The 267,516-nt window shown below is 45.7% G+C and overlaps 3 protein-coding genes, 1 long non-coding RNA gene and 6 other non-coding genes across 16 annotated transcripts; 5 read left to right on the forward strand and 5 right to left on the reverse strand.

Moving 5' to 3' along the window:
* Positions 1-11,094: 11,094 nt before the first annotated feature.
* Positions 11,095-21,032, reverse strand: LOC140460587 (uncharacterized). Of its 2 annotated transcripts, none has more exons than XM_072555194.1 (2): positions 20,933-21,032; positions 11,095-18,205 (listed from the first exon to the last, which is right to left on the reverse strand). In XM_072555194.1, the coding sequence occupies exon 2, from the start codon at positions 17,482-17,484 to the stop codon at positions 16,348-16,350; it is 1,137 nt and encodes a 378-aa protein (XP_072411295.1). In that variant the 5' UTR covers positions 17,485-18,205; positions 20,933-21,032; the 3' UTR covers positions 11,095-16,347. The 2 variants fall into 2 exon arrangements, with proteins under 2 accessions (XP_072411295.1, XP_072411297.1); XM_072555196.1 differs by lacking the exon at positions 20,933-21,032 and adding an exon at positions 20,806-20,922.
* A 17,924-nt stretch (positions 21,033-38,956) lies between these two features.
* LOC140460596 (uncharacterized) lies at positions 38,957-59,271 on the forward strand. 6 transcript variants are annotated; one of them, XR_011954217.1, is made up of 4 exons: positions 38,957-39,152; positions 50,483-51,611; positions 53,886-54,166; positions 58,246-59,271. XR_011954217.1 is itself a non-coding variant. In XM_072555210.1 (2 exons), the coding sequence occupies exon 2, from the start codon at positions 50,808-50,810 to the stop codon at positions 51,537-51,539; it is 732 nt and encodes a 243-aa protein (XP_072411311.1). In that variant the 5' UTR covers positions 38,957-39,152; positions 50,483-50,807; the 3' UTR covers positions 51,540-51,888. The 6 variants fall into 6 exon arrangements, 1 of the variants encoding a protein (XP_072411311.1); XR_011954216.1 differs by lacking the exon at positions 58,246-59,271 and having other exon boundaries at positions 53,886-54,798; XR_011954220.1 differs by lacking the exons at positions 50,483-51,611; positions 58,246-59,271 and adding an exon at positions 51,900-52,008 and having other exon boundaries at positions 53,886-54,798.
* A 4,558-nt stretch (positions 59,272-63,829) lies between these two features.
* On the forward strand, positions 63,830-74,635 carry LOC140460590 (uncharacterized). The gene is made up of 2 exons (XM_072555200.1): positions 63,830-63,935; positions 70,986-74,635. Exon 2 carries the CDS (start codon positions 71,362-71,364, stop codon positions 72,292-72,294), a length of 933 nt encoding a protein of 310 aa, XP_072411301.1. The 5' UTR covers positions 63,830-63,935; positions 70,986-71,361; the 3' UTR covers positions 72,295-74,635.
* Positions 74,636-126,543: 51,908 nt separating this feature from the next.
* On the forward strand, positions 126,544-241,549 carry LOC140460607 (uncharacterized). Its single transcript, XR_011954236.1, has 3 exons — positions 126,544-126,573; positions 139,821-140,192; positions 241,496-241,549. It is a non-coding gene; the product is annotated as an uncharacterized lncRNA (long non-coding RNA).
* trnan-auu (transfer RNA asparagine (anticodon AUU)) lies at positions 150,873-150,946 on the reverse strand. The gene has a single exon. It is a non-coding gene; the product is annotated as a tRNA-Asn (tRNA).
* Positions 190,357-190,430, reverse strand: trnan-guu (transfer RNA asparagine (anticodon GUU)). The gene has a single exon. It is a non-coding gene; the product is annotated as a tRNA-Asn (tRNA).
* trnan-guu (transfer RNA asparagine (anticodon GUU)) lies at positions 193,708-193,781 on the reverse strand. The gene has a single exon. It is a non-coding gene; the product is annotated as a tRNA-Asn (tRNA).
* Positions 241,550-254,230: 12,681 nt separating the features above from the next.
* Positions 254,231-254,304, forward strand: trnan-guu (transfer RNA asparagine (anticodon GUU)). The gene has a single exon. It is a non-coding gene; the product is annotated as a tRNA-Asn (tRNA).
* Positions 254,305-255,942: 1,638 nt separating this feature from the next.
* Positions 255,943-256,014, forward strand: trnae-cuc (transfer RNA glutamic acid (anticodon CUC)). Its single transcript has one exon. It is a non-coding gene; the product is annotated as a tRNA-Glu (tRNA).
* Positions 256,015-261,849: 5,835 nt separating this feature from the next.
* Positions 261,850-261,921, reverse strand: trnas-cga (transfer RNA serine (anticodon CGA)). Its single transcript has one exon. It is a non-coding gene; the product is annotated as a tRNA-Ser (tRNA).
* Positions 261,922-267,516: the final 5,595 nt, after the last annotated feature.

Here is a 267,516-nt window from a genome sequence, read left to right on the forward strand (position 1 = left end):
CAGGATGTACATGTATTTGAAACGGTAAGGACTGATTAGGGATAGTCAATGTGGCTTTGTGCGTGGGAAATCATGTCTCACAAACTTGCTTGAGTTTTTTGAGGAAGGCAGAGCAGTAGATGTGATCTATACGGACTTCAGTAAGGCGTTCAACAAGGTTCCCCATGGGAGAGTAATTAGCAAGGTTAGATCTCACGGAATACAGGGAGAACTAGCCATTTGGATACAGAACTGGCTGAAAAGGTAGAAGACAGAGGGTGGTGGTGGAGGTTTGTTTTTCAGACTGGAGGATCTCCACTGTGACCAGTGGAGTGCCAGAAGGATCGGTGCTGGGTCCTCTACTTTTTGTCATTTACATAAATGATTTGGATGCGAGTATAAGAGGTTGAGTTAGTAGGTTTGCAAATGACACCAAAATTGGAGGTGTAGTGGACAGCGAAGGGGGTTACCTCAGATTACAACAGGATCTTGACCAGATGGACCAATGAGCAGAGAAGTGGTAAATGCAGTTTAATTCAGAAAAATGTGAGGTGCTGTGTTTTGGGAAAGCAAATCTTAGCAGGATCTTATACACATAATGATAAGGTCCTAGGGAGTGTTGCTGAACAAAGACACCTTGGAGTGCAGGTTCATAGCTCCTTGGAAGTGGAGTCGCAGGTAGATAAGATAGTGAAGGCGGCATTTGGTATGCTTTCTTTTATTGGTCAGAGTATTGAGTACAGGAGTTGGGAGGTCATGTGGCGGCTGTACAGGTCATTGGTTAGGCCACTGTTGGAATATTGCGTGCAATTCTGGTCTCCTTTCTATTGGAAACCTGTTGTGAAACTTGACAGGGTTCAGAAAAATTTACAAGGATGTTGCTAGGGTTAGAGGATTTGCAGTAGAGAGAGAGGCTGAACAGGCTGGGCTGTTTTCCCTGGAGTGTCAGAGGCTGAGGGGTGACATTAGAGAGGTTTACAAAATTATGAGGGGCATGGATAAGTTAAATAGACAAAGTCTTTTCCCTTGGGTTGGGAGTCCAGAACTAGAGGGCATAGGTATAGGATGAGAGGGGAAAGACGTAAAATAGACCTATGGGGCAAGGTTTTCACACAGAGGTGGTACATGTATGGAACGAGCTGCCAGATGAAGTGGTGAAGGCTGGTACAATTGCAACATTTAAGAGGCATTTGGATGGGTATATGAATAGGAAAGGTTTGGAGGGATATGGGCCGGGTGTTGAGGGGTGGGACTAGATTGGGTTGGGATATCTGGTCAGCATGGACGAGTTGGACCGAAGGGTCTGTTTCCATGCCGTACATCTCTATTACTCTATGCTGGTTCAGCAAAAGCTGCACATGCTCTTCGCTGTCTGCAGAAACAGCGTGAACCCTTCTTCAAATGGACCAATGAGAAGTCAGACAAGGAGCCTGGTCCTCCTGCCAATCAGAGCCCTCGCTATTTTCTGAATGCAGAAGGTGGATCATGAGCTTCTGAAGCTGCTGCTGCTCCTCCTCCTCTCCGAATGAAGATCAAGCTTGACCTCAGACTGCAACTTCCTTCCTCTATCCACCATCTGAGAGTACGGCACTCTCTTTTCTCAACCTCTTTTCCATTTCATTTTTTTCATTCTGGGGTTAAATTGTTGACTTGCAGCAAATGAAAAGAAAGCGAGTGAATCCAGGGAGGGGACAGTGTCGGGAAACATTGGTCCAGGTCTGTATCTCAATTGGCAAACGCAGTCCCACAGTGTGAAGTTATAGTCTCGGTTATGAAAAAGTAACTGCCGAAAGGAGGTGTGTTGTTTAAATGGTGATATATTGGGATGTGGAGAAAGTCAGGACTGCAGATCCTGGAGATCAGAGTTGAAAAGTGTGGCACTGGAAAAGCACAGGAGGTCAGACAGCATCCAAGGAACAGGAGAATCGACGTTTCAGGCATGAGCCTTGTATCAGGAATGATGTGTGGATGTAAAAAGTGGCCTCAGCATCCTTCCACACCAGTCACCGCCAGTTGTCAGACGGATGCAGCAAGTAATCAGCAAGGCAAGAGGTGTATTAGTGAGAGGAATTGAGTTCAGAAGTCTTCCTGCAGTTAGGGGGTCATTGAATCTATTCAAGGCTGAGTTCATCTGATTTTAGAACAACAAAGAAGTGGATGTTTCTGGGGGAAGGCAAGTAAAATGATTTTAAGACCAGTACAGAACAGTTACAGAGTCATACAGCACAGAAACAGAGCCTTCAGCCCAACTCGCCCATGCTGACTATATTCACAAACTAAACTAGTCCCACCTGCCTGTGCTTGGCCCATATTCCTCTGAACCTTTCCTATTCATGTACTTATCCAAATGTCTTTTAAATGTTGTTACTCAACCTGCATCCACCATTTCCTCTGGACATTCATTCCACACACAAACCACTCTTAAAAAAGAAGGTGCTCCTCATGTGTTTTTAAATCTTTCTCCTCTCACCTTAATTTGCTCTCTAGTCTTGAAATGACACATGCCATTCACCTTATCTTTGCCCCTCATAGTTTTGTTAACCTCTATAAAGAGAACAAAGAACCTTACAGCACAGGAACAGGCCTTTCAGCCCTCCAAGGCTATGCTGATCGAGATCCTCTATCTAAACCTGCCGCCTATTTTCTAAGGATCTGTATCCCTCTGCTCCCTGCCCATTCATGTATCTGTCTAGATACATCTTAAATGCGCTATCGATCCCACCCCTACTGCCTCCGCTGGCGATGCATTCGAGGCGCCCACCACCCTCTGTGTGAAGAATTTTCCATGTATATCTCCCTCAAACCTTTCCCCTCTTACTTTGAACTCGTGACCCCTCTGGGTGAAAGAAAATTCTTCCTATCCACCCCTATTTACAACCCTCATGGTTTTATAGGCCTCAATCAAGTACCCCCTCCCCCCCAACCTCCTCCTCTTCCCAACTCTCCAATCTATATTCTGCTGTATCGTCTGACAGTCCCCTTCACTATCTGATAGTCCATCAATCTGAATGTCATCTGCAAACTTGCTAATGAGGCACCTGATACCTTCACCTTTCAACCTCCTGTGCTCCAGTGAAAAAAGTCCCAGCCTACCCTTCAATAGGTGTGCATTCTGTCTGTGTCCCAACGTCAAGTCAGCCTGACATTTTTGATAGAAAAGCTCTGCATTTAAATTACGTTCTTGAGAAAGTTACTTGAAACAGGTTCTGGGATTAACATACCAAAGAACAGAACCCAATTCTAAAAGTTGGAAGATTTAATTTAAATTGTTTAATGTATCACATCTCCATGACACTGGACTCCTTTAGTCTAATCATGATCTTATTCTCCAAAACCACCTGATTAAGGAGCAGCACTTGGCAGCACCGCTGTCTCACAGTGAGGAGACCCAGATTCAATTCCCGCCTCGAGCAACTGTCAATGTGTGTTTTGCACATTCTCCCCGTGTCTGTGTGGGTTTCCTCTGAGTGCTCCGGTTTCCTCCCACTGTCCAAAGATGTGCAGGTTAGGTGAACTGACCATGCTAAATTGCCCGTAGTGTTAGGTGCAAGGGTAAATGTAGGGGAATGGGTCTGGGTGGGTTGCTGGGAGGGTCGGTGTGGACTTGTTGGGCTGAAGGGCCTGTTCCACACTAAGTCATAAAATCTAAAATAAATCTAATCACTCCGAAAGCTAGTGCTTCCAAACAAACCACGTTATGGCAGCAGCGGGAGGTGTGGGCTATATTCACTAAAAACAATGAAGCAGTTAGGTAACACACTGGAGAGTGAAGGGTGTATAACATGACCTCCCAACTCCTGAACTCAATGCTCTGAGCAATAAAGGAAAGCAAACTAAACGCCTTCTTCACTATTGTGTCCACCAGAGACTCCACTTTCAAGGAACTATGAACCTGCACTCCAAGGTCTCTTTATTCTGCAACACTTCCCTTAACTGTGTCAGTCCTGCCTGGATTGCTTGACCAAAATGTAAACCTCTGATTTCTCTAAATTAAACTCCAATTGACTCTCTTTGGCTCATCAGCCGATCCCGTAAATTCTAATTTATAGTGAACTCTTTCCTCTCTTATTCCCTGGAAGCTGAAAATCTCCATCCCACACTCTCTCCCTCCATTTTCACTTTACTGAAAGCGGAAGAACGGGATTGAGAAACTGATCAGCCACGATTGAATGGAATGAGCAGACCTGATGGGCTGAATGGCCTAATTTCTGCTCCTACGTCTTGTGTGGTCTGTTGCTGTCCTGGACACTGAGAATTGGGACTAGCATTGAACAGATCATGACTGGATATGGATCTACCTTCATCTGGGCAGATATGCTGGGACTTTTTCACTGGACCATAGGAAGTGGAGAGGTAACCTTATCGAGGTTTATAAAATCACAAGGGGAGAGATGAGGAGAACAGTGGGTGTCCTTCCCCTAGGGTGGGGGTTTCAAGATTAGGGAGCAAATTTTTGACGGTGAGAGAGGAGAAAGAGATTTTCAAAAAAAAGGTCGATGGGCACAATTTTTTTAGACAGAGTGGTTCACGTGTGGACTGAATGTCTAGAAGAAGTGGTGGATGCAGGTACAGTAACAACGTTTAAAAGACATTTGGATAAGTTCATGAATAGGAAAGGTTTGGAGGGATATGGGCCAAACACTGGCAGGTGGGACTGGTTTAGTTTGAGAACACAGTCAGTATGGACTAGTTGGACTGAAGGGTCTGTTTCTGTGCCTGTGCTGTATGGCTCTGTAACTCGGTCCTATACTAGTCTTATAACCATTTTCTTGCCTTCCCCGTAAACATCCATAAAAGGCCAAGTGGACGTCCCAGTCTCAACCCATTTTAAAGCCCTTTCCCACTCCCTTTCTGACATAACCATCTTTGGCTTCCTCCATTACCACAACAAACCAAACCACAAATTGGAGAAACAAAACCTCATCTTCCGTCCGAGCAGTCCACAGCCCGGAGAACTCAACACTGAGTTGTTCAGTTTCAAATAACCCCCCTTTCCATCACAAACTCCCTTCCCAGGCCCTCCCCCTCCTTTCTAACTCCTCCCTGACACCAACTAGATTCCTTCCTCCCATTCACCAACCAGGTCGTACCCTCTACCTGTCTCCACCTATCCCCACTTCATCACCCTGCTCCCAGCACACCCTTGTTCCACAGCTCTCCCTATACCCACCCCCAGTCCTGAACAAGGGGTGCACCAGATACCTCGACTTCTCCACCTCCTGATACTGCCTGGCTTGCTGCATTCTTCCAATCTCCTGCCGATCTATTTTGCCAATTGAGACAAAGGCCTGGACTAACTTTTCCAGAGTCTGTCCCATCGTTGGATTCACTCCTATTCCTTTCAGTTGCTCCAAGTCAACAATTGTTCCCTAGAATGAAACGTAAATGGAAAAGGGGGTGAGAAAAGAGTGCCGTACTCTCAGATGTTGGACAGAGGAAGGAAGTTGCAGTCTGAGGTGAAGCTCAATCTTTATTGAGAGAGAGGAGGAGCAGGAGCTTCAGAACCTCATGGCCCAACGTCCGCATTCACCAATAGGGGAGCTCTGAATGGCAGGAGGACAAGTGTCCTTCTGGTCCTCCAGTGCTCCTTATTGGTCCATCAAAAGTAGGTTTTGCCCCTTTTCTGCCGACAGTGAGGAACATGCCCAATGTTTTGGTGACACTGGTGCCCTGCTTGTTGACATTGAGGAGTTTACACAATATGCTCTGTGGCGATCCTGGTGTGATTGACAGATCTTAAATGTCTAAATGTCTATCGGAGAACAAAAAGGGTAGAGCCATAATTATTTTCCCCATGTGGCTTGATATTTTATTGCTTTTGCATTTGTGTGGCTGCTCAATGTTTTTATGTCTTTTCCGCAGTGTTGGGGTGAGATTCACAACTAGAGGGCATAGGTTTAGGGTAAGAGCAGAAAGATATAAAAGGTACCTAAGGGGCAACATTTCCATGCAGAGAGTGGTGCATGTATGGAATGAGCTGCCAGCGGAAGTAGTGGAAGTCGGTATAATTACAGCATTTAAAAGGCATCTGGATGGGTATATGAATAGGAAAGGTTTAGAGGGATATGAGCCAAGTACTGACAAATGTGACTAGATTAATTTAGGATATCTGGTTGGCATGGACAGGTTGGACCGAATGGGCCTGTTTCCGTGCTGTACATCTCTATGACTGTAAATAATAAAAAGTATATTTTACCAAATAACAAACTATACCCATTAAAAATCACACAACACCAGGTTATAGTCCAACAGGTTTAATTGGAAGCACACTAGCTTTCAGAGCGACACTCCTTCATCAGGTGATTAAACCTGTTGGACTATAACCTGGTGTTGTGTGATTTTTAACTTTGTACACCCCAGTCCAACACCGGCATCTCCAAATCATAACTATATCCATATTAACGAGGTTTAGTACACCACACACTTGACCAACCATTCTCAACAGGTCCTGCCCCTTCAATGACTGAGGAACATATACATGCTGGTGCATAATCTCCTTCACTAGTATTTACACACTCCCCTCAGCAATTGCACAAGTAACAGCAAAGAGTAAATTTGGTGGTGAGAAGGGCTCTGCCTGTGAGATCCTTTATGCACGCCCGGACTCTCTGCCGCACCGCACGCTGCCCTCGAAGTGGCTGCGGGGGGGACGAGACTGTCACACACCTCCTTCTGGAATGTGCCAATACAGAGGAAGTCTGGAGAGGAATGCAGTGGTGCTTGTCGAGGTTCGTCCCGAGCAGCGCCGTGACGCGGGACTCCGTGCTCTACGGCCTGTTCCCCGGGACTCACACCGAGACGAACATTAACTGCGCCTGGAGGATCATCAACTCGGTGAAGGACGCTCTCTGGGCGGTCCGAAACCTGTTGATCTTCCAGCTGAAGGAGTTGACCCCGACCGAGTGTTGCAGACTGGCACATTCCAAGGTCCAAGACTACGTGTTGAGGGACGCGCTGAAGCTTGGGGCAGCTGCCGCCAAGGCGCGGTGGGGAAAGACCACCGTGTAAGATCGGCCTGCCGAAAGAAGAACAGGGGGCCCATACAGACGTTTTTTTTTGGGCTCTGCTGATGCCTCAGCCAAATATATGTACAAGATTGAAAAATGCACAGGATTGTAAATGACATTGATAAATTCGAATCTGTGTTTGGAAATGTGGACATATGTATGGCATGATCAAATGTACAGACCATCAAATCTTTTTATGAATAAAGTATATTTTTGAAATAAAAAAAAACAGCAAAGAGTAAACAGCACAAGGATTAAACAAACAGTGAGGGGGTAAACATCACAAGGATTAAACAAACAGTGAGGGGGTAAACATCACAAGGATTAAACAAACAGTGAGGGGGTAAACATCACAAGGATTAAACAAACACTGAGGGGGTAAACATCACAAGGATTAAACAAACACTGAGGGGAAACACACAAGGATTAAACAAACAGTGAGGGGGTAAACAGCACAAGGATTAAACAAACAGTGAGGGGTAAACAGCACAAGCCCCAGTAAAAGCAGATGTAAAGTGAGTGTAAAATGTCACTATGACAGGACAGGCCCCACATTCCTTCCCCTCCGTCCCCCCCCCAACCTGCCTCACCTTTCACCTCCCGGGCCCAGTACCTTCCAGGTGGCCCCAGAGTTGACACAGGGGCCGCCCCACGACCAGTAGAACTCCACCACCCAGGCGGCCGACGGGTTCCCAAACAGGCCCTTAACCCCATCCGCCTCCAGAATGGTCACCGGCTCCTGCCTGCTGTACAGCCGGGCGGTGTGGCCGTGACACAGCAGCTGCACCAGGAAGACGGCGGTGCCCAGTGACGGGTGTCTGCCCCGGGGCCGCACGGCGCCATTTTCCTAACGGCCGCCCCTTCCCCGCTCGAGCGACTTCTCCTCCCAACCGCCTTCACCCCCGCGTGACGTCAGCTCAGGGGGGATGGGCGGGGCCGGGGGAGACTCACCGTCACCAAGTAACAGCCACCTCGCGCTACAACTGCTCATTCACAAAAACAAACTCTACTGTCTCGCTCTGCAGCTGCAGGGGGGACACTGCCACGTTTCGAGGAGCCCTGTCTACATTGGGAAAGCTCACGGCTCAATTTAAACAGATATCCCGACATATAACGGAACGGCGTCATATCTAAAGGGGGCAATCTGCATTTTAAAGGGACATGGACATTTTAACGGTATTTCTGCAAATAAAGAGATGTAAATGTACGAGATTATATTTCAAAGGAATATGGGCACATTCAAAGGGATATCTTAATATGTAAAGTGACGCAGTTATATCTAAGTGAATCTACATTTCGAAGAAACGTTGCCCTATTTTTAAGCAGAAGTACCCCTTTAAGAGACATACTGATATCTAAAGGGGTAAATATACATTATCGAGGAGTGAGATTGCGCTGAGGGGAACATAACACATTTAAAGGGTGAGCTACATGTAAAGGGGCATTTTTATATTTAAAAAGGTACATTGAAATCTAAAGAGACATTGTACATAATTAAAAATACGTGGTAATACTTAGAAAGCACGACCGTTTTGGAAACAGTGCAGTCATTTTTAAAAAGGGGGGTTGGAATGGCCGTGGGATGGTTTAATTGTTAAGAAAATAAGCAGGTTAATTCTGATCCTGTAAAAGCAGTATCCAGTCTCATCTGAGTGCAGAACCAACTCAACTGACTGAACAAGCGAAATAACTTTTCTGTCTACTCTTTAGATGTGACATCCTCCCCCTCTCTCTGTTGATGCAACAGGATTACCAGAGCTGGAAGTACCACTCTCGGAAAACAATTGCTGATCAACAGTTTACTTCTGCTGCTTGACATAAGGATTTAAAAGCTGCTCGCCTGATCTCACACAATGCACAAAAACAAACTGTTCACCCGTGTCTGCACAGAGGAGAAATTTCACGTGGAATAGATCACAAAATAAGAACAGTTCCACAACTCTTGTGTTTCCCATGGACAAAGTCAAAAATCACACAACACCAAGTTATAATCCAACAGGTTTGTTTGGAAGCACTAGCTTTCGGAGCGCTGCTCCTTCATCAGGTGGTTGTGGAGAATGAGATCATGATCACAATTTATATTCAAAGGAGTCTAGCGTCACGGAAATGTGACACATCAAACAATTTTAGATTAAATCTTTCACCTTTAGAATAGGTTTCTGCTCTTTGATTTGTTAATCCCAGAACTTGTTTTTTGTTACCTTCTCAAGAACGTCATTCAAATGCAGAGCTTTTCTAACAAAAAGTGTGAATTCTGTCTGCGCCCGAATGTTGAGTCAGGACTGACATTGTTCTTAGAGAAAAATTCTACATTTAAATGACATTTTTGAGAAGGTAATTTATAGATTAGGGTGTAGAGGTTAGGGTGGATAGGCTGTGCTAAATTATCCTTAGTGACAAGGAACGTGAAACTTCGGGTGGATTGGCCATGGGATGGATGTGAGCGAGATGCTCTTCTGAGGGATAATGTGGAATAGATGGGCTGAATGGCCTGCTTCCACATTGTTGGGATTCTATGACCCTCCCCACAAAGGAGCATTTTATCTGCATCTATCCTGTCAAGCCCCTTTCAGAATTCTACTGGTTTCAATAAGATCACTCAGTCAGGATTCCCAAACTAAGCTTGTCCCACTTGCCTGCGTTTGGCCCATGTCCCTCTAAACCTTTCTATTCATGTACTCATCCAAATGTCATTTAAAATTTGTAACTTCATCTGCATCTACCACATCCTCATCCAAGTTCATTCCACATGCAAACCACCCTCTGCCAAAACGTTGCCCCTCAGGTTCCCTTTAAATCTCTCTCCTCTCACTTTAAAGAAATATGCCCCCTAGTCTTGAGCTCCCCTACGCTAAGGAAGAGCCCTTTGGTGTACACCTTACCTCCACTCCTCATGATTTTATCAATCTCAATGATGTCACCCCTCAATTTCCTGTGCTCCAGTGAATAAAGTCCCAGCCTCTCCTTATAACTCAAACCCTCCAGTCTTGGCAACATCCTGGTAAATCTTTGCTGAACACTCTGTAATAGAATTCTTCCTATTACAGGGACACTAGAAGCATACTCAGTACTCTGAAAGTGGCTTCACCAACATCCTGTACAACCTCAACATGATGTCCCAACCCCTCTACTCAATGGTGTGAACAATGAAGGCAAGTTTGCTAAATGCCTTCTTGACCACCCTGTCTAGCAGCGATGCAACTTTCAAAGAACTGTGAACCTGAACCCCATCATGTCTCTCTTTTACAGCACGACACAGGGCCCTACCAAAATCTGTACAAAGTCCTGCCCTTCCTTGTTTTAGCAAAATGCAAGCCTTGCTTTTATTAATACCTCACTCATACACACGTGCTCTCTCAGACACCCACACATACACCCCCAACACACTCACAGGCATATACTCCATCACACTCTCACTTTACCAAGCATGCGCGCACACACTTACATGCACACATTCACACATCACTTTGTGGGCAAACTTGTATTGGCAGAATTATGTTTGCAGATACATTCTACTTTGCTCACAAAGTGCACAAACTGCAGGCAGTCAATCCGTGTAATATTTTATAAATTCCTACTTTGGAATGAGAACCAGTCTGATTCAAGATTGGGTTACTGACAGACTCGAACCTCACACCTTTAATGCATTGTCTGGGCTGAGGTGTCACTTTTTTAAAAAAAGACCTTTAGTCATCTCGAGAACGTGAATTAATGGTAGTTCTGGGATTCACAGATTAATGAACTGAAACCTGCAACTCAGTCTAAAAGGTGAAAGACTTAACAGCAATCTTGGTTTTTAATATGTCATTTCAGTTGCATGACACTGTGATCTTTTGCTATAAAATCTGTGTCCTATGATTCTGCTCCACAGTTACATGATGAAGGAGCGGCGCTCCAAAAGTTCATACTTCCAAATAAACCTGTTGGACTATAACCTGGTGTTGTGTGATTTTTAACTTTATCCAGCCCAGTCCAACATTGGCTCCTCCACATCGTTTCTGGTGAACACAGCCCACACCACCCGATGCTGCCAGGTAACCTTACAACGCCGATGAAACGACACACTCTGCACTCCTGAAAAATTGACAATTTCTCACGATACTGGCTGCTCATTCACTGATCCATCTGATACACGACATAGTGCAGGAGGCTGAAAGAAATGAGTAGGTTTAAAACAAAAACGTCTCGGAGCTCAAAGCCTTCAATGAGAGTCTGAGCTCGGCGTTAAGTTCACTTAACCTTTATTGTGACTCAACTTTGTTACAGCTTCAAATCCCCCTCAGCAAAAAAAAGCAGAGAAAAAGCAGCTGCTTTTTAAACGGGGGGATGTGACTACAGTGTGTTTAGGTTTTGGTCTCAGACCACTGCCTGTGTAGTCACCTTTGCAGTTGTTTTTACGTATTTATCAACTGCAAAGTAGGTCGAACCTCCACGTGGTTCCCCCTGGTAACGACCGAAACGAGGAGGCTCTTGACGGTGGCGATTTTAAGCTGTTTGTTGGCGTTTTGGTTCGGGTTTTATCAGTGTTTTACCATTGTTTTATCTCTGGTTATCTTTGGTTTTACCTGGTTTTGCCTGTACTTTGCGCCACGGGCGGTTTTATCGTTTTACCGTTGTTAGAGCGTTATTCGGAGTAGGCCGGCTAATACGACCTTCCTGTGAAAGATACGAGACGGCTGGTGACCTTTCGGTCTGTGAGAAACTAAATCTGGTCGAGGCGTGTATGGCTGATTCCAGAATATCCGGTTGGGTGGGAGACCGGGTAAACAACCGCCCCGCACGGTGGTTATTGGCGGCTCCGTGCGCAAAATGTGCCAGCCAAACCCGATCTGTTCAATCCGTCTCTACCCAGACACAGACGGACGAGACTTTACGATTTGTTCCGGCTAGGTTGTCCTCGGGCAGGCACGGGGACACCGTTAACAGTGCCCAGAACAGTACTGCGGAAATTCGAATGGATAGGCTGAGAGAGAAGGCCCCTCTACAGCGTAGTCCACTTAAGAGCTGCACAATTTTTAATTCGAATTTTAAAGGGCCCTTTAATTTTAATTGTAGCGGAGTTCCGGAGAGCGAGGATGAGAAAGGGGATGAAAGGATTATCCATCCAATAATTGCAGAGAAACCTGAGGAACTAGAAGTAATTATTAACTACCCCATAGATGATTTTAAGTGTAAATATTGTAAGAATATTGATAACACAACGGGGGGTTTTAGGAAACATCTTAAAATATGCAAAGGGATTAAGGCCATTAGGATAAGGTGCAGTAAGTGTAGCTGGGAAGGGAGCTACCAGGCAGTGGCTTGTCACTTCTCAAAGTGTACCAAGGGGGTTATTGATAATTTAAATGTTGAGGTCGGTGCTCGTGAGAATAGTGGTAGCAATAATTTGGAGATGGAATTGAAGAAGTATTTATGTGATTTATGTCCTTTAAGATTTAGTACAGCCAGAGGCCTTGGGCAGCATGAGGGGCATGCACACCCTAGTTTGAGGAATGAGAAGAGGAAGATAAAGAGCAGTGAGGGTAGGAAGAAAGATGTTAGTAAGGAGAGTAATAGGAAGGGTGTGTGGTCAGCTGAGGAAGTGGATATGTTGCTAAAATTAGAGTTGGAATTTGCCGGCAGTAGGAATATTAATAAATTGATTGCGGAAAGGTTAGGATCAAAGACTGCAAAGCAAATCTCAGATAAAAGGCATCTGTTAACCAAGAAAACTAAAACTAAAAAGAATGATAAAAAGATTGAAGTAGATGATGAGATATTGTCGAATAGTAATGTGGATGAGGAAGAAGAGGAAAATAATGAGATTGTGGATAGGTTACAAGAAGGGATAGATAGTATTCATAATGATATTAATAATTTGGATTGCCCGGAGGGATCAGTGGATGAACTACTTAATTTAATTGAAGTGAACCTGGGTAGGAATAAAAAGGGGAAAAATGAGTATGAAAAGATTATGAAGATGATCCTAAATAAGATAGAAAAGAAGAATAAAGAAAACATTAGCAATAAGACTAAACATAATAAGATAGAGAATAAGATAGAGAAGAAGAGTAAAGAAAACATTAGCAATAAGACTAAACATAATAAATGGACAGATGTTAAAATAAAGGATAGTGGAGTAAGGAAGAATAAGAAGGTTAGTGGTGCAAAAAGTAGATATGGTAAGAAAAAAGGAAAATTTAAAGAGATGCAGGTCCTTTTTAAAACAAAACATCAATATTTAGCTAGAACCCTAATGGGTGCTCCGGGTAGAAGCAAGTGCCCTCTAGAAAAGAAAGATTTAGAAGATTATTTCAAGGGTAAATTGACAAAGGTTAATGAGAAGAATAATTTGAGGTGTTTTGCAAAGTATAATAATCAGATAGAGGAATCCCAGTTTGCAATTCTAACGGGACCTGTAGCGGTAGAAGATGTTGATCGTGCCATTAAGGCGATGGACATCAAGACTGCTGCGGGTCCCGATGGGATGACAATGGGAGACATTATTAAAATTTTTAATAAGGATAATATGCTGCTGCCAAGACTGTACTCAATCTGGGTGGCCACGGGCAGGATACCAGACCAGCTGAAGGTCAGTAGGACCGTACTTATCCCAAAAAGTAACAATGAGGAAGAATTATTAGATATTAACAACTGGAGACCAATTACTATTGGTCTAATGTTACTAAGAATTTTTACTAAGTTTATGGCTAATAGATTGAATAAGATTATTAATTTAAATAAAAGACAAAAAGGATTTATGACGGGAGTCCCAGGGTGTGAGGAGAATATCAAGATCTTAGAAAATATAATAAATGGGGCAAAATATAAGAGGAAGGATCTGGCAATAGTCTTTGTAGACTTAGCCAAAGCCTTCGACTCTGTGGGACATAAATTGATTGTGACAGCTCTTAGAAGACTCCAGTTCCCGGGAGTTTTTATACAACTAGTTAGGGATCTTTATGAAAATAATTTTACCCACATCGAGGGTTTTAACTGTAAAACCGATAATATGCCGATTTTATGCGGGGTTAAGCAGGGCGATGCTTTATCGCCGATTTTGTTTAATATAATTATGGATCCGCTGATTAGTACAATTGAAGAGAAACAAAAGGGGATATTCCTGGATGAGGATGGGAAGGGTTGCCATTGTGCAACGTTGGCATTTGCCGACGATATTGCCCTAATTAGTGAGACGTATGAGGGTATGGTATTTAATCTTAGAATAGTGGAAAGATTTTGTCGGAACACAGGACTGGAGGTTAATATTAAAAAAACTAAAGGGTTTTACTTTAGTCACAAGAATAAGTCCTTTATATACAATGACAAGCCTAATTGGAAATTTGAAGATCGGGAGATTCAATTTATTGAGCCAGGGACCACTGATAAATATTTAGGGGCCAAGATTGACCCCTGGCTGGGGATTAGTAAGGCCAACTGGGAAAATCAACTAGAATTATGGCTAGGGAACTTAAAAAGGTTCATCCCTGAAACCCGTTCAAAAGATTGAAATTTTAAAAACGTATTTTATCCCGAGGCTATTTTATAACCTGGTTTTATCAGAGGTTTCTCTGAATTATTTAAAGAAATTGGATAGTATTATTAAGAACGCGATCAAAGAGATCTTACACCTACCACAATCCATCACAGATGGCATTTTATATGCCAAGTCTCGAGATGGAGGCCTTGCCATAAACCGCTTATCGACATTTATCCCGATTTCGATAATGAGGAAATATGGATCGCTACTGAGATCGGAGGACGGGGTGCTACATGCATCATTTAAATTTGCCGGAAGTAGCGTGGAGGATCGAATGCGGAGGTTGAGTAAACTAAGAGTGATGGGAAATATCTGGAATCCAGAGATTATTTATGGATCAGAGGAAAGGGATATTGTCGTGAATAGCGATGAAGACGAAGACGGCTTGGAAGAATATGGGAGTGCAAATTATGCAAATTGGAGAGCCGTGGAGATGCAAAAATGGATGACCCTCCCCTGCCAAGGTGCAGGAATTCACTATTATAAGAATGATAACATCTCAAATAGTTGGCTACAGAGGATGCAGCACATGAAATCGTCCAAAGTGATTAATTCGCTGCTGTTAAGAGCTAACCTGTATCCAACGAGGGCATCATTGACGTATGGAAGGCCTTTCAATATCAAGAATTGTAGAAGGTGTGATGAAACTTCTGAAACTGTTGCTCATATTTCGGGTTGGTGCCCCTTTGTAAAGAACATGCGAATTAAGAGGCACAACAGAATTGTAGAGGAATTAATTGGATTCGTTAGGAAGTATGGATGGACAATCTTTGTCGAGCCACGGATACGAGACAAATCTGATAAACTGTGGATACCAGATATTGTCTTGCAAAAGGATATGCAGTCCGTGGTGGTGGATGTAACAATAAGATCGGACTTTCAGATCAATTCCCTCGAGGAGGCTTGGGAGGAAAAGACCAGGAAATACGGACATCTTGACCAAGAGATAAGGAATTTAACCGGTAGTGGAACCGTATCGTTTTGTGGGTTTGTTATGGGCGCCCGAGGAAAATGGTTCGGTAAGAACTCGGACCTGATGAAGATCCTTGGGATAGAAAAATATAAAACGTTCGCTCGAAATATCTCAAACCTTACTTTATCTTTGACTCTTGAACTCCTGAGAATGTTTATGGACTCGTAGGAACTTCGGCAATATTAGTATTTTATAATTGTATTTCGTTTGTTAATTTTAGTAATTTTAAGTATTGTAATGGTTTTAGTGGTTATAGTTTTAGGAGCTTTTAGCGAGTTTTAATCTTAGATTTTACTTATTTTAATTTTTATTAATAAAGTTGTTTAATTTTAGGTCACATAGGTAAGGGTGGAGGATAGTTGGGTGTTTATAATTAAATAAATCACAAGCCTCACACAACAGAGGATGATAGGGTATCCTGTTCAATGGTTGAAAGCCCTAGCTCATCCTGCCCTGCTGGAATTCTGCATTACAATGTCATTTTTTTTTTTAACCGTCCCTTTTTAGATCTTCTGGCTGTGGTTTCGCTGGAAAGGGGTTAACGTTATACGTCGACGAGCTTCGTAAAAACTCGAAATGGACACTCCATCGTGTAATGATGAGTGCAATAAATAGCCAAGATCAAAGCGCACTCACTCACAAAGCCTACACCCTCACCCCACCTCACTGTCTTTATTATTGATCAGCACCAAGATGTCCCTTTCTAACTGGATCCTTGGTACAGCCGTAACCCGGAGGAAGTGTTGCCTCACTCAGCAATTTCAACCCATACCCTGTATAGCGCCATCTGCCGCAGCGGGATTCAAACCCGGGAGTCCCGGGAACTGGGTTGATGGTCCAGTGAATAATGGCATTCAGCCATCGCTCCTTCAATCCCCCTGCGATTGTACATGAACTCGCTGGTGCCTCCGGAGGTTGGAGGAGCGGGTGAAGGCCTTCCCACACTCGGGGCAGGGGAATGGCCTCGCGCCGGTGTGGACCCGCTGGTGGGTCAGCCTGTCGGAGGAATTGCTGAAGGCCTTCCCGCACTCGGGGCAGCTGAAGGGTTTCTCCCCAGTGTGGACCCGCCAGTGAGTCAGCAGGGTGGAGGAATTGCTGAAAGTCTTCCTGCACTCAGTGCAGCTGAAGGGCCGCTCCCCGGTGTGGACCCGCTGGTGCCTTAGCAGGGCAGAGGAATTGCTGAAGGCCTTCCTGCATTCGGGGCAGCTGAAGGGCCTCTCCCCCGTGTGGACCCGCTGGTGCCTCAGCAGAGAGGAGGAATCACTGAAGGCCTTCCCGCACTCGGGACAGCTGAAGGACCTCTCCCCAGTGTGGGCCCGCTGGTGCCTCAGCAGAGAGGAGGAATCGCTGAAGGCCTTCCCGCACTCGGGACAGCTGAATGGCCTCGCCCCCGTGTGGGCCCGCTGGTGCCTCAGCAGAGAGGAGGAATCGCTGAAGGCCTTCCCGCACTCGGGACAGCTGAATGGCCTCGCCCCCGTGTGGACCCGCTGGTGCCTCAGCAGAGAGGAGGAATCGCTGAAGGCCTTCCCGCACTCGGGACAGCTGAATGGCCTCGCCCCCGTGTGGGCCCGCTGGTGCCTCAGCAGAGAGGAGGAATCGCTGAAGGCCTTCCCGCACTCGGGACAGCTGAATGGCCTCGCCCCCGTGTGGACCCGCTGGTGCCTCAGCAGAGAGGAGGAATCACTGAAGGCCTTCCTGCACTCGGGACAGCTGAAGGGCCTCTCCCTCGTGTGGACCCACTGGTGGTTTAGCAGTCCAGAGACCTGGGTAAAGGCCTTCCCGCACTCGGGGCAGCTGTGGGGCCTCTCCCCCGTGTGGATCCGCTGGTGGGTCAGCAGGGTGGAGGAATGTCTGAAGCCCTCCCCACAGACAGGGCAGAGGTACGGCTTCTGCCCGGTGTGACTACGCCGATGAATCTCCAGGGAAGATGGGAAACGGAAGCCTTTCCCACAGTCACCACACTTCCACGGTTTCTCCAAGAGGTGGGATTCCTCAGGTTTCTCCATGGCCGAAGTGTGGAGCCACTTCCTGCTGTGAATTCCTCTTTCCAGACCGTATAGCTGTTTTAGGCTCCACACTCAGTGCGCTGCAATGGTAGGGTCTCTCATCCAGTCCTACTGATGCTGAAAACGTACTCAAACAGGAACCAAAAAGCTTTACTCCTTCTCACAGAATCATAGTTGATAACCGTTGCGGTCCCGATGGATTGAGTGACTGTCAGACATTGACGTCTAAGTGAGGACTGCAGACACTGGAGAGTCAGTGCTGAAAAGTGCAGTGCTGGAAAAGCACAGCAGGTCAGGCAGCATCTGAGGAGCAGGAGAGTCGATGTTTCGGGCATAAGGCCTTCATCTGTTCATTTTCAAACTTCCGTCTTCAGATCTTCAAATACAGTAGTGTCTCGAATTACAAACTTAATCCATTCCTGGTTTCAGTGAACTGAATCAACTTTTCCCATTGTTCGGATAGTGTAAGAATGCTTGGACGGCTGTTCACAGCACACGCACCAAAGACGGACTGAATGAGATCACTCGGGGCCCGAGAGCTTTTGCGTTCAACAAGCGCGTAGCAAAGCAGAACAATGAAACCATGTGGTCGCACATGGGCTTTTTGCGTTCATACCTTGAATTTCGTGTGTACGTTGAAGCAAAATTTTACGTACAATCCTGTTCGTAAACCGATTTGTACATGAATGGGGTCGTTCGTATGTTGAGGCGCTACTGTACTCTGTATAAAGAGATTACAAAGGTCATCACTGACAGTGCAGGGTAGAAATTCTGAACAAGCAATTCTACTTTCTGTGCAATATTCTTTTCTTTTGTTATTCCACATAATTGAAAGCATCATCCCACTCTCTCTCCCCCTCTGTTCTCACTCAGCTCTAACTAATTTCTCCTGAGGGTGCTGATTCAGGATCTTACAGAGCAGAAAAGCAAAAATGTCAAGACTGCCATCTCTCTGAACTTTGAATATCTCCGCCTGAAAAGCTAATATCTTTCACAACACTGGGATACTGCTGAGAGTGAGCAGGTCTGATTTTGGGAAGCAAAAAGAAAGTGCCAATTCAGGGTGAACCTGTCACGCAGCTTCTTTAGGAACAACCAGACACAAAATGGTTATCGTCCCCGGGAAGGTTGGAGCAAAATGCGACGTCAAGGCATTAACATTGACAGTAGAGAGAAAGTGAACCTACTCGGGGTGGCACGGTGGTAAGCACTGCTGCCTCACAGAGCCAGAGACCCAGGTTCAATTCCCACCTCAGGCGACTGACTGCGTGGAGTTTGCACATTCTCCCCGTGTCTGGGTGGGTTTCCTCCGGGTGCTCCAGTTTCCTCCCACAGTCCAAAAATGTGCAGGTTAGCTGAATTGGCCATGCTAAATTGCCTGTAGCGTTAGGTGAAAGGGTAAATGTAGGAGAATGGGTCTGGGTAGGTTGCGCTTCGGCGGGTTGGTGTGGACTTGTTGGGCCGAAGGGCCTGTTTCCACACTGTAAGTAATCTACTCACGTGGCAAATGTTAGTGCAACGCCAGAGTCATAGAGATATATAGCACAGAAACAGACCCTTCTGCTCAACACAACTGTACTGACCAGATATCCTAAATTAATCTCGTCCCATTTGCTGGCATATTGCCCATAGCTGGGTTCATCCCCACCCCCTGTCCTGAGACCTTGATGCCTCCAAGCTGACCCTCAAAGGTTTGGTTTGTCCCTCCATTCTTACCCAGTTGTCTTTTGTAGGTTTTGAAAACTTTCCCAATCCTCTGAGTATAGGATTTGGGAAGTTATGTTATAGCTGTACAGGACATTGATTAGGCCACATTTGGAATATTGTGTGCAATTCTGATTTCCTTACTATTGGTAAGACATTATGAAACTTGAAAGGGTTCAGAAAAATTTACAAGAATGTTGCCAGGGTTGGAGGATTTGATCTATAGGGTGGCTAGGGTTGTTTTCCCTGGAGCGTTGGAGGCTACAGAGTAACCTTATAGAGGTTTACAAAATCATGAAGTGCATGGATAGGATAAAGAGCGGGGGGGCGGGGGCAGTGGTCCAGAACAAGAGGCCATAGGTTTAGGGTGAGAGGGGAAAGATACAAAAGAGATCTGGGGGGCAACTTTTTCACACAGAGGGTGGTACATGTTTGGAATGAGCTGCCAGAGGAAGTGGTGGAGGTTAGTACAATTGCAATATTTAAAAGGCATCTGGATGGGGTATATGAATGGGAGAGCTTTCAAGGGATCCTGGCCAGGTGCCGACTGGTGGGACCGGATTGGGTTGGGATATCTGGTCGGCATGGATGAGTTCGACCAAAGGGTCTGTTTCCATGCTGTACATCTCTATTACTAATTGGACTAAAGGGTCTGTTTCTGTGCTGTATGACTCTGGAACTGTTCTATACTGGTCTTAAAACCATGTTCTTGCCTTCCCCCACAAACATCCACTTCTTTGTTGTTCAAAAATCAGATGAACTCAGCCTTGAATATATTCAATGACCCTCTAACTGCAGGAAGACACCCCCACTTCTGAACTCAATTCCTCTTGCTAATATAATGCTTGCCTTGCTGATTGCCTGCTGCACCTGTCTGACAACTGGCAGTGACTGGAGTAGGAGGACACTGAGGTCTCTTTGCTCATCAACACATCAGTCTAGATGAAGGGCTCGTGCCCAAAACGTCAACTCTCCTGCTCCTCAGATGCTGCCTCACCTACCGTGCTCTTTCTGTGCCACAATTTTTGACCATGATCTCCAGCATCTGCAGTTCTCACTTTCTCCACATCCAAATACATCTCCATTTAAACAATGCACCTCCTTTCTGTTTTTCTTTGCCACAGCCAAGGCTATAACTTCATATTGTGGTACTGCATTTGCCCTGTGTTTGCTGATTGTGGTCCTCTCTATATCGGGGAGAGCCAGAGCAAACTTGGGGAACGGTTCACAGCTGGGTCCACAGAGCTGACCAGACCTCCCAGTTACCACCCATTTCAATTCCCCTTCCCACCCCCTTTCTGTGGAGGGACCACACCTCATCTTCCAGGCAGCCTACAGCCCGAAGGACTCAACGTTGAGTTTTCCAATTTCAAAAAACCTCCCTCCTCGTTCCCTGCCAGATTCATTCCTCCCATTGACCATCCAGGTCGTACCCTCTACCTGTCTTGACCTATTCCCACTTCACTCCCACCCCCTTTATCTGCAGCTTCTAGCCCCAGCCCCAGCCCCAGCCCCAGCCCCAGCCCCAGCCCCAGCCCCAGCCCCGAGGAAGGGTTACACCCCAAACGTCGACTTCTCCACCTCATGCCTGTCTATTTTGCAAATTGAGACACAGACCTGGACCAACGTTTCCGGAGTCTGTCCCTCTCGGATTCACTCTCTTTTCTTTCAGTTGCTGCAAGTCAACAACTAAACCCCAGAATGAAAAAGAAATGGAATGGGAGCAAGAGAGTGCCATACTCACATATCTGGGACATAGGAAGGAATTTGCAGTCTGGGTAAAGCTCAATCTTTACTCAGACAAAGAGGATCAGGAGTCGCAGCGTGAGAAGCTCATGGTCCAACTTCCGCATTCAGACAATGGGCTTGCTCTGATTGGCAGGAGGACAAGTCTCCTTCCAGTCCTCCAATGCTGCCTATTGGTCAATTAAAAGTAGGTTTCACGGCTTTGTTTGCATACAGCGGTGAGCATGCCCAGTGTATTGCTGACACTGGCAAGCATGCGCACTGCGTTGCTGCAACCGGCAAACATGCGCAGTATGCTCTACGGGGATGTTGGTGTTACTGATAGATTTAAAGTGTCCAAATACCAAAAAAGATAGAGCCACAATTTTTTTCCCTTATGGCTCGATATTTTATTCCTTTTGCATGTTGTCTGGCTACTCAACTTTTGTATGTCTTTTCCCCTTGTTGTGGGGGCATGGCGCCGAGACCAGAACTGGAGGGCATAGATTTAGGGTGAGAGGGGAAAGATTTCTGAAGGTCCTTCGGGGCAATCTTTTCGCACAGAGGGTGGTATGTTTATGGAATGAGCTGCCAGAGGAAGTGGTGGAGGCTGGTGCAATTACATTATTTAAAATGCATCTGGATGCGGTTATGAATAGGAAAGATTCAGAGGGGTAAGGGGTGAAATGCTGGCAATTGGGTCACTAGATTAATTTCGGACATCTGGTCAGCGTGGACCGAAGGGTTTGTTTCTGTGCTCTACAACTCTGAGTCTATTTTTAGGTAGTATGGAAAATAAAGAGTATGAAAGCATGGGAAGGGTTAGAGCATGGAGACCACTGCCAATTTGTTGCAAAGGATAGTGGAAAGCTCATACACTAATTAGCAGAGTAAGGTTGAGGCTGAAAGGTCACCGTGGCAAGAAGAGATAACAGTCAGTAAAGTTAGCCTCACCTGCTAAATATGATTGACAGGATTGGGACAATAAATATTTGGGACATGACATTAAATATCTAATTAATAATTAGTAGAGTCAGCCTGCTTGAGACTATTGATAATAAATATCTAATCATGACATTGGGTAAATATTAAGTAGGGTCTGGAATGCAAGACCATTGTTGCAAAAGCTGGCACTAAATCTCGAACTGTGACATTAGAATAACATTAACTAGAATGTAGGAAAAACTAGAAGGGCACAACTAAAGAGATCATGGGAACTAACATCACTGGTTTATTGTGTAGCTAGCATGAGGTACTTTTGATTAATATATTTGGAAATGCTGATAAGCTAACAAACACACTGCTCAGCTGGAGATAGTGCTGCCCCTTCTGTCCAGGAGTAAATGCTGGAAAGGTGATATTGTTCAGAGGGAGGAGGATGGTCTCTGGCTACACTCTGATATCTATCAGCTAATAAATGTGGTAGAACGATGGAATTTAATCTCCAGGCAGTTTGGGAAATTTATTAAGGGAAGGAAGGAAGTAATAAATAGTAGATCCCTACAGAGTGCAGAGAAACAAAGGGTCCTTGCTGTCCAAGCTCAGAGATCCCCGAAGGGATCAGTACAGGTAAAACGGGGGATGAGGAAGGCATAGATTTGTACTTTTTCACACAGGGGGTGGTGTGTGTGTGTGCAATGAGCTGCTGGAGGTTGTGGTGGAGGCTGGCACAAATATAATTTTTAAAAGGCAGCTGGATGGGTATGTGAATGGGTAGGGTTTCGAGGGATATGGGCCAAGTGTTGGTAAATAGGATAGATTAATTTCGGATATCTAGTGAGCATGGATGAGATGGACTGTTTCTGTGCTGTACAGCTCTATGGCCATCCACTTCATTTTGAAATGTTTTCACGACCACTTGGAACAGCCTGTTGGGGTTCAGAGTGTGCCAGGTCCTGACACCTCCCTCCTCACGTCTCCTGTGCATTTTGAATCAATAATACCAGGTGTGTGTTACTGAGTTAGTACACAGACACATACAATATAATCAGAATTTCTATTCGGTACAGACAGTGATGACTTGTTTCAACTTTGCTAACAGGGTATCAGAAGGGGAGGATCTGCAGACAGAAATCTTGGAAGAAATTCCATAACAAGATCTGACAGGTTCACTCAATATCATTGGGGGGTTGAGTCTGGAAAGAGAAATCCATTTGACCTGCTTCAAAAGGTACTGGACATCAGCGTGAGCAGGGAAGCACTCAGAGAGGAACACACCAGTGAACTGAGCTTTAACTGGTTACACAGAATGAGTGTGTGTGTCCCAGTGAGCTGACTATGGGAAGGAGCTTTAACCAGTTATACAGACTGAGAGGGAGGCTGGGGCATTTATTTTACCCTGGAGCATCAGAGCCTGAGAGGTGACCTTAGAGAGGTTTATAAAATCATGAGGGGCATAGATAGGGCAAATAGCCTCGGTCTTTTTCCCCAGGGTGGGGGAGTCGAAAACTAGAAGGCATAGGTTTAGGGTGAGAAGGGAAAGATTTAAAAGGGGCCTAAACGACAACCTTTCATGCAGAGGGTTATGCATGTATGGAATGAACTGCCGGAGGAAGTGGTGGAGGTGGGTACAATTGCAACATTTAAGAGGCATTTGGATGGGTATATGATTAGGAAGGGTTTGGAGGGATATGGGTCGGGTGCTGGAAGGTGGGATTAGATTGGGTTGGGATATCTGGTCGGCATGGGCGGGTTGGACCGAAGGGTTTGTTTCCATGCTGTACATCTCTATGACTAGAACTTGGAGCGTGGCTCCTTCATCAGGTTTTGTGGAGAATAAAACCATAAGGCACAGAATGGATGGAAAAACCTGATAGTGCACTGAAATGATATATTGAAAAACCCTGGATTGTTAAGTCTTTCATCTTTTAGTATGGGGTGCCGTATCATTCATTTGTAAATCCTGGAATTTCCTGAAAGACATCTTCTTGAAATAACTCAAGGTTTTTTAACAAAAGGTGAGATCTCAGCTCTGACAATGCATTAAAGCTGTGAAGTCAGGGTCTGTCTGTATCCCAATCTTGAATCAGACTGGTTCTATTTCCAAAGTGGAATTTACAAAATATTACATGGATTGAACAGCATACAGGTTGTGCATATTTTGAGAAAAATAGAATGTTTCTGCAAAAATAATCCTGCAAATTCACCCCCATGGATGTATATGTGTATATGTGTGTGAATGAGACAGAGAACAGTCTATTTCATGCTGTATATCCCTATATCTACTCGATAACAGATGTTTAATTCTGCTGGTGTAAATATTGTTGTAAATCATAGTTGGGTATGAATAGTTAGATGTTAGACTGAGAAAATGCCTCAAGTTGGGCACTGTAAGAATCGTGGGAGAGCCCTATTTCTGGTTTACTTCCTCATGAACAAACATGAAGCACAAGCATTTATTTATTTATAATTTTGTTCTGTTTTTCTTGTTTGATTCCCGGCTAGGACTACACTCTGTGTCTGGATGGTTGACAGGCTGGGGGATTGTGGCTTGGGTCTTGATTGAATGTTTTATTATTCCAGACGGTGTAGGGGTGGGGGGGTCAAAGCTTCAGCAGAAATCCAGCAGAGCAGAACAGACCAATATCTTACTCTGTGGATACAGGGACATCAGAGGACAGAAATCAAGACCTGAAATCCAAGCTGACACCAGACTTTCCTGAGATCAGTGCTTTGATGAGCAGTATCAACCCTCTACCTTCACCTAGCTTCCCATTTGACTATCACCTCGATATTCAGCATCCAATCCTTGTCATCCCGAAGCCATGCCTCTGTAAGGAGTCTCAGATCATAATTATTCTCTTCAATGCGTGCAATCAATTTTGTTACAATGCACCACACATTCAGAAACATCGTTTTTAGTTTCAAGTTTTGTGATCTTCAGAATCCAGTTTGGATTGCTGGTATATTTACTCTCCTTGTCCCTTTTTATCATTCTCTGATGTTCATTTTCCACATCACTACATTGCTCACCTTGATTTGGATTGGCCATGCTAAATTGCCCATAATGTCCAGGCATGTGAAGGTTAGGTGGGTTAGCCATGGGAAATGCAGGGTTATATACTTTCATAGTAAAAGAAGTAGGAGTTGGCCATTTGGCCCATCGAACCTGCTCCATCATTCATTATGATCATGGCTGATATATCCGTCATCTGAGATCCTCCTCCCTGCATTGTCCCGACTACCCTTAACTCCCATACCATGCAAATACCCATCCAACTATGTTTTGAATATACTTAATGAAGTTGCCTCTACTGCTTCCTTGAGCAGAAAATTCCATAGATTGACTACTTCCAGGAAAAGCAGTTCCGCCTTATCTCTGTCCTAAATCTACTCCCCTCAAGTTGAGGCCTGGTCTCATCCACCAGCAGAAGTGACTGGATAGGGTAGGGCTTCTTCCCCACAGTACAATGGATTCCCACTTTCCACCAAACTCTCAGACGTACTCCCTCACTCAGTTGCTGTCTCACAAACGAAAGACTTAATTGTAACTTCTTTTGCTCCCAGTAAGGGCGCAACATCTTGGAAAGCTGCTCTGAAAGTCCAACCACACTTCTGCATTCACCGAATACAATTTGAGTGTTACAGCTCGGAAACAGATCCTCTGGCCCAACTCGTCCGTGCTGACCAAATATCCTAAATTAATCTTGTCTCAGTTGCCCACATATGGCCCATATCCCTCTAAACTCTTCCTATTCGTGTACCCATCAAAATGGGCTTTAAATGTTGTACCTGTTCCAGCCTCCATCACTTCCTCTGGCAGTTCGTTCCATACGTGCACCACTGTGTGTGTGAAAAGGTTGCCTCTCATGTCCCTTTCCCCACTCACCTACCCTGGGAAAAGACCTGGGGTATTGACTCTCCAAGCCCCTTATAAAGGTTAACCCTCAGCGTCCGATGTGCAGAAAGTGAGACCTGCAGATGCTGGAATCAAAGTCTAAAGGTGTGGGGCTGGAAAAGCACAGCAGGACAGGCAGCATCTGAGGAGCAGGAGATTCGACATTTCAGGCCTGAGCCCTTCATCAGGAATGATGCATGGATGTACAAAGGGGCCTCAGTGTTCTTCTACACCAGTCCTCAGACAGATGCAGCAAGCAATCAACAAGGCAAGTGGTATATTTGGAAGATCAACTGGGATTAGAAGTGGGAAATCTTCCTGCATTTAGGGGCCCATTGAATATATTCAAGTTTGAGTTCATCTGTTTTTTTAACAACGGAGTGCGGATTTTTATGTTGTATGGGTGAAGTGTTTTTTTTGTTGAGAGTAGTTTATGTATTGAATGCATTTACAGTAACTGTGAGAGGCCCTTGCGAAGAGTGTTGTTTCTGCAAAAATCACAAGACTGAGTCATGGCGGGAGGGATATGTTAAGTTAGATGTGCTTGCTAGCAGTTACAAGTAGCTGCATCTTGCTTCTGCAAAAATCGCATGGCAGAATCGTGAGGGTATATTCCAAGAAATAACTAACTAAAGGAGGTGGTCGACTCGTAGAAGCAGATGTATTAAAATGACCGTAGCAATGCACGCCACAGATAGATGTGGTAAAACGATTAGATTAGCAGAAGTAATAAGGAAGTCTGAAACAAACTCAATCTTCATTCAGAGCGAGAGCAGCAACTTCCGAAACCCGTGTTCCAGCTTCTGGATTCAGACAATAGGAAGGCTCTGATTGGCAGGAGGACCAGTCACCTTCCGGTCCTCCAGCGCTCCTGAATGGCCCACCAAAAGAAAGTCGCAAGACGTACCTTGTGTGCAGTGAGGAGCATGCGCAATTTCAACCTGACGCCGGCGAGCACACGCAGTATGCTCTCAGGCGATGATGCTGTTACTGACAGAATTTAAGTGTCCAAATGCCAAGAGAAGTAACAAAGGGGAGATGCATAATTTTTTTCCTTCTGTGATATTTACCTTTCCTACACGCCCCATGACTTTATAAATCGAAATAAGGTCACCCATCAACTTGTGGTCGTCGATAGGGCGACCAGAACTGTACTCAGTACAGTAAACGTGGTCTCACCAATATCCTGTACAACCTCAAGGTGATGTCCTAACTCCTACACTGAACGGTGTGAACAATGAGGGCCTCTTTCACCACCCTGTCTACTAATGATGCAATTTTCAAAGAACTATGTCCTTGATTTGGAGATGCTGGTGTTGGACTGGGGTGTACGAAGTTAAAATTCACACCACACCAGGTGATACTGCAACAGGCTCATTTGCAAGCATTAGCTTTTGGAGCACTGCTCCTTCATCAGGTGGTTGTGTCTTAGGATCCTGCTCCACAAACACCCCATGAAGGAGCAGCGCTCCGAAAACTTGTGCTTCCAAATAAACCAGTTGGACGATAACCTGTCATTGAGAGATTTTTAACTTTATGTACCAGAACCCCTCCACAACGCCCCCCCCCCCATAAATCTGTTCTAGAACACGATGCAGGGCCCTACCATTAACTGTACAAGTCCTGCCCTTCCTTGTTTTAGCAAAATGCAACCCCTTGCCTTTATCTGTCACTCTCTCAGACACACACACACACACACTCACACCCTAACACACACACCATATCACAGGCTTTTACTCCATCTCACACACACACTTCATTCGCATATATGCACAAAATTGCATGCGCACACACACACTCTCATGCACATATAGTCACATAAGTCTATGGGGTGAATTTGCATTTGCAGAATTATATTTGCAGATATATTCAATTTTGCTCAAAAAGCACACAAACTGCATGTAATATTTTATAAATTCCTAATTTGGTTGATAGAACCAATTTGATTCAAGACTAGGATACAGACTCGAACCTCACACCTTTTATGCAGTATCTGAGCTGAGACGTCACCTATTTTTATAAAACCTTAAACCATCTCGAAAAGGTGAACTAAAAGTAGTTCTGGGGTTTAAATATTAATGAACTGAAACCTGCAACCCATGGAAAAAGATGAAAGACTAATCCGCAATCTAGATTTGTTCAGTATCTTATCAGTTGCATGACACCGTCAGCTTTTGCTATAAATTCTGTGTCTTCTGATTCTGCTCCACAGCTACCTGATGAAGGAGCAGCACTCCAAAAGACAGTACTTCCAACTAAACCAGAAGGAAGGTAACCTGGTGTTGTGTGATTTTTAACTTTATCCACCCCAGTCCAACACCAGCACCTCCACATCGTTTCCAGTGGACACAGCCCACACCTCCCAGTGCTGCCCGGAAACTGTATAATGACAATGGGATGATGTAGTACATGCACTCCTGAAAAATTCACAACTTCTAACAATACTGGCCACTCATTCACTACTGCAACCGATACACAACATTGGAAACATAGTACAGGAGGCTGTCAGAAATGAGCACAGCAGGTCAGGCAGCATCTGAGGAGCAGGAAAACCAACATTGCCCGAAAAAGTCGATTTTGCTGCTCCTTGGATGCTGCCTGACCTGCTGTGCGTTGCCAGCACCACTCTCATCTTGACTGTGATCTCCAGCATCAGCAATTCTCACTTTCATCTGAAAGAAATGAGCAGTTTTAAAACAAAAACCTGTTGCAATTCAAAGCTCTCAATGAGAGCCTGAACTCGGTGTGAAGTTCAGGTAAATCTTTATTGCGACCCAACTTTGTTACAGCTTCAGAATCTCTCAACAGAAAGGCATAGAAAAAGTAGCAATGTTTTAAAAACAGCTCACAGTCAAAGTGCACACACTCCCTCCAACCCCTCACTTTCTTCATTATCAGTCACCACCAAGTTGTCCCTTTGTAATTGGATCCTTGGTACATCCTGAACCCGGAGAAAGTATTGCCTCACTCCGCAATTTCAACCCGTATCCTGTATCCAAGTAAGTTGGATGGGAGGAGCAGAGTCAATCATACTACTGTGGGTCTGGAGTCACGTGTAGGCCAGATCGGGTAAAGGATGCAGCTGGGATGACTGAGTGAATCCTCTCCCACAACGACAGTTTCTTTCCCTTAAAACGAACTGAGTGAATAAGGTGGGAGTTTTCTTCCACCCCCACCCCACCGACATTGGTTTCACCGTTAGATTCTGAACTCCAGATTTCTGACTAAATTCCAATTCCACCATCTGCTGCGGTGGGAATTGAACCCGGGAGTCCCCGGAACCAGGTTGATAGTCCAGTCGATAATGGCACTCGACCGTCATTCCTTCAATCCCCCTGCGATGGCACTTGAACTCGCTGGTGGCTCCGCAGGTAGGAGGAGTGGGTGAAGGGCCTCTCCCCCGTGTGGACCCACTGGTGGTTCAGCAGGTTAGTGGAATGCTTGAAGACCGTCCCACACTCGGGGCAGCTGAAGGGCCTCTCCCCCATGTGGACCCGCTAGTGTGTCAGCAAGTGAGAATACCTGAAGGCCTTCCCACACTCTGTAAGGGAACAGCCTCTTCCCAGTGTGGGCCTGCTGGTGGCTTAGAATGTTAGAAAAATTGGTGAAGGCCTTCCCACACTCGTGGCAGCTGAAGGGCCTCTCCCCCATGTGGACCCACTGGTGGGTGTGGAAGTTGGTGGAATCTCTGAAGCCCTTCCCACAGACAGGGCAGGGGAATCGCCTCTCCCCAGTGTGGCTGCGCCGATGAGTCTCCAGGGCTGATGGGAAACAGAGGCCTTTTTTGCAGTCGCCACACTTCCACGGTTTCTCCATAAGGCGGGATTCCTCTGGTTTCTCCATGACCGGAGCTTCAGCCACACACAAACGTGTGCAGAGTTTATCCCCACCGTGAATTCCTCTTTCCAGGCCATATAACTGTTTCAGGCTCCACACTCAGTGTGCTGCAACAGTAGGGTCTCTCATCCAGTCCCACTGATGCTGAAAACGTACTTAAACAGGAACCAAAACGCTTTGCTCCTTCTCACAGAATCATAGTTGAAAACCGTTGCGGTCCAGATGGATTGAGTGACTGTCAAAGTGAGGACTGCGGATGCTGGAGAGTCAGATTTGAAAAGTGCAGTGCTGGAAAAGCACAGCAGGTCAGGCAGCATCTGACGAGTAGGAGGGTTTCAGGCTTAAGGCCTTCATCTGTTGATTTTGAAACTTCTGTCATCAGATCTTCAAATACTCCGTAAAAAGAGATTACAAAAGTCATCACTGTCAGTGCAGGGTAGAAATTCTGAACAAGGAATCTACTTTCTGTGGAATATTCTTTTCTTTTGTTATTCCACAAAATTGAAAGCACAATCCCACCCTCTCTCCCCCTCTGTTCTCACTCCGCTCTAACTAATTCCCCTGAAGGTGCTGATTCTTACAGGGGCAGGAAAGCAAAAACGTCAAGACTAACATCTCTCTGCATTTTGGATAACTCCACAACACTGGGATACAGTTGACAGTGAGCAGGTCTGATTCTGGGAAGCAAATACAAGTGTGTCAATTCATGGGATAACCTGCAAAGCAGCTATTTGTGGAACAAAATGGTTAAGGTCCCCAGGAAGGTGAGAGCAAATTGAGACATCAAGGCATTAACACTGACACAGTTCAGTGAAACTCTTCTGCTCCCAGTCAGGGCAAAACATCTTTGAAAGCTGCTCTGAAAGTCCAGTCTTCACAACCACACTTCTGCTTTCACCGAAGATAATTAGAGTCATACAGCACGGAAACAGACACTTTGGCCCAACTTGTCCGAGCTGACCAGATATCCTAAATTAATCTACCCACATTTGCCATCACTTGGCCCCTATATGGGCCGGGTGCTGGCAGCTGGGACTAAATTTGGTTGGCTTTCTGTTCGGCAAGAATGAGTCAGACTAAAGGGTCTGTTTCCGTGCTGTACATCTCTATGACTCCAGTCGCATTTGCCATCACTTGGCCCCGATCCACTGAACCCTTCGTATTCATACACCCTTCCACATGCCTTTTAACTGTTAGAATTGTACCAAACCCCACCACCTTGTCTGGCAGCTCATTCCATGACTGCACCACCCTCTCCATCAAAAAAGTTGCCCCTGAGATCTCTTTAACATCTCTCTCTCCCCACCATCTCTCCCTCCCCACCCCCTCACCCCCCCAAACACCCCCCCACCCCCTCCATCAAAAAAGTTGCCCCTGAGATCTCTAACATCTCTCTCTCTCCCCACCACCCCCCCACCCAAACCGCCAACCCCACCCCACCAAAACCACCCCCCACCCCCCCAAAATCACAAAACCACCCCACCCCCCGTGGCAAAGAAGTGGGAGATGGCACAGGGAAGCGTGACACTAGGCACACAGATACATAAGGTGATCACTGAGCCATCAGTTGGCCAACTTGACACATAAGATGGCCGCCGGATGACAATACGGAGAGAAACAGCAGAGCTGATACAGACACTGCCTGGGGCAACCAGAATGCTAGCACAATGGACTCACAACCCAGTTGATTTTTTTTTTTTTTTATTTCAAAAATATACTTTATTCATAAAAAGATTTGATGGTCTGTACATTTGATCATGCCATACATATGTCCACATTTCCAAACACAGATTCGAATTTATCAATGTCATTTACAATCCTGTGCATTTTTCAATCTTGTACATATATTTGGCTGAGGCATCAGCAGAGCCCAAAAAAACGTCTGTATGGGCCCCCTGTTCTTCTTTCGGCAGGCCGATCTTACACGGTGGTCTTTCCCCACCGCGCCTTGGCGGCAGCTGCCCCAAGCTTCAGCGCGTCCCTCAACACGTAGTCTTGGACCTTGGAATGTGCCAGTCTGCAACACTCGGTCGGGGTCAACTCCTTCAGCTGGAAGATCAACAGGTTTCGGACCGCCCAGAGAGCGTCCTTCACCGAGTTGATGATCCTCCAGGCGCAGTTAATGTTCGTCTCGGTGTGAGTCCCGGGGAACAGGCCGTAGAGCACGGAGTCCCGCGTCACGGCGCTGCTCGGGACGAACCTCGACAAGCACCACTGCATTCCTCTCCAGACTTCCTCTGCATAGGCACATTCCAGAAGGAGGTGTGTGACAGTCTCGTCCCCCCCGCAGCCACTTCGAGGGCAGCGTGCGGTGCGGCAGAGAGTCCGGGCGTGCATAAAGGATCTCACAGGCAGAGCCCTTCTCACCACCAGCCAAGCCACGTCTTGGTGCTTGTTGGAAAGTTCTGGCGATGAGGCATTCTGCCAAATGGCTTTGACAGTCTGCTCAGGGAACCGCTCGACAGGATCCGCCCTCTCCTTTTCCCGAAGGGTCTCAAGCACGCTACGTGCTGACCACTTCCTGATGGACTTGTGGTCAAAGGTGTTTTTCCTCATAAATTTCTCCACGAAGGACAGGTGATACGGAACGGTCCAACTACTCGGAGCGTTCCGCGGCAGCGAGGCCAGGCCCATCCTTCGCAACACCGGGGACAGGTAGAACCTCAGTACGTAGTGACACTTGGTGTTTGCGTACCGGGGATCCACGCACAGCTTGATGCAGCCACACACAAAGGTGGCCATCAGGGTGAGGGTGGCATTGGGCGTGTTTTTTCCCCCATTGCACCGGTCTTTGTACATTGAGTCTCTTCGGACCCGGTCCATCTTTGATCTCCAAATGAATTGGAAGATGGCCCGGGTGACTGCGGCGGCACAGGTCCTGGGGATAGGCCAGACCTGTGCCACATATAGCAATACTGAGAGGACCTCACACCTGATGACCAGGTTTTTTCCCGCGATGGAGAGCGACCGTTGCCCCCATCTGCCTAGTTTCTGTCTCATCTTTCTGATCCGCTCCTCCCAGGTCTTGGCGCACGCCCCAGCCCCCCCGAACCAAATACCCAGCACCTTCAGGTGGTCAGTCCTGACGGTGAAGGGGATAGAGGATTGGTCGGCCCAGTTCCCGAAGAGCATGGCCTCGCTCTTGCCTCGGTTTACCTTGGCCCCCGAGGCCCGTTCGAACTGGTCGCAGATGCACACAAGTCTGTGCACGGACAGCGGATCCGAGCAGAAAACAGCGACGTCATCCATGTACAGGGAGGCCTTAACCTGCAGGCCCCCGCTGCCAGGAATAGTCACCCCTCTCAGGCTCGCATCCTTCCTGATGGATTCGGCAAATGGCTCTATGCAACACACAAACAAGGCGGGTGAGAGGGGGCATCCCTGCCTGACTCCCGATCTTACAGGGAAGCTATCTGATTCCCACCCATCGATTGAGACTGCACTGACAATGTTGGTGTAGAGCAGTCTGATCCAATTTCCGATTCCCTCCCCAAAGCCCATTTTGGAGAGGACATCCCTCATATATGTATGCGATATCCTGTCAAAGGCTTTCTCCTGGTCCAGGCTGATGAGGCAGGTGTCCACCCCCCTGTCCTGCACATAGGCGATTGTATCCCTGAGGAGTGCGAGACTCTCAGAGATCTTCCTGCCCGGTACAGCACAGGTTTGGTCCGGGTGGATCACCGATCCCAGAGCAGACCTGACCCGGTTGGCGATGACCTTTGACAGGATTTTGTAGTCTGCATTTAACAGTGAGATCGGTCTCCAATTTCTAATTTCCTCCCTCTCCCCCTTCCGCTTGTAGACGAGGGTGATGATGCCTTTCCTCATGGATTCACTCATGGTACCTGCCCGAAGCATACTGACATACACCTCCAGCAGGTCCTGGCCGATCAAGTCCCAAAGAGCGGAATAAACCTCGACCGGTAAGCCGTCGCTTCCGGGAGTTTTATTCTTTTCGAAGGACTCGAGGGCCTTGGTCAGTTCATCCAGAGATAGCGGCTGGTCCAGCCTCTCTCGTGTTCCGTCATCTAGGACCTCCGTGATAGAGGACAGGAACGACTGGGAGGCCGCGCTGTCGGTCGGCTTCGAGTCATACAGGCTGGCGTAGAAGGATTTGCTGATCCTCATGACGTCAGCCTGAGATGACGTTACCGAGCCATCTTCTTTCTTCAGGCTGCTGAGCACGGAGCTCTCTTTGTGCACCTTCTGGAAGAAGAAACGTGAGCACGTCTCGTCCTGCTCCACCGAGCGGACCCTGGACCGGAAGATTATCCTGGAGGCCTCCGAGGCAAAGAGCGAGGCTTGCTGGCCCTTCACCTCCTTGAGGTCCTCCGTGACATCCACCCCCATCGTCTGCAGCAGGAGCAGGTTCTGCATACTTTCCTGGAGCTGGGACAGTTTTCCCCACCTCTCTCTCGCCTCCTGGACACCTTTGAGGATAAAGAACCTCTTGATGTTCCCTTTTACCGTTTCCCACCAGTCCGCTGGAGACTCAAAGAGGGGCTTCACGGTTCTCCAACCTGCGTAATCCCTCTTGAGCTCTTCGATGTTTCCCGGGGTCAACAGCTTAGTGTTCAGTTTCCACGTTCCCTTGCCCGCCCGCTGTTCGTCCTGTAGGTGACAGTCGGCCAGCAGGAGGCAGTGGTCAGAGAAGAACACCGGCTTGACGTCGGTGGATCTGACCGAGAGCGTTCGGGACACAAACAGGTAATCTATCCTTGAGCGGATAGACCCGTCTGCCCGTGACCAGGTGTATCTACGCTGCGCTCCGTCTGCAGGGGCGCTGAAGACGTCGTGTAGCTTGGCGTCTTTGACCGTTTCCATCAGGGCCCTGGACGTAGCGTCCGGTTTACTGTCCCCCCCGCCGGATCGTCCATCAGCATCAATGATGCAGTTGAAGTCTCCGGCCAGAATGACCGGCCTGGACGTAGCCAGCAGCAGTGGAAGCTGTTGCAGGACGGCCAACCGTTCACTCTTGCCCACTGGGGCGTACACGTTGATTAGTCTCACGGGAGCGTTTCTGTATTTAACATCCGCGACGAGGAGGCGCCCGCCCACCACCTCCTTAACCTCGGAGATGGTGAAGTTGCCTCCCCGCAACAGGATACCCAGGCCGGAGGCGCGGCTATCGTTGCCCCCCGACCACACTGACGGCCCGTGGGCCCACAAGCTCGACCATCTCCTGTAACTGCTGAGGTGCGGTATCCCACACTCCTGCAGAAACAGGATATCGGCTTTGACGTTGGCCAGGAAGGCCAGCGTTGAAACACATCGCGTAGCCGCTTTAATGCTACGTACATTTACGCTGGCAATTTTAAACCCCATTTTAACAGTTTGCGGGGTTACCAGTGTCCATTTTCTTCTGGTCTTGCTCCAGTGGGGTAGCTGCGTGCATCCCCGTGGTGACAGCAAACTGCTGGACCTTCCCAGGGCTGAGGTAGTTGTCCGGCTCCACGCTGGAGTCATTTCCCCGCTCTGGTGTCATCGTGTCGGACCCAGGGTCCTCATCGCCCCGTTCTCCATCTGACAGCAGGGCTGTCACTGGGACGCTGCTCCCAGTTCCCTGGAGCTGTGGGCCGGTGGGTACCCCTTGGTTCTCACCGGGTAGGGGGAGGCCTTCACCCATCCCCTCAGAGGGATCGTCTTTTCCTTCTTGGGCGGTGTTGCCCTCCTTTCTCCCCACGGCGCTCTGCCTCTTCCTCCGGAGGCGACCCTTCTTGCGCCCGTCCTCACCCTCGGAGGAGCTGCCTGTATCCTCCTCTTGGAGGTGTCTCTTCCCCCTTCGCTTGGTGGCTTTGGGGCCCTCGAGAGGTTTCCTTTTCCTGTTTTTAACGATAATCCACTGCTCTGCCTCCTTTGATCCCTCCTCTTCCATTTCCTCCGTCTGTCTTGCAGGAGCTTGGGTCGGCTGCTGCATCTCCCCGCTGTCTGCTGCCTGCTCCTCTACAACTTTCCCTTCCTTCTGGGTGCCTCCAGGTACCGTTCCTTTGCTGATTCGCGGTACCTCGTTAGACTTTGTCGGTCCGCGGATCGTGTTGCCACCTCCGGCCATCTGTGCGTAGGTGGCGGCTCCTCGTCTTGCCTATCCCCAGGACCTGTGCCGCCGCAGTCACCCGGGCCATCTTCCAATTCATTTGGAGATCAAAGATGGACCGGGTCCGAAGAGACTCAATGTACAAAGACCGGTGCAATGGGGGAAAAAACACGCCCAATGCCACCCTCACCCTGATGGCCACCTTTGTGTGTGGCTGCATCAAGCTGTGCGTGGATCCCCGGTACGCAAACACCAAGTGTCACTACGTACTGAGGTTCTACCTGTCCCCGGTGTTGCGAAGGATGGGCCTGGCCTCGCTGCCGCGGAACGCTCCGAGTAGTTGGACCGTTCCGTATCACCTGTCCTTCGTGGAGAAATTTATGAGGAAAAACACCTTTGACCACAAGTCCATCAGGAAGTGGTCAGCACGTAGCGTCCTTGAGACCCTTCGGGAAAAGGAGAGGGCGGATCCTGTCGAGCGGTTCCCTGAGCAGACTGTCAAAGCCATTTGGCAGAATGCCTCATCGCCAGAACTTTCCAACAAGCACCAAGACGTGGCTTGGCTGGTGGTGAGAAGGGCTCTGCCTGTGAGATCCTTTATGCACGCCCGGACTCTCTGCCGCACCGCACGCTGCCCTCGAAGTGGCTGCGGGGGGGACGAGACTGTCACACACCTCCTTCTGGAATGTGCCTATGCAGAGGAAGTCTGGAGAGGAATGCAGTGGTGCTTGTCGAGGTTCGTCCCGAGCAGCGCCGTGACGCGGGACTCCGTGCTCTATGGCCTGTTCCCCGGGACTCACACCGAGACGAACATTAACTGCGCCTGGAGGATCATCAACTCGGTGAAGGACGCTCTCTGGGCGGTCCGAAACCTGTTGATCTTCCAGCTGAAGGAGTTGACCCCGACCGAGTGTTGCAGACTGGCACATTCCAAGGTCCAAGACTACGTGTTGAGGGACGCGCTGAAGCTTGGGGCAGCTGCCGCCAAGGCGCGGTGGGGAAAGACCACCGTGTAAGATCGGCCTGCCGAAAGAAGAACAGGGGGCCCATACAGACGTTTTTTTGGGCTCTGCTGATGCCTCAGCCAAATATATGTATATATACAAGATGGAAAAAATGCACAGGATTGTAAAGGACAAGAATAAAGTCGAATCTGTGTTTGTAAATATGGACATATGTATGGCATGATCCAATGTACAGACCATCAAATCATTTATGAATAAAGTATATTTTTGAAATAAAAAAAAAAATTCTCTCCCCGGAGCCCCGGTATTTCCTTGTGCAATAAACTCTGTATTGAACCTCAATTCTGAATCCGAGACTGGTGTTTTTCCCCACAACAGGAGAGAGAGAATGGGTGGGGAGTGGCAGATGGTGGGGGGAGGGAGAGAGAGAGAGAGAGAGAGAGAGAGAATGGATAGAGAGGAGATGGTGGAGGCCTGGAAGAATAGAAATGGGACAGAGGGTGTGGTGAGAGAATAGATGGGTACAGAGGGTGTGGTGGAGAGAGAATAGATGGGGCAGAGGGTGTGTAGAAGGACTGGCAGAGGGTGCGGAATGAAATGACAGAGATGCAGAGGGCTGCGTGAGAGAGAATGGACAGGCTGTTTGAAGTATAGTGGAATGGACAGGAAGCTGGGGATGGAAAGAGAATGGACAAGGGGTGCTGTGGGTGGCGGGGGAGAATAGACAGGGGGAGTTGTGGCTGGCCAAGATTTAAAAAGTTGATGACAGTCAACATTTATCAGATTGTTTCTGGAACAGAAAAACTTGCACTGGCGTCTCCCAGAAGAGGGGTGTCTCGTATGTATTCCTTCAATTTGTTTTAAAATAATTGTTGTATATCTTAATTGTTAAGGTATACCTGGCACATAGAGAGATGGCTGTGGCTGTTGGAGGTCAGTCATCTCAGTTCCAGGACCGTCTCTGCAGGAATTCATAGGGTAGTGTCTTAGGCTCAACCATCTTCATCAATGACCATCCTCCATCATAAGGTCAGAGGTGGTGATATTCACCAATAATTGCACAATGTTCACAACTCCTCATAAACTGAAGCAGTTCAGTTTGAAATGCAACAAGATCTTAACAATATCCAATGGGCTGATGAGTGGTAAGTAACATGAATGCCACGCCAATGCCAAACAATGACTCATCCCCAAAAGAGAGAAACTGACCACTGCCCCGTGATATTCAACAATGTTACTGTCACTAAACACCCCACTATCAATATCCTTGGGGTTTACCATTGACCAGAAACTCAACTAGACTAACAACAGACACAATGGCAACAAGAACAGGCAACAGGTCAGGAATATTGTGGCAAGAAACTCCCCACACCCTCCCCATCTTCTACAAGGCATAAGTCAACAGTGTAATGGACTACTCTCCCACCAGCTTGGATGGGTGCAGCTTCAACATTCAAACAGCTTGATACCATCCAGGACAAAGTCGCCTGCTTGATTGGCACCATCTCCACATACATCCACTCCCTCTGCCCAACTGTTCAGAAGCAGGAGTGTATATGATCTATAAGACACAACACAGAAATTCACCAAAGATCCTTAGAAAATACCTTCCAAACCAACAACCACTTCCATCTAGAAGGATCAGGCAACAGATACTTGGGAACACAATTTCTTGCAAGTACCCCTCCAAGCCACTCACCATCTTGACTTGGAAATATATTGCTGTTCCTTCAGTGTTGCTGAGTCTAAATCCTGGAATACCCTCCCTAAGGACATTATGGGTCACCATACAGCGTGTGGACCACAGCAGTTGAAGAAGGCAGGTCACCATTACCTTTTCAAGTGGAACTAAATGCTGGCCAGCCAGCAATGCTCATGTACCATCAATAACTTTTAATAAATGGTTGGAATCTGCAAGCTAAAAAAAAGTCAACGTTCAGGTGGAACAGACGTCGTGCTTTGATTTGGTCCTTATTTGAGGACGGACAAAGAGCGATATACTGACACTGAAATGGAAATAGAGTTTCGAGTTAAACACTCAGTGGATCAATTGAAAATCGATTAAAGATTGGCTCCTGCCGTGTACGTCATGAACACATGAAAAAGGACGGTTAAGAAGGCGTATGGGACTCTTGATTTCATCTCTTTCATGGCTGATGTACTACCCACAATCCCATGCGACCCAGATACTGCTCTATCGGCTGTGAGCAATGTTCATGGTGCGCATGTGTGAGATCGGAGCGGGGCACCGCCCCTTGTCGTTCTGATGGACGGTGCGACCAACCTTTGGGAATCCCAGGAGGACCGGAAGGAGTCTGGTCCTCCTGCCAATTAAAACCCCCGCCATTGTCTGAATGCGGAAGCTCGACCATGAGCTTTTGAAGTTCTGTTGTTCCTCTCTCGCTGAATGAAGATTGAGCTTCAGTACATACTGCATTTTCCTTTCTGTTTAAAATCTGGGAGTACCGCAGTCTCTTTTCTCATCCTTGGGTTCAGCTGTTGGTTTGTAGGAGCTGAGGGAAAAAGGAAGTCAATCGAGGTGAAGGGGCAGACTCTGGAAAAGGTTGGTTTAGATCTGTGCCTGTTAATGTTTGACAGGCTTTGTTTCCTGAGCTTGATACATTCACTTGTCTGGCAAAAAAGGATGGCCTCTTGATCCATGTTGGGGATGGAAGTGGACTATGCTGTGGATGACTTGCTCGTAGTAGTCCAATACTTATTGGACAAGTAATCATGACTCACAAACCTTGAGTTATTGACTGTTTATTCGGGAGCTCACGGGGAGAGCCAAGTCGATCTAATAGTCACAAGTCACTCCGACGAGAAACAGAGAGTTGTGTGATTATATAGGTTACAGTCATTTAACAATTAGCAATCTGTTAATTGCAGGATATTGAACAATTAAGTCACTTTGTCCAGCGACGTAGTGTCTGGACGGTGTTGGTTAGTAGCTGTTCAATAGGTCCTTGCAAAGAGAAGGATATTCCCTTGGAAGGAAAGAATTTGTTTATCAGGTAGTAGTACAGCTGTTGAGTCTGGGAATTAAGGGTAGTTGGGACAATGCAGGGAGGAGGAGCTCAGACAATGGATAGATCAGCCATGATCTTAATGAATGGTGCAGCAGGCTGGAAGGGCCAAATGGTCTATTCCTGCTTCTATTACTATGAAACTATAACCCTGCATTTCCCTTGGCTAACCCACCTAACCTGCACATCCCTGGACACTGGCCAATTTAGCATGGCCAATCCAAATCATGGCCGGTGAGCAATGTAGTGATGTGGAAAATGAACATCAGAACAATAGAAAGGGACAAAGAAAGTAAATATATCATAAATTGAAACTGGATACTAATGTCACAAAAACTGAAATGATACATGGTGGGTCTGAATATGTGCTGCATTGTAACAAAAGTGAATGAATTGACTGCACACATTGAAGTGAAGAACCATGATCTGAGACTCCTTACAGAGACATGGCTTCAGGATGGCAAGGATTGGATCCTGGATATTGAGGTGTAGTCAGATGGGAAGCGAGGTAAAGGCAGAGGGTTGGCACTGCTCACCAAAGCACTGAGCACACGGTAGTCTGGTGTCAGCTCGGGTTTCAGGCCCTGATTTCTCTGTCCTCTGATCTCCCTGTTCCCACAGAATAAGATGTCGGTCTGTCCTCAGGTTTGCTGGACTTCTGCAGAAGCTTTCACATCGCTTTTACAGCTTCCAGAACAAGAAAACATTCAGTCAATCGAAAGCCAACCCACAATCTCAGCCTGTCACCCATCCAGACACAGAGTGTAGTCGGAGCAGGGAATTAAACAAGAAAAATGAAACAAAATCAGAAATAAATAAATGCTTAATGTTTGTTCATTAGGAAGTAAACCAAGGATCCTGAGAGTGCCCTACTTGAGGAATTCTCTCTCCCTAGATGCGACTATTAGTACTGTTGGGGCAAAGTAATTCGTGTGTCAAATCATTTAAAGCAAAGTAGTCAGGAGAGGAGACCTTGAGCAATTGACTAGCTTTATTCGTTGCCATGGGGAATACCGCTTAGTTCAAAACAAAGTTTGACGTATTCCAATAAAATACAGATTTATGTAAAACACAAGCCCCACTCTCCATTAATTATGCAACTGAGGGGCAGTTGTAAGGTTCACATACATTGTTCAGACCTAGACTTCCTAATGCCTGCAAAATTGAATGTTATCTTATTCTGCAGGTTCAGCTAGGCTCTGAACCTAGCATTAACTAGCTTTATTCGTTGCCATGGGGAGTCACACAAAGTCTGACGTATTCTAATCTAATACAGAATGTTACAAGTTTGATGGTAAATCACAAGCCCCACTTTCTATTAATTATGCAACTGAGGGGCAGTCGTAAGTTTCACATACGTTGTCCAGACCTACGTTTCTGAATGTCTACAAATCTGAATGTTATCTTATACTGCAGGTTCAGCTAGGCTCGAATTACCGATAAGGGACAGAGAGAACCAATCCATCATTCTATGAAGCAGCACAGTCTAATGGCCTGAGGAGCAGAGACAGCCCGCAGCTGCAAGGTCAGGCTATCAAAACAGAATTCCTTAGCCAGGGCTCAGATAGCATTATGTTAACAGGCTACATTTTCCTCTAAACATTGCTATGTGATAAAATGGCTTCCATGCAGTTTTGTGTCAATTTTGATCAAATTCTCCCACAATCCCTCCTTTTTTATTAAAAAGAGGAGATTGGGGGTGACAGCAAAAGGGGGATTATACCCAGATCCAGGGGCATTGTCAGGAGGTAGTGTTTGGAGATCGGACTGTTAGTCCTCGGGTTCAGTGAGGACAGGGGCAGAAGGAGAAGGGGTATCATCTTCAGGGGTTTCATCAGGATGGGGAAATCTCGGCAACTGTGAGATCACTGGAGAGGAGGGCCACAACAGTGAACTGAGCCGAGCACAGGATTGTCTGCGGGGTGACTTTGATTTCCAATCGAGCAGTTCCAACTGCAGGGGGAAAAAAAGCTTCAAGTCGCTCAAATTACAGAAGGGCTCGCTTGGTACGAGTTCGGGATGGATGGGGATATGGCCACATAGCCAGCAGCTAGAGTGGTTGACCTTCTGTGCATAAAGAAAAATATTAAACTGTAATTTCTGTTTATTAGAGGTTATCAGGCCCAATGAAACATAGTTAGTGAAAGATAAGAAAGAGTGCAGTGAAAGGCAGAATGATCAGGCTGAGCCATTCAGGATGAAGGCTGAAGATGTGTCTCTGACGGGGTCTTCTGGTGTTCCTCCAAAAGGTGGCGCTCGTTTGCATTGTGTTGTGTGTGTCCATGCGGCCTCCCCATGACCTTGACTGCTGACCGGGTAACCCAGCAGGACTAGGAACGGGCCTTTCCATCTCAGCTCCAATATGCCCCGGTCCGAATGCTGAGGCTTGGCGTACCCATGAATGTAAACTCTGAAGAGTTTTGGTTAACTGATGCAAATATTTCCCACTTGTCCAACATTACAGTGTCAGCTGTTTCAGCCATTGGGATGATTTTGATTCATCGACTAAATACATCTACTCTTATCAGACAATATTCATAACAATGTACGCGAGGTGATTCTATACAAGTAAGTTATAGACAGGGAAAAAGGCTGACCAGGGAAGGAGGTTGTTAGCAAACACACTCTCTGTCTGCCTGCCTGACTGGACCTCTCTCTCTCTCTCTCTCTCTTTCAGCCTGCTTGCACGACTCTCTCTCCCCCTTTCTCTCTCTCTCTCTTCTCTCTCTCTTTTTCTCTCTATCTGCCTCCCTCATGCACATAAGCACACATAAAGTCCACGGCAGTGAATGTGTATCTGCAGAATTAAATTCTATTTTGCTCAAAAAATGCGCAATCTGCAGGCAGTATTTTGTGAATTTTGCTTTGGAAATAGAATCAGTCTGACTCAAGATTGGGACACAGAAGACTCTGACCTCACACCTTTAATGCGTTGTCTGAGCGGAGATGTCACATTTTGCTATAAAACCTTGAGTTATCTTGAGAAGGTGACAGACAGAAGATGTGGGATTTACACAGTAATGATACCTGCAACCCATTTGAAAAGATGAAAAACTTAACAATCCAGGTTTGTTCAATATATCATTTCAGTGGCAGGACACTAGAATGTTTTGCTATAAATTCTGTGTTTTGTGATATTATTCTCCACAACCACCTGATGGAGGAGCAGCACTCCAAAGCAGCTGGTTCCAAAGAAACCTGTTGGACAAAACCTGATGTGTGGTTTTTAACTTTGTCCAGATAAGGGTGGATTGACCCTGCTAAATTACACATAGTGCCCAGGGATGTGCACGTTAGGGTGGATTGGTCATGCCAAATCACTCATAGTGCCCAGGTATGTGTAGGTTGGGGTGGATTGGTTATGCTAACTTATCCATAGTGCCCAGGGATGTGCAGGTTAGGGTGGATTGGTCATGCTAAATTACCAATAGTGCCCAGGGATGTGCAGGTTAGGGTGGATTGGTCATGCTAAATTACCAATAGTGCCCAAGGAGGTGCACGTTAGGGTGGATTGGATATGCCAAATTCCGCATAATATCCAGGGATGTGCAGGTTAGGTGTATTACTCAGGGTTAAATGTAGAGCAGTGAGGGTGGGGGAATGGGTGTGCGTGGGTTACCCTTGGGAGGGTCAGTATGGACTCGTGGGCCAGAGTAGCCTGCTTCCATACTGTGGGGATTCCCTGAAGGGAAGGGATTCTCCTCCCCTGCTGCTGCAGGGCTGCGCAGGTGCAGTGAGGGGCCTGCTGTCCACCTCGTCCCGCCCCTTTACCGTCACATTTCCCGCCCTTTTAATGACGTCACAAGGCAGAAGTGGCCCTGTCAGTTTGAGTGACACTCCCTCCCTCTGGGCAACGCCTCGTCCTGGGAGGGCTGGAGAGACGGGAGGCGGGGAAGTCTGTTCTCGTTGCAACTGGAGTGAATTCAGGGAGGGAGCAGTCTCCGCAAACTCAGGTAGGTTTCTTAATTACCCCAGTGAAGAGGGACGGAAGGATAGAGATTGGAAAGGGGGAGAAGTGGACATTTTTTTTCTGTTTTGATGTTTAAAATGCACCCGATTCCCACCAGTAACTGCAACAGGTACAAGTACAGCACGTGTAGTATTCCTCATTGCAGCTTCAAACCGGTTTTGCATCCTCTGTTCTTCCTCCACCTTGGCTCCAGCACATTCAGCTTCCTTCCCTCATTCCCGTCCCTCCGCCCTGATGTCCAAGCTGACCCGCAAAAGTTCCTCCATTCTTTCTCCAGTGTCTTTCGTTGGTTTTGAAAACTTTCTCAATCCTTCAACTGAGTAGATGAGTTGGGAAGTTATGTTGGAGCTGCACCAGGTTAGGCCACTTTTGGAATGTTGTGTGTAGTTCTGGTCTCTGTGCTAGAGGAAGGATGTTGTGAAACCTGAAAGGATTCAGAAAAGATTGACAAGAATGTTGTCAGGGTTTGAGCTGAACAGGGTTGTGCTGTTTTCCTTCGAGCGCCAGAGGCTGAAGGGTGACCCTACAGATTTCTATAAAATTATGAGGGGCATGGATAGGATAAATAGGCAAGATGTTTTCCCTGGGATGGGGGAGTCCAGAACTACAGGGTAATAGGTTTAGGGTGAGGATGTGGGGAAGATTTAAAAGAAACCATTGGGGCAATGCCTATGTTGAGGTCAGTGCATGTAAGGAATGAGCTGCCAGAGGAAGTAGTGGAGGCTGGTACAATCACAACATTTAAAAGGCATCTGGATGTGTAAATGAATAGGAAGGGTTTTTTTTTAATTGGCAGCTCTCAGAATGAACAGAATGTCCGTCACTCCTGTGTATTTTTAAAATTTTTTTTTTCCTTTTCACCCCCACGCTACCGCCTAACTGCGGTAGTGCTTATTTTTTTCCCCAGAACCCATGTTGTGTGTGTGCAGGTGTGAGACAGAGTGAGAGACACAAGGTGTATGAATCTTTTTTCAATTTCCACCACCAGGAAGAAAGGAAACATCCAAGGGGCCAGTGACAAGCAGTGCCCTTCACAAATAGGAAGGCTTTACAAGGATATGGGCCAAGTGCTGGTAAATGGGACCAGATTGATTTAGGATATCTGATCAGCATGGATGAGTTGGACTGAAGGGCCTGTTTCTGTGCTGTGCATCTGGTAGACAATGGTCCTCAGAATTCTGTTCCCATTAGGCTCTCTCTTAACTATATTGCAAGTGGGCTTGGTGACAGTATGAGAATCTGAAAAGAAACAGGACCCATAAATGCGCAAGGGAAGGATTCTGTACATGGAGATGTGTATAGTTACTTATGCCGCATAAGGCCTGCTGTATTCCAGCCAGTGGAACGCAAGCTGTTTGTCTATACGGGCAGGAGGTATATGGCCCCTTTGTCTTACAGGAGTGGGTGAGACTAGTCTCAAATAGGCAGGAGATGTTATGTGGAACATGCACACCCATAGCTGGTTCCATTAAAGCAATTCTCATACGACCCTGCAGTAGAGTTAAAAGACATCAGCAAACAGGTGGCTGGAGGGCTCATATCGTATTGGAAAACTTATCCTTAAACATTTTGACTAAAATGTTTAACTTTGAATTATACAACACACTTGCTGCACAATAGAAAATAGGCAGGGAGAGTAAGACAATTAAGAACGTTTGCCTGAACATCAGTGAATCTGTATAAACAGGACACTGAGTGATAACACTCACGGCTGTTCCTTTGTGAAATTAATAAGTGTTTGATTCTGACCTCAAAATGAAACTCGCTACAAATTGACTTCTCCCTTGAATTATTGTCCTTCACTATTATCTGTCTAGTTCAGAACATGCAGTGCTTTTGTTAACTTTTTGTGTTTGTGACAGTATAGCCTTTGTAAACTTGTGTATAAAGGTAGTCTTCTAGGAGAAAGTGAGGACTGCAGATACTGGTGATCAGAGCTGAAAATGGGTTGCTGGAAAAGCGCAGCAGGTCAGGCAGCATCCAAGGAGCAGGAGCTCATGCCTGAAACGTTGATTCTCCTGCTCCTTGGATGCTGCCTGACCTGTTGCGCTTTTCCAGCAACATGTTTTCAGCTATAAAGGTAGTCTGTTTGTGATAGTACAAGAGAGTAGCCTGCCAGGGCTCTTGAAGGAAGAGTGATGTCCTACTCTCCTGGGTTATTAGAATCCAGTTAGCCTGGCCTATAGGTATCAGTGTTGTGTTGTAACAGTGATGCTATTAGTAAATGAAAGGGATGATTAAAATTAAACTAAAACTGCCTGCAAGAGTTTTTGTAAATTTCCAGACTACCAAAGGTACGATCTCCGGGATGAACCAAGAGAGGCTTGCAAGTTGAGTTCATAAGGAATTCCTTGGGCCGTCTCAAATCTGTACTTTATCAAGAGTTCTTCATTACTATTACCAACAAAGTGCTGTCCATTGACCAAGCTAATGCATGCAGGTATACCGAAGCAAGGAATAATTTCCTTAAGCAAAATCTTCACCACAGTCTCAGCAGCAGTGTTAGGGGAATGGTAGGCTTCAATCCACTTAGAAAAAAACATCAACAATAAGCTAAACATATTTATAGCACTGACATTTCTGCAACTTGATGAAGTCCAGTTGAAGTGTCTCAAAGGGACCCTCCGGCAAGGGAGTTCGACCCGGAGTGCAAGGCAAGCCTTTTCCGGGGTTATGTTCCTGACAAATAAGACACCGGCCGCTAACCCTTTGAGCTCGTTGTTGGAGGCGGGGATGCCACCAAACCGTCAGGAGAAAGTCGGCGACCGAACGGGCACCACCATAAGTTGCATAATGTACACAGTTAATAACTCATAGAGTAAGATCACCAGACATACAAGTTTAACCCACGGGAGGAGTCCAGAGTTGGAATTGTCCTCCTGCCTATCAGAGCCCCGCCATTGTCTAAATGCAGAAGTTGGACCATGAGCTTCTGAAGCTGCTATTGCTCCTCTCTCTCTCTCTGAATGAAGGTTGAGCTTCACCCCAGACTGCAATGTCCTTCCCCTGTCCAACGTCTCTGAGCACGGTACTCTCTTTTCTCACCACCTTTTTCCAGAGTGGTGAAGGGAGGTGATTTGAAATTGGAGAACTCAATGTTGATCCTTAGGGCTGCAAGCTGCCCAGGCACAAGATGAGGTGTTGTTCCTCCAATTTGCAGTTTGCTTTGTTGTGGCAATGGAAGAGGCCAAAGATGGTCATATGTGGAAGGGGAATTAAAATGAGTGGTGACTGGGAGGTCCAGTCAGCTTCTGTGGACCCAGCTGCGATGCTCGGCGAACCGTTCCCCAAGTTTATGCTCAGTCTCCACGATGTAGAGAAGACCACAGTTGGCAAACACATGGCAAATGGAGTGCCACAATGTAAAGTTACAGCCTTTGCTATGGAAAAAAAAAAGGAGAAAGGAGGTGAATTTCCAATGCTGGAGATCAGAGTCGAAAAGTGTGGTGCTGGAAAAGCACAGCAGGTCATACAGCATTCGAGGAGCAGGAGAGTTGATGTTTCAGGCACCAGCCCTTCATCAGGAATGATGTGTGGATGTGCAAAGGGGCCGCAGCGTCCTCCTACACCAGTCACTGCCAGTTGTCAGACAGGTGCAGCAAGCAATCAGCAAGGCAAGTGGTATATTAGCAAGAGGAATTGAGTTCAGAAGTGGGGATGTCTCCCTGCAGTTAGAGGGTCATTGAATATATTCAAGGCTGAACTCATCTGATTTTGGAACAACGAAGAAGTGGATGTTTGTGGGGAAAGGCAAGAAAATGGTTTCAAGACCAGTACAGAATAGTTAGTCAGACAGCACAGAAACAGACCCTTCAGTCCAACTAGTCCATGCTGACTATATTCAGAAACGAAGCTAGTCCCACCTAGATTGGGCCATATGCCTCCAAACCTTTCCTATTCAAGTACTTATCCAAATGTTCAGTTATAGAACAAAGAGACCTTGGAGTGCAGGTTCATAGTTCCTTGAAAGCAGAGTCTCATCAACATAGTGAAGAAAGCGTTTGGGATGCTTTCCTTTATTTGTCAGAGCATTGAGTATAGGGGTTGGGAGGTCATGTTGCAGCTGTACAAGACATTGGTGAGACCACTTTTGGAATACTGCATTCAGTTCTGGTATCTCTGCTAGAGGATAGATGTTGTGAAACTTTGACAGGAGTTGGAAAAGATTTACAAGGCTGTTGCCAGGGTTGGAGGGTTTGCGCTACAGGGGGAGGCTGAATAGGCCAGGGATATTTTCCCTGGAGCATGAGAGGCTGATGTTTAGTGGTAAGGATAAATTATACAAGAGGGACGGATTGCAACTTACAGGTGGGGGACCAGCATTCTGGCAGGTAGGTTTGCCACTGCAACACAGCTGCGTTTAAACTAAATAGCGGGGTGGGGGGAACAAACTGGAAGTTTAAGAAGAAAGTTAGAACAAGAGAAGTAAATAAAGACAATGGAATCAATGGAGCAGAAAACTCAAAAGAAAAGGATCATGCCGTAAGGTCAAGTGAAATAGGGATTGATAGGGAGGGTGAGGGGAGTAACAAATTAAAAATATTAAATATGAATGCACGAAGCATTATAAATAAGGTGGATGAGCTTCAGGCTCATTTGGAAATTGGCAGTTACGATGATGTGGGGATAACTGAGATGTGGCTTCAAGTGGACAGAACCTGGGAAATGAATATTCAAGGTATACATGTTATCATAAGGACAGATAAACTGGCAGAGGGGGTGAGGCGGCCCTGTTGGTAAGGAATGATATTCAGTCCCTTCCACGGGGGGATCTAGAATCAGGGGATGTAGAGTCAGTGTGGCTGGAACTGAGAAATTCTAAGGGTAGAAAGACCCTAATGGGAGTTATCTACAGGCCCCCAAATAGTAGCCTGGATGTCGTGTGTAAGTTGAATAAGGAGCTGAAATTGGCCTGTCACAAAGATATTAGTACAGTTGTTATGGGGGATTTCAACATGCAGGTAGACTGGGAGAAATCGTGGAAGCATTGGTGATCATTTTCCAATGTTCTATAAATTCAGGATCAGTTCCTGCAGATTGGAGGGTGGCTCATGTTGTCCCACTTTTTAAGAAGGGAGGGAGAGAGAAAACAGAATTATAGACCAGTTAGTCTGACGTCAGTGGTGGGAAAAATGCTGGAGTCAATTATAAAGGATGAAATTACAACACATCTGGATAGCAGTAACAGGATAGGTCAGAGTCGGCACGGACTTATGAAGGGGAAATCATGCTTGACTAATCTTCTGGAATTTTTTGAGGATGTAACTCTGAAGATGGACAAGGGAGATCCAGTGGATGTAGTATACCTGGACTTTCAGAAAGTCTTTGACAAAGTCCCACATAGGAAGTTAGTGAGCAAAATTAGGGCACATGGTATTGAGGGCAAAATACTGACATGGATTGAAAATTGGTTGGCTGACAGGAAACAAAGAATAGTGATAAACGGCTCTCTTTCGGAATGGCAGGCAGTGACCAGTGATGTGCCGCAGGGATCAGTGCTGGGACTGTAGCTTTTTACAATGTACATTAATGATATAGATGAAGGTATTAAAAGTAATATTAGCAAATTTGCTGATGACACAAAGGTGGGTGGCAGGGTGAAATGTGAGGAGGATGTTAGGAGAATACAGGGTGACCTGGATAGGCTAGGTGGGTGGACGGATGCATGGCAGATGCTGTTTAATGTGGATAAATGTGTGGTTATCCACTTTGATGGCAAGAACAGGAAGGCAGATTACTGCCTAAATGGAGTCAAGTTAAGTAAAGGAGATCTAGGTGTTCTTGTACATTAGTCAATGAAAGTAAGCATGCAGGTACAGCAGGCAGTGAAGTAAGCTAATAGCATGCTGGCCTTCATAACAAGAGGAATTGAGTATAGAAGCAAAGAGGTCCTTCTGCAGATGTACAGGGCCCTGGTGAGACTGCACCTGGAATATTGTGCACAGTTTTGGTCTCCAAATTTGAGAAAAGATATTCTGGCTATTGAGGGAATGCAGCATAGGTTCACAAGGTCAATTCTCAGAATGGCGGGACTACCTTACGCTGAAAGATTGGAGTGACTGGGCTTGTGTACACTTGAGTTTGGAAAGCTGAGAGGGGATCTGATTGAGATGTACAAGATTATTAAAGGATTGGACACTCTGGAGGCAAGAAGCATGTTTCCACTGATGGGTGAGTCCTGAACCAGAGAACACAGTTTAAAAACAAGGGGTAGGCCACTTAGAACGGAGTTGAAGAGAAACCTCTTCACCCAGAGAGTGGTGGGTGTATGGAATGTTCTGTCCCAGAAGGCTGTGGAGGCCAAGTCTCTGGATACTTTCAAGAAAAAGTTTGATAGAGCTCTTAAAGGTTAGTGGAATCCAAGGTTATGGGAATAAGGCAGGAACAGGATACTGATTGTGGATGATCAGCCATGATGGTGCTGGCTCGAAGGGCAGAATGGCCTACTCCTGCACCTATTGTCTATTGTCTGGTGGATGTTCATAAGGAGCACGGATTGGGTGAATATTCAAGGTCTGTTCCCCTGGGTATGGGAGTCCAGAACTAGAGGACATATGTTTGAGCTGAGAGGGGAATGATTTAATAGGGACCTGAGGGGCAGACCTGCTCGCTCTCAGCAGTATCCCAGTGTTGTGAAAGATATTCACTTTCAGGTGGATTTATCTTGACGTTAGTCTTCACGTTTTTGCTTTTCTGCTCCTGTAAGATTCTGAATCAGCATCTTCAGGGGAGTTAGTTAGAGTGGAGTGAGAACAGACAGGGAGAGAGAGAGTGGGATGGTGCTTTCAATTTTGTGGAATAACAAAAGAAAAGAATATTCCACAGAAAGTAGAATTCCTTGTTCTGAATTTCTACCCTGCACTGACAATGATCACTTTTGTAATCTCTTTTTAACAGAGTATTGGACAACCTGAAGACAGAAATTTCAAAATCAACAGATTGAAGGGCTCTCCATTGTCTGCAGTCCTCACTTTGACATCAATGTCTGACAGTCACTCACTCCATTGGGACGACAACAATTTTCCAACTATGATTCTGTGAGAAGGAGCAAAGCCTTTTGGTTCCAGTTTGAGCACATTTTCAGCATCAGTGGGACTGGATGAGAGACCCTCCTGTTGCAGCACACTGAGTGTGGAAACTGAAGCAGTTATACAGCCTGGAAAAAGAAATTCATGGTGGGGAGGGGCTCCACACGCGTTTGTGTGTGGCTGAAGCATTGGCCATGGAGAAACCAGAGGAATCCTGCCCCGTGGAGAAACCGTGGAAGTGTGGCGACTGCGGGAAAGGTTTCCATGTCCCGTCTGTCCTGGAGACTGATCGGCGCAGCCACACCGGGGAGAAGCAGTTCTTCTGCTATGTTTGCGGGAAGGGCTTCAGCGATTCCTCCAACCTGCTGACCCACCAGCGAGTCCACATGGGTGAGAGGCCCCTCATCTGCCCTGAGTGCGGGAAGGCTTTTCGTGATTCCTCCGCCCTGCTGACCCACTGGCGGATCCACACAGGGGAGAGGCCCTTCAGCTGCCCCGAGTGCGGGAAGGCCTTCAGTAATTCCTCCAACCTTCAGACCCACCGGCGGATCCACACGGGGGAGAGGCCCTTCATCTGCCCTGAGTGCGGGAAGGCTTTTCGTGATTCCTCAGCCCTGCTGACCCACCGGCAGGTGCACACAGGGGACAGGCCCTTCAGCTGCCCTGTGTGCGGAAAGGCTTTTCGTGATTCCTCAGCCCTGCTGAGGCACCGGCAGATCCACTTGGGGGAGAGGCCGTTCCCCTGTACAGAGTGCAGGAAGGCCTTTTACACCTTCCAGAACAATAAAACATTCAGTCAATCGAAAGCCAACCCACAATCTCAGCCTGTCACCCATCCAGACACAGAGTGTAGTCAGAGCAGGGAAGCAAACAAGAAAAATGAAACAAAATCAGAAATAAATAAATGCTTAATGTTTGTTCATTAGGAAATAAACCAGAAATAGAGTTGTCCCAGATTCTGAGAGTGCCCTACTTGAGGAATTCTCTCTCCCTTCGATGTAAGTATTAGTACTGTTGGGGCAAAGTAACTCGTGTGTCAAATCGTTTAAAGCAAAGTAGTCAGGAGAGGAGACCTTGAGCAATTAACTAGCTTTATTCGTTGCCATGGGGAGTCAAATAAAGTCTGACGTATTCTAATGTAATACAGAATGTTACAAGTTTGATGGTAAATCACAAGCACAATCTCCATTAATTATGCAACTGAGGGGCAGTCGTAAGTTTCACTAACGTTGTCCAGACCTACGTTTCTTAATGTCTACAAATCTGAATGTTATCTTATACTGCAGGTTCAGCTAGGCTCGAATTACCGATAAGGGACAGAGAGAACCAATCCATCATTCTATGAAGCAGCACAGTCTAATGGCCCGAGGAGCAGAGACAGCCCGCAGCTGCAAGGTCAGGCTATCAAAACAGAATTCCTTAGCCAGGGCTCAGACAGCATTATGTTAACAGGCTACATTTTACTGCAAACATTGCTTCGTGACAAAATGGCTTCCACGTAGTTTTGTGTCAGGGGTAGCTAGGTTTTCTGTTTTTATTTTTAAAATGCAGCCGATTCCCACAAGTAACTGCAACAGGTGCAAGTACATCACATGCAATATTCCTCATTGCAGCTTCACGCCGGTATTGCATCCTCTGTTCTTCCTGCGCCTTGGCTCCAGCACATTCAGCTTCCTTCCCTCATTCCCACCCCCCGCCCTGATGGCCAAGCTGACCCGCAAAAGTTCGGTTTGCCTCTTCGTTCTTTCCCCGTTGTCTTTTGTGGGTTTTGAAAACTTTCCCAATCCTCTGATTATAGGAGTTGAATTTATGTTGTAGCTGCACCAGACATTGGTTCGGCCACTTTTGGAATATTGTGTGCAGTTCTGGTCTCTCTGCTAGTGGAAGGATGTTGTGAAACTTGAAAGTGTTCGGAAAAGATTGACAAGGATGTTGTCAGGGTTTGAGCTGAACAGGCTGGGGCTGTTTTCTCTCGAGCGCCAGAGGCTGAGGGGTGACCCTACAAACTTTTATAAAATCAGGAGGAGCATGGATAGGGTAAATAGACAAGATCTTTTCCTTGGATGGGTCATAGCTTCAGGGTGAGGGTGAGATTTAAAATGAACCTAAGGGGCAACTCCTATATTCAGAGGATGGTGTGTGTAAGGAATGAGCTGCCAGAGGAAGTGGTGGCGGCTGATACAATTACAGCATTTAAAAGGTAACCAGCTGGTGTAATGGAAAATGAACATTTATTTTGAAATCTATAAAAGCATAGGGAAACAAAAAAGTAAGGGCCTGACTTTGCAGACAGGCAGAAAAAAAATGTAAAGTTAAACTGATCTAACAGCAGATTTACAAGGCCAGTAAACTACCATATCAACAGTCAAGGAATGAGAAAAACAGTTCCATACATGAAAAGGTCCTCAAATGTTCCAGGCTCCTGGCCTTGAGCTGTTGATAAGGAGAAGTGAATCCAGCCAGGACTGACACAATTAAGGCGAGTGTTGTAGAGCAAAGAGACCTTGGACTGCAGGTTCATAGTTCCTTGAAATTGGAGTCGCAGGTAGGCAGGATAGTGAAGAAGGCATTTGGTATGCTGGCCTTTATTGGTCAGAGCAGAGGGTACAGGAGTTGGGAGGTTAAGTTGTGGATGTGCAGGGCATTGGTCAGGCCACTTTTGGAATACTGTGTTCAGTTCTCGTCTCCCTGCTGTAGGAAACATGTGTGATACTTCGAAAGATTGACAAGGTTGTTGCCAGATTTTGAGGGTTTGAGCTACATAGAGAGGCTGAATAGGCTGGGAATATTTACCCTGGGGCATCAGAGGCTGCATGGTGATCTTATAGATATTTGTGAGGGGCATGGATAGGGTGAGTACTTAAAGTCTTTTCCCCAGGGTAGGGGAGTCTGTGGCACAGCAAGGAACCGTAATGACCTCCTCAGGAGACAGACACGTGCTGCAACTGACAGGGTACCCTTCGTTGTTCAGTACTTCCCAGGGGCTGAAAAATTACGCCATGTTCTTCGTGACCTGCAACACATTATCAATGAGGATGAGCACCTCACCAGGACCTTCCCCACACCTCCGCTACTTGCCTTTAAACAACTGCTAAACCTCAAACAGATCATTGCTCTCAGGACAACTCAATACAACCCTGTCACGGTGGACACTGCAAGACGTGTCAGATTGTGGGCATAGATACCACTATTATGCGTGGGAACTCCTCCCACCTTAAACGTGGCAGGTACTCATGTGACTCAGCCAACGTTGTCTATCTTATATATTGCAGGCAAGGATGCCTGGAGGCATGGTACATTGGGGAAACCAAGCAAAGGCTATGACAACGGATGAATGGGCACCGCACAATGATCAACAGACAGGAGGGTTCCCTCCCAGTTGGGGACACTTCAGTAGTCCAGGACATTCAGCCTCGGACCTTCGGGTGACCATCGTCCAAGGTGGACTTCGGGACAGGCAGCTGAGGAAAGTGGCCGAGCAGAGGCTGATAGCTAAATTCGGTACCCATAGGGAGGGCCTCAACCGGGACCTTGGGTTCATGTCACATTACAGGTGATCGCCATTGCACCACACACACACATAGATATTCCTACACAAAGACACATGGACACAGGTACACACAGATGCGCACACAGACATACACACTCACATGCACCCCCTCACACACTTAAGACACTCTGCACTCACTACACGCACACACACACACATTCTCACACTCACAACTCCCAACGCAGACAGACACACACACAGACAGACAAAGACCCACATGCACACATATACTTTGTGTGCTGAATTTGTACTTGCAGAGTTACATTGCACTTTGCTCAAAAACTACATCCATTGATGTAGAACTGTGAGCTCAAAAACTGCATGAATTTATGTAAAACTCTGTTATATCACTGTTTAGATTAGAATCAATCTAAACATCAGGTCATAGACAGAGAACACAGGGGGCTAACTCCTTCAACATATTGTCTAGCTATCACCATTGTTAACAGCTAACCTGAGAATGCAACTTAAAAAAAAGGGTTTTGTGATTTACACATGAAAGAAGTGAAGCTATCACTGTATTCTGACAGATGAAAGGCTTAACAGACAATCAATTTTTCATGTATAATTTCAGTTACATCACACTGCAAATTTTTGCTAGAAATTCTGTGTTATGATCGAGCCCTCCATAATCACCTGATGAAGGAGCATCGCTCCGAAAGCTAGTGTGCTTCCAATTAAACCTGTTGGACTATAACCTGGTGTTGTGTGATTTTTAATTTCGTACACCCAGTCCAACACCAGCATCTCTAAATCAAGGCAATCGGAGTTTTTTCAAAACCCGAAAAGTAACGAAGTTTAACGACCAGAACCCGAAAATAAACGAAGGCAATCGGAGTTTCTTTAAACCGAAAAGTAACGATGTTTAAATGACGCGACCCCAAAATAAACGAAGCTACAACCCGAAAAATAACGAAGTTAAGGCAATCGGAGTTTTTTTTTAACCGAAAAGTAACGAAGTTCACACAACCCAAACCGAAAATAAATGAATTTTAAGCGATCGAATTTTTTTCTATTAAAAGGATAACACCAGAAAATAACCAATCTCTGGAGATTGATTTTGTTTTACTTCTGAAAGCAACGAAGCTCGGGAGAAAGAATTTTTTTTAAAAAACCAAAACTTAACAAAGCTTGGGAATTCAGATTCCAACCCTCCCCTCAGAGTTCAGCAATTTTCAAAGACCACTGTCCGTAACTACCAAAGCACCCTCAACTTCAATTAATCTCTCCCCCCTTTTTAATCATTTAACAAGTCCCCCAGACTCAACCATTGCTAAGACTGATCCTTTCGGGCTGGGCTAGTCAGTCAGACACCACTTGAATGACATGAAAACCAAACGTTCTAAAAATAATCATGTCTGGCAGGCCGAATTCCTCAACACTCAATAGTGAAGGACATTCAACTCGTACACTACTGTTCACAGTCTGTCCGAGACGAAATGTGTCACGGCACCAGAATGAAGATCTGCCTCTTGGTTCCAGATCGGTCAAAGGAATCGACAAATAGGTCTATTCGAAAAGCAAGGTTCATTAGTTTATTGAATTAAGATATTTTAATGCAATTCTATCCAGCAACACAGAGATTGAAGATTCTGTGTTCCGTGATGAAGTTGCGCAATTACATTTGAAAATTACACATTATTTATATGTTTTTAAAGAAATAGTAGTCTTAATTACGAGAAAGACGAATCCCATATAATAAGGTGACACGATATTAATCCAATGATATTTTCTTTAAGAAGGATATCTAATTTACATAAATTGTCATGCCATGTATTAGTTCAAGGTTAGTTCAAATGGTCAATTAATGTGTCAGTATTCATCTTATGAAAATTCTATTGTCCTCTTATCTTTGAACTGCAAGTTAATTCTGTGAATCAGCAGTACGGTTCACAGGCCATTTTGTAGTATTCTTTTAAATCGAGAAGCCATTTTGTTGAAATAAAAATCTACATATTTTGTTGCCTAAATTCCAACTTTAGATCCTCACACCCACCTCCCAAATCAGTCTATCACGATCAGACTAGGCAACAATTTCTTCCCCCAAGCCATCAGGCTCCTTACCACTATATGATTTGACTCTTTTCCATCTGAATATTTTTGCATATTTTCGAATTTCTGCTCAAAAAATGTCCATTATTTATCATTCTTTTATTATGCTGTAACTTGAGTGTTTTGCACTCTGGTTCCTCGAAGTAGAGATGACAGAAACATTGGGAGCGTTCACAAAATTAATCCCGGGAATGGACATGTTTGCTAATGATGCAAGGTTGAGTCGCTTAGTTGAGCATTCGTTCGAGTTTGGAAGAATGAGAGGAGATATTAATGAATAAATATCAGAATCTGAGTGGGCATGAAAGGTTAGTTGCCAAAAAGGTAGTGTTCATTCGTGGGAGAGTCTCAGACCAGAAGGAATAGCCTCTAATCTTAAGTGTTTGCATATTTATTATGGAGATGAGGTGGATATCTTCTCTCAGAGGGTAATGAATGACGGGCTATTGAAGTTCAATCACTAAGTATAATCAAGGCAGATGTTGGGCAGGATTTTAATCAATAGGGGAATCAATAATAAGGCATGAATGTGGATTTTTGGATTATAATATTAATCATTATGGTAATAAATAGTGGAGCAGATTCGATGGGGTGAATGGATTATTTTGGCCGAAGGGCTTATAAACATCCTGTGGGACCTTGACAGGGGAGATATGGATAAAATGCTTCAACTTATGTATGATATTCAGACTTAGGGTTCCACAGGATATGTCAGTCAACATTTTTCAGCATTTTTAGGAGAATGGGAATGAAGGTGATAATAGCTACAGCAGAGTAAGAATGAAGGGAGACTGTAGCATTAAGATTCACACATTTTTGAGGGAGGGAGAGAAGAAAGAATGTTCCACAGAAACCAGAATTGTCTGTTTTGAATTTCTATACTGTCTAGACAGCAATGTCTTCTGTAATCTCCTTTTACAGGATACGAGAAAGGGAGGATTTACAGCCAGAAATCTCAAAACAAGATCTGATAGAGACAATCAATTCATTGGCACGGGAATATCATCGGCCTTTGAATCTAGTAGAAAATATTTTATTTCTCTCCTGTCCTGTCTGCTTCACAAGGTTTCTTACATCAGTGAGACTGAGGTATGCATACCTGAGTGAGAGTGTTCCAATGAACTGACTGTGGGAAGAGCTTTAAGCGGGTACACAGCCTGAAATAGCAACACCCCATTCGCAGTAGCAATAAATGGAACACGTTCCGTACATGAGTGGTCTTTCAACCGATTGTCAAAGCTGGAGAGAGACAAGGATTCCCACATCATGGAGAAATCGTGGGAGCAAAGCAGTATCTTCGCCCTTTCCATTCCTCATCCTGGGAGGGAGAGGGAGAGGGAGGAAACACTATTCACTTGTAGCAACTGAAGTGAATCCAGGGAGGGAGCGGACTCCGCAAAGGTGTCAGATGCTCTCTGTCCTTCTTAACGGTATATTAATTTTTTTCCCCTCAGTTTGATACGTTTATTTAAATACAATTTGCATTGTGGAAAAAGATCGCTTCTTTCTTCATGTTCAGATTTAAAAGGGTAGTTCTCATAGAATGGAGCAGAATCTAAGGGATTGGCATGTTGATATAAAATGTAGACATATGTTGCTTCATATGGTGTATATCTGATATTATTCGCTGTTATAAAAGCCTTGTGGCTAATATTTTTCACATTCTAATCTAGCACTGAAGTTATATTCTGTATTTCTTGTCATCTTTTTTATTAAATAGGATAGCAGAAAGTCATTCAGCAACTTTACTGGTTTGTTATTCTCAAGTAGCCTTGACATTTCATTTTCATTGTCCTTGATTCAGCTCCATTTCCAGTGCCTTTGTAGGCAGCTTGTTCCAGGTTATTGTCACCGAAATGAAGATTTCCTCCATGCACACTTAAGGCTATCTGGCTGCATGAGGGTTTTCGGGTTTCTGTGTCCTGGATAATAAGTGATCAGGCATCTGACAAACTACAGGAATTGTCACCAATGTTATGTTCATTTAACAGTACTGACTGATCACGTATTTTGTGAATTTATTTTTGCAGAAAGACATGTAGAAAGAAATCTGAAAGCAAATGATACATCAACTTCTGACAGAGCATCTTGATTCATTGGGATTTGAATATCAGCAACCATTCCAATTGAGAAGAAATGTTTGCTTTTGTCTGCTTGAGAGATTTTGGACACTTAAGCAGGAAGAATACGGAGACACCCGAGTGAGGGAGATTCAGTGCACTGACTGTGAAAATTGCTTGAAACCAGTTACTCAGTTTGGGGAATCAAAGTCTCACCCCTCACAGCTGACCAGCTGATGTACTGGCATGTTCACACCGGGGAGAAGCCATTCACTTGCTCCAAGTACAGGAATACATTCGTCAATTCTCCTGGCCTGATGAAACATCCTTGGGTCCGCACTGGGGAGAGGCCTTTCACCTACTGTCACTGCAGGAAGGGGTTCATGAGTTCATCCACCCTGCAGACATATCAGTGGGTCCACACTGGGAGAGGCTGTTCTCCTGCCCTGAGTGCAGGAAGGGATTTGGTTGGGTGGACAACTTCCGAAGGCACTAGTGAGTTCATGTGCCATCACTGGGAGCGAAGGAGCAATGGCCAAGTGATATTATCAACTGGATTACCCACTCAACTCTGGGAACTCCCGGGTTTGAATCCTGCCACGGCAGATTGGAATTTGGTCAGAAATCTGGAGTTCAGAATCTAATGATGAAACCATTTTCAGGGGGAAAACATCCTCATCTGATTCACTCATGATTTTTTTAGGGAAGGAAACTGCTGTTGTGGGAAAGGATTCACTCAGTCGTCCCAGATGCATCCTTTACCCGGTCTGGCCTACACATGACTCCAGAGTCTCTGCAATATGGTCGACTTTAAACCCCTGTCCCCACCCCTGCCCCCGGAAAATGAGTGGGGAGAAACTTACTTGGATACAGTATATGGGTTGAAATTGCTGAGTGAGACATTACTTCCTCCGGGTTAAGACTGTATCAAGGATTCAGTTACAAAGGGACACCTCAGTGCTTACCAATAGTAAAGCAACTGGGGTGGCAGGGGAGGTCAGGGGTGTGTGTGTGTGTGCTTTGAGCTTCAGCTGTTGAAGAAAAGAAAAGCTACTTTTTGTAATTTTTTTGCTGGGGAGATCATGAAGCTATAACAAAGTTGGGTCGCAATAAAGGTTACCTAAATTCGGACTCAGACATTGAAAGATTTAAAATCCAACAGGCTTCTGTTTTAAAGCTGCTCACTCAGCTTCCAGCACTAAGGTGCCAAAGTCGTGTATCAGAAGGAGCAGTGAATCAGTAGCAAGTATCGTTAGAAACTGTTAAGATTTTCATTTCTGCAGGCACTGCATCGTTTCATCAGCATTGTAATGTTTACTGGCAGCAGCAGGAAGTGTTGTGGCTGTGTTCATGAGAAACAACATTAAAAATCACATAACACCAGGATATAGTCCAACAGGTTTATTTGGGAGCACTAGCTTTCGGAGCACTGCTCCTTCATCGGGTAGCTGTGGAGCAGGATCAGAAGACACAGAATTTATAGCAAAAGATCAGTGTCATGCAACTGAAATGATATATTGAACAAACCAAGATTGCTGTTAAGTCTTTCATCTTTTAGAATGGGTTGCAGGTTTCAGTTCATTAATATGCAAATCCTAGAACTTCTTTTAAGTCATATCCTCGAGATAACTTAAGGTAGATAGGATAGTGAAGAAGGCGTTTGGTATGCTTTCCTTTATTGGTCAGAGTATTGAGTACAGGAGTTGGGAGGTCATGTTGCAGCTGTTCAGGACATTGGAATATTGTTGGAACTGTTGGAATATTGCATGCAATTCTGGTCTCCTTCCTATCGGAAAGATTACAGATTACATTACAGTGTGTAAATAGGCCCTTCGGTCCAACAAGTCCACACCGACCCGCTGAAGTGCAACCCACCCATACCTCTAACCGAACACTATGGGTAATTTAGCATGGCCAATTCACCTGACCTGCACATCTTTGGACTGTGGGAGGAAATCGGAGCACCCGGAAAAAACCCACGCAGACACAGGGAGAACGTGTAAACTCCACACAGTCAGTCGCCTGAGGCGGGAATTGAACCCCGGTCTCTGGCGCTGTGAGGCAGCAGTGCTAACCACTGTGCCACCGTGCCACCCATAAGATGTTGTGAAACTTTAAAGGGTTCAGAAAAGATTTACAAGGATGTTGCCAGGGTTAGAGGATTTGAGCTATAGGGAGAGGCTGAACAGGCTGGGGCTGTTTTCCCTGGAGCGTCGGAGGCTGAGGGTGACCTTATAGAGGTTTACAAAATTATGAGGGGCATGGATAGGATAAATAGACAAAGTATTTTCCCTGGGGTCGCGGAGTCCAGAACTAGAGGGCATTCCTTTTGGGTGAGAGGGAAAGATATAAAAGAGACCTAAGGGGCAACTTTTTCACGCAGAGGGTGGTACGTGTATGGAATGAACTGCCAGAGGATGTTGTGGAGGCTGGTACAATTGTAACATTTAAGAGGCATTTGGATGGGTTTCTGAATAGGAAGGGTTTGGAAGGATATGGGCTGGGTGCTGGCAGGTGGGATTAGATTGGGTTGGGATGTCTGGTCGGTATAGACGGATTGGACCGAAGGGTCTGTTTCCATGCTGTACATCTCTAAGACTCTATGACTCTATTTTATAAAAAGAAGTGATAGCTCAGACAATGCATGGAAGGTGTGATGTTCAAGTCTTTCAGTATCCTAATCTTGAGTCAGACTGGTTCTATTTCCAAAGTAGGAATTTATAGAATATTACATGCATTGACTGCCTGCAGATTGTGCACTTTTTGAGCAAAATACAATGTATTTGCATATATAATTTCACAAATTCACCCTATTGACTTATGTGCATGTGCGTGTGTGTGTGTGTGTGAGAGAGAGAGAGAGAGAGACTGTTTTGTATAGTGGAGTCACATGTAGTGTGACATCAACCCAAAGTCCATTTGAAGCCATCCTCATGGCTATTGATACCCAAGTTTGGAATCCAAGTTGAACTTAGCCTCTGCTCGGCCACCAGAAATGATTAAGCAGTTACACAACACACGTTGGAGAGTGGAAGGTGGGACTTGCCTTTTGATTTGCAGAAGGTGGGAGGTTCTGGATGCTGTGATCCAGGGCAAACACATGCTGGTGGACATTCGGCTCAGAGAGATGGAGCTGAAAGCGAGGGTGCAGACCTTTGATGAAAAAGATAACCAGACATTTTATTCCAGGAGTTGGTCATTCCTCTCCGGACAGACCCTTCTGATTGAGTCAGTAGACAGGATCAGGAGGTGTGAGCGTGGATCAGGCAGGTAAAGGGGATCGGAGAGAGGGCTGCAAGGAAGTGGAGGAGCAAACTGGCTGGGTACTGGGAGTACGAACAACATTGGGGAGGTGGTGGTAAGGGACAGAATAGTGATAGGGATTGTCTCTGGTCTCCGCAGTTGGTTGCAGGAGGCCAGATGACATCGGTGTCTATCTGGTGCCAGGATTCGGGAACCAATGTGCTCAGGGCTGAAGATGTGGGAAAGGGAGGTTACAGCAGGTGTGGTCCACAAATGTCAGGAGAGAGCCTCTGCTGAGGGTGCGTGAAGAGTTAGAAGCTAACTCTGGATGGCACAGTGGCTCAGTGGTTAGTACCGCTGCCTCACAGTGCCAGGGGTCCATGTTTGATTTCATCCTTGGGCAACTGTCTGTGTGGACTTTGGCACGTCCTCCTTCTTGTGTCTGTGTGGGTTACCTGTGAGTGCTCTAGTTTCCTCCCACAGTCCAAAGATCTGCAGTTTAGGGTGGATTGGCCATGCTTAAGTGTACAGATTAGAGTGGGTTAGCCATGAGGAACTGCAGGGCTGTAGGGTCAGCAGATGGGTGTGGATGGGATGCTGTTTGGAAGTTCCGTGTGAATTCGATGGGCCGAATGGCCTGTCAGAATTATGATTCTACTGCTTTCGCCACGTACATATTGAGAAATGATTGACCCAAGTCTGATGTGGGAGCAGTGGGTTCCAGTTCGTGAGATATCAACACCGGTCCTGGGGAAGGTGGGATTTGGGCAGTCTCTCCCCCCCATCCTCTGCCCCCCGTCCAATCTCTCACCACCCACTGTCCCCCGTCCATTCTCTCTACATCTCCACCCTTCTGCCCTGCATTCTCTTCCTCCCCACCTCTGCCCACCAGTCTTTCACTTTCCCTCACCATCGGTCTCCACAATCTTCTCCATTCCCATCACCCTCTGATCACCCCAGTGTTCTCATCCCCCCACTCTTTGTCCCACGGTCAATTATCTCTCTCACCCCCTGACACTCTGCCCCTCTGTCCATTCTCTCTCCTCTTCCACCCACTCCCTGTCCTTGCGGATGCCTCAAACCCTCTTCGATCGCTGTATCAAACCCTTCTAGGAAGAGAGAAAGAGAATGGATGTTGAGGACTCTACCTGGTCGACACAGCTGCACGAGAAATGACTGATCTTTAAAATTGAGAATAGCTAAAATGATATATTCAGAAATATTATGAAAGCATGTTCAACTTTATAGAAAAGCTGCAGACATCTTTCTGAAACTTGCATTCAAATATGTCCAGTTAGTTCACAGTTGAGGACAGGGTGTAAGTTGTGGATGGTCTATTCCTAGTCTTGTGAAATTGATTCTGATTATACAGAAATAGAACCATAGAGTTGTACAGTATGGAAACAAATCCGTCGGTCCATGCTGACCAGGTATCCTAAATTAATCTTGGCACATATACCCATCTAAGTGTATTTTAAATTTTGTAATTGTACTAGCCTCCACCACTTCTTCTGGCAGCTAATTCAATACATGCAACACCCTTTGCGTGAAAAATTTGCCCCTTAGGTCCTTTTTATATCTTTCCCCCTCACCCAAAATTTTCGTTCTGGACTGTCCCACCCAGCGAAAAGACCTTGTATATTTAACATATCAATGCCCCTCATGATTTTATAAATCTCTATAAAGGTTTTATAAACCCTCAGCATCCAACGCTGTATGAAAAACAGTCCCTGCAGCTGAACCCCTCCAACCTTCGCAACTTATTTATAAATCGTTTTTGAACCATTCTCAGTTTCACAACATCATTGCTACTCATGATTAATAGGCTGTGAACAATCTATCTTGTTCAGGGCATAAGAGGGGGAATTAACTTTCAAACTGTTTTTTTCTGACTGTGAGGTCCCTTTTAAATATTTTCCCTGTAAATGGAAATCTATGCCCTCTCGCTTGGGATTCCCCTACCCTGGGGAAAAGACATTGAAAAGTTGAGGAGTCACACAAAATGCAAACGCAATAAAATGTCGAGCTACAGGTAAAAAAAATTGGCTTCACCTTTTTTTTAAACTCCTGTTGCCATTTGACATTCGGGTACAAAATCTTGTCAGCAACACCAGCCACAGAACACACTGCGCATACTCCTCGGTGTCAGTAGTTATTGCGCATGTTCAGCGGTGTTAACAAGAACTGCGCATGCTTCACGCTGTCCACAATTACGGACCGCGACCTTCTTTTGATGGACCAATGGGGAGCTCGGGATGAGCGGAAGGAGCCTGGTTCTTTTGTCAATCAGAGCCCCGCTATTGTCTGAATACGGAAGTTTGACCATGAGCTTCTGAAGTTGCTACTGCTGTTGTTCCTCTCTGAATAAAGATTGAGCTTTACGCCAGACTGCAACTTCCTTCCTCTGTCCGACATCTGTGAGTACGGCACTTTCTTTTCTCACTCCCTTTTCCATTTGTTTTCATTCTGGGGTTCAATTTTTGTTTTGCAGTAATTGAAAGGAAAGGGAGTGAATCCCGGCGAGGGGAGAGACTCTGGAAAAGTTAGTCCAAGATTGTGTCTCAGTTTGCAAACACATGGCAAATGTAGTAGCACAATGTGAAGTTATCGCATTTGCTGTTTTACAAAAAAGCAGAAAGGAGACGCATTCCTTAAATAGTGATATATTGGGATGTGAAGAAAGTGAGGACTGCATATGCTGGAGTCGAAAAGTGTAGGGCTGGAAAAGCACAGCAGTTTCAGGCAGCATCTGAGAAGCAGGAGATTCGACATTTCAGGCACGAGCCCTTCATCAGGAATGATGTGTTGCTATACAAACAGGCCTCAGCGTCCTTCTATATCAGCAAGCAATGAGCAAGGCAAGTGGTACATTAGCAAGAGGAATTGAGTTCAGAGGTGGCGATGTCTTCCTGCAGTTTGGGGGGGGTGTCATTGAATATATTCAAGGCTGAGTTCATTTGAATTTTCGACAACAAGGAAGTGGATGGTTCTCGGGGGAGGCAAGAAAATGGGTTTAAGACCAGTATAGAACAGTTAGACAGTCAGTCAGTGCAGAAACAGACTGTTCTGACCATCTAGTCCATGCTGACTATGTTCTCAAACTCAACTAGTTGCACCTGCCAGTGTTTGGCCCATATCCCTCTGAGCCATTCCTACTCATGTGCTGATCCAAATGCTTTTTCACCCTTTTAACTGGACTACATCCACCACTTGAACTGAATTGAATTTATTTATTGTCACATGTACTGAGGCACAGTGAAAAGCATTGTCTTGTGATCAAAAAGGCAGATCACATAGTTAAGTGGCATAGTAAATAATAGGTAAACAGTGGCAAAAACAAAAACACAGGTTCAGGCAAGTCCTGAGAGTTTGAGAGTCCATTCAGTATTCTAACAATAGGGTAGAAACTGTTACAAAATTGGCTGGTGCGTGTGTTCAGGCTTCTGTACCTTCTTCCCGATGGTAGAGATTGTAGACAAACATTACCAGAGTGGGATGGATCTTTAAGAATGCTGGCGGCTTCCCTTGACAGCAAGCCTGGTAGATGGATTCTATAGATGGGAGGTTGGCCTTTGTGATTGTCCGGGCTGAGTTCACCACTCTCTGAAACTGTCTCCAATCTTGAATGGTACAGTTGCCATACCAGGTAGTGATACATCCAAGACAGCTTGTTGTGGATGACCACTCCCAGGAGCTTAACACTCTCCTCTCATTCCACCTCTGTGCTGTTAATGTGTATGGGGACATGAGTAACATCCCGCCAAAAGTCAATAACGAGTTTCGTGGTTTTGGCCTGTGGGTCAGGAAACTGAGGATCGAGTTGCAGAGAGTGGGGCTTCGTCCAAGATCACGAAGTTTAGTAATCAGTCTCGAGGGGATAATAGTGTTGAAGACTGAACTGTAGTCAAGTAGGATTCTTAAGTACCTGTTCTTGGTGTCAAGATGTTCTAGGGAGGAGGAAAGGGCAAATGATATGGCATCTGACATGGATCCCAATTTGCTGATAGGCAAATTCAAAGCAATTCATGACCACCGAAGTTAGGGTAACTGGGCGGTAGTCATTGAGACATGCTGCATGAGTCTTCTGAGGCACAGGGATGATGTTGGCCCTCTTGAAACAGACAGGGACAATGGCCTGCTGCAGGAAGAGGTTGAAGATGATCGAGATGACCTCTTCCAGTTGATCTGCACATGCTCTGAGTGCACGGCCTGGTCCTCCGTCTGATCCCATCACTTTCCTTGGATTCACACGAAGGAAAACTGATCTGACCTCTGGACTTTGTCTGGACATTCATTCCACACACAAACCACTCTTAAAAAAGGGTGCTTCTGATGTCTTTTTAAAATCTTTCTCCACTCACCTTAAAAATTTGCTCCCTAATCTTGAAGCTCACATCTGAGCGAAAGGACATCTCTATCCTTCGTGATTTTATAATCCTCTGTAAGGTCATCTCTCAATATCCTAAGCTCCGGTGAAAAAGATTCCCAGTTTATCCATCTAGCTGTAGGTAGATTAATATCCAGTCATGATCTGTTGAATGCTGGTGCAGGCTTGAAAGACCAAATGGCCTACTCCTGCTCCCAAGTTTCTCTCACTGTGTGCAGAACAGCAAGAGCCTATAGGACACAGGAGCAGAAATTAGGCCAATCAGCCCACTGGGTCTGCTCCACCATTCAATCATGGCTGATAAGTTTCTCAACCCCATTCTCCAGCTTTCTCCCCTTTATTACAGACTCCCTAATAGTCAGAGGGAAATTGAAAAACAAATTTTGTAAGGAGATTTCAGTTATCTGTAATAAAAATGCGGTGGTTATGGTCAGGGATTTTAACTTTCAATACATAGACTGGGACTGCCGTAGTGTTAAGGGTTTCGATGAAGAGGAATTGAAATGTGTACAAGAAAATTTTCTGATTCAGTCAGTGGATGTTCTGACTAGTGAAGGTGCAAAACGTGACCTGCTCTTAGGAAATAAGGCAGGGCAAGTGACTCAGCTGTCAGTGGAGGAGCACTTTGGGGCCAGTGACCATAATTATATGAGCTATAAAAGAGTGATGATAAAGTAGAGACCAGCTCTAAATTGGAGGATGGCTAACTTGGTATTAGGCAAGATCTTCCAAAAGCTAACTGGGAGCAGATGTTCGCAGGTAAAGGGATGGTGAGAAAATGGGAAACCTTCAAAAATAAGAAACTGAGAGTCCAGAGACAGTATATTCCTGTGAGGTTGAAAGGGGAAAAACTAGGTAAAAACAAGGACTGCAGATGCTGGAAACCAGATTCTAGATTAGATGAAGGGCTTTTGCCCAAAACATCAATTTTCTTGCTCCTCGGATGCTGCCTGAACTGTGTTTTTCCAGCACCACTCTAATCTAGAACCTAGGGTGAAAGGGGAGGCTGGTAGGTGTAGTGAATGCTGAATGACGAGAGGAATTGAGCTTTTGGTTCAGAAAAAGAAGGAAGCATATGACAAGTATAGACAGGAGAGACCGAGTGAATCCTGACAGTACAAAGGCAGTTGGAGTATACTTAAGAGTAAACTCAGGAGGGCAAAAAGGGACCATGAGATAGCTTTGACAAGTAGAGTTAAGGAGAATCCAAAGGGTTTGTATAAATACATTAAGGAGAAAAGGATAACTAGGGAGAGAACAGGGCCCCTCAAAGATCAGCAAGACAGCCTATGTGTGGAACTGCAGGAATTGGGGGAGATAATAAATAAGTATTTTGCATCAGTGTTTACTGTAGAGAAGGACAGAGAAGAAATAGAATGTGTGAAAACAGATGATGATATCTCGAAAAATGTAAAAATGTCTGTACTACAAAGGAGGTGGTGCTGCATATCTTGAAATGCATGCAAGTGGATAAATCCCCAGAACCTGATCAGTTGTACCCTAGAACTCTGTGAGAAGCTAGAGAAGTGATTGTTGGGTCCCTTGCTGAGGTATTTGTACCATTGATAGTCACACGTGAGGTGATGAAAGACTGGAGGTTGTCTAACGTGGTACCAGTATTTAAGAAAGATTGCAAGGAAAAGCCATAGAACTATCAACCAATGAGCCTGACATTGCCGGTGGGCAACTTGTTGGAGGTAATCCTGAGGGACAGGATTTACATGTATTTGGAAAGGCAAGGACTAATTCGGGATAGTCAGCATGGCTTTGTGCGTGAGAAATCATGTCTCACGAACTTGATTGAATTTTTTTAAGTAACAAGGGATTGACAAGGGCAGAGCAGTAGACATGATCTCCATGGACTTCAGAAAGGCATTCAACAAGGTTCCTCATGAGAGATTGGTTAGCAAGGTTAGCTTTCGAGAAATACAGGGAGAACTAGCCATTTGGATACAGATCTGGATTGAAGGTAGAAGACAGAGGGTGGTGGTGAAGGGTTGATTTTCAGACTGGAGGCCTGTGACCAGTGTCTGTGACCACAAGGATTGGTGCTGGTTCCATTACTTTTCGTCATTTATATGAATGATTTGGATGTGAGCATAAGAGGTATAGTTAGTAAGTTTGCAGATGACACCAAAATTGGAGGTGTAGTGGACAGCAAATAAGGTTACCTCCGATCACAACGGGATCTTGATCCGATGGGCCAATGGGCTAAGGAATGGCAGATGGAGTTTAATTTAGATAAATGTGTGGTACTACATTTTGGAAAAGCCAATCAGGTAAGGTCCAAGGGAGTGTTGCTGATCAAAGAGACCTTGGAGTGCAGGTTCATAGCTCCTTGACAGTAGAGTTGCAGGTAGATAGAACAGTGAGGAAGGCATTTGGGTAGTAAAGTTGAGAGGTAACGTTGCAGCTGTATAGGACACTGGTTCGGCCACTTTCGGAATATTGTGTGCAATTCTGGTCTCCTTCCTATCAGGAAGATGCTGTGAAACTTGAAAGGGTTCAGAAAAGATTTACAAGGATGTTGCCGTGTTTGAAGGATTTTAGCTGGAGAGGCAGAATAGACTCGGGCTGTTTTCGAGAGCATTAGAGACTTTTGTGGCGCGGGGGGGGGGGGGGGCGGTCATCTTCCACACGTTTATTCTATCCATAATCCTCATGATTTTATAAACAGACAAGGTCTTTTCCCTGGGTTGTGGAGTCAGAACTAGGGGGCATCAGTTTAGAGTGAGAGGGGAAAGATTTTAAAAGGGACCTCAGGGACAAGTGTTTCATGTAGAGGGTGGTGCATGTATGGGATGAATGTCAGAGTAAGTGATGGAGGATGGTACAATTACTGCATTTAAAAGGCATCTGGATGGGTATATGAATAGGAAGGGTTTAAAGCGATAGTGGCCAAGTCCTGGCAAATGGGACAAGATTAGGTTAGGATAACTGGTCGGCATGGACGAGTTGGACTAAAGGGTCTGTTTTCATTCTGTACACCTCTACGATGTTACTTCAGGACTCTGAAATTGTTCATGAAAACCACCTCAGTAATCTGCTCAGTTTTAAGACTACAATATACAGGAGCAGAATAAGGCCATTTGCCCCACTGAGTCTGCTCCACCAGTCGATCATGGCCGGTATGTTTCTCAATCCCATTCTGTTGCCTTCTCCTCGTAACCCTTGATCGCCTTACTTATCAAAGACCTATCTATCCCTGTCTTAAATGCCCTCTGCAGCGTTGAGATCCACAGATTCACCATCCTCTGCCTGAAGGAATTCCTCCTCATCTCAGTTCTGAAGGACATTCCTTCACCCTGAGCCTGTGTCCTCTGGTCCTCGTTTCTCCTACTGGTGGAAACATCTTCCCCACATCCACTGTATCCAGTCAGAGTCACACAGCACGGAAACAGATCCTTCGGTCGAACCAGTCCATGTCGACCATAATCCCAAACTAAACTAGTCCCACCTACATGTGCTTGGCCCAATATCCCTCTGAACATTTCTTATTCATGTACTATTCCAAATGTCATTTAAATGTTGTGACTGTAAGCGCATCTACCACTTCCTCTGGAAATTCATTCCACACATGAAGCACTCTGTGTGAAAATGTTGCCCCTTATTTTGTTTTTAAATCTTTCTGTTCTCACCTTAAAAATATGTCTGCTAGTCTTGAAATCCCTCATTCCAGGGAAATGACTCCTGACATTGATCTTCTCTGTATCCAGCAAGATTTTATAAATCTCTAAGAAGACCTGAAATGTTAGCTTCCTCTCTCTATGTGGACGCTGCCTGACCAGCTGTGATCTCCAGCATTTGTTGTTTTCAGGACGGATTCCAGCATCTGTCGCAATGCACTCCTAAATGTTGGCTACCTCTTTCCAGATCCTTCGAGACTCGACCTTACTCAACAATCCACTGTGCGGTACAGTCAATAAAGCTCCACGTTGCATCTCTTTCAGCACACATGGGCAGCACATGGCTCAGTGGTTAGCACTGCTGCCTCACAGCACCAGGGACAAGGATTTGACTCCAGCTTTAGGTGACTGACTGTGTGGAGTTTGCACATTGTTCACCCCATAGCTGTATGAGTTTCATCCAGGTGCTCCGGTTTGCTCCCACAGTCCAAAGATTTTCAGGTTTGGGTGAATTGGCCATGCTAAATTGCCCCATAGTATTCGGGGATGTGTGCGTTAGGTATATTAGTCGGAGGTAAATGGAGAGAGTGATAGGAGTAGGGAAATGGGTGTGGGTGGGTTACTCTTCGGAGTGTTGTTATGTACTTGTTGGGCCAAATGGCCTCATTCTGCACTGTAGGGATTCTATGTGGCAACCCCCCAGCTTTTTGCATTTCCATAGGGGAAGTGAGGACAGGCCGGAAGTTCAGTGAGTGTGAAGCGAAAATTAAATGTAGTGCTTTGCTTGAGCTCAAGCTGAGTGACTTGGTGGCGGGACTGGAAAAGGAAGGTACGGTGTCTCAGTGGTTAGTGCTGCTGCCTCACGGCATCAGGGCCCCAGGTACAATTCCAGCCTCGGGACCGTTGGCTGTGTGGATATTGCACATTCTCCAACTGGTGTTTGTGGCGGATTTCTTCCAGTGCACCTGTTTCTTCTCACTATCCAAAGATGTGCAGGTTTGGGTGAATTAGCCATGTTAAATTGTCCATAGTGTCCAGGATGTGTAGGTTAGATGCATTAATCAGGTCTAAATGTAGAGCAATCGGAGCAGGGTAATGGTGCTTTCAATTTCATGGAATTACAAAAGAATTACAAAAGGCGACTGACTGTGTGGAGTTTGCACGTTCTCCCCGTGTCTGCGTGGGTTTCCTCCGGGTGCTCCGGTTTCCTCCCACAGTCCAAAAATGTGCAGGTCAGGTGAATTGGCCATGCTAAATTGCCCGTAGTGTTAGATAAGGGGTAGATGTAGGGGTATGGGTGGGTTGCGCTTCGGCGGGGCGGTGTGGACTTGTTGGGCCGAAGGGCCTGTTTCCACACTGTAAGTAATCTAATCTAATCTAAAAAGAATGTTCCGCATAAAGTAGAATTGCTTGTTCTGACTGACAGTGATGACTTTCATAATCTTTTTTTCAAGTGCATTTGAAGATCTGAAGACTGAAGTTTCAAATTCAACAGACGAAGGGCTTATGCCCGAAACAGGAACTCTCCTGCTCCTTGGATGCTGCCTGACCTGCTGTGTATTTCCAGCACCACACATTTTGACTGACTCTCCAGCGTCTGCAGTCCTCATTTTCACATCAATGACAGACAGTCAATCAATCCATTGGGACTCTAACGATCTTCGATTTTGATTCTATGAGAAGGAGCAAAACTCTTTGGTTTCTGTTTCAGTAAGCTTTCAGCATCAGTGGAGCTGGATGAGAGACGCAACTGTGGCAGCGCATTAAGTGTGCAGTCTGTAACAATTATACAGCCTGGAAAGAGGAATTCACGGCAGGGAGGGGTTGTGCATGCATTTGTGTGCAGCTGAAGCTTTGGCCGTGGAGAAACCAGAGGAATCTCGCCCCATGGAGAAACCAGAGGAATCTCGCCCCATGGAGAAACCGTGGCAGTGTGGTGACTGCAGGAAAGGCTTCAGTGTCCCATCTGCCCTGGAAATTCATCAGCGCAGTCACACCAGGGAGAGGCCGTTCTCCTGCCCAGAGTGGGGGAAGGGATTTATCCGCTCTTCCCACCTGCTGGACCACCACCGGGTCCACACTGGGGAGAGACCATTCACCTGTCCTGAGTGCGGGAACAGCTTCACCCACTCCTCCCACTTGCTGGCGCACCAGCGTGTCCACACCGGGGAGAGGCCCTTCCCCTGCTCTGATTGTGGGAAGGCCTTCGGCAAATCCTCTGACTTACTGAAGCACCAGCGGGTCCACACAGGGGAGAGGCCATTCAGTTGCCCCGAGTGCGGGAAGGCCTTTAGCGATTCCTCTGCCCTGCTGAGGCACCAGTGGGTCCACACAGGCAAGAAGCCGTTCCCCTGCCCTGAATGTGGGAAGGGCTTCAGCAGTTCCTCCTCCCTGCTGACACACCAGCGGGTCCACACTGGGGAGAGGCCATTTGCCTGCCCTGAGTGTGGGAAGGACTTTACCCAGCCCTCCCAACTGCTAACCCACCGGCGAGTCCACACCGGGGAGAAGCCATTCTCCTGCTCAGTGTGCGGGAAAGGCTTTGCGGTCTCCTCCAACCTCGTGACCCACCAGCGGGTCTACACGGGGGAGAGGCCCTTCAGCTGTCCCGAGTGCGGGAAGGCTTTCAGCAATTCCTCCCACCTGCTGAGGCACCAGCGGGTCCACACCGGGGAGAAGCCGTTCTCCTGCCCAGAGTGTGAGAAACGCTTTAACCGCTCTTCCCACCTACTGACCCACCAGCGGGTCCACACGGGAGTGTAGCCGTTCTATTGCCCTGAGTGCAGGAAGGGCTTCAGCAATTCTTCTGCTCTGCTGACCCACTGGCAGGTCCATACAGGGGAGAGGCCATTCAGCTGCCCTGAGTGCGGCAAGAGGTTCACATTTTCCAGCAACTTGTGAAGACACCAGCGGGGACACCAGTGCTCCCAACAATCGGATACCGCCAGTGACGCTACTGTGGACTAAACCTTGTGCCCCACTCTGACAATGGGTGCAGTGGGAACATTGTTGGGCTTTTAAAACAATTTTCTGGACTGCACACCGCCTCGCACCCCCAAGTGCAATCCTAAAGTGGCTCGGGGTGACATAGTGGCTCAGTGCTTAGCACAGCTGCCTCATAGAGCCATGGACCCGGGTTTGATTCTACTGTTTGATTCTCCCGTGTCTGCATGGGTTTCCTCCGGGTGTTCCGGTTTTGCTCCCACTATACAAAGATGTACAAGTTAGGGTGAGTTAGCCTAGCTCAATTGTCCATAGTGTTCAGGGATGTGTAATGTGGTGCATTAGTCAGGGGTAAATGGAGACTGGTCAAGAGTGTGGTGCTGGAAAATCACAGCAGGTCTGGCAGCATCTGAGGCGCAGGAGCATCGACGTTTTGGGCATAAGTCCTTCCTCAGCAATGATGCCTGAAACATTGATTCTCCTGCTCTTCGGACGCTGCTTAATCTGCTGTGCTTTTCCAGCACCAGACTCTCGACTGTGATCTTCAGCATCTGCAGTCCTCACTTTCTCCAAGTAAACGCAGCAACCCAGGTAGCGTTAGGAGGTGAAGTTAGCATTTCGGGTATTAACCCTCCTTCAGGACTGAAGAAGGGTTCTTCCCAAAACATTGACTTCTGTATCAGAAACAATTTACCAGGATGTTGCCGGGGGTCGGAGGGTTTGAGCTGCAGGGAGAGGCTATTTGGCTGGGTGAGAGATTTAAAAGGGACGTAAGGGGTAATGTTTTCATGCAGAGGATAGTGCGTGTATGGAATGAGTTTCCAGAGAAAGTGGAGGCTGGTACAATTATACCACTTAGAAGGCATCTGGTTTCGGACATGAACAGGAAGGGTTAAGACGGATATGGGCCAAGTACTGACAAATGGGACAAAATTAATTTAGGATGTCTTGTCAGCATCGATGAGTTGGACCAAAGGGTCTGTTTCCATGCTGTATATCTCTATGTCTACCGGTCCTGATGTAAATTTTAAAATGGAGTCCAAGTAACTTGTTGAACTCAGTCTTGTTGAACTCACCTCTTGAAAGGTTTCAAATGAATCCCTCCAAGTGATACTGTTTAAAAATGCCGTGTTGGACAAAATATCCCATTAAGTTCGACACAAACCCACAGCTGAAGGCATCAGAAGTCACACAACACCAGCTTACAGACCAACAGGTTTATTTGAAATTACAAGCTTTAGGAGCATTGCTCCTTCTTCAATGCTGCTGCTTCATCACTTCACCGACAAAGGAGCAGTGCTCTGAAATCTCGTGAGTTCAAATAAACCTGTTGGACTCTAACCTGGTGCCGTGTGACTTCTGACCTTGTCCAGCCCAATCCAACACCAGCACTTCCAAATCAGAGTTGACTAATGAGATCGGATTTTATTCAGTGCGATTAAGTGAGGTGCTCATCTGAAAACTCAAAACTGTTGGAGCGACAAAGAGACACGAGTCAGTGTTACAGCACGGAGACAGGCCCATCGGCCCAAACTGGTTCATGCTGACCAAAACATCCATCAACAGTAACCCCATTTCCCTGCACTTGGCCACTATCCTTCTAAACCTCTCCTCTCCATGTATTTGACCAAATGCCTTTTAATTGTTGTTAATGTATCTCCCTCAACCACTTCCACTGGCAGCTCATTCCATACACAAACCACTCTCTAAAATTTTGGCCCCACATATTTTTTCAATCTCTCCCCTCTCACCGTACAAATGTGTCCCCAGTCTTGTAATTCCCCCATCCTAGGTAAGAGGCAACAATCCTTAACCCTATCTATAACCCTCACGGTTTTATAAACTTCGCCTCTCATCCTCCTCTGCTCCAGCGGGAAAAACATCCCAGCCTTAATTCCAATTTGTTAATAATGGTGCATTGATAATTTCAGCTGTGTGTGTGTCAAGGATCTCATTTCTAAGCCAATGCAGTGCCTCTTAAGTTTACCTGACCTTAAAACAAATGGTACTCCATTCATTTAAAATGTTTATGGTTTCTGTGCAAAGTCAGTCCTCATTGGAAAACAGCCAATAGTGTCTTAAATCCCATAGGCTGCTTCTGACCAGGTGTGTATGCTCTGTTTGGAGATGTAGGAGTAAAACTTCACAATAAAATATTAATACAGCCTTTATTCATGACTCATTATTAAACACACTTTCTCCATTTACAGCTGTAATTGAGAGGCTTCTCTGAATTTAGTCGACGTGTTTGTAACAAGTTGTGAAACATGAAAGGACTCTGAAAAGATTTACAAAGATACTGCCAGGGTTGGAGCTGTTGCAAGAGGCTGAAATAGACTAGTGCTATTTTCCCTGGAGGGTCAGAGGCTGAGGGGTGACCTTACAGACTGTTTCGCTACAGACTGTTTCGCTGTAGAGTGTTTCAGAAAAAAAAATCTCAAACCTTTTTCCAATTGTTGCCTTTGCCAATATCTGTTGGCTATTAGTGAAGTCCCTTAGCCCAGTTAAATTGGACCCTCTGCCTTTTACAACCCCTCTTGGGAAAAAAAATCAAGACGACATAATCTTCTTAAAGGAGTAACATCATCACAACAGAGAGCACACAAACAGAAACATTTCTATCACAAGGTTGACAGTTAACAGGCCAAGATAATGACTTTTCAATTTAGCCAATCAATTCAAGTCAGGTCCTTTGGCTACCAATACCTACTAAATTTAAATCTGATAGGATTGGTCCTCTGTTGTCAAAGCCATTGTAAAAACTCAATATGGCATCAAGGGTATAAAAGAAGGGGACAGTTGAACAGAGCCCCAGAGCTAACTCCCTATTGCTAGAGCTAAGAGTCCTCAGCACTAGCGCGAGACATCAGCTCTGACAGTCATCTGTGAATGAGACAGCATCATTTACAAGAAAACCAGAAGAGCAGGAATTCCTGACAAAAGATTCAATAGAATGATGCTTAGAATATTCTGGAAGACGTAACCAGGCTGTAATCTGAGAGACTAAATTCTATTTCTTGTGGTATTAGTGGGTCTTGTATTTATTGGAACAGCATATGACAAAAATCCTGTTTTATGCCAGAATCGTCAGTAGTTCGAAGGGATTTATTCGGTTTGTTAATAGTTTAGTTCAGTTGTTTACCATTCAAGTTGGATATGTAAATTGCTTTTTGTTGATTTTAAAGTGTCAGGGATTTATTTTTGTTTTTAAGACTAGAGCAGATGACACCACTTTTCACACTAATTTTGTATAGATTATAGGGCAACGCACTCCTCTTTTGGTGTTTTGTTTTGAGATCTCAGAGAGGGGAGGAGGTTCAGCATTCGCTGTAACAGCATTGACGTGCCGTCCTGCTGAATGCAAAGGAGTCATTGTTAATCCCAACCTCCCATTCTGGTTGTGGGTGAATCGCTTTAATTTGAATACTGACTCAGAAACTGCACAGACAACCAACTGTTGAACCATGATTTACACTTTATTGTAGGTATCAACCCTTCACGTAAGCAAGTTCACCCTCACCACCATCACCCCCCCCTCCCCCCCCCCCCCCCCCCCCCCAACACACACACACACACCCCAAATCTTGGTTATCACCCAAATGATGGCAGAATTTAACATTGTTTCTACCAACAGTTCCCAACTCTGGAAGTTGATGCAGTGTTGTTCTTCCAAGCACTACAGCTGAAACGTTCTGGAGTTGAATTCTGGTGGAGTTCTGTAACTTTCAGATTTCTGGTGTAATGTTTCTTTAGATTCTAACCACCATCTCCCCACCCTGCTGGAGACCTCAGGTCTGTAGCTTACCTTCTTATCCTTGAGGGTTTTCCACCTGTTTGAAACAGCCTGTCCTGCAATTAACCCCTTTACGCCAAGGTAAAAACAATGACTGCAGATGCTGGAAACCAGAGTCTAGATTAGAGTGGTGCTGGAAAAGCACAGCAGTTCAGACAGCATTCAAGCAGCAGGAAAATCGATGTTTCGGGCAAAAGCCCTTCATCAGGTATACAGGATTCCTGACGAAGTGCTTTTGCCCGAAACGTCGATTTTCCTGCTCCTTGAATGCCCTTTACGCCAAGGCCTTCCTTCTACAAGCAGAATTAATTGTCCTTTTATCACACAGTTATTAAACACCATTATTTCATCTGTCCAAAGGAACAGCTCATTCTTCCCAGCGATAGTTAATGTATGTTATTTGTTAACTCCCTTGTAGCAGTTTCTCATTGGCCCTTTCGTTTCTTGGTCCAGAAGGAGTTATTGCTTACTCATGAAGTTATCAAAGTTCTGGAGTTTACAGGACCACACCACATTCCTCTCTGCCTCCCCCAGGAATAACGATTGCTCCTGAGATACTCGCAGTTCCTGACATTCCTTGGTATCCCCAAATACAATCCACATGTCAGGAAATCACTGGTGCTGCCCTGACACCAGACTGTCACTGTTGGAACACAAGGATTATGGGAAGAAAATTCAGAAATCCGAAGTGCAAAGAGACTTGGGAGTTCAAGATCAGGATTTTCTCAAAGTAAACTTGCAGGTTGAGTCAGTAGTTAGGAAGGCAAATGCAACGATGGCATTTATTTTGACAGGACTTGAATACAAAAGCAGGGATGTACTTCTGAGACTCTAAAAGGCTCTGGTCAGGCCACATTTGGAGCATTGTGCAGTTTTGGGCCTCCTATTTAGCAAGGATGTTTTGGCCCAGGAGGGTGTTCAGAGGAGGTTCACGAGAATGGTCCCCGGAATGAAACATTTAACATATGAGGGACATTTGAGGACTCTGTGACTATATGGAGTTTAGAAGGATAAGGGGGGTTGCAATTGAAACCTACAGGATATTGAACGGTCTGGACAGAGTGGATGTTGGGAAGATGTTTCCATTGTTAGGAGAAACTAGGACCAGAGGGTACAGCCTTAGAGGAAAAGGAAGACCCTTTAGTTGGGAGATAAGGCAAAACGTCTTCAGCCAGAGTGTGGTGTATCTATGGAATTCACAGCAACAGAAGGCTGTGGAGGCCAGATCATTGAGCATATTTAAGATGGAGACAGAAATGTTCTTGAGTATCAAGGGTTCCGGGACGAATGGGCTAGGGAAAGTTAACAGCCACGATTGAATGGTGGAGTAGACTCAATGGGGCGAATGGCCTAATTTCAGCTCCTATGGTCTTGTGATATGCTCATGTGTGGAGGGGTGATGAATGGGCAAAGAGATGAAGAGGGAAGAAGAATTAAGGGGAAGCTGGATACAGACACAAGGGAGAAAGAAGTACAAGAACTGTACAATAAATGACAGAACTCTTAGAAGCACTGACATGCAGAGGGATCTGGGCATATAGATCCCTGAAAGTGGAAACAGAGGTGGGTATGGTGGTCAAGAAGGCACACAGCATGCTTGCCTTTCCTGGGTGTAAAAGTTGGCAAGTTACGTTACAGCTATTTATTTCAACCACATTAGGAATATTGTATGCAGTTCTGGTCACCACACTATCAGAAGGGTGTGGATGCTCTGGGAGAGGGTGCTTTCGTCAAGGGCTAATATTGTGTATTAGGAGTAGGTGAATAAGTCTGCGTCGGTTACTCTTCAGAGGGTCAGTGTGCACATGTTGCGCCGAATGGTCTTTTCCACACTAGGGATTCTATGTTACTCAGATTTTTTTATTCCCCAGTGTGAAAAGATCAACTACAAAAGGGCACAGGTTCAAGGCAAGAGGAGGGCAGTCTTCAGAAGAAGTGGAGGGGAAGGTTTTTCACACAGAGGGGTAATGGGTGGTGGAAGGAGGCACCTTAGCAATGTTTAAGGTGTATCTTGATAGACACATGAATGCGAGATGAACAGAAGGATAGAAACCACATATGGGCAATAAATAACAGGTCCAAGTGAGAATTAAAAATTGGCACAGGCTTGATGGGGGTGCCTAAACCAAATAAGAAGGTCTTGTGACTGCTGTATTGTACTGATACAGGTTTTCCCCACTATCCAAAAGTGGAGCGTTCCTATGAAACCTTTCAAAAGGCAAAATAACATAAAGCGAAGAAGCAATGAACATTAATTCATTTATATCGTATATACTCAAGTAATAATCAATTTTTTGACTACTTTTTAAGGTTAAATTTAGGGGGTCGACTGTTACTTGGATACTACTTGAGGGGCTGAAATTCATGCCTGTCAAGATTCATACCGTATCATAAGGAGAAGCTCAACTGACGAATAAAGCAAAAAAAAAATCAATTATGGTAATTCTGAAAACTGAGTGGAACATACAGAGAACGGACTGGAAGACGGGAACAGAGCCGAACAACCGACAGACTGCAAAGCTGGAGTGGAACATGACGGCCATCACACTGTCTCACAAACATTGGTCTGTTGTCTATGAAGAACTAGGGTCGACTTTTACATGATCAGACTACTTTTCACAGCACTTGCAAGAAAAAAAACCAAACACGTCCAATTTGCTATGCATGGAGAACAGGAAATATACAAAAGGATTTTTTTTTAAAAAAGATTTTCATCATTCAGACACAACGATACATATGCACATGTCCATTTAAATACTGGGTAGGTTGATTCTTTGGAAGGTGACAATCGCAAAGAAATGAAGCTCTTCAACAAAATGCTGGATTTCGTTGAAAGATTAATTAGCATGCCCACTCCCCTCCCTCCACAGCCAAATCATCACTGGACAAGACAAAACCCCAGGATCTAAATAACATACCTACATACACACACACACACACAATCCTACCCATTTTACGTGCGATTACCTCAAATCACAATAATAAAGCCTAACCATAGAGGTTTACACAGGCTCTCGTACACAATATTGCCTGTGACCTTCTACAGCGCTCTGTGAAGTGCTGCAAATCCCATGATGACAGTATTTCATATCCAATGTGTTAAATAACATTGCATATTTTATTTGAAAAGGTATCTATACATTATACACAATTGAATATCGGAACAGTTCAGTCAGATGGTACAGCCTGCCCTCCTACATGGATTATAGAAGGTGTATGGAGAATTAGATGGTGATTCTAATATAAATTATGTTTGTTTTAGGAATGGGAGTGATTGTGGCTCCAGGTTAATGGTGATCCGCCTTATCCCCCGGGTTCCCCCTCAGCCCAGCCCGGTACCTGGTAGAGTGAAGCCGCGGGTAGCTCCAGGGACACGGTCCAGCACAGCACCGAGTGCAGCCTCTCCTCCAGCTTGTGATCCGCGCCGGACTTTACCCCCCGCCGCCGCCGCCGCTCCTCCACCTCCCGCCGCGGGCGCCGGCTCTCTCTCCTCCACCGCCGACATTTTTAATTTGTTTTCTCGTTCACCCGGTAACCGTCACCTCCCCCTTCCCGGGCCCCGGAAATTATACAAAAATAAACAATAAACCCCCCACCACCGGGGACTGTCTCCTTTTCTTCACAACTTTTGTTTGAAAAGTTCGGGCTTTAATTTGAAATGTATTTTAAAGGTATTTTCTGAGGTAAACGATGCCTGTCTGCCCCCCTCCCTCTGTCAGAAACCGCCCGCTGAGTCGATGAGAAAACCGCAGCCTCGCGCCGCCATTTTTATTTTTCTTCTTCTTTCTGTCTCCTCCTTCTGTGACGCGCGTCATCCGCGCTCCCTCCAATCAGAGCGCACCTTACTCCAGCTGACCAATGGCGACCGGCGCTGGTTGTTACTGACAGGGTTTGTGTCCAATTGCCAATTTGGGATAAAAAAGGCGGGAGCAACAATTTTTTCCCCCTGTGACTGCTATCTCATTCCTTTTGCCTGTCTCTTCCGCAGGGGAGGGGGAATCCCAAACTAGAGGGCACAGGTTTAGGGTGAGAGGAGAAAAATTTAAAAGGAACCCAAGGATTAAAAAAAGTGTCAAAGTTAATTCGCCTCAAGAAAAGCCCCCTCTTACGACCTGAACAAAATAGATTGTTCACAGCCTATTACTCACGAACCAAGAAGGATGTTGTGAAACTTAATTTCTGAACTCTTTTATTTATAAGAATGTTGCTCGGGTTGGAGGGTTTGAGCTACAGGGAGAGGCTGAATTGGCTGGGGCTATTTTCCCTGGAGCATTGGAGGCTGAGGGGTGACCTGATGGAGGTTTATAAGATCTTGACAGGTCTGGATATGAGAAAAAGATAAGGTGTTCCCTGGGGCGGGGGAGTCCAGTACAAGAGGGCATTAGTTTCTGGGTGAAAGGGGAAAAATTTAAAACGGCCCCAAAGGGCAACTTTTTCACAGGTAGGTTGGTGTGTGAACTGAATGAGCTGCCAGGAAAAATGGTGGAGGCTGGTACAAATACAACATTTAAAAGGCATCTGGATAGGTACATGAATAGGAAGTTTTAGAGGGATATGGACAAAGTGCTGGCAAATGGATTAATTTAGGCTATCTGGTCGGCGCATACTGAAGGATTTTTTTTGTGCTTTACAACTCAATGGTTCTATTTCCACAGAGCCAGAACCAATTTCAAAAGGCTAGGAATAGGCCATTCGCCCCTTACAAACTGTCCTCAACTGTGGCCTCACTGAGGATATTTCAATTCTTAGTGCTATGTAATGAGCCAGACTTTATTAAAAATCTTAAAGCAAATGAACACTTAGGAGGCAGCGATTATAATATGGTAGAGATCAGAGTGCAGTTTGAAAGAGAGAAGGCAAAATTGATGTTATGGTGTTACAGTTAAATAAAGGGCAATAAGAGAGGAACTGACAAAAAATGACTGGAAGCAGAGCCTAGTAGGGAAGACAGTAGAGCAACAAATGGCAGGAATTTCTGGGTGTAATTGAGGACACAGTACAGAGGTTCTTCCCCCCCAAAAAGAAAGATTATCGGGGGGGGGGGGGGGGGGGGGGGGAAGGGGGGAAAGAAGACTGCCATGGCTGACAAAGGAAGTCAGGAAATGTATCAATGAAAAAGAGAGCCTATAAAGTGGCCAGACCACTGGAAAATCAGAAGCTTGGGAAGACTACAAAAACAAACAGAAGATAACAAAGAGAGAAATAAGGAAGGAGAGGATCAAATATGAAGGTAAGCTAACCAGTAATGTTAGAAATGATAGTAAAAGTATTTTGCAATACATAAGAAACAAACGAAAGGCAAAAGTAGAAATTGGGCTGCTCCAAATTGATGGGAAGGTTAGTGATGGGAGATGAGAAAATAGCTGAAGAACTTAATAAATACTTTGTGTCAGTTTTCACAGTGGAAGACATGAGTAATATCCTAACAATTAAGGAGAGTTAAGAGGCAGAGATAAGTATGGTAGCCATTACAAAAAAGAAAGTGCTAGAAAAGCTAATCGGTCTAAAAATTGAGAAATCTCCTGGCCCTGATGGCTACAACAGAGCGTTCTGAGGGAGGTGGTTGAAGAATTAGCAGAGATGTTGGTTGTAATCTTTCAAAAATCACTGGAGTCAGGGAAAGTCCCAGATGATTGGAAAATCACTGTCGTAAGTCCTTTGTTCAAGAAAGGATCATGACAAAAGCTGGAAAATTATACACCGATTAGCCTAACCTCAGTTGTAGATAAAATTCTAAAATCTATCGTTAAGGATGAGATTTCTAAATTCTTGGAAGTGCATGGTTGAATTAAAATAAGTCAGCATGGATTTAGTAAGGGGAGGTCGTACCTGACAATCTTAAGAGTTAACAAGTAGGTTAGACTTGGAAAACCCAGAGGATGTTATCTACCTAGATTTCCAAAAGGCCTTTGATAAGGTGCCTCATAGGAGGCTGCTGAGTAAAGTGAGGGTCCATAGTATTCGAGTTGAGCTACTGGCATGGATTGAGGATAGGCTGGCTGAGAGAAGGCAGAGAGTTGGGATAAAAGGTGTTTTTTTGGAATGGCAGCTGGTGACAAGTGGTGTCCCGCAGGGCTCAGTGTTAGGGCTGCAGCTGTTCACTTTATATATTAATGATCTGGATAAAGGGACTGGGGGCATTCCCACAAAGTTCGCTGATGATACAAAGTTAGGCAGACAGGCAGGTAGTTCTGAAGAGGTGGGGAGGCTGCAGAAAGATTTGGACAGTTTAGGAGTGTGGTCCAGGAAATGGAGAAAGTGAGGACTGCAGATGCTGGAGATCAGAGCTGAAAATGTGTTGCTGGGAAAGCGCAGCAGGTCAGGCAGCCTGAAAGGAGCAGGAGAATCGACGTTTCGGGCATAAGCCTTCCTAAAGAAGGGCTTATGCCTGAAACGTCGATTCTCTTGCTCCTTTGATGCTGCCTGACCTGCTGCGCTTTTCCAGCAACACACTTTCAGCTCTGGTCCAGGAAATGGCTGATGAAATTCAATGTAAGCAAATGTGAGGTCTTGCACTTCGGAAAAAAGAATACAGCATGGACTATTTTCGAAACAGTGAGAAAATTCATAAAGCCAAAGTACAAAGGGATCTGGGATTGCTAGTCCAGGACTCTCTAAAGGTTGACTTGCAGGTTGAGTCCGTGCTTAAGAAAGCAAATATAATGTTGTCATTTATTTCGAGAATTGGAATGTAAAAGCAGCAGTGTGCTACTGAGACTTTATAAAGCTCTGGTTAGGCTCCATTTAGAATACTGTGTCCAATTTTGGGCCCCACACCTCAGTAAGGACATAGTGGCACTGGAGCATGTCCAGCGGAGATTCACACGATGATTGCTGGTATCATAGGCCTAACAGACGATGAACAGCTGAGGATCCTGGAATTATATTCATTAGAATTTAGAAGGTTGAGGGCAGATCTAATAGAAACTCACAAGATAGTGCATGGCTTAAAAAGCGTGGATGCTGGTAAGTTTTTTTTCCATTAGGCATGGAGACTAGGATCCATGGGCACAGCCTGATAATTAGAGGGGGTCAATTTAGAATGCAAATGAGGAGACATTTCTTCAGCCAGAGAGTGGTGGGCCTGTGGATTTCATTGCCATGGAGCGTAGCGGAGACCAGGACATTAAATGTCTTCAAGGCAGAGATTGATAAATTCTTGGTATCGCAAGGAATCTTGGTATCTCTATGGGGAGAGTATGGGTAAGTGGAGTTGAAATGCCCGTCAGCCATGATGAAATGGCGGAGTGGACTTATGACCTTACTTCCACTCCTGTGTCTTATGGTCTTAAGGAAGAGCTCTTTGCTATTCACTTTACCTCCACTCCTAATGATTTTATAGATCTTAGTAAGGTCACCCCTCAACCCCCTACACTCCAATGAAGACTGTCTCAACCTTTCCTGAAAACTCAAACCCTCCAGTCCTGGCAACATCCTGGTAAATCTTTATGGAACCCTCTCTAATAGTATTCTTCCTATTACAGAGCCACCAAAACTGTACTCAGTACCCAGAAAGTGGCCTCACCAACATCCTGTACAACCTCAACGTGACGTCCCAACTTCTACACTCAATGGGGTGGACAGTGAAGGCAATGGTGTGAAATGCCTTCTTTACGACCTGTCTACTAGTGATGCAACTTTCAAAGAACTATATACCTGAACCCCCTAACTCCCCACCCCACCCGCCGCCACCGCCAAAGTGTCTCTGTTCTATAACACGACCCAGGGACCTACCATTAACTGTACATAGCAATGCTGAAAATTCCTGCATTCTTCACCTGAAGCCCACTGAAGACGTTACCCAGTAGGTAACGAAACGTCTGGAAATGAACCTTGCAGCTCAGCAAGCAAACGTACATCCAAAACCTCAACCTGAGCTACAAATCTTCTCAAAACTCACTATGTCCAGCCCTTCCTTGTTAAGCAAAATGCAACCTCTCACTTTTATTCATACGTCTCTCATAGACACACACACACACACACACACACACACACACACACACACACACACAGGCCCCACAACACACTCACAGGCTTAAACTCCATCACACTCAGTTCACTCTTTCGCACTCACTCAAACAAACTCACACACACACACAACTCTATGGAGTGAATTTATATTGGCCGAATTATATTTGCAGATACTTTGTATTTTGCTCAAAAAGCACACAATCTGCAGGCAGTCAATCCATGCAATATTTTATAAATTCCTACTTTGGAAATAGAACCTGTCTGATTCAAGATTGGAATACTGACAGACTCGAACCTCACATCTTTAATGTATTGTCTGAGCTGAGATGTCACTTTTTCTTTATAAAACATTAAGTCATCTCAAGAACGTGACTTTAAAGATGTTCAGGGATTTACATATTAACCAAAACCTGCAACCCATTCGAAACGATGAAAGACAGAACAACAATCTCAGTTTGTTCAATATATCCTTTCAGTCGCATGACACTGTCATCTTTTGCTATACAATCGGTGTATTATTCCCCGGCCAACAGCTACCCGATGAAGGAGCAGCACTCTGAAAGCTAGGGCTTCCAAACAAACCTGTTGGATTATAACCTGGTGTGTGATTTTTAACTTTATCTACCCAAGTCCAACACCAGCACCTCCACACCGTTTCCAGTGAACCCAGCCCACACCTCCCGGTGCTGCCAATAAACTATACAATGCTGATGAAACGGTGCAGGACCTGCACTTGTGAAAAATTTACAACTTCTAACGATACTAGCTACTCATTCACTGCTCCATCTGATACATGACATTGGAAACTTAGTGCAGGAGGCTGAAATGAAATGAGCAGCTTTAAAACAAAAACATCTTGGAGCTCAAAGCCTTCAATGTGAGTCTGAGCCCGGCGATAAGTTCAGGTAACCTTTATTGTGACCCAACGTTGTTACAGCTTCAGATCCCCCCCCCCCCAGCAAAAAGGTGTAGAAAAAGTAGCTGCTTTTTAAGCAGCTTAAGGTCAAGGAGTGCACCCCCACCCCACCCCACCTCACCTTCTTTACTATGGTCAGCACTGAGTTGTCAGTTTGTAATTGGATCCTTGGTACAGCCTTAACTGTAGGAGGTATTGCCTCACTCAGCAATTTCAACCCATACCCTGTAAACAAGTAAGTCTTTCCCCACTCAATGACTGGTGGCAGTGGTGCGCAATGAAGAGTCAACCATGCTGTTGTGGTTCTGGAGTTATGAGTAAGCCAGACCGGGTAAAGGATGCAGCTGGGACGACTGAGTGAATCCTTCCCACAACAGCAGTTTCCTTCCCTAAAAAGGGATGTGAGTGAATCAGATGGGTGATGTCCCCCAAACAATCATTTCTTCATTAGGTTCTGAACTCCAGATTTCTGACCGAAATCCAATTCCACCATCTGCCACGGCGGGATTCAAACCTGGCAGTCCCTGGAACTGGGTTGATAGTCCAGTCAATAAGGCAATTGGCTATCCCTTCTTTAATCCCCCTGCGATGGCACATGAACTCGCTGGTGTCTCCTCAGATGGGAAGCGCGGGTAAAGCCCTTCTCACACTGAGAGCAGGTGAACTGCCTCTCCCCAGTGTGCACCTGCCGGTGGACCAGCAGGATTGAGGAATTGCTGAAGGCCTTCCCACACTCAGTGCAGAAGAACGGCCTCTCCCCAGTGTGCCCCTGCCTGTGGGCCAGCAGGGTGGAGGCCTGGGTAAAGCCCTTCCCACACTCGGGGCAGCTGAAGGGCCTTTCCCCTGTGTGGACCCGCTGGTGCCTCACCAGGTCGGAGGAATTGCTGAAGGCCTTCCCGCATTTGGGGCAGCTGAAGGGCCTCTCCCTGCTGTGGACCCGCTGGTGCCTCACCAGGTCGGAGGCATAGCTGAAGCCCTTTCCGCACTCGGGGCAGGTGAATGGCCTCTCCCCAGTATGACTGCGCTGATGAGTCTCCAGGATAGAAGGGACACGGAAGCCTTTTCCGCAGTCGCCACACTTCCACGGTTTCTGCATGGGGCGGGATCCATTGGGTTTCTCCATGGCCGAAGCTTCAGCTGCACACAAACGCATGTACAGCCCCTCCCTGCCGTGAATTCCTCTTTCCAGGCTTTATAACTGCTTCAGGTTCCACAATCAGTGCGCTGCAACAGTAGGGTCTCTCATCCAGTCCCATTGATGCTGAAGACGTGCTCCAACAGAAACCAAAAGGCTTTGCTCCTTCTCACAGAATCACAGTCAAAATTTGTTGCAGTCCTGATGGATTGAGTGACCGTCGGACATTGACGTCGAAGTGAGGACTGCAGAAGCTGGAGAGTCAGAGTTGAACAGTGCGGCGCTGGAAAAGTACAACAGGTCCGGCAGCATCTGAGGAGCAGGAAAGTTGATGTTTCAGGCATCAGCCCTTCATCTGTTGATTTTGAAACTTCCGTCTTCAGATCATCAAATGCTTTGTAAAAAGAGATTACAAAAGTCATGACTGTCAGTGCAAGGTAGAAATTCAGAACAAGCAATTCTACTTTCTGCAGAACATTCTTTTCTTTTGTTATTCCACACTGAAAATTGAAAGCACCATCCCACTCTCTCTCCCCCTCTGTTCTCACACCGCTCTAACTAATTCTCTTGAAAGTGTTGATTCAGGATCTTACAGGGGCAGAACAGCAAAAACTTCAAGACTGACATCTCTCTGAATTTTGGATAACTCCACTGCTGAGAGTGAGCAGGTCTGATTTTGGGAAGCTCATAAAATAGTGTCAGTTCAGGGTGAACCTGCAATGCAAGTTCTTGAGGAACAACCAGACATGAAGTGGTTAACATCCCTGGAAAGGAAAGAGCAAAATGAGATATCAAAGGCATTAACACCGACACCAGGGAGAAACTGAACATACAGATGTGACAAGCCAGAGTCAGAGATAGACAGCATGGAAACAGTCCAACTCGTCGATACCAACCAAATATCCTAAATTAATCTAGACCCATTTGCCAGCATTTGGCCCACAACCCTCTAAACCCTTCGATTTTATATTTTTATCCAGATGCCTTTCAAATGTCATAATTGTACAAGCATCCACCATTTCCTCTGGCAGCTCATTCCTTACACGCACCACTCTCTAAATGACAGAGTGAATTGAGCACAGTGAATCCATCTTACCCACAGTGCCCAGGGGTGTGTAGGTTAAGTTAGCACAGCCAATCCACCCTAACCTGCACATCCCTTGACAATATGGGTAACAGAACACTGCAAATCCACCTGAACCCGTCCAAAACAGAACACTATGGGTCATTTAACATGGCGAATCCACCCCAACATGGAAAAAGTTACAGATAACACAATACCAGGTTACAGTCCAAGTTTATTTCAAAGCACCGGCTTTCGGAGTGCTGCGTCTTATTCAGTTGGTTGTGGAGTACAAGATCATAAGACACAGAATTTATGGAAAAACATTACAGTGTCCTGCCACTGAAATTATATACTGAACAAACCTGGATTGTTAAGTCTTTCATCTTTTAGAATGGGTTGCAGGTATCAATAATATGCAAGTCCCAGAACTTCCTGTCAGCTCCTTCTCGAGATAACTTAAGGTTTTATAAGAAAAGGTGACATCTCAGGTCAGATAATGCATGAAAGGAGTGAGGTCAGAATCTGTCTGTATCCCAATCTTGAGTCAGCCGGCTTCGATTTGCAAACTGAAATTTACAAAATATTACATGTATTGGCTGCCTGCATTGACTGCCAGCACATTGTGCATTTAGAGTTATACAGTCATAGATGGACAGCATGGAAACAGACCCTTCAGTCCAACTCATCCATGACGACCATATATCCCAACCCAACCAAGTCCCACCTGCCAGCAACTTGCCCATATCCCTCCAAATTCTTCCTATTCATATGCCCATTCAGACTAGCCTCCACCATTTCCTCTGGCGGCTCATCCCATACACATACCACCCCCTGAGTGAAGAAGTTGCCTCTTTAGGTCCCTTTCACACTAAACCTATACCCTCTAGTTCTGGACTCCCCCACCCCAGGGGAAAGACTTTGTACATTTATCCTTTCCAAGCCCCTCATGATTTTATAAATCTCTGTAAGATCACCCCTTAGCCTCTGACGCTCCAGGGAAAACAGCCCTAGCCTATTTAACCTCTCCCTATAGCTCAAATCTTCCAATCCTAGCAACATCCTTGTACATATTTTCTGAACCCTTTCAAGTTTCACAACATCTTTCCGATAGGAAGGAGACCAGAACTGCATGTAATATTCCAACAGTGGCCTAACCAATGTCCTGTGCAGCCGCAACATGACCTCCCAATTCCTGTACTCAATACTCTGACTATTAAAGGAAAGCAGACCAAATGCCTTCTTCACTATCCAATCACTATCCTATTCTTCACTACCTGCGACTCCACTTTCAAGGAGCTGTGAAACTGCACTCCAAGACCTCTTTGTTCAGCAACACTCTCTAGGACCTTACCATTAAGTGTATAACTGCTGCTAAGATTTGCTTTCCCAAAATGAAGCTCCTCACATTTATCTGAATTAAACTCCATCTGCCACTTCTCAGCCCATTGGCCCATCTGATCAAGATCTCGTTGTAATCTGAGGTAACCTTCTTCGCTGTCCACTACACCTCCAATTTTAGTGTCATCAGCAAACGTATAGCTATACCTCTTATGCTCACATCCAAATCATTTATATAAATGATGAAAAGTAGTGGAACCAGCACAGATCCTTGTGGCACTCCACTGGTCACAGGCCTCCTGTCTGAAAAACAACCCTCCTCCACCACCTTCTACCTTTGAGCCAGTTCTGTATCCAAATGGCAAGTTCTCCCTGTATTCCATGAGATCTAACATTGCTCACCAGTCTCCCATGGGGAACCTTGTCGAACACCTTACTGAAGTCCATATAGATCACATCTATTCTCTGCCCTCATCAGTTCCCTTCGTTAGTTCTTCAAAAAAACTCATTCAAGTTTGTGAGACATGATTTCCCACACGTAAAGCCATGTTGACTATCCCTAATCAGTCCTTGCCTTTCCAATACATGTACATCTTGTCCCTCAGTTTGATTCCCTCCAACAACACCGACGTCTGGCTCACTGGTCTATAGTTCCGTGGCTTGTCTTTACCACCTTTCTTTAACAGTGGCACAACGTTAATCAACCTACAGTCTTCCGACACCTCACCTGTGACTATCAATGATACAAATATCTCAGCAAGAGGCCCAACAATCACTTCTCTAGATTCCCACAGAGTTCTAGGATACACTTGATCAGGTCCTGGGGATTTATCCACTTTTATTCATTTCAAGACATCCAGCACTTGCTCCTCTGTAATATGGACATTTTTCAAGATGTCACCATCTAGTTCCCTACATTCTATGTCTTCCATGTCCTTTTCCACAGTAAACGCTGATGCAAAATACCCGTTTAGTATCTCTCCCATCTCCAGCGGTTCCACACAAAGGCCACCTTGCTGATCTTTGAGGGGCCCTATTCTCTCACGATTTATTCTTTTGTCCTTAATGTATTTGTAAAACCCTTTGGATTCTCCTTAACTCTAGTTGCCAAAGCTATCTCATGTCCCCTGTTTTCCCCTCCTGATTTCTCTCTTAAGTATATTCCTACTGCCTTTATACTGTAAGGCTTCATTCGATCTATCCTGTCTATACCTGACATATGCTTCCTTCATTTTCTTAACCAAACCCACAATTTCTCCAGTCATCCACTGCTGCCTCACAGCGCCAGAGACCTGGGTTCAATTCCTGCCTCAGGCGACTGACTGTGTGGAGTTTGCACATTCTCCCCGTGTCTGCGTGGGTTTCCTCCGGGTGCTCCGGTTTCCTCCCACAGTCCAAAGATGTGCAGGTCAGGTGAATTGGCTATGCTAAATTGCCCGTAGTGTTCGGTTAGGGGTATGGGTGGGTTGCGCTTCGGCGGGGCGGTGTGGACTTGTTGGGCCGAAGGGCCTGTTTCCACACTGTAAGTAATCTAATCATTCCCTATACCTACCAGCCTTTCCTTTCACCATAAGAAGAATATACTTTCTCTGGACTCTAGTTATCACAGTCCTGAAGGCTTCCCATTTTCCAGCGACCCTTTACCTGCAAACATTTGCGCACAATCAGCTTTTGAAACTTCTTGCCTAATACCGTCACATTTGTCCTTCCTCCAATTTAGAATTTTTGTGCAAAATAGAATGTATCTGCAAATGTAATGCTGCAAATTCAAATTCATCCCCATGGAGAGTGTGGTTCTATGTGTGTAATAGAGAAACCCTGTTTCCATGCTGTATATCTATATGTCTATTTGATAACAGATGCTTTATTTCTGTTGGTGCAAGTATAGTTGTAAATCATAGCTGGATATTAATAGTTAGATGTAAGGGAGAGAGAATTCCTCAGGTAGAGCACTATCAGAATCCTGGGAGACCCCTACTTCAGATTTACTTGGACTGGTTGACAGTCTGGGAGATTATGGATTGGGTCTCGATTGACTAAATGTTTTATTTTTCCCAAACGTGTAAAAGGGTGTGTTAAAGCTTCAGCAGAAATCCAGCAGAGCTGAGAACAGACCAACATCTTACTCTGTGGGAACAGGGAGATCAACAGAGGACAGAGAAATCCGGACCTGAAATCCAAGCTGACACCAGACTACCCTGTGATCAGTGCTTTGATGAGCAGTACCAACCCTCTACCTTTACTAAGCTTCCCATTTGACTACCCCCTCGATATTCAGGATCCAGTCCTTGCCATCCTGAAGCCATGTCCCTGCAAGGAGTCTCAGATCATAATTATTCTCTTCAATGTGTTCAGTCAATTCATTTCACTTCTGTTACAATGCAGCTCACATTCAGTTTTTAGTTTCAGTTTTTGTGATCTTCTGAATCCAGTTTTGATTGCTGGTATATTTACTCTCCTTGTCCCTTTCTATCATTCTCTGATGTTCATTTCCACATCACGACATTGCTCACCAGCCTTGATTTGGATTGGCCAGGCTAAATTGCCCATAGTGTCCAGGGATGTGCAGGTTAGTTGGGTTGGCCATGGGAAATGCAGGGTTCTAGGTTCATAGTAATAGAAGCAGGAGTCAGCCATTTGGCCCGTCCTGCCTGCTCTGCCATTGATTAAGATTATGGTGGATCTATCCATCATCTCAGCTCCTCCTGCCTGCAGTGTCCCAACTATCCTTAATTCCCCAATTATGCAGAAACCCATCTAATTGTGTCTTGAATATACTTAAGGAAGCTGCCTTCTCTGTTTCCTTGGGCAGAGACTGCCATAGTTTCACTACTCTGCAGGAAAAGCAGTTCCTCCTCATCTCTGTCCTAAATCTACTTCCCCTAATCTTGGGGCCTAGTCTCATCTACCAGCAGAAATGACTGGATAGGGTAGGATTTCATCCCCACAGTGCAATGAATTCCCACTTTCCATCAAATCCCAGATGTACTCATTCACTCAGTTGCTGTCTCACAAATGAAAGATTTCATTGTAACTTCTTCTGCTCTGAGTAAGGACAAAACATTTTTGAAAGCTGCTCTGAAAGTCCAGTCTTCACAGGCAACACTTCTACTTTCACTGAAGATGATTAAAGTCATACAGCATAGAAACAGACCCTTTGGCGCAACTCATCCGTGCCAACTATATATCACAAACTAATCTAGACCCGTTTGCCAGCATTTGACTCATCCCTCTAAACCCTTCCTATTCAAGTACCCATCCAGTGGCTTTTAAATATTGTCATTGTACCAGCCTCCCCACTTCCTCTGGCAGTTCGTTCCATACATGTTCCACCCTCTATCTGAAAATATGTTGCCCCTCAGGTCCCTTTCCCTATTCACCTTAAACTTCTGCCCCTTTAGTTCTGGACTCCCCTACCATGGAGAAAAGACCTTGGGTATTCACCCTATCCATGCCCCTTATAAACTTCTTTCAAGGTTACCACTCAGCCTCTGATGCTCCAAAGAAAATATCTCCCTGGCCTATTCAGCCTCTTCCTGCAGCTCAAACCCTCCAAATCTGGCAACAGCCTTCTAAATATTTTCTGACCCCTCTCAAAGTTTCATAACATCTTCCCTATATCACTGCTGTACCTCATCCTGAAGGGTCTGTTTCATGCTGATTAACAGGCCCACACTCAGGAGGATCTAATGGAAACATACAGAATACTGACTGGCCTGGACAGAGTAGACTTTCAGAGGATGTTTCCATTGGTAGGAGAGACTAGGACCTGAGGGCACAGCTTTTGAGTAAAGGGAGGGCATTTTAGAATGCAGATAAGGAGATACGTCTTCAGTGAAAGAGTGGTGAATCTATGGAATTCATTTCTACAGAAGGTTGTAGAGGCCAGGTCACTGAGGATATTTAAGACTGAGGTAGATAGGTTCCTGAGTATCATGGGGATGAAGAGTTCCAGGGAGAGCCCGGGAGAATGGGGTTGAGAAACCTATCAACCACAATTGAATGGTATGAACAGACCAGATGGGCTGAATGGACTAATTTCTGCTCCTATGTCTTATGGTCTCTTGCTGTCCTGGCCACAGTGAGAGAATTGGGAGCAGGAGTTGACAATTTGGTCTTGCGAGCCTGCACAAGCATTGAACAGATCATAATTGAATATGATCTACTTACATCTAGGTGAATAGGCTGGAACCTTTTCACTGGAACATAGGAGGTTGAGAGGTGACCTTATTGAGGTTTATAAAATAACGAGGGGCATAGATGAGGTCAATATCAGCTGTTTTTTCAAGAATAGGGAGCAATCTTTTTAAGGTGAGAGGAGAAAAATTTTAAAAAGACACAAGGAGAACATTTTTCATTTAAGAGAGAGGAGTGTGTGTCAAATGAATGTCCAGAGGAAGTAATGAATGCAGGTACACTAACAACATTTTTAAAAAATTTGAATAAGTGCACAAATAGAAAAGTTTCAGAAGGATATGGGCCAAACATTGGCAGGTAGGACTAGTTTAGTTTGTGAATATAGTCAGCATGGACTAGTTGGATTGAAGGGTCTGTTTCTGCGCTGTATGACTCTGTAACTGTTCTATACTGGTCTTAAAACCATTTTCTTACCTTCCCCCAAAACCATCCATTTCTTTGTTCATCAAAGTCAAATGAACTCAGCCTTGAATACATTCAATGACCGGCCTAACTTCTGAAAGACATCCATACTTCTGAACTCAATTCCTCTTGCTAATATATCACTTGCTTTGCTCATTGCTTGCTGCACCTGTCTGACAACTGGCAGTAACTGGTTTCGAAGGACACTGAGACCCCTTTGTCCATCCACACATCTTTCCTGATGAAGAGCTCGTGCCCGAAACGTCGACTCTCCTCCTCAGTTGCTGCCTTACCTGCTGTGGTTTGCCAGCGCCACACTTTTCAACTCTGATCTCCAGCATCTCACTTTCGCCACATCTCAATTTATCACTCCATAAACAATGCACCTCCTTTCTGCTTTTTTTTTTACATACATCAAAGGCTATACCTTCACATTGTGGCACTGCGTTTGCAAAGTGATACACAGGCCTGGATCAACTTTTCCAGAGTGTGTCCCCTCCCTCGACTCACTCTTTCCTTTCAGTTGCTACAAATCAATAATTGAACCCCAGAATGAAAAGAAAGTGGAAAACGTGGTGACAAAAACATTATTATACTCACAAATTTTAGACAGAGAAAGGAATTTATAGTCTGGGGTGAGGTTTAATCTTCATTCAGTGACAAAAGATCAGTATCAGCGGCTTCATATTTCACGGTCCAACTTTTGCATTTCGACAACGGCCGACTCTGATTGGCAGGAGGACCAGACTCCTACGGATCCTCCAAGGTGTTCCATTGGTCCATAGAAAAGAGCTCGTGCGCCTTTCTTGCGACACCCAGGAGTATGCGCAGTACTTTGCTGACACCGGCAGACATGCGCAGTGCTTACTGACACCGCGGAGCATGCTCTGTCACGATGCTGGCGTTACTGACAAATTTTAGAGTTAAAAATCACAAGCCGATTGGACTGTAACCTGGTGTTGTGTGATTTTTAACTTTGTACACCCCAGTCCAACACGGGCACCTTCAGATCATGACAAATTTTAAGTGTCCAAATGCGAATACGAGAGAAAAATGTCAACGCCATTTTTTTTGCCGAAATGTTTTTTTCCCCTGTGCCTTCACGTTTCATTACTTTTGCATTTTGTCTGGCTGCTCAACGTTCCTGCCTTTACCTCAGGGTAGAGGTATTCCAAAACTAGAGTGTATAGGTTTCGGTTGAGGAGGAAAGATTTGAAGAGATTCAAAAGACTCGGCATAGAACATTCACCGGATTAGTGGTGCTGGAAGAGCACAGCAGTTCAGGCAGCATCCAACGAGCAGCGAAATCAACGTTTCGGGCAAAAGCCCTTCATCAGGAATAAAGGCAGTGAGCCTGAAGCGTGGAGAGATAAGCTCGAGGAGGGTGGGGGTGGGGAGAGAGTAGCATAGAGTACAATGGGTGAATGGGGGAGGAGATGAAGGTGATAGGTCAAGGAGGAGAGGGTGGAGTGGATAGGTGGAAAAGAAGATAGGCAGGTCGGACAAGTCCAGACAAGTCAAGGAGACAGTAACTGAGCTGGAAGTTTGAAACTAGGATGAGATGGGGGAAGGGGAAATGAGGAAGCTGTTGAAGTCCACATTGATGCCCTGGGGTTGAAGTGTTCCGAGGCGGAAGATGAGGCATTCTTCCTCCAGGCGTCTGGTGGTGAGGGAGCGGCGGTGAAGGAGGCCCAGGACCTCCATGTCATCGGCAGAGTAGGAGGGGGAGTTGAAATGTTGGGCCACGGGGCGGTTTGGTTGATTGGTGCGGGTGTCTCGGAGATGTTCCCTAAAGCGCTCTGCTAGGAGGCGCCCAGTCTCCCCAATGTAGAGGAGACCGCATCGGGAGCAACGGATACAATAAATGATATTGGTGGATGTGCAGGTGAAACTTTGATGGATGTGGAAGGCTCCTTTAGGGCCTTGGATAGAGGTGAGGGAGGAGGTGTGGGCACAGGTTTTACAGTTTCTGCAGTGGCAGGGGAAAGTGCCAGAATGGGAGAGTGGGTCGTAGGGGGGTGTGGACCTGACCAGGTAGTCACGGAGGGAACGGTCTTTGCGGAAGGCGGAAAGGGGTGGGGAGGGAAATATATCCCTGGTGGTGGGGTCTTTTTGGAGGTGGTGGAAATGTCGGTGGATGATTTGGTTGATGCAAAGGTTTGTAGGGTGAAAGGTGAGCACCAGGGGCGTTCTGTCCTTGTTACGGTTGGAGGGGTGGGGTCTGAGGGCGGAGGTGCGGAGGGGGAAAGTGACGACTGCAGATGCTAGAGATTAGGGTCGAGAGTGTGTGCTGGAAAAGCACAGCAGGTCAGGCAGCGTGCGAGTAGCAGGAGAATCGACGTTTCCGGCAAAACCCTCCATCAGGAAATAGCTATGTGAAATTGCAGAGCTGTAGCATAATCGAGTGGGTCTGGATGGGATGCTGTTGGGAAGATCGGTGTGAATGGCCTGTAGGGATGATATGATTTCACTGCCTTAGCCACGCGTATATTGAGAAATGATTGCCCCAAGTCTGCTGTGGGAGGAGTGGGTTCGTTCGTGAGACACTGATACCAGTTCTGGGAAGGTAGGCTTGTGCTGTCTCTCTCTTCACACTCTGCCCCCCACCCCCATCCATTTTCTCCCCGCCCACTGCTCCCTGCCCATTCCCTCTCCTCACATTGCACTCCCATTCTCTCCCCATAACCCTCTGAACCCCAGTACTTCTCTATCCCCCAACCTCTGTCCCCCTCTCCATTTCACTCCCTTCTCCACCTCCACCAGCGCCCCTCCCTGTCCTTTAACATGGGGAAAAGACATACAAAGCCGGACGAAATTCAAAAGGGATAAAATGTCGAGCCACAGGGAAAAATAAAATTGTGGCTGCAGCTTTTTTTTCTCCTTTTGACATTTGGACGCTTAAAATCTGTCAGTAAAGCCAGCATCTCCACAAAGCATACTGCGCATGCTTCTCGGTGTCAGCAACAACTGCACGTGTACTGCGGTGTCAGCAAAAGCACTGAGCATGCTCGTCGCTGTCCGCAGAAACAGCGCTTGACTTCCTTCTGAAGGACCAATGGTGAGACCCGGAGGACCGGAAGGAGCCTGGTCCTCCTGCCATTCAGAACAGCCCCTTTGTCTGAATGCGGACGTTGGGCCGTGAGTTTCTCAAGATGCGGTTGTTCCTCTCTCTCTTTGAATGAAGATTGAGCTTCATCCCCAGACTGCAACTCTGTCCAACATCTGTGGGTCCTGCACTCTTTTCTTTCTCACCCACTTTTTCATTTCTTTTTCGTTCTGGGATTCAGTTGCTGACTTGCACGAACTAAAGGGAAAGGGAGTGAATCCAGGCAGGGGACAGAATTTGGAAAAGTTGGTCCACGTCTGTGTCTCAATTGGCAAACGCACAGCAAATGCTGTACCACAATGTAAAGTTAAAGCCTATTGCTTTAAAAGAGGGCAGAAAGGAGGTGCATAGTTTAAATGATAATATATTGGTATGTGGAGAAAGTGAGGACTGCAGATGCTGGAGATCAGAGTCAAGTGTGGTGCTTGAAAAACACAGCAGGTCAGGCTGCATCCGAGGAGCAGGAGAGTCGATGTTTTGGGCACGAGCCCTTCATCAGGAATAATGTGTCGATGTACAAAGGGTCCTCAGCGTCCTTCTGCACCAGTTGTCAGACAAGTGCAGCAAACACTCAGCAAGGCAATAGGAATTGAGTTCAAAAATGGGGTTGACTTCCTGCAATTGGGGTGGGGTGGGAATGGAGGGGGTGGTCATTGAATATATTCAAGGCTGAAGTCATCTGACTTTTGAACAACAAAGAAGTGGATGGTTATTGGGGAAGGCAAGAAAATGGTTTTGAGACCATTACAGAATCATATAGCACAGACATAGACCCTTCAGTCCAACTAGTCCATGCTATGTTCGCAAACTAAACTAATCCCATCTGCCAGTGTTTGGCCCATATCCCCCTGTCACAAAGCTGGTCCTTTTTCTCAAGGATACTGTGTCCTTGGTTTTTTTCAGAGTGGTGGTAAAACGGCCCCGGGCTCCAAAATGGATGGTTTAATACAGAAATGAAAAGGGTATTGGTCGCCTTTTTTGTTTACACGTCAACAGATGAGACTTTAGGCCCAAGCTTTTATGTTTTCGAAGTGACCTGCAAAATGAAAGACAAGTGATCTGTTGTGAAAGCTGAGGCCTTGTTTCAGTGAGTTCAGCAGTGGACTGTGTGGAGAAAGGAGCAGCATAATTAAGTCTAGTTTTGATAGACTGAGTTCTGTGAGTATTCTATATTCTGTTCTTTGTGTTTCATTCTGTATTCTTGTGAATACATTTATCTGTTTTAAATCCTGGTAGTCAACCTAGCTAACTTTGGGTAATTTTCACTGTGCACTTACTGAAACAAATAGCAAAGTTATGGTCTACGCTGCCTGCTTAAGAATGTTTTGAGTGGTCTTGCCTAGTCCATAACACATCCAAACTTTCCCATTCGTGTCCTTATCCAAATGTCTTTTAAACGTTGTAACTGTACCTGCATCCCCGCTTCCTCTGGACATTCATTCCACATACGAACCAAAGGTGTCCCTCCTGTCTTTTTAAAATCTTTCTCCACTCACCTTCAAAATTTGCTCCCTAACCTTGAAACCCCCACTCTAAGGAAAGGACACCCATCATTCACCTCATCTATACCCCTCATGACTTTATAAAGCTTGATAAGATCACCTCTCAACCTCCTATGCTCCAGTGAAAAAGGTCCCAGCCTATCCACCAAGATGTAGGTATATTCATATCCAGTTCAATGTTGGTGCAGGCTTGAAAGACCAAATGGCCTACTCCTGCTCCCAGCTCTCTCTCATGTGAGAAACAAAGCCCACTCACTTCAATAATTTCAGTCCGAGACAAGATCTGAATCAGTAGTGTCATTTATTTTCCACTTGCAAGTGGGTGTGATGTCCAGTGTCTATAAGGCAGAGGACATTCACAGACCAAGTTCAATTCATACATAATATTTATATGATTTGATTTCTTTTGTTTTACATCGCTCCTCCCCTGCTTACATCGTCCACTTCCCGAAGACCGGCCCCCATTACCCCTGTTTATCTCTTGCCTTATCCGGCCTTGTCTGTGACAAAATGCTTATTCCTGGCCTCACAAAGCTGTTTGACCTCATCCTGCTGTAAGTCATTGTTAGGCATATTCTTTCTTCATCATTATCTCCCCCCTTCATCTGTGCCTTTCCCGAGGCTGTTCTGATCCCTTTGACCCTTTTAATTGGGGTTTGTTCCTGTGTTTTTGTAAAAGTGGGAAGCAGATGTTTATACCTACTGTTTGTACAGGCATATCTAGCTTAACTTCATCCCCTCACAACATCTTATCTATTTGCCCGTAATGTCTGCCATTGTTTTACTGGCACATCTCATTCTGACATACAATTTTAGCTAATACAAAACCAATTATATATTTCCTCCACATCGTTTCCAATCTTGTTGACTCAGCTCGTGGCTAAAACAATTACACACTGGTGTGAGTTCATTTTACTTTGTAAAATTGAATTGTAGAAGTAACATTAATTTACCTATATCCCACAATTTCCCCCTTTTCTTTAATTACCATTTGTTATCTTCTGCATTTTCCTTTTAGGGGCACCTGTTTCATCAAGGCTGTTTCAATCAGTCTTTGGGTGAGCCCTCGCATATAGTGTATGATACAACAGCCAATGCCCACTCATACCCCGACTACTACTATCAGGGAAGTAAGGATAGAAACCACCATCCCCTTCTACCTTCCAAACCAGGATTCAAGCCATCCTGTGAGAGATATATCTACTCCTGAATTCTCAGCCAGTTCCTCTGCTAAGGTAGTCAATCCTCTTAAGACCCGAGTAATTGAACCATCAGGTGCAGTGTTATTAGGAATAAAGTTACAACAGCTTCCTCCTAACATCTCTCACTCACACACACACACACACACCCCCTTTTTTCTGCTAAAATCCTATCAAGGGCCATTCTGTTTTCCCATACCATCCTACTTGTCGCATCAAGCTGGTCTGATATTCCTTTAACCGCATCTCTTGTATAATTTATAAATCACTTGATTATAGAAAATGTAATTTATCCAATCTATATTTTATTAATTGTTACCCACCAAAAGAGAGCTAACACAAAGCCTGCTGCAATCTGGTTACGAGCCTTGAATTCATCAGGTAGCCCCCTAGGGACTCCTACAGAATCGAGATAAATCCTGTCATCGAAAGAAGTGTCTAACAGTAATCTCTTACCCCTTCCCTTTTTCCGTCCTATCTTTTCCTTCTCAAATGCCAGGGTAAATGGAATTGCCAATTGTACAATTGTACACATCCCTCTCCAATCTGGAGGTAGCGTGGGTCTCAATATTTTGCCTCCACAGTCCCACCACAGATCCGCTCGGGGAACCTTTAGTGTTGAGTAGTTCCCTCCCTTCTCCGTTTCGGTAACATTCTTAATCTCTGTACATAATTTCAGCTCCCCCAAATCTTACGACCGACTTGTACCTCGTCTACGCACACACGATGTGTGATTTCCAACTGCGGCAGAAAGCAGGGGGGAACTTTTGCATCTTTATTCTCCAAGGGAGGGAACATCAGAGTTAGGGAGGTACAATTCCTATCATTCCACGCAGTCTCATCCTGATACAGGGCTATCATACATTTCATGCCCTTCCTGTCTCACTTCCACCTGGAACCACCTGGAAAGGGAACCACCTGGGCCACTGGCCTACCGGAGGCAAATGCATAGAAATTCTTTTGTTCAGACTTTTCACAGTATACTTTACCCATTCAACCCAGGCATTTGCATCCCCGTACCCAGTTTCTATTTCAATGGTCTGTTTCAAGTCCTTTACCTCTATAAATTTTACTACTTTAGGATCATCGGGAGGGGTGAAAGATTGTATCTTATTACCCAGTAGTTCTACCCGTTTTCCCTGTCCTACACTAATTGAAGAACAATAGCCCAAGAAATCCTTCCCATTTGCTTTCATTTCTATCCCAAACGTTTCATTTCATTGTATCTCATAGGTGCCACCCACCCCCCAGGACTGTTTCGTGCCATGTAGTTTTCCTTATCGTTAGGTATATTGGGTTACACTTTTTATCAGGACAATCACAAGCTGGTCGGAAGGGGGCCCGGTGTACTGTGACGAGACCATTATACTAAGTACCATCCCCAAGGCCATCCCCATAGGACTTAAGGTGTATCTCAGAGCTGCGGTACTGTCTCTGATTATCTACATCCCCACAATTTACTAAGCTGCATACATCAGCGTCTATTACTTGTGGATTATCGGATTCGGGAACCGTTAATAATACATATGAAAATGATATTTGACGAAATCCCAATACTAAAAGGGCTAGCATCATAATTCTAGCAGCATTCCCAGTATTCTAAACATCATGCTGAAGCACAAAAAGACTTAATATACAATCTTACAGAAATAATCCCGCGCTCGCGTCGCCACGGTATATTTAGTTACTCAAAGTCTCTTTAGTCTGAGTTTCAGCGGACCTTGCGTTAATTCGGCTGTCCAGACTTCTTCCTCAACTGGCGATTCCACTGGCCCTTTGATCCGAGTGTAATGAGTCCAGCCTTTCTCCGCTGTCCTTATTGCCGTTTCGGTAGTCAAAAGAGCCTGGTACGGCCCTTCCCAGTCCGGCTGCGATTTAGTCTCTGTCCATGATTTTACTAAGATTCAATCATCCGGCTGGATGGGATGAACGGTGAATTCAAGGGGTGGAGTCTGTGCCAGTAAACCCTGTTTCCTGAGGAAAAACAAAGAGGAGGACAAGCCCAGTATGTACTTCTTTAAAAACAAATCTTTAGTTTCGGGAATTGGCAATTCTCCATTCGTTCCCAAGTAAGGTAATCCAAATAAGATTTCATAGGGGGATAGTCCCAAATCTTTCCTTGGGGCCGTTCGTACTCGCAAGAGAGCTATAGGTAAACATTTGGTCCAAGGGAGTCTGGTTTCTATTATCAATTTAGAGAGCTGTCGTTTGAGTGTTTGGTTCATTCTCTCAATCCTTCCCGATGATGGCGGGTGCCATGGAGTATGGAACTCCCAGGAAATTCCCAACCCTTTCATTACCCCCTGTAACACTTTAGAGGTAAAGTGAGTTCCTTGGTCGGAATCAATATGGTTCACGAGCCCATATCGGGGAATTATGTGGTCCAATATTGTTTTAGACATTCCACTCGCAGTGGCGGTAGCTAGGGGGTATGCCTCAACCCAACCAGATAGATGATCTACTATGACTAGCATATATTTTAGTCTTCCTACCCTGGGGAGTTCAGTATAATCTACTTGTATACTCTGGAAAGGTCTCAATCCTGGGTCTCTTCCTCCCGAGGTCTGTTTTCTCAAGACTTTCTTATTTACCTTTCTGCATATTATACATCCCTCACATATTTGTTAAGCAATTGTATATATTTCTTTACATCCATATTCCCTAAGAACTAAATCACACATTGCTTGTACTCCCCAATGGCTGCCTTGGTGTAGGACAGCCATAATCTCTCGCATCATCATTTTGTTTAACATTTCCCTTCCATCAGGTAACCTCCAATGCCCGTCTGCTGTTTTTACAGCCCCTAAAGCTCTCAATTCATTTTCTTCGCTTTCAGTAAATATAGGAGCTTCCCTAGGACTTGGGACAATAGGTATTAGGGAATGAATCACCACTTCTTGTGGGTTCAGGGCTGCTTCCTTAGCCACTTCATCGGCTAATCTATTTCCCCTAACTTCTAGTTCATTTCCTTTCTGATGACCATTTACATGCACTACTGCTATTTCTCAGGGAAGTAATAGGGACTCCAAGACCCGTTTAATCAATTCTTCATGTACTAATTCTTTCCCACGGCTATTGATCAGCCGTTGTTCCTGCCATATCTTACCGAAAGTGTGCACATCACCAAATGCATATTTAGAGTCAGTGTATACTGTTCCCTCTTTATTCTCTAATGCCCTAAGGGCTCTTTCCAATGCATACAGTTCACAAGTCTGAGCTGACCACCCATTTGGCAACCATCTTGCCTCCACCACACTACTGTTTGTCCCGTCTACGACTGCATACCCATTATGTCTTTTCCCTTCAGTCACCCGGGATGATCCGTCTATAAAAAGTCTAGCCCCTGCATGAAGTGGAACATCTCTCAGGTCCATGCGGACCTTAGTTTGGTATTCTATAATGTCAAAGCAATCGTGCCCTGGATTCTGAGGAGAGTCTCCTTCCCCTTTCCAAAGAAAGGCAGCTGGATTTAAACAATTGTCAGTGACCAACACTAGATCATCCTTTTGTATTAATATTGCCTCATATTTCAGAATCCGCGAGTCTGTCAACCATCACCCAGCTTTTTGGTTTAGGATTGTTCTCACTTGGCGTGGAGTGCTTACTATTAGGGCTCCCCCAAATGTAAGCTTTCTGCTTTCCTCCACCAACAGTGCAGTGGCAGCCACGGCCTGCACACACTCAGGCCACCCCCGGGATACTGGATCCAGTAGCTTTGAAAGATATGCTACTGGTTGTCTCATTCCTCCCTACCTCTGGGTCAATACTCCCAAAGCCGCTCCCTTATCCACGGTAACAAAGAGGTGGACAGGTTTATCTAGAGAAGGTAAGGCTAACACGGGGGAATGGATCAGATCTCTTTTGAGTTCCTCAACTAGGTCTTTTTCCTCATCATCCCAACTCAGACATTTTGCTTCCCCTCTAATAGTTTGAGATATAATTTCTTAGTCTTCTGTGCATAGGAATCAATCCACAATCTGCAATAAACCGTTAGACCCAAAAATTTGCGTAACTCCCGTTTCGTGCTGGGCAGTAGCATCCCCACTATTCCCTCTATCCATTCCGGGCTTACCTTTCGCTTTCCCTCACTAACTAAATGTCCCAAGTATTTCACTTCTTGCTCCACTTTTTGTAGTTTGTTTTTAGATGCTCGCAGTCCCTGCTGACCCAGGAAATTCGATAATATGTTAGTGGCTTCTACTACTCTTTCTCTTTTCTTTTCCTGTTACTAAGAGGTCGTCTACATACTGCAACAGGGTAGTCCCCTTGGGGCTGCTAAATTTCTCCAAAATTTGTTCTAACATCTGTCCAAATAAATTCGGGGATTCCTGGGGAAGCACAGTACACCGGTATTACTGTTTCTGTCCTGTCTTAGGGTCTTCCCACTCAAAGGCAAACAAATTCCTACCTTCCTCTGCCAAGGGACAAGCCCAAAAGGCATCCTTTCAATCTATCACACTAAACCATTTGTGGTCATGAGGGATCTCACTTAATAAGGTATAGGGGTTTGGCACCACTGGGTGCCTGATCTGTACTGTTCGATTTAATGTTCTCAAATCCTGCACCAATCGATCAGTTCCATCGGATGTCCGCACTGGTAGAATTGGGGTATTATAAGGAGACTTACATGGCTCCAACAGTCCATCTCTAATCAATCCTTCAATTACTGGCTGCAGTCCTCGTTTACCTTCTATGGAAATGGGATATTGTCGCTCACAGACAACGTCCCCTTTTCCTTTCTTTAAAATTTACTTCAAGGGGAGGGATCTGTAGTTTTCCACAATTCCCTTCCCTAGCCCATACAATAGGGTCTATCTCTCTCTCCACATCCTCTGTCAACATTGCCTTTGTACAACTAATTCTTTTTCCTGAATTCCAATCCCCAGTCCTAAGAGGATAATTAAGTCTCTCCCTAATATGTTACTCCCTATATCAGAGATATACAACAGTTCCCCTGTGACCCTATCCTTAGGACCTTCTATCATCATAGGTTCAAATACTGGAACAGTAAATCCTTCCCCTTTTACCCCCGAAACAGTAATTGACCGTGTTGACATTCCTACTTTCTTTGGTTTAAAATTCAGCGATGACTGTGCTGCCCCGTATCTACGAGGAAGACTACCTCTTCCCTACAGGGTCCCACCTTCAGGTTTATCAAGGGTTCCTGGTGGGCCCCCGAGGGCAGGAACCCCTGACACCCCTATTCTTCATCAAAATTCATAAGCGGAATTGCCCTCTCTTCCCTTTTCAGAGCAGGACACTTCCGCTTAAAGTGCCCTATCTTTCCGCAATAATAGCATCCTGCCTGTGGAGACCTCCAGCTCTGCCCCTGTCGCTCGAACCCTCTATCAAACGCTCCCCTTGTCCTTTCTGTCGGACATGCCGCCACCCACCGCTCCGGTTGCTCTCTATTGGTTCCATTCTTTTCTTAACTACCTCATCAACCGCAGCTACCATCATTTTCACCTTCTGTTTCTGTCCCTCATCCTCTCTCTTTACAAACACTTTCTGTGCCTCTCTTAACAATTCATCTAATGGCTTTTCACTCCACCCTTCTATTTGCTGTATCTTTCTCTGTATGTCTGGCCATTCCTTTGTCACAAAATGTACTTTCAAAAGACCCTGTGCCACTGGGTCCTCAGGGTTCATTCCAGAATATTTCTGCATTGAGTCTCTTAATCTTTGCAAGAAAGCTGAGGGAGTCTCACCTTTCTCCTGTCTAACTTCAAAGGCTTTAGTCAAATTCTGTGACTTCGGAACTGCCTCTCTTATTCCTTTTAGAATCAGGTCTTTCAATTCCCTCATTTCTTCTCTATGCTCCGGATTTTGATTTTCCCACTGGGGGTCTCTGAAGGGAAACTTCACCTCTCCCTGTCCAGCATCCTCATCTCCAATGGGGTGTTCCCTGTCCCATATTTTAATGGCTGCTCCCCATATAATTCCCCTTTCTTCCCCAGTAAATAGTATATTCAAAATAGACATTAACTCAGCCCAGGTATAAAGACTGGGCCCCCAAAATTGATCAATTTGTTCAGACAACCCCACCGAATCCTCAACCAGGACCTTCATTTCTTTTTTAAATGTTCTGACCTCCCCACTGTTGAGCGGGACGCTTACAAACCCAATCTCTTTGTCCCCGATTGGTACCTCCCGAAGGGGATAAGTCATTACGTTCTTCCCCTTTTTCTTTTTTTAAAGAAATATTGCAATATTTCTAGCTCCCCATAACTTCAAACACCAATTCATCAATTCATGCTTGACTAACTTTAAAGCCTGTTCCAAACTTGTAAATATATTTATACATTTATGTTCATTTATTCAGTATTTAATATTCAAAATGTAAAATGCATACAGTTCTCAATTTTGAAATCCACTGTATTCACCCAGTTTTAGTCCCTTAATTTAAATCCAAAATTAGTTTTCTTAAGTAGTGCTGACCAATCATTGCTCAATTACAATACTATAGGTCGTGAAATAATCAGAGCTGCCTTAAAAGAATTTGTCTATTCAAGTTTTAAAAAAATTTCTAATGCATGAACAATGGCAAAATCCAAGGTCACAGATATTAACCATAGAATTTTGTTTTTACCACAATCTAATGTTGAACTGAAACTTCAACTGTCCTCCATAAATCGCTTTCATGTAAAGATAAAAGAGATTAGTTAGAAACTGATAGTAAGGCAGTCATGACCTGTAAGAAGAACAGGAGATATCATTCTTTTTTTTTCACAATCTCTATAGAATCCTTAGCCTTAAAAGAAATCATGTTAAGTTTCCATAATAAAAATCAAATTCAAAACAGTCCCAGAACTCAAGCTCCAGGGAATAAAATGCAAACATTCAATCACCAACAAACAAATTAGTGCATTCAAACCAAATCACAAAGGGTTAAACTTTCTACCAGCTGTACAGCTCTTTTCATTCTCTCTCTCTCTCTCACTCATTGACAAATAAATTCAGATATTTACAAACCCAGTCTTTGTCCGACCTGTATTTTGGCCAGAAGACGGCAGGACGAAGAATGGATTCCTTAGTCCATATGAAGCAACAATATTTAATCATCTTTTTCCCTTGTACACGTATTATTTTGCCAATTCCACAACATCCTGCCAAAAGGACTTTCTGGAGGTATGTTGTAAGGGACCCCCCCTCCATTTCCATTGCCTTTTCCTTCTTTTGTTTTCCCGAAGGCTTTTTCCTTACCCACGGCACAACCCATATTGAGTTCCTTCATTAGTCCCTTATTAACTACTAAATCTCAATCCTGGCCACCAAGGCAATACTTAAAATTCAGGTTTCTTACCTTGGTCTGTGCACAGAGTTGCCTGGCCCCTTCTCGCCGTACTTTCTATCGAACACCTGTCCCTGTCTGATTCAGATGTCTCTCTTGTGGGATTCGTACCAGTCGCCCAAGGGAGCAGACCAAACCAGGACACGAAACCGCTCCTCAATGGGGAACGGAACGCGTCTTCCCAGTGTCCAAGGCCAGCCACTCCCCCCGGTGATGGAAGAAAATCCCGGACAGCCCCCAATTGTGAGAAACAAAGCTCACTCACTTCAGTAATTGCAGTCCGAGACAAAATCTGAATCAGCAGTGTCCTTTATTTTCCACTTGCAAGTGGGTGAGATGTCCAGTACCTATAAGGTAGAGGACATACACACACCAAGTTCAATTCATACATAATATTTATATGATTTGATGTCTTTTGTTTTACATCACTCCTCCCCTGCTTACATCGTCCACTTCCCTAAGACCGGCCCCCATTTCCCCTGTTTATCTCTTGCCTTATATGGCCTTGTCTGTGACAAAATGCTTATTTCTGGCCTCACAAGGCTGTTTGATCTCATCCTGCTGTAGGTCATTGTTAGGCATATTCTTTCTTCATCATTATCTACCCCCTTCATCTGTGCCTTTCCCGAGGCTGTTCTGATCCCTATGACCCTTTTAATTGGGGTTTGTTCCTGTGTTTTTGTAAAAGTGGGAAGCAGATGTTTATACCTACTGTTTGTACAGGCGCATCTAGCTTAACTTCATCCTCTCACAACATCTTATCTACTTGCCCATAATGTCTACCTTCTGACATACAGTTTTAGCTAATACAAAAACAATTATACATTTCTTCCACATCGTTTCCATTCTTGCTGACTCAGCTCTTGGCTAAAACAATTACACACTCATGTGAGTTCATTTTACTTTGTAAAATAGAATTGCAGAAGTAACATTAATTTACCTATATCCCACATTATCATTTAAACCATGCACCTCCTTTCTGCCTTTTTTTTTAAAGCAATAGGCTTTAACTTTACTTTGTAGCACTGCATTTGCTGTGCGTTTGCCAATTGAGACACAGACGTGGACCAACTTTTCCAAAGTCTGTCCCCTCCCTGGATTCACTCCCTTTCCCTTCAGTTCGTGCAAGTCAGCAACTGAATCCCAGAACGAAAAAGAAATGAAAAAGTGGGTGAGAAAAGAAAAGAGTGCCGTACCCACAGATGTTGGACAGAGTTGCAGTCTGGGGTGAAGCTCAATCTTCACTCAAAGGGAGAGAGGAACAACCGCATCTTGAGAAACTCACGTCCCAACTTCCGCATTCAGACAAAGAGGCTGTTCTGAATGGCAGGAGGACCAGGCTCCTTCCGGTCCTCCGGGTCTCACCATTGGTCCTTCAGAAGGAAGTCAAGCGCTGTTTCCGCGGACAGTGACGAGCATGCTCAGTGCTTTTGCTGACACCGCAGTACATGCGCAGTTGTCGCTGACACCGAGAAGCATGCGCAGTTGTTGCTGACACCGCAGTACATGCGCAGTTGTCGCTGACACCAAGAAGCATGCGCAGTATGCTCTGTGGAGGTGCTGGCGTTACTGACAGATTTTAAGCGTGCAAATGTCAATAGCAGAAAAAAAGCTGCAGCCACAATTTTATTTTTCCCTGTGGATCGACATTTTAATCCTTTTGAATTTCGTCCGGCTTTGTATGTCTTTTCCCCAGGGTAGAGGAGGTCCAAAACTAGCGGCATAGGTTAAGGGTGAGAGGGGAAAGATTGAAAACGGTCCTAAGGGGTAACTTTCATGTAGAGTGTGGTGTGTGTATGGAATGAGCTGCCCAGAGGAAGTGGTGGAGGCTGGTACAATTACAACATTTGAAAGGCATCAGGTTCAGGATGGGTATCTGAATAGGAAGGTGTGAGAGAGATATGGGCGAAATGCTGTCAAATGGGTCACTAGATTAATTTAGGAGATCTGGAGGGGATGGGCGAGTTGGACTGAAGGATCTGTTTCTGTGCTGTATGACTCTATGCGTCTATTTCAATGCAAGTTTCAGAAACATGACTGCAGCTTTTTAAAAAAAATAAATTAATATGCTTTTAGATGTTAACAATGTTTCTGATTATATCATTTTAGCTGTTCTTAATTTTAAAGATCAGCCATTTCTTGCGCACCCCTGTCTTCCAGGTAGAGTCATCGCTATTGTTCTCTCTCTTTCCTGAGAAAGAGATACAGCAATCAAAGAGGGCACGAGAAAGCATGGTAGAAGGGAGGGACAATGGACAGTGGAGTGGGGGTAGAGAGAGAGAGAGAAAATGACAGGGGACAGAGGGTGGGGTGCAGAAAATGAGGGGAAGAGAGAGAAGAAAGCTGAGCACAGAGAATTGGTGGGTGCAGAGTATGAGGAGAGAGAGTGGACGGGGACCAAGTGTTTGGGGGACTGACAGCACAAATCTCACCTTCCTCAGGACTGGTGTCAGTGTCTCATGTATTGGAACCCACTCCACCCACAGCAGACCTGAGGCAATTGTTTCTCAATAGATGCTTGGCTAATGCATTAGAATTTGGACATTTGGCCCATAAAATTCAGACTGACCTTCCAAACAGTATTCCATCCAGACCCACCCATTTTTCCTGCAGTTCCCCATGGTTAACCGACCCTCAGTTGCACATATGTGCACACGTTAGCACGGCCGATCTACCCTGACCTGCACCCAGACAGAAGGGTGAGAACGTGTTAAAGTCCACACAGACAGCTGCTCAAGAGTGGGGCCGAACCCAGGTCCCTGACATTGTGAGTCAGTAGTATGAACCACTGAGCCACTGTGCTGCTCAGAGCTTTGATGTTCTGCTTTGTCCTAGTAGTTTCTAACTTTTCATGTGCCCTTAGCAGAGGCTCTCTCCTCCTGACATTGTTGGACCACACCCACTGCAACCTTCTCCAGCCCTGAGCACATCGGTTCCGGAATCCTGGCATCAAACAGACACCAATGCCATCTGTGCTCCTGCTGACAACTGCAGAGAATGCAGACCATCCCTGTCACTGTTCTGTCCCTTACCACCACCTCCCCCTCCCCAGTGTTGTTTTTACTCCCACTGCCCAACCAGTCAGCTCCTACCACCTGCAGCCCTCTATCAGATCCCCTTTACCTGCCAGACCTGCACTTACATCCTCCTGATCCTGTCCACTGATGCAAACAAAAGGGTCTCTCCAGAAGGGAATGACCATCTCCCAGAATAAAGTGCCTGGTTAACTTTCCCACTTTACCCTCAACATGTCTGCAGCCTGGCTTCCCGCTCCATCCCTCTGAACGAATGTCCTCCAGGATGTGTTTGCCCTGGATCAAAGCATCCAGAGCCTCCCACCTTCTGCAAATTGAAAGACAAGCCCCACCCTGCTCTCTCCAATGTGTGTTGTATAACTGATAGCCACGTACGGAACCCATGAGGATGGCCTCAACACGGACCTTGGTTTCATGTCACACTACAAGTGACCGCACTCACACAGACTTGTACCCCATTATTCACACACGTTACCAAGCATGGTCGAATGCAAACACATGCTCTTATGCACAAACACACACATTCGCATGCATGCACACACATGAGTTTATGGGCTGAAATTGCAATTGCAGAATTTTATTTGCAGATATATTTTGCTCAAAAAGCACACAATCGTCAGGCAGTCAATCCATGTGTCATGTGATAAATCCCGACTTTGGAAACAGAACCAATCTGACTCAAGATTGGGTTGCAGACAGACTCTAACATGAGTGAATCAGAGGGTTTTCTTTCCCCAGAAATTATTTCATCATTAGATTCTGAACTCCAGATTTCTGACTGAATTCCAATTCTGCCATCTGCTGTGGTGGGATTCAAACCCAGGAGTTCCGAGGACTCCCCAGAACTGGGTTGATAGTCCAGTCGATAATGGCACTCGGCCCTTGTTCCTTCAATCACCCTGTGATGGCACATGAACTCACTGGTGCCTCCGCAGGTGGCAGGAGGGGGTGATGCCCTTCCCGCACTGAGAGCAGGTGAGCATGCTGTGCCTGGTGTGGACCCGCTAGTGTGTCTGCAGGCCGGAAGAATTGATGAATCCCTTCCTGTGCCTGGAGCAGGTGATCAGCCATTCCCTGTTGTGGACTCGCTGGTGAACTTCTAAAATCTCAAAACATATAATCAAGAAAGAACCCACTCTATTCACTACTGCAGACTTACGGCAAGGTTACACGTTAAAAACTATGCAGTAATTTGTTCCTGTGCTGTGAGCTCTCCTACACATGTTCCTTCAAGGTCAGCTGTGAATTTTGCTGTTTGTTAATTTTTCCAAGATGTTCAGAGATATATGATTTCAAACAGCAAAGGCAGTAACTATGCAGATTCACTGCTGTATCCGTTAGTAGTATAAGTTTCTCTCTCTCTCTCTCTCTCTCTCTCTCTCTCTCTCTCTCTCTCTCCCTTACAGACCATGTGCTTGCTGCCTTTGGCTGTCTTTCTCCATTTTGAAATTGCTGTTGTCTTGATTTTTTTACTCTAAAGTTCCAAAACAATGCATCAGCATATAAAACATTAATTGCTGCTCCTGGAATTCAAGGAAATTGCCTCCAACACTGAAAATACCTCAAAAAAGGAGCAGCTCTTACAGCCACAAATTTTCCAGTCCTCCATCTTGGATTAGTTCTTGGTGAACCTTCCCATCTCCTCGGTTACAGTTATTCAAATAATTTGCTTTTCTATGTTTGCTAGAAAAGTGGATAACCTCACGTTTATCCACACTAACTGCATCTGACATACATTTGCCCACTCACTCAGACTGTCCAAATAACATTGTATCCTCCTCACAGCTCACCCTTCCACCCAGCTTCATGTCATCTGCAATTTGTGATATATTCCATTTAGTTCCCTCATCTAAATCATTGAGACATACTGTGAATACCTGGGGTCCTAGTCCCAATCCCTGCAGTTATAAAACATCGATCTGACTGACCATACAAAATAGCAGATGTTAGCTTGACGTTCACAACTGACGAAGACCTGATAACCAATTATGAACCACTGAATTACTAAATCACAGAAGCAGGCCATTCAGCCCATCGTGTCCATGCAGCTCTCGAAATGAGCTTTCTGATGTTGTGCCATTTTCCTGACGTTTCCTTGGAAAATGGTAAATTGCTTGTCATCAAATAATTTTCCAATCCTCTTACCTGAATCTGCTTCAACCACTGTTCCATGCGATGTCTTCCAGATCTATTTACTCACTGTGTGAAATTTCTTTCTCACATCACATTTTCTTCCTTGTAATGGATTTGAAATCTGCATTCTTATTCTCAATGCTTTTACCATGGTGAACAGTTTTTCACTGTCTTTTCTGGGTATGATATTTCTCATAATTTTCAAACCTTCTTTTGAATCTGACTTCAGAGAGCAGTCCATGAGGCCAAGCCTCATCAACAACACAGAAACAACTGAGCATCTAAAGGGACGACCCCTCAGTCATCACTGTGAGCCCCATAGCAACCATTGTTACCTGGGCGGCCATGCATTCCAAACCTGGTCTCTCAACATCACTAGTATTGGCCCACAGTTTGGAAATCTGTGATTCTCACTACAACTATAAAAATTGATTTTTTTTTAAAGCGGTTGTTGCTGAGAAGTTTAATCCTTTCTGTCCAGTAGGAAGTCAATGCTGTGTTTGAGTTTGAATGACTCAGTGAATCCCTTCCCACACGTGGAGCAAGTGGATCACCGCTCCCTCTGTGCCTGTGGGGATTACATTCCAGGTCAAACCGGGAATTGGATCTCTTCCTACAGCCTGAACATACTCCTGGTAACTCTCCAGGAGGACTGCGCTTGTGTGGCACAGGTCAGGTCATTGGCTGGCTTAGTCCTACTCCTCGGATGCTGCTGGCCTGCTGTGCTTTTCCAGCACCACTCTAATCTAGATTCTGGTTTCCAGCATCTGCACTCCTTGTTTTTACACAGTACATAAAGATGCCATTCCCACTTTCATGTCTATAATAATTCCTGAAACACCCACCTATTCTCCACCCCTATCCCCATCATGTTGCAACTGTCCAGCATCCTCGGTAGTGCAGTGGTTAGTATCCCCATCTGTGACTCAGGAGACTGGGGGTGCAATTCCCCGATGGGGAGGATTTGATATTTTTATGGATGTCTTGTCACACAGAGGTAGTGACCCTAACCCTGGATCGGGTTCAAGTCCTGCCTGCTCCAGAGTTCAAAAGTTCACAAATATAGGAGCAGAATTAGGCCATTCAGCCCATCAAGACTGTTGTGCCATTCGATCCAGACTAATCACCCCCATTTTCCTGCCTTCTCCCTTGAAAGGATTCAGAAAAGATTTACACTGTTGTTTCCAGAGTTGGAGTATTTGGGAGAGGCTTAATAGGCAGGGGCTGTTTTCCCTGGAGGTTCGGAGGGTGAGGGGTGACCTTATGGAGGTTTACAAAACAATGAGAGACATGGATAGGATAAACAGACAAGGTCTTTTCGATGGGGTGGGTGAGTCCAGAACGAGTCGGCTTAGATTTAGGGTGAGAGGGGAAAGATGTAAAAGGGACCTAAGGGGCAAGTTTTTCATGCACAGGGTGCGCTGGAGCTGCCAGAGGAAGTGGTGGAGGCTGGTACAATTGCAACATTTAAAAGACATTTGGATGGGTAGATGAATAGGAAGGGTTTAGATGGATATGAGTCAAGTGCTGGCAAAAGGGACTGCATTAGGTTAGGATATCCTTTGGCATGGTCAAGTTGGACTGTTTCCGTGCTGCATATCTCTATGACTCTATACCAAATGTTCAACGAGCTGGTCAGCAATTTCCCACATATGGCCTCCCTCCCATTCTGAATACAGACGTTACATTAGCATTTTTCCAATCCAATGGAACCATAAGATCATATGACACAGGAGCAGAAATTAGGTCTTTCAGTCCATCGAGTCTGCTCCACCATTCAATCATGGCTGAGATGTTTCTCAACTCCATTCTCCAGCTTTCCTCCCATAACCTTTGATCCCCTTGACAATCAGGAACATACATATATCTCAGTCTTAAATAAACGCAATGAATCTTTCCCATGTTAAGAGATTTTTGGAATATTGTAACTAATGAGTTCACTATCTCCGCTGCCACTTCCTTCAGGACCCAGGATGTAGGCCATCAACACCAGTGGACTTGTCTGTCCTCAATCCAAATAGCTTCCTGTGTACCTTTACCCTCTCAATGTTGATTGTTTAAGTTCTACCCTTTCTATAGCCTCTGACTTGCCAATTCTAATAGGAATAGTTCTGTTGTCTGCCAACATAAAAACTGAGATCATCTCTGGCACTTCAATGTTCCCCGATGAACTCACAGTTTTCATCTTCCAAGGTACCACACTTAGCTCAGCGACTCTGTTCCCAATCGCATACCAACAGAAGCTTTTGCTGTCCTTTTTTGATATTTAGTGTGAGGTCTCTTTTGTAAGTTAACTTACCTATTTTTATTTATAATTTTTAATCTCCCTTTGTTTATGTTTGAAACTTTCCTAATGTTTGACCCATCCAGAGGTCCAGAATAACATTTCACAACAGGCTGAAAAGTTAAAAAAAGACTAAGTTTAAACTTTTTAAAATCGCACCTTTCTGGAGGCTGGGGGCCGGCAAAACGATCGCCCCGCCCCCATTGTCACCGATTGTTTGGTGGCCTCTCCAACCACGCCCCCTCAACCCAGGAGACGTCACAAACCTGGGCCACGCCCCTTGTGAGCTCGCGCATGTGCAGTGCAGGTCCTGCAGCAGGACTGAGGCGGTGTTACTGAGTGTGGGAGCAGAATGGTGCCGGTGGCTGAAGTAATAAGAACCGCTGGAAAAGCTGAGCAGGTCCGGCAGCTCCTGCCGAGAGAAATCATTTCGGGTCCCGGTGATCCTCCTTCAGAACAGGACCAGGTTTCAGAAACATCCCGGGGAGGTCGCCAGGCCCGAGCGCCAAGACCTGGCTCCTGCCCCCGGGGAGAGGAGACAGTGAGACAGGGTAGGATTGGGAACCGCGGGAGGAGGGAGACTGGGGAGTTTATAAACTCCTAGGGGGAGGCCTGAGGCCTCCAATAGAAGCCCCACAGGCCCCAGTGTTTACTTCACCGGCGAAGGAGCTCTCGGGTTGCCCGGGCAACCGGCCGCCATCTTTGTGAGTGTCAGGCGCATGTTGTCTTGGGGCGGGGAGCGCGGGCGGCCATCTTGGTGAGGGCACCATCAACTGTCATTTCTGGGAGAGAATTCCAACCTCGTGGTAACCTCGGCCTTTGCCGAACTTAATTCCCCAGACTGTCCAGCGATGTGCAGGTTAGGGGGGGTTCAGCCATGCTAAATTACTGATAATGCCCAAGGATGTTCTTGTTAGTGTATGTTGACCATGCTAATTTACCCCCTGTGTCCAGAGATGTGCAGGTTAGAGTGGATTGGCCGAGGTAAGTGTATCCATAGTGTTCGGGGTTCTGCAGGTTAGGGTGAAGGTCTGGACCCCCTCAATCGGCTCTCTCGATCCGAGATCGGTCAAAAGAATCACCAGGAGTACGGTCTATTTAAAGCAAGGTTATCAGCTTAATGACATAAGGCAGCCTAGCACAGATTTGTCCAGCAACACAGGTTAAAAGCTTCTGTGTTCCGTGGCAAAATTACATAATTACATTTGAAAATTACGCATTATATATTTTTGCGACAGCACAGCCTGAATTACAAGAAAAGACCAATAAAATGTAATAAGGTGACATGATTGACAGCAGGTTAGTCCAATGATATTTCCTGGGAAACAGATTGTTTTACGCGCAAAATCATCCCATGCTTGTTAGTTCAAGATTAGTTCGAATACCAAATTACTTATGAATCATATTATGCAACTCCATTGTTCTCTTTTATTTCTAAATCCAACCAACTCAGCAAAGTAGCAATTCAAGTTCAATGTCAAATCATAACCTGAAGCCATATTGTTATATTTATTTTAAAATATTATTTACAATTGAAATGCCATTTTGTGGTTAATGAAAACCTCCATACACCTGTTGCTCCTAACAACAGCCTAAATTCAAATTTTAAATCCTGATCTCAATAAAGCAGCAGTTGTCTCATTACCCAAAAGGTTGAGACCACAAACGATATAAGTACGGTTTTGATGGCTAATAACTACTGAAAATCCTCCTACAGAAAAAAGTCACTGAGAGCTGCATATCCCAAAGAGTGATATTACTGTTTTGTGGAGCTTTTGGATTCTTCCATCCTCTGCGAAACTCAGGGGAGACTATGTTCCTACAGTTACAGCACGAGTACTTACATTTTAATCAAAATAATAACCAGATTTAGTGTAGGTAAGGGAGGGACCTTGCCAATAAGAGGCATGCCTGTATTGTGACTTCCTTGAGGCTGTTCAATAGATAGGTCTTTTGGTAAGAGATGCGGTTATTGTCTCAGAACAGTTCCACCCAACCCATAATTGGGAAGACATTGGTGCCAGTAGGGGTCAAAGAGTCTTTTGCTGAAGTCAGCACATAACAGACCACTTCATCCCTGCCAAATATTCTGTTGTGAATTTGAAGAAACAAATTGTAATCGAAAGACAACATTTCCCTGTCTTCTCTTTTGCGGTGTGACCTATTTGGATGGGGAAAGACTTACCAGGTTAGCTCATAGCACAACTGGTATCAAACTGGCACACAACACCTTTACAGGGTAAAGACCATTTAGACTTATTCTGTAAATGAACTGTTCAGTCTCTGACCACTGCAATAGTCATTCTCGGTAATGTTCAGTCTCTCAGTAGACGAGGACATCTTCCTGGCATAGTTGGTGCACAGTCTCTGGTTGCTCAGGATCGCACAGGTAAACTGTTCCTTCTTGTGCACCAATGCTGGCAATGGCAAGTCCACACAGCAGGGCAAGTTCGATCTTTATCATACCCCACCCCCCGCCCTTTGCTTGCAAGGGGCTCGTCTGATGAGCTTGCAATAATGGAGATGAACCCGGGGGAGATGAGAATTTAAAATTTGAATTTAGGCTCTTGTTAGAAGCAACAGGTGTATGTAGGTTTTTATTAACCACAAAATGGCTTTTCAATTTAAAATGGCTTCAGGTTATGATGTGATACTGTGAACTTGAATTGCTGCTTTGCTGAGTTGGTTAGCTTTGGGGAAAAGAAAACAATGGAGTTTAATAATATGAATCGTATGAATTTGGTATTTGAACTAACCTTGAACTAGCAAACACGGGATGATTTTGAGAGTAAAACAATCTGTTTCCGAGGAAATATTGGACTAACCTGCTGTCAATCATGTCACCTTATTACATTTGATTGGTCTTTTAAGGCTGTGCTGTCTCTTAAAAAATATGTAAATGATGTGTGACTTTCGAAAGTAATTCTGCAATTTCGCCACGGAGCTCAGAAGCTTTAACTTCTGTGTTGCTGGACAGAATTGCGTCAGACTGTCTTGCTTTATTAAACTGATAACTTTGCTTTGTCCAGACCGCATTCCGTTCGTTCTTTGACCGATCTCGAGACGGAGGGGTCCCGCCTGGGATCTAGATCTTCAAGGGTGGATTGGCCATGCTAAATTCCCTCCATAGTGTCCAGGGATGTGTAAGTTTGGTGTATTACTCTGGGATAAATGTAGGGCAATAAGGGGAGGGATATGGGTGAATTACCATTCAGAACGTTGGTTTGGACTTGTTGGGCCGAGTGGCCTGCTTCCACACTGTGAGGATTCTTTGAAGGGAAGGGAATTTTGCAAACTGCTCTCCTTCCATCTGCTGCAGAGTTCTGCTGTCGGCCTGTCCCCGCTCCCTGCCCCATTTTTGACATCACAACGCGGAAGTGACCGTATCAGTTTCAATGTGAAACACCCTCCTCTGGGCAACTCCTCATCCTGGGAGGGAGAGAGGGAGGGGGTAATCTGTTCACTTGTAGCAACTGGAGTGAATCCAAGGAGGGAATCTACTCTGCCAACTCAGGTCTGTGTCTTAATTACCTGGGTGAGGAGGGACGGATGATAGCAATTGGAGAGGGGGCGATACTTTATTTTTATTTTTAAAGTGCATCTGGTTCCCACAAATAAATGCACCAGGTTCAAGTACAGCACGTGCAATGATCCACATTGCAGCTTCAAGCTAGCTGCAACAGTTTTACATCCTCTCTCCTTGCTCCGTGTTGGCTGCAGCACATTTGGTTTCCTTCCCTCATCTCTTCTTTCTGCCCCCCCCCCCCCCCCCCACCGAAGTGTTGATGCTTCCAAACTGACCCTCAAAAGTTCAGGTTATACTTCCATTCTTTCCCAGTTTTCAAAACCCACAAAATACAACTTTCCCAATCCTCTGAGTATCGGAGTTGGGAGGTTATGTTGTGGCCGTACAGGACATTGGTAAGGCCACTTTTGCTCTCGCTCCTATCAAAAGGACGTTGTGAAATTTGAAACGGTTCAGAAAAGATTTACAAGGATGCTGCCAGTGTTGGAGGGTTTGAGCTGAATTGTTTTGGGTTGTTTTCCCCGAGTGTGGCAAAGGCATTTGTATACATTTATAAAATCATGAAAGGCATGGATTGGGTAAAAAGACAAGATATTGTCCCCTGGGTTTGGGGGTGTCCAGAACTAAAGTGTAACATCTTTAGGGTGAGGTGGATGAGCAAAGATTTAAAAGAAACCTAAGGGCAACTTTTTAACTCAGAGGGTAGTGAGCGTAAAGAATGAGCTGCCAGAGGAAATGGTGGAGGCTGGTACAATTACAGTATGTGAATGGCATCTGGATGGTTTCTGAATAGGAAGGGTTCAGAGGGGTATGGGCCATGTGCTGGCATACGGGACTAGATTAATTTAGAATATCTAGTCAACATCAATGAATTAAGACCATAAGGCATAGAAGTGGAAGTAAGGCCATTCAGCCCATTGAGTCCATTCTGTCATTTAATCATGGCTGATGGATATTTCAGCTCCATTTACCCACACTCTCCCCGTAGCCCTTAATTCCTTAATCAAGAATTTATCAATCTCTGCCTTGAAGACATTTAACGTCCTGGCCTCCATTGCACTCCCTGGCAATGAATTCCACAGGCCCACACTCTCTGGCTGAAGAAATGTCTCCTCATTTCTGTTCTAAATTGACCCCCTCTAATTATCAGGCTGTGTCCCTGGATCCTAGTCTCCTCCGCCTAATGGAAACAACTTCCTAGTTTCCACCTTTTCTAAGCCAAGCATAATCTTGTAAGTTTCTGTTAGATCTCTCCTCAACCTTCCGAACGCTAATGAATACAATCCCAAGATCATCAGCCATTCATCGTATGTTAGGCGTACCATTCCAGGGATCGATCGTGTGAATCTCTGCTGGACACTCTCTAGTGCCAGTATATTCTGCTGTTACTGCCGCTGAGTCACACCTTGAACCCTGTTTAGTGGGTGAAGTAGGAGGGGCAAGAGGATCCATTCTGTCGGACTTGCTGCTCTTGCACCCACTTTACTTCCAGTGCTGTCTGACAGCACCTTCCCTACGGAATTGATTTGCAGGAGCAGATGGAGGACATTTTTACCCTGGATGGAGCGTAATGTTTGTCCAACCCCTGCAGGTAGGTCTGAAATAGATACATTTGTCTCTGTCCCATTGAGTCTCCAGCACAGGGCTAGGCTGGTCGGCTCAATTGGCCTCTATCAGTGTTTTCGCTCTGCCTGAGCCTCCACCCACCCTCTTCATTGCCCCTTCCTATCCCTCTTCAGCAAACTGATATATCCCCCACTTAACGCATGTTTGCTTTATGCCGCTTTGCTTTTACAAAAGACCCACATTAGTACCTGTTTTCACTAATCAAAAGAAATCCAAAGAGGATTTTTGCTTTCATGAGAGGCAACGTCCTAGTGAACCTTCTCTGCACCCTCTCCCAGAGCATCCACGTTTTTCCGGTAGCATGCTGGCCAGAACTGCACGCAATGTTATAAATGTGGCCAGAATAAATAGCTGTAACATAACTCGCTAACTCTTACACTCTAGGTAAGCGTGCTGTATGCCTTCTTGACCACGTACCTGCCTGCTTTGCCACTTTCAGGGATCTATATGCCCAGATCCCTCTATATGCCCGATCTCCTATGTGTTCTGTAATTTAATGTATGCTTCTTGTATTTCCTTCTCTTCCTTTCTCCCTCATCTGGATCCAGCTTCCCCTTAATTGTATTCCTCTCTTCATCTTTTCCCCCCCGTTCCTCACCCCTCCACACATCAGTGTATCATAAGACCATAGGAGCTGAAATTAGGCCATTCAGCCCATTGTGACTGCTCTGCGATTCAGTCATGGCTGATAAGTTTCTTAACCCCATTCTCCCAGTAACCCTTGATCCCTTTCATACTCAAGAAACTATCTTTCACAGCTTAAATGTACTCAATGACCTGGCCTCCACAGTCTTCGGTGGCAGTGAATTCCATATATTCACCACTCTAGCTGAAGAAGTTTCTCTTTACCTCCATTCTAAAGGGTCTTCCCTTTGGTCTAAGTCTGTGCCCTTGGCTCGTAGCCTTTCCTACCATAGGAAACATCTTCCCAACATCCAGTCTGTTCAGAATTCTGTCGGCTTCAATTAGATCCCCCGTCATCGTTCTAAATGCCATTAACTATAGACCCAGAGACCTCAAACATTCCTTATTTGTTCAAATGTTCATTCCTGGGACCATTCTCGTGAACCTCCTCTGATCACACGTCTAGGCCAGTACATCCTTCCTGAGATTTGGGCCCAAAACTGCGCACAATACTCCAAATATGGCCTGACCAGAGTGTTACAAAGTCTCAAGTACATCCCTACTTTTACATTCAAGTCCTGTCAAATTAAATGTCATCATTGCATTTGCCTTCCGAACTACTGTCTCAACCTGTAAGTTTACCTTGAGAGAATCCTGGGCTAGAACACCCAAGTCTCATTGCACCTTAGATTTCTGCATTTTCTTCAGTTCCAAGGGTGACTGTTGGTGTTGGGGCTGCACCAGAGATTTCCTGATATGTGGATTGTATTCGGGGGTACCAAGTAATCTGAGGAACTGGCAGTATCTCAGGAGAAATAGTTATTCCTGGAGGAGGTAGAGATGAATGTGGAATGATTCTGTAAACTCGAGGTCTCCAGAAGTGTGCAGAGGTGGTGTTAGAATTTAACACCATAAATTTGAAAGCGAGGAAACTTCACCAGAATTCAATTATCAGACATGACAGGCCAAGGGTGTCTATCTGTGATGTTAGAATTCTATGATGCTTGGGACTGAAACATAACTTTAAACCCCATGTATTTCATCTCCTTTGTAATAGAGGCCTCTATTTGTATTTTTCAATTGGTTTTTGTACCTGTCTGCTCCTTTTGATGATTTGTGTACTTGGTCTCCAAAGTCTTTTTTTCCCTTTTATAGTGCTTAGTTTCTAATAATTTAGCAGTTCTCCAATCAGTCTTTCTTGGGTGAAAAGTAAATGGTTCTGATGTTGTCGTATTGGGTGACATTAAACATTTTTTCCACTCATTCCTTTAACCCATGAATGCTGTTTAGCTTCTTCCTGCTCCTTTCTGCACAAGTTGATGCCCCTCTGCCCCTGGATAGTTGATAGTTGACCAAGAACTGGATAGGTGTCCCCTTGATCCAACCTCTCGAGCAATAAGCTATCAGTAACCAAGGACAAAGGTCTTGGACTCCAATTGTTAGTAGGGACAGATTCTTTGGACATGATCTTTGCTTTTGGCACAGATAAATCAAATTACTGACTGTCAACTCCTTTGATACTGACATTGTCATGACACTGTCAACTCCTTTGATACTGACATTGTCATGACATGGTCAACTCCTTTGATGCTGAGCAGCGTGAATTGAGTATTTACTGGCCCAACAAGAATGGATTTCCCAAACTGCCACAGTATTGCTGACAGTCATACACCCAAACCAGCTGCTAGTAGGGATCAGCCTTCTCTCTGAATCAGGAGGTCACAGGTTTAAGTCACAGGATGTTGCTGGTAAGAGGGTCAGTGATGGAAATGTCATTCAGTGGAAAATACTAATAGCTCCCTGAAATTATGGCGAATGTCGGGGCTAGTATAAATGAAGAACCTGACGGATATTAATATGTATGAAACAAAAATGTATCAGAGAATTGAATAGGATTTAATGTAGCTGAGTTCCCTGGGCTTGATGGTTAACACTAGTTCACTGGAAAGTGGTAATTGGAAAGTGGCACGTGTCATCCCACTCTTTTAGAAAGAAGGAAGAGAGCACAGGGAATCTATAATAAAAGGTACAACAACAGGATAGTTAAAAATTAATGATAGGACTGAACAGAATCAACATGGGCTTATTGGAAATATATGCGAGTCAAACTCAGGTCATTATAGCTAGCAGAATATATGAATGTCCAAATTAGGAGCTGAAGTAAGCCATTCGGCTCATTAAACTGCTCCACTCCAAGGAGATAATGGCTGATTACTTTGTGTTATACATTGCACATTCGCATCCATCCCCATATCCTTAGATTCTTCTTAGGCAAACGAATTAATATACTTCTGCCGTAGAAATATTCAATGGTCCTGGCTTCACTATCTTCTGTCACAAAGTATTCCAAAGCTGCACAACCTTCCAAAAAATTTCCCTCCTTCTTTGTCACAAATGATTGCGTTTTTTGAAGAAGTAACAAAGAGGATTGATGAGGGCAGAGCAGTAGATGTGATCTATATGGACTTCAGTAAGGCGTTCGACAAGGTTCCCCATGGAAGATTGATTAGCAAGGTTAGTTCTCACGGAATACAGGGAGAACTAGCCACTTGGATACAGAACTGGATCAAAGGTAGAAGACAGAGGGTGGTGGTGGAGGGTTGTGTTCCAGACTGGAGGCTGTGACCAGTGGAATGCCACAAGGATCGGTGCTGGGCCCTCTACTTTTTGTCATCTACCAAAATTATTTTGATGCGAGCATAAGAGGTACAGTTAGTAAGTTTTCAGATGACACCAAAATTAGAGAGGTAGTGGACAGAGAAGAGAGTTAACCTCCGATCACAACAAGGATCTTGACCAGATGGGCCAATGGGTTGGGAAGTGGCAGATGGAGTTTAATTCCGATAAATGCGAGGTGCTGCATTTTGGGAAAGCCAATCTTAGCAGGACTTATGCACTTATTGGTAAGGTCCTCGGGAGTGTGGCTGAACAAAGAGACCTTGGAGTGCAGGTTCATAGCTCCTTGAAAGTGGAGTTGCAGGTAGATGGGATAGTGAAGAAGGCATTTGGTATGGTTTCCTTTATTGGTCAGAGTATTGAGTACATGAGTTGAGAGGACATGTTGTGACTGTATTGGACATTGGTTAGCCCACTCTTGGAATATTGCGTGCAATTCTGGTCTCCTTCCTGTTGGAAAGATGTTGTGAAACTTGAAAGGGTTCAGAAATTATTTACAAGAATGTTGCCAGGGGTTGGAGGATTTGAGCTGCTGGAGCATCGGAGGCTAAAGGGTGACCTTATAGAGGTTTACAAAATTATGAGGGCACGGATCGGATAAATAGGCAAAGTCTTTTCCCTGGGGTCGGAGAGTCCAGAACTAGAGGGCATAGGTTTAGGGTGAGAGGGGAAAGATATAAAAGAGACCTTAAGGGTAACTTTCACGCAGAGGTTGGTATGTGTATGGAATGTGCTGCCAGAGGAAGTGGAGGAGGCTGGCACAATTCAAACATTTATGAGGAATTTGGATGGGTATATGAATAGGAAGGGTTTGGAAGGATATGGGCCGGGTACTGGCAGGTGGGACTAGATTGGGTTGGGATATCTGGTCGGCATGGACGGGTTGGACCGAAGGGTCTGTTTCTGTGTTGTACATCTGTAAGACTCTATAAATGGGTGATCTAATTGTTCGTTCACAACAATAAGTAAACATCCTTCAACATCCATCTTTTGAAGACCATTCAGGCTCATAGAAACTTCAATCAAATCAGCCCTTGCTATTCCAAACTCTGGTTGAAAGTCAGACCTGCCTGTCTAATGATTTTCCATTAGACAGTCTGTTCATTGTGGGTGTCAATCTAGTTTACCTTCTGGGAATTGCCTTTAATGCATTTTCATTCTTCCTTAGGTAAGGATATCAAAACTGAGCACCGTGTTCAAGATGTAGTCCCACCATTGCTCTGTAACTGAGGCATAATCACCTTACATTTATGTCATTGGCCTTTCTAATCACTTGCTGTGCTTGCATTCTAACTTGTGACTTATTTGCAAGGCCCCCGGATCCCTCTGCATCTCAGAATTATGCAGTTGTTCTCCAAGTAGGTAACAAATTGCATTTTACCATATTGTACACCACTTGCAAGAGTTTGGCTTATTTATTTAACCAATCTATCAATCTGCATCCTTGATATGTCATCCCCACAATGTACATCTCCATCTATCTTTGTGTTGCCTGCAAATGTAACCACATACCTTTGATCCCCTCCTGTAAGTCATCTATATAATTGTAGAAAGTTGAGGAGCCAGCAGAGATGCCTGTTGGAACCCCACCATACATTGTCATATACAACCAATTTGACAAAAGAACCATTTTTGCATATTCTGTTTTCTGCCAGTCAGTTGATGTTCTATAACTATACTTTACACCATGAGCTCCTCTGTGCAATATGCTTTTTGTGAAAACATGTCAAACACCTTAAGGATATTCAAGTTCAGTATATCCACAGGCTTCAATTTACATACTCTTTCAAAGAATTCCTTGAGGACAGCATGGTGGCACAGTGGCTCCCTCTCATGGCCAGAGACACCTACTTGATTTCAGCCTTGAGTTGACTATCTGGAGTTTGCATGTTCTGTCTATGTCTTTGTGAGTTTCCACTAGGGGCTCCACAGTCCAAAGATGTGTAGGTTGAGTGGATTATCCATGCTGGATTGCGTAATGTCCTTGGATGTACAAGCTAGGTGAGTTAGCCATGCTAAATGCAGGGTTACGGGAGTAGGGTGGCGGTCTGGATCTGGGTGGGATGCACTTGAGGGTTGGTGCAGGACTTGATCGGCCAAATTGTCTCTTTCCACACTCTCGGAATTCTATGAATAAATTGGTGAAACAACATTTCGTTTTCATATTAGCATGCTGATTGTTTTCAATTACCACGAGCTTTTTGACATGGTTATAATCTCCTTAATTGATTCAAAAACAAATGTTTAATTGCCATAGACTCAAGGGACCACATCTTTCCCTTCGAGAACAGAAATATTAAATATGTTACTCTCCAGGCTGAGGAAAACTTGCCTGAATCTAATAAATCTTGGAAAATTAACATTAATGCAAATATGAACTCATTAGCCACCTTTTAAAATTCTATGATGAAGTCCACCTATACCCAGAGATTTGCCAGCCCATAGCACCATCAGTTCGCTCAATAGCATTTATCTAATGATTCTCATTTCACCAAACCCCTCTGTTTGTTCAACCTATGGGGTTAAAGGCAGGATTCTTGACCCTGTGGTGGAACAGAGGGATCTTGGAGTTCAAGTCCATAGATCGCTCAAAGTTGCCACCCAGGTTGGTAAGCTTGTTACGAAGGTGTACAGTGTGTTGGCTTTCATTAGCAGGGAGTTTGAGCTTAAGAGCTGCAAGGTTATGCTGCAGCTGTATGGAGTACTGGTTAGATCACACTTGGAATATTGTGTTCACTTTTAGTCACCTAATTTTAGGAAAGATGTGTTGGGAAAATGCCAGAGGAAACATCACAGAAGCGCTTCACAGGAGGCTGTCAAGCACTGAGTATGTCACCTAGACAGGGGACGAAATGTCTGCAACACAAATTCCCAGCTCGGCGAACAGAACCACAACAGGAAGCTGTGTAAGCTGAGAGAGGGTACAGAGGAGATTTACCTCGATGCTGCCTGGAATGGAGGGCATGTCTTAGGTTGGGGGAGCTAGGGCCTTTCTCATTGGAGCGAAGAAGGATGAGAGGTGACTTTATAGAGGTGTACTATATGTTGAGAGGCATAGATAGAACAAAGAGCTAGAGACTTTTTCCCCAGGTCAGAAATGATAGGACATAATTTTAAAGTAATTGGAAGAAGGTTTAGGGGAGATGTCAGAGGTAGGTTTTTTACTCTGAATGGTGAGTGCATGGAATGCACTTCCAGGGTTGGAATGAGAGTCAGATACATTTAAGGACATTTAAGCGACTGCTGAACAAGCACATGGATGGCAGTAAATTGAGGGGTGTGCAGGCTAGTCTCATCTTCAAGTTGGATAAAAGGCTGATACAACTTTGAGGGCTGAAGGGTCTGAACTGTGCTGTATTGTTCTACGTTCTCACTCCAGAACGATGCAGCAGCAGTATTGGAAGAACAATATTGCGTCAAACTCCTTGAACCTTCCAGGGATGGGCACTGTCGATGGAAACTCGGCTAAATTCTGCCAGCAATCAGGTGATAGCCGGGTGGGGGGAGGGTGGCAGCCGTGAGACTGAACTTGCTTACTTGAGGGTTTTTAGTTTTGGTTGCTACGTGCAATGAAGTGTGAATCATTGTTTCAGCAGTTGGTTCTGTGTGTTGTTTCTGAGTCAGTGGCCAAATTAAGGTGATTCACCCACAACCAGAGCAAGAGGCTGGGATTAATATTGACTCCACTGCATTCAGCATGACACCACGTCAATACTGTTAGAAAGGGAAAGCTGACACCAACTCCCACCTCACCAGAGATCTCAAACCAAAACACCCAAAGAGAAGCGCATCATCCTATAATCTGTAAAATTAATGTGAAAAGTGGTGTAACCTGCTCTAATGTTTAAAAATAAATCCCTGACACTTTAAAATCAACAAAAATCCATTTATTTATTTAACAGTAACGGTGAACAGATGAACTAAACTATTAACAAACCAAATAAATCTCTTCTAACTACTGACTGTTCCAGAATAAAACAAGGTTCTCGTGATATGCTGATCCAATAAATAGGATTCCCTCTCGTAACAAGAAATAGAATTTAGTCTCTCAGATTACAGCCAGGTTACGTGTCTCTTGGAATACTCTGTGCCACCTTCTGTTGAATCTTCTGTCAGGAATGCCCTTCTCAGTTTTTTTTTAAAATGATACATTCTCTAATACAGAGATGACTGACATCCAATTTCCCCCTCTCAATAGAACTGAGGACTCTTGGCTCTCGCGAGGGGGAGTTAGAGATCTGGGTGTTCAGTCGATTGTACCCTGAAGGTGGCAACACAGGTCAATGGAGTGGTCACAAAGGTTTCATTCGGCGGTGTGGAAATAAATTGTTTTCCTGGAAGCCAAGTGATTTGACCAGCTACATCACTCCTGGATACCTCTGCCTAAAACAACTAAAAAAAGTTAGGGTCTGGGCTACCTTCCCAGAATGTTTTTAGGGGATCTGGCCTGGTCCATAACACTGAACACCTGCAAATTATGTCTCCACGAAGGACGTAGTGAAACTTGAAAGGGTTCAGAAAAGATTTAAATGGATGGTTCGGAGGTTGGAGGGTTTGAGTTACAGGGAGAGATTGAATAAGTTGCAGGTATTTTTCCCTGGAACATCAGAGGCTGAGGAGTGACCTGGTAGATATTAATAAAATTATGAGGGGCACAGATAGGGTAAATAGTCAAAATCTTTTCCCCAGGATGGGGAATCCAAAACTAGAGGATTAGGATGAGGGGGAAAAGATTTAAAAGGGACCTGAGGGGAGACCTTTTCACGGAGAGAATGGTGTATGTATGGAATGAGCTGCCAGAGGAAGTGGTGGAGGCTGGTACAATTTCAACATTTAAAAGGCATCTGGATTGGAACATGAATAGGAAGAGTTTCGAGGGATACGGACTAGTGCTGGCAAATGGGATGAGATTAATTTGGGATATGCAGTCAGCATGGACGAGTTGGACTGAAGCGTCTGTTTCCCTGCTGTGCATCTCTTTTGACTCGAAGTCTCCAAAAGATACCACATTGCTTCAACCGAACTCTGAAACCCAACGTTACTGACAGATTCTTTGTGTGTGAACCCGAGAGGCCGTAGAGATGGTCGCAGAGATGGACAGCACTGAAACAGACCCTTCGGTACAACTCCTCCATACTGAGCAGACATCCAACATTTAATCTACTCCCATTTGTCAGCATTTAGCTCATATACCCATCCAGATGCTTTTTAAATGTTGTCATTGTACCAGCCTCCACCACTTCCCCTGGCAGCTCATTCTGTACATGCACCACCCTCTGTGTGAAAACTTGTCCCTTGAGGTCCATGCTAAGTTGCCAGTAGTGTTAGGGTGGGTTATTCTTCGGAGGGTCAGTGAGGACTTGTTGGGCCGAAGGGCCTGTTTCCACGCTGTAGGGAATCGAATCAAAAGGCACCTGGATGGGTGTATGAACAGGAAGAGTTTAGAGGGGTGCTGGCAAATGGGACTAGATTAATTGAGGATATCTGGTCAGCATGAATGGGTTGGACCAAAGGGTCGGTTTCCAGCGATTGGCCTATATCCCTCTCAACCATTCCTATTCATGTACCCATCCAGATGCTATTTAAAGGCTGTCATTGTACCAGCCTCCACCACTTCTTCTGGCAGCTCATTCCATCCATGCGTCACCCTCTGTATGAAAAGGTTGCCCTTTAGGTCCCATTTAAAGCTTTCCCCTCTCACCATAAACCCTCTGGCTCTAGACTGCCCAACCTCCAGGGAAATGACCTTGTTATTTACCCTATCCATACTCCTCATGATTTTATAAACCCATATAAGGTCACCCCTCAACCTCTGACACTCCAGGGAAAACAGCCCCAATCTATTCAACCTCTCCCTGTAGCCCAAACTCTCGGCAACATCCTGGTAAATCATTTCTGGTAGAGAAGTCAATGATTTGGGTTAATACCTGAAACACTGACTTCACTGCTGGTGCTGCCTGGCTTGCTGTGTTGTCCCAGCCTCCTGCTTGCCTACTTTGGATTCCAACATCTGCAGTTTGTTTTTGTCTCTAACAAATGGCAGAGCAGACTCGAGCGGCTGAATGGCCTAACTTCTGCTTTGATGGTTTCACAGGCTTAGGTTCGTGCAGATTGTTTCAGTGGGAACGTGCAGTCCTGGGCTCAAAGAGCAGTAGTGCCCAATGGATCAAAGTTCATAGAATCACAGAATCCCTAAAGTGTGGACACAGGTCCTTCAGCCCAACAAGTTCAAACTGACCCTCTGAAGAGTAACCCACCCAGACCCATTTCCCTCCCCTATTACTCGACATTTCCCCTGACTAATGCACCACACCTACACATCCCTGAACACTGGGACAATTTAGCTGCGCCAATCCACCCGACCTGCACACGTTTGGGCTGTGGGAGGAAACCGGAACACCGAGAAAACCCACGCAGGCACAGAAGGAGAATGTGCAACCTCTACACAGATAGTTGCCCCAATAGTGGAATCAAAGCCGGGTCCCTGGCACTGTGAGGCAATGCTCCTCACCACTGAGCCACCGTGGGAGTCGGTGCAGTCCAGCAGAAAACAAAACAAACCCACCAACTCTCCCACTGTCAGACTGGGCAGAAGGTTCAGTCCTGGCGGTGACCCACAGCAGCCTCACCGGCAGAATCCGATTGTTGGGAGCACTGGTGCCCCGGCTGGTGCCTCTGCAAGTTGCAGGCCTGGGTGAAGGCCTTCCCGCACTCGACAGCTGAAGGGCATCTCCCCAGTGTGAACCCGCTGGTGCTTCAGTAAGTCAGAGGAATTGCTGAAGGCCTTTCCGCACTCAGGACAATCGAATGGCCTCTCCCCGGTGTGGACCCGCCCACGTATCAGCACGTGGAAGAAATTGCTGAAGGCCTTCCCACACTCGAGGCAACTGAAGGGCCTGTCCCTGGTATGGACCCACCGGTGGGTCAGCAGGTTGGAGGCATGGGTGAAGGCCTTCCCACACTCAGGGCAGCTGAAAGGCCTCTCCCCTGTGTGGACCCGCCGGTGGGTCAGCAGGGCGGAGGAACTGCTGAATCCCTTCCCACACTCTGGGCAGGCGAATGGCCTCTCCCCGGTGTGGACCCGCTGGTGCTTCAGTAGGTCAGAGGAATTGCTGAAAGCCTTCCCACACTCGGGGCAGCTGAAGGGCCTCTCCCCTGTGTGGACCCGTCGGTGCCTCAGCAGGGTGGAGGAACTGCTGAACCCCTTCCCGCACTCAGGGCAGGAGAATGGCCTGACCCCAGTGTGACTGCGCTGATGAGCCTCCAGGACAGACGGGACATGGAAGCCTTTCCCACAGTCGCCACACTTCCAAGGTTTCTCCAATGAGCGGGATTCCTCTGGTTTCTCCATGGGTGAAGCTTCAGCGGCACACAAACACGTGTACAGTCCCTCCCTGCCGTGAATTCCTCTTTCCAGGCTGGATAACTGTTTTAGGTTCCACACGCAGTACGCTGTAACAGTAGGGTCTCTCATTCAGTCCCACTGATGCTGCAAACATATGGAAACTGGGAGCAAAAAACTTTGCTCCTTCTCACAGAATCTTAGTCAAAACTCGTTACAGTCTCAATGGACTGAATGACTGTCAGACATTGACTTGAAATTGAGGACAGCAGACGCTGGAGAGTCAGAGTCAAAAAGTGCGGAAAAGCACACCAGGTCAGGCAGCATCTGAGGAGCAGGAGAGTCGGCGGTTTGGGCATAAGCCCTTCATCTGTTGATTTTTAAACTTCAGTTTTCAGATCAAATACTCTGTAAAAAGAGATTACAAAAGTCATCATTGTTACTGAGAAGGTCTCTCGCCTTAAAACTGGTCTTTAAACATTTAGACTAAATGTAATGCTGAATTATAGAACACATTTATTACACGAGAAAATAGACAGACAGCAAGGTTCAGAAAAGGCCGCAATCTTAAAGAATGTAAAAGATAGGGACACCTGGGCTTACCAAGTGATAACAGGATGCTCTAAGACAATTAAGAACGTTTGCCTTAGCATCGGTGAATCTGTATGAACAGGACACCAAGTGATAACATTCACTACCGTTCCATTGTGAAATTAATGACAGTGTTTGATTCTGACCCTGAAACGAAACTCGGTACTATCAAAAACTTTGTAATTAACGGTCAGTTGCTGTCAATTATAATGGATTCGTATACCCCTTGCAAGCAGGGCAGTCACAGAGAAAATAAATCTTTGTTGTTACAAAACCCTGAGAGTTAAAAAGGACACGAGAGGGAGAGACACCATTTCAGTGCTGAGGCTGTTGAATCCAGTAGAAAATTAACTCTTAGTGCTTCGCTGGTATGGATTGAATTTAATTGCATTTTGAGACTTTTTGATGCTTTTGAGTAGCCAATTCTGGTTCTGAAATGCAAACTCTGTAAAAGGAAATACTGATAAAGCTTTAACTTACTTGCTGTTTTTGCAGACATTACAGACTGCCCCACTGTCAATTCTAACTAATCAGCACACATTCAGCTTTTACTTTTATTTTTCGTGATCTTTTGAATCCAGCTTTGATTGTTGGTACATTTATCCTCCTTGTCCCTAACGTTCATTTTCCACATCACCACACTGCTCACTGGCCTTGATTTGGATTGGCAATGCTAAATTGCCCATTGTGTCCAGGGATGTGCAGGTTAGGTGGGTTAGCCAAGGGAAATGCACAGTTATAGTTTCACAGTAATAGAAGCAGGAGTAGGCCATTTGGCCCATCCAGCCTGCTCTGCCATTCATTAAGGTCATCATCTCAGCTCCTCCTATCTGCATTGTCCCAACTACCCTTTAATTCCCTATAATGCAATAACCCAGCCAACTGTATCCTGAATATACTTAAAGCTGCTGCTACTGCTTCCTTGGGCAGAGAATTCCATAGATTCACCACATTCCAGGAAAAACAGTTCTTCCTCATCTCTGTCCTAAATCTACTCTCCCTCATCTCTGTCCTAAATCTACTCTCCCTCATCTCTGTCCTAAATCTACTCTCCCTCATCTCTGTCCTAAATCTACTCTCCCTCATCTTAAGGCCATGTCCCCTCATCCTAGTCTAATTCACCAGCAGAAACGACAGGACAGGATAGTTGGGCTGGGTCAATGTGGCATGCTCTTCAGATGGATCAGCGTTGCCTTTGTGGGCTGAATGGCCTGATTCCACACTGTAGGGCTTCAATAATTTACCAAGGTTGTGTGCGCTCCAGATGACAGCTCCCAGAACCTCCCACTTTCTGCAAATGGAAAGACAAGTCCCACCCTGCCCTCTCGTTTGTGTGTTCTGTAACTGCTTAATCATTTCTAGTGAATCCAGCCCACACCTCCCACTGCTGCCTGTAACCTTTACAATGCTGATGAAACAATGCAATACCTGCAGTACTGAAAATCGTAAGGCTTCCAATGATACCAGTGACTGATTCACCGCTCCTTCTGATGGACAGCGTTGGAAATACAGTGTTGAAGGCTGAATGAAATGAGCAGTTTAAAACAAAAACCCACCTAACCCTTCACTAGGTTCTCCACTCAGCACACTGTCCTTACTGCCAGTAAACCTGAAAGCACGTCATCCCCACAGTGCAATGAATTCCCACTTTCCACCAGAATTCCAGATGTGCTCCCTCACTCAGTTGCTGTCTCACAAATCAAAGATTTCATTGTAACTTCTGCTCCCAGTCAGGGCAAAACATCTTTGAAAACTACTCTGGAAGTCTAGTCTTCACAACCACACTTCTACTTTCACTGAAGACGATTAGAGTCATACAGCACCGAAACAGACCCTTCAGCCCAATCAATGGTGCCGACCAGATATCCTAAATTAATCCAGTCCCATTTGCCAGCATTTGGCCCATTTGCCTCAAAACTCTTCCTATTCAAGTACCCATCCAGATGCCTTTTAATATGTTGTAATTGTACCAGCCTCCATCACTAACTTTGGCAGCTCATTCCACAGAGACATCACCATCTTTGTGAGGAAGTTTCCCCTCAGGTTACTTTTAAATCTTCCCCCTCTCATCTCAAACCTATGCCCTATACTTTTGGACTCACATATCCTTGGGAAAAGATCTTGGCTATGCATCCTATCCATGCCCCTTATGAACTTCTATAACGTCACCCCTCAGCCTCCAGCACTCCAGGGAAAATAGACCCAGTCTATTCAGCCTTTTCCTGGAGCTCAAACCTTCCAACTCTGGCAACAGCCTTGTAAATTCTTTCTGAACTCTTTCAAGTATCACAACATCTTTCCTGCAGCAGGGAGATCAGAACTATGTGTGGTATTCCAAAACATGGACTAACCCAATGTACTGACCAATGGAGGAAAGCATACCAAACAGCTCCTTCATTATCTGATCTACTTGCGACTCCATTTTCAAGGAACTATGAACCTGCTCGCCAAGGTCTTTTTGTTCTGCTTCACTCCCCAGGACCTTAGAATTGGGTGTATAAGTCCTGCCCTGATTTGCCTTACCAAAACGCAAAATCTCATACTCATCTAAATTAAACTCCATCTGCCACTCCTTGGCCCATCTGCCTATCTAATCAATTCTAATTTATATCAAACTTTCTTTCCTCTCTCATTCCCAGAAAGCTGAAAATCTCCATCCCTCAGACTCTCCCCCATTCTCACTTTGCTGAACCTAATTCCTCTGTACCTCATCCTGAAGGGTCTGGTCCATGCTGATTAACAGGCCCACACTCAGGGGGGGATATAATTGAAACCGACAGAATACTGAACAGCCAGGACAGAGTGGACATTGACAAGATGTCTCCATTGGTAGGAGAGACTAGAACATGAGGGCACAGCCTTCGAGTAAGGGGAAGACTTTTCAGAGTGGAGATAAGAATTAATGTCTTCAGCCAGAGAATGCTGAATCTATAAAATTCATTGCCACAAGAGGCCAGGTCACCGAGTATATTTAAGACTGAGATAGATAGCTTCTTGAGTGTCAAGGGAATCGAAGGTAATGGGGAGAAAGCAGGAGAATATTGTTGAGAAATTTATCAACCATGATTGAATGGCAGAGCAGACTCGATGCGTTGAATGGCGTAATTTCTGTTCTCATGTCTTCTGGTATCACACAGTGTGACAGAATTGGGAGCAGGGGTAGACCATTTGGTTTTTCGAGCCTGCACCAGCACTGAACAGATCATAACTGGATAGGAATACACTTACATCTGGGTGGATAGGTTGAGATGTTTTTCACTGGAGTGTAGGAGGTAGAGAGGTGACTTTATAGAGGATTAGAAGATCATGAGGGGTATAGATGAGGTGACCAGCAGGTGTCCTTTCCCTAGGGTGGGGGTTTCAAGATGAGGGAGCAAATTTTGAAGGGGAGAGGAGAAAGATTTTAAAAAGATGAGGAGAACCTTATTTTTAAGAAAGTGGTTTGTGTGTGGAATCAATGTCCAGAGGAAGTGGTGGATGCAGGTCCAGTAACAATGTTTAAAAGACATTTTGATAAGTACATGAATAGGAAAGGTTCAGAGGGATATGGGACAATCACTGGCAAATGGACCAGTTTAATTTGAGAACATTGCATGAACTAGTTGGACTGAAGGGTCTGTTTCTGTGCTGTAGGATCCTGTAGCTTTTCTCTACTGGGGTCTGAAAACTATTTTCTTGAAGATCTAAGATGGCGGTTGTCTGAGTGGTCTGCTGTGTTGGGCTCTGTGCCATGTCCTATGGCAATGTGGACCTTTACCACACCACCCCCCACCCCCCCAACCCCAACCCTCCTTCGGAGAAAAAAAAACTAATATTAACTTAGTGAACATCTGGAGCTGCTAAAATTGTGGTTTGACATCTTTAAGACCAGGATGAAAGCAAATGAAGGAAAGGGGCCAAAAGGAGTGCAGCAGGCAGGGCACTCCCCTACTGCATCGGGGGTGCCTGGAGCCATTGCTCAAACTCCAAGGGTGGCCCCTTTGGATTTAATGGGGCAGCAGCAGTTACTCTCGGAGTTCACCAAACTCCGAGAAAAGATTGAAGCAGCGGTGGAACCAATATCTGCCACGCTGGAAAAGCACGAGCAGGAAATTCAAATATTGGCCTGAAGAAAATAGGCAGCAGAGGAGAGGACCGTGGCGGAGGTCTCAGGAGGAAGGATCCAAACGCTGGAAGACCAGGTTCGGGTCCTTCAGGAACAAGTGGACGCCCTGGAAAACAAAAGTAGGAGAAAAAGCTTACAGCTCGTGGGTCTTCCGGAACGTGAGGAAGGTGAAGACCTCATTGGAATCCTGGAGAAGTGGTTCCTGACGTTCTTGGGGCTGGAGTTGGAGTCGGGCCTATTGGGTTTGGAGCGGGCCCACCGGATTGCAATGTGCAGGTCAGTACCGGACCCACGCCCCTGCACGGTCCTTGTGTGACTCCTGCATTATAAAGAAAAACAGTTAGTGATTGAAACAGCAAGAAAACTGGGAAGAGATCCACAGGCTTTGTGCATTAAAGGCTCAAGAATAATATCTTTTCAGGACTTCTCAGGAGCCAGAATTATGAAGAGAAAGGGTTTTGGTGAAGTTAAGAGAAAATTAAGGGATCTGAACATTCAATGTTCCTTGAGGTCCCTGGCCGTGTTGCATTTTGCTCATGGGGGGACGGTATATCATTTTGATTCAGCAGAAAAGGCGAAGGACTTTGTGAATTCTCTGAATTCAAGGACTCAGGCCGGAATGGGGCCATCGATACAGACAATGGTACAGTTCTTTCTGCCCATTCTTTTCTTTTCTTTCTCTCTCCATTTGCTCAGTGGTTATCGGCTTCTCTGTACTGCCTTGATGTAAAACCGGAATTATTTAGTATATCGGTCAGTTGTGCATTATGTGAGGACTTTTGTTTTAACTGCTGTCCTTTTGGTTTTGGTTTGGGGGTGGCTATACCTGTGGTTAAGATGTATGGAGAAGGGGTGTGAGTGTGTGGGGCGGGGGGGAGAGGGGGGAGTGGGCATCCATTTTTAACTCTCAGAATGTAAATAACGTGTTTTTTTTTCATCTGTGAATTGCCTGGGGCTAGGGCACGGCCTCAGTTGGAAGGATCCAGAATATTAGCTATGGGCAAGGTGGGGTTGGGTGGTGGGGGATTTATGATAGGGTATTCTTCTCCTTTAGCTCTAAGAGTAGAGGAGTGGCTATACTGATAAGAAGGAACCTCCCTTTCCAGGTAATTGAGAAAATTAAGGACGAACTTGGACAGTTCATCATTCTTAAAGCTCAAGAGTATGGTGTCCTGAATGTGTATCTCCTCCCCACCCCCATCCCCCCACATGTACCCTCTTACATTTCTAATTGATGCAGTTGCTAAATTAATGAGTCTTGGGGTGCACAGCACGATCATCGGAGGGGATTTTAATCTCCTCATAGATCCTGAGGTAGACAGGGTGACAAGGGGCCTGGCATGTATGACTGCACGATCTAAGCAGTTGGTGGACATGATTAGTTTGATTAGTTTCCCTACAGTGTGGAAACGGGCCCTTCGGCCCAATAAGTCCACAATGACCCTCCGAAGAGTAATCCATCCAGACCTATTTCCCTCTGACTAATGCACCTAACACCATGGGCAATTTAGCATGGCCAATTCACCTTACCTGTACATCATTGGACTGTGTGAGGAAACCAGAGCACCCGGAGGAAACCCACGCAGACACTGGGAGAATGTGCAAACTCCACACACAGTCGTCCAAGGCCGGTATCGGACCTTGGTCCCTGGTGCTGTGAGGCAGAAGAGCTAACCACTGAGGCACCGTGCTGCCCCAGTGTGAGGAGTTGGGGTTAGTGGATGTGTGGAGGCACCTCCACCTGAATGGAAGAGACTTTACTTTCTGTTCCAACCAACACAAGTGCCACACACGAGTTGACATGTTTTTTTTATACCATCAAATATTTTGGATAGAACACTGGCTTGTAAAATTGGGAATATAGCTGTCTCATACCACGTGCCAGTGTATTTAGATGGTAAAATCAACGGTGGTGGAATGGATGCACGGCACTGGCGCACGGACCCATTCCTGTTAAGGAATGGCAAATTCGTTGAGTACATCAGAAGAAGGTTCAGGGTCTTTTGGGATATCAACTCAAGTCCAATAATCTGGCAATACTGTGGGAGGCCACTATGGCATATTTATGAGGCCTAGTTATTGCGTATTAAACAACTAGAAGGAAGCAGAGGGAGGAGCAACAATAGATGCTGAGGAAGTATTTTATATTAGGACTTCACTGGTCAAGCTGCAGCTCTCAGGGTTGCTCTCAACTCATTGCACACACAGGTGGCAAAAAAGGGTCTCCTTTGCCAAACAAAGATTGTTTGAATTTGGAGAACCTGCCCCTCCCCAGTATAAAGGCGGAACAGGTTGAATGCACAAATGACGATACAGGAGGTGCAGGAAACAATAATGTATCTCCAGAGTGGCAACGCACCGGGGTCAGATGGCTTCCCAAGTGAATTCCATAAGGAATTCATAAATGCCACCTCTGAGGATGTATAGCTATTCAGATACACAGGTTTGTCTTCCGCCCTCTCTTAGGGAGGCTAATATCTCCTTCATTTTAAAGAAGGAGAAAGAGCCTGAAGAATGGTGCTTCATACAGACCCATTTCACTGTTGAATGTAGATTTTAAAATTCTACCCAAGATGCTGGCCCTGAGGTTGGAAAAGGTGTTGTCCTGTATTATCAAAGATGATCAGATGTGTTTTAAGGGCTGTAGCTCCTCCAACAATGTCAGGAGGGTACTAAACATAGTGCAGGTATGCCACAAAGATTGATCCTGGGTTCGGTGGTCTCCCTCGACGCAGAAAAGGCATTTGACCGGATAGAATGGCTGTACTTGTTTGGGGTCCCCAAGTATTTGGTCTGGGAGGATCCTTTGCTAGATGGGTGGTGGTGTTGTACAATGATCCTAAGGCAGCAGTCATCACAAATGGCACTAAGTTAGATAACTTTCATATTGGGAGAGGTAGTCGACAGGGGTGTCCTTTCACCGCTGCTATTTACCTTGGCAATTGAGCCATTAGCTGAGGCTATCAGGAGGGATCCTGAAATAGTGGGGCCAGAGGTGGGAATGGGGGAGCATAAGATCACCCTATATACTGATGACATCCTTTTGTTCTTGGCCAATCTGGAGGAGTCAGTTTCTCAATTGATTCAAACAATTAATTTATTTGGCTGTTTTTCATGCTACAGGATCAACTTTACAAAATCGGAAGCCATGCCGGTGGGGTCATTAGTGGAGGTGCCTGATCTGAAGGATGGAATGCAGTTCCTGTTTAGATGGTCGTCAAAAGGATTTTTGTATTTGAGAAGTTTTATTACACCTGCCTTCCACCAGCTGTATAAAGCTAAAGCTAACTATGGACAATTACTCGAGAGGATAAAGCAGGATTTGCAGCAGTGGGAGGTATTACCGTTATCATGGTTAGGCCGATTAGCCCTGAATAAAATGAATGTTCTTCCTCGCCTGTTGTACCCCTTGAGAATGGTCCCGTTGTTGCTACCCAGATGAGTATTATGGAGGTTGGCTAGGTTCTTTTATTTGGTGTCGCAGGCATACCCTAATTAAGTTTACCAAATTGCAGCTCTCGCAGGGTGAGGGAGTGGGGTGATCCTTCTGGACTTGGAGACATCAAATATGCACTTTGTTCCCATATCTGGGTGGTGGGGCATGAGGGTGATTCAGGGTCAATTTGGCTTGATGTTGAAGCCTCACAGTTGCGTTGTCACCTAATTATTTATGGATAAGATGAAATCCATGACCGAGCAGTGTAAGAGTCCAATCATTTTAAATACGGTGAAAGCCTGGAGGATAATGAGGCAAGATGAGGGCAATTGGCTTAAGACCTCACCGTTTACCCCATTGGTGGGAGCCGAAGGATTTAAACCTGGGGCAATGGACTCCGGCTTTAAGTCATGGGAGAATAAGGGAATCTCGTTTCTGGGAATTTTTTTCAAGGGGGAGGTCTTGATGTCATTTAGCCAGCTAAGTCAGAAATATGGATTGTACCTATTCCGGTACTTTCACATAAAAGATTATATTCGATGGTCCCAGCTCAGCTTTCCAGGTCAGACGTGGAGAAAAGAGTACTCGAGTGTGCTGGTGTTCTTTCAGTCAGTATTTTGTATTATTTACAAAAGGGACGTGCCTTAGGGGACGCGGAGGGAACCTGTAGGATGTGGAATAAGGAACTCTGACATGATACTTCATTGGAAGTATGGAAAAGAAATATGGGAAAATGTAAGGCAAATTTCAATACGTAACAAAGCACAGGCCATGAAATTGAAGATTTTACACAGTGCTCATATGGCGCTAGAGAGGCTAAGTTCAAGAGAGGAGTATCACCAGGTTGTCCCAAATGTAAAATTATTATAGGCACTCTCACACACTGCTAATGGTCATGTTTTAAGGTCCAGACTTACTGGAGTGGTACAGTAAGGGAGCCGAAGGACATTCTCGGGATTGAAGTTAAAGTGGATCTGGCATTTCTTTTTCTGGGGTTAGCAAATTTGCCCTCTCCTGGGGAAACATAGGGAGAGACTGTAGTATTCTTACCCACTATGCAAGGAAGAACATTTTAATGAAATCGACATTGGAAAACACCCCAGGTCTTACGGGGTGGCGTTGGCTAGTGATGGAGCATCTCCCCCAAGACTACCACATGAATATGGTGCACCACAGAACAGGGCGGTTTTACAAGACGTGGCAACCCTTTCTAAATGATATGGGTGCAGACTTATCAGCAATATTGATTAGGGCCGTGGTATGCCATGGGAATCAGTTTGAGCATCAGTGGGGCTCTGGGAAGGGAGGCTGGGGAAAAAGAATATGGGCACAATAACTGGAGCTCCCAGGGATGGGAGCCTCAGTGGAGAGTAGTGAGTGAAATAGAATAAAATAATGTGATGTAATTTAATTTGAATTCAGGTTAAATTTTTTTAAAATTTGATTGTAGTTTAGTTTAAGCTAAGTAGGTACAGTTGTTCTGGTAGAATAGTAGTTCATTATTAATAGTATCGTGATATGACATTTTGTACTGCCTCTATCTTTCTGTATTTTGGTATTGTTCTTTTTTGTCTATAAATGTTTTGTAAAAGATTTGAAAAAGTTTCTAATAAAATATTAAACAAAAACATTTCCTTGCCTTCCCCCATAACTACTTTTAATATTCAAAAGTCAGATAAACTCAGCTTTGAATATATTCAATGACCCCCTAACTGCAGGAAGACATTCCCACCTCTGAACTCAATTCCTCTTGCTAATACACCACTTGCCTTGCTCATTGCTTGCTGCACCTGTCTGACAACTGGCATTGACTGGGATAGAAAGCCTGAGAAGAAGGTAGCTGAAGCACCTTTGTACATCCACACATCATTCCTGATGAATGGTTTTTGCCCAAAACATTGACTGCCCTGCACCACGGATGCTGCCTGACTTGTGCTTTTCCAGCGCCACATATTTCGACTCTGATCTCTAGCGTCTGCAGTTCTCACTTGTTCCACATCCCAATATATCACCATTTAAACAATGCATCTCATTTCTGTTTTTATTTCACAGGAAAGACTATAACTTCACACTGTGTAACTGCATTTGCCATGTGTTTGCCAATTAAGACACAGACCTGAACCAACTTTGCTGCAAGTCAAGAACTGAACTCCAGAATGAAAAAAATAAAATGGAAAAGGAGGGTGAGAAAAGAGCGTGTTGTACTCCCAGATGTTGAACAGAGGAAAGTTGCAGTCTGATGTGAAGCTCAATCTTCATTCAGAGAGAAAAGAACAGCAACTACAACTTCACAAACTCATAGCCCAACGTCCGCATTCAGAGAAGAAGGGGGATTTCAATGGCAGGAAGACCACACTCCTTCCGGTCTTCTGGCGCTTTTTATTGGTCCATCAAAAGAATGTCGTGTGATGTTTCCGATGTCAGGTAGGAGCATACGCAGTATTTTGCTGACACCGGTGTACATGCGCAGTGCTTGCTGACACTGAGAAGCATGCGTAGTCTGTCCTGTGGAGGTGTTGGTGTAACCGACAGATTTTCAGTCCAAATGCTAATAGGGGGGAAAAAAAGACTGGTGCCACAAATTTGTTTTCCTGGGACTCAACATTTTATTGTTTTGAATTTTGTCTGGCTGCTCAATTTCGTATGTCTTTTCCCCAGGTTAGAGGAAGTCCAAAACTTGAGGGGCATCAGCTTAGGGTGAGAGGGGAAAGGTTTAAAAGGGACAAAAGGGATAAATTTTCACGCAGGGCGTGGTACGTGTATGGAATGAGCTGCCAGAGGCCGTGTGTCAAGGCTGGTACATTTACAACATGTAAAAGCCTTCTGGATGGGTTCTGGAAAGGTCTCTATATGAATAGGAAGGGTTGAGAGAGATATGAGCCAAATACTGGCAAACAGATCACTAGATTAATTTAAGATATGTGGTCGGTGTGGAGCAAAAGGTTTGTTTCTGTGCTCTGCAATTCTATGACTCTATTTCTACATATTCTGAACCAATTTCACAAGACTAGGAATAGGTCATTCCTCCCTCACAGCCTGTTCTCAACTGTGGCTTAACTGCAAGTTTCAGAAAGATGTCTGCAGTTTTTTTTTAAGCAATTGAATATGCTTTCAGACTTTATTGACGTTTCTAAATACATCATTTTAGCTATTCTCAATGTCTTAAAGATCAGCCGCTTTGCTGGTTCAGTAGTTAGCGGTGCTGCCTCACACTGCAAGGGCCCGGATTCGATCCCACTGTCTGGCGACTGTTGGTGTGGGATTTGCACATTCCTTTGCCCTCCTCTCAGTGCTCCAGTTTCCGCCCATGGTCGCAAAGATGGGCAGGTTAGAGTGGATTGGCCGTGCTAAATTGCCCCACAGTGTGCAGAGATAGGTTATGGGGTGGGATGCTTTTCGGAGGGTCAGTGTGGACTCGATGGGCCTAATGGCCTGCTCCCACACTGTAGGGATTCTATGATTACAAGAGTTGTCAATACAGCAATTTTAATTGGTGAAGTATCAGACCAGGAGCCAATCTTTAAGCAGTTTTCCATTCATTCACAGAGTGAAATTTTAGAATTGTATCACTCTGAGCTCTACTCCCACCTCAATGCCAATAAATGTCTTTTTATCTGTCGTCAAACAATCATACAATCAATCTGTCCCTCCTTAACCTTGATTTTTTTTTTAAAGTTAGCATATTTCTTCCTTGAGATAAACCTTATCAATCAAAACACAAAACAATGTTTCAAACCTAATTAAAGATTTTTTAAGTTCTATACGAATCTTCTAGGATCCCCAGTAATCACCCCATATGAGCTGTTACCTTCATCAAATAATCTGACAATTATTGACTGCTGTCAACCTCTTCCGTCCCAGAAAATTTCCTTTCTCTGCAAAGTTTGGTTCATGTTGGCAAGTTCAATTCTCCTCCATTTCCCAGCAACACACTTTATGACGTTTTACATTCTCAGTATCTGTTTAACGTTCGGTGGGAAAACTGTTTTCAGTCTCAGTTATACAGTATTCCTCCAAAATGTTTTTCAGGAATGCACTCCTCCCACAAGAGCTGGTGGTTCCACAGTTAAAATGCTATTAACAGCTTGCTTGGTTGTCTTTGCTGTTTCCCCTCTAACTGTTGAAAATGTCTGGTTTTATACCCCAAAACATCAGATCATTTCATTGGTTTGGTGTCATTCCAAACTGTAAAATTCAAGTTCGATAGGAGTTTGATATCAGGGGCATACTATAAACTGATTGGCCAAATTGGAATTTGTTTTTGTTCCATGGCAACACAACTCCAGCTATTTGTTTCAACCAAACGTTACATTTTTAAATTATTCAGCACGCTTTGTGCTTTCAGTCAGTCCTTGCTCGTTTCCTCTCTGTCAAAACGTACACTACACACCTACACCTTCACTACACCATCCAAATGTTTTTTTTAAATATTGTAACTATACCTGCGTCTATCACTTCTGGAAGTTCATTCACTCACAAACTAACGTCTGTGTAAAAACGTTATCCCTCAGGTTCCTTTTAAAATCTCTCTCCTCTCACCTTAAAAAAAAGTCCCCTAGTTTTTAATTCTCCTTCACTAAGGAACAGACATTTGCTAATCACTTTACCTACAACCTTCATGATTTTGTAAATTTCTACAAGGTCACCCTCAACCTCCTACGCTCCAGTGAAAAAGGTCCAAGCCCCTCCTTATAACCTGAACCCTTCAGTCCTGGCAACATCCTGGGAAAGCTTTTCCAAACCCTCTCCAATAGTATTCTTCCTAATAACAGGGTGACCAGGACTGTACTCAGTACACTAAAGGTGGCCTCATCAACATCCTGTACAACCTCAACATGACGTCCCAACTCCAACACTCAATGGTGTGAAAAATGAAAGCAAGTGTGCTAAACACCACCTTAACTACCCTGTCTACCGGTGATGAAACTTTCAAAGAACTATGTACCTGAAACTTCCCCTCCACCCCCACCCCCCCAAAAAACAGGTCTCTCTGTTCTACAACAAGACCCAGGGCCCTACCATTTACTGTACAAGTCTTGCCCTTGTTTGTTTTACCAAAATGCCACCCCTCGCTTTTATCCACACGCTCTCTCTCAGGTACACACACAAATGCAGCCTTTCACAGGCTTACACTCCATCACACTTACCCTTTACCAAGTTAAAAATCACACAACACCAGGTTATAGTCCAACAGGTTTAATTGGAAGCATTAGCGGTCGGAGCACCACTCCTTCATTAGGTGGTTGTGGAGGACACAATTATAAGACGCAGAATTTAGAACAAAAGTTTACAGTGTGACAAAGCTGAAATTATACATTGAAAAATACCTTGATTGTTTGTTGACTCTTTCATCTGTTCGAATACCATGATAGTTTCACTTTTCTCAAATGTAAATCGCAAAACTTATTAAAATTTACATAAGTTACATTTTCAGGTTAACTGTAACAATTGATGTTAGCTAACACCAATTGTTACAGTTAACCTGAGAACATTTAAGAGGCATTTGCAAGGGTATATGAACAGGAAGGGTTTGGAAGGATATGGGCAGGGTGCTGGCAGGTGGGAGTGGATTGGGTTGGGACATCTGGTCAGCATGGACAGGTTGGACCGTAGGGTCTGTTTCCATGCTGTACATCTCTATGACTCTATTTACATATGAAAGAAGTGAAAATATCATGGTTTATGAACAGATGAAAGACTCAACAAACAATCAAGGTATTTTTCTATGTACAATTTCAGTTACATCACACTGTAAATTTTTGCTATAAATTCTGTGCCTTACAGTTGTGTCCTCCATAACCACCTGATGATGGAACAGTGCTCCAAAAGCTAGTGCTTCCAATTAAACCTATTGGACTATAACCTGGTGTTGTGTGATTTTTAACATTGTACACCCCAGTCCAACACCGGCATCTCCAAATCATGACACTTTACCAAGCATACAAACACGCCCTCTCTTATGCACACACAAGTCTATGGGGTGAATTTGGATTTTCAGAATTATATTTGCAGATACATTCAGTTTTCCTCAAAAAGTGTGCAATCTGCAGGCAGTGAAGCCATGTCATATTTTATAAATCCCTACTTTGAAAATACAACCAGTCTATTTCAAGATTGGGATACAGACAGACTCAAACCTCACATCTTTAATGCATTGACTGAGCTGAGATGTCACCTCTTTTTATAAAACCTGAAATTATCTGGAGAATGTACCTTAAAAGTAGTTCTGGGATTTACATATTAATGAACAGAAACTAAAAGTGGCCTCATCAACATCCTGTACAACCTCAACATGACGTCCCAACTCCAACACTCAATGGTGTGAAAAATGAAAGCAAGTGTGCTAAACACCGTCCCTGAACCATCCAGACTGACGTAGATTCTAGGAGAAGGGCTTGTCTCTCATGGATGAGAAGGAGTGTATGAAACCATAGAGAAAGCTGGGACCCACTGGAATTGTATCCCTTCCTCAGTCTCTCTGTGTTTTTCCTTAACTTCTGTTTTTCTGACACTTCACCTTTTCTCGCTCACTCTGTGTCTCTCTATCTTCTTGTCTTCCACTCCCATCTGTCTGTCCTATGGGTTCAGGACCATAATTGTTTGAAGTTTGCGTCACCTACTGACCCTGATCACTCCCTGTACGAAAACGTTCTTCTTAATGTCACTTTTACTTCTTTTCCTCGTGATTTTAAAACTCTGCTGAATCGTTGTCGATCCTTTCAGGCGTGGGAGCATTTGCACTCCATTATTCCTGTGTCTAGACGCTCATGACTTGAAAAACGTCAATCAGGCCACCTTTCAACCTCCTGTTCTCTAAGGATAACTGTCCCAACTTTCCAATGTACCTTCATTGCTGACAATCCTCATACACGGCACCATTAACGTCAACCTGTTCAGCGCTGTCTGCAATCACTTCACTTCCCCGCTTCCTGAAATTTCACGCTCACAATTGAGCAATAATGCAGCTGGAGGATTCATTCAGAGTCGGACTGCGCGGGCGAACTATGTGCAATGATTGTTTTGACTTTGAGCAAGTGTTTCCTTTTATCCTGTTCGCTGGAATGGGAGCTCGACCTCATCCCGACTTCAGGCAGCACAATCTCGTTTAATAAATGTGCTTTTTGAGAAAATCACCCCGGCGTTTCTGCACAAGGCAACTTAAGAAATGAGGGCTCGTCGGGGATTCGAACCCGGGATCGCTCGCAAATCCACCCAAGTGAAGGCCCGAAGCGAGAATCATACCACTAGACCATCGAGCCACAGGCCCAGCAAGGCGCGAGCTACCCTGACCCCGGACGCTCCAAAGTGCCCTCCCCTGAAGCAGCTGAGACTTGCTCAGTGTGAAATACGTTTGAGTTGCTCCAAGAATCACAAGCAGCAAAGAGATTCCACAACATTTGCTTCTCATTCCGTCTCCCTGCGCCGAGGACACTGCTGTTTGTCCCGTTCCCAGTAACTGGACTCTCTCCACTGGCGGATACTTAAACCATTTTGTTTCTACTTGCAAACTGTTCTGGGGAGGGCAGAGCCCATTCGCTTTTCTGCTCTCTTGCAATCATTTGGGATGGGAGACGTCAGTTACACTAATGCGTAGGAAATTGGCAAGTTTTAACTACATTACAAACGTCTGTAATCAACGAGACAGAAAGATGCTGTGCTGGCGGGACACAGAGAAATGGACACCGGAAACTGTTCCCTCAGGTATAGTCATATGAGTACATTTGTGTTCAGCCGGCTCGGTGCTCAGAATTCGTCTTCACACAGCAATCCTGCAGAAAGACTTTTCTAACACAGGCGTCTGTTTCTTTGCTGCGAACGGGCAGCAGTGAACATCTGAGCCCCAACTGTCCCAGATGAAGTTGAAAATGAGCCATTGTTTCTCCCTCAGCCGCTCTGTCCCAGAGACAGGGAGAGGGACGGCATCAACGCGTGACGTCATTCCGCCGCAGCCTGAAGCCGTTCAGTCCATCATTTCCATGTGACTCTCTGTCACTTGTATCTCTCCGAGATGATTCCCAATCGGTGATATGTGTCCTCATCATGGGAACTGTGTCTGTGTGGTGATGCTGCTTTCGGAATGCTGATCGTCCTGTCATTCACGTCTGAACCGGAGTGGGGAATTATTGCAGGGAATGAATACAACCGCAAATAATGTGGCCTTTGTGGCTCAGTGGTTAACCCTGCTGTCTCATAACGGGACCTGAATTCGATCCTACCCTTGTGCGACTTGTTTGTGTGGAGTTTGTTCAATCTCCCCGTGTCTGCGTGGGTTTCCTGCGGTGCTCCGGTTTCCTTCCACAGTCGAAAGATGTGCAGGTTAGGTGGACTGACCATGCTAAACTGCCCCATAGTGCCCAGAGGTCGGTAGGTTAGGCGCATCAGTCAGAAGTAAATGTCGGGTCTGGGTGGGTGACTCTTCGGAGGGTTGATAAGGACTTGTTGAGCAGGAGGGCCTGTTTCCACACTGTAGGGATTCGAATTCGAATTGTTTCAACTTCAGCTCATTCCCTTTTAAGAGAAGAGGTGTTAGGATTCAGTTCAGAGCAGACTGTCGGGAAACAACTCAAATCTCCACAAGCACTTCCCCTCAGTTGTGTGAATTGGGCCAGTGTTTCGTGACATATTCAGCTCACACTGAATCACAACATGTGTCACAGCGTAGACGGAGGCCATGCGGCCCACCTTCGCTCTGCTGGTTCTACCCCATACGTAAACGTGTGACTCAATTCGTATAATTCTCTTGCCTTTTCCGTGTAAATCTGCACATCTGAACGTGACCACCGAATTCCCTTTCGGGTCCATTGAATCTTCCTCTTTGTCAATGTCAGACAGGGACTTACTGACCCTAACCACTCCCTGTACGAAAACGTTCTTCCTAATGTCACTTTTACTTCTTTCCCACCTGACATTTAAACTCTGCCGAATCGTTGTGGATCCTTTGTAGCGTGGGAGCATTTTCACAACATTATTTCCTTTGTCTCGGCCTCTCATGATTTGCAAGGCCTCTGTTCTCCGTGGAGGGCAGTCCCAATTTTCCAATCTCGCTTCATTGCTGACATTCCTCATGCACCGGATCTCTGGCAAGTCGGAAAAGTAGAAGAGTCAAAGCGAGATTCATACCCCTAGACCAACGAGCTAGAAACCAGGCGCACCCCATCGCCCGTACCCGCCTCACCTCTTGAACGAGCTGAGACTTGCTCAGTGTGAAATACATTTGACATTGCTCTAAGAATTGCAAGCGGCAAAGAGTTTCCATAACAGCTGCTTCTCATTGTCCAAGTGTTTTGGGAAGCAGATGAGAAGGCGAAGTGCAGAACAGATCGCCGCTATACGGGAAAGCTGCGAAAGAGGATATTGAGTGTTTAGGAGAGATGGTTTCCCTTCTGGTTTATGCTCCGATCACGCACCCGCAGACATATCGCCGATGCGCAAACATAAACTCTGTCGAAATTCCCACATTCTGTTTTTTCGAACTGTGATTTCGCTCAAAAGCACAAAATTTCAACACTCTCAAAATTCAACCTTTAACAAAGTGCTCATAGATATACTTTGCGAACACCTGGAAAAATTCTTCTGAACGTACCTAGGGAATTTCGGTTTGAGGGCTCTTGAACTTTAAGTAGAAGGAAGGGAAGTTTGCCTCGAGGCTGCATAATGTGGAGATGTGTTCCCCATGTTAACTGGTAGTGCTTGACCATCCCAGTGCTTCCCGATGCAGGGTTGCCCTGACCCACCGGGAGGTTTCTTTGATAAACTGTCCCGGGGCTTCCAGTCTCACCGTGACGTCATAGGGCGAGCCCCCGGTGATGGCCTGCAGCTGCTGTGACACAATAATGATGCTGGCCCAGGAACATGAATATGAATTAGTTCGTGAGTCACGTGGGACTGAATTATTCTTTGGAAAGTTCTTTCAACTTCACGGATGTATATATGAGAGGAGGGTAATGGGCATGGCTTACACATTGGGTCCACTCTTTCTTCACTCTCAACACCCCACACCCACCTCCCATTGTCCCAAGGCACTTTCCCCTGTAACCGCCGAATGTGTAACACCTGCCCATTTACCTGCTCCCTCCTGAATATCCAGGGGCTCGAACATACCTTCCAGGTGAAGCAGCACTTTACCTGCACATTTGCCACAACCTAGTCGACTGCATTCGTTGCTCACAGTGTGGTTTCCCCAAAGTAGCATGAAGCATAAACTGGGTGACTGCTTCGCAGAATATCTCGGTTCTGTCCGCAAAAAAAGGCTCTGAGCTTCTGGTTGCCCGCCACTTTAACACACCACCCTGTTCCCTGGCCAACATCTCTGTATCAGGCATGCAGCAGTGTTCCAGCAAAGCTCAGCTCCAGATGGAAGAACAAAGCCTCATTTTCCACTTGAAGACCCTACAGCACCCCCGGTCTTCAATATCGAGTTCCATGTCTTTAGGGCCTGAAATCCGCCATGTCCTATGCTCTCCTGTTCACATAATGTCGTCTTTTGCAGCTTTCCCGTCTAAGGGCGCACTGTTCTGCACCTCGCCTTCTCATTTCCTACCCAAAAAACTCAACATAAATATTTCACATAGATATAATGGCCCAATGTGCACAGTTGAGATGACACACTCGTGGAGGTCTGCGTGGTCTTCTCCTGTTCTCTGTTGAGGAGGGCAATGCTTGTCACTGCCCACCCAGGTGTCAGAGAAAAGTTTCGAAACAAAAAGGTTAAATTTTCTGCGAGTGGAGAGGGCCCGGTTCCTGGACACGGGACAAACGACAGCAGCGAAACAGAATGAGAAGCACCTATTCTGGAAATTGTTTGCCTGACCCCATGAAAAGCAGACAACTTCGCAGTTGGAGGGAGAGCAGCAAATACACCACCCCTGTGCGGGGTTGAATCACCAACCTCCCGGTAAACTGCTGAACGCAGAGCCCAACGGTGCGATAGAGAAATGTGACTTCGCCGGCTGCACCATCGCGAAGGGTAGGATATTAGTGAATTCATAATTCAGCCGCACCGCCTAGAATTACATTTGTCGTCTATCAGTCTTACTTTTCCATAATAAAGCCTGGGACATTCATTGTGTAGAGATGAGATCGAATTGAACTACACACATTGATGAGAGATACAGCGGGTGGGAAGGATCCATTCCCATGCGTAGAGAGATTAATAATCAGGGCCGAAAATAAGGAGCGACTTCAAGAAATTGGGGGTTCATTCAGCAAAGCTAATGTAGAACTGTGATGAAAGTGTGATGAAAATTGTGATGAAAGTCTCTCGAGTTATTTTGATGAGAAGTGTTGATGATGCGAATACAATCGATAGGATGAACGTAGATTGGTAAATGTATTTGGTGACAGTTCTATTCTAGCCCTGTGAGCGAAATCTGGATCTGAAGGAGTACAAGGGACATCAACAACATCGATCTGAAATTGGACACGTGACAAGAAACAGAGCCACCATTGACAGTTGTCTTTTGAACTGGAGAAGGTTTCTCGTGAAATTAACTATACAAGGTCAAAATAATTTAGGTAAAACACGGAAACGCTATCCTCATTAGCAGACAGTGAAAGGATGACAAGACACAAATTAAACATTTTCGACAAGTGATACAGGGAACTGGGAAGATAAGTATTAGAAACTGGCAACAACAAAGTTCTGCAGCACAGCACTGACATTCAAAGACCGAAAACATCCAGGTCCTGATTAATCAGATGGCATTGTGGTGCTTTTCTGCAAAACATCTACTTGCAATGTCGTACAAAAGAGTTACAAAACCAATCGCTGTCAGCCTAGGATAGAAAATCCGAACGTTTGCTGATTTTCTGAAGATTCACAGAGCTTAGACGGGGTTTTGGTGATTGTTTCTTTTCCACTCCCAGGAGCCGCAGTGGTTGAGGCGTTGAGTTGGGGAGAATAAAATGTGCCCGTGAACAGCGTGTGGGACTATTTCAGCTTCCCCTCATCTGACTGCGCTGTGAGTTGACTCAGATGTTCTCAGGGACATTTACTGACGCGAGACAGTGTAAGGATTCTCATTCCCGCAGATCGGGAATTCAAACCGTATGCCGGCTTCAGGACAATGAGAAAGATTAATTGGGGTGTGTGAAGAAGCTGTGAGCTGCATTTCAAACAGGTAGGTGGAGGTTGGTGCGCCAGTCCCTGTGCGCATCCAACGCCACCATGCTGCAGAGTTCTGATGCCACCACGGACATGCGCAGCAATGGGAACATTCACAAGGTGAACAACCAAATATAATCACCGTCACTGATTCCCTTCCACAGGCCCAACTTGGTGAAGCAGTATCTTTCACTGGCAAAGGAAACGCCTTTGTCCACAGGTACCTGCTTCATTTCGATCACGATTTCAAGCCCCTCACTCTTCTAGTCTCATTTCCAAACACTTTGCTCATAGCCTCCAAAGAAGCTCTGAGGGTATCTGCTTGTTCCACCCGAACAGGCAGTGGGTTTCAGGTTCCCACCAGTCCCAATTTGAGTGAAATGTTTTTCCCCCTCCACTGATTTGAATCTTAAAGAAGAAGCGGGGGAGCAAACTCCCTTTCTTTTCGACGACATTTCTCATTTTGTACTCGGCAGGGTTCACACCTGCGTGGGGAAGCCGCAATGGATTTCAAGTCCATCGCATCAACCACTCGGCTCACGAATACAGAACCACACTGACAGCTTGACTTCCCAGGTCTGTCTGCCTGTGGAGCTGAGAAAGAGTGAATCATCGCAGAGTTTGTTTGACTCCAATCACTTCGCAGTGATTCGAAAGGGTTAAATATCTGCACATGGTGTTTGCAGATATTTCGGTGTTTCTCCCGAAAAGATGAAATGAACTTTCAGTGAGAAATTGCAGGAGGAACTCAGCAGGGCAGGCAACATCTGTGGAAAGAGAATCAGAGGCAACATTTCAGAATTTTGTATGCTCCGACAGGTACTGTCAAACCTGTTGATTTTCTGTTTGGGTCTCGTCTTCTCAGCATACGCAGTCCCTTAGGTAAGACATGAAGTCAACTCGCAACCCCCCTGTCTGGAGAAGATTTCCGTTTGGGGAACATTCTCCTGACCCCATTAAAAGCGCACAGCTTCGAAGCCAAAGGAGAGCAGCGAACACACCGCCCCTGGGTGGGCTCGAACCACCAACCTTTCGGTTAATAGCCGAACGCGCTGACCAATTGCGCCACAGAGACAGGCGCAGGTGTGGGCGGCACCATCGCTTAGTGATTTTATAATTCAGCCTCCCCGCCAAGAATTACAATTGTCGTCTATCAGTTTAACTTTTCCATAATCAAGCCTGGGAGATGCATTCTGGAGATACCGGGGGCTGTCTGCAGACACATCCATGTCACGAGGAACTAGCTTTCTTACTCCGGGGCCGTCGCCCTTCCAGCCTTTCAGTGTTTTGCCTGTTCCCGAGTTCTCTCATTGGCTCGGAGGCGAGAAGGGGTTTGAATTCCTGATGTGCACGAACGACAATTCTTTCAATGTCTCAGATCAGTTCGTGTGCCGAGAACATCAGAATCAACCTCCCGGCCTCTTCAACAAGGGGATGGTGTCTGGACTGTCGGACAGGTCATCTTTCATTCTCCTCCAAATCCGCTTCCCAAAGTGTTTCTAAAGGTTCACAAAGCTGGAGACTGGGATTTCTGTTTTGCTTCATGAACATTTGAACATTTTTCCATTTCCTAACTGACAATATTTTGCCAAAATCTCTTCCCAACTGTACGCCTTGTCTCATGTCCAGGGATGAGGAATTTCCATTTTCGGGAGACATTCCCAAGGTTGAGAATGTTCCCTTTGGAGCAAACAAGGATAACTGGAGATTTCCTGGGGCTGTTGGTCATGATGGGAGAAGAAGCGGTGGGAATGGGCAGATTAATGATCAGAAGAACCAATCGCCACTGACCAGAGTCAGTTACCAGAGGACAGAGATTGAAGTTCTTGAATGAAAAGCAGCACTTGTGCCTAATAAACACAGAGAATACTGCAGAAAGCCAACAGGTCGAGCAGCATCTGTGGAAAGGTATACAGGGCTGACGTTGTGAGTCTGATACGTTGTTTGTTCAGAACCCGAGTTTCCTGCATGGCAATCAATTCCCAGACATGAGAAAACGGGTCTTTATTGAGACGGGTTTTGTGAAGTTTGAGCGATAATGCAACCAACAGGAAGTTATTTAAAATCGCCAGCGAAGAAAGCATAGACAGCAGGTTACCACCCTGGGCGGGGAGCCCCAAATAATCTCTACGCCAACACCTTAAGTGTTCGGCCACAACTACACGCCCAAAGTTGAGGTCTAAACTTTCTCATGGAATAGTTCTAACAGGAAAGGTGAGTATTGGGCTTGTCCTGTCCGCGCCATAGTCCCAACGTTTCCTGTTCCCCTGGATTTGATCAGGACAGAGGAGGCTGATGGGAGATCGAATTGAACTACACACATTGATGAGAGATAGAGCGGGTGGGAAGGATCCATTCCCATGCGTAGAGAGATTAATAATCAGGACCGAAAATAAGGAGCCACTTCAAGAAATTTGGGGTTCATTCAGCAAAGCTAATGTATGACTGTTCACAGAAAATTGTGATGAAAGTCTCTCGAGTTATTTTGATGAGAAGTGTTGATGATGCTAATACAATCGATAGGATGAACGTAGATTGGTAAATGTATTTGGTGACAGTTCTGTTCTAGCCCTGTGAGCGAAACCTGGATCTGAAGGAGTATAAGGGACATTAACAACATCGATCTGAAATTGGACACGTGACAAGGAACAGAGCCATCACTAACAGTTGGCTTTTGAACTGGAGAGGGTTTCTCATGAAATTAGCTTGAGGCTTGAGGTATGCAAGGTCAAGATAATTTAGGTAAAACATGGAAACACTATCCTCATTAGCAGACAGTGAAAGGATTACAAGACACAAATTAAACATTTTCGACAAGTGATACAGGGAACTGGGAAGATAAGTATTAGAAACTGGCAACAACAAAGTTCTGCAGCACAGCACTGACATTCAAAGACCGAAAACATCCAGGTCCTGATTAATCAGATGGCATTGTGGTGCTTTTCTGCAAAACATCTACTTGCAATGTCCTACAAAAGAGTGACAAAACCCATCGCTGTCAGCCTAGGATAGAAAATCCGAACGTTTGCTGATTTTCTGAAGATTCACAGAGCTTAGACGGGGTTTTGGTGATTGTTTCTTTTCCACTCCCAGGATCCGCAGTGGTTGAGGCATTGAGTTGGGGAGAATAAAATGTGCCCGTAAACAGCGTGTGGGGCTATTTCAGCTTCCCCTCATCTGACTGCGCTGTGAGTTGACTCAGATGTTCTCAGGGACATTTACTGACGCGAGACAGTGTAAGGATTCTCATTCCCGCAGATCGGGAATTCAAACCGTATGCTGGCTTCAGGGCAATGAGAAAGATTAATTGGGGTGTGTGAACAAGCTGTGAGCTGCATTTCAAACAGGTAGGTGGAGTTTGGTGCGCCAGTCCCTGTTCGCATCCAACGCCACCATGCTGCAGAGTTCTGACGCCAACACGGACATGCGCAGCAATGGGAACATTCACAAGGTGAACAACCAAAGATAATCACCGTCACTGATTCCCTTCCACAGGCCCAACTTTGTGAAGCAGTATCTTTCACTGGCAAAGGAAACGCCTTTGTCCACAGGTACCTGCTTCATTTCGATCACGATTTCAAGCCCCTCACTATTCTAGTCTCATTTCCAAGTACTTTGCTCATAGCGTCCAAAGAAGCTCTGAGGGTATCTGCTTGTTCCACCCGAACAGGCAGTGGGTTGCAGATTCCCACCAGTCCCAATTTGAGTGAAATGTTTTTCCCCCTCCACTGATTTGAATCTTAAAGAAGAAGCCGGAGAGCAAACTCCCTTTCTTTTCGACGGCACTTCTCATTTTGTACTCGGCAGGGTTCACACCTGCGTGGGGAAACCGCAATGGATTTCAAGTCCATCGCATTAACCACTCAGCCCACGAATACAGAACCACACTGACTGCTTCCTTCCCCTTGTCTGTCTGCCTGTGGAGCTGAGAAAGAGTGAATCATCGCAGAGTTTGTTTGACTCCAATCACGTCACAGTGATTCGAAAGGGTTATATATCTGCATACGGCGACTCCAGTTGTTTCATCCCAAAAGATGAAATGAACTTTCAGTAAAAAACAAAACTAGAAATTGCAGGAGAAACTGAGAAGGTCAGGCAACGTCTGTGGAAAGAGAATCAGCGACAACATTTCAGAATTTTGTTTTCTCTGACAGGTACTGTCAAACCTACCGAGTTTCTCTTTTGGTCTCGGCTTCTCAGCAGACGCAGACCCTTACGTGAGACATTCATTCAATTCAGAAACCCCTTTGTGGAGAAGATTTCCGTTTGGGGAACATTTTCCTGACCCCATTAAAAGCACACTGCTTCAGCGTCAGAGCATGTGTGAGCTTGTGGCGCAACGGTAGCGCGTCTGACTCGTGATCCGAAAGTTGCATGTTTGAATCTCAAATGGCTCCATAACGTCGACTCCTTACGTTTCAAATCACAAAAGGAGTCCGTTGACTCCGTGTATCGTTTGGCCAAGTCTTGCCGTTTGCGTATAATGAATCTGCCTTTTTGTGATTTACTGACCCCAACCACTCCCTTTACAAAAGCGTTCTTCGTAATGCCACTTTTGTTTCTTTTCCTCATGTCTTTTAAACTCTGCCGAATCGTTGCCGATCCTTTCAGACGTGGGAACATTTTGACGACATTACTTTCTCTGTCTAGACTTTGCATGACTTGAAAAGCTTCAATCGGGCCAGATTTCAAACTTCTGTACTCCGAAGAGAGCTCTCCCAAATTTCCAATCGACTCTCATCGCTGACATCCCTCAAACACTGCACCACTCACGTCAACCTCTTCAACGCTATCTCCAATCATTTCACTTCGCTGCTTTCTGTCCCATTGGTTTCCAGGGAGCCCAACCTCGTTTTACGAAGGTGCTTTTTGAGGAAATTAAACAGCACTTTCGCACAAGTCATGAAACGCGGGCTCCTCCGGGATTTGAACCCGGGATCTCTCGAACGCCTGCGTCAAGGAATACCCAAAGCAAAAAAATCACACCCCGACACCAACGAGCCACACGGCTAGCGCGCTGGCGCCCCTGCCCCCACCCTACCTCTTGAACCAGTTGAGTCTTGCTCAGAGGAAAGTCCAGTTGACATTGAACAGGCTGGGGCTGTTTTCTCTGGAACGTCGGAGGTTGAAGGGTGACTTTATGGAGGTTTATAAAATTATGAGGGGCATGGATAGGATAAATAGGCAAAGCCTTTTCCCTGGGGTCGGGGAGTCAAGAACTAGAGGGCATAGGTTTAGGGTGAGAGGAGAAAGATATAAAAGATATCTAAGGGGCAACCTTTTCACGCAGAGGGTGGTGCGTGTATGGAATGAGCTGCCAGAGAAAGTGGCGGAGACTGGTACAATTGCAACATTTCAGAGGCGTTTGGATGGATATATGAATAGGAAGGGTTTGGAGGTATATGGGCCAGGTGCTGGCAGGTGGGACTAGATTGGGGTGGGATATCTGGTCGGCATGGACGGGTTGGACCGAAGGGTCTGTTTCCATGCTGTACATCTCTATGACTGTATGAACAGCTGCTTCTCATTCCGTCTCTCTGCTGCCGTTTGCCCGTCCCCAGGAACCGGGCCCTCTCTACTGCCAGAAGATTAACCCGTTTTCTGTCTAAACTTTTCTCTGACACCGCAGTGACCAGTGACAAGTATTGCCCTCCTCAACATCGGGTACAGAGAACAGGAGAAGACCCCGCAGACCTCCACGGGTGTGGCATCTCAACTCTGCATACTGGGCCTGTGTATCAATATTTACATCGAAGTTTTTTGGGAAGCAGATGAGAAGGCGAGGTGCACAACAGTGCGCCGTTATACGGGAAAGCTGCTAAACTCGACATTGAGTGAATAGGGAAGATGGTTTCCCTTCTGGGTTATGCTCCCATCGCGCACCGGCAGACATATCGGCGACGAACAAATATTAACTCTGTCTAAATTGCCACATTCTGTTTTTACGAACCGTGATTTCACTCAGAAGCACAATTTACCTGCTCCCTCCTGGATATCCTTCCAGGTGAAGCAGCTCTTTACCTGCACATTTGCTGCTACCTCGTCTACTGCATTCGCTCGTCTTCGTGACTTTAAATCTCTGCCGAATCACTATAGATCATTTCAGGCATGGGAGCATTGTCACAGCATTATTTCCTGTTTCTCGGCCTCTACTGACTTGGAAAACTTCGGTTCTCCGAGGAGAGCTGGCCCAATATTTCAATTTACCTTTATTGCTGACATTCCGCAAACACCGCACCACTCACGTCAACCTGTTCAACGCGATCTCCAACCATTTCACTTCCCTGTTTTCTGCCTCATTCGTATTCGTGGCAGCCCAACCTCGTTTCACGAAGGTGCTTTTTGAGAAAATTAATGGGGCATTTTTGCCCAAATCAAGTTAAGCGACGCAGCCTCGTCTGGGATGTGAATCCAGGACCACACACAAGTCTGCACTGTTAAAGACTCTACCTGGGATCATGCCCCTAGACCAACAAGCCAAACAGCGACTCATTCCTCATCCACCACACTCCTCTTGAGCTCGCTGAGACTTGCTTAGTGTCAAATACATTTGACATTGTTCGAAGAATTGCAAGTGAGAAAGAGTTTCCAGAACAGCTGCTTCTCATTCTGTCTCCCTGCTGCTGTTTGTCCCGTCCCCAGGAATCGGACTCCCTCCACTGTTTCGAAACTTTTCTCTGACACCAGAATAGCCAGTGACAAGCATTGCCCTCCTCAACATAGGATACAGAGAACAGGAGACCACTCAGAGGTTGTCACCTTAACTGTACACATTGGGCCAGTATATCATTGTGAAATATTTATGTCGAAGCTTTTTTGGGAAGCGGAGGCAAGGTGCAGAAGAGAGCGCCATTATTCGGGAAAGCTGCTAAAGACGACGTTGAATGAATAGGAGAGAATGGTCTCTCCTTTGGGTTCTGGTTCCAACACGCACCCGTTGTGCCATTCTCCTGCATTGCTCGGCAGTTTTTCCAGAGAAGTATTCAGCTTTTTATCTGGCGTGTGGCAGGCACGTTTGAGAATGACGTCAGAAGATCTTCTCTGCTGTCGTGTCATATGCTGTTGTGCAGACATATCGTCGATGTGAAAAAATAAACTCTGTCTAAATTCCCACATTCTGTTTTTCGAACTGTGATTTCGCTCAGAATCAGTAATTTTCCAAACTCGCAATATTCAAACTTTAACAAAGTGCTCATAGAAATGATTAGTGAACACCTGGAAGAAATTCTTCCAAACTTCCCTGGGGAATTTCGCTTTGAGGGGTTTTGAACTTTAAGTGGAAGGAAGGGAAGTTTGCCTCGAGGCTGTTTAATGTGGAGATGTGTTCTCCATGTAAACTGGTCGTAGTTGACCATCCCAGTGCTTCCCGATGCAGGGCTGCCTGACCCCCAGGGAGGTTTACTTGTAGCAACTGGAGTGAATCCAGAGAGGGAGCAGATTCTGCAAAGGTGCTCAAGTACTTTCTATCTCCCTTTTAGGTATTTTCCTTGTGTATTCCCTCAGTTTGTCACATATGCAGTTTGCATCCTGGAAAATGATTGCTTTTTTCCTCATGTTCACAATTAAAAGTACAGTTTCTCATGGAACTGAGCCGCATTGAAAGGATTGGCATATTGATATATATATGTACACGTATTTAGTTTAAGATTAGATTAGATTAGATTTGAATGAAGTTTTCCTCTAAACACACCTAAGCCTATCTGGCTGCATGAGGGATTTCAGGTTTCTGTGTGCTGGGTATCATGTGATCACCAGGCATCTGGCAAACTACACGAACTGCCACCTTTGTTATGTTCGTTAAAGTGTACTGACAATGACCACTTATTTTGTGAATTTTTTTGCAGGAAGACATGCCGAAAGAAATCTGAAAACTAATGATACATCAACTTCTGACAGAGCCATTGATTCATTGGGACTTGAATATCAGCAGCCATTCCAATCAAGAAGACATGGTTGCTTTTGTGTGCTTGAGAGATTTTGGACACTGGTGTGGCAGGAAGAATACTGAGACACCGAGTGAGGGAGATTCAGTGCGTTGACTGTGAAAAGTGCTTCACACCATTTACTCAGCTTGGGGGAATCAAAGTCTCATCCCTGACGGGGGGGATAGACTATGTCCCCGTTCTGATTGTAATTTCAAACCCAGACCAACACAAGGAAAGCTCCCCCAATGGGGAAACTGTGGAAATGTGGGGACTGAGGGAAAGGATTCCCTTCCCCATCCGTGTTGGAAACCCACAGACGTATTCACTGCGGGGAGAGGCAATTCACCTGCTCGGTGTGCAGGAAGGGCTTCTATCGGATCAGCCATCTGGAGACGCACCAGTGGGTCCACAAGTGAGAGAAGCCATTCACGTGCCCCATGTACGGGAGGGGGTTCACTCAGTCAGCTGCACTGTTGACCCACCGGTGGGTCCACACCGGAGAGAGGCCGTTCACCTGCTGTCAGTGCCGAAAGGGCTTCACCTGCTCCTCCCACCTGCAGAGGCACCAGCGCGTTCACGTGCCATCGCAGGGGCGATGGAAGGAGCGATGGCCGAGCGCCGCTAACAACCCAGCTCTGGGGACTCTCAGGTTCGAATCCCGTCGCGGCAAATGGCAGAATTGGGATTCGGTCAGTAATCTGGACTTCAGAAGCTAAGGATGAAACCATTTTCAGAGGGCAAAAACCCATCTGATTCAGTCATGTCCTTTTCAGTGATGGAAACTGCCGTTGCAGGAAAGGATTCACTCAGTCGTCCCAGCTGCATGCTTTACCCGGCTGTACGAAGGATCCAGTAACAAAGGGACAACTCAACTGACCAATAATAAAGAAGTGTGGTGAGAGGAGTGGGGGTGAGCGTGTGCACTTTGAGCTTGAGGTGTTTTTTTTAGAAAAGCTACTTTTTGTACGCCTTGTGATGTGGAGATCTGAAGCTGCAACAAAGTTGGGTCGCAGTAAAGGTTACCTGAACTTACCGTCAGGCTTAAACTCTCATTGAAAGCTGGGAGATCCAACAGCTTCTCATTTCTTTCAGCCACCAGCACCGAGTTTCCAATGTCGTGTCTCAGAAGGAACAGTGAATGAGTAGATGGTATTGTTCGAAATTGTAAATTTTTTAGGACTGCAGGCTTATTGTTTCATTGGCATTGCAAAGGTTACTGGCAACAGTGGGAGGTGCGGGCTGTATTCACTGGAAACAAAGTTTTAAAATGACACAAACACCAGGGTATAGTCCAACAGGTTTATTCGGAAGCACTCGGTTTTGGAGCGCTGTTCCTTCATCAGGTTGCTGTTGAGTAGGATGGTAAGACACAGAATAAATATCAAGAGATTATAGTGTAACTAATCTAAAAAAAAATTGAGGTAAGGTAGGGGGAGGGGAAATGAGGAAACTGATGAAGTCCACATTGATGGCCTGGGGTTGAATTTACCCCAAGCCGGAGATGAGGCGTTCATCCTCCAGGCATCGGGTGGGGAGGGAGCGGTGATGGAGGAGGCCCAGGACCTGCATGTCCTCGGCAGAGTGGGAGGGGGTTTGAAATGTTGGGCCATAGGGCGATGGGGTTGATTGGTGCGGGTGTCCTGTAGATGTTCCCTCACGCGCTGTGACTTGACTCTGCGAGGAGTCTCCAGTCTCCGCAATGTAGAGGAGACCGCATCAGGTGCAATGGATACAAGAAATGACATTGTTGGATACACAGGTGAAAGCCTTCGACCGACCACGGCCGGATTCTATTTCCGGGCAGGGAAGTAATTTTCAGTAGAGCTATCAGGCGGTGCTTGTATCTCCCTGGTGGTCTAGTAGTTAGGATTCGGCGCTCTCACCGCCGCGGTCAGGGAATCTGTTTTCAGGGGGTTTATAGGCTCCCCGTTCTTCTTAAATGCTCTGTACAGTTATTTATTGATCTTCGGAGTTCCTGGGTGCTGCAGTGTGCCGTGGCTCGTTGAAATAGTGTCCTGATTCAGATATGTTTGTATGTGTAGGGGTGATTGCTTCTGTAGTTAAGTTCTTGGTTCGCGTGCATTGTTTTCCTGTAGACGCTGTTTTGAATTTACCATTGACTGTTCGCTCCACTGTGACATCGAGAAATGGCACTTTGTTGTTGTTCTCCTCTTTTGTGAATTTTATGCCAGTAAGGAGATTGTTGATGGTGTTGTAGGTTTCCTCTAATTTGTTTCATTGTTTGATGACAAAAGTGTCATCGCTGTAGCGGACCCATAGTTTGGGTTGGATCGTTGGAAGGGCTGTTTGTTCGAGTCTCTGCATTCTTGCTTCTGCTCGGAATCCTGATGCTGGAGGTTTCGTGCGTATTTCGTTGATTTGTTTGTAGGACTTGTTATTGAATATGAAGTGGATGGTAAGGCACAGTTCCACGAGCTTGACAGTGCTATCTTTGCTGATGAAGTTGATGCTGTGTTTGTGTCTTTGGTTCTTCGAGTAGTGTCTTCAGTTTTCTTTGGCCACGTTAATGTTAATGGATGTGAACAGGACTGTTATGTCAAAGGACAACATTAATCCATCCTCTTCAATCTCAGTGTCTTTGGTGTTCAGGAATTCTTGGATGGAGTAAATCGAGTGGAGTGAATCTTCGACTTGGTGTTTTAGTCCTCAGTGGAGGCCTTTGAATAGTCTGTATATTGGTGTTCCAAGTAGTGAGACTATGGTCTAAGGGGGGCTCCTGGTTTGACGGGGAGGAGAACAACAACAAAGTGCCATTCCTTGATGTCACAGTAGAGTGAACAGTTAATGCGGAACTTCAAACTGGCATCTACAGAAAAACAACAGACCCAAACCAAGTACTTAACTGCAGAAGCAATCATCCCAACACCCACAAACGAAGCTGCATCAGGACATTATTTCAACGAGCCACTACACACTGCAGCACAGAGAAACCACGAAGAGCACAAGAGAAATACGTATATAGTGTATTTAAGGAGAACGGGTACCCAATAAACCCTCTCTGCCGATTTCTCATTGATGCTTTCAAGGTGACTCTCAAAAATTCGTTTGACCCTCCATTTTTTCCTGTTTGTTTTTTGTGGGTTTTGAAAGGTTTCGCAATCCTCTGACTGAGTATTGGAGTTGGGAAGTTATGTTGTGGTAGCACAGGACACTTTTTAGACCACTTTTGAAATATTGTGTACAATTCTAGTCTCCCTCCTATCAGAAGGATATTGTGAAATTTGAAAGGGTTCTGAAGCACCAATGGGTCCACAGAGGGGAAGAGGCCCTTCTGCTGCCCTGAGTGTGGGAAGGCCTTCAGTGATTCCTCTGCCCTGCTGACGCACCAGTTGGTCCACACCGGGGAAGGCTGTTCTCCGGCCCCAAGTGCGAGATGGCCTTCAGCAGTTCTTCCCACCTGCTGAGACACCAGTGGGTCCACACTGAGGAGAGGCCGTTCTTCTGCCCCGATTGCAGGAAGGGCTTTGCACTTTCCTCCAACCTGCTGCCCCATTGGTGGGTCCACATGGGGGAGAGGCCGTTCAGTTGCCTAAGTGCTGGAAGGCCTTCATCAATTCCTCAGCCCTGCTGATGCACCAGTCCGTTCACACCGGGGAGATGCCATTCTCCTGTCCGAGTGTGGGAAGGGTTTTACCCGCTCCTCCACACTGCTGAAGCACCAGCTGGTCCACACGGGGGGATGGGGGGTGGAGAGGGGAGGCCTTTCTGCTGCCCTGAGTGCGGGAAGTCCTTCAGCAATTCCTCCACCCTGCTGAAGCACCAGTGTGTCCACACCGGGGAGAGGCCCTTCAGCTGGCCCGAGTGTGGGAAGAGGTTCATGTTTTCCTGCAACTTGCGGAAGCACCAGCGGGGGCACCAGCGCTCCCAGCAATCAGATCCCACCAGTGACGCTGCCTTTAGTCACCCCCCAGGACTGAACCTCCTGCCAGTTCTGACAGTGGGTGCAGTGGGAGAGTAGGTGGGCTGTTTTAGTCTTCTGCTGGACTGCAATTGCCTGCCCCACCCCCCACAACTACAACCCCATGGTGGCTCAGGGTTAGTACTGCTGCCTCATGGCACCAGGAATCCAGGAATACTTCCACCCTTGGGGGTCTGTGTGCAATTTATGGAGGGTAGGAAAATGGATCTGAGTGGTTTACTCTTCGGAGAATCTGTGCAGATGTGTTGGGCTGAAGGACCTGTTTCCACACTGTAGGAGTTCAACCAACATATGAGCTTTGCTTTAATTGGTAACTGCTGCTCATTGAGCCAGGGACTGCACATTGCCAAATGAAATGATCCAGAGAAACGTAAGACCGCAAGACCATCGGAGCAGAAGTTAGGCCATTCGGCCCATCGAGTCTACTCAGCAATCGGTTAGTGACAAAAGTAGAGCTGATGAGATTAGCTACAGTGTGGAAACAGGCCATTTGTCCCAACAAGTCCACATCGACCCTCCGAAGAGTAACCCATCCAGACCCATTTCTCTCTCACTAATGTACCTAACTCTGTGGGCAGTTAAGCATGGCCAATCCACATGACCTGAACATCTTTGGACTATGGAAGAAAACAAGACCACCCAGAGAAAACCCACGCAGACTCTGGGAGAATATGAAAACTCCTCACAGACAGCCACCCAAGGCTGGAATCAAACCTGGGTCCCCGGCACTGTGAGCCTGCAGTGGTAAACACTGAGCCACTACATATTGCAACCCGAAGTAGGAAAGCAGGAGGTTGGGAGAATGCAGCAAGCCAGGCAGCACCAGGATGTGGAGTAGTCAGCGGTTTGGGTATTAACCCTTCTTCATGATTGAAACGTTGACTTCTCTGTGAGAAACGATTTACGGGAATGTTGCTGGGGGTTGGAGGGTTTGAGCTACAGGGAGAGGCTGAATAGGCTGGGACTGTTTTCACTGGACCATCAGAGGCAGAGGAGTGACCTAATAGAGGTTACAACATCATGAGGGGCATGGACAGGTTAATAGACAAGGTATTTTCCCTGGGATAGGGGAGTCCAGAACTAGAGGGCATGGGTGTAGTGTGAGAGGCGAAATATATTAAAGGGACAACTTCTTCATGCAGAGGGTGGTACTTATATGAAATGAGCTGCCTCAGGATTTGGGTCAGGTGCTGTAAAATGGGACTAGATTAGTTTAGGATATCAGGTCAGCATGGACAAGTTGGACGAAAGGGTCTGTTTCCATGCTGTATGTGTCTCTGACTACTAGTCCTGATGTAAGTTTAAAATAGAGTCCAAGTAACTTTGAATAGTTCAATCTTGTTGAGCTCACCTCCTGAAAAGTTTCAGATGAATCCCTCTGAGCGATACTGTTTAAACATGCTGAGTTGGACAAAGTATCCCATCAAGTTCAACACAAACCCAGAGTTGAAGAAGTCAGAAGTCAGAACACCAACGGGACCAAAACTGATCATAATATTCCAGGTGCAGCATCATCAACGTCCTGTATAACTATAACATAACTATATCTATACTCAATTCCCGAACTGATGAAGGTTTGTGTGCCTAAACCGTTCTTCATTGCCTTCTGTATCGATGTAATCAGAGATATCGGACCGACTTTAAACGGAACCACAATCCTGCTTCTGGGAGCACAGTGACTAATTGGGAAGGCAAAAGGGAGATTGACCTTTAAATGGAGGAGAAAAGTAGGGAGGTGAAAGTGGAGGTTTTGATTGAAAGTGGAGTGAAGATTCAACCAGCTGACAGTGGATCTGAATCACATGTAGATCAGACCAGGTTCGGACAGCAGGAAACCAGATAAGTTTTTACAACAAACCACAACGAGGTCGTCATTAGACTCTTAATTCCGGATTTATATTGAATTCAGATTCCACCATCTGCCGTGGCAGGTTTTGAACACAAGTCCCTAGAACATTACCTGGGTGAATAGTCTGGTGACAATAAAGTCGGCCATCGCCTCCCCTGAACACATTGGCTTATTGTGTTCAGAGGTAACAAAGGAGCAAGAGGTTTTAGCAACTGTTAAGTTGTTGATATTACACAAGGGAACATCAGCACTCTCAGTAATGGCACATACTGAAGTCAGTTTCCTGTATCAGAGGTAAGGGCTCGGGAACCATAAGAAATAGGAACAGGAATATGCCATTCAGCCAGTTGAGCCTGCTTCTCCATTCAGTAGGATTCTGGGTGATCTGGCATTCCCCACAGTCACTTTCCTGCCCTTTTCCTGCAACTGTTCATCCCCCGACTCTTCACAAATCTATCCATCCTAGTTTTAAAGTGACATAAAGGCTGTCAACAGAGTTACTGGATGGGGGTGGTGGGGGGGCGGTACGGGGGCTCAGGTCGAACTTGGGGACTAAAATAATGGCTTCACACTTCACAACATTTAACTAAGGGAATGTTTATGGTTATCCAATGCTGGAAATTGGGCAGGCATTCAGATGAAATTATTGGTAAATTATGAATGACAGAGGAGTCGGGAGAGAAGTGGTGTTCAGGCACAGTTGGATATCATTAGTATAGATGCCAACACCAGCAGCTACGGTAAAACAAATCAGAACGGAAGACGCTAAAATCATACCCTCCCAGAGGATAGAGTGATGCTGGAGAGGGTCAGGACTGTCATTTACCCTGATCAAGGCTGTCCGCAGGTCGACGAGGGAATGTTCATCCCTGTCACCGTGACAAAGGATGTCAAATATCACCTTGATAAGAACTGTTTCAGGGGTAGAAACCAGACTCGAGGGTTTTAAACACTGAATACTGGAAAAGATGGGAATGGCTAATTCAACAATGTTACATCCAAACCAACACTTCTTTTCGTGCGATAATAATAGAAGTGTTTTGGTTTTTATTTCGAAGATTCTCAGCAACACTGAGTAAGAAGCAACAAAATTAACACAAGAAATACTGCAATTGCTACAATGTGCCTGCTCCCAATAGGGGGCCATCGGTGTGAAATTAACTGTCTACAAGGGACAATATTGTAAAGGAATTACCCAGTTCATAGCTATAAGAGGGGAGACACAGACTGCTTGATACAAACATATAATGGGCGGGAGTTGGCCACTCGGCACTTCGAGCCTGCTGCAGCATTCAATAAGATCATTGCTGATCTGAATTCAACCTCAACTCTACATTCCAACACATCCCCGACAATCTTTCATCCACTTGGTTATCAAGAACCTATCTACCTCTGCCTTAAAGATTTTGAATCCACTGCCTTTTGAAGAAGACACACAACCCTCAGAAAGAAAAGAAATCATCCTCATTTTTGTCTTCTACATTTAAAATATGACCCTGTACTTTCAGATATTAAGATAGGGACACATGCTGCATTCAAATAATACCTGTGGTACAGTTAACTATATCAAAGTGCTTCACATGAACATAATGAGAATTCTTTTAAAAATCACAAGACCGGAGCACAGATGAGACAGGTGACCAAATACTTGGTCAAAGGGACAAGTTTAGGGCAATCTTTTAAACAGGTTCAATTTCCCAAACATCAGAAGACAAAGACGTGAACAACAAACACGAAATAGCAACGAATGGGTAATAACAGTGTAGTCATAACGTCACAGGATGAGTAATCCAGGGAACATGAGTTCAAATCCCACCACAGCAAGAGGTGAGATGAGAATAATTCAAATCATCAATGGGGAACACAAAGTAAGTCTCAGTATGGTATCGATGGCACTGACGTCAATTGTCCTAAAAACCCATGTTCACCAATGTCCTTTCAAGAGGGAAACTGCCATCCCTGCATGATCTGACTTACATGTGACTCCAGACCGACAGCAATGTGGTTGACTCTGAATTGGCACAAGCAAGACACCTTGCACTTAGGGGTGGATAACAAATATCAACCTTGTGAAAGAGTCAAAACAGAAATTGCTGGAGAAACTCAGCCAGTCTGGCAACACTGGTGGAGAGAGAGAGAAAGAAACAAAGACAATATCCTGGCTTGAGTCCAGAACAGTTGTGAAGAAGGGTCACAGCACTTGAAATGCTAACTTTGCTTCTCTCCCCACATGTGCTGCCAGTCCTATTGAGTTTCTCCAGCATTTGACTCATTTTTGTGTTTCAGATCTCCATCATCTGCAGTTCTTCATTACACTGACTTAGGGAAGTTCAAATCCCATAAAAGGGTAGAGCAGAAAGGCTGGAATTACTCAGCAAGTCTGGCACCAGTTATGGAGATAAAAACAGTTCGTACTTCGGGTTTTTGAATGATCTTACATCAGGGACAAACTTTTGGGGAAGCTGCAAGAGTAAAAGGCACTTGTGTAACTTCAACATCTGGGAGAACTCTCTGAGCCTTGGAGGTCAGGCTGACTCAGCATTCTGGTCCTGCTCATTACCTGTTAAATTCTCCATTTATTGTTCTTGTTATATTTCTACATGGTTGGCACATTCCTATGTTTTAAAATGAAATTCCAGCAGACAGGAATTTTCCATGTAAGTAATCATATATTAGAGTGTTTGGAACGTGAATGTAACTTTTAAACAGAAAGTATTTATTCATGCATGGGGTGTGGGCATCGCTGGCAATGCCAGCATTTATACCCATCCTTAACCACCCTGTGGTTGGTTGGAAAAGTGCATGAAGGTGTCTGAGATTGTCTTGATCAGCACAGCAATCTCAAAGATGGGCGTGCTCAGGTACAAGTACCCTCCACTCCCACAGCCAAGTCTGCATTCACTTCAATTATAGATGCCATCTAAACCTCCCAGGACAAGGACAGCATGGGATGGTAATCAGAATAAAGCTTCCTCTACTCTTCAATTGCAAGTGAATCTACCTCAACACTGTCCCCAACGAACACTGTCAAGACAGAGACTGCATTGGGTGAGATACAGAGTAAAACTACCTCTACACTTTCCCATTAATACAGTCCCAGGAGAAGGTCAGCAAAGGGTTAAATAAACAGTCGAGCTTCTTCCATTCTGACTGACATTTAGTCCGTTCTATACCAATCCTCAAGGAAAATTCAGAACTGAGACTATTATCTGGTACTGAATTCACACATCCTAATGGGAATGACAGCAACAGAAAATCATGTCGTGACACACAGATAAAACACACAATGTACAACAAAACTAGACTGTTATTGGGATCAAAGACATTTAAATGACAGGAGACATAGTCCCTGGAGTGATCCGTATGTGAGCTGAACAAATTTCACACTTGAACAATATTCTCTGGGAATGCAATGTCCACCTCACTGCTGTCTGTTCAGTTCCTCTGCTCTCGTTCAGGGCTGAGTTGCGGCTGACCACATTGTGGCGTGGGGGTCAAGAGGTTAGAGAGTTAAGGTCAACTTGGATTGAGGGCATACTCTGTCATGCCAGTGAGGTCAAGGATCGCTCATTTACTCAACTTATAATCGGGGACAAGGGGATGTCAGGCTGGACTTGTGTCAGTTTGAGTTTAGAAGAAACAGATGATCCGATGGAGCTGTATAACATCTGGAGAGGACTTAATGTAAATGTAATGTCAACTCAATTCTAGTCAGAGACTAGTCTCCCATTTAAGATAGGAGAGTTTTGTTTTTCTCTCAAGTGTTCTCGAGTTTTTGAAATTCACTTTTTAAGACAGCAGCATGTGGTGGTGGCACGGTGGTTAGCACTGCTGCCTCACGGCATCAGTGACCTGGGTTTGATCCCACCTTCGAGCCGACTGTCTGTGTAGAGTTTGCACATTCTCCCCTTTTGTCTGTGTGGGTTTCCTCTGGTGCTCTGGCCTCCTCCCACAGTCCAAAGGATGTGCAGGTGAGGGTGCATTGACCATAGGAGATGCAGGATTACAGGGATAGGGTAACGAACTGGGTCTGGGTGGGACGGTCAGTCAATGTTGATTCGATGGCCTGAATGACCTACTTCCACGCAATTGGCCTATATCAATCAATAGTATGCACTTGCTTTATGGTTACGGACACCAAATTACATTCGTGGTTTTGGTTATTTCATCTCTTACGTTATCGTATTCAACCAACTACAGCATCTGGAAACTTGCTTAATTACTATATCCAATATCTGCAGAGTACGTTTTCTTTTTGTCACGACCATTATCTTGAACTCTGACGTGTGACCTCCTCATTGCTGTCAAAGTTCCTTATTATCCCGACATTGTCATGGTTTTACTTTTTCGAATGTCTTCCTGGCTTTTGCAGTTACGACCCTATATTCTGCTCTTGTCAACATTTCCCCTTACAATTCTCTACTAAGGATGTCATGAGAAACCTCAGAGTGTGGTGAGACTGTGGAATTCACTACCATAGTGAATAGTTGGGGTGGAAGACACTACAACTAAGGGTAAGCAGCCCAATACAAATGAATGTCACTGTCACCAGATTCACAACACAGTGAAATTAAAACATGCAATGTCCCTCAATTTCTCAACTGTTCCTAACCAGACTTGATGAAGAACAGATCTTGCACATCAACATTATAATTTAAACAAAAAACAACAATTATAAATATGGCAAATTTTCTAGGGGAAATTTAAAGAAGATAGTTTAATTAATAGCAATTATTTAAACCCTTTGATCAAGTCCCCCACCATCTCAGAGACTGAAACTTAAGCGGAAAATTAAGAAAGAATTTTTTTTAAACTTACCAATTCAAGCAAACAGTTTCCAACAATGGATTGCCAAGCCTTTGTGCAATCCTTGGACTATGACTGTGTCACAGACACGTAACTGTAAATCTAACTTAAAAGTTACTGCTGAATGTGAATAGACACCCCCAAAGTATTCAGCCATTTCTTACAGGCTGGGACTCATTCCCAGAAAGAGCCAACAATTCTTTAACTGGACAGTAGAATCTAGAGAGAATAGCTCCTGGGCTCAACAAGCAGCAACGCCCAATGGAAGCAGTTGGCAGCGGGGTTGGGCGGGGCAAAGGCATAAAACAATAAAGCCCACTGCCTCTCTCACTGCACACACACTGTCAGAATACACAGGGGCTCAGTACTGGGAGTGACACACAGCAGTTTCATCAAGAGACCCACACTTGATGAACAGATCTTACACACCAGAATTATAATTTAAACAAAAACAAACAATTATGAATACCGCAAATTTACTCGGGCAAAGCTAAACACGATAATCCAGTAAATAGCAATGATTTAATCCCTTTGATCAACTCCTCCACCATCTCATAGACAGAATCTTAAGGGGTAAATTAAGGAAGAGAATTTTTAAAATTATCAATTCAAGCAAACAGTTTCCAACAATGGATTGTCCAGCCTTTGGGCAATCCTTCGATGATGAGTTGTTCACAGGCACATAACTGTAAATTTAATTTCAAAGTCACTGCTGAATGCGAATGGACACCCTGAAGTATTCAGCTATTTCTTACAGACTGGAGCTCGTTCCCAGACAGAGTCAACAATTATTTAACTGGACAAGAAAAACTAAAGAGAACAGCTGCTGGTATCAACGAGCAGCAGCGACCACTGGAAGCAACGTTGCAGGGGTGGGGAAGCACGACGGCATGAAACAAAAAAATCCGACCGACTCTCCCACTATAAGTACTGTCAGAACGTGCAAGGGTTCAGTCCTCTCATTGACCCACAGCAGTTTCACCAGCAGAATTAGATTGTTGGGAGCACTGGTGTGTCCGCTGGCACTTCTGCAAGGTGCAGAATGATGAGAACCTCCGCTTCCACTCGGGGCAGGTGAACGGCCTTTCCCCGGTATGGCCCCACCTGTGCCTCAGCAGTTGGGAGGAATTGCTGAAGGCCTTCCCGCATTCTGGGCAGGGGAAAGGCCTCTCCCCCGTATGGACCCGAAGATGGGATGCCTGGGTAAAGCCCTTCCCACACTTAAGACAGGAGAACGGGCTCTCCCCGGTGTGGACCCGCTGGTGCCTCAGCAGGGCAGAGGTATCGTTGAAGGCCTTCCCGTACTTGGAGCAGCTGAAGGGCTTCTCTAATATGTGGACCCCGAGGTGGATCAGTCGGACGGAGGAATAGCTGAAGCCCTTCCCGCATTCGGGGCAGGAGAATGGCCTCTCGCCTGTGTGGACCCCCTGGTGCCTCTGCAGTACAGAGGAATTGCTGAAGGTCTTCCCGCACTCAGGGCAGGAGAACAGTCTCACCCCGGTGTGACGGCGCCCATGAGTCTCCAGGTCAGATGGGAAACGGATGCCTTCCCCACAGTCGTCACATTTTCATGATTTCTCCACGGGACGGGATTCCTTGGGTTTCTCCATGACCGAAGTTTCAGCTGCACACAAAGGCGTGTACAGCACCTCCCTGCCGTGAATTCCTCTTCCCAGTCTGTATAACTTTGACTGGCTCCACAATCAGAGTGCTGCAACAGTCGGGTCTCTCTTCCAGTCTCACTGATGCTGAAAACCGACTGAAAGAGGAACCAAAAAGCTTGGTTCCTTCTCACAGAATCATAGTCGAAAATTGTTATAGTCCCGATGGATTCAGTGACTGCCAGACATTGACGTGAAATTGAGGACTGCAAATGCTGGAGAGTCAGAGTCAAAGCACAGCAGATCAGGCAGCATCTGAGGAGCAGCAGAGTCAATGTTTCAGGCAAAGCTCTTCATCTATTGATATTGAAACGTCCGTCTTCAGATCTTCAAATAATGTGTAAAAAGAGATGACAAAAGTCATTACTGTCAGTCCAGGTGAGAAATTCCAAAAAAGCAATTCTACTTTCTGCAGAACATTCTTTTCTTTTCCCACAAAATTGAAAGCACCATCCCACCCCCTCTCACCCCTCTATTCTCACTCCGCTCAAACTAATCCTCCCGACGGTACTGATTGAGGATCTTACAGAGACCGAAAAGTGAAAACATCAAGACAGATACCTCTGAATTTTGGATACCTCCACCTGAAAGTTAGTATCTTTCACGATATGTAGGAGTGAGTAAGTCTGATTTTGGGAAGCAAAAAAAAAGTGTCAATTCAGGATGAACCTTCAATGCAGCTTCTTGAGAAACAACCAGACACGAAATGGTTAAAATCTGGGGAGGTGGAAGTGGGGAGATGGAGGAAATGCGATATCAAGGCATTGACCCCGACACCAGACAGAAACTGAACACACAGGCAGGGCAAACATTACGGGCAAGACAGAATCACAGAGATACACAGCACAGAAACAGGTCCTTCAGTTCAACTCATCCGTGCCGACCAGATAGCCGAAATTAATCTCGTTTCATTTACCAGCACTTCGCCCATAACCCTCTGAATTCTTCGTATTCATATACCCACCCAGATGCCTTTTAAATGTTATAATTGGACCTACATCCACCACTTCCTCCGGCAGATCATTCCTTGCACTTGCCTCCCTCACCCCAAACATATTATCCTCCTGTTCTGGACTTCTCCCATTCCAGGGAAATGACCTTGTCTATTTATCCTATCCATGCCTCTCATGAATCTATAAACGTCTGTAAGATCACCCCTCAGCATCTGGTTTACTGGGGAAAACAGCTGAAGCAATGCGTTTACTTTTAGCTTCACACTCATTGAACTTTACTCCCGTGTAAAACATTTCAGGGTGACAAGGGGCATGTATGACTGCACGATCTAAGCAGTTGGTGGACATGATTAGTTTGATTAGTTTCCCTACAGTGTGGAAACTGGCCGTTCGGCCCAACAAGTCCACAATGACGCTCTGAAGAGTAATCCATCCAGACCCATTCCCCTCTGACTAATGCACCTAACACCATGGGCAATTTAGCATGGCCAATTCACCTTACCTGTACATCATTGGACTGTGCGAGGAAACCAGAGCACCCGGACGAAACCCACACAGACACGGGGAGAATGTGCAAACTCCACACACAGTCGTCCAAGGCCGGAATCGGACCTTGGTCCCTGGTGCTGGGAGGCAGCAGAACTAACCACTGAGCCACCGTGCTGCCCCAGTGTGTGGAGTTGGGGTTAGTGGATGTGTGGAGGCACCTCCACCTGAATGGAAGAGACATTACTTTCTGTTCCAACCCACACAAGTGCCACACACGAGTTGACTGTTTTTTATGCCATCAGATATTTTGGATAAAACACTAGCTTGTAAAATTGGGAATATAGCTGTTTCAGACCACGTGCCAGTGTATTTAGATGGTAAAATCAAGGGTGGTGGAATGGATGCACGGCACTGGCGCACGGACCCATTCCTTTTAAGGAATGGCAAATTCGTTGAGTACATCAGAAAAAAGTTCAGGGTCTTCTGGGATATCAACTCAAGTAAGGCCAGTAATCCGGCAATACTGTGGGAGGCCACTAAGGCATATTTATGAGGCTTAGTTATTTTGTATTAAACAACTAGAAGGAAGCAGAGAGAGGAGCAACAATAGATGCTGAGGAAGTATATTATATTAGGACTTCACTGGTCAAGCTGCAGCTCTCAGGGTTGCTCTCGACTCATTGCACACACATGTGGCAAAAAAGGGTCTCCTTTGCCAAACAAAGATTGTTTGAATTTGGAGAACCAGCCCCTCCCCAGTATAAAGGCGGAACAGGTTTCCCTGTTGAATGGGCCTATGACGATACAGGAGGTGCAGGAAACAATAAAGCATCTCCAGAGTAGCAACGCATCAGGGTCAGATGGGTTCCCAAGTGAATTCTATAAGGAATTCATAAATGCCACCTCTGAGGATGTATAGCTATTCAGATACACAGGTTTGTCTTCCACCCTCTCTTAGGGAGGCTAATATCTCCTTCATTTTAAAGAAGGAGAAAGAGCCTGAAGAATGTGCTTCATGCAGACCCATTTCACTGTTAAATGTAGATTTTAAAATTCTACCCAAGATGCCGGCCCTGAGGTTGGAAAAGGTGTTGCCCTGTATTATGAAAGATGATCAGATGGGTTTTAAGGGCTGTAGCTCCTCCAACAATATCAGGAGGGTACTGAACATAGTGCAGGTATGCCACAAAGATTGATCCTGGGTTCGGTGGTCTCCCTAGACGCAGACAAGGCATTTGACCCGATAGAATGGCTGTACTTGTTTGGGGTCCCCGAGCATTTTGTTCTGAGGGGATCCTTTGCTAGATGGGTATTTGTGTTGTACAATGATCCTAAGGCAGCAGTCATCACAACAGTACTAAGTCAGATAACTTTAATCCTGGGAGAGGTAGTCGATAGGGGTGTCCTTTCACCGCTGCTATTTATCTTGGCAATTGAGCCATTAGCTGAGGCTATCAGGAGGGATCCTGTAATTGTGGGGCCAGAGGTGGGAATGGGGGAGCAGAAGATCACCCAATATGCTGATAACATCCTCTTGTTCTTGGCCAAGCTGGAGGAGTCAGTTTCTCAATTGATTCAAACAATTAATTTATTTGGCCGTTTTTTGGGCTACAGGATCAACTTTACAAAATCGGAAGCCATGCCGGTGGCGGGGGGGATTAGTGGAGGTGCCTGATCTGAAGGATGGAATGGAGTTCCTGTTTAGATGGTCGTCAAAAGGATTTTTGTATTTGAGAATTTTTATTACTCCTGCCTTCCACCAGCTGTATAAAGCTCCAGCTGTATAAAGCTAACTATGTACAATTACTCGAGAGGATAAAGCAGGATTTGCAGCAGTGGAAGGGATTACCGTTATGATGGTTACACCGAATCGCCCTGAATAAAATGAATGTTCTTCCTCGCCTGTTGTACCCCTTGAGAATGCTCCCGTTGTTGCTACCCAGATGAGTATTATGGAGGCTCAGTGGTTGCCTCAGTTCTTTTATTTGGTGTCGCAGGCGCACCCTAATTAAGTTTACCAAATTGCAGCTCTCGCAGGGTGAGGGAGTGGGGTGAACCTTCTGGACTTGAAGAAACATCAAATATGCACTTTGTTCCCATATCTGGGTGTCGGGGCATGGTGGTGATTCAGGGTCAATTTGGCTTGATGTTGAAACCTTGCAGTTGCGTTGTTCCCTAATCATTTATGGATAAGATGAAATCCATGACCGAGCAGTGTAAGAGTCCAATCATTTTAAATACGGTGAAAACCTGGAGGAAAATGAGGCAAGATGAGGGCAATTGGCTTAAGACCTCACTATTCACCCCATTGGTGGGATCCCAAGGATTTAAACATGGGGCAATGGACTCCAGCTTTCGGTCATTGGAGAATAAGGGAATCTCCTGCCTGGGAGATTTATTCAAGGGGGAGGTCTTGATGTCATTTAGCCAGCTAAGTCAGAAATATGGATTGTGCCTATTCCGGTACTTTCAGATAAGGGTTATATACAGAAAGAGATGATGGTCCCAGCTCAGCTTTCCAGGTCAGACATGGAGAAAAGAGTACTCGAGTGTGCTGGTGTTCTTTTAGTCAGTACTTTGTATTATTTACAAAAGGGACGTGCCTTAGGGGACATGGAGGGAATCTGTAGGACGTGGAATCAGGAACTTGGAGATGATACTTCATTGGAAGTATGGAAAAGAAATATGGGAAAATGTGAGCAACATTTCAATACGTAACAAAGTACAGGCCATGAAATTGAAGATTTTACACAGGGCTCATATGGCACCAGCGAGGCTAGCTAAGTTCAGGAGAGGAGTATCACCAGGTTGTCCCAAATGTAAAATTATTATAGGCACTCTCACACACTGCTATTGGTCATGTTTTAAGATCCAGACTTACTGCAGTGCTATAGTAAGGGAGCCGAAGGATATCCTCAGGATTGAAATTAACGTGGATCTGGCATTTCTTCTTCTGGGGTTAGCAAATTTGCCCTCTCCTGGGGAAACATAGGGAGAGACTGTGTAACATTCTTACCCATATGGAAGATGAACATTTTAATGAAATAGACATTGGAAAAAAACCCAGGTCTTACGGGGTGACGTCGGCTAGTGATGGAGCAACTCCCCCAAGACTACCGCATGAATATGGTGCACTACAGAACAGGGCGGTTTTACAAGACGTGGCAACCCTTTCTAAATTATATGGATGCAGACTTATCAGCAATATTGATTAGTGCCGTGGTATGCCATGGGAATCAGTTTGGGCACCAGTGGGGCCCTGGGAAGGGAGGCTGGGGGAAAAGAATATGGGGACAATAAGTGGAGCTCCCAGGGATGGGAGCCTCAGTGGAGCTGTAGTGAGTTAAATAGAATAAAATAATGTGATGTAATTTAATTTGAATTCAGGTTAATTTATTTTTTAAAATTTGATTGAAGTTTAGTTTAAGCTAAGCAGGTACAGTTGTTCTGGTAGAATAGTAGTTAGTTCATTCTTAATAGTATCGTGATATGACGTTGTTGTACTGCCTCTATCTTTCTGTATTTTGGTAGGGTTCTTTTTTATCTATAGATGTTTTGTAAAAGATTTGAAAAAGATTCTAATAAAATATTTAAAAAAAACATTTCCTTGCCTTCCCCATAACTACTTGTAACATTCAAAAGTCAGATAAACTCAGCTTTCAATATATTCAATGACCCCCTAACTGCAGGAAGACATCCCCACTTCTGAACTCAATACCTCTTGCTAATACACCACTTGCCTTGCTCATTGCTTGCTGCACCTGTCTGACAACTGGCATTGACTGGGATAGAAAGCCTGAGTAGAAGGTAGCTGAGGCACCTTTGTACGTCCACACATCATTCTTGATGAATGGTTTTTGCCCAAAACATTGGCTGCCCTGCACCACGGATGCTGCCTGATCTGTTGTGCTTTTCCAGCGCCACATATTTCGACTCTGATCTCTTGCATATGCAGTTCTCACTTTTTCCACATCCCAATCTTTCACCATTTAAACAATGTTCCTCCTTTCTGTTTTTATTTCACAGGAAAGACTATAACTTCACACTGTGTAACTGCATTTGCCATGTGTTTGCCAATTAAGACACAGACCTGAACCAACTTTGCTGCAAGTCAAGAACTGAACTCCAGAATGAAAAAATAAAATGGAAAAGGGGGGTGAGAAAAGAGTGTGTTGTACTCACAGATGTTGGACAGAGAAAAGTTGCAGTCTGAGGTTAAGTTCAATCTTCATTCAGAGAGAGAGAAGAACAGCAACTACAGCTTCACAAACTCATGGTCCAACGTCCGCATTCAGAGAATAGAGGCGCTCTCAATGGCAGGAAGACCACACCCCTTCCGGTCTTCCAGCGCTTTCTATTGGTCCGTCAAAAGAACGTCGCGAACTGTTTCTGCTGTCAGATAGGAGCATGCGCAGTATTTTGCTGACACCGGCGTATATGCGCAGTGCTTGTTGACACCGAGAAGCATGCGTAATATGTCCTGTGAAGGTGTTGGTGTAACCGACAGATTTTCAGTCCAAATGCTAATAGGAGAGGAAAAAAAAAGACTGGTGCCACAAATTTGTTTTCCTGGTAAGTTCAGGTCACCTTTATTGTGACCCAACTTCGGTACTGCTTCAGATCTCCCCAGCAAAAAGCCATATGAAAACCAATTTATTTCATTCTTAAACAGCTCAATGTCAAACTGCACACACTCCCCATCCCCACTTTCTTTAGTATTGGTCAGCACAGACTTGTCCCTTTGAAATTGAATCCTTGGTACAGTTTTAACCCAGAGGAAGTATTGCCTCACTCAGCAATTTCAACCTATGCTCTGTATCCAAGTAAATTTCTCCCCACCTATTTTCCAGGCATTATGGAGCGTAGTCAAGAGCCCACCACATTGCTGTGGGTCTGGAGTCACGTGTAGGTCAGATCAGGTAAAGGGTGCAGCTGGGATGACTGAGTGAATCCTTTCCCACAACAGTAGTTTCCTTCCCTCAAAAGGACATGAGTGAATCAATTGGGGGTTTCTTTGTTGCCCTGAAAACGGTTTCATCGTTAGATTCTTAACTCCAGATTTCTGACCAAATCCCAAGTCCGTCATCTGCCACAACAGGATTCAAACCTGTGAGTTCCCAGAACTGGGTTGATAGTCCAGTGGCTAATGGTACTCGGCCGTTTTTCTTTCAATCCCCCTGCAATGGCACATGAATTCACTGGTGCCTCCGCAGGCGGGAGGAGCTGGAGAAGCCTTCCTGCACTGAGAGTGGGGGAGTGGGCCGTCTCCAGCGTGGACTAGCTGGTGGGTCAGCAAGCCGGAAGAATCCATGAATTCCTTCTCACACTCAGAGCAGATGAACAGTGTCTTCCCTGTTTGGACCCGTTCATGTTGCTCTATGTTGCCCACAAGCCCTTCCTGCACACGGGGCATGTGAATGGCCTCTCCCCCGTGTGGACCTGCTGGTGGATCAGGAGTGTAGATGACTGCACGAACCCCCTCTCGCACATGGGGTATGTGAATGGCTTCTCTCCTGTGTAGACCCACTGGTGCATCTGCAGGTTGTCCATCCAATTGAATCCCTGCCCGCACATGGAGCACGTGAATGGCCACTCCCTGGTGTGAATGTGTCTGTGAGTTTCTGGCACCGAGGGGGAAGGGAACCCTTTCTCACAATACTCACATCTCACCTCTAGGATTAAGCTTTTTTGTCCATGTTTTAACAAAAGGCTAGAATGAGGTCAGTACCTGAGTGAGCCTGGTGGTACCCAAACTGGTCACTCAGCAGCTCATAGCTGAGAGGATGTTATTCGATATGTAACATAGCTTTATCGATAATCGAGAGTATCGATAATAGGACGATTAATCCTGAGTTGGATATGTACTGCTACTTGTGCACAGGCAATCTGGCAAATTTCCATATTGTTGGGTAGATGCCAATGTTGTAACTGCACTGACGAGCTGAGAAAACTGAATGCAGTTTGTATTACACTCGGAGCAAGTGAATGATCTCTCCCTTGTGTGAACTCATTGATGTGTCGGCAGAAGTGAATTCTTTTCTCCACTCTCACCAGAATGAATGTGTTGATGTATCAGCAGGTTGTGGGACTATCCGAATCCCTTTGCAAACTCTGAGCAAGTAAATAATTTATCTCCAGTGTCAACTCGCTGATGTCGCAACAAGTTTGATGTCCGGCAAATTCCTTCCCACATACAGGGCACATAAACAGCCTGTCCCCAGTGTGAACTCGTTGGTGCACAGTGAGGTTGGCTGATTGTGTGAAACACTTTCCACAGGATGTTCAGCTAAACGGTATCTCCTCAGTGTGATAAGCAAATTTTTCTGGAAGATGGAATACACTGTGAATCCCTTTCCACATGTCGAGCAGTCAAAAGCTTATTTCCAGTGTGACTGTATCAATCAATTTCCAGCTAGACAGGGTAACTACAATCTCTTCCCATAGTCTCCACATTTACATGGTTGCATCGTGGCGTTAGAGTCTTCGTGTTGGTCCAGGACAAGTAATCAATGCAATGTGATGAGGTCGAAAGCATGTATTGTCAGTTTAAGATAGAGAGTGCTTTTCTCAACTTAAAGTACAGCCACAGCTGCGAGCAAAAGGTTTCAAATGTTTCAAATGTAGCAATTGGCTGTTAAATGGATACCTGTGTTCGGTTTGATGTTTTGGCAACAATTCAAATTTAATTAATTTAAGCTATGCCCAGGATACCAGAAGACAATGAAATTTGAATTTTATTGTTTTGATCCCTGGAAATCAATCAAATAAGAATTTAACGAGTCCTATGGGGGAAATAAACCCGGCATTTTGAAAATTAGTGGGAGAGCAACTGCCGATCTAATACCTTGCTCTCAGAGAAATTGAAAACACTCTCCATCAAAGGTACCTGTTCACGTGAAACATACAGTAAAAAGAAGAGCACCCAGGAAGATCAGCAGCTAGAAAAGTGAAAACATCAATGAAGAGGAGACTGTGTGGCCTTGAGATTAAGTTAATGTAACGTTTAATAAATATGTTATTAGAAAAGCATATTAAGTTGCGTCGAGCTGGGGTCAGATAGTAAGTAGTTAAAGAAAGGGGGTGTTGGATTTGTGAATAGGTTCTGTTTAGTGTTCACTATTAGAATTAGAAAAATATTTTCTTTCAATACTGGAATTTAGGAATTCTGTCACTCACATTTTAACAGATTATGAGGCAAGATGAGTTTTTCTGGGCGGTCAGTTTAATTAACAGGGTTTGATCTCCATGACGTAACAATAAGTATTATTCTTACTCACACACGGATTTATGGATTATGATTCTTCTTTTCATATGTAAATCTTCACCCCAAAATCCTGTAGGGGACTTTTACAGAAGTTATTCCTGTCAGTGCATGATGGAAATTCTGAATAGATACTTCTGGTTTCCCTGAAACATTGTGTCCTCTTGTTGACCAAAGCTGGAAATTCCTGTCTCAGAAGATAGTGGTTTTGTCTCAATGTAACTGGTCTAGTCCGAGCCAACCCTGGTTAGTGTTCTGTGAGAGGTGTTCAAATCTCAACAGGCCAGATAGGGGTGTTCCGTTAAGTCATTAAAAATCTGGACTGTCAATTATTGTATGATACCATTGGGCTCACCTTTCTCCGGTTAGACTGAAATGTGACTTTATTGTGGTTGATTCCTCACCGCCCTCCAGACAACGAGGGATGGACAATAAACACACGCCGGCTCAGAGGTGAACACATATCTCTTTTATGTTTCATCTCTTGTGTGACTGACCCCATGTCCTGCCCAATAGAAAGTGGGGCAGCTCGTGACGACATTCTGGAATTGGCGGGACACCGAGCCAATCAGAGTGAACAAAAGGCAGCGCCGAGTTGTTTATGGAGCATACGCAATGCGGGTGTCTGAGCTGGTGGCGTTGAAAAGTGAGAGACAGAGCTGGAGGGAGGGACTGGATGGGTTTAGGAACAACCTGCTGGGAAGTGTTTGTATTCGAGTTAGTACTGAACTCTGGGAAATTCTTTTACACCGGGTTAGAGTGGAAGAATTTCCCCACAGCAATCTCAAACCAAGAGGAACATTTGTCTCTCCTGCACTGGGAAGGAGAGGCTTCGGAGCGGCTGGTTCTTGAAGGTCAGTGAACTGCAATTCTCTCTCTCTGTCTCTCCCTCTCTCTAAAGAAACAAAAACATGTATCTACAGGAGGACAGTGTGTGTCTGAGAGCGGAGTTTATAGGTGATGCTTCTTCATTCACTCTGATCTTGATCTTCTTGAAGTGAGGATCTGTCAGTTATTCCAGTGATGGAGATGGAGGAAACTATCTGTAAGTATCCCACTGCTCTCACTATCTCTACTTTCATTGAGAGCTGAGGCTTGTAGAGGGCCAGAACGCGCCCTTTCACTGAAGGACATTTGTCAGCTAGTTGAGTTTTTCATGACAGTCCAGTAATGTTTCACGGTCAGTATTTGAGTGACTTTCACACAAATTGCTGATTCAAAGAACTCCGTGGTGACCCAATGGTTAGCACTGCTGCCTCTCAGCTCTGGGGACCTGAGTTTGATTCCAGACTCGGGTGACTGCGTGGAGTTTGCACTTTCTTCATATGTTTGTGTGGTTTCCTCTCGGTGCTCCTGTTTCCTCCCACAATTCAACGATATATGGGTTAGGTGGGTTGGTCTTGCTAAATTGCCCAAAATGTGCAGGGATGTGCAGGCTGGGTGGGTAAGCCATGGGGAATGCAGGGATATGGGGTCAGTCTGTGTGGGATGCTCTTCAGAGGATGGGTGTGAATTCAAACGGCCTGCTTCCACACTCTAAGGTTTTTATGATTCTTATATCCTTTTAGTATCATAAACGGTACGATTTCTCAATCTCTTATTTTTCCTGATTTAAGTTTGTTTCACAGAGTATCACAGAGACACATTTATCAGTGTGAATTCTAAGCAAATATCTTATCAGCATCTTAGAATGAGTCAGTTCATCAGGATTTGAAAACCATTAGATTGTCAATGTTTGTCTGTGGGAAAAGTTTGCAAACATCGGTGTACCCAGTGACAAATGGACAAGTCCTGCACCAGTTCCACAGATTGAATCGCATCCCACCATTCACAGCAGGGAGAGATTGTATCGCCACAGTGGCTCAATCCCAGCCTCAGCCGACTGTATCTGTGGAGTTTGCACATTCTCCCTGGGTCTGCGTCAGCTCCATCTGGGTACTCCGCTTTCTTCTCCCAATTCAAAGATGGGCAGGTTAGGTGAATGGACCATGTCAAATTGCACATTGTTTTCAGGTATGTGTCGGTTAGGTGTATTAGTCAAGGGTAAATGTTCAGTAATGGGGTAGGAGAATAGGTCTGGATGTCTTTATCCCCAGACGTTTGGTGTGGACTTGTGGACTGTAGGGATTCTATAAGTCTATTAACCCTGACCTGTGTCTGAGTGAGGAATCAGCTGATCATCCAATATGGAGAGACATGATCTACACCACAGACATCATGGAAATGTGCAAACTGTGGGAAGGGATACAAATGTCTATACATGCTGGAAATTCATTGATACAGTCACACTGGAGATAAGTCATTCATCTACTGTTTGTGGGAAGGGATTCAATCAATCACCCGTCCTTGAGAAACAAGAATGCACTCAGTGGGGAGAGGCCATTCATCTGGCCTGAGTGTAATAAGGCATTCTCTGTTATCAGCATCTCGACACACCAACTGGTAAACACTGAGAGATCTTTGAAATGCTCACATTGAGAAAAAAGCTTTAAACACAGACATGAAATGCTGATACATGAGTCCGTTCACACTGGGGAGAGGCCATTCCCCTCTCTGTGTGGGGAGCAATTTGTCCATTCAAAAAAACCTTCTGAAAGCCCAACGAATACACACTGGGGAGAAGCTGTTACCTGCTGCTTTTCTGGGAAAGGATTTACTCAGTCATCCCACCTTCTGAGTTCACACCTGACTCAGGCAGCTGTGCTGCTGCTGCTGTTCTCAATAAAATTCTGATGGATCTCAACCCCCCACCCCACCCCTACCCCCAAGGACACAGATGCAGTGGAACAGGGAAATGTGGCACTTGTGGTGTCACATGGGTAGGCCAGCAGAAGCCGGCATTGTGTTACTGTACTTCTCAGACAGAGAGAAACTCTGACTTTGAAAGAATGAATTATAAACGTGATGAATCAAAGTTTGTCCCATTGCAGGCAGGACTGGGCACACACCAACACTCACAGGCACAAAATCAGATTCACAGACAGCAACAAAGAAATTTTCAGACACAGGCTTCTGGGACAACGTGTGCCACTGCAGACAGTTTGTCATTCATACACAGACAGACACACTCAAACTTCCCTCCGACATAATCTGTGTCCCACTGCTTGCAGAGATAGTCACATCAACACAGAAAAACAGACATTAACACAGAGATGGAAGCGCAATACAGTCAGAGTGAGACACAGAATCACTGACTTTTACAAACATGTCCAGAGATATACTCAAACAATGTTGTGTTTAGCTGTGTGAAAATCCTTGTTTCCTTGTGAAATAAATTTGTGTCCTTTGGGTGCAGAATTCTGTGTTTCGTTGTCTAAATGAAAGTGTGCTGTGGCTGCTGCTGGTTTGAAACTGCAGCTTTGTCTCTGTGTGGTTTTAAGTCTGTAATCTGCGTGTGAGGTGAGGAGGTGGGAGAAGGAGCAGAGGGACAGACAGACAGATAGTTTGGACTAAACTATTGAGCTGCTGCTTTCTCTCACACCACCCCCGCTTCCTCTCTACTCACAACTTGTAATGCTCCATCCTGGGGGAGGTATACTCTCGGTAGAAGAGCTGGGTTTTGGGCTCAGAAGGGTCTTTAAGTCATAGACCTGAAGGTATTTAAAACAGTTCCTGTCAGCCATAGTTCCCCCTGCCATGTGGATGGAGCAGGAGGTGAGTATCAAAGGGTTTGTGTGTGTGTGTGTGTGTGTGTGTGTGTGTGTGTGTGTGTGTGTGTGTGCGCGCGCGTGAATGAGTGTGGTTACTGTGAGAGTTTCAGTGTCAGTTTTGATCGATTAACCACCGTCCATCATCCCCACACCGTCCCTGAACCAGCCAGACTGACGTAGATTCTAGGAGCAGGGCCTGTCTCTCCTGGTTGAGAGGGAGTGTATGAAACCACAGAGAAAGCTGGGACCCACTGGAATTGTATCCCTTCCTCAGTCTCTCTATGTTCTTCCCTAACTTCTGTTTTTCTGACTTTTCTCCCTTTTCTCGCTCACTCTGTGTCTCTCTTTCTTCTTGTCTTCCACTCCCATCCGTCTGTCCTATGGGTTCAGGAACATAATTGTTTGAAGTTTGCGTCACCTACTGACCCTGATCACACCCTGTACGAAAACGTTCTTCCTAATGTCACTTTTACTTCTTTTCCTCGTGATTTTAAAACTCTGCTGAATGGTTGTCGATCCTTTCATGCATGGGAGCATTTGCACTCCATTATTCCTGTGTCTTGATCCTCATGACTTGATAAACGTCAATCAGGCCAGCTTTCAACCTACTGTTCTCCAAGGAGAACTGTCCCAACTTTCCAATCTACCTTCATTACTGACAATCCTCATACACGGCACCATTATCGTCAACCAGTTCAGCGCTGTCTGCAATCACTTCACTTCCCCGCTTCCTGAAATTTCACTCTCACAATTGAGCAATAATGCAGCTGGAGGATTCATTCAGAGTCGGAGTGCGCGGGCGAACTACGTGCAATACTTGTTTTCACTTTGAGCAAGTGTTTCCTTTCACCATGTTTGCTGTTCTGGGAGCTCGACCCCATCCCTCCTTCAGGCAGTCCGATCTCGTTGAATCAATGTGCTTTTTGAGAAAATTGCGCCGGCATTTCTGCATAAGGCAACTTAAGAAATGAGGGCTCGTCCGCGATTGGAACCCGGGATCTCTCGCAAACTCCACCCCACTGAAGGCACGAGGCGAGAATCATACCGCTAGACCAACGAGCCACAGTCAAGAGCTGCCCTGACCCCGGACACTTCAAGCACCTTCCCCTTGAATCAGCTGAGACTTGCTCAATATGAAATACGTTTGAGTTGCTCCAAGAATCGCAAATAGCAAAGAGATTCCACAACATTTGCTTCTCATTCCGTCTCCCTGCGCCCAGGACGCTGCTGTTTGTCCCGTTCCCAGTAACTGGACTCTCTCCATTGGCGGATAATTAAACCATTTTGTTTCTACTTGCAAACTGTTCTGGGGGAGGGCAGAGCCCATTCGCTCTTCTGCTCTCTCTCAATCACTTGGGATGGGAGACGTCAGTTACACTAATGCGTAGGAAATTGGCAAGTTTTAACTACATTACAAAAGTCTGTAATCAAAGAGACAGAAAGATGCTGTGATGGTGGGACAGAGAGAAATGGACACCGGAAACTGTTCCCTCAGGTATATCCATATGAGTGTATTTGTGTGCAGCCTGCTCGGTGTTCAGAATTCGTCTTCACACAGCAATCCTGCAGAAAGACTTTTCTTACACAGGCGTCTGTTTCTTTGCTGCGAACGGGCAGCAGTGAACATCTGAGCCCCAACTGTCCCAGATGAAGTTAAAAATGAGCCATTGTTTCTCCCTCAGCCGCTCTGTCCCAGAGACAGGGAGAGGGACGGCATAAACGCGTGACGTCATTCCGCCGCAGCCTGAAGCCGTTCAGTCCATCATTTCCATGTGACTCTCTGTCACTTGTATCTCTCCGAGATGATTCCCAATCGGTGATATGTGTCCTCATCATGGGAACTGTGTCTGTGTGGTGATGCTGCTTTCGAAATGCTGACCGTCCTGTCATTCCCGTCTGAACCGGAGAGGGGAATTATTGCAGGGAATGAATACGACTGCAAATAATGTGGCTTTGTGGTTCAGTGGTTAACCCTGCTGTCTCATAACGGGACCTGAATTCGATCCTACCCTTGTGCGGCTTGTTTGTGTGGAGTTTGTTCAATCTCCCAGTGTCTGCGTTGGTTTCCTGCGGTGCTCCGGTTTCCTTCCACAGTCAAAAGATGTGCAGGTTAGGTGGACTGACCATGCTAAACTGCCCCATAGTGCCCAGAGGTCGGGAGGTTGGGCGCATCAGTCAGAAGTAAATGTCGGGTCTGGCTGGGTTACTCTTCGGAGGGTTGATAAGGACTTGTTGAGCAGGAGGGCCTGTTTCCACACGGTAGGGATTCGAATTCGAATTGTTCCAACTTCACCAGCTCATTCCCATTTCAGAGAAGAGGTGTTAGGATTCAGTTCAGAGCAGACCGGCGGGAAACAACTCAAATCTCCACAAGCACTTCCCCTCAATTGTGTAAATTGGGCCAGTGTTTAGTGACATATTCAGCTCAGATGCTCGAAGATTTGGGAAGCAGAGGCAAAGGCAAGATATAGAACAGAGTCCCGTTACAAAGGGAAGCAATAGCAGACGATAGTTTCGATCGAGGGACATGAACCCAGCAGCCTCCCGCTGCGCCACTCTACTTTCCCGCACGGAGTGTTTTCCACAGGTCCCTTCACCCTTTCGTCTGGCGCGTGGCATGCACCTTCGAGACTGATGTCAAAGATCTCCACTGCTGTCGTGTTATATGGTGTTCCGCAGACGTATGGAGGCTGTGTAAATATAAACTGTTTTCTAAATTCCCACATTCTGTTGGTCGAACTGTGATTTAACTCTGAATCATAACATGCGTAGACGGAGGCCATGCGGCCCACCTTCACTCTGCTGGTTGTACACCGTAAGTAAACGCGTGTCTCAATTCGTATCATTCTCTTTCCTTTTCCGTGTAAATCTGCGCATCTGAACATGACCACAAGCATTGCCCTCCTCAACAAAGAATAGGAGAAGACCACGCAGACCTCCACGAGTGTGTCACCTCAACTGTGCACATGGGGCCAGTATATCAACGAGAAATATTTATGTTGAGTTTTTTGGGAGCAGATGAGAAGGCGAGGTGTAGAACAGAGCACCCTTAGACGGGTAAGCTGCTAAAGACGACATTACGTGAGTAGGAGAGAATACGACATGGCGGATTTCAGGCCCTAAAGTCATGGAACTCGATATTGAAGACTGGGGGCATGTAGGGTCTTCAAGTGGAAAATGAGACGTCGTTCTTCCATCTGGAGCTGAGCTTTGCATGTCTGAGACAGAGAAGTTGGCCAGGGAACAGGGTGGCGTGTTAAAGTGGCGGCAACCAGAAGCTCAGGGCCTTTTTTGCGGGCAGAATTGAGATGTTCTGCGAAACAGTCACCCAGTTTATGCTTCATGCTACTTTGGGGAAACCACACTGTGAGCAGCGAATGCAGGAGACTAGGTTGTGGCAAATGTGCAGGTAAAGTGCTGCTTCACCTGGAAGGTATGTTCGAGCCCTTGGATATTCAGGAGGGAGCAGGTAAATGGGCAGGTGTTACACATTCGGCGGTTACAGGGGAAATTGCCTTGGGACAATGGGAGGTGGGTGTGGGGTGTTGCGAGTGAAGGAAGAGTTGACCCGATGTGTAACCCTGCCCACTTACCTCCTCTCACATATAAATCCGTGAAGTTAGAAGAACATTCCATCCAATGATTCAGTACCACGTGACTCACGAACTAATTTGTATTCATGTTCCGGGGCCCGCATCATTATTGTGTCACAGCAGCTGCAGGCCATCATCGGGGGCTCGCCCTATGACGTCACGGTACGGCTGGAAGCCCCGGGACAGATTATCAAAGAAACTTCCCTGTGGGTCAGGGCAACCCTGCATCAGGAAGCACTGGGATGGTCAAGCACTATCAGTTAACATGGGGAACACATCGCCACATTCCGCAGCCTCGAGGCAAATTTCCCGTCCTTCTGCTTAAAGTTCAAGAGCCCTCAGACCGAAATTCCCCAGGTACGTTTGGAAGAACATTTTCCAGGTGTTCGCAAAGTACATCTATGAGCAATTTGTTAAAGTTTGAATTTTGCGAGTGTTGAAATTATGTGCTTTTCAGTGAAATCGCAGTTCGAAAAAACAGAATGTGGGAATTTAGACAGAGTTTATATCTGCGCGTCGGCGATATGCCTGCGGGTGCGTGATGGGAGCATTCCCCAGAAGGGAAACCATCTCTCCTATTCACTCAATCTCCTGTTTAGCAGCTTTCCCGTATAACGGTGCACTGTTCTGCACCTCGCCTACTCATCTGCTTCCCAAAACACTTCGACATAAATATTTCACATTGATATACTGGCCCAATGTGCACATGTGAGATGACACACTCGTGGAGGTCTGCGTGGTCTTCTCCTGTTCTCTGTTGAGGAGGGCAATGCTTGTCACTGGTCACTCAGGTGTCAGAGAAAAGTTTCGAACGAAAAGGGTTTAATTTTCTGCCAGTTGAAAGGGCCCGGTTCCTGGAGATGGGACAAACGGAAGCAGGGAGACGGAATGAGAAGCAGCTGCTCTGGAAATTGTTTGTCTGACCCCATTAAAAGCACATAACCCAAGCCAAGCAGGAGCAGCTAACACACCGCCCCTGGGTGGGCTCGAAGCACCAACTTTTCAGTTAACAGCCGAATGCGCTGGCCAATCGCGGCACAGAGACAGGCAAGGACAAAAGACCATCGTTTAGGGGAGGCTATTAGTGAATTCAAAGTTGAAGCCTGCCCCGCCTAGAACTACAATTGTGGTCTATCAGTCTTAATTTTCATAAATAAAGTCTGGGACATTAATTGTGGAGACACTGGGGACAGTCTGATCCCACTCTCTGCAGACACATCCATGTCACGAGAAACTAGCTTTCTTACTCCGGGGCCGGCGCCCTTCCAGCCTTTCAGTGTTATGCCTATTCCCGAGTTCTCTCATTGGCTCGCAGGGGAGAAGGGGTTTGAATTCCTGATGTGCAGAAACGACAATTCTTTCAATGTCTCAGATCAGTTCGTGTGCCCAGAACATCAGAGTCAACCTCCCGGCCTCTTCAACAAGGGGACGGTGTCTGGACTGTCTCTGCTCAATCGGACAGGTCATCTTTCATTCTCCTCTAAATCCGCTTCCCAAAGTGTTTCTAAAGGTTCACAAAGCTGGAGACTGGGATTTCTGTTTTGCTTCATGAGCATTGGAACATTTTTCCATTTCCTAACTGACAATATTTTGCCAAAATCTCTTCCCAATTGTACGCCTTGCCTCATGTCCAGGGATGAGAAATTTCCATTTTCGGGAGACATTCCCAAGGTTGAGAACGTTCCCTTTGGAGCAAACAAGGATAACTGGAGATTTCCTGGGGCTGTTGGTAATGATGGGAGAAGAAGCGGTGGGAATGGGCAGATTAATGATCAGAAGAACCAATTGCCACTGACCAGAGTCAGTTACCAGAGGACAGGGATTGAAGTTCTTGAATGAAAAGCAGCACTTGTGCCTAATAAACACAGAGAATACTGCAGAAAGCCAACAGGTCGAGCAGCATCTGTGGAAAGGTAAACAGAGCTGACGTTGTGAGTCTGGTACGTTGTTTGTTCAGAACCCGAGTTTCCTGCATGACAATCAATTCCCAGACATGAGAAAACGGGTCTTTATTGAGACGGGTTTTGTGAAGTTTGAGCGATAATGCAACCAACAGTAAGTTATTTAAAATCGCCAGAGATGAAAGCATAGCCAGCAGGTTACCACCCTGGGCGGGGAGCCCCAAATGATCTCTACGCCAACACCTTAAGTGTTCGGCCACAACTACACGCCCAAAGTTGAGGTCTAAACTTTCTCATGGAATACTTCTAACAGGAAAGGTGAGTATTGGGCTTATCCTGTCCGCGCCATAGCCCCAACGTTTCCTGTTCCCCTGGATTTGATCAGGACAGAGGAGGCTGATGGGAGATGGAATTGAACTAAACACATTGATGAGAGATAGAGCGGGTGGGAAGGATCCATTCCCATGCGGAGAGAGATTAATAATCAGGGCCGAAAATAAGGAGCCACTTCAAGAAATTTGGGGTTCATTCAGCAAAGCTAATGTAGAACTGTTCACAGAAAATTGTGATGAAAGTCTCTCGAGTTATTTTGATGAGAAGTGTTGATGATGCTAATACAATCGATAGGATGAACGTAGATTGGTAAATGTATTTGGTGACAGTTCTGTTCTAGCCCTGTGAGCGAAACCTGGATCTGAAGGAGTAGAAGGGACATTAACAGCATCGATCTGAAATTGGACACGTGACAAGAAACAGAGCCATCATGAACAGTTGGCTTTTGAAATGGAGAAGGTTTCTCGTGAAATTAGCTTGAGGCTTGAGGTATGCAAGGTCAAGATAATTTAGGTAAAACACAGAAACGCTATTCTCATGAGCAGACAGTGAAAGGATTACAAGACAAAAAATAAACATTTTCGACAAGTGATACAGGGGACTGGGAAGATAAGTATTATAAACTGTGAACAGAAAAGTTCTGGAGCACAACACTTACATTCAAAGACCTAAAACATCCAGGTCCTGATTAAACAGATTGCATTGTGGTGCTTGTTTTGCAAAACATCCACTTGCAATGTCCTACAAAAGAGTGACAAAACCCATCCCTCTCAGCCCAGGATAGAAAATCCGAAGGGATGAACGTTTGCTGATTTTCTGAAGATTCACAGAGCTTAGACTGGGTTTTGGTGATTGTTTCTTTTCCAGTGCCAGGAGCCGCAGTGGTTGAGGCGTTGAGTTGGGGAGAATAAAATGTGGCCGTGAGCAGCTTGTGGGGCTATTTCAGCTTCCCCTCATATGACTGCGCTGTGAGTTGACTCAGATGTTCTCAGGGACATTTACTGACGCGAGACAGTGAAAGGATTCTCATTCCCGCAGATCGGGAATTCAAACCGTATGCCGGCTTCAGGACAATGAGAAAGATTAATTGGGGTGTGTGAAGAAGCTGTGAGCTGCATTTCAAACAGGTAGGTGGAGTCAGATGCATCATCCATTGCGCCCAGGCCTTGTGGGTATCTAACGCCGCCATGCTGCAGAGTTCTGACGCCAAAACGGACATGCGCAGCAATGGGAACATTAACAAAGTGAACAACCAAAGATAATCACCGTCACTGATTCCCTTCCACAGGCCCAACTTTGTGAAGCAGTATCTTTCACTGGCAAAGGAAACACCCTTGTCCTCAGGTGCCTGCTTCATTTCGATCACGATTTCAAGCACCTCACTGTTCTAGTCTCATTTCCAAACACTTTGCTCATAGCCTCAAAAGAAGCTCTGAGGGTATCTGCTTGTTCCACCCGAACAGGCAGTGGGTTGCAGATTCCCACCAGTCCCAATTTGAGTGAAATATTTTTCCCCCACCACTGATTTGAATCTTAAAGAAGAAGCCGGGGAGCAAGCTCCCTTTCTTTTCGACGACATTTCTCATTTTGTACTCGGAAGGGTTCACACCTGCGTGGGGAAACCGCAATGGATTTCAAGTCTATCGCATTAACCACTCGGCCCACGAATACAGAACCACACTGACAGCTTGACTTCCCAGGTCTGTCTGCCTGTGGAGCTGAGAAAGAGTGAATCATCGCAGAGTTTGTTTGAATCCAATCACTTCACAGTGATTCGAAAGGGTTAAATATCTGCACATGGTGTTTGCAGATATTTAGGTGTTTCACCCCAAAAGATGAAATGAACTTTCAATTAGAAATTGCAGGAGGAACTCAGCAGGTCAGGCAACATCTGTGGAAAGAGAATCAGAGGCAACATTTCAAAATTGTGTTTTCACCGACAGGTACTGTCAAACCTGCCTAGTTTCTCTTTTGGTCTCGTCTTCTCAGCAAACGCAGTCCCTTCCGTTAGACATCAATTCAATTCAGAAACCCCTTTGTGGAGAAGATTTCCGTTTGGGGAAAATTTTCCTGACGCCATTAAAAGCGCACAGCTTCGAAGCCAAAGAAGGGCAGCGAACACACCGCCCCTGGGTGGGCTCGAACCACCAACCTTTCGGTTAACAGCCGAACGCGCTGACCAATTGCGCCACAGAGACAGACGCTGACGCGGGCTGCACCATCGCCTGGTGATTTTATAATTCAGCCTCCCCGCCGAGAATTACAATTGTCGTCTATCAGTTTTACTTTTCCATAATCAAGCCTGGGAGATCTCTTGTGGAGATACCGGGGACAGTCTGCAGACACATCCATGTCACGAGGAACTAGCTTTCTTACTCCGGGGCCGTCGCCCTTCCAGCCTTTCAGTGTTTTGCCTGTTCCCGAGTTCTCTCGTTGGCTCGCAGGGGAGAAGGGGTTTGAATTCATGATGTGCAGGGACGACAATTCTTTCATTGTCTCAGATCAGTTCATGTGCCAAGAACATCAGAGTCAACCTCCCGGCCTCGTCAACAAGGGGACGGTGTCTGGACTGTCTCTGCTCAATCGGACCGGTCATCTTTCATTCTCCTCTAAATCCGCTTCGCAAAGTGTTTCTAAAGGTTCACAAAGCTGGAGACTGGGATTTCTGTTTTGCTTCATGAACATTTGAACATTTTTCCATTTCCTAACTGACAATATTTTGCCAAATTCTCTTCCCTTGCCTCATGTCCAGGGATGAGGAATTTCCATTTTGGGGAGACATTCCCAAGGTGGAGAATGTTCGCTTTGGAGCAAAGAAGGAAAACTGGAGATTTCCTGGGGCTGTTGGTCACGATGGAGGAAGAAGCGGTGGGAATGGGCAGTTTAATGATCAGAAGAACCAATTGCCACTGACCAGAGTCAGTTACCAGAGGACAGGGATTGAAGTTCTTGAATGAAAAGCAGCACTTGTGCCTAATAAACACAGAGAATACTGCAGAAAGCCAACGGGTCGAGCAGCATCTGTGGAGAGGGAAACAGAGCTGACGTTGTGAATCTGGTACGTTGTTTGTTCAGAACCCGAGTTTCCTGCATGGCAATCAATTCCCAGACATGAGAAAACGGGTCTTTATTGAGACGGGTTTTGTGAAGTTTGAGCGATAATGCAACCAACAGGAAGTCATTTAAAATCGCCAGCGAAGAAATCATAGCCAGCAGGTTACCAACCTGGGCGGGGAGCCCCAAATGATCTCTACGCCAACACCTTAAGTGTTCGGCCACAACTACACGCCCAAAGTTGTGGTCTACACTTTCTCATGGAATAGTTCTAACAGGAAAGGTGAGTATTGGGATTGTCCTGTCCGCGCCATAGCCCCAACGGTTCCTGTTGCCCTGGATTTGATCAGGACAGAGGAGGCTGATGGGAGATCGAATTGAACTACACACATTGATGAGAGATAGAGCGGCTGGGAAGGATCCATTCCCATGCGTAGAGAGATTAATAATCAGGGCCGAAAATAAGGAGCCACTTCAAGAAATTTGGGGTTCATTCAGCAAAGCTAATGTATGACTGTTCACAGAAAATTGTGATGAAAGTCTCTCGAATTATTTTGATGAGAAGTGTTGATGATGCGAATACAATCGATAGGATGAACGTAGATTGGTAAATGTATTTGGTGACAGTTCTGTTCTAGCCCTGTGAACGAAACCTGGATCTGAAGGAGTAGAAGGGACATTAACAACATCGATCTGAAATTGGACACGTGACAAGGAACAGAGCCATCATGAACAGTTGGCTTTTGAACTGGAGAAGGTTTCTCGTGAAATTAGCTTGAGGCTTGAGGTATGCAAGGTCCAGATAATTTAGGTAAAACACGGAAACGCTATCCTCATTAGCAGACAGTGAAAGGATTACAAGACACAAATTAAACATTTTCGACAAGTGATACAGGGGACTGGGAAGATAAGTATTATAAACTGTGAACAGCAAAGTTCTGGAGCACAACACATACATTCAAAGACCGAAAACATCCAGGTCCTGATTAATCAGATTGCATTGTAGTGCATTTTTGCAAAACATCCACTTGCAATGTCCTACAAAAGAGTGACAAAACCCATCCCTGTTAGCCCAGGATAGAAAATCCGAAGGGATGAACGTTTGCTGATTTTCTGAAGATTCACAGAGCTTGGACTGGGTTTTGGTGATTGTTTCTTTTCCACTCCCAGGAGCCGCAGTGTTTGAGGCATTGAGTTGGGGAGAATAAAATGTGCCCGTGAGCAGCATGTGGGGCTATTTCAGCTTCCCCTCATATGACTGCGCTGTGAGTTGACTCAGATGTTCTCAGGGACATTTACTGACGCGAGACAGTGAAAGGATTCTCATTCCCGCAGATCGGGAATTCAAACCGTATGCCGGTTTCAGGACAATGAGAAAGATTAATTGGGGTGTGTGAAGAAGCTGTGAGCTGCATTTCAAACAGGGAGGTGGAGTCAGATGCATCATCCATTGCGCCCCGGCCCTGTGCGTATCTCACGCCACCATGCTGCAGAGTTCTGACGTTAACACGGACATGCGCAGCAATGGGTTCATTCACAAGGTGAACAACCAAAGATAACCACCGTCACTGATTCCCTTCCACAGGCCCAACTTGGTGAAGCAGTATCTTTCACTGGCAAAGGAAACACCCTTGTCCTCAGGTGCCTGCTTCATTTCGATCACGATTTCAAGCACCTCACTCTTCTAGTCTCATTTCCAAACACTTTGCTCATAGCCTCAAAAGAAGCTCTGCGGGTATCTGCTTGTTCCACCCGAACAGGCAGTGGGTTGCAGATTCCCACCAGTCCCAATTTGAGTGAAATATTTTTCCCCCTCCACTGATTTGAATCTTAAAGAAGAAGCCGGGGAGCAAGCTCCCTTTCTTTTCGACGACATTTCTCATTTTGTACTCGGCAGGGTTCACACCTGCGAGGGGAAACCGCAATGGATTTCATGTACATCGCATTAACCACTCGGCCCACGAATACAGAACCACACTGACAGCTTGACTTCCCAGGCCTGTCTGCCTATGGAGCTGAGAAAGAGTGAATCATCGCAGAGTTTGTTTGAAACCAATCACTTCACAGTGATTCGAAAGGGTTAAATATCGGCACATGGTGTTTGCAGATATTTCGGTGTTTCACCCCAAAAGATGAAATGAACTTTCAGTTAGAAATTGCAGGAGGAACTCAGCAGGTCAGGCAACATCTGTGGAAAGAGAATCAGAGGCAACATTTCAAAATTGTGTTTTCACCGACAGGTACTGTCAAACCTGCCTAGTTTCTCTTTTGGTCTCGTCTTCTCAGCAAACGCAGTCCCTTCCGTTAGACATCAATTCAATTCAGAAACCCCTTTGTGGAGAAGATTTCCGTTTGGGGAAAATTTTCCTGACGCCATTAAAAGCGCACAGCTTCGAAGCCAAAGAAGGGCAGCGAACACACCGCCCCTGGGTGGGCTCGAACCACCAACCTTTCGGTTAACAGCCGAACGCGCTGACCAATTGCGCCACAGAGACAGGCGCTGGCGCGGGCTGCACCATCGCCTGGTGATTTTATAATTCAGCCTCCCCGCCGAGAATTACAATTGTCGTCTATCAGTTTTACTTTTCCATAATCAAGCCTGGGAGATCTCTTGTGGAGATACCGGGGACAGTCTGCAGACACATCCATGTCACGAGGAACTAGCTTTCTTACTCCGGGGCCGTCGCCCTTCCAGCCTTTCAGTGTTTTGCCTGTTCCCGAGTTCTCTCGTTGGCTCGCAGGGGAGAAGGGGTTTGAATTCATGATGTGCAGGAACGACAATTCTTTCATTGTCTCAGATCAGTTCATGTGCCAAGAACATCAGAGTCAACCTCCCGGCCTCGTCAACAAGGGGACGGTGTCTGGACTGTCTCTGCTCAATCGGACCGGTCATCTTTCATTCTCCTCGCAATCCGCTTCCCAAAGTGTTTCTAAAGGTTCACAAAGCTGGAGACTGGGATTTCTGTTTTGCTTCATGAACATTTGAACATTTTTCCATTTCCTAACTGACAATATTTTGCCAAATTCTCTTCCCTTGCCTCATGTCCAGGGATGAGGAATTTCCATTTTGGGGAGACATTCCCAAGGTGGAGAATGTTCGCTTTGGAGCAAAGAAGGATAACTGGAGATTTCCTGGGGCTGTTGGTCATGATGAGAGAAGAAGCGGTGGGAATGGGCAGTTTAATGATCAGAAGAACCAATTGCCACTGACCAGAGTCAGTTACCAGAGGACAGGGATTGAAGTTCTTGAATGAAAAGCAGCACTTGTGCCTAATAAACACAGAGAATACTGCAGAAAGCCAACGGGTCGAGCAGCATCTGTGGAAAGGGAAACAGAGCTGACGTTGTGAGTCTGGTACGTTGTTTGTTCAGAACCCGAGTTTCCTGCATGGCAATCAATTCCCAGACATGAGAAAACGGGTCTTTATTGAGACGGGTTTTGTGAAGTTTGAGCGATAATGCAACCAACAGGAAGTCATTTAAAATCGCCAGCGAAGAAATCATAGCCAGCAGGTTACCACCCTGGGCGGGGAGCCCCAAAGGATCTCTACGCCAACACCTTAAGTGTTCGGCCACAACTACACGCCCAAAGTTGTGGTCTAAACTTTCTCATGGAATAGTTCTAACAGGAAAGGTGAGTATTGGGATTGTCCTGTCCGCGCCATAGCCCCAACGTTTCCTGTTACCCTGGATTTGATCAGGACAGAACGCGTTGAACAATTGCGCCACAGAGACAGGGTATGGGCTGCGCTGCACCATCTCTTAGGGTCGGCTATTAGTGAATTCATAATTCTGCCTCCCCGCCGAGAATTGTAATTGTCGTCCACCGCGCAGTCTTGCGAGAGATCCCCGCTTTCTTAACTTGACTTGTGCAAAAAATGCCCGATTCGTCTTCTCAAAAAGCACCTTCGTTCAACGAGGCTGGGCTCCCTGGAGTACCAATGGGACTGGGAACGTGGAAGTGATATGATTGGAGATAACATTGAACAGCTTGACGTGTTTACTTCCCTAATTTTCTTATCCGTATGCCAGTTGACACGTGGCTTGGCCAGTAATGTTATTACACACACTGGAGCAGTGGGATTTGAACCTGAGCCTCAGGGCTCGATGGGAGACTCCAGCTGCACCCTAAAAGAAATCTCTCGGAAATAGGTCCTCTTCTGTTGAATGAGAGGAAATAGCTTCCTCCTCTTAATGAGACACGACCACTGTACCCTCCATGCCCATTACAATAAATTGAGCCGTCTCCTGTTGAATGAATGAGTGGGATCCCCTCTCCGAGCTCCAAGAAGCGGGGGGCCAGGCTGGAGGCTGGATTTGCTCAAGGCTTGTATCTATTAACTTATTTAAATGGTACCTACTGTATGGGGCTATGGTTTACATTAAAACCGGAGGATCATGTCAGAGTGTTTGTTTATATTTAGCAGTTGTAGTTTGTAAAATACACTCCCTGGAGGAGCACCTTCTATGATGCTGCATTTCTTGCCTTCTGCCCTTCCCCCATTTGTTATCTCACATCTCGCTTTTACATTTTCGGTCAAATTTAATTTCACATTAATCAGCCTTGGTATTCACTGTGTATTATTAATTAATCTGTTGGATTGTTGAAAAACAAGATTAATGGTGTAATTTCAGTTATGTTGTCTGAGTTTGACATTAAATGTGCAGGTGTGAATGCCAGTAAATTGTAAAAATAAATCAAGAACTCGTGCTTTTTAAACAAAAAGACGAGTTCAAGAGTATTACTGGCGTTGTCTCCTTTGAGGATGATGAATATAGTCTGACCAAAAAACCATTTCATGCAGTCACCCAGTTTAATTAAAGTCTTTTGGAAAATAATTCTGGCAGGAAAAAAATTTATACAACCCAAAATACGGTTTGGTAGTCATGTGTATTCTTATCTTTTAAGCCGTAACAGATGGTATTGCGTGGCGGTTTGAGACTGAAACTTCGTTGGAAAGAATGTAGATTGATGAGGGAAGTCAAAATGGCAGAGTCTGGGGCCACAATCTATCAGTCTGACTTGATTGCATGAGTGGTGGTTCTTCAAAAGCACCTTCCAAGCCATGACCTCAACCACCAAGAACAGACAAGTGTGAACACAGGATTTCGACTGCAAGATATATCGCATTGTTTCTTTGTTATTTCCCAAAATGCTGGATCTCACTCCTGAACATTGTTGCAGTCCACATCACATTTGTGAAGCAATTTAAGAGGCAGCTCAGCACCACCTTTTCAAGGTCAGTTTGGGAAGAGTTGTTGGCACAGTCAATGATATTCACATCTCATGAAATAATCAAAGAGCACAGGGTGTTGGAGACTGTATGTTAGCATGGGTAGAGGATTGGCTAACTGCCACAGTTGTGATCAGGATGGCAACTTGTAACTACTGGTGTACCACAGGGATCAGCGCTAGGGTCAACATTATTTACAATATATATACGAATTACTTGGATAAGTAAAGTGAATGTACTATTGCTAAATTTGCAAAAGAGACAGTTGATGTGAAAGCAGATGGTGAGGATGACATTAGATATCTGGAGAGGGATAAAGACAGGTTCAGCAAATGAGCGAAAGCTTGGCAGATGGGAAAATGAGATAATGCAGTTTGTCAGGAGGTGAAGAACTGAATATTAAATGGAGAAAAGTTTAGAATAGAGGGATTTGGAATCATGTCCACGAATCTCTTCATCCAATTTCAGTGAGTAATAGGGAGGCAAATGGGAGGTTGGCCTTTTCAATAGAGTATAAATGTAGGAAGGTTATAGTGAACCTATGTAAGGCATTAGTCAGGCCACAACTGAACACTGTGAACAGTTTAGGGCCCTTTACCTGAGGAAAGATATATTGGCATTGAAGGCAGTCCAGAGAAAGTTGACCATGATGATATCAGGGATGGAAAGAATGTCTTAAGAGGAGAACTGAATAGGTTGGGCCTGTGCTTATTAGAAGTTAGAAGAATTAGAGGTAACCTTATTGTCACCTACAAGATTCTGAGGAGAATTGACAGGCTAGGCGTAGAACAGTGGGTGAGTCTGGGACCAGAGGAAGTAACCTCCAAATAAGAGAATGCATGTTTCGGACAGATAGGATTTTCTCCTGAGGGCAGTAAATCTGTGGAACTTGATACGACAGAGGGCTGTTGAGCCTGGGTTGTTACGTGCATTCAAGGCTGAGATAGTTGTTTTTTTTTAATCAGTAAGCGAATTGAGGATTATGGGACAATGGCAGCAAAATGGAGGAAATGTTTCACAGAATAATCGTGATCTGAATAAATGGCAGAGTCAACTCAATGGGCTGAATTGAATAGTAATTAGTAATGAGGAAAAGGATACAACTGGCAATTAGAGACCAGTCAGTGTTGGGAAGCCTAGAGATTATAGGGAGTTGGTGGCATTTGGGTATTGTTACTGGATTTAACATCTGGAGTTTCAAATTGATGCTGCTATGGCCCCGATGCAATTTGAAATCAATTTATGTATCTGGAATATAAATCTTATCGCTGCTTTGGTGATCTTATCAATTGTCATAAGTACCGATCTTGTTCACTAATAACCTTTTTTAAAGGAAGGAAATCTTCAGTCTTCTTCCAATTTGGTGAATGTGTAAACTTTGATCCAAACACATGTGGTTGAGTCTTAACTGCCCTCTGAATTGGCACTTGGCTTTTCTTTGGGAGACAAAGTGTCACGTTCCATGAATGAATAAAGAAAAATATTCAGGACAAGGTTGTCAATGTCACTGTCAGTGAAGGGAAGATTGTGATCTAGTGATACTGGTTAAGCAGCCCTGAGATCTCGGTCTTCTGAGAACAAAAATTAAAGTCCCATCATGGATGCTGGTGGACTTTATTTTCAACGAATAAAAAGATCTGGAAGTGAGAGTTTGTCTCTGTACTGGCAACCAGGAAACCATTATTGGCTAAGACAATGAATTACAGATGTTGGAGATCAGCAACAAAAGGCACAATTGCTGGGGAAACGCAGCAGGTCTGGCAGCATCTGTGGAGAGAAAACAGTTAATGTTTTGAATACAGCCTAATTTTGAAGAGCCACCAGACTCAAAACAGTAACACTGTCGTCTCCTCATAGATGCTGCCAGAACTGTTGCTTTTATCCAATCATTACTGATTGTTGTGAAAGTGTTCTTTAAGGGAGGGAAATCTGCCATTCACAACCCTGCACACGTGTGTGCACGCTCACATCATGTGACTCCAGACCTACAACAATGTGGTTGACTCTCAACTGCCTTCTCAAATGTAGCCAATTGCTCGGTCCAAAGACCATGAGGGATGGTGAGCAAATGTTGGACGGGCTAGCAACAATCCCATGCCTCAAAATATTTTCTTATATTTTATAAAGCATAGGTTAATGAAGGACAAACAAAATAAACTGCTATGGGAAAGTCATGCCCAACTAACCTGATTTGCTTGTTGTTATAAGTATTGTTTTAAAATCCTCTTCAGAGAGGACATTGGTTCCATCATTGTTGCAATACTGCATGCAATTCTGTGCTTTCTGCTACAGGAAGGGTGTTGTGAAACTTGAAAGGGTTCAGAAAACATTTACAAAGATGTTGCCAGGGTTGGAGGGTTTGAGCTACAGGAAGAGGCTGAAGAGAGTGGGGCTATTTTCCCTGGAGATTGGGAGGCTGAGGGGTGACATTGCAGACATTTATAAAATCATGGGGGGCATGGGTAGGGTAAATAGGCAAGGTCTTTTCTCTTGGGTGAGGGAGTCTAAAATTAGAGGGCATAGGTTTAAGATTAATGGCAAATGGAGTTTAATATAGATAAGTGTGAGGTCTTACATTTTGTATAGTCAAATCAATGTAGGAATTTCATGGTGAATGGTAGGACCTTAAGGAGTGTAGTGGAACAGAGGGATCTTGGAGTACAGGTTCACAGTTCTCTGAAAATTGAGTCACAGGTAGAAATGTTTTGCCACACTGGCCACATGGCATTCAGTGTAAAATACCGAATTAGAGTCGTGATAAGCACACATACCAACAAGCACCAAATCTGTTTCATATACAGTATTTCAAAACAAGAGATGGAGGGGTGCAGGTTCATAGCTCCTAAAAGTGGAGACATGGATAGACAGGGCGGTGAAGAAGACTTTCAGCATGCTTGCTTTCATCAGTCAGAGCACTGAGTACAGGAGTTGGGATGAATTGTTGCAGCTGTCACAGATTCCACACAACAACATCAAGACGTGACCCTGTCCTCCCCAGACTGACAGTCCCTTTGCAGATCAGGGGGAAGACACCCCTTTAATTGTGATGAACAGAAAACATGCCATCCTACAAAAAAAGGGCTGTGTTCACAAATATTTGGACAGAAGAAGGAAGTTGCAGTCTGGGTGAAGATCAATCTTCATTCAGAGAGAGAGGAAGAGCAGCAGCAGCTTCAAAGTTCATGGTCCAACTTCTGAACAGACCTTGTCTGATTTGCAGATGTTTCTGCTTGTAATATCGTACTGCAGCATATTGTAGATCTTCAGTAAGAGTGTCAATACTGCACTACAGAGGTCCATTCAACAACTTGAGTCCATGTGAACTCTTCGTGGAGGTATTCAGTCTGCCCAATAACCGTGTTGGTTGACAGTTACATATATATCTACACAAAGATCTTTGGCATTGAGAGGAAATAATGTTCCACAGTAACTAGAATTACGTTCAGATTTTCTATCATGGACTGACTGTGATGACCTTTGCAATCACTTCACAGGAATATTACAAGAGAAGAATTTGGCGGCAGAAATCTCAGACCAAACATCACATCAAAGTCTCACAGTCACTTGATTTACGAGGACGTGGATATTGATGGCCTTGAAAACAAAGGGGAGAAGGTCTGTCTGCTCAGTTCGGTTTTAGACGTCAGTGCGACAGGAAACTCAGAGTCTCACATACCCACACACCAGACTAGTGAGTGGAACAAGCTTCACAGACTGAATGAGAGTATTCCAATTATCAGCGGGTTCACCAGTAACACCACACACATGCTGTAAGTGTGAGCGTGTATTCAACTGATTGTTCAGGTCTGAGACAGACGAGGGCACCTGCCCCATGGAGAAACCGTGGAAATGTGGGGAGTGTGGGAATGGTTTCCCTTCCCCGTCTGCGCTGGACATTCATCTGCGTTTGCACACGGGGCAGCGACTGTTCACCCGCACTCAGTGCAGGAAAGGCTTCACTCAGTTACACCACCCCCTGGCCCACCAGCGTGTCCACACCAGCAAGAACTCGTTCATCTGCCCTGTGTGTGGGCAGGGCTTCACTCAGTCACACCACATGCTGCCGCACCAGCGGATCCACACCGGGGAGAAACCGTTTTCCTGCTCTGTGTACGGGAAGGGCTACACCCAGTCGTATCACCTGCTGCTCCGATTCCGCGTCCACACTGGGGAGAAGCCGTTCACCTGTCCCATGTGGAGCAATGACGAGTGCGATTCCTCCACCCTGCGCAAACACCAGCGCATCCACACCAAGGAGCGGCCGTTCACCTGTTCAGTGTGTGGGAAGAGCTTCACACAGTCGTGCAACTTGTGGAGACACCAGCAACTTCACAAGTGAGATGGCGCAGGGATTCGGGTTGGATTCTGCTGTTACCATTGCCGAGAGTCACATCTTGAACGCTGTTTCGTGGGTGAAGTGGGAAGGGCAAGGGGTTTCTATATGCTGACGGGCCGCACCCTCACCCTCTTTACTTCCAGTGAGAGCTGACCCTCTCTGAGCCTGGGATTGCACCTTCCCTACGGAAACAGTCCACAAAAGCGGCTGAAGTGCAGGTAGATCTGAAATAGATACATTTGTCTCTGTCCCATTGAGTCTCCAGCACAGTCGATCCAATTGGCCTCTGTCAGTGTTTATGCTCCACCTGAGCCTCCATCCACCCCTTCATCAGCATACGCTTTACCCCCTACTCCTCCCCGCCCAAGCCTGTGCCAATTCCTAATCCTAACTTAGACCTGCTATTTATTGCCAATGCATGGTTTCGGTCCCTGTATTCACCTCCCATTCATGTGTCTATCCAGATACACCTTAAGTGTTGCTAAGGTGCCTCTTTCCACCACATCCACTGGCAATGCATTCCAGGCATCTACCATCTGTGTGAAAAATCTTCCCTTTCAATTCTCTCCCTGACTGTCCCCCTCTCGCCTTGAACCTGTGCCCTCTTGTAGTTGACTCTTCCACCCTGGTGGGGGGGTGGGGGTGGGGATGGGTGGGGGGGAAGCCTCTGACTATCTAACAGACTATCTGACCCAACACCAAACATCCAAGGAATAATCCACACAGACCAATTTCCTACCCCTATTACTTGACATTTACCCCTGATTAATGTCCCTAACTTTCACATTCCTGAACACTGTGGGACAATTTAAGCACGGACAATCCAACTTAACCTGCCAATCCCTGGGCAGTGGGTCATTTAGCATAGCCACTCCACCCTAACCAATACATTTGGATTGTGAGACGAAACCAGAGGAAAGCCATATCGACACCGGGAGAATGTGCAAACTTCACACAGACAGTCGCCTGAGATTGAAATCGAACCAGTTTCCCTGGTGCTGTGAGGCATCAGTGCTAATGATTGAGCCACCACGCCGCCCCCGTCCAGCCAATCTGTGTGTCTCATCATTTTGTTGAGGTCATCCCTCCGCCTCCATCTTTACAGTGAATATAGTCTTGGTTTATCCCATCTCTTCTCGTAATGAGACCTCCAGACCAGGTAATGTCCTAGTGAACCTTCTCTATACCCTCTCCCCAGAGCATCCATGTCCTTCTGGTAGTGTGGCGACCGGAACTGCACACAATATTCTGAATGTGACCGGAATAAATAGCTGTAACATAACTTGCCAACTCTTACATTCAAGGCAAACGAGCTTGTGAACCTTCTTGATCACGTTACCCGCCTGTATTGCCACTTTTGCAGATCAATATAGCCAGATCCCTCTCTATGCCAATGCTCATATGTGGTCTGAAATTTATCGTACAATCCGTGTATTTTCTATGTATCTGCATCCAGCTTCACCTTAATTGCATTTCCCTCTTTATCTCTTTCCCCCATCCTCATCCCTCCACACATCAGCATATCATAAGAGTATAGGAGCAGAAGTTATGCCATTCGGCCCATTGAGTCTGCTCCACCATTCAATCATGGCTGATAAGTTTCTCAACACCATTCTCCCTGTAACCGTTGATCCTCTTGATACTTAAGAACCTAGTTAGCCCCATCTTAAATGCATTCAATGATCTGGCCTCCATAGCCTTCTGGGGCAGTGAATTCCATAGATACACCACTGTCTGTCTGAAGAGGTTCTCCTTATCTCCGTTCTAATAAGGTCTTCCCTTTACTTGAAGGCTGAGCCCTCCGGTCCAAGTTTCTCCTACCAATGGAAACATTTTCCCAACATCCACTCTGTCTAAGCTGTTCAGTATTCTGTAGGTTTCAATTAGTTCCCTTGTCATCTTCTAAACTCCATTGAGTATAGACCCAGAGTCCTCAAATGTTCTTCATATCTTAAGCATTACACTCCTGGCACCATTCTCATCAACCTCCTCTGAACATGTTCCAGGGCCAGTACATCCTTCCTGAGATATGGGGCCCAATACTGGGTCCAGTACTCCAATTGTGGCCTGACCGGAACCTTATAGACCTTCAGAAGTACATCCCTGCTTTTATATTCAAGTCCTGTCAAAATAAATGCCATTGTTGCATTTGCCTTCCTAACTACTGACTCAGCCTGTAAGTTTATCTTGAGAGAATCCTGGGCTAGAAGTCCCAAGTCTCTTTGCTCTTCGGATTTCTGAATTTTCTCCCCATAATCCTTCTGTTCCAGGGTAGCAGCAGAGATTTCCAGACACACTGATTTGTATTCAGGGATATCCAGGGATCTCAAGAACTGCCAGTATCTCAGGAAGAATCGTTATTCCAGGAGGAGGCAGAGAGGAGCGTGGTGTGCACCTGTAAACTCCAGAACTTCCCTAACTTCATAAGTCAACAATAACTCTTTCTGGACCAAGAAACGAAAGGGCAGATGAGAAACTGTGACACCACAGGAACTGAAATTAGGCCATTCAGCCCATTGAGTCTGCTCCACCATTCACTCATTCTTGAGTATCAAGGGGCTCAAAGGTTACAGGGAGAATGGGGTTAAGATACAGATCAGCCATGATTGAATGGCAGAGCAGATTCAATACTATAAAAGGCCTAATTTCTGCGAGTTAACCATCCCTGGGAAGAAGGAAGCAACACAATAAGTTGTTTCTTGGGACAGGTAAGATAATGTTGTTTAATAATGGTGTGACAAAAGGACAATTAATTCTGCCTGTAGAAGGAAAGCCCTGACGTAGAGGGGTTAATTGCAGGGCAGGCTGTTTCAAACAGACAGCTAACCCTCAAGGATAAGAAGGTAAACTGCAGACCTCAGGTCTCCAACAATGTGAGGTGATGTTGGAGTCTTAAAGAAAAGTCACACCACAGATTTGAAATTGAGGAATCGCCACCAAAATTCAACTCCAGAATGATACAGCAGCAGCAGTACTTAGAAGAGTAATACTGCATCAAACCCCTGGACACTTCCAGAGATGGGCACTGTCGGTGGAAACCCAGTTAAATTCAGCCATCAACTGGGTGACAGCCAAGTTTGAGGGGGTGAAGCTGAATGAAATTGAGGGGTTTTATTTGTGGTTGCTCCGTGCAATAAAGTGTAAATCATTGTTTCAGCAGTTGATTCTCTGTGCGGTTTCTGAGTCAGGAGCCAAATTAAGGTGATTCACCCACAACCACACCATGAGGCTGGGATTAATATTGACTCCATTGCATTCAAGAGAATGTCATCAATACTGTTATAAAGCGAAGGCTGACCACCCCGCAACTCCCCCCTCACCCCGCCCACCACCCTGACCACCCCCACTCTCCAAGATCTCAAACCGAAACGTCCAAAGAGTGGCACATTGCCCTTTAATGTGTAAAGTCAGTGTGATAAGTGGTGTAACCTGCTGTAGTGCTAAAAGAAAATCCCTGACACTTTAAAATCAACAATTTCTTTAACCAACTCTCACTGTGAGCAAACTAACAAACTAAATAAATCCGTCCTAACTAATGAGTATTCTGGAATAAATCAAGATTCTTCTGGTATGCTGTTCCAATCAATACATCTCCCACTCAGATAACACAAAATAGAATTTAATCTCCCAGATTACAACCAGGTTATGTGTCTTCCGGAATATTCTCTGCTATCTTCTGTGGGGGATGCCTCCTCCGATTCCTCTGTCAGGAATGTCCTTCTCTATTTTTCTAAATGATGCTTTCTCGAATACACAGATGACTGAGAGCACCAATTCTTTATGACAGGATTGGTCCTGTTGTCAAAACTTTAGGATTTAAATTTAATAAGTTTTTGGTAGCCAATGGGGCTGATTTAAATTGATTGGTGAAATTGAAAACCTGTTTTCTTGTCCTGCTAACTGTACAGCCTTTTGTTACAAATGTTTCAGTTCAGGTGCTTTCTGTTGTGATGATGCTGCTCCTTTAAGAAGATTATGTTGTTCTTGGTTTATTTTCAGGAGGGGTTGTAAAAGGCAGAGCTTCTCATTCGTCTAGAATTAAGGATTTCACTAATGGTTAACAGATACTGGCTAAGTCAACAATCAGGGAAAAGGGTTTGACATTTTATTTTCTAAAACACTTCTACAATGAAAGGGCAGTTGTCCCATTCTTTTCCCCTGGTTTGGGTTTTAGCAATCAGTCTGTCTGAAGCTACTGCAGGAAGAGATGTTTCCTGATTCAACAGATGGTTCTGGCTGACTCTGAAGCTTCAGGGAAAATAGTACCGGCGTATTCAGCCTCTCCCTGTAGCTCAAACCTTGCAGCCCTGGCAACATCCTTCCAAACCTTTTCTGAACCCTTTCAAGTTTCACAATGTCTTAAAAAGACGTCAACTTTGCTCGACTAATGTGGGAGAATTTTCTGCACGACGCGTTGTGTCTGAAAGAGCCTTCCCCTCTGCTGTGACAGAGCTGCAGTGACTTTGAAAAGCCTGACAAATACTGTTATCAGTCAAGGATTCATTGGGAAAAGCTTTTCAATCACATCTGGAAATGGAGAAAGTGTTTTTAATAATGAGACATGAATAAAGGCTGCATTAATTTTTGTGTTCTGAAGATTTACTCATACATCTCAAAACAGAGCAGATGAACCCTGTCGCAAGAAGTCGACAGGAATATAAGACACCAATGCCTCTTTCCTGACCAGGACCGACTTTGCACAGAATACAAGGACATTTTAAATGAATGGGGTGCCATTCGTTTTAAGATCAGGTGAACTTAAGAGGCACAACATTGCCTTAGAAATGAGAGATCCTTGACACACACACACACACAGCCAAAATCATCACTGCCATTATTATCTAATCAGAATTTAGGCTGGGATGTTTTTCCACTGGAGCAGAGGAGGTTGAGAGGCAATACTTTCAAACCATGAGGGGTAGAGTTGGCTTACTGGTAGCTATGTCTTTCTTAGGGGGAGGATTTCAAGAGCAAGGATGCGTTTTTATGGTGAGAGGAGAAAGACGGAAGAAAAGGTGTGGGGCTAAATATTTACAGAGTGTAGTTTGCCTGGGGAACTAGCTGCCAGTGGAAGTGGTTGAAGCAGGTACATTAACAACATTGAAAATGTGTTTCAACAAATACATGGATAGGAAAGCTTTAGAAGGATATGGGCCAAGTGCAGGGAAATGGGGTTAGTGTTGACAAACATTTTGATCAGCATGGACAGGTTTGGGCTGAAGGGCCTGTCTCTGTGCTATAGTACTCGATGACTGGTGTCTCTTTGTCACTCTGACAGTGTTGAGTTTCCACATGAACCAGGAAAAAGTGAGGACTGAAAATGCTGGAGATCAGAGTTGAGAGTGTGATGCTGGAAAAGCACAGCAGGTCAGGCAGCATCCGAGGAGCAGGAGGATTGATGTTTCAGTCATAAGGACATCCAGATGAATATCTCACTAAATCATGCTGAATAAAATCTGATCTCATTCGTCAACTCTGAAGTGGAGGTGCTGGGGGTGGACAGGTCAGAAGTCACACAACACCAGGTGACAATCCCAATAGATTGATTTGATCTCATGAGCTTTCGAAGCACTGTTCCTTCATCAGGTGAAGTGATGAAGGAGCAGCACTGATGAAGGAGCAATGCTCCCAAAGCTTGGGATTTCAAATAAACCTGTTGGACTGTAACTTGGGGTTGTGTGACTTCTGACTTTTTCAACTGCGCATTCATGTTGAACTTGATGGGATACTTTATCCAACTCGGCGTAGTTAAATCATATCACTTGGAGGGGTTCATTTGAAACCTTCCCGGAGGTGAATTCAACAAGATTGAATTATTCAAAGTTACTCCATTCTAAACTTACATCAGGACCGGTAGTCATAGAGAGGTACAGCGCGAAAACAGATCCTTCAGTCCAACTCGTCCATGCTGACCAGATATTCTAAATTAATCTCGTCCCATTTGCCAGCACTTGGTCCAAATCCCTCGAACCCTTTCTATTCATGTCCCCAACCAAATGTCTTTTAACTTCTGTAATTCTACCTGCCTCCTCCACTTCCTCTGGCAGCTTATTCCATACACGCACCACACTCTGCATGAAAAGCATTCCCTTTCGGTCTCTTTTAAATCTTTCCCCTCTCACTCTAAACCTATGCCCTCTAGTTCTAACAACATCCTGATAAATCATTTCTGATGGAGATGTCAACGTTTCGGGTAGAACCCTTCTTCAGTCCTGAGAGATAATACCTGAAATGCTGACTTCTCCACCTCCTGGTGCTGCCTGCCTTGTCGTGCCCAACCTCCTGTTTGTCTAGTTTAGATTCCAGCATCTGCAGTTTTTTATTTTGTCTCTAACAAATGGTGGAGCAGATTCGATGGGTCAAAATATCCTAACTTCTGCTCCAATGGTCTTGTGATCTTAGGATTGTGCGGGTCCTGGGATCAATGAGCAGCAGCGCCCACTGGAAGCAATGTTCACAGAATCATACAATCCCTGCAATGTGGAAACGGGCCCTTCTGCCCAACAAGTTCAGAGCGACCCTTTGAAGAGTAACTCACCCAGACACATTCTCCTACCCTATCACTCTGCACTTACCGCTAACTAATGCACCACACCTACACACAATGGGACTATTTAGATTGGCCAATTCGCCCAAATATGCGCATGTTTGGACTTTGGAAAGACACTGGAGCACGCGGAGGAAATGCACACAGACACGGGGTGGTGGGGGATAGTGCAAACTCCAAACAGACATCACCCTGAGGATGAAATCTGCGTCCCTGGTGTTATGAGGCAGCAGTGCTAACCAATGAGCCACCACCACTCCCAACCCCCCCTCCCCCAGTAGAAAACAAAAAAGCCTATCAATTCTCCCACTGCACCCACTATCAGAAAGGGCAGGAGGTTCAGTCCTGGGGATGACCCTCAGCAGTGTTACCGGCAGAATGGATTGTTGGGAGCATTGGTGCCTCCGCTGGTGCTTGTTCAAGCTGCAGGACATTGTGAACTTCTGCCCACATTCGGGGCAGGCAAACGGCCTCTCCCCAGTGTGGACCCGCTGGTGCGTCAGTAGAGTGGAGGAGACAGCAAAGCCCTTCCCGCACTCGAGGCAGGTGAACGGCCTCTCCCCAGTGTGGACCCGCCGGTGCTTCAGCCGGTGTGAGGCCTGGGTAAAGCCCTTCACGCACTCAGAGCAGATGAAGGGCCTTTCCCCAGTGTGGACCCGCCGGTGCTTCAGCAGGTCGGAAGAGCGTGTAAAGCACTTCCCGCAGACAGAGCAGGTGAATGGCCTCTCGCCGGTGTGGACCCGCCGGTGGGCCAGCAGGTCAGAGGAATCGCTGAAGGCCTTCCCACATTTGGGGCAGGGGAAGGGCTTCTCACCGGTGTGGACCCGCCGGTGAATCACGAGGTGGGAGGAGCGAGTGAGGTGGGAGGAGCGAGTGAACACCTTCCCACAGTCGGGGCAGCTGAAGGGCCTCTCCCCTGTGTGCACCCGCTGGTGCCTCATCAGGGCAGAGGAATCGCTGAAGGCCTTCTCACACTTGAGGCAGCTGAAGGGCCTCTCCCCTGTGTGCACCCGCTGGTGCCTCATCAGGGCAGAGGAATCGCTGAAGGCCTTCTCACACTTGAGGCAGCTGAAGGGACTCTCCCCTGTGTGCACCCGTTGGTGCCTCAGCAGGGCAGAGGAATCACTGAAGGCCTTCTCGCACTCAGGACAGGAGAATGGCTTCTCCCTGGTGTGACTGCGCCGATGTGTCTCCAGGGCAGACGGGACGCGGAAGCCTTTCCCGCAGTCGCCACACTTCCATGGTTTCTCCATGGCCGAAGCTACAGTTGCATACAAACGCGTGTATGTCCCCTCCCTGCCTTGAATTCCTCTATCCAGCCAGATAACTGATTCAGGCTCCACACTCAGTGCGTTGCTGCAACAGTAGGGTCTCTCTTCCAGTCCCACTGATGCTGAAAACGTACTGAAACAGGAACCAATTGGATCATTGTTGAAAATTGTTGCAGTCCCGACGGATTGAGTGGCTCATAAATGCTGGAGAATCTGAGTCAAAAACTATGGGTCAGGCAGCATACGAAGAGGAGGAGAGTCAATGGTTCAGGCATAAGCCTGAAATGTGTGCTTTTGAAACTTCATCTTCAGATCAAATACTCTGAAAAGAGATTACAAAAGTCATCACTGTCAGTCCAGGGTACAAATTCAGAACTAGCAATTCTACTTTCTGCAGAACATTCTTTTCTTTTGTTATTCCACAAAACTGAAAGCACCATCCCACTCTCTCTCTCTCCCTCTGTTCTCACTCCATTCTAATTCTCATGAAAGTACTGATTCAGGATCTGACTGTGACAGAAGAGCAAAACAGTCACAACTGACATCTCTCTGAATTTTGGATACCTCCACCTGAAAATTAATATCTTCCACGACATTGGGATACTATTGAGAGTGAGCAGGTCTGATTTTAGGAAGCAAAATTATAGTGTGTACATTCAGGATGAACCTGCAATTCAGCTTCTTGACAAACAACCAAACACAAAATGGTTAACGTGCCCCCACGGGGGTGGGGGAGTTTTGGAATGAGACATCAAGGCTATGATACTAGAGAGAAACTGAACAGACTGAAGTGGCAAACGAGAGTCATCCAGATATACAACACAGACAAAGGCCCTTTGGTCCAACTAGTCTATGCTGACCAGATATCCTCACCGAATCTCGTCTCATTTGCCAGCATTTGGCCCATATCCTTCTAAACCCTTCCTATTCATATACCCATCCAGATGCCTTTTAAATATGTTAGGATTATGCCAGCATCCAGCTCTTTCCTTACATGCACCATCTTCTGCATGAATTGCCCCTTAGGTCCCTTTTAAATCTCCCCCACCCCCCTCCCCTTCAAACCTATTATTCTCTAGTTCTGGATTTCCAGAGAAGTGACCTTGCCTATTTACCCTATCCATGCCTCTCTTGATTTTATAAACAATTGGAAGCATCAACGGCTCAGGGCGGGGATGGGGGGGGGGGGGGGGGGGAAAGGGACGGGGGGGGGGGGGGGAAAGGAAGCCGAATGTGCTGGAGCCAATATGGAAGAAGAGGACACAAAACCTTGAAGTTGCAATGAGGAATACTGCATGTGCTGTACTTGTACCTGTTGCATTTATTTGTGGGAATCAAGTGCATTTTAAAAATAAAAACATACAAGATATCTACCTCTCCCCTTTCCCAATCTCCCAATGCTGTTCTGGACACAGAGTGAGAGAATTGGGAGCAGGAGTTGGCCATTTGGTCTTTTGAGCCTGCACCAGCATTGAACAGATCATAACTGGATATGACTATACCTACAGCCAGGTGGATAGACTGGGATTTCTTTCACTGGAGCAGAGGAGATTGAGAGGTGAGGTTATAGAGGATTATAAAATCATGAGGGGTACAGATGAGGTGAACGGCAGGTGTCCTTTCCCTAGGGTGGGGCTTTCAAGATTAGGGAGCAAATTTTGAAGGTGAGAGGAGAAAGATTTTTAAAAAGACATGAAGAGCTCTATTTCTTTCACACAGAGAGTGGTTTGTGCGTGGAATGGGTGTCTGGAGGAAATGGTGGATGCAGGTACAGTTACAATGTTTAATAGACATTTGGAAAAGCACACGAATAGGAACAGTTCAGAGGGATATGGGCCAATCACTGGCAAATGGGACTAGTTGGGTTTGAAAACATATTCAGCATAGACTAGTTGGACCGAAGGGTCCATTCTGTGCTGTATGACCCTGTAGCTGTTCTGTACTGGTCTTAAAACCATTTTCTTGGAAATCCAAGATGGCGGTGGTTTGAGTGGTCTGCTGTGCTGGGTTCTGTGCCATACCCCCGGCAAGGTGGACCTTTACCCCCACCCCCCCACCACCTCATTAACCATCTGTAAGAGAAAAATAATTGCTAATAGAAATTTACTGAACATCTGGAGCTGCTATAATTGTGGTTTGACAGCGTTAGGATCAGAATGAAAGCAAATGAAGGAAAGGGGCCGACACGGGTGCAGCAGGCAGGGCCCTCCCCTACTGCATCGGGGGTGCCTGGAGCCATTGCTCAAACTCCCAGGGCAGTCCCTTTGGGTTTAATGGGGCAGCAGTAGTTACTCTCGGAGATGGCAAACTCTGAGAAAAGATTGAAGCAGCAGTGGAACCACTACCTGCCACGCTGGAAAAGCATAAACAGAAAATTCAAATGTTGGACCGAAGAGAATAGGCAGTGGAGGAGAGGACCGTGGCATCGGAGACCGTGGCGGAGGTCTCAGGAGGAAGGATCCAAATGCTGGAAGACCAGGTTCGGGTCCTTCAGGAGCAAGTGGACGACGACCTGGAAAACAAAAGTAGAAGAAAAATCTTACAGCTCATGGGTCTTCCGGAATGCAAGGAAGGTGAAGACCTCGTTGGATTCCTGGGGCTGGAGTCGGAGTCGGGTCTGTTGAGTGTGGGGCGGGCCCACTTGATCGAAATACGGTCAGGGCCGGACCCGCGCCCCCGCACGGTCCTCGTGCAACTCCTGCATTATAAAGAAAAACAGTTAGTGATTGAAACAGCAAGAAGACTGGTAAGAGATCCAGAGGCCTTAATGCACAAAGGCTCAAGAATAATGTGTTTTCAGGACTTCTCAGGAGCCTGGATTAAGAACAGAAGAACATTTGATGAAGTTAACAGAAAATTAAGGGATCTGAACATTCAATATTCCTTGAGGTACCTGGCCGTGTTGTATTTCTCTCATGGAGGGACGGTATATAATTTTGATTCAACAGAAAAGGCGAAGGGCTTTGTAAATTCACTGAATTAAAGCACTCAGGTCGGGGTGAAGGCGGGACATCATTACAGACAATGTTACTTTTTGCCCCTTTTTGTTGTGGTTATCGGCTTTATATGTACTGCCTTCATGTAAAACTGGAATTATTTAGTAAACGGTCGGTTAGGTATTGTCTGAGGCCTTTTTTTCACTGCTGTCCTTTTGTTTTTGGATTGGGGTGGCGATATCTGTGGTTAAGATGTATGGAGAAGGGGTGTGGGGAGATGGGCAACCATTGTTAACTCTCAGAATGTAAATAATATATTTTGTTCAATCTGTGAATTGCCTGGCGCTTGGGGCACAGCCTCAGCGGGAAGGAGCCGGTATGGTGGCAAGGGTGGGGTGGGGGGTGAGTTCTCTACATAATTGGGGTTATTTGAGTGTTGGCTTAAGTTATATGTGGTTGTTAGATTTTTATTTAGAGTAGTTTTTAATAGGAGTAGTTTTTAGACTTTATCCAGTTAATGTCTTTGTCGCTCACCACACCTCAGATAAGCTTCCTCCTCTTGGGTAACCACGGGCTGCCCTGGATGACCATGGCTACTGATTCATTCAGGTGGTGCACCTGGAATGTAAAAGGGAGCCATTCCCCCATTAAAAAGATGCTGTTAAGCCCTAGAAAGGAAAGGGTGGACATCACCCTGCTGCAAGAGACACATTTAAATGATAAGGAACATCTAAAACTGCAGCGGGGGCGGGGGGGGGGGGGTTATGATAGGGTATTCTTCTCCTCCTTTAGCTCCAAGTGTAGAGGAGTGGCTATACTGGTAAGAATGAACCTCCCTGTCCAGGTAATTGAGCAAATTAAGGATGAACATGGATGGTCCATCATTCTTACAGCTCTAACACATGGAGAAGAGTATGGCGTCCTGAATGTATATCGTTCCCCGGTGCACCCTCTTAAATTTCTAATTGATGCTGTTGCTAAATTAATAAGTCTAGGGTGCGCCGCATGGTCATTGGAGAAGATTTTAATCGCCTAATAGATCCCGAGGTAGACAGGGTGCCATGGGGCCAGGCAGATACACCGACACAACCTAAGCAGTTGGTGGACATGTGCGAGGAGTTGGGATCTCCACCCTAATGTGGAGGCATCTCCACCCTAATGGAAGAGACATAACTTTCTCTTCCAACCCACACAAGTGCCACATGGGAACTGACACTTTTTAATGCCATTGGATTGCTTGAACAGAACATTGGCTTGTGAAATTGGCAATATAGGTGTCTCGGACCATGTGCCAGTGTATTTAGATGGTAAAGTCAAGGGTGGTGGAATGGATGCACAGCACTGGTGCATGGACCCATTCCTGTTAAGGCGTAGCAAATCCGTTGAGTACAGCAGAAGAGAGTTCAAGGCCTTCTGGGATATCCACCCAGGTATGGCCAGTAATCCAGCAATACTGTGGGAGGCCACTAAGGCATATTTATGAGGCCTGATTATTTCGTATTCAACAAATGGAAGGAGACAGAGGGAGGAGTCAAATCAGACGCTGGAGACCCGGCTGCAGATAGCTGAGAAAGCATATTATAATAGGCCTTCCCTGGTCAAACTGCAGCTCTCCGGACTGCTCTCGACTCATTGCACACACAGGTGGCAAAAAAAGGGTCTCCTTTGCTGAACAAAGATTGTTTTAATCTGGAGATAAGCCAAGTCGATATCTGGCTAGAAAGAAAAATGCTTCCCAATCTTTTATGTCTGTTAGAGAGAAGGCTGGCACTGTGAGTTGAAGAAGATCAATGTTAGATTTATGGAATACTTTGCACAGTAATATCGGTCAGAGGGAGACGAACACGGTGCAGCGAGGATGCAGTCCTTTTTTGAGGACCTGCACCTCCCCAGTATAAAGGCAGAACAGGTTTCCCTGTTGAATGGGCCTATTACGATACAGGAGGTGCAGGAAGCAATAAAGCATCCCACTGGGGTCAGATAGATTCCCAAGTGAATTCTATAAGGAATTCATAAATGTGTTCGTGGAGCCGCCTCTGGGGATGTATTGCTATTCATATACACAGGATTGTCTTCTGCACTCTCTTAGGGAGGCTAATATCTCCCTGATTTTAAAGGAGGGGAAAGAGCCTGAAGAATGTGCTTCACACAGACCCTGTTGAATTTAAATTTTAAAATTGTTACCAAGATGCTGGCCCTGAGGTTGGAAAATGTGTTGCGCTAAATTATGAAAGATGATCAGATGGGTTTTGTCAAGGGCTGTAGCTCCTCCAACAATATCAGGAGGGTACTGACCATAGTGCAGGTATGCCAGCAAAGATTGATCCCGGGTTCAGTGTCTCCCGAGACGCAGAAAAGGTGTTTGACCGGATAGAATGGCCGTACCTATTTGGGATCCTACAGCGTTTTGGTTTGGGGGGGATCCTTTGGTCGATGGGTGGTGGAGTTGCATAATGATCCTAAGGCAAACATCATCACAAACTGCACTAAGTCAGATAACTTTAATACTGGGAGAGGTAGTCGACAGGGGTGTCCTCTTTCACCACTGCTACTTACCTTGGCAATTGAGCCATTAGCTGGGGCTGTCAGGAGGGATCCTGAAATAGTGGGGCCAGGGGTGTGAATGGGCGGGAATAAGATCACCCTATAAGCTGATGACATCCACTTCTCCTTGGCCCATCCGGAGGAGTCTGTTCCTCGATTGATTCAAACAATTAATGTATCTGGAGTTTTTCGGGCTGCAGGATCAACTTTACAAAATCGGAAGCCGTGCCAGTGGGGGGTATTAATGGAGGTGCCTGATCTGAAGGATGGAATGCAGTTCCTGTTTAGACGGTCGTCAAAAGGGTTTTTGTATTTGGGAATTTTTATTACCCCTGTCTTCCACCAGCTGTATAAAGCTAACTATGTACAATTACTGGAGAGGATAAAATGGGGGGGGGGGGGGGGGGAAGGTGGTGGTGGTGGTCGTGGACCTTCTAGACTTGGAGATAACAAATAAGTGCTTTGTTAGCAAATGTGGGTGACAGGGCACGGGGGGAGGGGATTCAGGGTCGATTTGGCTTGACATTGAAGCCTTGCAGTCCCCTAGTTAATCTATTATTCATGGATAAGATGAAATCTGTGACTGAGCAGTGTAAGAGTCCAATCATTTTAAATACGGTGAAAGCCTGGAAGATAATGAGGCAAGACAAGGGCAATTGGCTGAATACCTCGCCATTTACCCCATTGGCGGGAGCCCAAGGATTTCAATCTGGGGCAATGAACTCTGGCTCTAAGTCATGGGAGAATAAGGGAATCTTCTGTCTGGGAAACTTATTTGAGGCGGAGATCTTCATGTTATTTAGCCAGCTAAGTCAGAAGTATGGATTGTCTAATAGGAACGTTTTCTCGTACTTTCAGGTAAGGGATTATATACAGAGGAAGACCACGCTCCTGGCTCAGCTTTACAGGCCACATGTGGAGAAAAGAGTGCTCCGGTGTACGGGTGCTCTTTCAGTTAGTATTTTGCATCATTTACAGAAGGGATGTGCCTTAGTGATGTGGAGGGACTCTGTAGGACATGGAATCGGGAGGTAGGAGAGGATATTTCATTGGAAGTATGGGAAGATATATGGGAAAATGTAAGAAAAATTTCAATATGTAACAAAGCAGAGGTCATGCAATTGAAGATTTTACACAGGGCTCATTTGGCGCCAGAGAGGCTAGCTAAGTTCAAGAGAGGAGCGTCACCAGGGGGTCCCAAATGTAAAATTAGTATAGGCATTCTCCCACACTGTTGTAAGATCCAGAGATACTGGAGTGCTTGGTAAGAACATCCTGAGGATTGAAGTTCTTTTGGGGTTGCCAAATTTGCTCTGTCTGGGGGAACACGGGAAGAGACTGTGTAACATTCTTACCCACTGTGCGAGGAAGCACATTTTAATGAATTGGCCATTGGAAATGCCCCCAGGTCTTATGGGGTGGCATATGCTGGTGATGGAGCATCTCCCCCAAGACTACCTCACAAATATGGTGCACCACAAAACGGAATAATTTTACAAGACATGGCGGCCCTTTCTAAATTATATTGATGCAGACTTTTCAGCAATATTAATTAGGGGTGTGGTACAGCCATGGGAATCAGTCTGGGCACCCGTGGGGCCCTGGGAGGGGGAGTTTGGGGGAAAAGAATATTGGGAAAATGACTGGTGCTTACAGGATTGGGAGCCTCAGTGGAGGTGTGGTGAGTGAAACAGAATAAAGTAATGTGATATAATCTAATTTAAGTTAATGTGCATTCAGTTTACTTTAATTTTTATTTAATTTGATTATAGTTTAGCTTAAGCTCAGCAGATATGGTCGTTCTGGTAGGGGAGTAGTTAGTTCATTATTAATAGCATTGTGATATGACATTGTTGTATTGCCTCTGTCTTTCTGTACTTTGGTTTAGTTCTTTTCTGTGTCTAGATGTTTTGTAAAGGATTTGAAAGTTTCCAATAAAATAATTTTTAAAAATCTTGCCTTCCCCCATAACTATTTTTGACATTTAAAAGTCAGATGAACTCAGCAGGAAGACATTTCTGAACTCAATTTCTCTTGCTAATATACCATTTGCCTTGGTCATTGCTTGCTGCACCTATGTGACAACTGGCATTGACTGGAGTAGAAAGCCTGAGTAGAAGGCAGCTGAGGCACCTTTGTACATCCACACGTCATTCCTGATGAAGTGCTTGTGTCCAAAATGTTGACTCTCCTGCACCTCGGATGGTGCCTGACCTGCTGTGCTTTGTCAGGACCACACTTTTCAACTCTGATCCCCAGCATCTGCAGTGCTCACTTGCTCCACATCCCAATATATCACCATTTAAACAATGCATCTCCTCTCTGCTTTTATTTCACAGGAAAGGTTACAACTGCACACTGTGTTACTGCATTTGCCATGTGTTTGCCAATTAAGACACAGACCTGAACCAACTTTGCTAAAAGTCGAGTTGAACACGAGAATGAAAAAATACAATGTAAAAGGGGGTGAGAAAAGTGTGTTGTACTCACAGATGTTGGATAGAGGAAAGAAGTTGCAGTTGGGGTCAGGCTCAATCTTCATTCAGAGAGGAGCAGCAACGGCACCAACACAAACTCATGATCCAACTTCCGCATTCAGACAATGGGGGCAGGTTCCTTCTGGTCCTCCAGCACTTTCTATTGGCCCATCAAAAAAATGTCGCGCGTCGTTTCCGCTGACAGCAAAGAGCATGCGCAGTATTCTGCTGACACTAAGAAGCATGCGCAGTGCTTGCTGACACTGAGAAGCATGCGCAGTATGCCAAGTGGAGTTGCCGGTGTAACTGACAGATTTTCGGTGTCCAAATGCCAGTCATAAAAAAGAAACGCTAGAGCCACAATTTGTTTCGTTTCCCTGGGGCTCAACACTTTATTACTTTTTCATTTTGTCTGGCTGCTCAACATTTGTATGTCTTTTTCCCAGGGTAGAGGAAGTCCAAAACTAGAGGGGCAGAGGTTTAAGGTGAGAGGGGAAAGGTTCAAAAGGGACCGAAGAGCATGGTGTAGGTATGGAATGAGCTACCAGAGGCAGTGGTCGAGGCTGGTACAATTCCAACATTTAAAAGGCATCTGGATGGGTATATGAATAGGAAGAGTTGAGGGGTATATGGGCCAATGGTGGCAAATGGATCACTAGATTAATTTAGGATATATGGTCGGCGTGGATCGAAAGGTTTATTCCCGTGCTGTGCAACTCTATGGCTCTATTTCTACACAATTTGAACCAATTTCATAAGACTAGGATTCCGCCCATGCACCCTTCCAGCCTGTCCTCAACTGTGGCATAACTACACAGATTTTTATGGAAATTTCAGAAAGATGGCTGCAGCTTTTTTTTTCAACAATTGAATATGCTTTCAGACTTTACCGATGTTTCTGAGTACATCGTTTTAGCTATTCTCAATGTTAAAGATCAGCTATTTCTCGAATCAACCCCTCCTGTCTCCCAGGTAGAGTCATTACCATCCATTCTCTCTCTATGCTCAGAGGTCTCGAGGCAGGAGAAAGGATGGGGTTGGGGGTGTGGGGTCAGAGATTGGACGGGTGGCAGAGGCTTGGAGGGAAAGACAAAAAGAAATTGAACACGGGGACAGACCATCGGGGATAGAGAATGCCTGGAGGTGCACAGGTTGGTGGGTAGAGGGATTGGCAGAGAGAGAGAATATGGGGGTGCAGAATGTGAAGCGAGAGGAATTAGCGGTTGCAGAGTGTGGGGAGAGAGAGTGGACGAGGGCAGAATGTGGGGGGAGAAAGAGCAAAAATGAATGGCAGGAGAGGGTGGGGAGAGAGCATGATTGGGTCAGAGAGTGGGGGGAGAGAGAGAGAATGAGTGTGGGGAGAGGGACTGGATGCAGGAAGGCAAAGGGTGGGGAGAAAGAGAAGGGGAATGGATGGGGGACAGAGGGTAGATGAGAGACTGGACGGGGGCAGAGGGTATGGAGATAGAATGGAGGGGGTTGCAGAGAGTGGGGTAAGAAACGAGGGTGCAGAGGGTGGGATGTGTGTGTGAGAGAGAGAAGAGACGGGAAGCTCGGGATAGTGAGAGAGAATGGACGGGGGGGCTATCGGTGGCGATGGGTAAATGGACAGGGGACGCTGAGGGGATGATTGTGTCTTGCTTCAATGGGGAGGTGGTGAATGCATACCACCCACTCACACCATACCCCCCCCCCCCGACTCCCAGGATCCCCTTCTCCGTACACGTGCAGTGCAGATTTTTGTAAATGACACTACACAGAGTCTGGAACACTGTGTGAGCACAGTCACCCTCACGTCCTGGCATCAACAAACCACTGCCTTTCTCTTTTAAAAACTAAATAAAGACATGGGCGACATACTGGGGATGGAAGAAGTGGCTGAGAAACTGAACTGAGAGTCAGCGCTTTCAAGAGAGGGCAGCTGGGCAAAAACAGGAGGACGGAAGGATGAATTCGGTTTGGAATCCATCGAAAGGTGGAGGAATTGGGAGACAGACTTTGGGTAGAACATAGAGAAGGATGTTCCGTACAAACCAGAATTCTCTCATCTTATTTTCTGCCCTGCACTGACAGCAGTGATCTGATCTCTCAAGGTATTAGCAGAGAAAGAGATTTGCTGTTCAGGCATGCACAAGGAATTTACTCAGGACCTGAATATCAGCAGCATTTGAATCCAGGAGGGGAAATATTTGTCTGCAGGAAATTATTCCAAACTTGACATGCATCGAGAAGCCCCGCGATTACACGCAGCCTGCGTGGGAGTGCCCCAGGGTTCTGACTGTGGAGAGAACTTTAACTCTTTGGAGAAATGTGGACTGGGTATTCTCACTGTAGATGAGCCCTTCATTGGATCGTTGAGGCTGCCAAGACACACTGACCCCTACACCGTGGAAACTCTGTGGAAGCAAATTCAATTTCTCAAATGGACTGAAGTGTTTTCACAGGCTCTATGTAGGGGCTCTATGATTCCCCCAACATGTCTGCAGCCTGGCTTCCAGCTCCATCTCTCTGAGCCAAAGGTCCTCCAGCATGTGTTTTCCCTAGTTTCCAGCATCCACAACCTCCCACCTCCTGCAAATCGAACGATAAGTCCCACGCTGCCCTCTCCAGTGTGTGTTGTGGAACTGCTTAACCAATTTTAGTGGACAAGCAGAGGCTGATAGCCAAGTTTGGAATCCATAAGGATGGCCTCAACCAGGACCTTGGGTTCATGTCACATGACAGGTAACCCCACTTCACTGTCACTCTCTCTCACACACACAAAGGACATACACTCACATTCACACAGACCCCTCTCTCAGACACACACATATACCCCCCACACTCACACCCTCTCAGGCTAATACTCTATCTCACACACACACACTTTATCAAGCATGCACACACACACAAACAGACTCTCTCACGCACATGCCCACACTCTCACCCTCTTATGCACGCACACTTACATATCAGGCTTTAGGGTGACTTTGAATTTGCAGAATTATATTTGTAGATATATTATATTTTGCTCAAAAAGCACACAATCTACAGGCAGTCAATCCATGTGAGATATTATAAATTTCTACTTTGGAAATAGAACCAGTCTGATTCAAGTTTGATATACAGACCTTAAGTTGTCTCGAGAATGTGTTTTCAAAGTTCTGGGATTTACATATGAATGAACCAAAACCTGCAACCCATTCTAAAAGAGAAAAGACTTAACAACAATCTAGGTTTGTTCAATATATCATTTCTGTTGCATGAAACTGCAACCTTTTGCTATAAGTTCTCTTATGGTTGCTCCACAAACACCTGATGAAGGAGCAGTGTTCCAAAAGTTAGTGCTTCCAAATAAACATGTTGGACTATAACCTGGTGTTATATGATTTTTAACTTTGTTTCTTGTGAATACATCCCACACCGCCCAGTGCTGCCAGTAAACCTTACAATGCTGATGAAATGATGCGGTACCTGCACTCCGGAAAAATTTACAATATCTAACAATACTAGCGACTCATCCACTGCTCATTCACTGCTCATCCACATGACATTGGAAACTTAGTGCAGGAGTTTGAAAGAAATGAGCAGCTTTAAAACAAAAATCTGTTGGATCTCACAGCTTTCAATGAGAGTCTGAGACCGGGGTTAAGTTCTGTTTAACCCAACTTTGCCACCCAACTTTGTTACAGTTTCAGATCTCCCCAGCAAAAAAGTGTATGAAAAGTAGCCTTTTTTAAAAAAAAAGCAGCTCAAAGTGCACACACTCCTCCCAACTTCACTTCCTTTCCTGTTGGTCAGCTGAGTTGTCCCTTTATAATTGGATCCTTGATCCAGCCTTAAGCCGAAGGACATATTGCCTCACTCAGCAATTTCAATCCAACTAAATTACTGCCACTCAATTGCCGTGTGTGTGTGTGTGTGTGTGTGTGTGTGTGTGTGTGTGTGTGTGTGGGGTGGGGGGGGGGGGAAGGGCAGTTAAGAGTCAACCACACAGCTGTGGGTCTGGAGTCACGTGTAGAACAGACCGGGTAAAGGATGCAGCTGGGATGACTGAGTGAATCCTTTCCCACAAGGGCAGTTTCCTCCCCTAAAAAGGGCATGAGTGTATCAGATGAGAGATTTTCCCCCTGAAAATGGTTTCATCATGAGATTCTAAACTCCAGATTTCTGACCGAATTCCAATTCTGCAACCTGGCACAGCAGGATTTGAACCTGGGAGTCCCCAGAACTGGGTTGAAAGTCCAGTCGATAATGACACTCAGCCGTCATTCCTTCAATCCCCCTGCGATGGCACGTGAACTCGCAGGTGGGCGGAGCGGGTGAAGCCCTTTCCACACTGAGAGCAGATGGATGGCCTCTCCCCAGTGTGGACCCTTTGATGGATCAGCAGTGTAGATGACTGAGTGAACCCCTTCCCACACACGGAGCATGTGAATGCCCTCTCCCCGGTGTGAATCCGCTGGTGCCTCCGCACGTTGCTCACATGACTGAAGCTCTTCCCACTCTTGGGGCAGGTGAACCCAGTGAGGACCCGCTGGTGGGTCAGCAGAGAGTAAGAATCGACAAATCCCTTCCCACACTCAGAGCAGGTGAACAGCCTCTCCCCCACATGAACTCGCTGGTGTTTCAGGAGATGGATGCATTGATGAATCACTGCCCACACTGAGAGCAGGAGAACGGCCTCTCCCCCGTGTGGACCCGCTGGTGTGTCTGCAGCCGGGACGACTGAGTGAATCATTTCCCACAATGGTGACAGATGAATGGCCTCTCCCTGGTGTGAACTGCACAGCCAACTGAAACTCTTCCCGCACACTGAGCAGGAGAACGGCGTCTCCCCAGTGTGAACATGTCTGTGGGTGTCAAGCGCTGATGGGAAAGGGAATTATTTCCCACAGTCCCCACATTTCCACGGTTTCCTCTTTGGAGGGAGCTTTCCTTGTGTCACTCTGGGTTTGGAATTTAAAACAGAGCGGGTACACGGTCTCTCCCCAACGTGAGGGGTGAGATTTTGATTCCCCAAACTGAGTAAATGGCTTGAAGCAGTTTTCACAGTCAGCGCACTGAATCTTCCTCACTCGGGTGTCTCAGTATTCTTCGAGGAGAAAGTGAGGACTGCAGATGCGGGAGATCAGAGCTGACAATGTGTTGCTGAAGAAGGGCTCGTGCCCAAAACGTCGATTCTCCTGCTCCTTGGATGCTGCCTGACCTGCTGCGCTTTTCCAGCAACACATTTTCAGCTCTGTCTCAGTATTCTTCCTGCCACAGTACTGTCCAAAATCTCTCAAGCCGACAAAAACAAACATTTCTTCTCGAATTGAATGGCTGCTGATATTCAAGTCCCAATGAATCAAGTGGCTCTGTCAGAAGTTGATGTATCATTTGTTTCCAGATTTCTTTCTGCATGTCTTCCTGCAAAAAAACCCCACTAAGTTTGATCACTATCAGTACTATTAAATGAACATAACATCGGTGGCAATTCCTGTAGATTGCTAGATGCCTGCTGATCATATATTATGCAGGACACAGAAAGCCCTCATGCAGCCAGATAGCCTTAGGTGTGAATGGAGATAAACGTCATTTAGATGACAATGACCTGGACAAAGCTGCCGACAAAGGTGCTGGAAATGGAGCTGAATCAAGGATATGATAATGAAATGTCAAAGCTGTTTGAGAAAGGAAAGCCGGTAAAGTTGCTGAATGACTTCCTGCTGGCCTAGTATATAAAAAAGATGACAATAATACATGGCATAAATCCATTACTGCATTAGAATGTTAAAAATCATAGCCACGAAGCTTTTACAACAGCCAACAATATCAGATACACACTATATGAAGCAACATGCGTCTACATTTTATATCAATGTGCCAATCCCTTAAAAACTGCTCAGTTCCATGAGAAACTACCCTTTTAATTGTGAACATGAGGAAAGAAGCAATCCTTTTCCAGGGTGCAAACTCTATGTGTGCCAAACTGAGGGAATACACAATGAAAATACCTTTGAGACAGAGAGCATCTGAGCACCTTTGGAGAGTCTGCTCCTTTCCTGGATTCACTCCAGTTACCACAAGTGAATAGTTTCCTCCTGTCACTCTCTCCAGCCCCCCTCCACCTCCCCCCCATATAAAGAATGGAAAGGGGGAGACATTGCTTTGCTCCCAGATGTTGCCCAGAGGGCGGGGGCTTCACTATGAAACTGACAGGTTGTGACATCCACAATGGCAAGTGGGATGGGGGGGGAGTTGGGGCGACAGTGGGCCCACACTGCACCTGCGCTGCCCTGTAGCTGAGGTATGTGGGGAGGGGAGGGCACTTACAAACTCCCTTCGCTCTCCTCCAAGTTAATGCAGTTTGAGTTCAACCAGAGCACGTGATTTAATTTTAGCTTCACACTCACAGAAAACCACCTTCTCTGTGAATCCAGCACTTTATTTCACCTTCACTCCATGGAAATTCTGATTTGTGTGACTCCAGGATTGAAGTTGCTACCGTATCTGCTACAGGGTGTTGGGTAAAAACTGTTTATTTTATGAACCATTTCAACTCAAACCCATCCTTGCCATTCAACTACTAATTTGTGGAATGAACTTCCTGAGGAAGTGGAGGATCCAGGTACAATTAAAAGACATTTGTTTAAGTACATGAATAGGATAGGTTTGGAGGGATATAGGCCAGGAGCAGGCAGGAGAGATTGGGTTAGATTAGGATTATGGTTGGCATGGACTGGTTGGACCAAAGGTCCGTTTCCAAGCTGTATGACTCGATGGTAAGTTCATAGTTCCTTGAAAGTGGAGTCACAGGTAGACAGGACAGTGCAGAAGGTGTTTGGTATGCTTGCGTTTTTTTGGTCAGTGCACTGGATGTAGGATTGGGAGGTCATGTTGCGACTGTAGAAGACATTGGTTAGGCCAGGTTTGGAGTGTTGCATGCAATTCTGGAACCAGTGATCCCACCCTGACACAACATAAACCAGAGATAGTGACTGAAATTGACTCCGATACAGAATCAAATAATTAAATCCCTGCAGTGCAGGAAGAGGCCATTTAGCCCATTGAATGCATTGGGTATAGGAGTTGGGAGGTCACGTTGCAGCTGTACAGGACATTGGTTCAGCCACTTTAGGAATGTTGCATTCGATTCTGGTCTCCCTGCTCTAGGATAGGAAAACTGTTGTGAAATCTGAAAGGGCACAGAAAAGATTGATAAGGATGTCACCAGGGTTGGAGGGTTTATGGTATAAAGAGAGGTTGAATAGGATGGGGCTGTTTCTCTGGAGTGTCGGAGGCTCATGGTGACCTTAAAGAGGTTCGTAAAGTCATAAGGGGCATGGATAGAGTAAATGGTCCAAAGGAAGTGGTGAAGTCTTGGACAATTAAAACATTTAAAAGGCATCTGGATGAGTGTGTGAATAAGAAAGGTTTGGAAGGATATGGGTCAAATGCTGGCAAATAGGTCACTAGATTCATATAGGAAAGCATAGTTGTGTTGGATTAAAAAGTCTGTTTGTATATCTCTATGTATATTTGTTAACAGATGCTTTATTTCTGTTGATGTAAATATCCTTATAAATCATAGCTGGGTACTAATACTTAGATGCAAGGAAGAGGGAATTTCTCAAGTGGGGCACAAGAAGAATCCTGGGAGACCCCTCATTCTGGTTTACTATCTAATAAACAAACTTTAAGCATGAGCACCAAATGTCCGTTTATGTCTAATTTTGTTTCATTGTCTTTGTTTTATTCCCTGCTACGATGACTCACTCAGCCTGGATGGTTGACAGGCTAAGTGATGTGGGTTGGGCCTTGATTGACGGAATGTTTTATGATTCTGGAAGCTGTAAAAGGGGGTCAAAGGCTTCAGCAGAAATCTAGCAGAGCTGAGAACAGATGACATTTCACTCTGTGGGAACAGGGAGATCAACAGGAGAACAGTGAAATCAGGATCTGAAATCTGAGCTGACACCATACTACTCTGTGATCTGTGCTTCGATTAGCAGGGCCAACCATCTACCTTTACAGACCTTCCCATTCAATTTGAATACCATGTACCCCCTCAATATTCAGGATCCAATCCTTGGCATCCTGAAGCCATGCCTCTGTAGGAGTCTTATATCATATTCTCTTCAATGTGTACAGTCAATTCATCCACTTTTGTTTCAATGCAGCACACATTCAGACATACAGTCTTCAGTTTCGATTGTTGTGATCTTTTCAATCCAGTTTTGATTGTTGGGACATTTACTATCCTTGTCCCTTTCTATCATTCTCTAATGTTCATTTTCCACATCATTACATTGCTCACCTGTCTTGATTTGAATTGACCGTGAGAAATGCAGGTTTATACATTCACAGGAATAGAAACAGGAGTAGGCCATTTGGCCCATTGCGCCTACTCCAATATTCATAAAGATCATGGATGACCTATCCATCGTCTCAGTTCCACTTATCTGCACTATCCCGACTACCCTAAATTCCTCCCTTGCAAAATCCCGTCGAACTGTGTCTTGAATATGGCTACTTCTCTTGCTTCCTTGGGCAAGGAATTCCATGGCTTCACCACTCTCTGGGAAAAGCAATTTCTCCACTTCTATCTCCTCCACTCCCCCTAATCTTGTGACCTAGTCTCACCCACCAGCAGAAATGACTAGATAAACTGGGGCTGGGTGGCATGCTCTTTGGATGGGTCAGTGTGGATTTGATGGGATGAATGGCCGGTTTCCACACAGGAGGGCTTCTATGAATAACCGCAGTTGTGTTTGCCCCAGATCATAAACCCAGAATCTCCCACCTTCTACAAATGGAAAGACAAGTCCCACCCTGCCCTCTTGTGTGTGTGTTATCTAACTGCTTAATAATTTCCAGTGAATACAGCTCACACCTGCTGCTGCCGCCAGTAACCTTTACAATGTTAATGAAATAATGCAATACCTGCAGTACTGAAAATCGTAAGGCTTCTAATGAAACCAGTTACTGATTCACTGTTCCTTCTGATGTACAGCATTGGAAATATAATGGTAGAGGCTGAATGCAATGAGCAGTTTAAAACAAAAACCCACCTAACCCTTCACTCGGCTCAGGACGCTTTACTTAAAACACCTCTTCCTCACATTTCAACAACTTCCCATTTTCCACCAAAATCCCAGATGAACTCATTCACTCAACTGCTGTCTCACAAATGAAAGATTTCATTGTAGCTTCTGCTCCCAGTAAGGGCAAAACATCTTTGAAAGTTGCTCTGAAAGTCCAGTCTTCACAACGACATTTCTGCTTTCCTTCAGTTGAAATTGTCTGTGCTGACCAGATATCCCAAATTAACATAGTCCCATTTGTCAGCACTTAGCCTGTATCCCTCTCAATTCACCCTACTGCCAGATGCCTTTTAAAATATTGTAATTATACCAGCCTCCACCACTTCCTCTCGCAGCTCATTCCATGCTCGATTCACCCTCGGTGTGAGATAGTTGTCCATAAGGTTCCTTTTAAATATTTCCCCTCTCACCTCAAACCTATACCCCCTAGTTTTGGACTCCCCTACTATGTGGAAAAGATCTTGGCTATTCATCCTATCCATGCTCCTTATGAACTTCTATAAAGTCACCCCTCAGCCTCCAATGCTCCAGGGAAAACAGCCCCGACCTATTTAGCCTCTCCATATAGCTCAAACCCTCCAACTCTGGCAGTAGCCTTGTAAATCTTTGTCAAACCCTTTCAAAGGTTCACAACACTTTTCCTGTAGCAGGGTAACCAGAACTGAACGCAGTATTCCAAAAGTGGCCTAATCAATGTTCTGTACAGCTGCAACATGACCTCCCAACATCTGCACGGAAATGCACTGACTTATAAAAGCAAGCATAACATACTACATTCTTCGCTAGCCTGTCTACCTGCGACTCCACTTTCAAGAAAATATGAAGCAGCACTCCAAGTTATCTTTATTCAACAACACGCCCCATTAACTTTGCAGATCCTGCCCTGATCTGTCTTTCCAAAATCCAAATTTCAAAATGGGGCTGAAAATCTTAATTGACGTGATTGAATGGTGGAGTAGATCTGATGGGCCGAATGTCCTAATTTCAGCACCTATGTCGTATGTTCTCTAGTTGTCCTGGACACAGAGGGAGAGAATTGGGAGCAGGAATAGGTCATTTGGCCGTTCCAGTCAGCACCAGCATTCAACAGTTCATAACTGGACATGAGTATACCTGCATCCAGGTGGATAGGCTGGGAATTTTTTCAGGATAAAGTGAGGACTGCAGATGCTGGAGATCAGAGCTGAAAATATGTTGCTGGAAAAGCGCAGCAGGTCAGGCAGCATCCAAGGAACAGGAGAATCGACGTTTCGGGCATCAGCCCTTCTTCAGGAATGAGGAATGTGTGTCCAGCAGGCTAAGATAAAAGGTAGGGAGGAGGGACTTGGGGGTGGGGCGTTGGGAATGCGATAGGTGGAGGGAGGTCAAGGTGAGGGTGATAGGCCGGAGTGGGGTGGGGGCGAAGAGGTTAGGAAGAAGATTGCAGGTTAGGAAGGCGGTGCTGAGTTCGAGGGATTTGACTGAGACAAGGTGGGGGGAGGGGAAATGAGGAAACTGGAGAAATCTGAGTTCATCCCTTGTGGTTGGAGGGTTCCCAGGCGGAAGATGAGGCGCTCTTCCTCCAACCGTCGTGTTGCTATGGTCTGGCGATGAAGGAGTCCAAGGACCTGCATGTCCTTAGTGGAGTAGGAGGGGGAGTTGAAGTGTTGGGCTACGGGGTGGTTGGTTTGGTTGGTCCGGGTGTCCCAGAGGTGTTCTCTGAAACGTTCCGCAAGTAGGTGGCCTGTCTGCGTTTTGGCTGAAAAAAATATTCCTTATCTCATCCCAGCATTTCTTGCCTCAGAGAACTGTGTGCAGAGTTCATGTATATAATTCCCTGTATGGTATTTTGTAAATAACATTCGTTTGCTGGTTGTTTGTATCGTGTATTTCAGGTTCATTAGCCGCTGTTCAAGTGTGTTGGGAGGTTTGTGGGCCACCATGCTGCTGAGAGGTTTAAGTTGTCTGGACGTCATTTCACAGATGTATTTAATGTAAAGTAATGTGGCTAGATTTTCTGCAGACGTTGTGTCTACTTGTGTCAGTCTGTTGATGTGAAATCATCACACTGGGTTTATTGGGTAGGCAAAAGTGAGGACTGCAGATGCTGGAAACCAGAGTTTAGATCAGAGTGGTGCTGGAAAAGCACAGCAGGGCAGACAGTTTCCGAGGAGCAGGAAAATCGACGTTTCGGGCAAAAGCCCTTCATCAGGAATAAAGGCAGGACGCCTCCAGGTTAGAGAGATAAATTGGGGGTTGCTGGGCCGAAGGTCGCAAGGAGGACAATAGGTGAATGGGGGTGGGGATGGAGGTGACAGGTCAGCGAGGAGGGTGGAGCGGATAGTTGGGAAGGGAGATTGACAGGTAGGACAGGCCATGAGGATAACGCTGAGCTGGAAGGTTGGAACTGAGGTAAGGTGGGGGAGGGGAAATGAGGAAACTGCTGAAGTCCGCATTGATGGCCTGGGGTTGAATTTATCTGAGATGGTCTCGTGGTTAGGCTTCGGCGCTCTTACCGCCGCTGTCTGGTTCGATTCCCCGTCAGGGAAGCAATTTATGGGGGGTTTATTGGTTGCCCGTTCTTCTTAAATGCGCTGCACAGTTATTTATTGATCTTCGTAGTTCCTGGATGCTGCAGTGTGTCGTGGCTCGTTGAGATACTGTCCTGATTCAGATTTGTTTGTATGTGTCGGGATGATTGCTTCTGTCGTTAAGTTCTTGGTTCGCGTGCGTGGTTTTCCTGTAGACGCTGTTTTGAATTTACCATTGACTGTTCGGTCTACTGTGACATCTAGAAATGGCACTTTGTTGTTGTTCTCCTCTTTTGTGAATTTTATGCCAGTAAGGAGATTGTTGATGGTGTTGTAGGTTTCCTCTAATTTGTTTCATTTTCTGATGACAAAAGTGTCATTGCTGTTGCGGTCCCAAAGTTTGGGTTGGATCGTCGAAAGGGCTGTTTGTTCGAGTCTCTGCATTATTGCTTCTGCTCGGAATCCTGATACTGGTGGTTTCATGGGTGTTTCGTTGACTTGCTTGTCGGGCTTGTTACTGAATATGAAGTGGGTGGTAAGGCACAGTTCCACGAGCTTGACAGTGCTATCTTTGCTGGTGAAGTTGGTGCTGTGTTTGTATCTTTGGTTCTTCGAGTAGTGTCTTCAGTTTTCTTTGGCCACGTTGATGTTAATGGATTGAAAAGGACTGTTATGTCAAAGGACATCATTATTCCATCCTCTTCTATCTCAGTGTCTTTGGTGTTCAGGAATTCTTGGATGGAGTAAATGGAGTGGTGTGAATCTTCGACTTGGTGTTTTAGTCCTCAGTGGAGGCCTTTGACTAGTCTGTATATTGGTGTTCCAAGTAGTGAGACTATGGGCCTGAGGGGGCGGGGGGTGGGGGGGGGGAGCTCCTGGTTTGAAAAGGAGGAGAACAACAACAATGTGCCATTCCTAGATGTCACAGTAGAGCGAACAGTCAATGGGGAGATTCAAACTAGCATCTACAGAAAAACAACACACACAAACCAAATACTTAACCACAGAAGCAATCATCCCAACACCCACAAACGAGGCTGCATCAGGATATTATTTCAACGAGCCGCTACACACTGCAGCACAGAGAAACTATGAAGAACAGAAGAGAAATACGTATATAGTGTATTTAAGGAGAACAGGTACCCAATAAACGCACTCCGCCAATTTCTCATTGATGCTTCCAAGCTGACTCTCAAAAATTCGGTTTTTCCCTCCATTCTTTCCTGTTTGTTTTTTGTGGGTTTTTAAAGCTTTCGTAATCCTCCGACTGAGTTGGGAAGTTATGTTGTGGCTGTACAGGACATTGGTTAGACCACTTTTGGAATATTGTGTGTAATTCTGGTCTCCCTCCTATCAGAAGGATATTGTGAAATTTGAAAGGGTTCTGAAGCACAAATGGGTCCACAGAGGGGAAGAGGCCCTTCTGCTCCCCTGAGTGTGGGAAGGCCTTCAGTGATTCCTCTGCCCTGCTGATACACCAGTTGGTCCACACCGGGGACGGCCGTTCTCCGACCCCAAGTGTGAGATGGCCTTCAGCAGTTCTTCCCACCTGCTGAGACACCAGTGGGTCCACACTGAGGAGAAGCCGTTCTTCTGTCCCGAGTGCAGGAAGGGCTTTGCTCTTTCCTCCGAATTGCTGGCCCATTGGTGGGTCCACATCGGTGAGAGGTCTTTCAGTTGCCCGATGTGCAGGAAGGCCTTCAGAAATTCCTCCGCCCTGCTGAGGCATGAGTCCATTCACATCAGGGAGAAGCCGATCTCCTGCCCCGGGTGTGGGAAGGGCTTTACCCGCTCCTCCACACTGCTGAAGCACCACCTGATCCACCCGGGGAGGGTGGGGGCGGAGGACGGTCGGAGGGGGAAGGCCATTCTGCTGCCGTGAGTACGGGAAGTCCTTCAGCAATTCCTCCGCCCTGCTGAAGCACCAGTGTGTCCACCCTGGGGAGAAGCCCATCAGCTGGTCCGAGTGTGGGAAGAGGTTCATATTTTCCTGCAACTTGTGGAAGCACCAGCGGGGGCACCAGCGCTCCCAGCAATCAGATCCCACCGGTGACGCTGCCTTGGGTCTCACTCCAGGACTGAACCTCCTGCCAGTTCTGACAGTGGGTGCAGTGGGAGAGTACGTGGGCTGTTTTTGTTTTCTGCTGGACTACAATTGCATCCCCCAAAACCTCACAACCATAACCCCATGGTGGCTCACGGATTGCACTGCTGCCTAATGGCACCAAGAACCCAGGAATAATTCCACCCTTCGGGGTCTGTGTGCAATTTAGGGAGGGTAGGAAAATGGATCTGACTGGGTTACTCTTCGGAAGATCAGTGCAGATGTGTTGGGCTGAAGGACCTATTTCCACACTGTAGGAGTGCAACCGTCCTATGAGCTTTGCTTTCAGTGGACACTGCTGCTCATTGAGCCAGGAACTACACATTTACAAATGAAATGATCCAAAGAAACCTAAGACTGCAAGACCATCGGAGCAGAAGTTAGGCCATTCGGCCTGTCGAGTCTACTCTGTCATTCGTTAGTGACAAAAGTAGCGCAGATGAGATTAGCTTCAGTGTGAACACAGGCCATTTGTCTCCACAAGTCCACACCGACCCTCCGAAGAGTAACCCATCCAGACCCATTTCCCTCTGACTGACGTACCTAACTCTATGGGCAATTAAGCATGGCCAATCCACATGACCTGCACATCTTTGGTTTACGGAAGAAAACAGGATCACCCAGAGAAAACCCGCACAGACGCTGGGAGAAAGTGCAAACTCCTCACATACAGTCACCCAAGGCTGCAATCAAACCTCGGCCCCCGGCACTATGAGGCTGCAGTGGTAACCACTGAGCCATTACATACTGCGTGCCAAAGAAGGAAAGCAGGAGTTTGGGAGAATACAGCAAGCCAGGCAGCACCAGGATGTGGAGTAGTCAGCGTTTTGGGTATTAACCCTTCTTCAGGACTGAAGCGTTGACTTCTCTGTGAGAAACGATTTACGGGAATGTTGCTGGGGTTTGGAGGATTTGAGCTACAGGGAGAGGCTGAATGGGCTGGGGCTGTGTTCACTGGACCATCAGAGGCAGAGGAGTGACCTAATAGAGGTTACAAAATCATGAGGGACATGGATAGGGTAATAGACAAGGTCTTTTCCCTGGAATGGGCGAGTCCAGAACTAGAGGGCAGAGGTATAGGGTAAGAGGAAAAATATATTACATGGACAACATCTTCATGCAGAGGGTGGGATATATATGAAATGAGCTGCCAGAGTATATGGGTCAGGTGTTGTCAAATGGGACTAGATTAATTTAGGATATCAGGTCAGCATGGACAAGTTGGACCGAAGGGTCTGTTTCCATGCTGTACGTGTCTCTGACTACTGGTCCTGATGTAACTTTAAAATGGAGTCCAAGTAACTTTGAATAGTTTAATCTTGTTGAACTCACCTCCTGAAAAGTTTCAGATGAATCCCTCTGAGAGATACTGTTTAAACATGCTGAGTTGGACAAAGTATCCCATCAAGTTCAACACAAACCCAGAGTTGGAGAAGTCAGAAGTCAGAACACCAAGGGGACCAGAACTGAGAGAGATCTAGGGTTGCGGGTTATTAGCTCCTAGAAAATGGGGTCGTTGGTAGACAGGGTGGTGAAGAAGGCTTTTGGCATGCTTGCTTTCATTGTTCAGAGCATTGAGCACATGAGTTGGGACGTCTTGTTGCAACTGTCACACATGCCACACAACAATGATAGGGGTGGCCCTGCCCCCCTCTGACTGGCTGTCCCTTTGAATATCTGGGGGACGATTAGACCCACCTGCCTGTGTTTGGCTCAAATGTACTTATCCAAATAATTTTAAACATTGTAACATTACCTGCATACACAACTTCCTCTGACAGTTCATTCTTCACACGAACCACCTTCAATGTAAAAAACGTTGCCCCCCTCCGTCCTTTTTAAATCTTCTCCCTCTCATCTTAAAAATATACTCCCAAACTTTGAACTCCCCTATCCTTCAGGAAAAGACACTGGTTATTCACCTTATCTTTGTCCCTCATGACTTCATAAACCTCCATAACCTCCACCCCCAACCCTCTGCACTCCAGTGAAAAAAGTACCAGCCTCTACCGTCTATAAATCATTCTGGCAACATCATAGTTAAAAAAAGGTGAGCTTTAAGAATTGACTGAAAGGGCAGTGAAGATTCAACCAGCTGACAGTGGATCTGAAATCACATGGAGATCAGGTTCGGACAGCAGGAAACCAGACAAGATTTTCCCACAAACCACAACAGTTTCATCATTAGACTCGTAATTCCAGATTTATATTGAATTCAGATTCCACCATCTGACGTGGTAGGTTTTGAACCCAGGTCCCCAGAACCTTACCTGGGTGAATAGTCTGGTGACAAGAAAGCCAGCCATCACCTCCCCTGGACACATTGGCTTATTGTGTTTAGAGGTAACAAAGGAGCAAGAGGTTTCAGCAGCTGCTAAGGTGTTTGATATTACACAAGGGAACATCAGCACTCTCAGTAATGGCACATACTGAAGCCAGGACCCTGTTTCAGAGGTAAGGGCTCGGGAACCATAAGAAATAGGAACAGGAAAATGCCATTCAACCCCTTGAGCCCGCTTCTCCATTCGATTGGATTGTGGCTGATCTGACATTCTCCACATGCACTTTCCTGCCCTTTTCCTGTGACATGAAGGTTGTCAACAGAGTTACTTGGATGGCGGAGGGGGGAGTTCAGGTCGAACTTGGGGACTAAAACAATGGCTTCACACTTCAAAATATTTAACTCAGGGAATGTTTATAGTTTATAGTTAAAGATTCCTGAAGAAGGGCTCATGCCTGAAACGTGGATTCTCCTGCTCCTTGGATGCTGCCTGACCTGCTGCGTTTTTCCAGCAACACGTTTTCAGCTCTGATCTCCAGCATCTTCAGTCCTCACTTTCTCCTAGAGAATCCCATGGAGTCTCACAGAGTGACACAGATGTACAGCATGGAAACAGACCCTTCGGTCCAACTCGTCCATGCAGCCCAGCTATCCTAACCTAATCTAGTCCCACTTGCCAGCACTTGGCCCATATCCCCATAAAACCTTCCTATTCATATACACATCCAGATGCATTTTAAATGCTGTAATTATACAGCCTCCATCACTTACTCCAGCAGCTCATGCCGTACATGCATCACCCTCTGCGGGAAAAGGTTGCCCCTTAAGTACATTCCATATCTTTCCCCTTCCCTTCCTAAAACTATGCCCTCTCGTACTGGACTTCCCAATCCCAGGGAAAAGAACTTGTCTATTTGCCCTAACCATATCCCTCATGATTTTATAAACCACTATAAGGTCACCCCTTAGCCTCCGACGCTCCAGAGAAAACCGTGAATTCAGCCTCGCCCTATAGCTCAACCATCCAACCCTGGCAACATCCTTGTAAATCTTTCCTGCACCTTTTCTAGTTTCACAACATATTTCCGATAGGAAGCAGACCAAACCTACATGCAATATTCCAAACGTGGCCTGACCAATGTTCTGTACAGTGGCAACATGAGCTCCCAACATCTATCCTCGATGCTCTGACCAACAAAGGAAAGCAATCCAAACGCTTTCTTTACTATCCAATCTGCCTGCGTCTTTACTTTTAAGGAAATATCAACCTGAACTCCATGGTCTCTTTGCTCAGCAACACGTCCAAGTAACTTCCCATTAAGTGTAAAAGTCCTGCTCTCATTTGTTTTTCCAAAATGCAGCACCTCATATTTATCTACATTAACCTCCATCTGCCACTTCTCAGCCCATTGGCCCATCTGATCAAGATCCCATTGTAATCTGAGGTAACCTTCTTTGCTGTCCACAACACCTCCAATTTTGGTGTCATCTACAAACTGACTAACTATACCTCCTCCGTTTACATCCAAATCATTTATATAAATGACAAAAACTAGCGGACCCAGCATCGATCCTTGTGGTACACCATTGGTCACAGGACTTCAGTCTGAAAAGCAACCCTCCATCACCACCCTCTGTCTTCTGCCTTCTAGCTAGTTCTGTATCCAAATGGCTAGTTTTCCCTGCATGCCATGAGATTAAACCTTCCTCACCAGTCTCCCATGTGGAACTTTGATGAATGCCTTCCTGAAGTCCATATAAATCACGTCCATCGCTCTGCCCTCATCAATCCACTTTGTACTTCTTCAAAAAACTCAATCATGTTCGTGAGACATGATTTCCCAAGCATAAAGTCATGTTGACTATCCTTAATCAATTCTTGCCTTTCCAAATGCATGTAAATCCTATCTCTCAGGTTTCTCTCCAAAAACTTGCCCGTCACGGATGTCTGTCTCACTGGTATATAGTTCCCTGGCTTTTCCTTACCACATTTCTTAAATAGTGGCACCAAGTTAGTCACCCTCTAGCCTTCCGGCACCTCACCTGTGACTATTGATGACACAAATATCTCAGTGAGAGGCCCAGCAATCACTTCCCCAGTTTCCCACAGAGTTCTGGGGTTCTCCTGATCAGGTCCTTGGGATTTATCCACTTTTATGCATGTCAAGATATCCAGGAATTTCTCATTTGTAATACGGACATTTTTTCAACATGTCACCATCTACTTTCTCACATTCCATATCTTCCATGCCTTTCTCCACAGTAAACACTGATGCACAATATCCGTTGAGTATCCCCCCGCCCCGCCACACCCGATCTACTGCAGCTCCACAGAAAGGCCGCCTTGCTGATCTTTGAGGGGCGCTATTCCCTCCCTTGTTATACTTTTGTCCTTAACGTATTTATAAAAACCCTTTGGGTCATCCTTAACTGTATTTGACAAAGCTATCTCATGTCCCCTTTTAGCCCTCATGATTTCTCTCTTAAGTATGCTGTACTGCCTTTATTCTCTAAGGATTCACTCGATCTCTCTGTCGATACCTGATGTATGAATCTTTCGTTATCTTTACCAAAATCTCAATTTCTCTGGTCATCCAGCATTCCCTACACCTACCAGCCTTTCCTTTCATCCTAACAGGAATATACTGTATGTGGACTCTTGTTATGTCATATTTGAGGGCTTCCCATTTTCCAGCAGTCCTTTAACCTGCGAACAACTGCCCCCAATCAGCTTTTGAAAGATCTTGCCTCATACCTGAGCGTTCCTCCAATTTAGAACTTCAACCTTTAGATCTGATATATTATTTTCAATCACTATTCTAATGTTAATAGAATTATGGTTGCTGGCCCTTAGGTTTTGCACCCTCGCCAGTATGTACATCCTCATTGTGAATTAGAAAATTTCCTTGTACACACTTAAAAAATTTCTCTATTTGGTGGATAAGTAAATGGGCAGAAGTTATAAATTGGGTCAACTCTTCCTTCATTCCCATCAACCCTACCCCCATTCCCACCCCAATAGTCCAACGGCACTTTCCCCTGCAACTGCCGAATGTGTGACACCAGCCCATCTACCTGCACCCTCCTCACCATCCAAGGGCCCAAACTTACCTTCCAGGTGAAGCAGCACTTTACCTGCTCTTCCCACAACCCAGTCTACTGTATTTGCTGCTCACAATGTGGTCTCATCTACAATGGGGAAAACGAAACATAAACTAGGCAACTGCTGCACAGAACATCTACGTTCTGCCCGCAAAAAGACCCTGAGCTTCCAGTTGCCTGCCAATTCCACACCCCATCCTGTTCCCTGGCCAACATCTCTGTCTCAGGTTTGCTGTAGTGTTCCGGTGAAGCTCAGCACCAGCAGAACGAAGAACACCGAATATTTCACTTGGGGATCATACATCCCTCCGGTCCCAATATCGAATTCAATAATTCTAGGGCCTGAAATCCAAAGTATCCTCGTCCCGACCACACACACCAAGACTTGTTATCACGCAGTCTGTCATTGCACAGGATGTATTCTTAGCCACGAACAGTCTCCATTCCCCCTCCCACACGGATCGTTATCAACTCCCTTTCCTGTCCAACAATTCTTCCCTCGCTTTGGGTTCTGCCCTGATCTATCATTTACTGCATCCGCCTTCCTCCCACAATATCTCCTGCATATAAACCAACGTTTTCTCAATCACCATCAGTTCCGTGGAAGGGTCACCGGCACCTCCTGTTTTTTGTTCCTGATATACAGCATCCGCAGTTCTTTCACCTTTTTATTGAGGTAGAGTTGGCAATTGTTTCGCGAGACAGAAGGAGAGGGGGGAGAGACGGAACAGACATGAACTATTGATCTCCGTTGTTACTGATAATGTGAAATCATTGCAGTGCGATCACTTCCCTGAAGTATGAAGGGGAGGCAGAAGCCATCCGTGAGCCTGGAGCGGAAAGGTAGCGTGTCTGATTCCAGATCTGAAGGAGGCGTGTTCGAAACACGTCAGGTTCACTGACGTCGTTGTTGGGCTAAATGCTTATCTCCCCCAGTTCATCACGGGATTTAAACACAGCCGCTTCGTTCAGTTGGTGACAGCGCGGTGTGAGTCACATCATACCAATATTTTTATAACATAATCCAGAGACTCCCGTCTTTATGTTTCAATCTATCAGGAGAGTGACAGCGAATTCAGATAGAAATATTTCCCACCAACAGCAAATCCTTTCCTCTCACTGGACACTGTTCAAATTATCTTTTTTCAACAGAAGGAGCGGAAACTACAGTCTGACGGGCCCTCTCCACATTAACGGTGAGCCTGAATTTTATAAACGGTGTCAGTAATATCCAATGGCGGACACTGATTTGGTTCAATCGATTTTTTTCCCAACCGTAATTCACCGAGAGGATGCTGCTGTGTGAAACAGCGTGGGGAATTACTGCAGGGCCTCCTGCGTATGGGACACACCGCAACTGATGTCTTTCACCTTCACCAGTTTATTCCTATCTCGGAGAAGAGAGATCTGAAGATTCGGAGCATAGCAGCCAGACAGAGAACAGGAGAAGAGCACTCAGACCTTCACAAGCTTGACACCACAGCTGGGTCATTGTTGCCCATGCATCAGTATGGGATAGTAATATGCATCTACTGACTGGAAGCACAGCAAATTGGAGTGCTGGTGGGACTATCACACAGGAGAAAACGGCTTCGACCTATCAACTGGAGTGGCTCCCAATGCGCAACTCCGCTCACCTCAACTGAATAACTGTCAACAAATTACTCAGTGATTCAAAGGAATACTCAGTTTTGAATCTGCATAGTGGCATGTACCTTCGAGAATGATATTAAAACACCTTCATTGCTGTGATGTAGTATCCTGTTGGGCAGAATATACCCGTTGTCAATTTTCCTACGTTCTGTTGGTCCAACTCCAATTTCACTCAGAATCACGAAATGTGTGACAGCTCAGACTGAGGCCATGCAGCCCACCTTAGCTCTGCTGGTTCAACACAATATGTAAATAAGTGTCTCATTCTGTCGCCTTCTCCCTGTAAATCCGCACATTGTTACATTGAACATGCCCACCGAATTCCCTTTTGTGTCCATTGAATCTGCCTCTTTGTCGCTGCCAGACAGCGACTTACTGACCCCACTCCCTGTGTGAAAACGGTATTCCTAATGTCACTTTTACTTATTTTCCTGATGACCTTAATCTCTGCCAAATCGTTCTCGATCCTTTCAGGCCTGGGAGCATTTTCACTGCATTATTTCCTCTGTCTAAAACCCTCATGACGTGGAAAACTTCAATTAGATCAGCTCAGCCCTCTGTTCTCCAAAGAGAGCTGCCCCAAACTTTCCAGTCTCCCTTCATTGCTGACATTCCTCAGGACGGTACCATTCACGTTATCCTGTTCAGCGCCGTCTGCAATCACTTCACTTCCCCGCTTCCTGAAGTATCACCCTCAGAATTGAGCGTAATACAGGTGGAGGATTCATTCAGACTCGGATTGCGCGGGCGAAAAATCTGCAATACTTGTTCTCATTTTCAACACGTGTTTCCCTTCGCCGTGTTCACTGCAATGGCAGCTCTGCGCCATCCCTCATTCAGGCAGTCCGATCTTAATTCACGAAGCGACTTTAATTGACAAAATTGATCGGGCATTTTTGCTCATGTCAATTTAAGGAATAACGGTTCGCCTGGGATTTTAACCCGGGAACTCTCACATGTCTGCATATGCTCGAAGACCCAAAGCTAGAATCATATCCCAGACTAACGAGCCACCAGCCATGGGTGCAGCCAACTCCTGAAGCAGCTGAGACTTGCTCAGTACGAAATACATTGTACATTGCTCCCAGAAACGCAAGCAGCGAAGAGTTTCAAGAACATCCGCTTCTCAATCTGTCTCCCTGCTCCCCGGACGCTGCTGTTTTTCCTGTCCCCAGGGACCGGGCTCTCTCTATTGGTGGATAATTGAACCATTTTGTTTCTACTTACAAGCTGTGCTGATGGAAGGCAGAGCCCATTCACTCTTCTGCTCTCTCACACTATTACGTGAGGCAGGAGAAGTCAGTTACAGTCATGCGTAGGAAAGGGGCAACTTTGAACTTGTTCCAAAGGTCTTGTTAACGGAGAGACAGAAAGATGCTGCGCTGTCGGGACAGAGAGAAATGGACACCGGAGACTCTTCCCTCAGGTAAATTGGTATGAGTGCATTTTTGTGCAGCCTGCTTGGTGTTCAGAATTTGTCTTGACACAGCAATCCTGCAGAAAGTCTTTTATTACACGGACGTTGGTTTCTTTACTTCAGGAAATGGACTAAAACAGCAAGTCATGTGTTTCAACTTCACCGGTTCATTGCCAACTGAGAGAAGAGGTTTCACACGAGATCAGGTCACAGCGACAGAGAACAGGACAAGACAACTCAGAGCTCCACAAGGGTGCCAGTGCAACTGTGTAAATTTGACTTGTGTATCGATATTGAGCTCAGATACCCGAAGTTTTGGGAAGCAAACGACATCGCAAGGAAAAGAAAAGAGCAAAGCGCCGTTACAGATATTTAGACACTCAGGAAGTCGTTTGAAAGGCAAGATGCTGAACAGAGTACCATCACAATTGAAAGTCGCTCAAGGAGGCAATGAACAATAGCAGAGGATGGCTGGCCCAGCACGCTCCCGTTGCGCCACTCTGCTCCTACGCACAGCTTCGTTTTCCACAGGTCCCTTCAGCCTTTCGTCTGGCGTGTGGCATGCACGTTCGAGACTGATGTCAAAGATTTCCACTGCTGTCGTTTATAAGCTGTTGTGGAGGCTGTGTAAATATAAACTTTTTCTAACTTCCCACATTCTCTTGTGATTTCACTCTGAATAGACGCGATGCGGCCCACCTTCGCTCTGCTGGGTCGACACAGTAAGTAAACGTGGGTCTCTATTCGTATCATTCTCTTGCCTTCTCCATGTAATTCTGCACATTGTTACTTTAAACATGACCACCGGATTCCCGTTTGCGTCGAATGAATCTGCCTCTTTGTCAGTGTCAATTAGGGATTTACTGACCCCAACCACTTCCTGTACGAAAGCATTCTTCCTAATGTCACTTTTGGTTCTTTTCCTCATGCCTTTAAAACTCTGCCGAATCGTTGCCGATCCTTTCAGACGTGGGAACATTTTGACGACATTACTTTCTCTGTCCAGACTTCGCAAGACTTGAAAAGCTTCATTCGGGCCAGATTTCAAACTTTTGTACTCCGAAGGGAGCTGTCCCAAATTTCCAATCGACCCTTATCGCTGACATCCCTCAAACACCGCACCACTCACGTCAACCTATTCAACGCTATCTCCCACCATTTCACTTCCCTGTTTTCTGCCCCATTCGTACTCCAGGCAGCTCAACCTCGTTGAACGAAGGTGCTTTTTGAGAAAATTAATGGGGCATTTTTGCACAAATCAAGTTATGAGACGCAGCCTTTTTGGGGAGTTGAATCTAGGACCGCGCAGAAGTCTGTACAGTTAAAGACTCTCCCTGAGAATCATGCCCCCAGACCAACAAGCCAAACAGCGGCTATTTCCCCACCTCACACCTCTTGAGCTAGCTGAGACTTGCTTAGTGTGAAATACATTTGACATTTCTCTAAGAATTGCAAGTGACGAAGAGTTTCCAGAACAGCTGATTCTCATTCTGTCTCCCTGCTGCTGTTTGTCCCGTCCCCAGGAACCGGGCTCCCTCCACTGTTTCGAAACTTTTCTCTGACACCCGAGTGGCCAGTGACAAGCATTGCCCTCCTCAACATCGGATACAGAGAACAGAAGGCCCCTCAGAGTTTTTCACCTCAACTGTGCACATTGGGCCAGTATATCATTGTGAAATATTTATGTCAAAGCTTTTTTTGGGAAGCGGATGTGAAGGCAAGGTACAGAACAGAGCGCTGTTATACGGGAAAGCTGCTCAAGGAGACGTTGAATGAATAGGAGAGAATGGTCTCTCTTTTGATCTGTTATGATCCCAATAAGCACGCGTTGTGCCATTCTCCTGCATTGCTCGGCAGTTTTTCCAGAGAAGTATTCAGTTTTTCATCTGGCGTGTGGCAGGCACGTTTGAGAATGACGTCAAAAGATCTTCTCTGCTGTCGTGTCATTTGCTGTTGTGCAGACATATCGTCGATGTGCAAAAATAAACTCTGTCTAAATTCCCACATTCTGTTTTTCGAATTACGATTTCGCTCAGAATCACTAATTTTCAAAACTCGCAATATTCAAACTTTAACAAATTGCTCATAGAAATGATTAGTGAACACCTGGAAGAAATTCTTCCAAACTTACCTGGGGAATTTCGCTTTGAGGGGTCTTGAACTTTAAGTGGAAGGAAGGGAAGTTTGTCTCGAGGCTGTTTAATGTGGAGATGTGTTCTCCCGTTAAACTGGTCGTAGTTGACTATCCCAGTGCTTCCCGATGCAGGGCTGCCCGATCCCCAGGGAGGTTTACATGTAGCAACTGGAGAGAATCCAGAGATGGAGCAGATTCTGCAAAGGTGCTCAAATACTTTCTATCTCTCTTTTAGGTATTTTTCTTGTGTATTCCCTCAGATTGGCACGCATGCAGTTTGCACCCTTGAAAATGATTGTTTTTTTCCTCATGTTCACAATGAAAAGTGGTTTCTCATCGAATTGAGCCGCATTGAAAGGATTGTCATATTGATATATATATGTACACGTATTTAGTTTAAGATTAGATTAGATTTGAATGAAGTTTTCCTCTAAACACGCCTAAGCCTATCTGGCTGCATGAGGGATTTCAGGTTTCTGTGTGCTGGGTATTATGTGATCAGCAGGCATCTGGAAAACTACAGGAACCGTCACCTATGTTATGTTCGTTTAATAGTACTGACAATGACCACTTATTTTGTGACTTTTTTTTGCAGGAAGACGTGCCGAAAGAAATCTGAAAACAAATGATACATCAACTTCTGACAGAGCCACTTGATCCATTGGGACTTGAATATCAGCAGCCATTCCAATCAAGAAGACATGGTTGTTTTTGTTTGCTTGAGAGATTTTGCACACTGGTGAGGCAGGAAGAATACTGAGACACCGAGTGAGGGAGATTCAGTGCGCTGACTGTGAAAAGTGCTTCACACCATTTACTCAGCTTGGGGGAATCAAAGTCTCATCCCTCACGGTGGGATAGACTATGTCCCCGTTCTGTTTGTAATTTCAAACCCGGACCAACACAAGGAAAGCTCCCCCAATGGGGAAACTGTGGGAATGTGGGTACTGTGGGAAAGGATCCCCTTCCCCATCCGTGTTGGAAACTCACGACGTATTCCCAGCGAGGAGAGGCCATTCACCTGCTCAGTGTGCAGGAAGGGCTTCAGTCGGATCAGCCATCTGGAGACGCACCAGTGGATACACAAGTGAGAGAAGCCATTCACGTGCCCCATGTACGGGAGGGGGTTCACTCAGTCAGCTGCACTGCTGACCCACCAGTGGGCCCACACCGGAGAGAGGCCGTTCACCTGCTGTCAGTGCCGGAAGGGCTTCACCTGCTCCTCCCACCTGCGGAGGCACCAGCGCGTTCACGTGCTATCGCAGGGGGGATGGAAGGAGCGATGGCCGAGCGCCGCTAACAACCCAGCTCTGGGGACTCTCAGGTTCGAATCCCATCGCGGCAGATGGCAGAATTGGGATTCGGTCAGTAATCTGGACTTCAGAATCTTAGGATGAAACTGTTTTCGGAGGGCAAAAACCCATCTGATTCAGTCATGTCCTTTTCAGTGATGGAAACTGCCGTTGCGGGAAAGGATTCACTCAGTCGTCCCAGCTGCATGCTTTACCCGGCTGTACGAAGGATCCAGTTACAAAGGGACAACTCAACTGACCAATAATAAAGAAAGTGTGGTGGGGGAGTGGGGGTGAGCGTGTGCACTTTGAGCTTGAGGTGCTTTTTTTTAAAGAAAAGCTACTATTCGTACGCCTTGTGATGTGGAGATCTGAAGCTGCAACAAAGTTGGGTCGCAGTAAAGGTTACCTGAATTTACCGTCAGGCTTAAACTCTCATTGAAAGCTGGGAAATCCAACAGCTTCTCATTTCTTTCAGCCACCAGCACCGAGTTTCCAATGTCGTGTCTCAGAAGGAGCAGTGAATGAGTAGATGGTATTGTTCGAAATTGTAATTTTTTTAGGACTGCAGGTTTATTGTTTCATTGGCATTGCAAAGTTTACTGGCAACAGTGGGAGGTGTGGGCTGTATTCACTGGAAACAAAGTTTTAAAATGACACAAACACCAGGGTATAGCCCAACAGGTTTATTTGGAAGCACTAGGTTTTGGAGCGCTGTTCCTTCCTCAGGTAGCTGTTGAGTGGGATGGTAAGACACAGAATATATAGCAAAAGATTATAGTGTCATGCAACATAAATGATACATTGAAGAAACCTGTTAAGTCTTTCATCTTTTAAAATGGGTTGCAGATTTCGGTTCATTAATCTGTAATTCCCAAAACTTCTTTTTAGTAACATTCTCCAGGTAACTTAATGTTTTATAAAGGGAGGTGACACCTGAGTTCAGATAACGCAGCAGTCGTTCTGTATCCCAGTCTTGCGTCAGACTATTTCTATTTCCAAACATGTAATCCTGCAAATGCAATTCACCCCAAAGACTTCTATGTGTGAGTGCATTCACGAGACAGAGCGTCTGTGTGTGTGTGTCTGTGCATGCTGGTTAAAGTGTGCGTGTGGTGGAGTATAATTGTGTGAGAAGGTGTGTGCATGGATGTGAGTGTGAGGAGTTTATCAATGTGTGTCTGAGAGCGAGCCTGTCGATCAGAAAGGGTCTGCACGACCGTGTGAGTACTTGTGTGTGTGTGTGTGTGTGTGTGTGTGTGTGTGTGTGTGTGAGAGAGAGAGAGAGAGAGAGACAGAGAGAGAGTTAGGGTTTGTGTGCATTGTGTACCTGGGTTTCCTGCAGTGAGACATGAATCCAAGGTTTCAGCTGAGGTCATTCTCGTGTGTTCCAAACTTGTTATCAGCCTCTGCTCGGCCACTTGAAATGATTAAGCAGTTTAGCAGTTTCACAACACACACTGAAGAGGGCAAGGTGAAGGGCTTATATCTGAAACGTTGATTCTCCTGCTCCTTGGATGCTGCCTAACCTGCTGTGCTTTTTCAACACCACACTCTCGACTCTAATCTCCAGCATCTTCAGTTCTCACTTTCTCCTCAGGGGCGAGGTGGGATTTCTCTTTTATTCACTCATTCACTGTTACAGCCTGTCCTTGGTTGTGGCCCAACTGTGCATCCTGAAGAAGGGCTTATGCCCGAAACGTCGATTCTCCTGTTCCTTGGATGCTTCCTGACCTGCTGCGCTTTTCCAGCAACACATTTTCAGCTCTGATCTCCAGCATATGCAGTCCTCACTTTCTCCTCAAAGAATCGGGCCCCTCAAACATCAGAAAGGCGGCCTTTGTGTGGAGCCACAGAAAATGGGGGAGACACTAAATGAATATTTTGCATCAGTATTTACTGTGGAAAAGGATATCGAAGGTATAGACTAAAGGGTTATACATGGTGACACCTTGCAACATGTCCATATTACAGAGGAAGAAGTGCTCGATGTCTTGAAACGGTTAAAGATGGATAAATCCCCAGGACCTGATCAGATGTAACCAAGATCTCTGTGGGAAGCTAGAGAAGTGATTGCTGGGCCTCTTGCTGAGTTATTTGTATCATCGATAGTCACAGGTGAGGTGCCGGAAGACTGGAGGTTGGCAAATGTGGTGCCACTGTTTAAGAAGGGCGGTAAAGACAGTCCAGGAAACTATAGACCGTTGAGCCTGACCACGGTGGTGGCCAAGTTGTTGGAGGGAATCCAGAGGGGCAGGATGTACATGTATTTGGAAATTCAAGGACTGATTCGGGACAGTCAACATGGCTTTGTGCATAGGAACCCATGTCTCAGAAACTTGATTGAGTTTTTTGAAGAAGTAACAAAGAAGATTGATGAGGGCAGAGCAGTAGATGTGATCTATATGGACTTCAGTAAGGCGTTCGACAAGGTTCCCCATGGGAGATTGATTAGCAAGGTTAGATCTCAGGGAGAACTAGTCATTTGGATACAGAACTGGCTCAAAGGTAGAAGGCAGAGGGTGGTGGTGGAGGGCTGTTTTTCTGGCTGGAGGCCTGTGACCAGTGGAGTGCCACAAGGATCAGTGCTGGGCCCTCTACTTTTTGTCATTTACATAAATGATTTGGATGCGACCATAAAAGGTACTGTTAGTAATTCTTCAGATGACACCAAAATTGGAGGTGCGGTGGACAGCAAAGAGGGTTACCTCAGATTACAACAGGATCTGGACCAGATGGGCCAAGGAGCTGAGAAGTGGCAGATGGAGTTTAATTCAGATAAATGTGAGGTGCTGCATTTTGGGAAAGCAAATCTTAGCAGGACTTATACAATTAATCGTAAGTTCCTCGGGAGTGTTACTGAACAAAGAGACCTTGGAGTGCGGGTTCATAGCTCCTTAAAATTGGAGTCGCAGGTAGATAGGATAGTGAAGAAGGCATTTGGTATGCTTTCCTCTATTGGTCAGTGTATTGAGTACAGCATTTGGGCGGTCATGTTTTGGCTGTACAGGACATTGGTTAGGCCAGTGTTGGAATATTGCGTGCAATTCTGGTCTCCTTCCTATCGGAAAGATGTTGTGAAACTTGAAAGGGTTCAGAAAGGATTTACAAGGATGTTGCCAGGGTTGGAGGATCTGAGCTAGAGGGAGAGGCTGAACAGGCTGGGGCTGTTTTCCCTGGCGCATCAGAGGCTGAGGGGTGACCTTATAGAGGTTTACAAAATTATGAGGGGCATGGATAGAATAAATAGGCAAAGATTTATCTCTGGGATCAGGGAGTCCAGAACTAGAGGGCATAGGTTTAGGGTGAGAGGGGAAAGATAGAAATGAGACCGAAGGAGCAACTGAATCACGCAGAAGGTGATACGTGTATGGAATGAGCTGCCAGAGGAAACGGTGGAGGCTGGTACAATTGCCACATTTAAGAGGCTTTTGGATGGCTATATGAATAGGAAGGGCTTGGAGGATATGGGCTGGATGCTGGCAGGTGGGACTAGATTGGGTTGTGATATCTAGTCGGCATGGATGGGTTAGACTAAAGGGTCTGTTTCCATGCTGGACATCTCTTGATTTTGTCTGGCACCTCTACTTTTTTACATCTATTCCCCAGGTTGGAGGAAGTCCAAAACTAGAGGTGTTTAGGCTGAGAGGGAAAAGGTTTAAAAGGGACCAAACGGGGTAACTATTTCACGCAGAGCGTGACATGCGCTTGGAAAGAGCTGCCAGATGCAGTGGTCGAGGCTGGTAGAATTACAACATTTAAAAGGCATCTGGATGGAGGTATGAATACGAAGGGCTGAGAGAGATATGGGCCAAATGCTGGCAAATGGATCACGAGGTTAATTTAGGAAATGTTGTCGGCGTGGACCGAAAAGTTTGTTTCTGTTCTCTGCAACTCTATGACTGTATTTCTACATATTCTGAACCAATTTCACAAGACTAGGAATAGGCCAGTCCAAGTTTACCGGCTGTCCTCAATTGTGGCCTAACTGCGAAGATTTCAATGCAAGTTTCAGAAAGATGTCTGCAGTTTTTTTAAAACATTTGAATGTACTTTCAGACATTACTGATGTTTCTGAATACATCATTTTAGCTATTCTCAATGTTAAAGGTCAGCCATTTCTCACCCTTCCCTTCCCCACCCTCACCCCAGGTCGCCATCACCATCCATTCTCTCTCTATCATTAGAAGGGTTTGATACAGCGATCAAAGAGGGCTCGAGGCATGAGAAAGGACGGGGGAGGGTACTCAGAGTGAGATTTGACCGGGGGCGCAGAGACTGGGGGAAGAGAAAGAGAGAAAATGGGTAGGAGAGCAGAGCATCAGGGGTAGAGAATGCATGGGGGGACACAGCGTGGGAGCAGAGAGAGAGAATGTGGTGAAGAGGATTGGGGAGGAGAGAGAGAATGCGGAGTTGCAAAGTGTGAAGCGAAAGAAATTGGTTGCAGAGTGTGGGGAGAGAGAATGGACGGGGCAGTGATGGGGAGAGAATGGACGGGGGCCTGTGTTGGGGAGAGAATGGACGGGGGCAATGGGTGGGGAGAGAATTCATGGGGTAGTGGATGGGGAGAGATTGGACAGGGAGCAGTGGATCAGGACAGAATGGAGATGGGGCAGGGGGTGGAGAGAGAATGGACAGGGGTCAATGGGTGGGGAGTTAATGGACGGGGATAGTGGGTTGGGAGAGAATGGATGGGGGAATTGGGTAGGGAGAGAATGGACTGGGCAGTGGGTGGGGAGAGAATGGACGGGGAAGTGGGTAGGGAGAGAATGGACGGGGCGGTGTGTGGGGAGGGAATGGACGGGGCAGTAGGTGGGGAGAGAATGGATGGGGTCAATGGGTGGGGAGAGATTGGACGGGGAGCAGTGGGTGGGGAGAGAATGGACGGGCGGCAGTGGGTGGGGACAGAATGGACGGGGCAAAGGTTGGGGTGAGAATGGACGGGGTAGAGGGTGGAGAAAGAGAGCAACAATGAATGGCAGGAGAAGGTGGGGGAGAGAAGGAATGGATGGGGACAGCGTGTGGGAGGTGAGAGAAAATGAGTGTAAGGGAAGGGACTGGATTGGGGAAGGCAGAGGGTGGAGCGATAAAGGGAATGGATGGGGACAGAGGGTGGATGAGGGACTGAACAAAGGGCAGAGAGTGCAGAGATAGAATGGACGGGGTGGGGAGAGTGGCATGTGTAGGAGAGAGAGAGAAGGGACTGGTAGTTGAGGGTAGAGAGAGAGAATGGACAGGGGATGCTATGGGTGGCGGTGAGGGAATGGACATGGGACGCTATGGGGATGATTGGATGGGGAGGTGAAAATGCATCCCACCCACTCCCAGCATCCCCTTCTCTGCACATGTGCAGTGCAGACTTTTCTGAATGACACGAGAGACGATTCTGGAACACTGTGTGAGTGCAGTCACCCTCACATCCTGGCATCAGCAAACCACTGCCTTTCTGTTTTAAAAACTAAATAAAAATGTGGGCGATATACTAAGGATGGCGAGATGTGGCTGAGAAACTGAACAGAGGGTCAGCGCTTTCAGGAGAGGGGAGCTGGGCAAAGGCAGGAGGATGGAAGGATGAATTTGGGTTGGAATACATTGAAAGGCAAAGGAATTGAGAGACAGAGATTTCGGGTAGAAGAAAGAGAAGGCTGTTCTGTGCAAACCAAACTTCTCTCATCCTATTTTCTGCCCTGCACTGACAGCAGTGATCTGTTTTCTCAAGTTATTAGCAGAGGAGGATTTGTTGTTCAGGCATGGACAAGAAATTTAGTCAGGGCCTGAATATCAGCAGTGTTTGAGTCCAGGAGGGGAAATGTTTGTCTACAGGAAATGATTTCAAATATCAACATGCATTGAGAATCCCCGTGAATACACGCAGCCTGCGTGGGAGTATTTAAGGGTTTTAATTGCGGAGAGAACTTCAATTTTTCAGCGAAATGTGGACCAGTGTTCTCGCTACAGACGAGCCCTTCATTGGATCGTTAAATCTGCCGAGTTACAACGACCCCTGCCCCGTGGAAACTCTGTGGAAGCAAATTGAATTCCTCAAACTGATTGGAGTGTCACCAGGATTGGGGAGAAGCCAATCGATTGCCGAGAGCTGGAGAGGGGATTCCTCGCAGCGCCAGGGACCTGGGTTCAATCCCACCCTCACAGAGACTGTGTGGATTTTGCACTTTCCTACCCCTCCCCCACCCCCTGTCCGCGTCGGTTTCCTCTGGGCGCTCGGGTTTTCTCCCATGTTCCAAAGATGTGCAGGCTCGAGTGGATTGGGCGTTCTAAATTCAGGGATTAGCTGTGGGGTTATCAGGTGGGTTGGGGGGTGGGGGTATGTTCTTCGGAGGGCAGTGTGGACTCGGTGGGCCAAACGGCCTGTTTCCACAGTGAATCCCCCAACGTGTCTGCAGACTGGTTTCCAGCTCCATCTCTCTGTGCCGAAGGTCCTTCAGTATGTGTATTCCTTCGTTTCCAGCACCCAGAACGTCCAACCTTCTGCAAATCGAAAGACAAGTCCCACCCTGCCCTCTGCAATGTGTGCTGTGTAACTGCTAAATCATTTCTAGTGGCCCAGCAGAGGCTGATAGCCAAGTTCGGAAACCAGGAGGATGGCCTCAATCGCGACCTTGGGTTCATGTCACATGACAGGTAACTCCACTTCACTGTTACGCTCTCTGTCTCTCTCTCACTCACACACACTCTTACATACTCACTCGCTCGTGCAGAGCCTTTCCGATAGACATGCTCTCTCTCAGACACACACTAATACGCCCCCCACTCACACCCACGCATACATCTTCGCACATGATGACACTCCATCACACACACACTTTACCCAGCATGCACACGCACATACACACTCTCTCTCTCATGCATGCACTCACACATTTGGGGTGAATTTGCATTTGCAGGATTATATATTTGGAAATAGAACCAGTCTGACTCAAGATTGGGATACAGACAGACTCTCACCTCACAGCTTTCATGCGTTGTTTGATGTGAGGTGTTACCTCCTTTTATAAAACATCAAGTTTCCTGGAGAACGTGACTTAAAAGAAGTTCTGGAATGTACATATTAATGAATGAAATCTGCAGCCCATTTTAAAAGATGAAAGATTTAACAACAATCTAGGTTTCTTCAATAAGTCACTGATGTTGAATGACAGTCTAATGTTTTTGCGATATATTCTGTGTCTTGTGATTCTACACCACAGCTACCTGAAGAAGGAGCAGCACTTCGAAACCTAGTGCTTCCAAGTAAGCCTGTTAGAATATACCCTGGTGTTTGTGAGATTTTAAAACTTTGTTTCCAGTGAATACAACCCACACCTCCCACTGTTGCCAGTAAACTTTGCAATTCCAATGAAACAATGAACCAGAAGTCCTGAAAAAGTATACAATTTGTCACAATATTAGCTACTCATTCACTGGTCCTTCTGAGACATGACATTAGTGCTGGAGGCTGAAAGAAATGAGCAGCTTTAAAACAAAAACCTGTTGGATCTCACAGAGTCTAAGCCGGGCGGTAAGTTCAGGTAACCTTTACTACGACCCTATTTTGTTACAGCTTCATATTTCCCCAGGAAAAAGGCATACAAAAAGTAGTTTTTAAAGAAAACACTTCCAGGTCAAAGTGCACCCAGTCCCCCCACCCCACTTACTTTGTTGGTCAGCTGAGTTGTCCTTTGTAACTGGATCCCTGGTACAGCCCGGTAAAACATGCAGCTGGGATGACTGAGTGAACCCTTTCCCGCAACGGCAGTTTCCTTCACTAAAAAGGACATGAGCGAATCAGATGGTGTTTTTCCTCCTAAAAGTGGTTTCATCCTTAGATTATGAAGTCCAGATTACTGACCGAACTCCAATTCTGCAATCTACCGCAGAGGGATTCGAAACTGGGACACCCCATTGCTGGGTTGATCAGAGCACTTGGCCATCGCTCCTTCAAACCCCTTGAGCTGTCACGTGAACTCGATGGTGCCTCCTCAGGTGGGAGGAGCAGGTGAAGCCCTTTTGGAAATTACAGCAGGTGAATGGCCTCTCTCTCGTGTGGACCCACTGGTGGGTCAGCAGTGCAGCTGACTGAGTGAACTCTGCCCTGCACATGGGGCACGTGAATGGCTTCTCTCTGTCTGAACCCCTTCCTGCACACTGAGCAGGAGAACGGCCTCACCCCGTTGTGAATGCGTCTGTGGGTTTCCAGCACGGATGGGGAAGGGAATCCTTTCCCACAGTCCCCACATTTCCACGGTCTCCCCATTGGGTGGAGCTTTCCTTGTGTTGCTCTGGGTTTGAAATTACAAACAGAGCGGGGACGTTGTCTTTCCCACCGCGAGGGGTGTGATTTTAATTCCCCAATCTGAGAAAATGGTTTGAAGCACTTTTCACAGTCAGCGCACTGAATCTCCCTCACTCGGTATCTCAGTATTCTCCCTGCCACACCAGTGTCCAAAGTCTCTCAAGCAGACAAAAGCAAACATTTCTTCAGGACCATGGGGGCAATGGATGACGTATCTGACTCCACCTACTTGTTTCACCTGCAGCTCACAGCTTCTTCACACATCCCAATTAATCTTTCTCATTGTCATGAAACCGGCGTATGGGTGCAATTCCTAATCTGCAGGAATGAGAATCTTTTCACTGTCTCGCGTCGGTAAATGTCCCTGAGAACATCAGAGTCAAGTCACAGCGCTGTCAGAGGAGGGGAAAGAGACTCACACGCTGCTCATGTGATTTGATACAATTCCCTATTCCCGACTTTACCAGCGTGTTGCTGAGAATGGAGGGTTTGAATTAAGAAGAAGCTGGGACATTTTTCCACTGGAGCCGAGGAAGTTGACAGAAAACTTTAGAGATTTTTAAAATCAGGAGTGGTATAGATAAGGTGTCATTTCCAGGAGGCGCAGAATATTTTATTGCTCCAGAAGGTGTAAAAGGGCGTCAAAGCTTCAGCAGAAATCGAGCAGAGCTGAGAACAGACAACATTTAATTCTGTGGGAAGACGGAGATCAGAGGACAGGGAAATCAGGACCTGAAATCCGAGCTGACACCAGACTACCATGCTATCAGTGCTTTGAATAGCAGTTCCCCCCCCTCTACCGTTACTGAGCTCCTCACTCGACTTGAATGCCACATATCCCTTCGATATTCCGGGTCCAATCCTTGTCGTTCTGAATCCACATGTCTGTAAGGAGTCTCAGATCATAATTATTCCCTTCAATGTGTGCAGTCAATTAATTCGCTTTTGTTACAATGCAGCACAGATTCACAAACTGAGCTTTTAGTTTTATTTTTTGTGATGGTTAGAATCCAGTTTTGATTGCTCGTACATTTATTCTCCTTGTCCCTTTCTATCAGTCTCTGGTATTTGGTTTCCAAATCACTACATTGCTCTCTGGCCTTGATTTGGATTGGCTGTGCTAAATTGCCCAGTGTCCAGGGATGTGCAGGTTAGGTGGGTTAGCCATGGGAAACGCAGGGTTATAGTTTCAAAGTAATAGAGGGAGTAGGCCATTTGGACCATCGACCCTGTTCCGCCATTCATTAAAATCATGGCGGATCGATCAATCGTCTCAGCTCCTCCTAATTGCATTATCCCAACTTCCCTTAATTCCCTTACCACGCAGAAAACCCATCCAACAGTGTCTTAATGAAGCTGCCTCTACTGCTTCCTTGAGCACAGAATTCCACTAATTGACCATTAACCACATAGGTCCTGCCCTGAGTTGCCTCATCAAAATACAACAGCTCATTTTGTCTAAATTAAACTCCATCCACTACTCCTTGGCCCATCGGCTCATCTGATCAATTATAATTTATATTAAACTTTCTTTCCTACCTTATTCCCTAAAAGCTGAAAATCTCCATTCCACACTCTCACTCTCCATTCTCACTTTGTTGAATCTAATCACGGATGTCCTCATCCTGAAGGGTTTGGTTCATGCTGATTAACAGGCCCACATTCAAGGGAGATCTAACTGAAACGTACAGAACATTGAACGGCCTGGACAGAGTGGATATTGGGAAGATGTCTTCATTGGGAGAAGAGACTAATACCCATGGGCATAGCCTCAGCATAAAGGGAGAATGGAGATTAGGAGAAATCTCTTTAGCCAGAGAGTGGTGAATCTATGGAATTCATTGTCACAGAAAACTGTGGAGGCCAGGTCACTGAGTATGTTGAACATTGAGATAGAGATGTACAGCACAGAAACAGACTGTTTGGTCCAACTTGTCCATGCCGACCAACTATCCCAACCCAATCTTGTCCCACCTCACAGCACACGGCCCCATATCCCTCCAAACCCTTCCTATTCATATACCTACCCAAATGCATTTTAAATGTTGCAATCGTACTAGCCTTCAACACTTCCTCTGGCAGTTCATTCAGCGAAACCCATGCCCTCTCGTTCTGGACTCACCCACCCCAGGGAAAAGACTTTGTCTATTTATCCTATCCATGCCCCTCATGATTTTATACACGTACAGTTATGACGTTTAAAAGACATTTGGATAAGTACATGAATACGAAAGGTTGGAAGGTTTATGGGCCAAACACTGTTAGGTGCGACGAGTTTAGTTTGAGAACATACTCAGCATGTACTAGTTGGATGAAGGGCCTGTTGAGTGCTGTCTGACTCTGTGACTGACCTGTACTGGTCTTAAAACCATTTTCTTCCCTCCCCCCATAACCATCCACTACTTTGTTGTTCAAAACTCAGATGAACTTAGCCTTGAATATGTTCAATGACCCCACTTCTGAACTCAATTCCTCTTCATAATATATCACTTGCCTTGCTCATTGCCTGCTGCATCTGCCCGACAACTGGCATTGACTGGTGTGGACGGACTCTGAGACCCCTGAGGACATCCATACATCATTCCTGATGAAGTGCTTGTGCTGAAACGTTCACTGTCCTGCTCCTCAGATGCTGCCTGACCTGTTGTGCTTTTCCAGTGCAGCATTTTTCGACTTTCACCTCTAGTCCTCACTTTCTCCACATTCCAATATATCACCATTTAAATAATGCACTGCTTTTTTTTTAAACAACAAAGGCTATAATTTCACATTGCGGCACTGCACTTGCCACGTGTTTGTCAATTGAGACACAGACCTGGACCAACTTCGGGAAGAGGCAAAAGACTGAGTTCTGAACAAAAACCGTAGCACCACTCAAAACGTCGGCTCTGTTTACCTTTCCACAGATGCTGCCCGACCTGTTGGCTTTCTGCAGTATTCACTGTGTTCGACACAAATGCTGCTTTCCATTAAAGAACTTCAATCCCTGTCCTCTGGTAACTGATCCTAGTCAGTGGCAATAGGGTCTCCTGATCATTAACCTGCCCATTCACACCACGTCTTCTCCCATCATTGCCAACAGCCCCTGGAAATCTCCAGTTAACCTTCTTTGCTCCAAAGAGAACTTTCCCAAACTTGGGAATGTCTCCACAAAATGGAAATTGCTCATCCCTGGACATGATGCAAATGTTACAATGGGGAAGAGGTTTTGGCAAAATATTGTCAGTCAGCAGGTGGAAAAATGTTCCGGAAGTAAAACACAAATCCCAGTCTCCAGCTTTGTGAATCTTTAGAAACTCTTTGGGAAGTAGAATTAGAGGAGAATGAAGGCTGATCTGACGGACTGAGCAGAGACAGTCCACACACCGTCCCCTTGTTTCAGAGGCTGATTGACTCTGATATTCTCGGGACATGAACTGACCCGAGACATTGAAAGAATTCTCTGCACATCAGGAATTCAAGCCCATTCTCGGCTCGGGGCCAATGAGAAAATTCGGGAAGAGGCAAAACACTGAAAGGCTCGGAGGGCGATGGCCCCAATGTTGGAGAACTCGTTCCTCGTGACATGGATGTTCCTGCAGATGGTGGGATCAGGCTGTCCCCATGTCTCCATAATTAATGTCCAAGCCTTTATTATGAAAAAGTAAAACTGATAGAAGACAATGGTATTTTTGGGCGGGGCGGGTTGAATTATGAATTGAATAGTAGGTTCCTCAAAGACACTGTGCAAGTGCTATTGGGACTTGTCTCTGTGGCGCAATTGGTCAGCGCGTTCGGCTGTTAACCGAAAGGTTGGTGGTTTGAGACCACCCAGGGACAGAGTGCTTCTTGTTCTCGCTCCTAACGCTTTCTTGGCTGCGAAAGTGCACGTTTTTAATGGTTTCAGGAAAATGTTTCCCAAACGGGAATCTTTTCCACTGAGGCAGTACAAAGGGGTTTCTGAATTGATTGAATTTCTATCGTAATGGACTGCGGATGCTGAGAATCCGAGACAGAAAGCGAAACTGCTGGAAAAACCCAGCAGGTTTGGCTGTACCTGGATGAGGAAAAAAACGAGTTCTGAATTGTTGTCTCTGATTCTCCTTCCACAGATGCTGCCTGACCTGCTGAGTTGCTCCTGCAATTTCTGTTTTATGTTTTTAACTGAACGTCCATTTCATCTTTCGGGATGAAACACCCAGACTCGCTATTTGCAGATATTTAACCCTTTCGAAACATGTGAAGTGATTGGATTCAAACAAACTCAGCAATGATTTACTCTTTCGCAGCTCCACAGGCAGAGAGACCTGGGAAATGAAGCTGTCAGTGTGGTTCTGTATTGGTGGGCCGAGTGGTGAATGCGATGGACATGAAATCCATTGCGGTTTCCCCACGCAGGTGTGAACCCTGCCGACTACAGTTGAGAAACGACGTCAAAAGAAAAGGGAGATTGTTCCAAGGTTTTTTTTAAAGATGCAAATCAGTGGAGGGGTTGAAGTATTTCAATCACATTGGCACTGGTCGGGAATCTGTAGCCCACTGCCTGTCAGGGTGGAACAAGCAGATACCCACAGAGCTGCTATTGAGGCGATGAGCCAAGAGTTTGGAAATGAGACGAGAACAGTGAGGGGCGTGAAGTCGTGATCGAAGTTATGCAGGCACCTGAGGACAAAGGTGTTTTATTTGCCAGTGAAAGATACTGCTTCACAAAGTTGGGACGATGGAAGGGAAGCAGTGACGGTGATTATCTTTGGCTGTTCCTCTTGTGAATGTTCCCATTGCTGCGCATGTCCGTGTTAACGTCAGAACTCTGCAGCATGGCGATGTCAGGTCCGCACAGTGCCAGGTGCGCAATGGTTGACGCATCTGACTCCACCTACCTGTTTGAAATGCAGCTCACAGCTTCTTCACACACCCCAATTAATCTTTCACATTGTCCTGAAGCCGGCATACGGTTTGAATTCCCGATCTGCGGGAATGAGAATCCTTTCACTGTCTCGCGTCAGTAACTGTCCCTGAGAACATCAGAGTCAAGTCACAGCGCTGTCAGAGGAGGGGAAGCTGAAATAGCCCCACACGCTGCTCAGGGGCACATTTCACTTTCCCCAACTCACCGCCCCAACCACTGCGGCTCTTGGGAGTGGAAAGGGAACAAACACCTAAACCAAGTCTCAGCTTTGTAAGTCTTCAGGAAATAAGAAAACTGTACATCCCTTCGGGTCATCCATCCTGGGCAGACAGCGTTGATTTTAAATGGCTGTCCAGTCAGTGCCGATTCGTTTTGGCTGAAAAAATCTTCCTTATCTAATCCCAGCATTTCTTGCCACAGAGACCTGTGTGGCAGAGTTCATGTATCGGGAGCAATTGATATAAGAAATGATGGATGCACAGGTGAAAGCCTTCGAACAACCGTGGCCCGGATTCGATTTCGGGGCAGGAAAGAAATTTTAAGTCGAGCTGTCAGCGTCTATGCGCCTCTCCCTGGTGGTCTAGTGGTAAGGATTCGGCGCTCTCATCGCCGCGGCCCGGGTTCGATTCCCGGTCAGGGAAGCTCTTTTCAGGGCGTTGGAAAGTTGTCCGTTCTTCTCAAATGAGCTGCCCAGTGATTTATTGATCTTCGTAATTCCTGGGTGCTGCAGTGTGTCGTGGCTCGTTGAAATATTGACCTGATTCAGTTTTGTTTTTATGTGTAGGGATGATTACTTCTGTAGTTAAGTTCTTGGTTCGCGTGCGTTGTTTTCCTGTAAACGCTGTTTTGAATTTACCATTGACTGTTCGCTCTACTGTGACATCTAGAAATGGCACTTTGTTGTTGTTCTCCTCTTTTGTGAATTTTATTCCAGGAAGGAGATTGTGGATGGTGTTGTAGGTTTCCTCTAATTTGTTTCATTTTTTGATGACATAAGTGTTTCATGGGTCTTTCGTTGATTTGTTTGTCGGGCTTGTGATTGAATATAAAGTGGGTGGTAAGGCGCAGTTCCACGAGGTTGACAGTGCTATCTTTGCTGATGAAGTTGGTGCTGTGCTTTTGTCTTTAGTTCTTCCAGGAGTATCTTCAGTTTTCTTTGGTCACGTTGATGTTAGTGGATGTGAACAGGGCTGTTATGTCAAAGGACAACATTATTCCATCCTCTTCTATCTTCGTGTCTTTGGTGTTCAGGAATTCTTGGATGGAGTAAATGGAGTGGCATGAATCTTCGACTTGGTGTTTTAGTCCTCAGTGGAGGCCTTTGACTAGTCTGTATATTGGTGTTCCAAGTAGTGAGACTATGGCCTGAGTGGGGCTCCGAGTTTAAAAAACAGGAGAACAACACTAAACTGCCAATCTTAGATGTCACAGTAGAGCGAACAGTCATTGGTTAACTTCAAACTAGCATCTACAGAAAAACAACACACACAAACCAAATACTTAACCACAGAAGCAATCATCCCAACACCCACAAACGAAGCTGCATCAGGACATTATTTCAACGAGCCACTACACACTGCAGCACAGAGAACTACGAAGAGCACAAGAGAAATACGTATATAGTGTATTTAAGGAGAACGCGTCCCCAATAAACCCATTCCGCCGATTTCTCAGTGATGCTTCCAAGCTCACTCTCAAAGATTCGGTTTTTCCTCCATACTTTCCTGTTTGTTTTTTGTGGGTTTTGAAAGCTTTCCCAATCCTCTGACTGAGTATTGGAGTTGGGAAGTTATGTTGTGGCTGTACAGGACATTGGTGAGACCACTTTTAGAATATTGTGTGCAATTCTGGTCTCCCTCCTATCAGAAGGATATTGTGAAATTTGAAAGGGTTCTGAAGCACCAATGGGCCCACAGAGGGGAAGAGGCCATTCTGCTGCCCTGAGTGTGGGAAGGCCTTCAGTGATTCCTCTGCCCTGCTGACGCACCAGTTGGTCCACACAGGGGAAGGCTGTTCTCCGGCCCCAAGTGTGAGATGGCCTTCAGCAGGTGTTCCCACCTGCTGAGTCGCCAGTGGGTCTACACTGAGAGGCCGTTCTTGTGCCCCGAGTGCAGGAGGGGAATTGCTCTTTCCTCCGACCTACTGGCCCATTGGTGTGTCCAAATGGTGGAGAGGTCGTTCAGTTGCCCTATGTTCAGGAAGGCCTTTAGCAATTCCTCTGCCCTGCTGAGGCACCAGTCTATCCACACCGGGGAGAAGCCGTTCTCCTGCCCCGAATGTGGGAAGGTCATTACCTGCTCCTCCACAGTGCTGAATCACCAGCTGGACCACACGGGGGTGTTGGGGGTGGGGGGGGGAGACAGTGGCGGAGGTGGGGGGGGAGGCAATTCTGCTGCCCTAATTGCGGGATGGCCTTCAGCAATTCCTCCGCCCTACTGAAGATCCAATGTGTCCACAACAGCTGGACCGAGTGTGGGAAGAGGTTCATGTTTTCCTACAACTTGCAGAAGCACCAGCGGAGGCACCAGCGCTCCCAGCAATCACATCCTACCATTGATGCTGCCTTCGGTCACCTCCCAGGACTGAACCTCCTGCCATTTCTGATAGTGGATGCAGTGGGAGAGTAGGTGGGCTGTTTTAGTCTTCTGCTGGACTACAATTGCCTTCCCGACACCCCACAATCACAACTCCATGGGGGCTCAGGGTTACCACTGCTGCCTCATGGCGCCAGGAACCCAGGAATAATTCCACCCTTGGGAGTCTGTGTGCAAGTTATGGAGGGTAGGAAAATGGATCTGAGTGGTTAGTCTTCGGAAGATCAGTGCAGATGTGTTCGGCTGAAGGACTTGTTTCCACATTGTGGGAGTTCTACAATCCTATGAGCTTTGCCTTCAGTGGACACTGTTGCTCATTGAGCCCGGGACTGCACATTGCCAATGAAATGATCCAGAGAAACCTAAGACCGCAGGACCATCGGAGAAGAAGTTCGGCCTACTCTGCCATTCGTTAGTAACAAAAGTATTGGATGAGATTAGCTACACTGCGGAAACAGGCCATTCGTCTGAACAAGTCCACACCGACCCTCCGAAGTGTAATCCATCCAGACCCATTTCCCTCTGACTAATGTGCCTACCTCTAAGGGGAAATAAACATGGCCCATCCACATGACCAGCACATCTTTGGTTTATGGAAGAAAACAGGACCACCCAGAGAAAACTCACTCAGACATTGGGGGAAAGTGCAAATTCCTCACAGACAGCCACCCAAGGCTGCAATCAAATCTGGGTCCCCGGCACTGTGAGGCTGCAGTGGTAATCACGGAGCCACTACATATTGCAACCCGAAGTTGGCAAGCAGGAGGTTGGGAGAATGCAGCAAGCCAGGCAGCACCAGGATGTGGAGTAGTCAGCGTTTTGGGTATTAACCCTTCTTCAGGACTGAAACGTTGACTTCTCTGTGAGAAACGATTTACAGGAATGTTGCTGGGGGTTGGAGGGTTTGAGCTACAGGGAGAGGCTGAATAGGCAGGGACTGTTTTCACTGAAGCATCGGAGGCAGAGAAGTGACCGAATAGCGGTTATACAACCATGAGGGGCATGGACAGGGTACTAGACAATGTCTTTTCCTTGGGGTGGAGGAGTCCAGAACTAGATAGCATTAGTTTAGGGTAAGAGGCGAAACAAATTAAAGGGACAACTTCTTCATGCAGAGGGTGGTATATTTCTGAAATGAGCTGCCAGAGTATATGGGTCAGGTGCTTTCAAATGGGAATAGATTAATTTAGGATATCAGGTCAGCATGGACAAGTTGGACCGAAGGGTCTGTTTCCATGCTGTAAGTGTCTCTGACTACTGGTCCTGATGTAAGTTTAAAATAGAGTCCAAGTAACTTTGAATAGTTCAATTTTGTTGAGCTCACCTCCTGAAAAGTTTCAAATGAATCCCTCTGAGAGATACTGTTTAAACATGCTGAGTTAGACAAAGTATCCCATCAAGTTCAACATAAACCCAGAGTTGAAGAAGTCAGAAGTCAGAACACCAAGGGGACCAAAACTGATCACAATATTCCAGGTGCGGCCTCATCAACGTCCTGTATTACTACAACATCTATACTCAGTTCCCTAACTGATGAAGGCCAGTGTGCTGAAACCTTTCTTCACTGCCTTATGTACCGATGTAATCAGAAATATAGGACCGACTTTAAACTGATCCACGATCCAGCTGCTGGGAGCACAGAAGTCGAGAATTGCTGCGTGAGTGTGCTGGGTAGATAACCCAGAGGTCGATGGGTAAAAACCATGTGATTCTATTGCTCAATGTCTCTGTAAGCTGCTTTCATATACAAAGGTTCTCTGTTCTGTATCTTGCCTTTGCATATGCTTCCCAAAGCTTCTTCAGTGGAGGCGTGGCCGCTGGAGCCCAGGAGTTCACCAACCCCCCGGCGCTGGAGGAAGGTCCAAGCTTCAAGAAGCGAGGGGGCGGGGTGGGGGGGGGTGGTAAGGCTGGAAGCTGGATTTAGTCAACGCTTGTATTTTAACTCATTTAAATGGTACCTACTGTATGGGGCTATGGTTTACATTAAAACCGAAGGATCATATCAGAGTGCTTATATTTAGCAGTGGTAGTTGGTAAAATGCACTTTCTGGGGGAACACTTTCTATGATGCTGCATTTCTTGCCTTCTGCCCTTCCCCCATTTCTTACCTCCCATCTTGATGTTTTCTTTGGTCAAATTTAATTTCAGATTAATCAGACTTGCGATTCACTGTGTGCTATTAATTTGTTTGTTCGAATATTTCAAGTCAAAATGAATGCTGTAATTTAATTTCTGATGTCAGAGTTTGACATTGAATGTGCAGGTGTGAATACCAGTAAGTTGTGAAAATAAATCAAGAACTTGTGGTTTTTAACAAAAAGAGCAGTTCACTGATATTCATGGCATCGTCTCATTTGGGTGTGATGATTCAAATCTGACCAACAAACCGTTTCATGCAGTCATCCAACTGAATAAAAAAATTCTTTAATTTAATTTAAGAAAAAAACTCTGGCAGGCTAAGATTTATGCAATCTATTTGTACGATTATGTCCATTGCTCGCAATATGGTCTCATCCACATTGGGGAAACTGGACTCCAATGAGCGGAACATTTCAGGGAAGAATTCTGGGACTCTAAATCTAAATGACACACCGCCCTGTGGTGGAACACTTTAACTCCCCCTTCCATTCCACCAAGGACATGCAAGTCCTGGGCCTCCTCCACTGCCAAATTCTTGCTACCCGACACTTGTAGGAAAACACCTCAGCTTCTGCTTTAGGACCCTCCAACCACATGGTATCAATGCAGATTTCATCAGTTTCCTTATTTCCTCTCCCCCACCTTGTCCCAGATCCAACCTTCCAATTCGACACCAACCTCTTGACCTGTCATACCTGTCCACCTTGCTTCTCACCGATTTGCTCCACCCTCATCTCTGACCTATCACCATCAATCCCTACCTCCATCTACCTATTGCACTCCCAGCTGCCTTCCCTCCAGCCCCACTTCCTTCCCATTTATCTCTCAGCCCCCTTGGGCCACCCTTTATTCCTGATGAAGAGCTTATGCTCTAAACCAAGACTGTGATGAAGCAACATCCTCAACAAATAGGAAATAGCTCCCAAGTCAAATTTCATTCCCTCTTCTGTTTCCCAGTTCTTTCAGAAATAAGGAATGTCTTTTTCTTCCACTAGAAAGTGGTCTTCCACTTTGCGCTGTCTGAAGTGTTATGCCACACCACTACTTGAGCCACCTTTTAAGAATCCTTTCAACCTGTTTTTCTAGCAATTCTGGAGGTGACCAAAAGCAAACATTTCACTCCTCCTCAATGCCCCATTTCTCCTCCTAAGGGCCATTTTGTCATGTTGTCTATGTTACAAGCAGCCGAGTGCACTTGGTTTCTGAATTAAAATTTGGCCATTGAAGTGAACAGGATTAATATTTATCGATGGCTAGCTGTGTTTGCACTAACTGTAATTATCCACCAATACGATGACTTTTGTTCCACCAAAACTGGAAACAATGATCTGTGTTTATATTGCAGTCGGATGCAGAAAATCGTCCCAGCGATCTTCACGTTATTATAGTTTACTGAGGCCATAACAGCATTGCGAGGCAGTTTGATGTGACTAAAACCTGGATGGCAATCTCTAGATTATGATGTAAAAATATCCGTACCATGTTTTTCACACTCCGCGGTCACCTACTGAACCAACCGGCTGTGTTAAAACCCCGTGATGAACAGTCTGTGTTTAACTTCTCACATTTCGGGGAGCTGAGCATTTATCCAAACAATGGGCACACCACCTCCCTGACACAGTGTTCACAAATCAAACTGACAGCAAAGATTCACGTGTGATCGAAAGTTTCCGCAAAGAAGGTTTGACATGACTGAGAAACGGAAAGAACGTACTCCTTTGAAATGTAAGAAGTTGATTATAGTGAGCCGGACGTGATTTGAACACGCAACCTCCTGATTTCGAGTCAGACGCGCTACCGTTGCGCCACAAGCTCACACATGGCTGATAACTGCTATTGATGCTTAAGGGAAGTGATCGCACTACAATGATTTTATGTTCAAATCTGTTCTATTTCTCCCCTTCTCTTCCAAGGGTTGGGCTTGTCTTTCGATTTGCAGAAGTTGAGATGCTCTGGATGCTGTGATCCAGGGCAAACACAGGCTGGAGGACCTTCGGCTCAGAAAGATGCAGCTGGAAGCCGGGCTGCAGACACGATGAGGGAAAAGGGGAAAGTTAACTGGACACTCTATTCTGGGAGATGGTCATTTCTCTACAGACAAAGCCTTCTGACTGGGTCAGTGGACAGGGTCAGGACGGCGTCAGCACAGGTCAGACAGATAAAGGGGATCTGAGAGAGGTCTGCACGAGCGAGGAGCTAAGTGGCTACGTGGTGGGAGTAAGAACAATGTTGGGGAGGGGGCAGTGGTGGTCAGGGAGAGAATAGTGGCAGGGATTGTCACCATTCTCTGCAGTTGGTAGCAGAAGACCAGATTGCATCAGTGTCTGCCTGGCGCCAGGATTTGGGAACCGGTGTGCTCAGGGCTGGAGAAATAGAAAAGGGAAGTTGCAGCAGGCGTGGTCTAACAATGTCAGGAGGAGAGAACCTCTGCTGAAGGCTCATGACAAATCAGAGCTTCAAATGTCTGGGTGGTATGGTGGCTCTGTGGTTAGCACCACTGCCTCACAGTACCACGGACTTGGGTTCAATTTCACTCTTATGAGGCTCTCTGTGTGGACTTTGGCATGTTCTCACCTTTGTGTCTGCGTGGGTGAACTCTGGGTGCTCCAGTTTCCTCCGAGAGTCTAACCATCTGAAGTTAAGGGTGGATTGGCCATGCTGAAGGGTCCTGGGATCTGCAACCTAGGGTGGGGAAAGTGGGTGGTTGGTAGGTCAGACTGAATTTTATGGGCCGAATGGCCCGTAGGGATTATATGAATCTACCGTCTTAGCCATGTGTCTATTGAGAAACAATTGCCCCCAAGTTTGCTGTTGATGGAGTGGGTTCCAGTTCATGGAACACTGTCACCATTCCTGGATAAGGTGGGATTTGTGCTGTCACTTTCCCAACCCACTGTCCCCATGCATTCTCTCTCTCCTCACAGTCTGCACTCACCAGATCTCTCTGCCCAGCCATTCTCTCTCTCCCCCTCATTTTCTACCCCCCATTCTCTGTCCCCAAGTGTTTCTCCTCCCCTCCACTCTCTGTCCCCTGTCCATTTTCTCTCTGTCTCTCCCCCTACCCTTTGCTCCCCTAGCCATTCTCTCTGTCTCTCTTCTCCCCCAGCCTCTGCGCCCCTGTCCATTCCACCCCCATCCCCATCCTTTCTCGTATCTCGAGCCCTCTTTGATTGCTGTATCAAGCCCTTCTCGGGAAAGAGAGAGAATGGATGGTGATGAATCAACCTGGAAGACAGGGGTGCACAAGAAATGGCTGATTTTAAAATTGAGAACAGCTGAAGTGATATATTCAGAAACATTGTTAATGTCTAAAAGCATAAAGCTGCAGACATGTTGCTGAAACTTGCATTGAATTAGGCGGGTAAAGTCATACAGCACAGAAACAGACTCTGCAGTCCAGCTCACCCATGCTGACTGGATGTCCTAGATTAATCTCGTGACCCATTTGCCAGTATTTGACCCATATCTCTCTCAACCCTTCCAATACATATACCCAACCAGATGCCTTTTAAATGTTATGATGGTACCAGCTTCCATCACTTCCTCTGGCAGCCCACTCCACACACGCATCACCCTCTGTATGAAAACAATACAAATCTATGCCTTCCTCACTCCCTAGTTTTATTTGTTCTGATAACTTCGGGGATCTATGGGCTTGGACAGCAAGGTTCCTTTGTTCCTCAGCACTCTGTAGGGACCTACGATTTATTGATTACTTTCCTCCATTATTACATTTCCCAGAATGCCTGGAGATTAAATTCCATCTCTCTGCCCCATTTACCAGCTGATTGGTATCAAACTGTGGCCGGAGACCATCCTCCTCACGATCAATACCATCACCTTTTCAGAGTTTACACCTAAACAGAGGGGGGGGGGGGGGGGCAGCACTGTCTCCAGCTAAGCAGAGGGAATTGTGTGTGTGTGTTGTGGGGGCTTGGAAACTTTGCAAGCTCCCTTTCCATCATTTTTTAATCCCACCAAATCCATGTGGTTTGAGTTTTTATAACAGAAAACAGCACAGGGTTTAATTTTAACTTCCCACTGGCTGAAACTTTGTCCTGCCCGCTACCATCGGAGAGTAAAACAATTTACTTCCCCTCCCCTCCCTCCATGTGCAACACAGAGTGTGGGATTGGCACCTGTTGTTATTTTGTGATCTATTCCAAATGAAGTTTTATCTCTGTTCACGTGCGCCTGCGCAGTCTGTTTTTGTGCTTTCTGTGAGATCAGGCTAGCAGCTTTTAAATCCTTATGTTAAGCAGCAGAAGCAAACAGTAGATCAGCAATTATATTTGAGAGTGATAATTCTAGCCCTGGTAATCCCGTTGGGTCAACAGAGAGAGAGAGGGAGAGGATGTCACATCTAAAGTGTCTCCAGAAGAGTTGTTACACTTATTCAGTCAGTTGAGTTGGTTCTTCCCTCAGATGTGACTGGATGTTGCTTTTCATGGATCATAATTAAACTACAACGGAACACAGTAAATTCAAGGAATTCAATTGAAAGGGCAATTGGAGTGAATAAATGGAAAACTGCTTAAAGATTGGCTCCTGGTCTTTTACTTCACCAATTAGAAGTTGTTGGTTTGACAGCTCTCCTAATCATAGAATCCCTACAGTGTGGGAGCAGGCCATTTGGCCCATAGAGTCAACACTGAAACTCCAAACAGCATCCCCTTCCAGACTCACAAAAATGTGCACCGCATGTGTGCAGAGAAGGGGATGCTGGGAGTGAGTGGGATGCTTTCACCACCACCATCTCCTTCCAAGACCCAAACATCCCCACAGCACCACCTGTCCATTCCTCCACCACCACAGTGCCTCTGGCCTTACCCCTGCCAACCACAGTGCCACTGTCCATTCTCCCCACCACCCACAGCGCCCCTGTCCATTCTCCTTGCCACACACAGTGCCCCTGACCATTCTCCCCACCACACACTGCATCCCCTGTTCATTCTCCCCCACCAACCACGGCATGACCTGCCCATTCTCCCCGTAGCACCCACAGCACCTCAATCCATTCTCCCCCGTCATTCATTGCTCCAACCTCTCCATTCCCCCATGCCATCCTTGTCCATTCCCTCGCCACCCCCGGCACACCTTCCATTCTCTCTCTCTTTCTTTCTCTCACCCCCACCCTCTGCCTCCCTGTCCAGTCCCTCTTCCCATCTTCTGACTCCCCATGCATTATCTGTCTCCCCCACATCCTCTGCTCTCCATCCCTCTGTTCCCCCATCTATTCTCTTTCTCAGCCCACGTTGCCGCGTTTCCCAGCCTACCTTGGCAGTGGCCAGGCCGGGCGGCCGTCAGCTCTGGCTATTGCAGCCCCCGACTCCTCGCAGAAGTCCGCTCGCCGACACTCTGTCACGTGCACGCATCAGTGACGCTGCCGAACCGATTGCTAGTCCCGTTTCCGCCTCTGCTTTTCCTAGGGCAAAGCTGCAGCATGCCTCGTGACACTCAGCGGGCGACATGGTGGAGGAGATCCTGCCTCCGTCGCTGCGGTGCGTGCCGACATGCATCGCCTCTTGGGCGCCCTTTTTTTCCCCAATGGACATATGTTCAAAGTTTGGTAGAAGATTTGTAGCTCGGGTGCTCGTTGTTGTGGTTCTGTTCGCCGAGCTGGGAATTTGTCTTTCAAACGTTTCGTCCCCTGTCTCGGTGACATCCTCAGTGCTTGTGAGCGTCCTGTGAAGCGCCTCTGTGCTGTTTTCTCCGGTATGTCTCTGCCGCTTCCGGTTGTCAGTTCGAGCTGTCCACTGCAATGTCCGGTATATTGGGTCCAGGTCGATGTGTTTGGTGATAGAGTCTGTGGATGAGTGCCATGCCTCTAGGAATTCCCTGGCTGTTCTCTGTTTGGTTTGCCCAATAATGGTAGTGTTGTCCCAGTCGAATTCATGTTGCTTGTCGTCTGTGTGTGTGGCTACTAAGGATAGCTGGTGGTGTCGTTTCGTGGCAAGTTGGTGTTCGTGTATACGGATCGTTAACTGTCTTCCTGTTTGTCCTATGTAGTGTTTTCTGCAGTCCTTGCATGGGATTTTGTGCACTACATTAGTTTTGCTCATGTTGGGTATCGGGTCCTTTGTTCTGGTGAGTTGTTGTCTGAGCGTGGCTGTTGGTTTGTGTGCTGTTCTGAGTTCTAGTGGTCGCAGTAGTCTGGCTGTCAGTTCAGAAATGCTCCTGATGTATGGTACCACATGGGGATGTGACTACAGTGTTTTTAAGGTTGTTCGTCTCCGACCGGTGCCTGCGTAGTCACCTTTGTGATTCCTTTGTACGTATTTTGTCGATCACAAAGTAAGGTCGATCCTCCACGTGGTTCCCCCTGGTAACGGCCTGTATGAGGAAGCTCTTGCCGGGAAGGTGATTTTAAATTGTTTTGTGGTTGTTTTAGTCTGGTCTTATCAGTGTTTTTACCATCGATTTTATCTTTGGTCTGAACTTGATTTCACCAGTGCGATACGCCACTGGCTGTTTTTTTTGTTTTCTCCATCGTTTGAGCATTACTCGGACCAGGCCGGCTAATACGACCTCCAGAAGAAATACGAGACGGCTGGTGACCATTCAGTCTGGTTGAAACCAACTTTGGCAGAGGCGATTATGGCTGGTTCCAAAATTTCCAGTTGGGTGGGAGACCGGGAAAATAACCGCCCCGCATGGTTGCTTTTGGTGGCTCCGTGCGCTAAATGTATGAGCCAAAAACGGACTGGGCAATCCGTCTTGACTCAGACTCAGACGGAAGAGACCATAAGAATTATTCCGGCAAGGCTGTCCTCGGGCAGGCACGAGGGAGGTGTTAACATTGTCCCGAATAATCAGGACAGAATTCAAAGGGAAGGGCTTGTAGAGGAGGCCCCTCGACACCCAAGTCCATTTAACAGCCGGATGATTTTAAATTCAAATTTTAAAGGGCCATTTGTTTTTAGTCGATCTGGAGATTTAGAGAGCAATGAGGAGAGGTACAAAGGAAGAATTATTCACCCGGTAATTAAAGAAACAGATAAATTAGAGTTAATAATTAAATACCCTAAAAAACATTTGAAATGTAATTCTTGTAATAATATCTACAATACCACAGGGATGTTTAGGAAACACTTGAAAATATGCAAGGGAATTAAATCAGTGAGGATTAGGTGCAGTAAATGCGATTGGGAAGGGAACTATCAAGCGGTAGCGTGCCAATATCCAAAATGTAAGATGAGTGATAATGTTAGTGGGAGTCGTAATAGTATCAGTAATAGTAATGAAGGAGGTGGATTAGAAAAATCATATCAGTGTGAAGGATGCCCATTCAAATTTAAATCAGCCAGAGGGTTGGGGGAACACGCAAGACATGCTCACCCCATCTTGAGAAATGAGAAAAGGAAAGAAGGGAAGACGGAGAGTAAGGATAAGATAGATAATAGAGAGGGA

This window comes from Chiloscyllium punctatum, chromosome 36 (genome assembly GCF_047496795.1).
Source record: "Chiloscyllium punctatum isolate Juve2018m chromosome 36, sChiPun1.3, whole genome shotgun sequence".
NCBI lineage: Eukaryota > Metazoa > Chordata > Chondrichthyes > Orectolobiformes > Hemiscylliidae > Chiloscyllium > Chiloscyllium punctatum.

Excerpts from the sequence above, each read along its gene's own strand:
- LOC140460587 (XM_072555194.1), bottom strand. The coding sequence starts at position 17,484 with ATGGAGAAACCTGAGGAATCCCACCTCTTGGAGAAACCGTGGAAGTGT.
- LOC140460596 (XM_072555210.1), top strand. The coding sequence starts at position 50,808 with ATGGAGAAACCAGAGGAATCCTGCCCCGTGGAGAAACCGTGGAAGTGT.
- LOC140460590 (XM_072555200.1), top strand. The coding sequence starts at position 71,362 with ATGCATTTGTGTGCAGCTGAAGCTTTGGCCGTGGAGAAACCAGAGGAA.